This window comes from Elephas maximus, chromosome 6, assembly GCF_024166365.1.
Source record: "Elephas maximus indicus isolate mEleMax1 chromosome 6, mEleMax1 primary haplotype, whole genome shotgun sequence".
In the NCBI taxonomy this organism is placed as follows: Eukaryota; Metazoa; Chordata; class Mammalia; order Proboscidea; family Elephantidae; genus Elephas; species Elephas maximus.
Genome location: NC_064824.1, coordinates 137062190 through 137350547, shown reverse-complemented (window position 1 = coordinate 137350547; position 288358 = coordinate 137062190). Strand labels below are relative to the sequence as shown.

Genomic DNA, 288358 nt, shown 5'->3' with positions numbered 1-288358 from the left:
GCATACTTTGGGCATGTTATGAGGAAGGATCAGTCCCTGGAGAAGGACATCATCCTTGGTAAAGTGGAGGGTCGTCAAAAAGTGGAAGCCCCTCAACAAGATGATTGACACAGTGGCTGCAACAATGGGCTCAAGCATAACAGCAGTTGTGAGGATGGCGCAGGACCGGGCAGTGTTTCGTTCTGTTGTGCGCAGGGTCAGTATGAGTCGGAACTGATTCAATGGCACATAAAAAACCAACATCTTGATTTCCTACCATCCTTATTTACAAGGATCCCCTTATTTGTTTGATATAAACCTGAATGAATTTATGTCCTTGCAACCAAAAGAAGATTATTCCCATTTCATAGGTGAGAAAGCTGAAGTTCAGAGAGGTTAAGAGCCCAACGTCACACAGATCCACAGATACCAAAACTAACGGTGGACCACCTCCTTGAAGACAGCAATGCCTAGAATCTTGATCTTTGATGAGCACGCAAACTGAGAGGCAGTGTAGGGAACAGGCTGCTGAGCTTTGATAGTAAATTGTGTTCGCCACCTGGGCCGGGATGTGGATCAATACCCTACACTCCACCACCACCCTGGCTGGATTCATGCATGCTTCTCTTGTGTTTACTTGCTTCAGTCTCAGCCTCAGCCTCTTGGGGTCCTGCAAGGGCCTTAGGGTAACCAGAGGCAATGACAGCTGCAGCTTTGTGGTGGAAGTGTTGAAAAGGAATTTGCTCGTTCCCTTCTCAAAATCAAGGCTGAGACTGTGGGTGGGTCTCAGTCCTTGGCATTTCTCTAACAGTCTGATGCGGGAGAGCACATTTCATAGGGGCTAGAGTTTTGACTCTCCTCCCTCACCGTTCTGACTTTAATGGCCATTTGTGGTTAATGCACACAGATGCCCAGGATTTTTCAGAATTATTAATTCCCAGCAACTCTCCCTGGGGCTTTGGCACGAATTGCTTGGTTTGACTTTTAATAATGTTCTTAGCCATAAATGCTGTTGACCAGGCTTCATCTACAGGGGTGGGATGCTTGGGAAGTGATTAGTGGGAATTCTGACATGGAGCCCTGAGGGCTTGTCTTAGGAGAGGATTTATATCAATTGCCTTGAGTATCCTGCCATAGTTCGGATAGAAGACAAACGTTCCTCCTGCTCCTCCCTGTCATCTTTGCAAGATGCTGTTTGCCCTGGCTAATGGCTCACCTCAGGCCATCAGGCACTTGTTTTTAATTCTCATCCTTGGATATAAGCCTGTCTTAAAGGGCAGGTTATATAGAATATTCTAGAAATTCACTTGTATTCCAATACTCAGTCTGTGAGTGATTGATAACCTTTAAAAGATCCAATGCCCTTGGGGCAAAAGCTACTGAATAAGGGCCCGAGGCCTCTAGAATTTGTCTTAAGAGGCCTTTGCAGACTGAGTGACAGCATTTGCTGTGTTGCCAGTCTCAGATTTCTAGGACAGAGGTAAAGGGATACAAGTAAGGCAGAGGGTTGCTCATCACTTTTTAATTCACGAGAGTGAACACAGAATTTCCATTTCCTTTGGCTAAGCTGAGTTTGCCACTGGGGAGTCTACCATGAATTGGTGGCATGGGCTGCAAGAAATAGCTCAATTGGGCCTTACCCACCAGGCAGGAAGGTCTCTGGTGTCCCTTTCAATTATACTGAGTTAAGAACCTCCTTCAGAAGCACAGGACCTAGTAGGTAGATGGTGCCTCGGAAGTTCTCAGTCTTTCTTAAGAGCGAGACACGAGCTCTGAATGGAGGATGGAGGCTCCGTGAGCAGCAGAGCCCCTGTGTCCTGACAGTGGTTGAAGAGGAACATCTGCGGAATGGAGACGCTCTCTCTGCACTTGCCGGCCAGTCTCCTCTCAGTCGTGAAATCAAGGGCATCAGAACAAAGTCACCCAGCCAAAATGTCCTGTAGCCTGGAAGGTAGGATACTCTGCCTTCTCCATTCTTTGCCAAGTTCCTTTCCGAGTATTTTAGGCCCAAGTTACAAATCAGCTGAAATTTGAGCACATGTTGTACTTGCTATCTCTAGACGCTTTGAAGGTCATCTTCCTCCAGTTTATTTTATTAGTGGTGAAGTGTAAAACACGAATAAGCCGTGCTCATGCATGTTTATGCTGGTGTAAATATGAGCAACACCCTGGAAGTGTTCCGGTTTGGGTGATAAGCTATGTGGTTCCCCCCAAAAGAAGAAACATGATGATGCATAACCATCATCATTACTCTTATCATCATCATCATCGCAACCATCATCACCATCATCAATGTCACTCTTATCATCACCATTATCATGACTTCACCATTATCGCCATCATCATCATCACTAGCATCATCATCATCATCATTCTACTGGCTTCCCTCACATTCATGCCAATATAGAAAGCTTCATCCAATAACATAATGTAACGTCAGCCTTATAACCACCCTATAATCAAATACAGCAGGGACTATTGTGCCATTTGACAGGAGGGTGGGGCTCAAACTTGGAGAGGTGAAGGTTTGCCCTACTGCAACTAAACTTCAAAGACTTTTAAACAGGGTGTGACTCTTGACCTAATTATTGACAGAGGAAGTGTGTATCAAGCAGAAAGTAGAAAGAGAGAGAGTGTGTGTGTGTGTGTGTGTGTGTGTGTGCGCATGTATAAAGGAGAAAAACCGTCCAAGCCAAGGGAAGAAGGGAAGAGTTGGAAACATGAGCCCATGCTATGTGTCTTCTGGTCACTGCCATTCCTGCTGATGTGCAACCTGATCACATGGCTTCCATTCACCTTGCTCCCATTCTCTAAGCCTGTGATCGTTCTCTATTTCCAGATAAGCCAGAAAGCACACCCCTGAGCCAGGCTGATGGGGTCCTTGCTGACCTGTATTTGGCCTCACCCCACTGCTCTCCCCATCTCTACCTGCTTTCCTCTCACTTTTCCTTAAAGCCTGTGTCACAAACCACCTGCTGCTCGCCATATTGCATTTTAGAGCTCGCACGTTCACTCACCTTGACAACGCCTCCTTCCTGCTCTCGTGTTCCGCTCTCTGTGAAGCTTGCCTGGACAGCTGGACTACTGCTGCACCTGTGCCTGCTTGATTCTGACTGCCCGCAGCTTGAGCCGCCCCGCCACTCTCCGTTTTCCAGGGGCTAGGCATGTGTAAGCAGGTTGATGAAATGGTTGGTGTTATGGATTGAACTGTGTCGCCCTCAAAAAGTGCGTCAACTTGGCTAGGCCATGATTCCCACTATTGTGTAATTGTCCACCATTTTGTCATCTGATGTGATTTTCCTATGCGTTGTAAATCCTACCTCTAGGGTGTTAATGAGGCAGGACTCAATCTACAAGATCAGACAATGTCTTCAGTCCATCTCTTTTGAGATACAAAGGAAAGAAGCAAGCAGAGAGACAGGGAGACCTCATACCACCAAGAAACAAGAGCCAGGAGACTATTGTCTCCTTTGGACCCAGGGTCCCTGTGCTGAGAAGCTCCTAGGTCAGGGGATGATTGATGACAAGGACCTTTTTCCAGATCTGACAGACAGAGGTAGCATTCCCTGGAAGCTGGCACCCTGAATTCGGATTTCTAGCCTCCTAGACTGTGAGAGAATAAATTTCTCTTTGTTAAAGTCATCCACTTGTACTATTGTTGTTATAGCAGCACTAGATAACCAAGACAGTTGGGTAGCCTTTACACGGGGGCTAAGGAACATCAAACTGTTCCCTCTGCTGGGGTCCAGACCTACCTCGACTGTTCTGGCAGATGGGGGAGTGAGGGGCTTCCTGACATATACCTGTTGGTAGGGTTTGTGGCCAAAGAGCCCATGAGAAGAGAATTACATGTAGGAGGGGGAGCCAGCAGGAGGAACATAACCCCACAATGAAGTGTTGGTCATCAGCAGGAAGCAGGACTCTGAGAACAGTGTCCTGATTTCAGTAGAGCCAATGATGGCCCTCCCCCTGAACCAATGTCCTTGTACAAGTACAAATGAATGAGCTATGTCATTGAACCCTGTAGCTCACAGGCCCCCAGGCATGGCTGCTTGGGGTCCCTCCAACACGGTGCACTATGATGGGGAGAATGCTCCATCAGGCTTCCTGGACACAGATGCCCAACAGGCAGGGTTGTGGGATCGACCGAGGGCTCTTGAGGAGCAGCACTGAGCAGCAAAATACCTGCAATACCCTGCAAAGTGGCGCTGCTGGCTTGGAGCCACAGCAGTGACCTTGGTCCAGGTACAGCGGTTACGGCAGGGTGGCAGCAGGAGCCACACCTGCCGCATCCATCCATACGGATGCAACATGGTTTTGTGTGCACACAAGAGACCATGCTGGGGACTCTCAGAAATGCTTGGCAGGGAGCGATCTCTGAGTAAGCAGAAAGAAGCCAATGCCGGGGCTATCTACAACTCATGCATTTCTCTCCTACTACTTTGCAAGGTGATGAAAGGGTGGTTTCCATCTCAACTCCTCTTTGAAACTCAAGCAACTAGCACAGCATCAAAGCTCAATGCATTTTTGTAGACAGAAGGGGTGAATGAGAGAGACAGGCATTTCGAATCTCTTGAAGGAAAATCAATGCAATCCTTCTGTTGAGAAATGTGGACCCATAGCTGGGCTGCGCCCTGGGAAGGCACCCAGAAATATACGACATGGCTCATTCATCCAGTCATTTACTCACTAAGCAATTTATTGACTGCCTTTCTGTGCTGAGGGCGCTGTTAAGTGCTGGGGCTACAAGGATAGTGGGGGTGGGCTAGACACTCAGATAGCAATCCTGAAAAACACAGAAAGCTGGTGTCATGGATTGAATTGTGTCCCCCCTAAATGTGTCAACTTGGCTAGGCCATGATTACCAGTATTGTGTGGTTGTCCTCCATTTTGTGATCTAGTATAATTTTCCCATGTGTTGTAAATCCTAATCTCTGCTTGTGGTTAAGGAGGCAAGATTAGGTCATGTTAAAGAGGATTAGGGTGGGATGCAACACCCTTACTCAGGTCACATCCCCGATCTGATGTAAGGGAGCATCCCTGGGATGTGGCCTACATCACCTTTTATCTTACAAGAGATGAAAAGAGAGAGAAGCGAGTAGAGAGCGAGGAACCACCTATCACCAAGAAAGAAGAGCCGGGAGCAGAACTTGTCCTTTTGACCTGGGGTCTCTGCACTGAGAAGCTCCTAGACCAGGAAAAGACTGATGACAAGGACCTTCTCCCAGAGCCGGCAGAGAGAGAAAGCCTTCGCCTGAAGCTAGTGTCCTAAATTTGGACTTCCATCTTCCTAAACTGTGAGAAAATAACTTTCTGTTTGTTAAAGCCCCCTACTTGCAGTGTTTCTGTTATAGCAGCACTAGGTAACTAAGATAGCTAGGGTAAGATAGTTCAGATGATTGTAGAACTGTGCGATCTGACGACCAGGCTGCAGGCAGCGTTTAGAAAGATGAGATCAAGGTGGGCGAGAGGGAATGGCAAAGGCTTGATGAAAGGAGGGCCCTATGTCTGTCCTGCTCAAGGAGGGAGCGTGGGGAATGGTATGGGAATCATCTGAGCGTGGGGTGGGGTGAGGAGGTCAAGGAGCGAGGCTATATTCTAATTTGCCTGGGAAATGAGATTCCCAGGTGGTGCAAACGGTTAAGTGTTTGACTACTAACCAAAAGCTTGACAACTGGAACCCACCTGGTGGTGCCTTGGAAGACAGGCCTGGCGATCTGCTTCTGAAAGGTCATGGCTTTGAAAATCCCATTGAGTAGTTCTACTCCGCACACATGGAGTTGCCAGGAGTCAGAATCGGCTCCGTGGCAACCAACAACAGCAGCGGCAGGTGAGATGAGTATGTGGGGCCTGGATGTACCTGGGTTACGGATTGAATCGTGTAGCCCCAGAATACGTGCTGGGATTCTAACCCCTATACCTGTAGAGGAGCCCTGGTGACTTAGTGGTTAAGCGCTACGGTTGCTGACCAAAAGGTGGGCAGTTTGAATCCACCAGCCTGTCCTTAGAAACCCTATGGGGCAGTTCTACTCTGTCCTATAGGTCGCTATAAATTGGAATCAACTCAAAGGCAATGGGTTGGTTACACCTGTGGATGTAATCCTGTTTGGGAATAGGGTTTTATTTGTTATGCTAATGGACCATATCAGTGTAGGGTACATCCTAAACCTAATCACTTCTGAGTGATGAAAAGAGCAGATTAGACACAAAAGTGAGCACAAGCTGGGGAGACAGATGCCGTGTGAGGATCACCAAGAACTCCCGGGGCTACCGATAAGGAAAGAATCTACACGGCCGAGACCCTGATTTGGACTTTCAGCCTCCAGGACTGTGAGAAAATAAACTTCTGTTCTTTAAAGCCACTCACTTGTGGTATTTGTGTCACAGCAGCACTAGGGAAGCGAGACAATGGGGATCAGGAAACTTTTCTTGTAAAGAATCATTTGGCAAATATTTCAGTCTTTGTTGCAACTACGGGTAGTCCCCAGCTCACGATGAGGTTCTGTTCCAATGGCTCTGTCATAAGTGGGTCCTGATGTAAGTCGAATACCTCACTACAGATGAACAACTGATGCCTCTTGTGGTATGAAACACTGAATAAGATCAGGCTATAGGCCTGGTCTACAATGAAGTCGGCATCAGTGACATAACCACGGAGTTAAAGTTACAACAGCTTTTGGGTGCATGTGCAGTTCAATTGTCTTATGTCATTAGCACTGAGCATGGCCCAACTTTCTATCCTTTACAACTCCTGACACTGACACCAATGTCATTGCAGACCAGGCCATAGCCTGGTATACTACAGTGTTTTGAACAGTAAATCATAACATTGAACATCTGTGAGTGAACATCTGAGAATGACATCAGCAAATTACACGCTACAACATTGAATGTAGTAGTACATATTACTAACAATAAAATGCACAAAAAAGGAAAACCTGAAACAAATGGTCATAAGTGGGGTCCATTATAACTGAAATACGTCACAAGTCGGGGACTACCCGTACTCAAGTCTGCCTTTGTAGTGTGAAAGCAGCCCCAAACTATACACAGATAAATGAGCGTGGCTGTGTTCTGATAAAACTTTATTTATAAACATCAAAATGTGAATTTCCTATCATTTTCATGTGACATGAAAAACTATGCTTCTTTTTATTTTATTTTTTCAGTAATTTAAAGACACGAAAACCATTCTTAGCTCATGGACCATACAAAAGCAGGTAGTGGGCAGGATCTGGCCGAATGTGTGGACCCCTGGTATAGGTTAGTGTTTAACGTTAAAACACGGACTCTGACTCAGTGGGCCTGAGGTGGGGCCCGAGGTCTTGCATTCCCAACAAACTCTCGGGAGACGCTGGTGCTACGGATCCATGTGTCTTAAGTTTGACCCAAAGGGGATCTATGGGCATCTCGAATGGTCTATCAGGTGTGGCATCAGAAAGTGAGATTCAGGTGGGAAGATCAGAAAACAGAATTTAGTCCTCACAGGTCTCAGAGAGGATACTACAGCACGCCCCAACTCAGGGCCACACAGGGGGCTGCACCTGTGGACAAGGCAACAAGTTGGGACTGTAGGATGGACAGGACAGGGTCTCAGAGTTAGCATGTGCTGAAGGCTTATTGGTCACTTCGAAAGCTTCTAGTGCGTTAGCATGGGAAAGGTGAGAAGCTTTTATCATGGGAAATTGTAAGGGACATGGCCCGGGAGGACAAGAAGTGACTATACCATTGAGAGGATGGGTTACGATATAGTAAGAGGTTTTTATCATGGGAAGCTTTATGCAGCATGGCCAGGAGGACCACAGCTGTTGAGAGGCTGTGTGACAAGATAGCAACGGCCATGTCAGAAACCAGGTGAAAGGACAATGAGGAGGAATTAATGGATGCTGAGGTGGCAAACTATGAAAGCTGAAAATGGGCCTCATGACACCATGAGCTGCCCTTTGGAAACCACCGGTGTGGAGTCTGAAAGAACGCACAGGCATTTAAACCAGGTGTGCTGGGTAACTTGGCTGTACCGTACCGAAAGGAGCCGTGAAGACATGAGCCTGCGGGTTTGCTGATGAGATGGAGCTGCGGAGAGATGACCCTTGAAGGCAGCCATGGCGTTTTCACAGCCTGCGAGCCAACGTGTTGGGGAGGAGCAGCCTCCCACTAGGCCTCCAGTGCAAGTCATTACATTCTGGAGCTGGAGAACTGGGCCACTCATACACCCAGGCACGCATTGCCAACAGCATTGTGATTTTGCCAACACAGTGCGTACATGGTATGTAATAACAAACGGGCACTACTGTGTGACACTCATCAAAACATTGTCATTACTCTATGGGCTGAAACATAACAACGATTGTGAGGGTGGCATAGGACCGGGCAGTGATTCCTTCTCTTGTACATAGAGTCACTATGAGTCAGAACCGACCCAACGGCACCTCACAACAACACCACCACCATCATTATGTTGGAGCCCTGGTGGCGCAGTGGTTAAGAGCTTGGCTGCTAACCAAAAAGTTCAGCAGTTCAAATCCACCAGCTACTCCTTGGAAACCGTATAGGGTAGTTCTACTTTATCCTATAGGGTTGCTATGAGTCAAGATGCACTTGATGGCAGCTGGTTTTCTTCTTCTTCTTTTTTAATTGTGTTAAAAATATTTTAGTGTATCTGGAAGTGTTTCTTATGCATAGAAAGGTACACTATATACAATGCATTAAGACAAACATTTGACTGACTAACGTTAGATGCGAACGGTAGCTGTTTTGACTTACATACAAATTCACATTGAAGACTGACTTAGGAATGGAATTCGTTTGTAGTCAGGTAATCTAAACACGGGAACTTGTCCTGATCTCCACGTGTTGCTTTACCATGGAGGATATTTGGCTGAGTATCCAAGGAGACATGCCCTGTCCATACCAGATGGAAGTGAAAATGGTCCACCTGGCACCAGGGGCTGATGTCCCCCCTCTTTGTAGAGACAGTGGAAAGCAGTGTGCAGCCCCACCCAGCAACTTGGGGGACAGGGGCTTCCTGTGGCGCTGGGGAGGCAGCGTGGTCCCCATTGGTCCCCATAGTCTCGGAGGCCCCCATGAGGGTGGCAGCTGACCAGCCAGGCCTGATGCTGCCAAGCAGTTTCCTGAGCTGGGCTAGAGACCTCTTGGTGAGAGTGCCTGTGTCCTCATGTATGTATGCTTGTGTGAAACAAAGCTAAGACACGCTGTCTTATTTATTTATTTATTTATTGTATTTTAAGTGAAAGTTTACAAATCGAGTCAGCGGCTCATATAAAAACTTATGTACACCTTGCTAGGTACTCCTAGCTGCTCTCCCCGTAATGAGACAGCACACTCCTCCTCTCCACCCTATATTTCCCATGTCCATTCAGCCAGCTCCTGTACCCCTGTGCCTTCTCATCTCACCTCCAGACAGAAGCTGCCCACAAAATCTTATGTGTCTATTTGAGCCAAGAAGCTCACTCTTCACCAGTATTAGTTTCTATCTTATAGTCCAGTCCAAGCCGTGTCTGAAGAGTTGGCTTTAGGAAAGGGTCCAGTCTTGGGCTAACAGAGGGTCCAGGGACCATGAGCTCCTGGGTCCCTCTAGTCTCAGTCAGACCATTAAGTCTGGTCTTTTTACGAGAATTTGAGGTCTGTATCCCACTGTTCTCCTGCTCCAATAGGGATTCTCTGTCATGTTCCCTCTCAGGGCAGTAAGACACACTGTCTTAATAACCACAGCCAACATGTATGATTTGGCTCAAGATGTCAAATGTAATTCAGTCACATTCCAAGTACGAGAGAAAGCAAATCCTTGAAATCCCATGGAAACCAGTTTGTTGTATTTTTTAAATAATATGAGAGTAACAATTGTTTCTTGTAGAAAAATAAAAATACAGATAAGAAAAAGAAGAGTTGGGCCCCTTCCCAAAGGGTTGGCATCTTGTCTGGGAGGCCAGTTCCCAGGGTCATCTTGGTGTGAGGAGCCCATGTCTATTCCCAAGCCCCTCAGTGTGCCCAGGACCTCCACTCCCCATTGCTCCTGCTTGGCCTTCTGGTCACCTCATAATGCTCAGCATGGCTGGGGATTTGGACTTGGACTTCTGCGGAGACATCTGCTGTCACCTCAGCAGGCTAACCTGGTGGGACTGTATGGACCTGGACTTTGAGTGGACCTTGGTCATTGGAATTTATATTCCCTTGCCTTCTGGTGACTTGTAACATTTCCTTAGGCAACCCTCCTTGAGGATCATCGAGGAAATACCAGTTTCTCTTGGTGCTTCTCTGCCCAGACATCTATCATCGATCATATTGGATGGAGGCTGGGGTCAAGGTCAACCTCCTTGGTCCAGCCCATCCTTCTGCCCTCTGGGTATCATGCGAGATTCTGTCCAAGGCCTTGGTGGAGTGAAGGTCCTGATTTTTGTAGCTTTGTTTGGTGTCCAGCCTAGCAATTCTCCGCTCTCTCATTTGCATATATCCCAGCAATTAGAGATGCATTTGGACAAGACATTACTCTTTAAAACACTGATATTCCCAGAAGGATTAAACTTTGGGGTCTTGTGAGTCACTTTATTTAAATACTGAAAGATCAGCAAGTGTATTAGTCTCCTAAGGCTGTCCCAATAAAGCACCATAAAGCAGACGGCTTATAAGAACAGAAATTTACTGTCTCACAGTTCTGGAGGCTAGGAGTCCAGATCAGGGTGTCGGCCATGTCGATTCCTTCTGAGGCTCTGACTGAGAATCTGTCCCATGTCTCTTTCCTAGTTTCTGATGACAGCGGCAATTCTTGGCATTCCTTGGCCTGCAGCTCCCATCTCTGCTCTGTAGTCACATGGCCATCTTCTCTCTGTGTCTCCATCTCTGTGACTCATACAGAGTGACTCATACAGGCACTACTCCAGTATGACCTCATGCTAACTTGTCAGGTAACCTCCTCAAAGACCCCATTTCTAAACAAGGTCACGGTCCAGGTACAGGGGTTAGAACTTCAACACATCTCTTTGGGGGACACATTTCAATCCATTCCACAGGTCTGGGGGAGCCAGCTCTGATGGAGGCAGAAATGCAGCTCTGTGCAGAATGGGCAGTTTGGAATGTCAAGGGAATGGAAGAACACCAGAACACCAGGCACCTTAGAAGGTGGGGGAACAAGGAGAAAGGACAGGAGAATGTGGAAACAGCAGAGGTGGCAATGCTTTGCCACTTAACCACTTTGCCTAGGGCTGTGGTGGCTGCCCACCACCCGTCTGTCAGTTTGTTGTACTGTGGTGGCTCGCCTGCTGCTGCGATGTTGGAAACTATGCCACGAGTATTTCAGATGCCAGCAGGGCCAAGAATGGTGGAGAGGTTTCAGCAAAGCTTCCAAAGACAGACTAGGAAGAAAGTTCTGATGAGAGACTTCCACAACTGGACCAGCAAAACCTTATGGATCACAACAGAACATTCGCCAGTGTTCCACTGAGTCTTCTAGCTTGGAAGGCGCTCAAAGTACACAGTGGCTGCAACGATGGACTCAAACGCGCCAAAGATTGTGAAGACGGTGCGGGACCGGCAAACGTTTCTTTCTGGTGTACATGGGGTCAGCGTGACTCGTAGCTAACTTCACAAAAACTAACAACAACAGTGGTGCCTGGAAGGCAATGACAACGATGTCTGTGTCTTCATCACCCTCCTGCAGTTAACTAGCTGGCCAATGCTTAGGTTAAAATCCCAAGACTCCAAGACTGGCATGGAAGGTCAAATCCTCAGCCTCCCCTCTTGCTGTTTTCCCATCATCTTCCATTTCCACATCTTCAGTAGAATCCCTCCCCTTCAGGCAGAGACGTGAAGAGAATGGTGGGGGGAGGCAGTAGAAGAGAGAAGCAGCCTGAGATGAGTGCTGTGGTCTTTGGTCTCTGCTCCACGCCCTCCCCACCTTCCTCTCTCCCTGGTTAATGGCCCAGTATCTGAGGCTTATCCTGCCCTTGGGGTCGTCCAGAGCTCAGTGTGGACAGATGCTGGATCTCCTGGCTCTTCTTTCTTGGTATACCTGTACTTGTGGCTGGGTTTGCCAGTAATGAGCATCTTTATAGGAATGTTGGACATCTGGAGGAAAAGAGCATTCTAGTTGTGTGTCTTTGGAATTGAGATTTAGAATCAGCACAGGTTTACTGCGCACTCCCACTTTGCTGGCCATGTGCTGGGGTCTCTCTTCTCTCCCGTCACTTCCCCTCCCCTGTCCTCCCCACTCTTCTCTCTCTTCCCTTTCCCTTTCTCTCTCTCTCTCCATCTCTCTTTTTCTCTCTGTGTCTCCTCTCTCTCTCTCTCTGTTGTCTCCTCTCTCTCTCTGTCTCCTCTCTCTCTCTGTGTCTCCTCCCTCTCTCTCTCCTCTGTGTCTCCTCTCTCTCTCTGTGTGTCTCCTCTCTCTGTCTCCTCTCTCTCTCTCTCTGTCTCCTCTCTCTCTCTCTGTGTCTCCTCCCTCTCTCTCTCCTCTGTGTCTCCTCTCTCTCTCTCTGTGTCTCCTCTCTCTCTCTCTCTGTGTCTCCTCTCTCTCTCTGTGTCTCCTCCCTCTCTCTCTCCTCTGTGTCTCCTCTCTCTTTCTCTGTGTGTCCTCTCTCACTCTGTCTCCTCTCTCTCTCTCTCTCTGTGTCTCTTCTCTCTCTCTGTCTGCTCTCTCTCTCTCTCTCTGTCTCCTCTCTCTCTCTCTGTCTCCTCTCTCTCTCTCTGTCTCCTCTCTCTCGCTGTTTCATTTAGTCCTTACGCATAGTCTTTGGTTCCAGAATCATCTTCCATCCTGGCACTGACTGGAATATCACTCAGAAGCCGCAGCACGCTGTCCACAGAGGAAGTCGTTTCACGTGCTCCCCGTTGCCAAGGGAACCACTTCCTCAGGATTCAAAACATTCTTATTTCTCTTCCTTCCATTTGTTTTCTGGTCGGATTTTTTCCTGCAGTGACATCTAGTGACCACAGGGGAAAAGAACAAGAATCTATGCCCAGCCTTTTAGGTAACATGAGAGTACTAGAATCTGGGAGTGTGCCTTCCTGGACTGGCCTCCCATACCCACCCCCAGCCACAAACCCACCACTAGGGCACCTCCAGCCCCTGGCCTTCCTGGGAAGCTACCAGCCTTAGACTCTGTAACTTGGATGCAGCAACCGTTTCAGCCCTTTACTGCCACAAAAGCATTTAAAAGGCTGTTTGGATACCCCAGAGATTTGGAAACAAACAGTATAGACAGATAAAAAAAAAAAAAAAAAAAGACAGATACCTATATTAAAATCAAGGCCCAAGTTCAGTTCCATGGGAGATAACTTGGAATGAATATTTGCCCAGGGCACCCCAGAGGGCCCCAGGACCAAAAAGGAAAAGAAAGCAACCCCAGGCATCCACTGGGAACAGTTCAGAACTGAGTTGTGCATGTCGGCACCGTGGCTGAGGATCTGCCACCCGGAACACCAAAGGGCTGCACGGGAAGAAGAGGAACTGCCTGCCCTCCTGGATGCTCGAAAAATGGCCTGAGGCTCCGGCCTCTGTGTTCCTACACACTCTTGAGGCTCTTTAAGTCTGTTGTGTCTGGCGGTGGGAATCCCAAGTAACAGCGGTGGCCACTGTGCCTCGGCGCCCACTCTGCGGTCAGTGAGTAGCACTGGTAGCTTGAAATTGGCCAGGGTGGGAGCGTTTACAGCACGGAAATAGCCAACGCCACAGAGCAGGGCTGTCGTCCCCCATCCCCAAGGAGCTGGCCAGTAAACATTGACCAGCTCACTGCTGCTCACACTCTACACTGCGCACAGGAGTAAGGGAATAGGCGGGATGGTGTGGTCCCTGTGGCCCAGGTGAGGAGCTATGCAGAAGACAGAAGCAAGAGCAGGTCATGCCAAAGAGAAGACACACATTCACACACACACATGCTTATGCTCATGTTCACACACACGCTCTCAAACTCAAACACACTTGTGTACACACTCACACATGTGCGTGTACACTTACGAGCACACTCACATGCACACACCCACTCATACTCACACATTCGCATGTGTGCACACATTCACACTCACAAACTCATGTTTGCACACAATCATGCACACACACTCTCACACTCAAAATTTCACATTCATAACAATCTTGCACACACTCGCACCACACTTGCACACTCACACATCTGCGCACAAACTCATACACACATGTGCACATTCATACCCATACTCTCAGACACTCATACCCACGCTCATACCCACACTCTCACACTAACTCACACTCACACTTTTCACACCCATGCACACACACTCATCCCCACACTCATGCACTTATACCCACACTTGCACACTCACTCTTACACACTTTCTCACTCACATGCACACGCACACCTCACACACACTCCTGCGGATCGCAGCCCTTTGAGCCAGATGACATGCACTGAGCATCCCCTCAGTTCTTGGCTAGCCCCTACCACTGCCCTTCCTGGTGCAGGGAGGGGTGACTACTGAGCACAGAGGCAGGTGATGTTATCTGGCAGAGTGGCCACCCCAAAGGGCTCTTCCTCCCATCTCCGAGCCTCCACCTGCAGCGCAGGACTTCAGGGCAGGAACTGGTGCCCGCGCTGCACTGATGCTGCCTCGAGAAGGCAGTGTGCCGGCCTCTCGTGGCCAGGACAGGGATTTCCAAGTGCAACTGTGTCAGAATCGGCATACGTGCAGAGCTGAAAACTATTATTAGCTGTTAACGGAGATACATCAGGCTGGGCAAGAAGCAGTGGCTGAATGAAGCTCTGGAGTGAAGCAGAACAGAGACTTGTATGCAGAGGAAATCAGACTTCAAATCCTGACATTGAAAGAATCCCAGAGCAGAATCCCAGGTGAGGCATCAGCAGACACCATTTTGGAGTGAGGCACCTTGGGCCTGCAAGATGGTTGGAGGATGGAGTCAGAAAAGGTGAGACTGACTGTGCCCAGATTATAAAGAGCAGGAGTTGGAAGTATGACTTGGCAATATGTGTCTGAATCATGGTGCTGTTGAAGAATATTGAACATACCATGGGCTGCCAGAAGAACAAACAAATCTGTCTTGGAAGAAGTACAACCAGAATGCTCCTTAGAAGTGAAAAAAAAAAAAAAAAAAAAGATGTCGAAATTACATCTCACATACTTTGGACATGTTATCAGGAGGGATCAGTCCCTGGAGAAGGACATCATGCTTGGTAAAGCAGACGGTCAGCAAAAAAGAGGAAGACCCTCCAGGAGATGGATCGACACAGTGGCTGCAACAATGGGCTCAAGCATGATAAGGATTGGGAGGATGGTGCAGGACCGGGCAGCATTTTTGTTCTGTTTTACGTAGAGCTGCTATGAATTGGAGTCGGCTTGACGGCACCTAACAACAACCACAATAACTTCTGAATTAAAACTTTAGATGATCTTTGGTCCAGCAGCACCTCTTATAAATGCATTCACCACCCAGATATTTGCAATGAGGAAAATGGCTACAACCTAAATGGCCCTCCATTAAGAGCTTCACAGTAGGAACCATACAATGGAACCATGCACACCATGGAAAACTCTGCAATTGTGGACACAATATGGTAGATTTATAACTCTAAACTTGGAAAGGTGTCAGCAATATAGTGTTAATGCCGAAGACAGAGACCGAGAGAGCACAAGAGAGCAAGAGAACATGTCAGATCGAGAGAATGGGGGTCAGTGGCTTCACTAAGGGGGTGCAGGGGTGCAGACTGCACCGGGCGACACCAAAATGTCCATAAAAATATCCCTGAAGTTAGTTGTAACAACAAAAATATTTTTCGTAAACCCAGCTTACATTTATCAACATACCTACAAGGCTAAAAGTTGAGGCAAATTACTTTGCATCTTCTAATGTGCTCTGGTCAGAGCCACCATTATTACCCACCCAGTGGTGATGCTTTGAGTCGGGTAGTTTCATTTCAGGCACTACAAACACGCTCTGTTTTTGTTGGTGCTGGTATTTTATAGTCGCTGGTTTTGTCAAATTTTCTGGTGTTTCAGCTACAATCCTGTGGCAATTAGTATTTGTGAACCTATATCAATAACTTTTGAGAATGAAGTAGTAATTAAAGGAAAAGAAGGAGTGATACACAAGAATTACAATTTACCAGTAACATCATTACGAAAAACACTACCAAGGATTCTGCGTGGTCTGGAACGGGAGGAGGTCCGCGGGGGTGACACCAACCCTAGTGATGTGACTGGTGGGAGTGTGTGTGGGGAGGAGAAGAGGATGGGGGAGGGGAGGAAAAGGTAGAAAGAAGGGAAGGGGAAAGAAATGAGGCAAAGTCAAGAGAAGTCAAGAGAAGAGAGACTGAGAGAGAGGTTTATAGGCATAGATGTTTGGAAGGAAAAATACCAAGCAGTGTCTACCTTTGGGATATAAGGCTGGGAGATAAACTTTCAGGTCTCATTTTCACACTTTTGAATTGTATATACATTATTTTTATTTTAAAAATTAAAGAGTAAGAAATGATAGCTGGCATCCATTCATTTATTTCTTAGGTCCTGCTTTGCCCTGGCCCTGGGGAGTGTCCTGACTCAATGCTCTGCCCTGTGGCCCCTCTTGCTTTGTGGGCACAGACACCCACCAGCCTCCAAGTGGTGACTGCCCAGGCCAGGTGAACCCCTAGATAAACGATACCGATAGAGACCCCCAAATTCCCCCTCTGCCCCCATTTCTTACCCTCCTTTAAAGCTTGCTCACCTCTGGAACTTGGAAAACTAATTTTTGAAAACTGGGGCACTAGTATCACATATTAGTTTGAGGAGGCGAGTCACCTGGAAGTTGTTTGAGGGACAGTTTTACATCCTGCTCAGCTGAAGCAGATATGCATTTCTGGGTGGTGTTGTTGGCTTCTGTGTTTGGAAAATTCAGGTGCTGGCCCAGGAGGGTACAGAGATATGTAGAACAGACTGCAGTACCTGTAAATATGATGTTTCTTGGAAATAGGGTCTGAAGATATAACCAAGATGAGTCCTACTAGATTAAGGTGGGTACTAAATCCAATGGCTGGTATCTTCAGAAAAGAAAGGAGAGAGATTTAGACACAGAAAGGCAGAGACAGACACACAAGGAGAACACCATGTGCAGACAGAGGCAGACTGGAGTGATGCATCTAGAAGCCAAGAAATGCCAAGGATTGCCAGCAACTACCAGAAGCTGGAAGAGACAAGAAAGGATTCTTTCCTGGGGCCTTCAGAGAGAGCGTGGCCCTGCCAACACCGTGATCTCAGACTTGGAACCTCCAGAGCTGTGAGAGAATACATTCCTTTTGTTTTAAACCACCCAACTGGTGGTACTTTGTTATGGTGGCCCTAGGAAACTAATACATTTCGTGTGAAAAAATTTTAAAAATAGAGAAAAAAATCCAAATGGCAGTTCAGATGAAGTTCCAGACTCCTGGAGTCAGGTGTGGCTCTCAATATTTAACACCAGATAAGACGTGAGCACGACCAGCTGGTCCAGTGGGTACCTGCTGAACAGTAGCTTTGCTTGAAGGCAGTTTTGGTCTTACTGTTTTTGATTTTTTGGCTCTCTGTCAGAACCAAAGACTGTGAACTCAACAGTGACAGTGAATGTTCCATGGCATCTGATACATAGTAGGTGCTCAAAAGGACTTTGTAAATTAACTCACTGATACTTCTTCGTGGGTATTTTAATGTATGAACAGAACACTTGTAGGGATAGAAGAGCAGGGATGATGGAATCTCTCTTCAGTCAATGGTTTCAAATTTCTTTCCCATCACAGTTATAACCAGGTTTAGAAGGAGGACTTGAGTTAATATGGGAATGGAGAGAGCAGAGTGTAGGGGTGGTGATCTAGATTTTGGTCCGGGTCTGCTGTTTTGGCCACTTGGCCTGACTTGGCTTCATTTCGCTCATCTTTAAAATTCAGGGTAACACTTCTGGGTAAAGGTGACCAGCCAGTTGAACAAACACATCTAATTTCTTTCCTGCCGTACATTCCACTACAACTTCAAGAAGTTTTTTTTTTTTAAGATATGTTTTGTGTATCTTCTAAATTCTCTCTTCAGCTCTTTCCACCTTGCTCTCTGCCCCAGGTCACTGAGCCGTATGGATCACTCAGCTACCTTGTCCTCTGCCCTCTGTTTGAAGGGATCACCAGCTAGAACTCTGAGGACAGGAGAAGAGAGAGGTTGGGTGCCCTGCCGGGGGCCCTTTCAGTACAGACACCCTATCTGGGTTCTGGCATTGGGCCTTCCCCTTACCCCTTCAGGCTTGGAGGTGTTGTGCTGATAATGGCTCAGAGGTACGACACCGTCACCTCTGGATTTCTCTTAACACTGTGTACCAGCTGCCTATCACTCCATAACACATCACCACAAACATGTTGTTGTTGTTAGTTGCCATTGAGTTGGCTATCGCTTATGGTGACTTTACAATAGATCAAAATGTTGCCCAGTCCCACGCCATCTTCATATTTGTTGCTATGTGTGACTCCATTGCTTTGGCTATTGTGTCAATCCTTATAACTGAGTGACTGTATTGGCAAAGAATATTGAATATACCATGGGCTGCCAGAATAACAAACAAACCTGTCTTGGAAGAAGTACAGCCAGAATGCTCTTTAGAAGTAAGGTTGGTGAGACTTCATCTCATATACCATGGACATGTTATCAGGAGGGACCAGTTCCTGGAGAAGGACATCATGCTTGGTAATTACAGGGTCAGAAAAAGAGAGAAAGGCCCTCAATGAAATGGACTGACACAATGGCAACAGCAATGGGCTCATACATAGCAATGATTGCGACGATGGTGCAGGACCAGGCAGTGTTTCATTCCGCTGTACACAGGGTCGCTATGAGTTGAAATCATCTTGACAACACCTAATAATATAATAATAATCTCATGGAGAGTTTCCCTCATTTTAACTGACCCTCTACTTTACCAAGCATGGTGTACTCTTCTAGCAATAAGTTTTTCTGATGACGTGTCCAAAGTCAGGAAGCCAAAGTCTTGCCATCTTCACTTCTAAGGAGCATTTGCAGCTTAACACAAATTCGTTACCTCACAATTCTATAGGTGAGAAGTTCAGTTTACTTGGCTGGTTCCTTGGATCCATGCTTCACAAAGCTGAAGTCAAAATGTTGGTCTTTGATTTGGCTTTAAAGAGTTTTGATAAAAAGCAAAAAGACAGGAATAGATGGCTGGAGGAAGAGAGCCTATTCCAGTATAGCTGACGTTTGGTCATTAGAACCCTTCAAGTCCTTTTTAAATGAAGAAAAATACCTTTAATTTTCCTGAAATACAAACTTTAAAGGACAAATGACAAAAAAGTTTCATATTATGTGGTGACTGGTCATTTGAACACAGCTGCCTGGGGCACTTTGTTGACAGGAATTCTAACATCTTGCCTGGGCTCAGTGGAAAAGACCGTCATGATTGATTAGTGATGTCTGCCATGGGAGCTGGAGGGGAGAGCATTGATACTCCTGCTATTTACTTGTCACAGTTGATTTTATAGGTGGGCTTTTTAGTAGGAAGATTCTTTTGTTTTCTGTTCCTCTGCATTATACAACAGGAAAACAGACAATGAAACATTTATACAGTAAATCTAGAATCTAGAAGGAGAAAATAATGTTTGACTGCATAAGTCCCCTTTCCCTTCCAGATGCTCAGAGTATGTTTTCCATTTCAAAGACACCCACTGTATGGCCGGAGCACAGTATGGCTGGAGCACAGCATGGCTGGAAGGGCTTGGTTGGCAGGAAAGTTGTCAACGGAAGCCTGTAAGTCAGCTTTGATTATACGTTATTTTAGATTACAAGAGGGTGGGGGACGGGGTGCCAACTCTAGATGGAAGATTGAAGGCTTGGTATACTCGCCTTCCTCCTCAAATCTCATTTGAATGACAGAAGAAATATTTAAATAAGAAAAATCCTTTCAAGTTTAGTGGTGGATATGCAAGACTTTAGTAGACTGTTTTCTCCACTTTCACGTATACTTAGAAATGGCCATATTAAAAAAGCAAGAAGAAGGAGGAGGAGGAAGAGGAGGTCATAGCAATGCTGGGAAAGAGAGACAGGTACCAATAACAGATAGAACATTTTGAAAAATGTCTAAACAATGCAAAGCAGACAGGGTGGGTGTAATAAAAGTCTAGCCCGAACTAAGATAACTCAGACCCCAACAGAGGCTGCAGGAGACGAGTATAGGCTATTTTTTCCTAGACAGCCTCAGAAACTCCCCAGACTCAAAAAGACTCAGTACTGGGGGCAGGCTGCCAGGTTCAAGGGGAGGGTGCTGCGGGTCTGCGATCCTTACGAGAGCATCAGGGCTTGTTAGTCATCTAGTGCTTCTATAACAGAAATACCACAGGTGGGGGCTTTACACACAGAAATTTATTCTCTCACAGTTTAGGAGGCTAGAAATCTGAATTCAGGGTGCCAGTTCTAGGGGAAGGCTCTCTCTTTAGGCTCTGGGAGAAGGTTCTTGTCTCTTTGCAGCTTCCTTTCCTTGGTTCCTGGGTGATTTTCATAGTGTGTATCTTCCCTCCGTTTGTGCTTCCCTCTCTGTGCCTAATTTGCTTTTTTTTATATCTCAAAGGTGATTGGCTTAAGACACACCCTACACTGATATGGTTCATTAACATAATAAAGAAAGTACTACTCCCGAGTGGAATTATATCCACAGGTATAGGGGTTAGGATTTACAAAATATCTTTTGTGAGGGCAGGGGGACACAAGTCAGCTAGAACATCTCAGGCAGCCCCTGCCATCCCATCTGCATCCTGTTGCAATCAAGTTGATTCCAACTCATAGAGACCCTATAGAACAGAGTAGACAAAGGAGCGGCTGGTGGATTCGAACTGCCAACCTTCTGGTTAGCAGCTGAGTTCTTAACCACTGTGCAACCAGGGCTCCTCCTCAACCACATAGAGGGGTAAACAGCAGGGAATCTTCAGCACTGTAGTGAGATCCCCCACTTCAGCGGTTCTCAAAGTGTGATCCTTGGAACAGCAATAGCAGTGGCATCAACTGGGAACACGTTGTTGTTGCTGTCAGGTGCCATTGACTTGGCTCTGGCTCATAGTGACCCTATGTACAACAGAAAATAACACTGCCCGGTCCTGTGCCATCCTCATAATTGTTGTTATGACTGAGCTCTCTGTTGCAGCCACTGTGGATGATGTCCTTCTCCAGGGACTGATCCCTCCTGATAACATGTCCAAGGTATGTGAGACATAGTCTCGCCATCCTTGCTTCCAAGGAGCATTCTGGTTGTACTTCTTCCAAGACAGATTTGTTCATTCTTTTGGTGGTCCATGGTATATTCAATATTCTTTGCCAATACCACAGTTCAAAGGTGTCAATTCTTCTGTCTTTCTCACTCATCATCAAGCCTTCACATGCATATGAGTCAACTGAAAACACCATGGCTTAGGTCAGGCGCACCTTAGTCTTCAGGATGACATCTTTGCTTTTCAACACTTTAAAGAGATCCTTTGCAGCAGATTTACCCAATGCAATGCTTCTTTTGATTTCTTGACCACCGCTTCCTTGAGTGTTGATTGTGAATCCAAGTAAAACGAAATCCTTGACAACTTCGATATTTTCTCCATTTATTATGATGTTGCTTTATTGGTCCAGTTGTGAGGATTTTCGTTTTCTTTATGTTGAGGTGCAATCCATACTGAAGGCTGTGGTCTTTGATCTTCATCAGTAAGTGCTTCAAGTCTTCTTCACTTTCAGCAAGCGAGGTTGTGTCATCTGCATAACACAAGTTGTTAATGAATCTTCCTCCAATCCTGATCTCCTGTTCTTTTTCATATAGTCCAGCTTCTCGGATTATTTGCTCAGCATACAGATTGTATAGGTATGGTGAAAGCATACAATCCTGATGCATACCTTTCCTGGCTTTAAACCATGCAGTATCCCCTTGTTCTGTTCGAACAACTGCCTTTTGATCTAGGTCCAGGTTCCTCATGGGCACAATTAACTGTTCCGGAATTCCCATTCTTTGCAATGCTATACATAATCCGTTATGATCCACACGATCAAATGCCTTTGCATAGTCAATTAAACACAGGTAAAAAACATCTTTCTGGCATTCTCTGCTTGGAGCCAAGATACGCCTGACATCAACAATGATATCCTGGTTCCACGTCTTCTTCTGAATCCAGCTTGGATTTCTGGAAGTTCCCTTCAATGTACTGCTGCAGCTGCTCTTGAATGATCTTCAGCAAAATTTTACTTGCATATGATATTAATGATATTGTTTGATAATTTCTGCATTCAATTGGATCACCTTTCTTGGGAATAGGAATAAATGTGGATCTCCTCCAGTGAGTTGGCCAGGTAGCTGTCTTCAAAATTTCTTGGCACAGAAGAGTGAGCACTTCCAGCCCTGCATGCATTTGTTGAGACATCTCAGTTGGTGACATGGATTGAATTGTGTTACTCAAAAATGTGTGCCAACTTGGTTAGACCATGATTCCCAGTATTGTGTGGTTGTCTTCCATTTTGTGATTGTAATTTTCTTATGTGTTGTAAATCCTGATCTCTGTTTGTGGTTAATGAGGCAGGATTAGATTATGTTAAAGATGATTAGGGTGGGATGTAACACTCTTACTCAGGTCACATCCCTGATTCAAAGTAAAGAGCTTTCCCTGGGGCGTGGCCTGCACCACCTTTTATCTATCAAGAGATAAAAGGAAAGGGAATCAAGCAGGGGACCTCATACCACCAAGAAAGCAGTGCTGGGAGCAGGGAACATCCTTTGGACCAAGAGAAGACTGATGACAAGTACCTTCCGTCAGACCTGACAGAGAGAGAAAGACTTCCCCTGGAGCTGATGCCCTGAATTTGAACTTGTAATCTACTAGGCTGTGAGAAAATAAATTTTTCTTTGTTAAAGCCATCTGTGATAGCAGCACTAGATGACCAAGACAATTGGTATTTTGTCAATTCGTGGAGCCTTGCTTTTCACCATTTTTTTCTTCAGTGCAGCTTGGACTCCTTCCTTCAATACCATTGGTTCTTGATCATATACTACCTCCTGAAATGGTTGGGCATAGACTAACTCTTTTTGGGATACTGACTCTGCATATTCCTTTCCTCTTCTTCTGATGTTTCCTGCATCTTTTAGTATTTTCCCCATGGAATCAACAGGGAAATGCCAGAAGTTCAAGCCAAATTCAGAAGAGGGCATGGAACCAGGGATATCACTGCTGTTGTTAGATGGATCCCGGCTGAAAGCAGAGAACATCAGAAAGATGTTTACCTGTGTTTTACTGACTATGCTAAGGCATTCAACTGTGTGGATCATAACAAATTATGGAAAACATTGCAAAGAATGGGAATTCCAGAACATTTAATTGTGCTCATGAGGACCCATTACATAGATCAAGGGGCAGTAGTTTAAACAGAACAAGCACATACTACGTAGTTTAAACTCAGGAAAGGTGTGCGTCAGGGTTGTATTCTTTCACCATATCTATTCAATCTGTATGCTGAGCAAATAATCCAAGAAGCTGGACTATATGAAAAAGATGGGGCATCAGGATTGGAAGAAGACTCATTAACAACCTGCTTTATGCAGATGACACAACCTTGCTTGCTGAAAGTGAAGAAGACTTGAAGCACTTACTGATGAAGATCAAAGACCACAGCCTTCACTACAGATTACACATAAAGAAAACAAAAATTCTCACAACTGGACCAATAAGCAACATCATGATAAACGGAGAAAAGACTGAAGTTGTCAAGGATTTCATTTTACTTGGATCCACAATCAACACTCATGGAAGCAGCGGTCAAGAAATCAAAAGATGCATTGCATTGGGCAAATCTGCTGCAAAGGACTTCTCTAAAGCGTTGAAAACCAAGGATGTCACCTTGAGGACTAAGGTGCACCCGACTCAAGCCCCGGTGTTTTCGATCGCCTCATATGCATGCAAAAGCTGGACAATGAATAAGAAAGACAGAAGCAGAATTGATGCCTTTGAATTGTTGTGTTTGAGAAGAATATTGAATATTCCATGAACTGTCAAAAGGATGATCAAATCTGTCTTGGAAGAAGTACAACCAGAATGCTCTTTAGAAGCAAGGATGGAGAGACTAAATCTCACATACTTTGGACATGTTAACAGGAGGAATCAGTCCCTGGAGAAGAACATCATGCTTGGTAAAGTAGAGGGTCTGTGAAAAAAAGGAAGACCCTCAACAAGATGGGTTGACACAGTGGCTGTAACAATGGATTCAAGTTTAACAAGGGTTGTGAGGATGGCACAGGACGAGGCAGTGTTTCATTCTGTTGTACATAGGTTAGCTATGAGTCAGAACCAACTTGACAGCACCTAACACCACCACCAAGTGATTCTCATGCATAGTAGTGTGTTCTGCTCCCAGAAAACATCTATCATTTTTCATCCACCAAAGAGAATCTCCAGTCGACTAGCTGCCTTCCCATCTAAAAAAAAAAAAAAAAAATCCCATCTACACATCCTAAAAAGAAGCCCCCTTACAAGGGCACTTCCAAAGCACACATCCGAGCATTGCACCCCAGAGACATATGTGACCAAAGAATTGATCCAGTGACCTTCATATTCACCAAGAAGGCTCACAACAGCTATCACTACCGATGAATCAAGATCTTCACTGGTAAACAAGGATCAGAAGGCAGCTGAGGAAAATCAACTGCCTGAAAGCAGCAAGTATAGCGACCAACATGCAAGATAACATGGCTGATACAAGAAAGAGGAGTTTTTTTCTTAAAGCCTAATTAATATCCTCAGAGAATTTTCAGAAGTAATATTACATTCATTAAACAAAGACAAGCTGCAATGAAAATGATCAATTAGACATACTAAAGAGCTCTTGAAATTAAAAACAAAAACAACAAGAATAATCAGAACAAGAACCTCAGTGAAGGGAATGAACAGTGAAATGGATGTAGATGAGAAGGAAATTAGTGTTTTAGAGCTCAGAATATAAAGCAAAATTCCAGAGAGAGTGATGATGGGAAAGAAATTCACCAACCTGTTATCAGCAGTTATAAGGGAGGGGAGTATTTTTGTATTTGACTGTGGCTGCTCCTGGTTGTTGAATTGTCTAGAATGAGCACGTGGAGTTTTTGTAATTTTAGAAAAATTAGAAGGATAACTTTGAATTACAGGATCTCATGTATAAAAACTGTGTGTGTGCGTGTGTGTGTACGTGTGTATTCATAGAGAAAGACTTGAAGATGCTCACAGAAATGTTAGCAGCTCTTTTCTCTAAGTGGTGGGATTTTGCAGCCTGCTTTTGCTCCAATAAATATGAATTATTCTTAGAGTAAAATCCAAATTATCCAGTGAAGATCAGCCAGTTTGCAGACAGGCTGGCTGCACAACCTCAGGAACCAGAGCACTGTCCACCATGGTGGTGAGACTTGGTGGTGAGTGTTGAGTGCTGGCTTTTGAGATGGAAGTTGATTGAGTCAGGTGGTCTAGAGAAGGTCTTCTGCTTAAAGCATGATGGGGAGGCCTTGACTCCACTGCTGCCTTGATCATCCGCCTTGTCCCTGTGAGAGCCCAGGCCCAAAGCCATCTCTTCTCCCAATCCTGAGGGGGTGGGGGCGCTAATCAATTGCTATCTAATTACCAAGCCTGGGAAAACGGTACCTTGCGTGCTCTGCCTCATCCTAACCACAGCTTATGTACAAGCCAACCGTGTTGTGGTTTGAGTTTTGTTGTAATTTATAAAGAGTTATTTATCAGTCAATTACTGCTGTGCAACAAAGCACCTTGAAACCTGTTACTATTGTTGTTGTTGTGTGCCACTGAGTAGATCTGAGTCATAGCAACGCTATATATCAGAGCAGAACTGCTCCATAGGGTTTCTCAGGCTGTAATCTATCTGTGGAGCCCTAGTGGTACATTAGTTAAGAGCTTGGCTGCTAACCAAAAGGTTGGCAGTTCAAATCCAGCAGCTGCTTCTTGGAAACCCTATGGAGCAATTCTACTCTGTCCTATGGGGTTGCAATAAGTTGGAAATGACTGGATTGCAATGGGTTTTAATCTTTCTGGGAGCAGATGGCCAGGTCTTTTCTCCCTCAGAGCTGCTGGTGGGTTTGAACAGCCAACCTTTCAGTTAGCAACCGAGTGCTCAATCATTGTGCCACCAGGGCTCCCTCCCCAAAACTTCATGGCTTAAAAGAACAATCACGTATTACTTCTTGCAAGCCTTAGTTAGGCTGGATGAATAGGTTCAGCTGGATTTGTTCATACATCTGCATGTTGGCTGGGGGCTGGCTGGTCTAGGATGATCTCAACTAAAAAGACTCAACTCTGTTCCACGCAGACTGTCATCCTCCAGCCAGCTAGCCTGGGCTTGTGAGAAGAGAAGCGTACAAAACGCCTTGAAGCCTAGCTGGTCACTTCCATCACGATCTGTTCCCTAAAGTAATTCAAAAGACTGGTCCATATTCAAGGGATGTGGAAATAAACTCCCGCTCTTGATCAAAAGGGTATAAAGCCACATTGCAAAAGGCATGAAGATGTGAAGGGGTGGAAGATGTGGGTGGTTTCTGCAAACAATCTACCAAAAGTCAACTATATAACCCCACTGGTGTGTCCCTCAGCCTCTGCTGGGGCATGTAGAAACAGAACATAAATAAACATGGAGCCTGGGTGAACTGCTATCTCACCATCAAGGTGGTCCACACAGAGTAACATCTTGATGGTTATCCAGGAGTCCCTCTCTATCTGGTCTAGCATCCCTCCCTTTTTGTTTCTGTCTGTCTTCTCTTTCCCATCCCTTTCCACAAAGCCACTCTCTTGAAAGGCCGTGGAGACTGTAGTTCCCCCCACTGTAGTCCAGGGAGGGCAGCAGCAAGCTGTTATACTCCTCCCCAGAGGCAGCTACGGTCACTCAACTTTTTCATAATGAAGCATCTAGAATGCACACAATTTCCCCTTGCCCTGATGATGCAATGATTAAGCACTCGGCTGCTAACCAAAAGGTCAGCAGTTCGAAACTACTCAGTGGCTCCACAGAAGAGACCTGGTGATCTGCTCCCGTAAAGATTACACCCTAGGTTTTGAAACCCTATGGGACAGTTCTACTTTGCCCTATAGGGTCGCTATGGGTTGGAATCGTCTTGATGGCACACAACAACAACACCGACAAATATTGACCACCTCTCCCTCTGCTCTGAAACACGTGGAGTGGCCATGAGTCAGAGTCAACTCTGTGGACACTGGATTGGTTGTTTGTGTGTCTTATAAGATAACTTTATTGCTTTATTGTCCTAAATGACTCCATTTCCACCAAAGGTGAAGAGTGAAATAAACAGTGGAGTGAGAGAAGAAAAAACCCATTCCACCAGGCTTACCATAACAAAAACCTTGAGCTCTTTTTATCTGGGTATGAAAAGAGCAGATGACAGATGGGATGGATCCTCTTTGGCAGGGTCGAATCATGTGCACAGGGCAATTCCAGCAAATTCTCACAAAGTTAAGATTCTAGCCATTTTCATTGGTGGTTGGTTGCAGATGTCCCTTCTTCTCTCTGGAAAAGAGAAAGAAAGAGCAGCTTTCTCTTCAACTACTATGTTAGTGAAACAATGGTGGCATTTAGTTCCATCGGTTCTTTTCCTAGACAAATGATGATATCATCAAGGCATTTGATTTCCTCCCCAAATAAAAGAAGATTAATGGCTAAGACTACAAGAGGGGCTGTTGTTTGGCCAGCTTTGTTCAAATCGGTGGTTAAAATGCTTTCTTTCACGAAAGTGCAACCTTACCCCTGAGGTAAAGGAAAACGCTTCTTGTGTGACGTGCCTTCCTTTCTGTGAGGAAGACCACACACAAGGAAACTGAGCCCTTCCGAAGCCAAAACCCCTGATTGTCCTGGGGCCAGATTTGTCACCGTTGGCCCCAGCTGCCAGGAAATAAGAACATCGTATGGAAAAGCCAAGGTGAAAGGAACCCATGTGGGCCATGATTAGATAAAAAATGTAAGGTGTGATTTTGTTGTATTCGTGAAACCCAAGGGTCTTTGTTCACAGAGAGGTCCATGCGAGCAGTCCAAGCACGCTGAAGCCTGAAATGCTGAAAGTGCCAAGGTTGAACAGTGACCTGAGTTTGTCTGTCGGGCTCCATGTCTCTTTAAAAGTGATGGGCAAAAAGACCATGGAGATGCAACTTATAAACCTTATTTCCGAGACCGTGATTCCAGTCAGCTTATTGCGTTACCTGTCACGGAGGCTTTTTCCAAGCTATGCGCAGGTTCCACCTTGAAGCCTTCTCCACTGTGTTGGGTCCTCGGGTCTGGGAGCTGTCGACAAGGATTTGCTGAGGCTTTGCAGACAGTGTTTCCTCATGTGTGACTTCTTTCCTGGACTGCCAGCTGCTCCAGGGTGAACAATACCTTCTTTGGGTGGCAGGAGTATTTGGGCCTTGGACTGCTCTACAAATTGGTTCTGCAAAGCTAATACATGACGTGATCACATGCACACACACACCATTTGCTCTCTAGTCCACTCAGGCTCATGGCAACCCCAGTTGCCCCATTCAGCAGGTATGGGAGGGACCATGGAAACCCCTTCAACTCTTGTCCCCTTGGCAGGCCAAGGTGGCTCATAATTCTGGAAGGTGACTTCCTGGGAGAAAATCAAGAATGAGTCTTGACAGTACTTTGAAAAAAACAGCAGGGCCTCAATCCCAGACACATTTTTCCATTAAAGATCATGGAAACTTGGTTGTTGATTGGTGCCTTTATTTCTGGAAACCATCACAAGGATGACAGTATGTATTTGATGGTGTCCTAATCATTTCAGGATTCCCAGGACTGGGTACAGTACGTGTAGTTAAAAACCCAGTTGCCACCCAGCCAACTCTGACTCATGGTGACCGCATGTGTGTCAGAGTAGAACAGTACTCCATAGGGTTTTCAGTGACTGATCTTTTGGAAGTAGGCCACAGGCATTTCTTATGAGGCATCTCTGGGTTGACTTCAACCTCCAATAGTTCAGTTAGCAGCCAGGGGGCTGGGAGCCAGGGTGTGGTCCTGAGGAAGGCAGAGACTGAGCATGGTCAGAGACAGAGAGGAAGGAAGGGCATGGATATGGGGGCAGCTGCTACAAGAGGAGGCTCCGTGTGTCTACATTTCAGGGTGAGCCACCCAGGGTGGTTGAGAATGGAGCCAAGGCCATGCCTGGCAGCATGGGCTCAACAGAGAGTCTGGAATTTGCACTCCCTCTCCGGTCCCCCTCAACCAGCAAGAGGGAGGGCAGGGGCTCCACCCCACAATCAAGGTTCAGTCCAGACAAGGCAGTGAGGAGACCAGACCACAGGGATGTTAGTTTTTCATACTGGGTGGAGGCTCCAGGAGCAGCAGAGAGAAGCTGGGGCCACCTGGGAGAAGAAGGAGGAGAGGAGAGGGCCTTGTGTGGGGGAAGCGGTGGTACCAATGGGACAATACAGGGTGGGATTATCTGGCAAAAATTTGGGAGGCCCAGGTGTGGAGCCTAAGGACAGGAGAGCCTGGTTTTGGGGACCTGGACATAGAGAGATGCTTCCTCAAATCTGGTCCTGGGTTCAAGTCTGCCTTTGCAAACACACAAGTCTACTTTCTTTTGTCAGACAACATGACAAGAAAACGTAACATGTTCAGCTTTTAACCCAGCCTGCAACAACCAGCCAATCAAACAACCTTGGAGCTATTTTCACAGTCTTTATCTGGGGTGCCTGGTGAAATTTACTTGTCTGTCCTCTTCAACTGAGTCTTATTTTGGTTTTAATTTTATTCATTCTATTTTATGTTTGTAAACAGCCTCAAATCATTTTTTAAAGACCTATATGCAACCTAAATAAAAATAATAAACTAATTCACAAGACTTTTGAGCTTAATAAATAAGTACAGCTAAATCCCTAATAATAAATTAGCCTAATAACTAGTAATTATTGGCTGCATATTAAATTTCTTTGGGGCTTAAGCTAAATATACACTGGAATAAATCATTCTAATTTGGGAGACAGAGAAATAAACAGACCAGATCCAATATATTTTCAGTGAACTGAAGTTATTATTTCTCAAAAATGGCACTTGAACTTTGTGGTAGGCAGAGTAATGACCCCTCCAAAGATGTTCACCCCACCCCACCCCCAGTCCCCAGAGCCTGTGAGGATATAACTTTACATCGAAAACGGGGCCTTGCAGATATGATTAAGTGAAGGGTCTTCAGATGGGTCCTTATAAGAAAGAGGAGGGAGGGTCAGAGTCAGAGAGAGCAGATGTGACAGTGGAAGCTCTTTGAAGATGTTGGAAGGGGCCACTAACCAAGGAATGCAGGAGGTCTTTAGCAGCTGGAGGAGATTAGGAAATGGATTCTTTCCTGGAGCCTCTGGAAGAAATGCAGCTCTGACAACACCTTGATTTTAGCCCAGTGAGACCCATTTCAGAGTTCAGTCCTTGGGAAGTGTAACAGAATAAACCTGTGTGGTTTCAAGCCACCACTATATTTGTTGTCATTTGTCACAGCAGCCAGAGGAAACTGACAGAATCCCATGAGTTATCATAAAATACCAAAACTGAAAAGGAAGGAGAGTCTCAGGAGTGATCCTAAAACAACCAAAAAAAAACCACTCAAACCCATTGCCACAGAGTCGATTCCGACTCCGGGCGACCCTACCTGTTACAGAGTAGAACTGTGCCCCACAGGGCTTCCTTGGCTGTAATCTTTATGGGAGCAGATTGCCAGGCCTTTCTTCTGCAGTGCTGCAGAGTGGGTTTGAACCACCAACCTTTAGGTCAGTAAAAACTCAAACCAAACCCGCTGCTGTCATAGAGGCCCTATAGGACAGAGTAGAACCGCCCCGTAGGGTTTCCAAGGAGCAGCTGGTGGATTTGAAGTGCTGCCCTTTTGGTTAGCAGCTGAGCTCTAACCATGGTGCCACCAGAGCTCCTTTAGGTTAATAGCTTAGAGAACAAACTATTTGCACCACCCAGGGATGAGAATTGAGCCTAAACTCCTCTTTAATTAATTAATTAAAAAAATTTTTAATTGTACTTTAGGTAAAAGTTTACTGTGCAAATTAGCCTCTCATTCAAGAATTTATACACATGTTGTTTTGTGTCTTTGGTTGCAATCCCTTTAATGTCCCGGTGATCTCCCCCTTTCTACCCTGGTCTCCCCGTGTCCATTTGTCCAGCCTCCCTGTCCCTTCCGGCCTTCCTGTCTTACCCCTGGCCAGGAGTTGCCTGCTTGGTCTTCGTATACTTGATTGAACTAACAAGCATGTGCCTCACGTGTGTTACCCTTTATTTTACAGGTTCTCCAATCCTTGCCCGAAAAGTGGATTTTTGGAGTGGCTTCAGTTCTGACTCTGCAGGGTGTCCGGGGGTCATAGTCTCAGGGGTTATTTTTAATGCAGATCTAGCTTCCTCCCCAGCCCGTGTAACCGCATCCAGACTTCAAGCTAACAAGGATATCCCGCTCCCTTGAAGAGATGGTGGCTGAGCTTGGGGCCTTCTTCCAGCCTCGCTCACTGGGCTTCAAGGTTGGAAGGGCCCAGGCCCCTGAGGACAGCAGGAGTCCAGTTGTTTCTGTGGCCAGGCTTCTTGCCCCCAGGCCCTCTTCGCCCCCGCCCTTTCCTGATTGGTCTTGAGCTCCTGGTCCTGGGCTGTTCCCTCCAGAACCCAGGCCAGCACTTTCCCATGTGAGGTGACATACTCCCAGGGTCTGGGGATTACAATACAGACATCTCAGGGGGCCATGACTCTGCCTTCCACAGGCCTCCAGTGTCAGTGATGAAAAATAATAATTTTGATCCACTAAAAATATATTGCATATGGTCTGTTTATTTGTCTCCCAAATTAAAACAATTTGTTCCAGTTTATGTTTAGCTTAAGCCCCAAAGAGACCCAAGACACAGCTAATAATTACTAGCTGTTAGGTTAAGTTTTCATTTGGGACTCCACGGAGTTGGGAACAATTTTGTGGAGGCTTGGAAAAGAGCGGGCTTTCAGGAGGTGTGGACTCTGGTATGGGGGACTTGGGAAAAGAGAGTCAGGGCAGTTCAATCCTGGGAGACTCCCGCGCTCTGCAGAAAGCTCGCGGCCTTGCTCACCACAATGCCCAGAAGTCTTCAAGCCTTTCCTAAAACCCTGCTCACAAGGAACCCGTCACTCCCACACTCCAGAGCTGATTTCAGGAGCTGAGAGGGCACCTTGGCAGCCGCTGTGGCGTGGCCTGTAGAGTCTTCACTGGAAGGCTCAGGAAGACTTTTTCAGGCCTCAGGATTCAGGAGCAGTCCCTGGTGGTGTAAAAGGTTGATGCGCTCAGCTGCTAACCAAAAGGCTAGAGGTTCGAGTCTACCCAGAGGCACCCTGAAAGAAAAAGTCCTAAAGATCTACTTAAAAAAAAAAATCAGCCATTTGAAAACCCTCTGGAGCACGGTTCACTCTGGTTTGGGAGGTTCAGGAAAACCAGGCTCCTTGTAGGCAGGCAGTTCCACGTGTGCTGAGCAGAGCTGTTCCGTAGAGTTTCCATGGCTGTGAACGTTCGGAAGAAGATCACCAGGGCTTCCCTCCGAGGCACCTCTGGGTGGATTTGAAACACCAACCTTTCTGTTGGTAGTCTAGTACTTAGCCCTCGGCACCACCCAGGGACTCACATAAGTTGGAGATGATTCGATGGCAGCCAGGTTTTTGTTTTCTGGTTCGCAGCAGGCAGGGCCTGCAGAAGGAACCCTTCGCTGTTACCAGATCCTGAAGAGCAGGGTTTGGGGTGGCTGACGTGCTTGTTTGTTTGTTTTTGCAAAGCAGGAGGTCACATTCCCAGGAACTAGGAGTGCTCTCAAAGGCAGTGGGCACCAGGGAGGGCAGAGGGAGTGTCTGTCCATGACACAATAGAAGCAGGGGGCATTGTCTGGAGTAAATTGAAAAAGAATAATAAAACCACCTAAAAGTGTGTCCGCTTTTTATTATCACCACGTGCCAGCAATTCTGAACAATGCCAATGGTACAGTACTCCTCCGTGAAAACATATCTCTTTGTTACGTTATAAACAGGCACTTCACAAGCTCCACAACTCACTGTCTTGGAAGAAGTACAGCCAGAGTGCTCCTTAGAAGCAAGAATGGTGAGACATCCTCTCACGTACTTTGGACGTGTTGTCAGGAGGGGCCAGTCCCTGGAGAAGACCATCATGCTTGGTAAAGTAGAGGGTCAACAAAGAAAAGGATGACCCTCAATGAGATGGATTGACATAGTGACCGCAACAATGGGCTCAAACATAGCTATATTGTGAGGATGGCGTAGTGCCAGGCACCGTTTCATTCTGTTGTACGTAGGGTCGCTGTGAGTCAGAGCCGACTCCAGGGCACCTAACAACAACAACGTAAGCAATCACTGTGGTTACCGTTACGAGAATAAGTACGCTAGTTTCCAATTTTGTTGTTGTTGTAAAAACCCTTGATAACTTCAATCTTTTCTCTGTTTATCATGATGCCGCTTATCGGTCCAGTTGTGAAGATTTTTGTTTTTTTTTTTTACTTTGAGGTGTAATCCATACTGAAGGCCGTGGTCTTTGATCTTCATCAGTAAGTGCTTCAAGTCCTCTTCACTGTCAGCAGTTAAGGTTGCGTCATCTGCATAACGCAGGTTGTTCGTGAGTCCGCCATCAATTCTGATGCCTCATTCTTCTTCATATAGTCCAGCTTCTCAGATAATTTGCTCAGCATACAGGTTGAATAAGCATGGTAAAAAGGTACAACCCTGATGCACACTTTTCCTGACTTTAAACCATGCAGTATCCCCTTGTTCTATTTGAACAACTGCCTCTTGGTCTATGTACAGGTTCCTCATGAGCACAATTAAGTGTTCTGGAATTCCCATTCTTCGCAGTGTTATCCATAATTTGTTACGATCCACATAGTTAAATGCCTTTGCATATAGTCAGTAAAATACAGGTAAATATCCTTCTGGTATTCTCTGCTTTCAGCCAAGATCCATCTGACGTCAGCAAAGGCATACCTCGTTCCACGTCCTCTTCTGAATCTGGCTTGAATTTCCGGCAGTTCCCTGCCCATGAACTGTAGCAACTGTTTTAGAATGATCTCCAGCAAAATTTTACTTGTGTGTGATATTAACAACATTGTTCCATAATTTCCACATTCTGTCAGTTCGCCTTTCTTTGAAATGAGCCCAAATATGGATCCCGTTCAGTCAGTTGGACAAGTAGCTCTCTTCCAAGTTTCTTGGCAGAGATGAGTTGGCGCTTCCAGTTCTGCATCCATTTGTTGAGACATCTCAATTGGTATTCCATTAGTTCCTAGAGTCTTGTTTTTCACTATTGGCTTCAGTGCAGCTTGGACTTAGTGCTTCAGTACCATATGTTCTTGATCATACGCTGCTTTCTGAAATGATTGAACGTCTGTCAGTTTGTCCTACTGGTGTCTTGCATGTTGCTGTGATGCTGGAAACTATGCCATGGTTATTTCAAATACCAGTCATATCACCCATGGTGGGCATGTCAGTGGAGCTTCCAGACTAAGACATACCAGGAAGAAGGACCTGATGGTCTACTTCTGAAAAAAGTTGCTAGGGAAAACCTTATGAATAGCAGCTGAACACTGTCTGGTGTAACACCAGAAGATGAGCCCTTCAGGTTGGAAGACATTCAAAATACAACTGGAGAAGAGCTGCTTCCTCAAAGTAGAATTGATCTTAATGACGTGGATGGAGTAAAGCTTTTGAGACCTTCATTTGCTATGATGTATGAGTTAAAATGAGAAGAAACAGCTATAAACATCCATTAATAATTGGAATATGGAATGTGCAAATGTGAATCAAGGAAAACTGGAAATCATCAAAAATGAAATGGATCGCATAAAGATCAATATCCTAGGCATTAGTGAGCAAGCTGAAATGGACTAGTATTGGCCATTTTGAATTGGACAATCATATGGTCTACTATGCTGGGAATGACAACTCAAAGAAGAATGGCATTGCATTCATCATCAAAAAAAACATTTCAAGATCTATCCCGAAGTACAACGCTGTCAGTGAAAGGATGGTATACATAAACCCACAAGGAAGACCAGTTAATATGATTATTATTCAAATTTACTTCCCAAACACTAGGGCCAAAGATGAAGAAATTGAAGATTTTTACGAACTGCTGAAGTCTGAAATTGATAGAACATGAAATCAAGACACATTGATAATTACTGGTGATTGGACTGCAAAAATTGCAAACAAAGACGAAGAATGGGTTTTTGGAAACTATGGTCTTGGTGATAGAAACAATGCCAGAGATCACATGATAGAATTTTACAAAATCAACGACTTATTCATTGCAAATACCTTTTTTCAACAACACAAATGGCGACTATACAAGTGGACTTCATCAGATGGAATACATAGGAATAAAATTGACTACATCTGTGGAAAAAGACAATGGAAAAGCTCAATATTATCAGTCAGAACAAGGCCAGGTGCTGACTGTGGAACAGACCATCAATTGCTCATATGCAAGTTCAAGTCGAAGCTGAATAAAATTAGAACAAGTCCATGAGAGCCAAATATGACCTTCAGTATATCCCACCTGAATTTAGAGACCATCTCAAGAATAGATTTGACATGTTGAACACCAGTGATCAAAGAGCAGATGAGTTGTGGCATGACATCAAGGACATCATCTATGAAGAAAGCAAGAGGTCATTAAAAAAACAAGAGAGGAAGAAAAGACCTAAAATGATGTCAGAAGAGACTCTGAAGTTTGCTCTTGAATGTAGAATAGCTAAAATGAAAAGAAGAAATGATGAAGTAAATGAGCTAAACAGAACATTTCAAAGGGTGGTTTGAGAAGACAAACTAAAGTATTATAATGAAATGTGCTAAGACCTGGAGATAGAAAATCAAAGGGAGGAACACACTCAGGATTTCTCAAGCTGAAAGAACTGAAGAAAATATTCAAGCCTTGAGTTGCGATGTTGAAGGATTCTGTGGGGAAAATATTAAATGATGCAGGAAGCATCAAAAGAAGATGGAAGGAATACAGAGTCACTGTACCAAAAAAATTGGTTGACATTCAACCATTTCAGAGGTAGCATATGGTTAAGAACAGACAGTACTGAAGGAAGAAGTCCAAGTTGTACTGAAGGCATTGGCTAAAAACAAGGCTTGAGGAATTGACGAAATACCAATTGAGATGTTTCAACAAACAGATGCAATACTGGAAGCTGTCACCCGTCTATGCCAAGAAATTTGGAAGACAGCTACCTGGCCAACCGACTGAAAGAGATCCATATATTTGCCTATTCCAAAGAAAGGTGATCCAAGGAAAGGCAGAAATTATCAAACATTATCATTAATGTCACATGCAAGTAAAATTATGCTGAAGATAATTCAGGTATGGTTGCAGTAGTACTTTGACAGGGAACTGCCAGAAATTCAAGCCAGATTCAGAAAAGGACATGGAATGAGGAGGGATATCTTTGCTGATGTCAGATGGATCTTAGCTGAGAGCAGAGAATACCAGAAACATGTTTACCTGTGTTTTATTGACTATGCAAAGACATTCAATTGTGTGGATCATAACAAATGGTGGATAATATTAAGAAGAATGGGAATTCCAGAACACTTCATTGTGCTCATGTGGAACCTGTCCATAGACTAAGAGGCAGTCATTCGAGCAGAACAAGGGGGATACTGCCTGGTTTAAGATGGAGAAAGCTGTGCATCAGAGTCATATCCTTTCACCATAGTTATTCAATCTGTATGCTGAGGAAAAAATCCAAGAAGCTGTATTATATGAAGAAGAACATGACATCAAGATTGGATTAAGACTTATTAACAACCTGCAGTATGCAGATAACACAACCCTCCTTGCTGAAAGTGAAGAGAATTTACTGATGAAGATCAAAGGTCAAAGACTTCAGTATGGATTACACCTCAACATAGAGAAAATAAAAACCCTCACAACTGTACCGATAAGCAACATCATAATAAACAGAAAATATTGAAATATTCAAAGATTTGATTTTACTTGGATCCACAGTCAATGTCCACTGAAATAGCACTCTGGGGTCTTAGAAGCTTGCGAGCAGCCATCTAAGATGCATTAATTGGTTCCAGCCCACTAGGAGCAAAGGAGAATGAAGAAAATGAAAGACACAGGGAAAACACTAGCCTAAGAGACTAAAGGACCACATGAACCAGAGACTCCACCAGCCTGAGACCAGAAGAACTAGATGGTGCCCTACTACCACCAATGACCACCCTGACAGGGAACACAACAGAGAGTCTGGACAGAGCGAGAGAAAAGTGTGGAGCAGAGCTCAAATTCACATAAAAAGACCAAACTTCATGGTCTGACAGAGACGGAAGGAACCCCTGAAACCATGGCTCCCAGATGCACCATTAACCCAGAACTGAAACCATTCCTGAAGCCCACTCTTCAGACAAAGATTAGACTAGACTATAAAGCAAAAAATAATACAGACAATACCCGCTTCTTAATTCAATCAGATATACGAGACCAAAGGGGTGGCTCCTGTCTGGAGGCAGGAAGAGGAGGCTGGAAGGGACAGGAACTGGTTAAAGGACACGGGGAACCCAGGGTGGAAAGGAGGAGTGTGGTGTCACATTGTGGAGATTGCAACTAATGTCACAAAAAAAAAATGTATATAAATTTTTGAATGAGAAATTAACCTGAGCTGTAAACTTTCACCTAAAGTACAATTGTTGTTGCTGTTGTTAGGTTCCGTCAAGTCAGTTCCTACTCCTAGTGACCCTATGCACAACAGAATGAAACAATGCCCGGCCCTGCGCCATCCTTAAATCATTGTTATGCTTGAGCTCATTGTTGCAGCCACTGTGTCAATCCACCTCGTTGAGGGTCTCCCTCTTTTCCGCTGACCCGGTATTCTGCCAAGCATGATGTCCTTCTCCAGGGACTCATCCCTCCTGACAGCATGTCCAAAGTATGTAAGACGCAGTCTCGCCATCCTTGCCTCTAAGGAGCATTCTGGCCGCGCTTCTTCCAAGACAGATTTGTTCGTTCTTTTGGCAGTCCGTGCTATATTCAATATTCTTCGCCAACACCGCAATTCAAAGGCGTCAACTCTTCTTCAGTCTTTCTTATTCATTGTCTAGCTTTCACATGCATATGATGTGATTGAAAATACCATGGCTTGGGTCAGGCGCAAGCAACTTAGTCTTCAGGGTGACATCTTTGCTCTTCAACACTTTGAAGAGGCCCTTTGCAGCAGATTTACCCAATGCAATGCGTCTTTTGATTTCTTGATTGCTGCTTCCATGGCTGTTGATTGTGGAGCCAAGGAAAATGAAATCCTTGACAACTTCAATCTTTTCTCCGTTTATCATGATGTTGCTCATTGGTCCAGTTGTGAGGATTTTTGTTTTCTTTATGTTGAGGTGCAATCCACACTGAAGGCTGTGGTCTTTGATCTTCATTAGTAAGTGCTTCAAGTCCTCTTCACTTTCAGCAAGCAAGCAATAAAAAACAAAAAAGGAGAAAAAGAAAAGAAATCGAAGGGTATATTGCACTGGGCAATTCTGCTGCAAAAGGCCTCTTTAAAATGTTAAAAATCAAAGATATCGTCTTGAAGACTAAGGTGTGCCTGACCTAAGCAATGGTATTTTCAATTGCCTCATATGCATTTGAAAGCTGAGCAATGAATAAGGAAGATTGAAGAAGAATTGATCCATTTTAATTGTAGTGTTGGCAAAGAATATTGAATATACCACGGCCTGCCAGAAAAATGAACATACCTGTCTTGGAAGAAGTACAGCAGAATACTCCTTAGAATCAGGGTTGGCGAGACTTCGCCTCATATACTTTGGACATGTTATCAGGAGGGACAGTCCCTGGAGACGGATAACATGCTTGGTAAAGTAGAAGGTCAGTGAAAAAGAGGAACACCTTCAATGAGACAAACTGACACAGTGGCTGCAACAATGGGCTAAAGCATAGCAACGCCTTTGAGGATGGCACAGGACTGGGCATTGTTTTGTTCCGTTGTACTTGGGTGGCTGTGAGTGAGAACCACCCTGACGGCACCTAAGAACAATCTGTGAGTTGTAGTATTTTTGGCAAATGCAACTTTTGGTGCGCATATCAAGTATTTACTGAATTTGAATCATATCTTTAAAATAAAACATTCTCTTGTAATTGTTCATAATTAAAATTTTTTTTTTTTTTTAAACTAAAGGGTAAATCAAGAAAATGAAATTCACAAATGAGATGACTGTACCTTTTGTCAAGGTTGTCCTATTGTTAAAATTCACTATTGGTTGCTGGACAATTATTCACATGAAATATTTTCATATCAGACTCTAAACAATGAATCAACGTTTAAACCCAATTAGTAGATTTTTAAAATTGTTGAAAAAAGAAGTGTTTATTTTTATTGTTGTAGTATAATATTTACTTTGTATTTATTTTTTCTTTGAAATTTAATAAAAAATATTTCACTGTCTACGTTTCTCTTCTGGTTATCATTGTTATTTGTTTCATAATTACGAAGAAAGACAATGCCATTTTGAGGAGGGAGGTGTTGAAAATGGAACCACTCTCGGGTGGAGCTTGCTGGGTATACCATGTGGCTGCTCCATCCTCCATGGTCCCTGGGAATGTAATCTCTCCAACCAGAAGGTGGCGTTCAAGTGCGTCTCACGAACTTTGGGAGTTAGGCTTCTGGCGCCCTCTGGTGGATAGGTCAATGTTGGTTGCTGGGAAAAAATGGCTTGGAAACTACCCACCTCGCATCCCTATCTCATGATTCATCCTTATTAACAAAGCAGCGTTTGAAGGAACTGAAGTCTGGGGTTTGCCATCTCTCATGGAGCCAGGCATCCGTCTTTTCTCCCCCAGATATTTGCATTTGGGTCTTAGATGCTGCCGGGTTGCTGCTGTTATAAGGGTGGAATTGCCACCAGGGAGAAAGTGGGCTGAGACCCCCCTCCCAACCAGTTGCGGTGAGGTCGACTGACTCATGAAGATCCACGTGTGACAGAGAATTGTGCTCCGTAGGGGTTTTAAGAGAAATGTACTGCCAGGCCTTTCTTCTGAGGCACCTCTGTGTGGACTAAAGCCCCCACCCTTTCAGCTAGTAGCCGAGTGCTCAACCATTTGCCCCACCCAGGAACTTCCCACTCCTCTCTACTCCAGGTCTAAAAATATTGAAACTTGCCTGAGGGCCTGGGGTGGCTCTACTGGGGTGGACTTGTAGGAAAAGAGCCCAGGGCCTTGAAAGAGATGAATTGGGAACCATGAGTGTGCTGAAGGTTCGGGCCCTCAGTGGGACAGCTGGCTCCACCCAGCTCAGTGGCGGATGAGGGAAGCCATTTGGCCCAGCTACCCGGTGCCTTTGTGCCTGCTGGAGGAAGCTTGCCCCAGTCTGAATGCTAAGGCTGGACACCCTGACTCCATGCCTTCTCCTCATGGGGAGCCCCCAGGCTCTGCATACAATGCGAATGGTCCACCCCAGCACTGTGGAACAGCTCAAATGCTGGATGGATCCATGGATGCATACAAGTCCCTCTGGGCTTCCTCAGGAATATTTGAGCAGGGAAACATCCAGAAAAGCTTGGATCCATTTCAGCAGTATCAGTGGGACCATTACAGTCAGTCAGGGCATAAATGTCAGTGTGGCCTCATTGGTATTCCATGCTGGCGAGGTCTGCAGCCAAGCGCCGATCACGTATCGCTAAGCCAGCCCCCAAAGCAGTGGGGTCCCTAGTAACACGCACCACAGGGGTGAGCAGCTTACAGAAACTGATTAATGAAGTCATCTCCAATCCATTTCTACAGAAACCACTATGTGCCCAGGCACTGGGCCACATTTAAGTTGTACACATGCTTGCTTTTTGATCTATAATTATAGCCTGGGTCCAGTAAAACGTTAGCAGTGACACGACTCTCTGGTGGCACTTTTTGGAGAGCTCAGAAATGGGGACAGTACAAGAGAAAGAAGAAGAAACCAGTAAGCAAAAACTGGGGAAAGAGCCAGTGAAAATCAGTCAAGGCAAAACAGGAAAAGAGGTTGCAGTGCCTGGGGATAGTAGCAAGAGGCAGCAGCTGCTGAAGAGGACCCACGCCCCTGCCTAGACTTGACCCCCTGCTCTGCCGGGACAGAGCTGGGGGCTCAGCTGCAGCCACAGTGTCCCCAGTTCCCAGCACCAGCCCTGCCCTCCCTCTAGGACCCCTCTGGCTCCCCACAACTCCTGATGTAATTCTGTCTCTTATCCTACCCTTCCCACCAACCACCACCACCAAAAATGAAAACTTCTCAGCTCAGCCTCTTCATACCCTAAGCCCCATTTCCTGGTAGGTAGGGCCACCTGGCTTCCCAACCCTTCCCACTCCCCGACCCTAGGCATCTTTCACTTCTCCGTGGGTTCCTGAGGAGCAGAGGGACTGAGCAGGCCTGCAGAGGAGGGAGGCTGCCCTTGGCTGGCGAGTCAAAGGGACCTTCACAGCAGCAGCTCTGGTGACGCTATGGTTGGGGAGAAGGGAGTGTCCCGACTATGCGTCAAGCATAGTTTGATTTTCAGCCACAGCACAAATGACAGTGAATGAAAGAAATTACCCAAACGAATGTCTCTTAACCACCATAAGGAGTACTGAATAAAATCAATACTAAGCATGATTTCAAGTCCTAATGAATATGACAAATAACTAGTGATATTTATAACTAGCTTTGTTGTTAGGTGCTGCCAAGACGGTCCCCACTCATAGCGACCCCTATGTACAACAGAATAAAACACAGCCTGTTCTTGCGCCATCCTCACAGTCATTGCTATGTTTGAGCCCACTGTTGCAGCCAGTGCATCAATCCACTCCGTCTTCCTCTTTATCAAGGATGATGTCCTTCTCCAGGGACTGGTCCCTCCTAATAACATGTCCAAAGTACATGAGTCTGGCCATCTTTGCTTCTAAGGGGCATTTTGGCTGTACTGCTTCCAAGACAGATTTGTTTGTTCTTCTGGAAGTCCATGGTATATTCAATATTCTTTGCCAACACCGTGCTTCAAAAGCATCAGTTCTTCTTTGGTCTTTGTTATAGGTAGCAGAACCTGTTAAAAAAAAAAAATCTGTTTTCTGCTCCCCAAAACCAAAACCAAAACCAAAACCAAAACCAAAACCAAACCCACTGCTGTTCGGTTGATTCTGACTCATATTGACCCTGTAGGACAAAGTAGAACCGCCCCATAGGGTTTCCAAGGCTGCGATCTTTACAGAGGCAGACTGCCAAGTCTTTCTCTCGTGGAGCAGCTGGTAGGTTCAAACTGCAGACCTTTTTGTTTAGCAGCCAAGTGCTTAAACCAAGGTGCCACCAGGGTTCCTTGCTCCCTAAAAGTGCTCTTTAATTATGTTAAGACATAAGCAGGAAAAAACCCAAATGGATCCCGTCTCTTTAAAGTAAAAAATATCCAAGACCAGCGGAGACAACATGGCACTGTAACTGAAGCACTGTGCTGTCCCTCTGTAGCAAAGACCTGAAAAACTAAGTAAAACAGATACCAATGTCACTCCTGGAACCCTAAGTACCAAATGAAGGAATAAAGAACACAGTCAAGCACTGAATGGAATAAGAAACTGACAGAGATCAGAGAATGAGGAGAGCTGCGGAGGTCCCAAACTCGCTAACATGGCCAGATTTGCCATCCTAGGCTACAGCCACCAAAGAACTCAGGGCATAAGGGAAGGCAACTTTACAGAGCTCCCAGCAGCAGACAGAGCACCCAGTAATCAGGGATACAGTCTTTCCCACCCCACATGCTTCTTCCCTGTACTAGACCTCCACCACTTGCCAAGGAGCCATGGTCACTCAGCCTAAGAGACACTAAATCACTGCTGCCGGGATCTGCCCTTCCCCCACTGACTGGCCCCTTCAGCACCATTTTTTTTGTTTGTTTGTTTTTGGGTTTTTTTGATTTGTACCTTTTTTGTTTGTTTGTTTGTTTTTTTCTTTTGGCTTGTTGTTGTTGTTGTTACTTCTCTCTCTCCCTTCCGTCCTTTCTTTTCTCTCGCTCAGCTAGCCCCATGTACCATTCCCTTCCCTTCTTGACAGACTATGATTTTCTGTTTTGTTTGCTTTGTTCTTTTTGTTTGTTTTGTGTTTTTTAATTATTATTTATTTGTTTTTGACCTTTTTGTTGCTTTTCTCTCTTTACCTTCCTTCCTTTTCTTTCTCCCACCCAGCTAGCCCCACTCCCACCCACCAAATCCTACCACACCACCATTTTAATTACTTTTTTCTTTTTTAACTCACTTTTTAAAACTTTTTTGCTTTTGTTTCTCTTTCTTCTTTCACCCACCCACTTAGCTCTGCACATCACATCCTCTCCTTTCCCTCCTGCCTACCTGCACCATGTGCCGAGTGTTACATACCCGAGCAGCACAGATGTGGCCCTCCTGACCACTCCCTGCACAGCTCCCAGCAGCCCCAGGGGCAAGGACATGAAGGCAGGAAGGGTCAGGAAAGCTGGTAATGGGGAACCCAAGGTAAAGAAGGGGAGTGTGTTGACATGTCATGGGGTTGGCAACCATTGTCACAAAACAGTATGTGTACTAATTGTTTAATGAGAAACTGGTTTTCTCTGTAAGCCTTCATCTAAAGTACAATTTAAAAAAATCCAAAGTAAAAAACATTCAGTCACACAAGCTGTGTGACTTCCTGAGTCCCTGTGATGACTTTTGACACCCATGAGTCCCCACATTCAATCACCCCCTTGACGCACCTGAGTCACCTTGTAGCCGATCCTTCCAGGCACTCCTTCCAAGGGAAACTAGAGGAAAGAGAATGGACAGAAGAGAAAAAAAATAAGCCACGTGGGCCCTGTGTAAACCAAAGGAGGCTATTAAAACCCCTCTGTGCTTTGTTTTAGCTTTCCTTGGGGGCAGGAAGCAGCTTACAGCAATGCACACTTTAATACAGAAAGCACTTTCAAAGTTGTATTTTTATGCCTGGGGAATAGCTTTGTTAGTCATGACCAATCCACAACCCAAACATCCTAACTTCTACTCTAAGGAAACAGATTAACTATGGGTTAATAGTTCCATCTGAGCCCTTGGTAAGTAACAGGTATGTTTGAGGCAGTTAGTAAACTCCAATCGGCATTAGAGTTTTTTAAAGTCTTGATGTTACATTAAAAAATATGTTGTTGTTGTTGTTAGGCATAGTCAAGTTGGCTCCAACTTATGGTGACTTTATGTGAACAGAACAAAATGTTGCCCAGTCCTGTGCCATTCTCATGGTCGTTGGAATGTTTGAGTACATTTTTGAGGCTATTGTGTCAACCCATCTCATGGAGGGTTTCCCTCCCTTTTGATGACCCTTTGCTTTACCAAACATGATGTCCTTTTCTAGCAATTACACCTTCTTGATGAAGTGTCCAAAGTAAGTGAACCAAGTCTTGCCATTCTCACTTCTAAGGAGCATTCTGGTTGTATTTCTTCTAAAACAATTGTTGTCGTTAGGTACCGTCTAGTTGGTTCTGACTCATAGTGAAACTATATACAACAGGACGAAACACTGCCTGGTTCTGCGCCATCCTCATAATCATTGTTATGTTTGAGCTCATTGTTGCAGCCACTGTGTCAATCCATCTTGTTGAGGGTCTTGCTTTTTTTCGTTGACCCTCTGCTTCACCAAGCATGGTGTCTCAAATATTATATAGCTGCCCTCAAATATTCTTTATTTAAAAAAAAAAAAAAAGCATTGGCAGACCCATACCATTTCAGAAATTGTGATAACAACGATTGATATCTGTACACCTATCTTATTGAAAGGTGGTGTTTTGCAGGAAAAAGAACACCAGTGCCATCCTATTCCTGACATTCTTGAGCTACGTGACTGTGGCTGAGACTCTTCTGCCATCAGGACCTCAGCTAAGCTCCCAGTCACAGCCAGCATCAACTGGCAGCCATATTAGTATGCCATCTTGACAGCCAGTCCAGTTGAACCTTCAGATGACCGGAGTCCCCACCAATATTTGACTGTAACCTCACAGGAGACTCCAAGTGACAACCTCCAGCTGAGGCAGGTCAACGCACAGAACCATGAAAAATAATATAAATTGTTCTTTTAAGCCACTAAGTTTTGGGACGGCTTGGAACTGGATAACTGGAACACTGACCTTGGGTAAGGCCCTCAGCCTTTCAGACTCTGGTTTTGCATCTGTTAAAAATAGCCAGAGAATGACCTTCCAGGCTGGCTTACGTTTAAGCTTTTGTGACGGTCAAATAAAAGCATATTAAGATCTGTAAAGCACTATACATTATTTCTGCTCTTGTTTTCTCCTTCTATTTCTAAATTCCTTAGTATTTCACATTTTGTTCTATTTAAAAATATTTCTCTTCAGATTACAAGAATAATATAAAATTTACTATAAAATTTTGTCAAATACACAAAAACTGAAGGAAGGTTATATACTTACCTATAATCGTTTCACAGGATTATATGTTAACATTTTAGAATATTTACTGTCAACTTTTTTATAGATATACTAATATACACACATCAGCAATATAAGACCTCTTATCTAACACAATTAAAAGGATTAGTTGTTCACAAAAAAAGTAAAAACAGCAAATCATAGAAATACAGAAATACGTATGTGGTTAAATATTTTGTTTTTATTTAAAACATATTGTAATGTCTTGTCCCTGTTTGGGATACTGAATCATTTTTTTCTTATATAAACCACACCCATGATATATTTTATGATGTATCATTTTGCTTTCATTAAGGCCGAGCAAATCCTTGAGGATGCCCTTTAAAAATCTAACTGCCGATCCTTCTAGATTGTATACTTTTTTTTCCAGTCTTTACAATCATCTCACCAACACTTCATCACTGAATTCCATACACATTACTGAGCAAGTCACTTCTGTTTGTCCTTCTAAAGCATTCATCTTAGACTTCTTAGAAACACTAATTTCCGTAGTCTTATTCCATCTTTTTTTTTTTTTTTTACTTTATATATAAATTGTTTAATGGCAAAAACAAATGCAGTGGACAAAAACAGGTCTGTGAACAAATAAACTCATTAGTCAAATTTAATTAAAAGAACTGAACACAATTCTTAAACTTGAAATCTGCCCCAACGCTAACAAAAACAGTATTTTCCAGAACTCATAACATATCCACCAAAACATTGACCATGTTTTAGCCAAAAATAAGCTGTAATAGATTCCGTCATGGAATAATATTTAAGACAAATAACAGCCCAAAAAATCCCATATGAGTGGGAATAAGTAAATGTTGGACTTAAAGGGAAACCTCCCTAAAATAATGAGATTCTTAGAACTGAATAATAATAAAAACCTTATGGGCCAACAGTTCTGCCAACCAGAGGAAAAGAATATTTGCAAAAAACACGCAATGTTAATTAAACCCATTTATTGGGGGACAGGAAATGATGCAAACAAGCAAGGTAAGCATTCAACCTGAAAAGTTGGAAAAAGAACATCAAATCAAACACAAATAAGAAGAAATGGAATGGGGAGGACCAACTCAGAAAAGGAGCGTGAGAATGGTTGCACAACTTGAAGAATGTAATCAATGTCACTGAGCTGTACATGTAGAAACTGCTGAATTGGTGTATGTTTTGCTGTGTATATTCTCAAAAACAACAGTAAAATAAATAAAAATAAGAAAAAAAAGAAGAAGGGATGGGATAGTAAAGGTACTGGCAGAAATCAATGAAGTAGAGAATGAAAAACAGGGAAGATAAGCAACAAAAAAAATTGGTTTGGAAAGAGTAACTAGGAAAACCCTTACCATGATTAAGAGTAAAAGAAAATACAAATAAACAGTATGTAGAATGAAGAGATAGAAGACTACAGAAAATAAGGAAATACTGTAAAATACACATGCTAATAAATGCTAAAAGTGAGACAAAAAACACATTTCTGGGAAAATACAGAATGCAAAAGTCGACACAAGAAGAAACAGACCTTAAACAGACAATAAACCTTACAAACCTTGAAATGGTAATTAAAGACACATTGACCCTAACACGTAGAACAGAATTGGGGTGCCCACTATTGTTTAAAGAAATACTGACAGTACCGACTTACAAGGTAATTATAGAAAATACAAAAAAAAAAAAAAAAAATTGCCATCAAGTTGAATACCACGTGTAAAAATTGAAAAGATAGAACACAAAACTGCTATATTTGCAGATGATATGATTCTACACATGAAAAATAAAACAACTATGATTGACTATTTGGAGCCCTAGTGGCGTAGTAGTTAAGAGCTATGGCGACCTATGGTTCCTAACCAAAAGGTCAACAGTTCGAATCCACCAGCCACGCCTTGGAAACCTTATGGGGCAGTTCTACTCTGTCCAATAGGGTTGCTATGATTCAGAATTGGCTCAATAGCAATGGATTTGGTTTGGTTTTGGTTTATAATTGACTATTTAGAAAGTTTATTGGATGCCAGATCAAATTATAAAAAGTTAGTCTCATTTTTGTACATTAAAAAAAAAAAACTAGAAAACAATACAATTCACAACAGTAACAAAACTATGCCATGCTATGGAATTTCCTCATATATGAGAACACTATGAAAAAAATGTTATGAAAGAATATATAAGAAAAATTTAAAACAAAAATGTAAAACTTTTCTATGGATGGGATGACTTAACAATATAAAGATGTCAATTCATCCGCAATTTTTCTATAAATCCCAAGCATTTCTATTCAAATTTCTGTACAGTTTTATTTGGTGAAAATATTAATCATTGTGTTCAAACATTTATACGAAAGAATAAAGATTTGCAATGACTAAGTAAACCTTGATCAAACAAGTGCAAAGAGGCAGATCTGTCTGACCAAATTAGCCCAAAGACATAGTAATTCAACAGTGTTGTATGGTGTCCTAGGATAAAATCACCACAAAGTTATAGTAAAGCAAGAAGAAGGATTATATTCAGCATTTGTTCAAAGAGGCAAAAGTGGGAAACAGACAAGCATGCTGCCACAGCCATGTCTGTCTGAGTCCAAGGAATGTTACAGAATCACCAGTATCTATTGACATCACAAATGGGTAAGATCAACATAAAGAAAACAAAACTCCTCACCACTGGACCAACGAGCAACATCATGATAAACAGAGAAAAGATTGAAGTTGTCAAGGATTTCATTTTACTTGGATCTACAATCAACACCCACGGAAGCAGCAGTCAAGAAATCAAAAGACACGTTGCATTGGGCAAATCTGTTGCAAAGGACCTCTTCAAAGTGTTGAAGAGCAAAGATGTCACCTTGAAGACTAAGGTGTGCCTGACCCAAGCCATGGTGTTTTCAATTGCATCATACGCATGTGAAAGCTGGACAATGAATAAGGAAGACAGAAGAAGAGTTGATGCCTTTGAATCGTAGTGTTGGTGATGAATATTGAATATACCTTGGACTGCCAAAAGAACGAACAAATCCGTCTTGGAAGAAGTACAGCCAGAATGCTCCTTAGGAGCAAGGATAGTGAGACTACGTTTCACATACTTTGGACATGTTGTCAGGAGAGATCAGTCCTCGGAGAAGGACATCATGCTTGGTAAAGTTGAGCGTCAGCAAAAAAGATGACCCTCAAGGAGATGGGTTGACACAGTGACTGCAACAATGGGCTCAAGCATAACAACGATTGTGAGGATGGTGCAGTGTTTCGTTCTGTTGTGCATGGGGTCACTGAGTCCGAACTGACTCGACAGCACCTAACAACAACAAGACCATTAAAAGTTCTAACTTTTCACAGATTGGCTAAAAACTGCTAAATCACTGTGATTCTACATTTTGAACTGTCTTTCTTAATAATCATTAGTATGGGCTTCAGTAACAACAGTCAGAAGGATCTTCATTGGTCCAATAAAGCTTACTATTTACTAAACTCTAATAAAAAGACAGCAACGGGTTTTCTTTTTTAAGAAATCGATAAACCGATTATAAAATTTATACAGAAATGGGAAGAACCTAAAATCAGCACAACAATTTTGGAAAAGAAAAACAAAATTGGAAGACACACTGCCTGACTATAAGACTTATTACAAAACTACAATAATAAAAACAGCTTGGTATTAGACTAAAGAAAACACAGGGATCAGTGGGAAAAAATAGAGGGTCCTGTAGTAGATCCGTACTTACATGGATGATTAATTTTTGTCAAAGGTACAAAGGTATTTCAACGGGGAAATGACAATCTTTTAAACTAATGGTGCTGGAAAATTGGATAGCCATCATTGAAAGGAACCATGGTGGTGCAGTGATTTACCGTTTGGCTGCTAACCAAAAGATGAGCAGTCAAACCTGCCAGCCGCTCCTTGGAAGCCCTGTGGAGCAGTTCTACTCTGTCCTATAGGGTCACTATGAGTTGAAATCGACTCAACAGCAATGGTTATACATTAAAAAAAAAAAAAAAAGAATCTCGTCTTAGGTATCTAGCGCTGCTATAACAAAAATAACACAAAATAACACAAGCAGATGGCTTTAACAAAGAAACATTTATTTTCTCACAGTTTAGGAGGCTAGAAGTCTGAATTCAGGGCGCTGGCTCCAGGGAGAGGCTCTCTCTCTCTCTCTGACGGCTCTGGGGAAGGTCCTTTTCTATTCCTCAGTTCACTGGTGATCTTCACGTGGCATGGCATCTATCTTCTCCTGTCTCTGCTTGCTTCTTTGTCCTAGTCTGCTCCTTTTATATCTCAAAACAGATTAAGACACACCCTACATTAATCCTGACCCATTAACATAACAAAGAAAATCCATTCCCAAATGGGATTATAATCACAGGTATAAAAGCCAAACCCGTAGCAGTCAAGTCGATTCCAACTCAGTCAAGTCGATTTCAACTCAGTCAAGTTGATTCCAACTCATAAGGACCCTATGATACAGAGTAGAGCTGCCCCATAGAGTTTCCAAGGAGTGCCTGGTGGATTCGAACTGCAGACCTTTGGTTAGCAGCTGTATCTCTTAACCACTAGGCCAGCAGGGTTTCCACTCACAGGTATACCAAAAACCAAACCAAAACCACTGCCGTCAAGTCAGTTCCAACTTACAGCGACCGTATAGGACAGAACAGAACTGCCCCATAGAATTTCCGAGGAGGGCCTGGTGGATCCGAACTGCCAACCTTTGGGTTAGCAGCCATAGCACTTAACCACTAAGCCACCAGAGTTTCTAATCACACGTACAGGGGTTCTGATTTACAACACATATTTTGGGGGACACATTCAATCCATAACAAACCTCAATGTTTCTGTCACATCATCTACAAAAATTGACTCAAAATAGAACTTACACCTAAGGATAAGTTAAAACTATAAAACTTCTAGAAGAAAACATAGGAGAAAATCTAAATAACCTTGGGTTTCACAAGGATTTCTTAAATAAGATTTTCAATTCCACTTTGTTTCTTCCTTTTTAAAAACCAGTTTATTGAGTTATAATTGTACGACAAACTGTACATATGTAAAGCGTTGTCTTAGTCATCTAGTGCTATGGCAGAAATACCACAAGTGGATGACTTTAACAAAGAGAAATTTATTTTCTTACAGTCCAGTAAGCTAGAAGTTCGAATTCAGGGTGCGGCCTCCAGGGGAAGGCTTTCTTTCTCTGTCCGCTCTGGAGGAAGGTCCGTCTGATGCATCAGTCTTCCCTTGATCTGGGAGCACCTCAGCGCAGGAACCTCAGGTCCAAAGGATGCACTCTGCTCCCGGCATTGCTTTTTTGGTGGTATGAGGTCCACTTTCTGCTCGCTTCCCCTTCTCTTCTATCTCTTGAGAGACAAAAGGTGGTGCAGGCCACACCCCAGGGAAACTCCTTTTCCATTGGATCAGGGAGGTGACTGGAGTAAGGGTGGTGTTACAATCCCACCCTAATTCTCTCAACAGAAACTTACAATCACAAAATGGAGGACAACCACACAATACCGGGAATCATGGCCTAATCAAGTTGATACATTTTTTGGGGGGACATAATTTGATCTATGGCAAGCCTACACTTTGATAAGTTTTTGAAATGTTTATTCACCCAAGTAAAGATCAAATGAAGATCTAATGAAGATCAAAGCCCACAGCCTTCAGCATGGATTGCACCTCAACATAAAGAAAACAAAAATCCTCACAACTGGACCAATAAGCAACATCGTGATAAACAGAGAAAAGATCGAATTTGTCAAGGATTTCATTTTACTTGGATCCACAGTCAACAGCCATGGAAGCAGCAGTCAAGAAATCAAAAGACGCATTGCATTGGTCAAATCTGCTGCAAAGGACCTCTTCAAAGTGTTGAAAAGCAAAGAGGTCACCTTGAAAACTAAGGTACCCCTGACCCACGCCATGGTGTTTTCAATCGCATCATATGCATGTGAAAGTTGGACAATGAATAAGGAAGACCGGAGAAGAATTGACACCTTTGAATTGTGGTGTTGGCGAAGAATATTGAATACACCATGGACTGCCAAAAGTACAAACAAATCTGTCTTGGAGGAAGTAAAACCAGAATGCTCCTTAGAAGCAAGGATGGCAAGACTGCGTCTTACATACTCTGCCATTTTAGATTAGTTTGAATTTTATAGAATTTTTTAGAAATGGGATCTTATGGTATGCACAGTAAGTCTCCAGGTTATGAATGAACTATTTACAACTGACTCGCACTTACCATTTAATGTTAAGCAAATTTTTCCTCATTTTGAAACGATTGGTTAGCAGCTGTAGCTCTTAACCACTACACTGCCAGGGTTTCCGAACAAACCCTTTAAAAAAAAAACAAAACCCATTACAGTCGAGTCGATTCCCACTCATAGCAACCCTATAGGACAGTGTAGAACTGCCCCATAGGGTTTCCAACCAGCACGTGGTGGATTCGAACTGTCAACCTTTATGGTTAGCACCTGTAGCACTTAACCACTGTGCCACCAGGGTTTCCGAAGCAACCCCTCCTCGCCACAAATTCTTCATCACAATCACCCTCTCTTGCTGTACCTGCAGCTTTGAAATCATTGAAAGGTCTCTGAGCCTTTTCTTGTGCTAAAGTAAGGCTAACTAAGGACCCTGTGCACCTGTTCCAGCTTACCTCCACACTCAATTTATAGACAAACTTAGGAACGGGTCTCGTTCCTAACCCAGGAACTGCCTGTAGTCTTTTTGTCGGGCTTCAGATAAGTTTATTTTTCATAATTCATAATTTTATAATTCAGCAAAATTATTTTGAGACTCACCCACATGAATACCTAAGAGAAGAATGGCTGGACAGCATGCAAGGGTATATTTAATGTTGAAGAAACTCAAGCTTTTTCAAAGCGGTTGTGCCGTTTTACATTTCCACCAACAGCATCTGAGAGTTCCAGTTGCTCCCCATATTTGGTATTTATTTAGGTATTTACCCAATAAAAATGGAAACCTATGTCCACACGAAGACTCATACACAAAGTACAAGGTATTTACCCTAGAAAAATGGAAACGTAGGTCCACACAAAACACATACACAAAGTGCAAGCATTGTCTATAATAACATTATAAACTTAAAAAACAAAAATAATATAAATTATTTTAAATTACCATATTAATATTAAAATTATTTTTAATAATCCAAAACTTGAAACAACCTAAATGTTCAACAAGTAAATGGATAAACAAATTGCCGTATATAATTGTAGGACACGGGCCAAAGTGTCGCCCATCCTCACTTCAAAGGAGAATTCTGGTTGTTTTTCTTCTAAGACTGATTTGTTTATTCTCTGGCAGGCCACGGTGTACGCAATATTCTCCAAGACCACAGTTGGAACGTGTCAGTTCTTCTGTCTTTGCGGGCGGAATTCCAGCCTTCTCACATTGTTTGTTACTGTCTTTGATAAGCCTTCCGAATTTGTATGTTTTGTTCACATTTTCCTGTCATACTTCCTGTACTTAATAACCTTTGGAAGTTGTTTAATTTAAAGTCCCCTTTTAAGTAGCAGCCCATTTTCAGCCTGTGTTTTCGTTGACTATGGCATACTTTGTCTTTTACTGAAACAGCTTACCATTTACATTTTCATCTCCATTGTGGGGCCACATTCGTCAGTTTTACGCTTTATTTTTTGATATTTCTTTTCGATTTGCCCATCTGCTCTAGGAGCCTGGGGTTTATTTGCACGTCTAATATAAAACTGTTGGCAAGACACACAATCTATTTTTAAGTCTGTTACTTCAAGAGGGGATGTTATTTAATTTATGCTGATCCGCTCAGATTGATCCTGTATGTGTCTAAAATTAGCTTCTGAGGGTAAAGTAGTATTAGCTAAGGCATGAAATTTTGGTAGACAAAATTATCTTTCAAGTTATACTTTTTTTTTTTCATTTGTGTAACATTACAAAAGAATTAAAGTTGCCAGACTGGAAACAATATTGTAAGATAAGAGAGAAAAATAAAGAGCAAAGCATATTTCAAGGAGGACCAATGGAGAGGAAGCTACTCGTTGTTGGCAACCAGCAGATTGTTTTCCTTATGATCCCTTCCGTTTATATCTGTGATGGATTAAGGAACAAAGATTACAATTGTTGCAGCCTGTTTATTTCCGCCAGGGGGAAGTATAGTATTGCAAATAAAGTAAAACAATTTCACAACTACCCAAAAACCCAGTGCCGTCGAGTCCATTCTGACACTAGGGTAATGAAATAGCTTTGACTCAAAATGTAGTGTTTGCTGCTTCCGTTAAAGGATCGTAGAAAAAAAAAAAAAACGTAGAGGAGGGATAATTCTAAGACTTAGTGAACTGATCTTTCACGCCTAGTACCTGTAGCCATGATAAGGGTAAGGGAAGTCCTCTGTAGAGATTCAACACAATTTGTCCTGCTTCTTCAGAAAAACCTTATACCATAATTTTTAAACAAATTAAGTATGTATTGATATAAATTTCACCTTTGTATTATCTTTTTCTAATATATTTTTTTCATTTTCAACTAATATCAACTAAAATTTTCATCAAAGCTAATCCTATGACCTGGTTTAAGAGTTGGACGACGATGTCCTTTTCCAGTGATTGGTCTTTCCTGATGACGTGTCCAAAGTAAGCAACCATCCTCACTTCTAAGGAACATTCTGGTTGTATTTCTAGAAAAAGAACGTCATTTTGGTAGAGGGGGAATGAAAATGAAGGAAATCCTCAATGAGATAGATCGACACGATAGCCATAACAATGGACTCAAATATGCCAGTGATGGCGAAGACGACTGGCAACGTTTCACTCTGTGTGTATGTATATGCCTTTCGGCTGGCAGCCAGACACTTACGCACTGTGTCACCAGGGCTGCTTATCAAGCACCACTCCAGAAGATGTCAGGAAAAGTCTGAGTCAGGGTTGTACCTTTTCACCATACTTGTTCAATCTGTATGCTGAGCGACTATCTGAGAAGCTAGACTATATGAAAAAGAATGGGGAGTCAGGATTAGAGGAAGAATTGTTAATAACCTGCAGTATGCAGATGACGTAACCTTGCTTGCTGAAAGTGAAGAGGACTTGAAGCACTTACTGACGAAGATCAAAGACCACAGCCTTCAGTATGGATTGCACCTCAACATAAAGAGAAGAAAAACCCTCACAACTGGACCAATAAGCAACATCATGATAAACGGAGAAAAGATCAAAACTGTCAAGGATTTCTTTTTACTTGGATCCACAATCAACACCTATTGAAACTGCTGTCAAGAAGTCAAATGATGCATTGCACTGGGCAAATCTGCTGCAAAAGATCTCTTTAAAGCGTTAAAAAAGAAAAGATGTCAGTTTAAGGACTAAGGTGAGCCTAACCCAAGCCATGGTATTTCCAATTGCATCATATGCTTCTGAAAGCTAGGCAATGAATGAGGAAGACCAAAGAATTGTTGCCTTTGAATTATGGTGTTGGTGAAGGACATTGAATATATGATGGGCTGACAAAAGAATGAACAAAACTATCTTGGAAAGCAGTACAGCCAGAATGCTCCTTAGAAGCAAGAATGTTGAGACATGGTCTCACATGCTTTGGACATGTTATCAGGAAGGACAAGTCCTTGGAGAAGGACATCATGTTTGGTAAAGCAGAAGGTCATCAAAAAAGAGGAAGACCCTCAATGAGATGGAATAACACAGTGATTCAACAATGGGCTCAAGCATAACAACGGTCGTGAGGATGGAGCAGGATGGGCAGTGTTTTGTTCTACTGAACATAGGGTCGCTATGAGTCAGAAGTGACTGGACGGCACCTAACAGTCCATAAGAGAATGACACAAACAATTGATATATAAGGTTGCTATACACGTGTTGCTATATACGTGGAAACCCTGGTGGCGTAGTGATTAAGAGCTACGGCTGCTAACCAAAAGGTTGGCAGTTCAAATCCACCAGGTGCTCCTTGGAAACCCTCTGGGACAGTTCTACTTTGTCCTAGAGGGCAGCTATGAGTGGGAATCGACTCGATGGCAATGGATTTCTTTCTTTTTTTTTTAGTTTATGTGTTAAAGAATTAAAGGCTGAGATAATTAAAGTGCTATAGGAAATCAAAGGAAAAGAAGAAAGAAAAAATGACAATGTGTTTGGGAAAGATTTATGGAGGAACAAGAGTGGAAAAGAAGAAGACCCTCTAAGAGATGGACTGACACAGTGCCTGCAACAATAGGCTCAAGTATAACAATGATTGTGGGCATGGCGCAGGACCAGGCAGTGTTTCGTTATGTGGTATATAGGGTTGCTATGAGTTGGAACCACCTCCATGGCACCTAACAACAACCACAACAAGAGCTTGGTTTACTGCCAACGAAGATAGAGAATGGAGAGGCTGAAGCAGAGAGGTGGAAGTCATGGCTTAAGGGAGAGGCTGAATTAGCTTAAAGGTTATGTGCACAAGGCAGGCATCACCTGAGAGAGTGATGTTTCACTCCTGGGAGCGGTAGAGCCTGGGGAAGGTCTGGAGAGGTGGGTATGAATGATGGAGGGCCTTGCAGGCCAGGCAAAGGATGAAGGGTATGGCCATGTGACATGGTAATTGTGGCATCAGCCAGGCAGTTGGGGGAAGAGGGCTGTGCACGATGTGCCTAGCCAACACTTTCTCGTGCTTACATCTATGACCAAGACAAAGAATACCTCACATAAAGCTAAATGAATAATTTCTTTTAATAAGGATCAGCACAAGCTGGTTCCTATTAAGTGGAGGTTAAAGATATGCCAGATGTCCAACTTTTCCAAATTGCTGTCCCCCTCTGTCATCCCTAACACCAACTACTTCCCCTCCCCTCTGTACTCCTCCTCCCAGTTTTGGGTTCCATAATTCGCTGCTATGTCCCACAGAACTCAAGTACTGTGCTTACAGTTAAGTGGTTTATTAGGGAAGTAACAGAGTACAATTCAGAATCAGGATCAGAAATGAGTCACGATACAGTTCTTCGATCAGCTTCTTGCTCTCTGCCTCTGGGCCCTGCTGGGACCTTCTTGTGCAAGTGGTACAGCTCTTAGCTCTGTGGGTTGGCAAGCCCCACTGAAGGCCTCTTGTGCAGGTCACCTGGTTCCTGCTGTCTCACAGCACTGTCTCTCACTGTGTTCCCTGTTAGAGCTCCTCTCCCTGTCTCTTTTTCTCTGAGTCTCCCTTTAAGCCTAGTGGGATGGCAAAACTGACCAATTCCCTCTTCAGGGTTTCATAGACCTTCTTTGCATGGTCCCACCCCCCCACAAGGGTACCTTACACCTTATTTACATTATTAGCAAACCATCCAATCCCCTTGGTGAGCCAAAAGCACCTCATTTACATAGGCCCACCCAGTCATTTAGCGGAAGTTACAAAGATTATGGTTAGAAGGGCCATATTAAGTAATTCACAGCACCACAAAGCAATACAGTTTCAAAAACAGACACGTAATTAATGATTATCCAGCTGATTTTCTCTGCCAAGTGAAACCCGAGTACATCTCAGTGCCCCCACATGGCCCATTCTCACCACCATGCCATCAAAAGTAGTAAAGAGTAACTCCAATGGCAACTAAAGTTGTGTGTCTCACAAAGAACATTCAAAACAAAAAAAACCAAACCCAGTGCCGGAGACAAAGAACATTAAAGGGTATATATCTTACACCCTACAGCAATCATTTAAAACTTTCCCATTCAGGTGGAAAATTTGGCAAAGGACATCGGCGATGGTGCACAACATGATTGATGCCATTGGTATATGTGAAAAGTGTTGAATTGGCAAATGTGCTATCTACATTTTTGCAACACAAAGTCCTTTTCTTCTTTTTCTTTTGCTCTGCTCTATGAGCCCCAAAACTTCTCCAACCCACCCCATTTCCCTTTTCCACCTCTTCTCGGCCCCCCCCCCCGCCCCGCCCCACATTTAGCTCCTTATCATGTAAGCCAACTTAGACTTTCTGGGTTTTTTTAGGTTGCTTTCCTCTTTAACCACTGTCAGATTCTCTGCAACCAAGGACATCTTGGAGCTGACTCAAAGCAAGCATGTTGTCTGTCATGCAGCAAGTACTATTTTTATTTTTTATTACCCTTTCTTGATTATATAATATTTTAAATATAAGCCTTCAATAGCTTCAATTCTGCTATTATATTTTTTTAGCATCATACCTAATTTTTACAATGGCCTCTCCTAAAATAACAGCCAGTCATGTGATAGTGCTTGTTTGGTCTTCTCCCAAAACCAATCGCATTTGAGTCAACCCCAACTCATGGCGACCCATGTGCTTCAGAGTAGAACTGTACTCCATAGGGTTTTCATAGCTGTGTGAGCTTTTGTAAGTAGATCTCTAAGCCTTTCTTCTGAGGCTCCTGGGTAGACTTAAACCTCCGATCTTTTGATTAACAGAAACATTTTTACCATCCAGGGACTCCTTCTTGTTGTTTGGTGCCATTGAGTCGGTTCTGACTCGTAGTTACCCCATGTACAACAGAATGAAACACTGTCCTGTCTTGTGCCATCCTCACAATCGTTGCTATGCTTGAGCCCATCATTGCAGCCACTGTGTCAGTCCAGCTCATTGAAGGTCTTCCTCTCTTTTGCTGACCCTCTGCTTTACCAAGCATGATATCCTTCTCCAAGAATTGGTCCCTCCTGATAACATGTCCAAAGTACCTGAGAGGAAGTCTTGCCATTGTCACTTCTAAGGAACATTCTGGGTGTACATATTTCCAAGGCAGATTTGTTCATTCTTCTGGCTGTTAAGGAGTCCCTTACCATTGACTTCCAGTTCAAGGAAACCCTAGTGGCATAGTGGTTAAGAGCTACGGCTGCTAACCAAAAGGTCAGGGGTTCAAATCCACCAGGTGCTCCGTGGAAACTCTATGGGGCAATTCTACTCTGTCCTTTAGGGTCACTGTGAGTCAGAATTGACTCTATGGCAACGAGTTTGGTTTGGTTTTCCATTTCAAGGACATGGATTTTCATGTATATTTTCCTTCCCTAGTACCACTACTTGTTGATGGCTCAAATGACTTTGCCCTCAGAGATAATAATGCAAAAATCAGAGCACGATGATCACCAAAACCACTCACAGAAGTTCAGGTGTAAATGAACAGCAATGTGGTTCCCAACATTTTCAAAATCTACGGGTAGGCATTTCTGTTGACCAGCTAAAATGTCCCTGCTGTAGGACAGAAACATGGATACGCTTTAGAATTCATTCTGATTGCCAACTTTGAACTTACACTATGCAATTCCTAGTGATTATATATATTTTCAACTTGGAGGGGATTCATCTCATTTGGAGTGAGATTTTATTAATATTTTCTGTATCACATTATTTTTAATTCATATAATTCAAACACAAAAAAGACACTGCGTGAAATAGTTAAAGGATGTGGTAGAAGCAAGACAGAGTGTGCTGGATAAAGCCTGAAGAAGCCTGGAATCACATCCCAAAGATCACCCAAAACAGTCAGGCTGGGTAAGTGTGGGCTCGGTGGCAGTACAGGGTGAGAGGACCAAGAAGGGGCCCGGCAGGGGCCTTGTGCATGCCGGGGGCAGCGTCCTTATCTCTTGCCACCCTGCCTGCAGTGGAGCCAGCAGGTGGTCCAGCAGATGCTGGGGGCCCATCCCCCCATCATCTTCCCACCCAACAGGAGGGTTTCCAGCTCTATGGGTTGTTTCTCTGGCACTAGCTGGCCTTCCATGAGGACACCCCCAAAAATCTCTATGTCCAAGCTGAGGTGGGGCTGGCAGTCCTGGAGGCATGGGGCAAGGGGCAAGGGGAGGTACAAAGAGCTAGCTGGAGAATGCTGAGCAAGGCAAGGCTTAGCCAAGGCCCTGTCCCCATGTAAATGCCACCAACGATAAATCCTTGGAGGAGATGCTCTGCAGGGCTCTGACAGCACTGTAAGAGAAGACCTGATATTTCCTGGGCATCACCTCCATGGGAGGGGCCTTTTGAGATGGGAGCTCAAGGAGGAGGAGAAACAACTAGGATGCTGGGTGTGGGCGTGGGGTGAGGAGGCAGTCTCCCAGGAGGGGCGAGAGGATGGGCAGATGTGAATGGAGAATAGGGAGTGTCTTAGTCATGCAGTGCTGCTGTAACAGAAATACCACAAGTGGATGCTTTAACGAACAGAAATTTATTCTTTCATAGTCTAGGAGGTTAGAAGTCCGAATTCAGGGTGCCAGCTCCAGCGGAAGGCTCTCTCCCTGTCTTCTCTGGGGGAAGGTCCTTGTCATCAATCTTCTCCTAGTCTAGGAGCTTCTCAGTCCAGGGACCCCAAGCCCAAAAACATACTCCTCTCTGGGTTCTTCATTCTTGGTGGTAGGAGGTCCCTGTCTTCTCTGCTCACTTTTGTACCTCAAAAGAGATTGACTCAAGATACAGCCAATTCTTGTAGATTGAGTCCTGCCTCATTAACATAACTGCCTCTAACCCTCCTCCTTAACATCATAGAGGTAGGATTTAAAGCACATAGGATAATCACATCAGATTGCAAAATGGTGGACAACCACACAATACTGGGAACCATGGCCTAGCCAAGTTGATACACATTTTGGGGGGACACGATTCAACTTGTCACAGGGACTATATATAGCACACTGGATGAAGGGTCAAGGAAGGGGCTGTAGACCGAAGCCCAGAGAGGGTGGAGAGCTGGGAGAGCACTGGGAGATGAGGCCGAAGAGTGAGCTGGGAGCCAGAGCAAAGTTTCCAGAAAATTCTCAAGGTGTAGAACAGCCCTGAAGAAATAAAAATTCACCATTTATATCAAATGAAATGTCAGAGTACAAATAAAAAAAAAAAGAGTACAAATAAGATAGGAATAAATAAAATTGGTTAAAAATTGGTTACCTTCATCTAAAAATTTGACTCAACATAATTTCAATAATAAAGTACTAATGATTAATTTTCAAAGTCACTTTTTAAATATGCTTCAATTGAATGAGTCACATATTCTCTGGATTTTCACAATTTTCCAAACTTAGTGGGGAAGAATGGATGGAGTCTTCAAAGGACAAGGAGGGTTGATGGTCTTAGGTTGAGCGCGCTCCCACGTGGGGCTCCTGGATGTTTCTCTGATTTCTATTTCAAGAGAGTGTACAGGATCCATTTGCATTTTCATCCTCCTCAGCATAAAAACTCAGCTGCCTCAGAGAATAAGAAGGCATTTTGGTTTTATTAAGATCACGAATCTGTCCTGGTGGCTTAGGCGAAAATGCTAGGTTCATCCTGAGATGCCTTTCTGCGAAGAAGCTGAGATGTGGCTTCTGGGGGTAAGGCTGTCCTCAATTAGCTTAGCAGAGTTTCAGCACCTGAGCGCTCACTGGGACGCTGTCATTCCAAGAAGCTCATGGTCTACAAGGCCTGGGTTATCAGCTCACGTTTGCCTCACTCCTCTTTCTCCAAGTTCTCCTCTAGAAATCAGATGACCTCTGTTTACTGGACACCCCATTGTTGACACTGACTCCTCCACCAACAAATACCGACCATCATCTAGAAAGAAAAGCTTTATGAAAAAGTGTAGAACCTAACAGCTACAGGGTATCAAGAGGGGACAGTTCACAGTGGTGGCTCAGTGGTAGAATTCTCTCCTTCCAGGCGGGAGACCCAGGTTCCATCCCCACCCCAAGCGCCTCTTGGGCTGCAGCCACCACCCAACTGTCACTGGAGACCTGCATATAGCTGTGATGCTGAACAGGTTCCAGTGACGCTTCCAGGCTCAGATGGATTAGGAAGGAAGGCCCAGTGATCTACTTCTGAAAAGCAACCATTGAAAACCCTATGGATCACCAATGGTCCAGTCTACAACTGATCGTGGGGATGGTGCAGGACCGGGCAGCATCTGGTTCCGTTGTGCATGGGGTCACCACGAGTTGGGGGCCGACTTGACGGCAGCTAACAACAATAGGCTTCACCCGCTGTGTGACCTTGAGCCTGTCAGGACCTGCTCTGTATCATCTAGAGAAGGTGACTGTGGTCCTTGTAATATCTGAAGTCCTTTTAGGTCTCAGAATCCATACATAGTCCAAAGATTTAAAATTATACCAGTTCAAAACCTCAAAATGAGCCTTTGCAAGGTTACTTTCCGACCCTGGAGAAAAAGCATTTCATCCTGACCCTTCAGATTACTTGTCCAAGTCTGTCTTCCTCACAAGCTTCACCTTTTGACAGGCCAGGACAGTGGGTTCTTGTTCAGCACTTTACATCAGCATCGCCATGGGGTCTCATAAAAAATATCTTCTGATGAATAACTATGTGAATTAGTAGCAGGTAGTTTTGAAGTAAAATTATTTCATGAAGGGTTGTTCTTCTTCGAAGCTTTAGAGACCAACATTCCCCATCTTTATGTTCCTTGGAATGAAAGCTCTGCAGATAGCAACATCAACTATGGGTTCCATGTTTCTGCTCAGAAAAGAGGAAGGTGCTTCCCAGAAGCTCACTTGAGAATGGACTTCCTCCTCAGGGAGCCTCACTGATGGAAGCTCCATTATCTTGAAATCGTCAGCCATGTTTGAAATGTCTTGTTAATCTTCTGCCTTGGTTTCCTAGGACTCCATACAAAAAGTGAAGCCTCGGTGGTGCAGCGGTTAAGAGCTCTGCTGCTAACCAAATGGTTGGCCGTTCATATCCACCAGCCACTCCTTGGAAACCCTATGGGACTGTTCTACTTTGTCCTATAGGATCTCTATGAGTTGGAATGCCCTTGATGGCATTAGGGCTGGGGTGGGGGCGGGGAGGGGATCAGCCATACCAAAAGATCACAAAGTGGAAATTTATTTTCTTACAGTTCTGGAGGATAGAAGTCCAAATTCAGGGCATAGGCAGGGCTATGTTCTCTCTGTCCCATCCAGGGCAAGGTCCATCATGCCTTTTTCAGCTTTGGTAGCCCTGGGTATTTCTCCATGTTCCTTGGCTTGTAGACAGCTCCTCACATGCTGTCCTTTTCTTTTACAAAACACCACTCAGAAGGGATTAGGGTTAGGATCCCTACTCCCATACGACTTCCTTAACTGATAACATCTGCAAAGAAGAAAAACCTATTTCCCCAAACAAGGTCACATTCACCCATTCAGGGGTTAGCACTTCAATGTATCTTTCTGAGGGACCCAGTTTAACCCATAACACCATCCCTAACCTCCCTGACCTCAAACCCAATAGTCACCTTTAAAGACAGCATCTCTAAACTAATATTCTTATAAATCTGAATGTCATATATTAAAGCCTGTTCAGGCAAGTTTTACCATAAAAAAACCCGTAACAACATAGTCCCCTAACATTTGTGGGATTTGGGGAAAGGATACTATGGGAGACCCACACAGTATAAATGTTCAAAAGATGTAAATCAAATTAATGAACTAATAAATATGTTTTATCTTTCTTCCTTGAGAAACATAACTTCATAACAATTAAAATTGAACTATGTAGTTACAGCTGTGGTTTTCAATGACGAAAAGCTGGTGAAATATCAAAGACATCTGAGTTTAATTATCATTGTCTGTGTCTGATGTTCTGTGGATGGGCTATGATGTTTGAATAAATAAAGATATACATAATTCATAAGTTATATATTGTCCATAAAATTTTGTCTTTCTTTCATTTCAGCCAAAAACCCCAGTAATTATGTGTTTATAGGCAATCTTTGCATATAATTTGAATTCCTTTGATAGTAATGACAAATTAGACAAGCTTCCTTGAGCCATTAGGGTTCTTAGATGGTTTTCTGTTAGTTTTATTTTAACAAAACTTCAATTTGCTAAAGCTTTAGCAACTGAGATTGTCAATAAAAGTCTTACAGCAATATTTAGATTCAGAAATGAACCAAGAATTTGCATATCTTGTTCAAACATTGTAGTAGAGTTGCATACACCAGACTATCATTGTAGGGAAAAAAAAAAGAAAATATTTTAATTTCGTCACTTAGATAATTCATCACCATTCGTATGATTCCTGCCGACCCTTAAAGTGCTATCTAGTATTCACAGAGGAAAATAAAGAATTGGCTATAGCTTCACACTTGTAATGACTACTGTCATGGATCGAATTGTGTCCCCCCAGGAATATATCATCTTGGTTAGGCCATGAGTCCCAGTTTGTGTCTGTCCTCCATTTTGTGATTGTAATTTTATGTTAAGAGGATTAGGGCGGGATTGTAAGAGCACCCTTACTCAGGTCACCTCCCTGATCCAAAGTAAAGGGAGTTTCCCTGGGGTGTGTCTTACACCACCTTTTATCTCTTAAGAGATAAAAGGAAAGGGAACCAAAGAGAGATTTGGGAACCTCATACCACCAAGAAAGCAGCACCAGGAGCAGAGCTCATCCTTTGGACCCGGGTCCCTATGCCTGAGACGCTCCTCAAACAGGGGAAGATTGAAGACAAGGACCTTCTTCCAGAGCCGACAGAGAGAGAAAGCCTTCCCCTGGATCTAACACCCTGAATTTGGACTTGTAACCTACTAGGCTGTGAGACAATAAATTCCTCTTTATTAAAGCCATCCACTTGTGGTGTTTCTGTTAAGCCAGCACTAGATGACCAGGACACCCACCAAAAATAAACCAAACCAGTTGCCACTGTGTGGATTCTGACTCAGGGTGACTCCACGTGTGTCAGAATAGAACTTACCAACAACAGACGGTTTTCAAGGCTGTGGCCTTTCTGAAGCAGGTTGCTAGGCCTTTCTTCCAAGGCACTCCTGGGTGGGCTTGAACTGCCAACCTTTTGGTTAGCAGTCACATTTGTGCCACCCAGGGACATCTCAGTTATATCAAGATTTGCACATACACACATTGAAAAGCAATACAAATGGTTTCATATTGAAAAATGCTGGCCAGCCACCATATGCCAGTGCTGGAGTCCCCTGTTCATTTATGAATATTTCTCAAATCACTAATAGGAGCTCAAAGAGAAACAAGAAAATGGAAGCTCACACTAAATGATACTTCGCTGTGCAAGAATCCATTGCATCGGTGCTATCTGCAAGGAAGACGGTGACAAGCGAATTATTTTGCATTGTCTCTTTCCTACATGCATCCAGAGCACTCCACGCAGTGAGTGGCCACCTCTGCTCAGAGCCCTTGCACAACTCACAAACCTTCACAACCTTCCAATAAAGTCACCTTTGGTCTCAAGGCCGTAAGCCTATGGAGAAGCATTTCCCCGGGGCCTGTTGTTGTTCAGTTGTTAAGTGCTGCAGAGTCGATTTCGACTCATAGTGAAGGAATAGAAGTGCCCCATAAGGTTTTCTAGGCTGTAATCTTTACAGAAGCAGGTTGCCAGGACTTTCTCCCGCAGATCCGCTGGGTAGATTTGAACCGCCAGCTTTTTGGTTAGCAGCTGAGTGCTTAACCACTGCTCCACCAGGACTCCTTCCATGGGGCCTGGGCGGTGTTACGCTCTACAGTGGGTGTTTAGGGTTTAGGGTGAGTCTGTACAACTCCAAGTGATAGGCCTGAGGAAACAAAAGCGGAGCAAGCCTGTGTATTCTTTAGTGTAGTTATTCGGGGTGTGTGTTTATGATAATTGCGGCCCTACAAAGCTTGGAGCCCGGGGACAGGCCCCTCTTGCCTGGATCAAATGCAGTATTAATTAGCCACTTAGAACCAGGTGGGCAGGGTAGGAAAGACCTCTGGGAAACAGTGGGCTTCCGGGCCAGGAGGCGGCACTCGTTCTCCAACCAGAGGCTCCAACGCCAGCAGGCCAGGTCCAGGGTAACCTTCACTTTCCAGTTCAGAAGTGCAGAGGCCCAGAGCCCTGTTCTTAATGGGAAGGTTGGAGGATGAGTGGGGAGTTCACCTTCCAGATGACGAACTTGTCTAAATTCCTGTTGGACTTGCTTTACTGCTAAGAGGCTACCCCATTCCATTGCTGGCCGATTCCAGATAGAGTAGAACTGCCCCCGTAGGTTTTCCAAGGCTGCAATCTTTATGAAAGCCGACCGCCACATCTTTCTCGTGTGGAATGGCTGGTGGATCTGAACAGCCGACTTTTTGTTTGGCAGTTGAGTGCTCAAAGTCAAACTCTTAGTAGCAGATTCTAAGAGGTGGCATACCACGCCTGCCTGGCTTCTGTGGGTGAGTGTGTGTCTGTCTGCTCTGGAGGTGGGGAGCACAGTGGAGGTTTCCAGTGTGGTTCCATTGCCAGGCCAGGTCCCCTCCTTCACCCTCGAAAGGGTTTCAAAAGGTAGGATTTTCAAATCCCGCCATTTGGACTGGAAGGCAGGGCTGCCTACAGGGCTAGTGCCTAGATTTGGGGTCTCAAGATCAGGCCAAAAGGCTGCCCATTTCTAGGCAGATGATCCAGAAAGTTCTGGACCAGGCAGGGCCCTCAAGTCACATGAAAGAGCCCGGGCATGGAATTGGGGTCCACAGATGGTCACCCACCTGGCAGAGAGACAGTGGGCATGGGAGGAGCCACAGTCCCCACCGTGCTGATGCTACTGTCCCAGCCCCGTGCTTTACAAGCTTGTCTCCTTTGGGGTCCTCACACAACCCTATAAAATGCATCCTGTTGTTATCACCCCATTTTACAGGAGGTCACTGAGGCTCAGAAATGGCCCCAGGGGTATTAAAACTCATATCCAAGGCCCATGCTCTTAACAACTAATGATTCTCCTGATAGGAGGGTCTTAGGGCCACCATACTGAACAACTATATAATCTAGGTGGTTTAAAACAACAGAAATGTATTCCCTCACAGTTCTGGAGGCCAGAAGTCTAAAATCAAGGGGTCTGCAGCAGGATTTGTTTTTTCCGGAGGCTCTGAGGGAGATTCTACTCCACGCTCTCTCCTAGCTTCTGGTGTTCCCGGCAACCCTCGGTATCCCTTGGCTTGTAGATGCATCGCTCCCAGCTCTGCTGCCATCTTTACGTGGCGTTCTCCCTGTGTGTCTGTGTCTTCTCTCTTTATGAGAGCGCTCCTTGTGATGGATAAGGGCCACCCTGATCCAGTATAACCTCATCTTAGTGAATTACACCTGCAAAGACCCAAAAAAGAAAAAAAATTGCCAAGGAGTCGATTCTGACTCATAGCGACCCTCCAGGACAGAGTAGAACTGCTCCATAGGGTTTCCAAGGAGCAGCAGGTGGATTTGAACTGGCAACCTTTCGGCTAGCGGCCAAATGCTTAGCCACCTTGCCACCAGGGCCCTGCAAACCCCTATTTCCAACTAATACCACATTCTGAGTCTCTGAGAAGGACACATATTGGGGATGGGGGTGAGGGTGAGGATACTATGCAGGCCAGTACACTTCTAAACACAGGTAGAGAGAACCACGATAAGAACGATAACAAGAAAACAAGACCACAGGTTGTGTGGGTAAAGGCTGATTCGGGCACTAACCACACTCTTCGCCATCAGCTTCCCCTCCCAAAATAAGCACTGGGCTGAACTAGACACAACCCTTGACCTGCAATCCCAGCTTCAGGAAAGCCCCCACCCACCCCTCTTATCCTCACCCCTTCCCCAGAAACATAATAGAGTAAAACCTGTGAGAGCCGGAACTGGAAAGGACTGTCTTGTTTTTCTGGGTCTCGAAAGTTTTCTGCCTCTGATAGGGTGCATTTTGACCCCTTTTCTATCCCTCTCCGTTAGTTGAAAATATTTTAGTTTTCCTTCTCTGACAGGTTTCCACCTGACACAGGTTCGGCTTTCGCAGGTTTTACTGTAGAAATTCTGTAGATGTCACTGACCAGCAGGGGGAGCTGGAACAGCCCTTGGACTCAGGGGCTGGCAGTGAGGGGACTCACACTTAACCCTCTGCTGGGTACCCAACATCCAAAACCAAAAACCAAACCAGCTGCCATGGAGTTGATTCCGACTCATGACAACCCCACATATGTCAGAGTAGTACTGTGCTCCATAGGGTTTTCAGAGGCTGACTTTTCATTGAAGAAAATGTCTTTGGAAAAGCAATTAATAACAAAAGGTAAAGTGTAAAACCAAACAATAGTTTAGCTTCACTAGTAAAGAATGGGAGCCCTGGTAGCACCGTGGTTAAGAGCTACGGCTGCTAACCAAAAAGGTCAGCAGTTTGAATCCACCAGCCACTCCTTGGAAATCCTATGGGGCAGTTCTACTTTGTCCTGTAGGGTTGCTATGCATCGGAATTGACTCAAGGGCAACAGGTTTGGTTCTTTTTTTTTTTTTTTTTAGTAGGAAAGTCTACCTTATGGATAAAGAACAATGATGAATCTGTGAAACATTTCATAACACGAAGGAATCTGGAAGGCATTATGCTGAGTGAATTAGTCAGTTGCAAAAGGATAGATATTGTACGAGATCACTATTATAAGAACTGGAGAAATAGTTTAAACAAAGAAGAAAATATCCTTTGATGGTTACGAGAGTGGGGAGGGAGGGAGAGAGAAGGGTATTCACTAATTAGATAGCAGACAAGAACTATTTTAGGTGAAGGGAAAGACAACACACAATACATGAGAGGTCAGCACAACTGGACCAAACCAAAAGCAAAGAAGTTTCCTGAATAAACTGAACACTTTGAAGTCCAGCATAGCAGGAGTGGGAGTTTGGGGACCATGGTTTCAGGGGACATCTAGGTCAATTGGCATAATAAAATCTATTAAGAAAACATTCTGCATCCCACTTTGGAGAGTGGTGTCTGGGGTGTTAAACACTAGCAAGCGGCCATCTAAGATGCATTAATTGGTCTCAACCCACCTGAAGCAAAGGAGAGTGAAGAAAACCAAAGACTGTGAGACAGAAAGGGCCACTTAAACCAGAGACCACATCAGCCTGAGACCAGAAGAACTGCATGGTGCCTGGCTAGAACTGGTGTCTGCCATGACAGGGACCACAACAGAGAACTCTTGAGGGAGCAGGAGAGCAGTGGGATGCAGACCTCAAATTCCCCTAAAAAGACCAGACTTAATGGTCTAAGTGAGACTACACGACCCCAGAGGCCATGGTCCTCAGACCTCCTGTTAGCCCAAGACAGGAACCATTCCCAAAGCCAGCTCTTCAGACAGAGATTGGACTAGACTATGGGATAGAAAATGATACTGGTGAGGAGTGAGCTTCTGGGATCAAGTAGACACATGAGACTATGTGGGCAGCTCCTGTCTGAAAGGGAGATGAGAGTGCAGAGGGAGTCAGAAGCTGGCCAAATGGACACGAAAATAGAGAGTGGAGAGATGGAGTGTGCTGTCTCATTAGGGGGAGAACAACTAGAGTATATAAGAAATTTTTGTATGAGAGACTGACTTGGTCTGTAAACTTTCACTTAAAGCACAATTAAAAAAAAAAAGTCTGCCTTGAGCATTGTGTCCTTTTAAGAACTATCCATATGGGATCAAATTGACAACAGCAACTCGAAAGATTAGGCAGGAAACCTAGGGGGTGGTGAGTGTATGTTAATGGGGGAGGAACAACTCGGAAAAGGAGAATGAGAATGGTTGCACAACCTGAAGAAGGTCATCAATGTCATTAAACTGTACATGAGGAAACTGTTGAATTGGTGTATGTTCTGCTGTGTATATTCTCAACAACAACAACAAGTAAAATAAACGATAAAAAAAGAAAGGCAGAGTGGGCAAAAGAAAAGCAGTCACATTTGACCCAGACAGTGTAACTACAAGGAAAGCAATCTTCAGAGCTGTGGTTTTGCCCCTCTGAACAGGATCCCTTGATTGGGCACAGGGTGGAGTAACCAGTCGGAAAGGCAGAGGAATGGGTTGGTTGACCAGCAATCTACGGGGCTGCTTGCCAGAAACAGCAGCTCTGGAAAGACGTACACGCAGGCTTCCTCCTGGGAATTGTGTTTTGCTAGGATACCATCCTTTTCTTACATCAGTAAACGTATCATCCACGTCCCCTTCTCATAAGCAGAAACACTGATCCCCAAAGCCTCAGCTGCAGCATCTGTTTGTTTAACATCATCTTCTGTGGCCAAAGACCAAAGAGGCAGCTGAAACTGGGTCCCACGTTGATGTGACTCTGTTTTTAGTAACTTGAAATGCTCTGATTAGATCTTCTGTTCCCCCTTTATCAGTCCAGTGTGAAACAAAATAAAGTGGAAAAGGAAAAAGACAAACCAGAGAGAATACCTGCTAGAGGCAATCCTCTGCACAATAACATCCTATTCAAGGCAAATGGGAGCACTCGAAATTTCCAGATGAAGCTTCAGGTGACTGAGCAGGAGTCAGCCTTCAGTTCCCCTGGGGAAATGGGAGTTCAGGCAGCACTGTCTCTGAGGACAGAAATGTATGCAGATGACACAACCCTGATGGCTCAAAGTGAAGAGGACTTGAAGCACTTACTGAAGGAGATCAAAGACCGCTGCCTTCAGTATGGATTACACCTCAACATAAAGAAAACAAAAATCCTCACAACTGGACCAATGAGCAACATCATGGTAAACGGAGAAAGGATTGGAGTTGTCAAGGATTTCGTTTTACTTGGATCCACAATCAGCAACCATGGAAGCAGCAGTCAAGAAATCAAAAGACGCATAGCATTGGGTAAATCTGCTGCAAAGAACCTCTTCAAAGTGTTGAAGAGCAAAGATGTCACCATGAAGACTAAGGTGCACCTGACCCAAGCCATGGTATTTTCAATCACCTCATATGCATACCGGAAACCCTGGTGGCATAGTGGTTAAGAGCTATGGCTACTAACCAAAGGGTCGGCAATTCAAATCCACCAGGTGCTCCTTGGAAACTCAATGGGGCAGTTCTACCTTGTCCTATAGGGTCACTATGAGTTGGAATCGACTCGACGGCAATGGGTTTGGTTTTTTGACATGTACAGAAAAGCTGGACAATGAATAAAGAAGACCGAAGGAGGATTGACGCTTTTAAATTATGGTTGTAGAGAAGAATATTGAATATATCATGGACGGCCAGAAGAATGAGTACATCTAACTTGGAAGAAGTACAATCTGAGTGCTCCTTAGAGGCCAGGATGGTGAGACTTTGTCTCACGTACTTTGGGCATGTTTTCAGGAGACACCAGTCTCTGGAGAAGGACGTTGTCATGGATTGAATTATGTTCCCCCAAAAACGTGTGTATCAACTTGGTTAGGTCATGATTCCCAGTATTGTGTGGTTGTCCTCCATTGTGTGATTGTAATTTTATATTGAAAGGATTAGGGTGGGATTGTAACACCACCCTTACTCAGGTCACCTCCCTGATCCAATGCAAAGGAAACTTCCCTGGGGTGTGGCCTGCACCACCTTTTATCTCTTCAGAGATAAAAGGAAAGGGAAGCAAGCAGAGATTTGGGGACCTCATACCACCAAGAAAGCAGCACTGGGAGCAGAGCATGTCCTTTGGACCTGGAGTCCCTGCTCCTGAGAAGCTCCTTGACCAGGGAAAGATTGAGGACAAGGACCTTCCTCCAGAGTGAACAGAGAGAAAAAGCCTTCCCCTGGAGCTGACACCCTGAATTTGGACTTCTAATCTACTAGACGTAAGAAAATAGATTTATCTTTGTTAAAGCCATCCATTTGTATTTCTGTTAGAGTAGCACTAAATAACCAAGACAGACGTCATTCTTGGTAGAGGATCAGCAAATGAGAGGAAGACCCTCAACAAGATGGACTGACACAGTGGCTGCAACAATGGGCTCAAACATAGCAACGATTGTGAGGATGGCTCAGGACCAGGTAGTGTTTTGTTCTGTTGTACATAGGGTCTCACTGCTTGGAGGAGAGGACCCCCCTGCCAGAGCATCCTGCCTTTCTGGTGCAGTTTTAACTCCCTTGAATTATGCTAGGGTTTCTGTAGAAGACCCTCAGCCCCTCTCTCATCGGAAGACACGGGACAGCAGTATGGTAGGAGTTTTAGAAGCAATTTCCCACTCTTTTCCTTCACAGAACTCCAGAGCTGCAGAAATAGGAATTAAAAGACCACAGAGCAGCTTCTCATCCACCAGCCCTGTGTCCTTCATCGCCTTACTTTCCACGGCAGATTAATGTTTGTCAGAGTCCTAGGAACTAACTCCTTGGACACAAACATGACGCCTATTTCCCCATAAGTAACATTTATAGTAGGACAGTCTCTGGTGGTTTCGGGGTGTACCGTGCTGGTATGGCAGAGAAAGAAGCCTTCCTGGATGTTGGAGAACTGAAAGGTCCAGATGGAGCTGAAAGGACCTTAGAAAGTCTTTGTTGTTGTGTGCTGTCTAGTTGATTCTAACTTATAGTGGCCCCATATGACAGAGTAGAACTGCCTCATACGGTTTCCTAGGTTATAATCTTTATAGCAGCAGATTGCCAGGCCTTTGTCCCTTGTAGCCACTAGGTGAGTTCGAACTGCCAACCTTTCAGTTAGCAGCCAAGAGCTGAACCACTGGGCCACCAGGGCTCTTTTAGAAAGTCTTTAGCCTGCCGTTCCTCAGTTTTTCTTTACCAAAGAGCCTTTGATCTCATCCTCCATTTTGAAAGACCCTCTTCCACTTCCAATTTTTTCCTATTGAGCAACAATTTTTTTTTTTTTTTTCGTTTTCAATTAATCAGCTACACCTTTAAGATCATTGTAACATAACCAGTGTTAGGACAGAGTTGATATGATTCCGGCCAAAAGCAACACGAAAGAGTCGTGTTCTGATTAAATGGAGCTGCCCTGATTAGTATTACTTGTAACCCTAGTACCACCATCCCTCGCCCCCCATGTCAACTTCTGGGGTATCAGGAGAGAAAAGAGGGAGGCCTCCCAGCTGCTCCTCATCCACCGCCTGCAGCTGCTCTCATGGCTGCCTTCTTCTCCATGTCTCCCTCCCTGCTCCTCCAGGGCCTTTCCACTTACCCCTTGCGCTCCTGCTCATTGTCCAGAACTCCAGAATGGCCCCCTAGGTCAACATGGCCATATGTAGCAACCAGACGAGTGCCTAGCACATGGTAAGCACTCAGCAACACTTGTTAAATGAATGCAATGCATGACTGGAGTGAATGAGTGCCTAAATTCTGGTCTCGGTGTGGGCACCCTTGTTCTGTCACTGTCCACCACACCACTGACAACTGGCTGTGCATCTGCAACGGACTTCACGTTTGGTGATGACATGGAAACCATGTCAACCTGGAGTCTAAGTAGAACTCATCCAGAGCCTGGGAAAAAAGAAAATAAACAAGCTTCGTCTCTGCAGAGCTGTTTAAGGAAACTCCTCTTCTCTCCCTCTTCTAAGGCAACCCTCTTCTTCAATTCTTTTCCCTTCTTTAGGAAAGCTTCATCCCCTACCTTCTAGGGTTGGAGTATCTTAGATCAGTTTCCTGTTCTTCAACAGAGCCAGAGGGCACGATGGCTAATGACAATACCACGACCAGAGTTTGAGTCATGCATCTAGGAAACCACCAGGGACCTCCCTGCTGAGAACATTCCCAGGGGGCCTTGCCCTCCAAGTCTAGTCTGCTTTGAGGTTTACCAAGACTCCCTCATCTTCCTGTGGTTTCCTTGTCTTCAGCGGGCAACTGTCGGAAAATCCACACAAATCCCTCAAAAAACCCCTCAGAAGGGCAATAAATCTCAAAGATAATACAGTCTCAAATTCCTCTTGAGGGAATAAGAATGTTTTCCTGAAGGCAGCATGAGCCACAAACATTTCTCTCCCCTCGGTGGAGGTAGCAGTCTACGTCATTATGTAAACAACAGTGGCCTATCTCTCCTATCGGACCCCAGACAATGCTCCAAGGTCTACTGGTGTGTAAGGGGTCATGACAGTGCCTTTCCTAACAATGGCTCCTTTTGCTCCAATCCTACAAAGCCTCTCAATCCTACAAAGCCTCTTAGAAGCTTTGCGTTACCTCGGACTAGAGGAGTCGGTGGCACAGTGTGGATGCTGAAACAGTGTTTGCTAAATGAATGAACACTCCTATAGGGAAGATGGAGCCCTGGTGGTGCAGTGGTTAAGAGCTCGGCTGGTAACCAAAGGGCCGGTAGTTTGAATCCACCAGCAAATCTTATGGGGCAGTTCTACTCTGTCCTATAGGGTCACTATGAGTGGAAATTGACTCGAAAGCAGTGGATTTATAGGGAATACAAGACAGTATTACCATCTGTACTGGAGAGATGAGAAAGGTCAGACACTTAGAGCTTAGGTAACTTGCCCAAGGCCACTCATTTGTAAGGGGCCAGCCAGGGCCAGGCAGTGGCAGCACAGGTGTGTTAAGGTACACACACCCACATGAGAAAGGCGTGCCTCCTAGGTTCTCACAACTGGCCCAATAAGCAACCTGATGATAAACAGAGAAAAGATTGAAGTTGTCAAGGATTCAATTTTACTTGGACCCACATTCAATACCCATGGAAGAAGCACTCAAGAAATCAAACGATGCACTGTACTGGGCAAATCTGCTACAGAAGACCCCTTTAACGTGTTAAAAGCAAGAATGTCACCTTGGAAACCCTGGTGGCATAGTGGTTAAGAGCTATGGCTGCTAACCTAAGGGTCAGCAATTCGAATCCACCAGGCGCTCCTTGAAAACTGTATGGGGTAGTTCTACTCTGTCCTATAGTGTCGCTATGAGTCGGAATCGACTCGATGGCAGTGGGTTTGGTTAGTGGGTTGGTCACCTTGAAGATAAGGGGCGCCTGGCCCAAGCCACGGTGTTTTCAATTGCCTCATATGCATGTGAAAGCCGGACGATGAATAAGCCCGTTGCCGTGGAGTCGATTCTTACTCATAGCGACCCTATAGGACAGATTATAACTGCCCCATAGAGTTTCCAAGAAGCACCTGGTAGATTCAAACTGCTGAGCTTTTGGTTAGCAGTCGTGGCTCTTAACCACTGTGCCGCCAGGGTTTGCAGACGATGAATAAGGAAGACTGAAGAAGAATTGATGCCTTTAAAGAATGGCCAAGAATATTGAATATACCACGGATTGCCAGGAGAACAAACCCGTCTTGGAAGAAGTGTAACCAGAATGCTCCTTAGAAGCAAGGATGGTGAGATTACATCTCACATACTTTGGACATGTTATAAGGAAGGATCAGCCCCTGAAGAAGGACATCATGCTTGGTAAAGTAGAGGGCCAAAGAAAAAGTGGAAGACCCTCAATGAGGTGGATTGGCACAGGGGCCACAACAATGGGCTGAAGCATAACAATGATTGTGAGCATGGCGCAGGACAGTGTTGTCTATAGGGTCACTAGGAGTCGAAACCGACCTGATGGCATGTAACAATAACAACAGCAATCTTTAAGGGAGCAGCTCGCCAGCCTTTTCTCCCTCAGAAAAGCTGGGTGCGTTCAAACCACTAACCTTTTGGTTAGCAGCCAGGTGCTTAACTGTTGCACCACCAGGGCTCATTATAACCATCTAAAGGAATCTTACTTGGGGATAAAAATAAATGAACTATCAAGCTATGAAAAGACATGGAAGAACCATACGTGCTTATTGCTAAGTGAAAGAAGCCAGTCTGAAGAGGCTACGTATTGTATGATTCAAATTTATAACATTCTGGAAAAGACAAAACTATACCTCCCACTGCCTGTGTGTTGATTCTGACTCAAAACGACCCTAAAAGACAGAGTAGAACTGCACCGTAGGGTTTCCAAGGCTGTAATCTTTGTGGAAGCTGGCTGCCACATCTTTCTCCCTTGGAGCAGTTGGTAGGTTCAAACTGCCAACATTTTGGTTAGTAGCTGAACCCTTTAACCACCATGCCACCAGGGCTCCTCAGCAAAACTATAGAGACAGTAAAAAGATCAGTAGTTGCCAAGGGTTTAGAGGGAGGGGGGAGGGATGAGCAGGTGGAGCACAGGGCATTTTCAAGGCAGTAAAACTATTCTTTATGATACTGTAATGGTGGACACATGACAATTTGTATTTGTCAAAACCACAGGACTATATAACACAAAGAATGAACTCTTGACTTCAGTTAGCAACAATGTATCAATATTGGTTCATCAGTTGTAACAAATGTATCCACCAGTGCAAGATGTTTGTAACAGGAGGAAGCATGGGCAGGAGAAAGGGGTAAATGGAACTCAGTATTTTCTGCGGTTTTTCTGTAAACCTAACACTATTCTAAAACATAAAGTATATTTAAAAAAAAAAAAGTATATTAAGGGGAGGAAAAAAACTCCCTTACTAGATAAATTATACTTATTTTCTGATGTGACTCATATTTGTTTTCTCTTATTGCAACTAATTGCCGGGAACTCAGCAGCTTAAGGCCATACAAATTTATCCTCACACAATTTCTGGGCGTCAGCCTGGCTCGCTGGGTCATCTGCTCAGGGTTCACCAGGCTGAAGCCAAGGTGCTGCAGCTGGGGCTGTGGCTTTCAGCTAAGGCTCAGGGTCCTCTTCCAAGTTCTCTGGTTGTTGACAGAATTCACTTGGAGCACTAAGGCCCCCCTCTTCTTCCTGGCTGTCAGCCAGGATCGCTCTCTGCTCCCAGAGGGCACCCTCCAGTCCCAGCACATGGCCCTCTTAGAACAGGGCCGCCCGACCCTCGCTGTTTGCTCTCTCAAGAATGCCAGAAGAGGCTCTTCCCAGTCTGCTTCAAAAGAGCCTTAAAGTCTTATATGATGTAAAGGAATAATGGGAGTGACTATCCCATTAAAAGGGCCCTGGTGGTGCAGTGGTTAAGCGTTCGGCTGGTAACTAAAAGGTCAACAGCTCGAATCCACCAGCCACTCCTTGGAAGCCTTATGGGGCAGTTCTACTCTGTTCTATAGGGTCACTATGAGTCAGAATCTACTCGACAGCAACGGGTATCCTATTAAAAATCCAGTTGTCATTGAGTTGACTTTGACTCATGGTGACCCCATGTGTGTCAGAATAGAATTGGGCTCCATAGGGTTTTCCTGGCTGATTTTTCAGAAGCAGATTGCCAGGTCTTTCTTCTGAGGTGCCTCTGGGTGGACTCAAACCTCCAACCTTTTGGTTAGGCAGCTGAGCATGTTAACCATGTGTACTGTCCAGGGAGCCGACTATCCCATCACCTTTGTCACACAGCATAGGTGACCTACTTCATCATGGCCACAGATCCCCCCCAAACCCTTAAGCCGATGGGATCACTCAGAGCATTTCACTGGAATTCCTTTTTCCTTCACAGCTTACGTCATTTCCAAGGAAAACTTCAGCATTTGATTTGTAGAGAGCTCCGCACTGACCTTTGGACGTCTCACAGGTATTTACCAATATTTCATCCGGATATTCCACAGATTCTTCTCAGAACCTGGATTCACTCCTTATGTTTACCTTCCACCAGCAATGGTATGGTTGGAATGTGATCTCATTTAATATCGTCCGTGTTCCCAGCTGCCAAAGCACAGGCAGAAATCTCTCTTGGGGTGGCTCGACATTGTGACTTTTTAAAAAACCCTCCTCTATCACATTTTGCCTGTGCAAACATGATTATGTGATGGCATACATGGTGGTGTCCCAGAAAGTTCCAGACTCAACTTCCTCGCTCAGCAGTTCCCTCCTCCCAGGGCTGAACTTTGACTTCGTTCTCCCATGGTGGGTGCCCCCGAAGAAGAGAGGAAGATGGGTTAGAATCAAAGCGCTTCTGGAAAACTTCTTCGTCCACTTTGATGTTTTGAAAATTTCACGATTAAAAGACTACAAAGGTCTTTTGTTTCTAGAGCTCTTCATGAATGAAAAGCCACCAGGAGGCAGAACTGTGGGGTTAAGCAAACCAACCCCAAATCTAGGAAGCGGGGCGTACGGGGGATCTCTTGACTTACTCAGCACGTGCCCAGTGTGGTGTTTGTGACTGGGTTAAAAAAAAAAAAATCCTTCTCTGAGGGGTTTTTACACATGAGAACGGGAGAAAAATCTATCTTCCTGCCTGCTGATTCTTGGGCTTCACTTTAGTGCCTAACACCAGGCTCTGGTCTCACACTTCTTTTTGTCCCTGAACTTCATCCTGCCATCTGACCTTCAGCAAACCTCCCAGAGAATCACTCAGGTTCTAAGTTATTTATTACAAGCATGTATGTTTGTGTTTACTATTGTGTTTATCTCTAAAAAGAAACAGTCTTTGCCTATTAAAGAAAAGGGTTTGTCTTAGTGGTTCTTCTATCATAAACTATCTCCAGATAAATTATATTATCAGAATAATTATTAATGATTTCTGAAAGCTTAGGGGATTGGGTGTTGTCGGGGGGAGGGGGAGGCAGCTGCTATAAACTCATAAGAGTATGATTCTTACTTGTATAGGCCTGGATTTATAATAAAATCAAACTCTGATTCTCTGAATGCTTGGGGATTTGGTGCTTCAGGGAGTTTAATTTCCTGGTTAGGTAAAAGCCACTCCAAACGTCTGTTTCAGCCCCTGTTGTTGAAAGTCTTTCTAAAATGGGGTGGTTGGACAAATAGGGAGAACCCCCTTTTGAAAAAGAAAATGTAGTTATTTCTGTGGCTGTGATTAAGTTCATTGAACTGAATATAAGTGTCTTTAAGGATCTCTGTGATAGATGGGAGTCCCTGGGTGGTGCGAACGGTTAATGCAGTCAGCTCCTAACTGAAAGGCTGGAGGTTCGAATCCACCCAGAAGAACCTCGGAAGAAAGGCCTGGTGACCTGAAAAATCAGCCATGAAAACCCTATGGAGCACAGCTCTACTCTGACACACAGTGGGTGGCCACGAGTTGGAGGTGACTCGAGCAGCTGGCATACATTGGTGATCAGTACATTTTGGAATGTCTGCCCGGTTAAAAGGGCTCCTCTACACTTCTGTCTCCTGTTTGGCCATAGTGGAGAGGGCAGCTGACCCCAGCAGGACTGGTCAGAGCTTTCCCCTAGGAATTTGGCACTAGAACCAATAGCAATGGAGCAACAGAGGAAGAAGGGGAATTAGGAATAGGAGGAGGAAATGGAATGTGTGGCTAATTGCTTCCATGAACAACTGCCTCCTTTGCCACGATGCCAGAAGAACTGAACGGTGCCTGGCTACCATTACTGAACATTTTGATCAAAGATTCCGTGGAAGAATTCTGATCAAAAGGGGGAAAATGTAGAACAAAGTTTCAAATTCTCATGAAATTCAGATTTCCTGGAGCTACGGAGGCTGGATGAAGCCCTGAAAGCATTGCCCTGAGATAATGTTTAAACCTTAAACCAAAAATATCCCCTGAAGTCTTCTTAAAACCAAACAATAGTTTAGCTTAAATAGTAAAAAGTTTTTGCCTTGAGCATTACGTTCTTTTAAGAAATATCTACATGGGATCAGATTGACAACAGCAACTCAAAAGATTAGATAGGAACCTTAGGGGGAAGTGAGTTTATGTTAATGGAGAAGAACAACTCAGAGAAGGAGGGTGAGAATGGCTGCACAACTTGAAGAATGCAGTCAATGCCACTGAGTTGTACACGTAGAAACGATTGAATTGGTGCATGCTTGGCTGTGTATATTCTCAACAACAAAAACAACAAAAAGAACCAGTAGCAAGAAAAAGCCAGCTTCTCCTGGTGACTGAATTGTGAATGTGGGAGCTGGGGCTGCTGTACTTTGTTTGTACAGAAGCAACAGAGAAAGCCAGTCTGTTCAGGAAAACGATGGAAATAAATGGGAAAGATGGCTCTCCCTGGAGGCCCACGGACCCCCAGGACCCAGTCCCGGCCCTTCCTGAGACCTAGTTGCACTTCTGCCATCAGCTTCAATGGGTCTCCCCTCTAGCCTTATAGGAAATTCCCCATTTCTGCTAAGCTATGTTTTGCATCCCAAAGAAATAGACGCTTCTAGTCCCTGAAAGCCATCATTTTGACCATCAGTGCTCTGGTCTGGCCCTGTGTTTAGCTCTTCCCTCCCTGGTCTCTACTTCATTCCGGCTCCACCCATCATCCCTCACCCAGGCATGAGACTCTGATGCCAACTTCAATGCCTGTCTGTGCCTACCGCCAGTCAGATGCCGGGTCTGTCCCGGGAAACCTCCTCCCCTAAGCCTCTCCGTGTGGCAACTTTTTCCTGAACCTTTATTTTGATATAATGGTACATTCATAAGTAGTTGTAAGAAATAATACCGAGAGATCTCATGGGCCGTTTACTTAATTCCCCTCAAACGTTGTTGTAAGTTGCCATCAAATAAATCGGCTCCGGCTCATGGGGACCTTATGCATAACAGAAGGAAAAATTGCCCAGTTCTGCACCATCTTCACGATCATTCCACTGTTGCAGCTACTGAGTAGATCCATCTCATGGAGGATTTCCCTCGTTCCTCTGACCCTCTACTTTGCCAAACACGATGTCGTTTTCTAGTGATCTGACTTTCCTGATGATATGTCCAAACATCTTGCATAAAAATAGTGTGATATCACAACCCCGAAATTGACATTGGACCAATCCATGGACCTCATTCAGATGCGTCATTTGTGAAATGCAAGGAAGTGTGTGTATGTGGGTGTGTGTTTACTTCTGTGCAATTTTATCACATGTGTATATTTGTGTGATCATCACCTCAGTCAGCATACAAAAAAAATTCCACCTCAAAGATTCCTCGTTCAACCCTTTTATAGCCACAAATCCCTCCCTAACCCTAACCCTTAAAAAACAAATTTTTTTTTTTTTTTTTTGGCAACCACTAATTTGTCCTCCCCCTCTGTGATTTTGTTTTTTCAAGAATGCTACATAAATGGGGTTACACAGCATGGAATCTTTTGAGATTGGCTTTTTTCACTTGGCATCATTCTCTGGAGATTCATCCAGGTTGCTGTGTGTGTCAAAAGTTTATTTCTTTTTATTGTTGGGTCGTATTCTATGGTTTGACAACCATTCACCCATCGAGAGACATTTGGGCTAGCTCCAGTTTGCAGTTATTATAAAGACAGCTGCCATAAATATTTGTGTACAGGTTTTTATGTAAAAATGTCTTCATTTCTCTGGAATAGATGCCCTGGAGTACAATTGCTGGGTCCTGTGGTCAATAAAGAAACCCTGGTAGCGTAAATCTACACACACAAGCACACACGCACACGAGCATACACATATGTGTGCATTTCACAAATGCTGAAATCTGAATAAGGTCCATGGGTTGGACCGATGTTAATTTCGGGGTTGTGGTATCCCACGTGTTTAGTTTTGTAAGAAACAGTGGCTGTACAATTTTACATTCCCACTGGCAATGAATAAGTGGTCAATTTTCTCCTCCTCATTGTCAGCGTTGGGTGTTGTCACTATTTTTCGTTTTAGCTGTGTGTAGTCTCCTAGCTCACTGTGGTTTGAAGTTGCATTTCCCCAATGGCTAATAATGCTCAGCATCGTTTCACGTGCTTATTTGCCAGCTGCATCTCCTTGTCAGTGAATGTCTCTTCATGTCCCTAGCCCATTTTCTAATTTTTTCTTTTTTGCTGTTGAGTTCTGAGAGTTCTTTATGTATTCAAGATACAAGTCCTTGGTCACATATGTGATTGATTTGCAAGTATTTTCTCTCATTCTGTAGCGTGTCCTTTCAATCTCTTACCAGGGTCTTCTGCAGATAAAACATTTTTAATTTTGATGGGCTAACTCTGTTTTGCGAAGAAGAATTGATGCCTTTGAATTGTGGTGTTGGCGAAGAATACTGAATATACCATGGACTTCCAGAAGAGGAAACAAATCTGTCTCGGAAGAAATACAACCGGAATGCTCCTTAGAAGCAAAATGGTGAGACTACGTCTCACACACTTTGGACATGTTATTAGGAGGGATCAGTCCCTGGAGGAGGACATCGTGCTTGGTAAAGTAGAGGGTCAGTGAAAGAGCGGAAGACCCTCAACCAGATGGATTGACACAGTGTCCACAATAATGGGCTCAAACATAGCAATGATTGTGAGGATGGTGCAGGACCAGGCAGTGTTTTGTTCTGTTGTACATAGGGTCGCTATGAGTCGGAATCAACTCAATGGCACCTAACAACAACAATTTTTTGCTTAGCCCTTGATCCTGAAGATTTTCTCCTCAGTTTTATTTCCCCCTAAAAGTTTCATTGCTTTGCATTTAAGTCCACGATCCATTCTGAGTTCATGGTATTAACAAACCAAAACCCCTTGCCGTCCGTTGGATTCCGACCCATAGCAATCCTATAGAACAGAGTAGAACTGCCCCATAGGGTTTCCAAGGAGTGGCTGGTGGATTGGAACTGCCAGCTTTTTGGTTAGCAGTCAGGCTCTTAACCGCTGTGCCACCAGGGCTCCTTATTGTATTAGGTGGGAGATGTAGGCATAGCTTTTTTTTTTTTTTTTTTGCCTAGGGATGCCCATGTTTGCCAAATTTTAGTAAAATAGTACTTTGAGTCTCTTCCGGCTAGTGTCCCTCTTGTATTTAGCTCCCTATGAACCCCATGCTGTGTGGTAGTGGGGGAGAGAAGATAAGAGATGAAAAAGAGAGGGAAAAAGGTGACTGGCTGGTCACGGTGAAGGCATTTCTCAGATTAAATAACATCAACATTCTGACTCCATTTCCTGCCAGCAACTCCCCTGCCTCCTTCCAGTGCCTCCCTTAAACGGATGGTATGTATGGGCAATTAATTTATACCTATGAAACCCGTCACAGATGTGGGGTGTTGTTTAGACGCTAGCCCTGTCCCTTGTCACCTGAGTCATAATGGAACTTCACTGAGTAATTTACAATCCCCTTGTATTTATAAAGCATATTTCTCTTAAAGTCCTTTCACATACAGTCTGCCTATTACCCTCACAGATATTTATTCATTTTCCTTAAAAATACTGAATGTATTATCCACCCATTCGTTTATGAAATAAACCATTTATTAAACATCCTATGTATGCTTATAGTGAAAATAAGGGAGAATAGACATAGGAAGTAGAGTAAAAACGCAGATATTGATGAAAAGAATTGGAAATATAACCAGTCATTCTTTTGCAATTATCCTTCTTTGACTACAGACACTGAGTTTCAGGGATGAGCTGGCACCCACGGGAGATACTAACCTGGGTGAATTAGTCGCAGTCCAGTTCTGGTTCCCAGAAACGTGTTATTCCCTGACAGTGGTTCCATCTCTGGAGAACAGACACACATTAATTAGACTCACAGTGACTGATGTATAAACCTGATGCTGATTTATCTCAATAATGGGAAGTATGATTGTGGCAGGTGGACACAGTGTCTTTCTGGATTGGTTTCATTGTTTTCTCATGATAGATTTGAGGTTAAACATTTCAACAGGAACACCACAAAGATGATGCTGTGAGCCAGCATACCCATCAGGAAGCACAAATGACAAAAGCGAGTTTGTCTGATTATTGGTGATATTAAGTCTGATCTGATGTCTGTCAGATCACTCCTTTTACAAATATGAATTTTCCCTTAGTAAGTCACCTGCGGAGTGATGTTTTAGCACCATGTGAAAACCCTGTTCCTTAACAACGTCCCTCCCTGTGGTTGAAGAATTCATTATAACCCAAATCACTGATGGCTACAAATGGTGGTTTTCTAATCCTGTTTTTTCTTCTTTATTTATTAGTGGGCATTATTCTAAAAGGAAGAGCTCTCCACCTCTTTTTTTACTTTGGATTCGTGAACATGGAAAAAAAAATTCAATGTGTTATAACCCATTTTTTTTAATGCTCAAATTATCTCAAATTTGGCCAATGGGAGGCCCTTCAACTTAGTTCCTTTGAGACATTCCCATTGGTCTTTGAGTACTCCCTTCTTTCTGGTACTGGAAGGTAGTCCAGACTGACCTTATACTTTCCGTGCCCAGATCTGGAATCAGCCATTTCTCCTCTTGGTGGAGAATGGTATTTAGAGACCAAGATCTGGGTGTTAGGTGTGCTCATCGCTGCTGGATGTCATTACTTCCATATTCTTTCAGTGGACAGAGCTATGGAATGTATATATTTTTAAATAACAGGAGTTTATAGTAATGATGCCTTTTCTTCCAATCCAACATCAGAGAGTTCTTCCCCACCTTCCCATATTCCTTGTTTGTTTTTCTCCCTTCTCCCACAGTGAGAGCTCTCATTTCCAACAGCTATATATTTTCCCATTTTCTCAATACTGCAATACACACAAAATAATTTTGTAATTACTATATCAAAACCACTGCTGGAAAGAAACCTACTAAGCAAATGCCAACATTTCTTTGTGCTCTTTTGCCCTTAAAATATATCCTGCTGGAGGATGTACAGTCAGAGCAAACTTTGCAAAAGTTACCTGAAGTCATTCTTATTTTCCTGTGTAGTTATGATATCTTTTTGGTATATAGTTGGGTTCACGTCTTTCTGCTTGTGTTCAGTTGAACTTGAATCCAATAACAAAAGCCAAGGAAAATAGGAGAGACACTCCTTATATAAAGCTTTATATATAGCACCATGATGGTGAAAAATGTTACTCAGGTTATTAAAATGGAAATTTTAATTTCAATTAAACAGAAGATACTTCTCAAGGACTGTCCTCATTTCAGGCTGGCTGGACCTAAAGGACATGGGTACTTGGCTTTTCCTTCCCTGTTCTTTTGAGGGAGACAATCTTTTGAGAGCTGGGGAGACTTCTTAAATACTCACATAATAAATAATGATAAGTCTGGGTTGCTGGAATGGGTTCCGAGATATGACCATGGGCTTACCAAGGAAAGAAAAGTATCACCTGCTGCAGGGACCCAAAAGCACCTGGTGATCTAAATAGATGCCCTCCCCCACCCGCTGCCAAAAAAAAAAAAAAAACCTATTGAACCTCTGGCCCAGACAGGTGTTTCTGACTTGTAAATAGAGTAGCGAAGCCTCTGAGTGGTACAGACTGAAAGATTGGTGGTTCTAGTCCACCCAGTGGTGCCTTGGAAGAAAGCCTTGACAATCCGCTTTTGACAAATCAACCATCAAAATGGAGCTCAGCTCTACTCTGATGCACACGGTGTCACCGTGAGCTGAAGTTGACTTGAGGGCCCCTGGGTGGAAAGAAGGTAAGCGTGATGGGGGAGAGAGTGCCCTGATGAGAGGGGCCTGCTACAAAACATCAAGAGTTCAGGCCATTTTCCACTGAGCTAATTTGTCATTTCACTGGTTCTCCCAGGGTCAGTGTTGCTGTTTGATTTACAAACTGTTCTGACCAAACTTTGGCAGCTCAGTTGCCACTTTTAATTTTTATTTTCCCTAAGTGTAATACATAATATTAATTAAAATTTTGATTCTCTTGTGGTTCACAAGCTCCATAATTTTCTGAACTTTGTGTAATGCCCTAATTGTGACTCGAATAATGCTGGCCTCCCCAAGGAGTTTCCATCAAGCTGAACAGCCAAGAAAATTAAAATGTCAGATGTGAGTGAAAGATACTTTCCTGCCTTAATAAATAGCTGAATACTTGCATATTGTGGATCCAAACATGTTCCTCTCTGGTGCTTCTTAAATTTACCTAGCAGGGTCTCAATTCATCAGCCTGTGTTGCCCTGGAAACCATTGATAAGATTTCAAAACACTTCAAAACAATATAACTGCTCTCTGGAGATGTTTCCTGGGTTGCCGAGGAAACCTGTCTCCCTTATTTTGGTTTGGGAGTAAAAGGAATGGAGACTCCTGTGCTAGGAGCAAAGCTGTGCCTGAAATTCCTGAAAGCCAGATCAGCCCTGAAATAGAAGGGTCCTCAGATGTTTCCACTCCCCACCCATTGGATTTTGTCCATGACCCTCATGTCAGGGTCCCTCCCTCCCCAGGATGAGAGGGCTACAAGAGGTTTCTGCTCCAGAGGCCACAGCCCTCATAACTCAGCATCTTTTCCCCTTTGTTTTCTCCTACTGCACGTCTAGAGATATTAACTTTTTGGAAAATATGTGACCAATGTAGTGTGGAGACAGTTTTTAGAGAAAATACGTAACTCCTCAAACTTACAGGTGGAAAACAGCAACCATTTTATTATGCTCATGGATTTTGTAGGTCAGGAATTCACACAGGGCACAGTAAGGATGCCTTGTCTCTGTCCCATAATGTGAAAGACTGAAATTACTAGAAACTTCTGGAAGTTTCTTCACTGACTTGTGTGACACCTGGGCTAGGATGACTTAAAGGCTGAGTTCCATGGGGACTGTTGACCAGAGTACTTCCCCAAGGCCTCCTCATGTGGCTTGGGTTTCCTTGGAATATGGTGGCCTCAGAGTAATTGGGCTTCTTACATAGCAGCTCAGGACTCCAAGAGTGAATGTTGCATGAACAGCCTGAAACTACATGGTTTATTTTTTTCCCTGGCTTCAGAAGTCACATAGCATCACTTCTGCCATACCCTACTGGTTGAAGTGAAATGCTCCTTAGAAGCAAAGATGATGAGACTTAGGCTTGTAGCAGGAAAGAGCAATCCCTAGAAAAGGATATCATGGTTGGCAAAGTAGAGGGTCAAGGAAAATGAGGGAAACCCTCAATGAGATGGATTGACACAATGGTTTCAACTATGTACTCAAAGACTCCAATGATCATGAAGATGGAACAGGATCAGGCAACGTTTTGTTCTGTTGTATATAAGGTCATACTGAGCTGGAGCCAACTAGATGGCAGCTAACAACTGGCTGAAGAATCAGAGCCCTGCTATATTCAAGGGAAAGGTGTATAGAACACACATTTTGATGGGAGGAGTCTCGAAGAATTAGCAGCCATTTTTAAAACCACAGGTAGCAAGGAAAGGATTGAAATTGAAAGAGAAGGCTAGCTCTACTGTTCTCAGAGTTCCAGAATGGAACAGTGAGAGACTGGAGGTGGGGCAGCAGTAGCCCAGCCTAGGAAACTCTAAAGACTTGGTAGCCATGATTGTGCTTTCATAGAACATGAGGGCTGGAAGGCTCTGCAGTGTCCCTAATCCAGCCAGAGATGAGCAGACAATCCAGACACAAAATCAATAAGCAGTCCATGGCTTTATTCTTCAGATAGACCATCCAGACACAAAATCGCCAAGTGGTCCATGGTTTTACTCTTCACATAGACCATCCAGACACAAAATTGCTAAGTCGTCCATGGCTTTTCTCTTCAGATAGACCAATCAGACACAAAATTGCTAAGTGGTCCATGGCTTTTCTCTTCAGATATCTGTACCAGCTGCTGTTTGGGCTTGGCAGCTCCTCCTCAAACAAAATAAAATGAGTTGGTATTCAACTGGAATAAATTCATTCTAATAAGAAGGAGTATCACTGCCAACTATAGTAAGTTTAGTGTCCATTTGCTTTTTTAGTTGGAGAGCAGAAAATAGCCTGGGGGCTGGCAGAGGCTAAGTCAGAGTGAGAAAGGAGGTCCCCTCCGTGGGCCTTGATGGAACCATGGGGCCAGGAGCAGGGTAGGGATGGATGATTTCTTAATTGTGAAAATGGGAAGAAAGACTTCTATTATGCTATTCCAAGAGTAAAAGAAAAAATGTCATATAAACGATCTGTACAAGAACACTCAGTGAAAAAAAAGAAGACCCTCATCGAGGTGCACTGGCAAAATGGCTGCAACAATGGGTTTAAGCATAACAACAATCATGAGGATGGTGCCGGACTGGGCAGTGTTTCATTCTGTTGTACATGGGGTCGCTATGAGTTGGAACTGTCTTGATGGCACCTAACAATAATGACAACAGGAGAATCCTGTGTTCTTTATTTTGCTGGTTTTTAAGATGTGAATATTTTTCCCATGAGGACCTTTTAAACAGAGCTGACTGGGATAGATTTCCAACTTAACAGCATTGCAATCTCCTTGTTACCTCCTGCGGTGTTCCATGAATGTTTGACCATGGCCCTGGGATCTAGCTTGGGCTCCAACCCCATGTCACTCACCACTTCATAAAGTGGTCACTGTGTGTTGGAATTCCCCTCAAATCAATGGATGAAAAACCTGGTCAAAAAATAAACCACAGTTCAAAACCTGTCCTTGATCATAACCTGCCACTCATGGGAGTTTCTCGTGGAAGGAAAGCAGAGCCTCTGCCTTTCACTCTCCTCCACAGCCCCCAGGTGGGCTGGCAGGTCAGTAGACCCAATAACGCTTTTCAAGTCTTTCTTTCTTGAAAAATCCTAAGGGGTTTTCGACACTCTTCACAAAGAAAAATACTTGTATTATTAAAAATATTTTTTACATTTTTTTAAAAATCTTTCAGAAAACATTCCTTTGGTAGCATGTTATTGGTACCTTTGTGAAGGTACTGATGGGGCCACTGGTCAGACAACCTGCCTTCATCCTAGGACTCAGACGGATACGGGCATGTCTATGTGGCCTGTCTACATGGTCTAGGGGCTGACCCCACTAAAGACACATTTGCCTGAGCGACTTTGAAGCTTCCTGGGAAGGAAGGAAAGTGAGCGCTCAAGAGCACAAGTTGTGCAAAGCCAATGAGCCAACTTGGGAGGGAGAATCCATTTTGGTTTAGGCTGGTGTCTGCTCTTCATGTTGTTCTGGGACCCAGCCCACAGAGACCCCCACTTTTGTCTCAGGAAAAAGGGCTGAAATTGACAATTAAGTAGGGACGAATAGATCTCCTGTTTCACTAGACTTCTCTGATTCTGCCATGTTGACATGGTAGGGAAAGGATGCTGAATTGGTGGCTCTGAAGCCTGTTCCTGGAGATGTCAGGTGACCTGAGCAGCTCCACTGAATCTCTGGCGGCTTCAGTGACATCTTTGATCTTGACTTTGGTAGAAGCGTCTCCTCAGGAAGCTAGAATCAGGGCCTGACATCTCGTACCCACCCATGACCTGGAAGGTGGGGGCAATTCCTACGAGCTGGGCACGGAATTCTTTCTCACCAAACAGTTCAAAAGACTTAATGGAGGGGCAAGCCAAGGAGGAGACCAGAGAGGATCCAGACCCAACTCAGAGGCCTGACAAGGAGGTAGGAAGATGAGTTATGGAGAAATACCTTGAGTTGTAAAAGAAACAATCAAAAAATATTTACCAATTAAAACAAACAGCTCAGCTATCAAGTTGGCAAAGATATTTTAAAATTGTAATTCCAAGGGATAGCCTAAAGTCACCAGACAAAAGGTTGATGGAGAAGTTTACAATGGAAGCATCAGGCTGAACGCCACCTAATCCCTCTCATTTATCCCCAAGGTGGGACAACCAGACAACATGGCCCTCCTGAAGCTCTGAAGGAGGATATTCACAGCACCACCTACATAATATGATAGGCTACAGACTGAACTTGAACTTAATCAAGCCTCTAGATCTAGTGCAAATTAGCCTCTAGTGCAAATGGTTAAGTGCTGGACAACTAACTGAAAGGCTGCTGGTTTAAACCCATCCAGAGGTGACTCAGAATTAAGGCCTGGCAATCTACTTCTTAAAGGTTACAGCCTTGGAAACCCTAGGGAAAAGTTCCACTCTGTGCCCGCAGGGTGGCCATGAACTGGAATCTACTTGACAGCAACTGACAGCAACAACAGATCTAACTGCCTGTTCACAGGAAATGTAAGGGCTAGAAGGAAGTCCTAAATGATACCACAGCATTTCAGCCAGCCAAGTTCAGAACGTGAAACTTTCTGTAGACAAAAGGCCTGGTAAGTGATCAGCTTGTTTCCAAAAAATAACTGGCACGGAAAAGCAGGGGGAGAAGGTGGAACTGTCAAGGTTACAAGAGAATTAAGACACGCATCTGCTGAAGACAATGAATAGAGCAAATAAACTGTAAAGAGACATTTTGAGACAGTGAGGAAAAATACACCAGATTTGTTGGTAAATAACATTAAGGAATTATTGCTAATTTTTTGGGTGTGATAACAGTATTTTGGTTTTTTTTTAAGCCTTTATTGGTGATTTGTTGCAGCTAAACACTGAAGTATTTATGGGTGAGATGATACGATATCTGGGATTTGTTTAAAAATGCTCTGGAGAAACAAGTAAACTGTTTTGGGAGGACAGATGACACAAAAAAGAACAGAATGTGGGTACTTTTTCTCCTCATTCTGCTCTTGTTTTTCTTAAAATCCCTGAATATATTAATAATAACTGCTAACTCCATTGACTAGCCATCATCTCTATTGTTTTTTGGTCTGTTTCCATGGACTGATTTTCACCCTGGTTATGGATCACTTTTTTTCACTTCCTTTTTTTTACATGTGTAGTAAATTTTGGTTAGATACTGGACATTGCAAATATTATATTACTGAGTGTCTAGATTTTTGTTGTCTTCCTTTAAATGGTGTTGCAAGGTTTTTCTTTTTTTGTCAGGCATTTAAATTATTCTTGAATCAGGTTGATATTTTTTGAGGCTTGTTTTTTAGGGCTGGCCTGTTCTTTACTCTTGGTCTAGCTTTGCCCCATGACTAAAGCATGAAATTTCCGAATTATTTACTGAGCACTCAGTGCATTCAACAAGGTCTCTCCACTTCACTGACCGTTACTGTGTGAGCCCTTGAAATTGCTGAGCCGACAGACCCCAGTGGTCGTACTTTGCCTGACCTTGGACAATGGATTCCATACAGTATTCATCCAAAGACTCAAGAAGACCACTCAAAGAGCAATTTTCCACGTAGCTTATTCAACTGTGATGCTAGGCTTCACAAATTTTAGCCTCCTTAGGTTCTCTGAACTCCAGTTTCTGATCCTTAACTCAGGGAGCTCTCTGTGCTCTCCTTGGGTTCCCTTGCCCTGTGCTGTGGTCCAGGAAGTGCCAGGCGAAGCAGGCTCTCCTAGGTGCTGCGGAAGTATTGCTCTGGTTGAGGTCATGTCTATATCTTCCAGGGTCAAGCTGGTGTCTGAGAATGAATGAGTACCGGGAGGACGCCAGCCAGCTGCAGCCAGTCATCTTCAGGGAGGCAATTACATCCCCAGTATCCTGAGCCTGTCTTCTCACTGATTTCCACTTGCAATCCAGAGAATCAAATATTTCCCTTTATGTGAGGTTCTCCTTGACTTCTGAGAGGTTAGATATTGTCTTACTTATCTAGTGCTGCTATAACAGAAATGCTACAAGTAGATGGCTTTAACAAACAGAAATTTATTCTCCCACAGTTTAGGAGGCTAGAAGTCTGAATTCAGGGTGTCGGCTCTAGGTGGAGGTTTTCTCTGTCAGCTCTGGGGGAAGGTCTCTTTGAGCTTCTGTTCCTGGGTAATCTTTGTGTGGTTTGGCATCTCTCTTCCCTCATCTGTGCTAGCTTGTTTAATCTCCTTTACATCTCAAAAGAGATTGATTTAAGACACACCTTAAATTGATACCATCTCATTAACATAACAAAAACAACCCATTCTCAAATGGAATTCTAACCAGAGGCATAGAGGATAGGATTTAAAACACAACTTTTTGGGGGCACAATTCAATTCATAACAGAATTGTTTTGGTTTCCTTCATTTTACTCTGCATATATCACTCAGGAAGAAAAGGCAGCAATGGAAAATACTTGCTGCAGAGCAGAAGGCAGCAAATGCAGTTAAAGGTCTTAAGTTGTCCCAGAAGACTCAAAGGGACTTTGGCAGAGCTCCTATAGGTCTACGGCAGCCCTTCATTTTGATAAAGTTGAGCCATAAAGCCACAGGTAATGAGATTAAAACCAGACACCTGCAAGCAATTTTCAGGAACCCACCATACATTCAGATCTCTGGGTCTGAAATGGTTTTATAAAATATGATGGTGATTTTGTTCCTTTAAGCAACTCTAAGCACAATAGAGGATGCTTCTTGAACGCGCCATTAAGGAAAGCGGATGAGTAGTGAGGAGGCTGGCTGAGTTCTCCAATGCTAGGAAATTCTCCCGCTAGGACAGGCAATGGCTGATGGTTTGTATTTGGATCTAATCAAAGTACCCAGCAAAATAAATACTGTGCTCAGCTCCAAAACACTGTGCTCAGTAAGCTGTCAGACCAGACTGTCTGTACGATGATTTGGGGGACCCAGCAACGTAATCCATCCTTCCTTCCTTCCTCCATCCCTTCCTTTCTCTCTTCTTTCCTCCTTCCCTTCCCTTCCTCCCTTCCTCCCTTCCTTCCTTCCTTTCCTCCTCCTTTCCTTCCTTTCCTCCTCCTTACCTTCCTCCCTCTCCTTCCTCCCTCCCTCCTTTCCTTTCTGAAGTATTTTAAAGAGGTATATGCCATATAGTCCAATCCTTAAGAATATGTTGAAGCATTCTATGAACAGCTTGTGAATCTTTTAACTGTCCCGTTGGGGGCTGCATTAAAAAAAAAAAATTGAAAAAAAACCAAACCTGTTGTCATTGAGTCAATTCCCATAGGACAGAGTAGAACTGCCCAATAGGGTTTCCAAGGAGCAGCTGGTGAATTCAAACTGCTGACCTTTTGATTAGTAGCCAAGCTCTTAACCACTGTGCCACCAGGGCTCAAAAAAAAAAAAAAAAAAAAGAAGAGGTGTCTAAATCATGATTAAGCTGGCTGCCAGGGAGGTAGTGGTAAGCAAAACCCAACAAGGTCCATGCTCAAAATCTCACGAGGGAGGCAAAGACCAAGGGAATAATCGCATTAAAGATGGGATAATTATAAATCGAGAACAGTTCTCCAGAGGAAAGGATTATGGGTTTCTGCACGTTTAACAAAGGAACCCGACCAAGGCCAGTGCTAAAGAAGGAGCCACCCAGGGCCTGGGCAGGAGGGGGTGCCATGGAGACGGGGAGGACCACACCTGTGCCTAGGAGGGTACAGGGAGCTGAGAGCAGCTCCCAGATCTGATTTTTCAGCTTTCAAATGTGAACCTTTGCTCATCTTGTCCTCGGAGAGGTCTCTACTAAGGAAGTGTAATCCAGGCTGACGACCTCCCCAGTCTATCCAGATAAGAATGTTAGTTCTGGCTTGTCAGAGGGATGATTGCTGCTCAAGAAGGGCCCGTGCCAGACACCAGTAAATGCTCGTGGGCTGACTTCAACACAGCCCTTGCTGCGCACTGCAGCCTTTGCTAGCTATGTCTTCAAAAAAAATTTTTTTTTTTTAATGCAGTCCCCATGGGGACATTTTAAAGATTCACAAGCTGTTCATTGAATGTATCAACATATTCTGAAGAATTGGACTACATGACATAGACCTCTTTAAAATATTTCAGAGCTGTGATAAACAAAGGATATTTACATTAAAGAAACACAGATCTCAGTTTATTCTCAGGAACTTACCATTTCCCAAAATTACAACTTTTGGTTCACTTTACAATTTTTCCTTTGAGTGTGTAGAAAACATAAATCAAAGGTATTTTGGGTGATCTTAAAAAATGCTATCTTGCCTAACCACAAAAGGGAAGCTATGATCTGAAATCCTTCTCCAATTATTTCTTTAAAAGGAGAAGGATCCCTGTATGCTGAGTTTTCTCATACTGGTTTTTTTTTTTTTAGACTGTGGACTTCTCTGCAAGGATATGTTCAATAATTTTTTCCTCATGTGTTTGGTTCTGATCCAGACAATTTCTATCACGTTCAAGACAACCATTATATTATAATCAAGAATGAAGAGGTGACCCCTTTGGGAGCATGGGAGAATAAAGAAAACTAAAGACACAAGGGAAAAATTAGTCCAAAGGACTAATGGGCCACATCTACCACAGCCTCCACCAGACTGAGTCTAATACTACTATATGGTTCTTGGCTACCACCTCCAACTGCTCTGACAAGGATTACAATACAGGGTTCCAGGCAGAGCTGGAGAAAAACATAGAACAAAATTCTAACTTACAAAAAAAAGACCAGACTTACTGGCCTGACACAGACTGGACAAACCCCGAGAGTATGGCCCCCGGACACCATTCTAGGTCAGTAATGCAGTCACTCCCAAGGTTCACCCTTCATCTGAAGATTAGACAGGCCCAAAACACAAAATGAGACGAAATGGACACACCAGCTCAAGGGACAAGGCCGAGAAGGCAGGAGAGGACAGGAAAGCTGGTAATGGGGAACCCAAGTTCAAGGAGGGAGAGTGATGACATGTTGTGGTGTTGTTAACCAAGGTCATAAAGCAATATGTGTGCTAACTGTTTAATGAGAAGCTAGTTTGTTCTGAAAACCATCTAAAGTACAATAAAAAAAAAAGATAAAAAAAAACAAAGAGTTGAAGCCTAGTAATATCTCTTTAAAAGTATCTCTTTTCTAGTAGCATCTCTTTTAAAACACGAATTTTCTAAATTAAATTTCTAGAGTTAGTGTAAAGAACATCTCCAACTTCCAATAAAAAAAATAAGAAAGACTTTCAAAATGACAGAATGCCTTTAGATTTATACTCATTTGAGTTTCTGGTGAAATGTCACCATTTAGTGAGTGTTATGGATTGAATTATGCCCCCCCCCCACAAAAGATATGTCATACTGGAGTAGGATGGGTTCTAATCCCATTGAACGATGCCTTATAAAGGGAGGAGAACAGACACAGAGACGCAGGGGAAGGAGCCACCGAAGACACATCCGCAGTAGGCCCGCGTTATCCGCCGGTCCACTTTCCGTAGTCAACTGTGGTTGGAAAATGTTAAATGAGCAGCCTGATGAAATCTTATACCATCCCGCTCCACCCCTCCCGGGGACCACACTCACATAACATTTATTACAGTATATTCTTACAATTGCTCTATTTTATTATTAGTTATTGTTGTTAAACTCTTACTGTGCCTAATTTATAAATTAAACTTTATCACAGGTACATTGTTGTACATAGGGTCACTATGAGTCAGAACTACTCGATAGCACCTAACAACAACACAGGTATGAATAGGACAAAACATAGTATATATAGGGTTCGGTACTGTCCAAAGTTTCAGAAATCCACGAGGGAAGGGCCTTGGACTGTATCCCCCGTGGATAAGAGGGAACTACTGTATAAGCCAAGAAACGCCCAGGGCTACCAGAAGCTAGCAGGCAGGCCTGGAACAGCAGCTCTCAGAGCCTTCAGAAGAAATCATCATGGCGGATACCCTGAATTGGACTTCTAGCCTCCAGAACTGTGAAACAATAAATTTCTGTTCTTTAAAGCCACCCGCTTTGTTGTATTGTTACAGCAGCTCTAAGAAGTTAGCGCAGTAATTTGCTGCCTTTGGTAAAGTATCATGGCAAAAATTTCTTAGAAATACTTCTCCCCCTCAATCTCTCCCAGAGGAAAGACTGCTCGACCAAGGAGTTTACTGGTGGTTTGCTTGTTTCAGTTCTGACCATCAGCTGTTTGGGTTGTGCGTGTGAGAGAGATGAGACGGTGATAGTCATGATCTCAGAATGCTGACGGCTAATAGTTCGCAGGGAATTCTTTCAGTTAAAATTCAAGCCCACCATATTAACTAGTCAGTATTACCTCATTAGACTTGAATTCTCTATAAAGGGAGGTCTATTGCTTTAATGGGAAATTCTGGTGGCGTAGTGGTAAAGAGCTATGGCTGCTAACCAAAAGGTCACCAGTTCGAATCCACCAGGCACTTCTTGGAAACTCTATGGGGCAGTTCTACTCTGTCCTATAGGGTCGCTATAGGGTCTACAGGGTAGCTAAGAATAGGGATTGGCTCAATGGCAATGAATTTGGTTTCGGTTTTTTATGGCTCAAATGACGAAGTCCCTGCATGGTGCAAACGGTTAAGAACTCAGCTGCTAACTGAAAGCTTGGTGGTTCAAACCCACCCAGAGGCACCTCAGAAGACAGGCCTGGCGCTTTGCTTCAGAAAGGCCACAGCTTTGAAAACCCTGTGGAGCAGTTCTTCTCTGCACACCTGGGGTCGCCATGAGTAGGAGTTGACCGGAAGGCAGCTGGTGGTGGTGGTAGTATTGCTTCAAGGTACAGTTGCTCTTTGTACATTTGAAGACTTGTTTGGCCATTTGATTCAGGACTCCCTCTACACCTCCACACTTTCATCTCCTACCTTCTTCGATTAAATCACTTCACTGGTCATCAGTTATGAGAACTCCTTCCATGTTATTCTGGTATCCTAATGGTGTCTGGAAACCCTGGTGGCATAGTGGTTAAGTGCTGTGGCTGCTAACCCAAAGGTTGGCAGTTCGAATCCACCAGGTGCTCCTTGGAAACTCTATGGGGCAGTTCTACTCTGTCCTGTAGGGTTGCTATGAGTCAAAATCGCCTCTATGGCAACAGCTTTGGGCAGCAGCTTAATGGTGTCTAGAAAAAAAAAGAGCACAGGGATAAGACAGCTTGTTTCTTCCACAGTGAAGATCCTGACCAGAAATGTGGAGATGGGCTCCTGGAATTTTTTGTTGATAACAAGGTGAACTGAGAGTCCACACTCAGAATCTAAACTTTCCTGTGTCTGTAAGTGAATCAGGCACATCTGGCTGTTTCGTTGATTCTGTTCTTGGATGTCAGGTTTATTAAAATGAGTTTCCTTTTGTCAGGGGCCTTTTCACAATGTCCCAGTCCTATCATGCATTTTTATTAGAATTAAACTTGAAAGGTTAAAAATCACATCATTATCTTCATCTTTGATTCCAATGGCATTGATGGAAGTCTGTGAGTTGGAACTCATGGCTGCACTTTCACAAGGGGGCTATATGCCAGTTTTTAGACCCATCTGGCCAACGATTTCATGCTTGCCAGCTCACTGGGGGAAAAACAGTAGATTCATACCCACTATTGCTGTTGTTGTTGAGTGCCATCGAGTGGATTCTAACTCCTAGTGGCCTCATGTGACAGAACAGAGCTGCCCCATAGGGTTTTCTTGGCTGCGATCCTTACGGGAGCAGATCGCCAGGTCTTTCTCCTGCAGAGCGCTGGGCGAGCTCAAATAGCCAACCTTTTGGTTAGCAACTAAGTGCTTAATCGTTTGCACTATCAGGGCTCCTTCATACCCACAAACCCATTGCCATTGAGTGGATTCTGACTCATAGTGACCCTACACTAGTGCAAATATGGCAGACTCAACTTGGGGCCCACACAATCCCCACCGACTCCTATTCTTCCCCAGTAACAGAATCCTTGATTGGTTTGTGGTTATATTGTAACCAACTAGTAGAAATAATCCACACCTCAATCCCCAGCCTCCCTTACAGCCAGCAAGTGGCTATGTGACATGTTGTTGTGCGCCATGCAGTCCATTCTGACTCATAGCGACCCTATAGGACTACACGCCAATAGTCCTGGCTGATGAAAGGCAGTGGCATTCTACCGAGGGTAGTTCTCAGGGGAAGTCTTGTTGCCTTGGTAAAAAGACAGACTTAGCTGGCAGACCCCATGCCCTTTGCACCTTCCCCTTCTTTTTGCCTGGAAAATGGACTGGACGCTGGGGGATGCAGCAGCCATCTTGACTATGAATGAAAGCCACACCCCAAGGACGGCTTTGCGGGGAAACAGGAGGCTAGTTCCTGGAGCAACTGCATCAGTCCCAGATCTCTCACCCCTGGACAACTCGTCTTTGTCAGGTTTCTGTACCATTCAGCCAAATACAGTCCTGGCAGATTGGTACAATGATGCATGTAATATACAGGAGAAGGTCCCTGGGCAGCACAAGTGTTTGGCACTGGATTACTAACCTAAAGCTTGGCAGTTCAAACCCACCCATTAGTGCCAAGGAAGAAAGGCCTGGCAATTTGCTTCTGTAAAGACCATAGCCAAGAAAACCCTATGGAGCTCAGTTCTACTCTCTAAAACATGGCATCGCCAAGAGTTGGAATCAATTTGATGGCAACACAATGGGTTTTTGTATTTTTATTATGATAAACTAAACTAAACCAAACCCATTGCAGTCGAGTCAATTCCGATTTATAGTGACCGTATGATAGACATGATATTTATTTGCTGAAAATATCTGGCCGGGTGCGCCCTGGGTTCAGGCAGTCTGAATTTCATCACAGCCTTCACGTTGGCTCCCAGCCACCACCCTGCTCGCATCCATACCTGACTTCTGTTCGGCTCTTTGCTTCAGAACTCCTTGTTACTACACAGTAAAGCTTTGAATAGCATAGTCTTTTGTACTTAGATCATCCTTCTAGCATCTAGGGTAGTGGTCGTTAAACTTTTATGGGTCATGAACCTGTGTGTTGTTAGGTGCCATCGAGTCGGTTCCAAATCATACTGACCCTATGTAAAACAGTGCCCGGTCCTGCGCCATCCTCACAATCGTTGCTATGCTTGAGCTCATCGTTGCAGCTACTCTGCCAATCCATCTCGTTGAAGATCTTCCTCTTTTTCACTGATCCTCTACTCTACCAAGCATGATGTCCTTCTCCAGGGACTGATCCCAACTCATGACACGTCCAAAGTACATGAGACAAAGTCTCACCATCCTCACTTCTAAGGAGCATTCTGGCTGTACTTCTTCCAAGAAAGGTTTGTTTGTTCTTCTGGCAGCCCATGATATATTCAATATTCTTCGCCAACACCACAATTCGAAGGCATCAATTCTTCTTCAGTCTTCCTTATTCATTGTCCAGCTCTCGCATGCATATGAGGTGATTGAAAACACTATGGCTTGGGGCAGGCGCACCTTAGTCCTCAAAGGGACATTTTTGCTTTTCAACACTTTAAAGAAGTCTTTTGCAGCAGATTTGCATGGGGAACCTCCTTGAGAATCTAAGAAAAAATCTGACTTTCCTCCTTAGAGGGTGTGCAGACAAACATACACACAAAATACGCACAGCATTGTCAGGGATTCACCCAGTTACCAGCTACCAGCTGGGGTGCAGTTGGCCCCAACTTGGTACGGAAAAATGCTGGAGGTTGCAATCCACCCAGAGGCACCTTGAAAGAAAGGCCTGGCAATGTACTTCCCCAAATCAGCCACTGAAGACCTTAACGAGCACATTTCTACTCTGACACACATGGGGTTGCCATGAGGGTTTCAGAGATCCCCTAAAAGCCATCCTCGGGCCCTGGCCTTAAAAGTCTTGTTCCAGGCACATACAATCAATTTTGATTAGTGACTTACATATGCCCACTTGGTTGATTAACTACATGTAAATTATATACTCGGCTGATTTTTATTTTGCAAATTGGGGTACTCGTTCTATTCCTTGGGAGCTTATATCCAATTCTAAATTGCTCTCGTCTCAAAAATTATTATCTAAGCAAAAAAAAAAAAGATAGAATTATGTAAATAACACTGGCACAGAGTAAGAAATTTAAATGGGTAGCCAGCCCCTCTCCTAACCGCAGAGCTCCAGGCCCCTGAGAAACCACGGCCAGCTCTTGGGTGTCATTCTAGAAATCTTTATGCATGCCCAGTTTTTGATTTTTTTTTTTCTCTTAACAAATACAATATTTTATATACTCTCTGCTATCTTGTTTTCACTTACTGCATCTTGGAGATACTTGTGCACCGGTAATTATAGATCCACCTTCTCGTTTGGATGGCTGAATGGTATTCTGTTGCATAAACGCATGGCAATTTGTTTAATCGCTGCATTATTGATGGGCATTTATGCTGCAGCACATTTTGAGATCACCCTTGGTCCGTGGGGGCTGTTCAGCAGCCTCTGAGCTGTCTCCATGCCAGCACTTGGTGTGTGCGGAAAGAATACAAACTAATTGTATCTGCGTGGCCAAAGGAAATTAAAAAGAGAAAAGTCTATTGCAAACCCTTCCCTACTTCTCATCATTTCCATGTAGCACATTCCAGAAATATGATTTTTAGTATTTACCACTTTGAATAACAGCAGAGTCATATGTCCTCTCTTGCTATAGTTCTCACTCACAGCAAATCGTCATCTCAGCTTGGACAGGGAAGCGTTCCAGCAAGGCGCCCTGGGTTTGAGTTTCAGCTCCACACTCCCTGGCTGTGTGACCTAAGGAGAGCTATTTAACCTCTCTGTGCCTCAGTTGTTCCTCTGTAAAGTTGGGATGAGAATGGTAGCTACCTCACAGGGGTGTGATAGTAAGGGTCAAATGAATTAATATGTCATAGTGCTTGGATACACCATGGACTGCCAGAAGAACGAACAAATTCGTCTTGGAAGAAGTACAGCCAGAATGCTCCTTAGATGCAAGGATGGCGAGATCGCACATACTTTGGACATTTTGTCGGGAAAGATCAGTTCCTGGAGAGGGACATCAAGTTTGGTAGAGGGTCAATGAAAAAGAGGAAGACATTCAACGAGATGGATTGACATAGTGGCTGCAACAATTGGCTCAAGCATAACAATGACTGTGAGGATGACGCAGGACTGGGCAGTGTTTTGTTCTGTTGTGCATAGGGTTGCTACGAGTCGGAGCTGCCTTGACTGCACCTAATAACAACAACAGCGCTTAGTACTGTGACAGGCCCAGAATAAGTGCTAAGTAAACGTTGGCTCTTGTTATTTGTCTAGGCGGTCTTGGAATAAAACTAGGGCCCAGCTGTTCTTCAGCGGTGGCGTTGCACAAGGTAGGAAAAGCCAGGAGGCCTGTCTCATAACCCTACTTGACCTTTGGTGCAGACACACACACACACACACACACACGTGCACACATTCACGTGCACACACAGACACGCATGCACAGGCCCGTGTACACATCACAAACACCTACAGGTTACCAGTTGCCATCAAGTTATTCTGATTCGCAGAAGCTCCGTATGCGTCGGAGTAGAACTGAGCTCTGTAGGGTTTTCAATGGCTGGTTTTTCAGAAGTAGATTTTTCTTCCTAGGAGCCTCTGGGTAGAATCGAACCTCTAGCCTTTTGATTGGCAGCGGAGCATTTAATGATTCACGCCTCCCAGTGACTCTTACACACTTCCTGGGTACATACAAAGGCCCACTGGACCTGCAATGGTGTGCAGCCTGACTTGCACAAAGTCCTGGTGGGGAGGAGCATAAACAAGACCTGAGAATCGTCCATCTGCTGATGCGGAGCTTTCCACGAGGACAGGACCAGTAACCAGTTGCCACTTAGTTGACTCCAGCTAGCTCATAGCGACCCCATGTGGGTTAAACTGTGCCCTACAGGGTTTTCAATGGCTGATTTTTCTAAAGCAGATCACCAGGCCTTTCTTCTGAGGCATCTCTGGGTGGACTCGAACCGCCGACCTTTCGGTTAGCAGCCGAGCACATTAACAGTTTGTACCAACATCTGGGACTCCATGGAGACAGAGCCAGCTGTAAATACAAACGGTCGTGGGAATCAGCCCCTGAATAAGGAACTGGTGAGCCCCAAGCTCCATCCTGGCCGGCAGCACATTGTCTCTTGCTACTGAGTTTCCAGCTGGTGATAGAAATCACTGTCTGATGAACAGAAAGCCGGGGGTGGAGTGGAGACAGGCAAAGAAAGCCACCTCTGTTGCTAAGCACCAGCCGGCCCCTTTATCCCTCTCCTTGGGGCAGTCAAACAAGTCCCAGTGACACAGTGTGCATCGGGAAGACTTCCTGAAGACAATCGCCTGGAGTTTTAATTAAAGTTCAGCGGGAGGTGACAAAAAGTAGGACAATGACTGGAAGTCCTGCAGGACATGGAAGAGTCTGGAGCTGTGGCTGCTGAAATACTTACAAATCCTAATACAGCACCCACACAGCCCCTCTGACCCAGAAATGGAGATCTTTTATGCTTATCGTCTTGGAGAATTCTTTTCTGGGTAGAGTTTGAGCACAAAATTGAGCTTGTTCACACCCTTTAGGGCACCTAAGAGTCATATGAGAAGCTTGCAAAAAATGCAGATTCCAGGGCCCCACAAGCATGTGATTCAATAGGCCTTGGAATCTGTGGTGTTAGTAAATTCCCTCTTGGATTACACTTAAACAGGCTGGTGGCCACTGTAATTATGTTTTTTAAAGTGTTCTTAAATAGTTGAATTATTTCATTTTGTCCAAATTACCTTCTCCTAGAAGGACCTGGAAACTCTGGTGGCGTAGTGGTTAAAAGCTATGGCTGCTAACCAAAAGGCCGGCAGTTTGAATCCATCAGGGGCTCCTTGGAAACTCTATGGGACAGTTCTACTCCATCCTATAGGGTTGCTGTGGGTCGGAATTGACTTGATGACAAAAGGTTTAGTTTTTTTTTTTTTTCAGTTTAGAAAGAACTGGTGATCCGGTCCTGTAAAGATTACAGCCTATTAAACCTTACGGGGACAGTTCTACTCTGCCACATGGGGTCAACATGAGTCAAAAATCAACTGGATGGCACCTAACCAAGAGCTGTGAGTAGGAAGAAAGGCCTGGCAATCTACTTCTGGGATGATACAGGACCAGGCAGTGACCTGCTGTCCACGGAGTCACCATGAGTTGTAATCGACTCGACAACAACCAACAACAACAGAGCTAAGAGTAGAAGAAACTGTATGGGAATTCAACCAGGGTTTGTGGTATTTCAGCCAGGGCCCTGTTTTGATCCAATTGACTTGCAACATCCCCAAAGGAGACGATACAGCATTATCCAAATCTGAATAACGCAAAGTAAACTACTATATTTTGAAGACATTTAAAAAATCCTGACGCTACTCACACTGCCTTGTTTGAAGCGAAGCAAAACTCAACGCAAAGACCTCTCATTTAGGGAGACATTCTGTCTGCCTTCACGGAAGGTATCCAGCAATATTTCAAGCAGAGCACTGGAAAACGTTACATGTCACAAACAGAAAATGGAGTAGCTTTTCCTTGGGTGGGGATTTCTGAAGGCGAAACAGATTTATTTTTGCTTTGATAGCTTGAGCTATCTCGTGCAGATCCGAGTTATATCAGTACATCTCTATCTTTGTAAGCGGCATAAACCTAATATTTGAAAAACGATGGCTTTCCCCATGTCTTGGGAAAACTACCTAAATCTCCAGGGTTGCCATGAATTATTTTTAACTAGGTCAAGTACCCCGAGTCCCCCCATACATATTCACTACCTTTTCTGTCTTCAATTTCTCAACTCATCTATCACAGACAGGATGTGATAATTAGCCATAGATAAAGGTGTTTTGCAAAATGCCTTGAAGAAGTGTAATCTGATTTTCCAAACAGATTTTTAACACATAATTATATTCTCATGAATTCATTGGTTATACAAAGACTACATCTTCACCCAGTGCTTCTATGCTGCACACACACGGGGCACATTTGGGTATTTCCACGTTAAAATTGGTTAAGATGACTTGTCAGCATGGGTTTTACTATGAGTTCCTCACACTACGGACCTTGATTCTACCAAGGCTCAGAGTAAAAAATGAAAGTGACTTGTCTTAATTTCTTAGTGTTGCTGTAGCCGAAATACCACAAGTGTGTGGTTTTAAAGAACAGAAGAGGCTAGAGGCTAGAAGTTCTAGAAGTCTCTAGAAGTCCCCCTGTAGGGGAAGCTCTCTGTCCTCTCTGAGGGAAGCTCTCTGTCATTTCTGTAGCCCCGACGTTCCTTGATTCCTTGGTCACCTCCACAGGCATGTATCTTCTTTCCCTGCCTTTGTCCTTGCTTCTCTGTGTCTAATCTCTCTCTTCATATTTTGCAAGTGAGTCAGTTTAAAGCGAAGAATGTTGAATATACCGTGGACTGCCAGAAGAACGAACAAATCTGTCTTGGAAGAAGCACAACCAGAATGCTCCTTAGAAGCAAGGACGGGGAGACTACGTCTCACATACTTTGGCCATGTTGTCAGGAGGGATCAGTCCCTGGAGAAGGATGTCGTGCTTGGCAGAGTGCAGGGTCAGCGGAAAAGAGGAAGACCTTCAATGAGATGGACTGACACAGTGGCTGCAACAATGGGCTCTAACATAGCAACGACTGTGAGGATGGCGCAGGACCAGGCAGTGTTTTGTTCTGTTGTGCATAGGGTCACTATGAATCAGAACCAAATTGTCAGCACGTACACAACAGGTTTAAAACACATCTTTTTTTCTTATACTGCTATGGTCTCATTAACATAACAAAGAAAATGCTATCGCCAAATGGGATTACATTCATAGATACGTTGTTGTTCTTCTATGCCATGGAGTCAATTCCAATCCATAGAGACCCTATAGGACAGAGTAGAATTGCCTCACAGGGTTTTCTTGGCTGCAGTTTAGGCAGGTTGCCAGGTCTTTCTCCTGAAGAGTGGCTGGTGGGTTCGAATCACCCACCTTTTGGTAAGCAGCCAAGAGCTTAACCGCTGTACCACCAGGGCTCTTTTCACAGACATACGGGTTAGGATTCCAACACGTATATTTTGGGGACACAATTCCTTCCATAACGTGACTCACTCTTCAGGTCCTTTCTCTTTGAGGCAAAAAGGGGGGCTCTGTGAGCTCTGGGGTTGCCAGGCAACCACCCTGCCCCCGCTCCTGCCTCCCACTCTCACTTGGCTCAAGTGTCAGAGCAGCTGTCCAGGGAAGACTGTGATCACCGAGGCTACAGACAGATGCCCACCCACTGCACTCACGTTTGCTGTTCTCACCTAGGTGGGATAATCTACACCCCGGGTGTGAACTGATTTTGCACTTGGAGTGTAGAAAAACATGTCGATGTGTGAAAAATAAAGCAAAGCACTCATTATTCTAAAGTGTGAGCTTCAGCTGAGCGAAACATACACAGTATTATAGTGGGAAGACTGGTGAACCAAAAGGAGCGGAGATAGAACTTTCTAGAAAAAAAAAAAGAATGAACTCTTTCCCCACAAAAAGTATACTTGTTTGATTAAAAAAAATAAATGACTACAATGTACACCCAACAATATTCGGGTGCTGACAACTGGCCACCATTCCCCCACATGAACTGCTCTGCAGTAGTTATTCAGAGGAGCCCTGGTGGTACAGTGGTTAAGAGCTCAGGCTGCTAATCAAAAGGTGGGTGGTTGGAATCCACCAGCCGCTCTTCAGAAACTCTATGGGGCAGTTCTACTCTGTCCTAAAGGGTCACTATGAGCTGGAAGAGACTTCACGGCACACAACAACAGTCATTAAGAGAAGGGGCCCTGGAAAAGGCCACATGAACCAGTCACTACATCATCCTGTGACCAGAAGAACTAGATGGTGCCCGGCTACAACCGATGACAGCCCTGACCGGGAACACAACAGAGAACCCCTGAGGGAGTAGGAGAGCAGTGGGATGCAGACCCCAAATTCTCATAAGACCACACTTAATGGTCTGACTGAGACTGGAAGGACCCCGGTGGTCATGGCCCCCAGGCCTTCTGTTGGCCCAGGACAGGGACCATTCCCGAAGCCAACTCTTCAGTCATAGATTGGACTGGACAATGGGTTGGAGAGGGATGCTGGTGAGGAGTGAGCTTCTTGGATCAGGTGGACACTTGAGACTATGTTGGTATCTCCTGCCTGGAGGGGAGATGGGAGGGTGGAGGGGGTTAGACGCTGGCGAAAAGGACACGAAAAGAGAGAGTAGAGGGAGAGAGCGGGCTGTCTCATGAGGGGGAGAGTAATTGGGAGTGTGTAGCAAGGTGTATATGGGTTTCTGTGTGAGAGACTGACTTGATTTGTAAACTTTCACTTAAAGCACAATAGAAATTATTTTAAAAAAAAAAAGAGAGAAGGGGTCCTGGAGGCACAGTGGTTAAGCACTCAGCTGCTAATCGAAGGTCAGCGGTTCGAACCCACTGAGCAGTTCCATGGGAGAAAGACCTGGCGATCTGCTCTTGTAAAGATTACCACTTAGGAAACCCTACGGGGCAGTTCCACTCAGTCCTAGAAGGTCACTATAAGTTGGAATAGTCTCGATGGCTCACAACAACAGGCATTAGGGAGTGGGCAGTTGTTGCTCAGTGGTAGACTTCTTGCCTTCCGTGGGGGAGACCCCGGTTCGATTTCCCACCAACGCACTTAACACGCAGCCACCGCCCATCTGTTAGTGAAGGCTTGCATGTTGCTATGATGTCTGAACAGATTTCAGCAGAGCTTCCAGACTTAAGACAGACTAGGAAGAAAGGCCTGCCAATCTACTTCCGAAAATTAGCCAGTGGAAACCCCATGGATCACAACGGTCCAATCCACAACCCATCATAGGAACGGTGCAGGACCGGGCAGCGTTTTGCTCTGTTGTTCGCGGGGTTGACTTGACGGCAGTTAAGGACAGCCATGAGGAAGTTGTTTGTTCACTCAGCCGTTCATCAGGAACTCATTCTGTATGAGTGTGAATTTACTGAGTGTGTGTTGGGAGCTGTCCTAGGAATGTGGCATCCTCCTTGCCCAGCTGGTGGTTGGTGCTTTGGATATAACCGGGAGTGTGTACAGAGGGAGATAAACAAAAAGGCGACTACAATCTTTAAAGGATGGCAGGGAAGTGGGCCAGTGAAGAGGACCGGGAGGTAGGGAGCTAGCGATAGGGGAAGTCCAGGGGTGTCTTGAATACCGAGGGTTTTCGAGTAAAAGGGAGTGCTCCACAGTGTCACCATCCTTGAAAGAAAGAGGGGCCGCTGGCAACCATTCCTCGGGCAGGCTTGGTGGGGGAGCGAGGAGAGAAGCCTTCCGTGGTAGTAAAGGGGTTGTTGTTGTTAGGTGCTGTTGAGTCGGCTCCAACTGATAGGTACCCTATGCACGACAGGATGAAACACTGCCTGGTCCTTTGCCATCCTCACAAACATTGTTATGCTTGAGCTCATTGTTGTAGCCACTGTGCCAGTCCACCTTGTGGAGGGTCTGCCTCTTTCTCCCTGACCCTCTACTTTACCAAGCATGATGTCCTTCTCCAGAAACTGGTCCCTCCTGACAACATGTCCAGGTAAAGGGGTGGTGATGTTTTTACAAGAACTTTGGTTCTAAATTGGACTCCCTGGGTGGTGCAAAGGGTTCATGCTCTCAGCTGCTAACCTAAAGGCTGGCCTTCGAATCCATCCAGAGGCACCACGGAAGAAAGGCCTGGTGATCTACTTCCAAAAAAGCACAGCCCACCCCGCGGGCTCAGAATGGAAGCCACTCCCGAAGCCCACCCCGCGGACTCAGAGCCGAAGCCACTGCCGAAGCCCACCCCGCGGGCTCAGAACAGAAGCCACTCCCGAAGCCCACGTTTCAGCCAAAGACTAGACGGGCCTATAACACAAAGAATAACGCACCTGTGGAAAGTGCTTCTTAGTTCAGTTAGGTATAAAAGACTGACTGAGCAACACCAGCCCGAAAGCAAAGGAGAGAAGGCAGGAAGGGACAGGACACCGGGGCGAACGGGCGCAGGGAACCCAGGGTAGAATGGGAGTTGGGGAGAGTGTTGACACATTGCAGGGATTGCAACCAGTGTCACAAAATGATCTGTGCATAAATTTTTGAAGGAGAAATTTGCACTGTAAACTTTCACTTAAAACACAATAAATTTAAAAACAAAGAGCGCAGCCATTGAAAACTCTCTGGAGTGAAGTTCTACTCTGACACATGTAGACGGTTTTGGCTTTGGCTCTAAATAGACAAATTTAAGGTGGAGCTGAAGGATTTTAGCCCTTGAATATGAAGGCCTTTGAAAGAAAGCAAGTGAGAAGAAAATGCAAAAAATGACAAGCTATGGGGCTCTGGAGCAGTATTTACCAATTTCTGTTTTTCCAATTCCACCTTCTTGACTTTCGCCATACTGCCTACACCAATATTATTATTTTTCTCTAAGATTCACTTCTTTTACTAAAAAACATTCAGCCTCATTCTTCAAATTTGAAATCACAGGTTTACTGCTAGACATTTTTTCTAATACACATTGAAAGATGAAAGTGCTAACATAATTTGAAACTCTATGTCCTTTCCTTTCACCCCTGAGTCTGTCCTGCATGTCACAGTTTGCGTGCACACCACACTCTGGGAAATGCTGGCTTGGAGGGGAGGCTACGTCTAGAGCAGCGCCATCCAATAGAAATAGAACACAGCCACAAAAGTGAGCCGCATTTGTCATATAAATTTTTCCAATAGCCACATTTTTTTTTTTTTATTGTGCTTTAGGTGAAAGTTTACAGCTAATTTCTCATAAAAAAAAATTTTTCTCATACAGAAGTTTACACACATTGTTTTGTGACACTAGTTGCGATCCCTCTCATGTGACAGCATACTCCCCCTTTATGCCCTGGGTTTATTGCGTCCATTGAACCAGTTCCTGTTCCTTCCTGCCTTCTCCTCCTGCGTCCGGACAGAAGCATATTTGGTCTCATGTATCTGTTTGAACTAAGAAGCGTGCTCTTCACGAGTATTATTTTACGTTTTATAGTCCAGTCTAATCTTTGACTGAAGAGTGGGCTTTGGGAATGGCTTTAGTCCTGGGTTAATAGAGCCTCCGAGAGCCATGGCTTTGGGGGTGCCTCCAGTCTTAGGCCATTAAGTCTGATCTTTTTACGTGAATTTGAGATCTGCTTTGCACTTTTCTCCTGCTCCCTCAGGGGTTCTCTGCTGTGTTCCCTGTCAGGGTGGTCACTGAGAGTAGCTGGGCACCATTTAGTTCTTGTGGTCTCAGGCTGATGCGGTCCCTGGTTTTTGTGGCCCTTTGGTTTTCTTGTGTCTTTGGTGTTCTTCGTTTTCAACTTTGCTCCAAGTGGGTCAGGACCAACTAATGCATCTTAGATGCCACTCAAGCATAACAAAGATTGTGAGGGTGGTGCAGGACTGGCAGTGTTTCCCTCTGTTATACATAGGTTCGCTATGAGTTATAATCGATGCCACCTAACAACAACAATAGATGGTTGCTCGCAAGCTGTTAAGACCCTAGACACCACTCACCAAAGTGGGATGCAGAACATTTTCTTAATAAAGTTTGTTATGCCTATTGACCTAGATGCCCCCTGAGACCATGGTTCTCAGACGCTAGCCCCGGCTACTCTGTCCCTCAAAGTATTTGGTTGTGTTCAGGAAACTTCTTAGCTTTTGGCTTAGTCCAGTTGTGCTGACCTCCCCTGTGTTGTGTGTTGTCCTTCCCTTCACCTAAGATAATTCTTGTCCACTATCTAGTTAGTGAATTCCCTCTCCCTCCTTCCCCACCCTCATAATCATCAAAGAATGTTTTCTTCTGTGTTTAAACTATTTCTGAAGTTCTTATAACACTGGTCTCACACAATAGTTGTCCTCTTGTGACGGACTGAATTCACTCAGAATAATGCCCTCTAGATTCATCCGTATCATGAGATGTTTCACAGATTCATTGTTCTTTACCATTGCATAGTATTCCAATGCGTGCTTGTACCATTGTTTATCCATTTGTCTGTTGATGGGCACCTAGGTTGTTTCCATCTCCTTGCTATTGTGAACAGTGCTGCAGTGATCATGGTTGTGCATATTCATGTGACGGCTCTTATTTCTCTAGGATATATTCCAAGGAGTGGGATTGCTGGATCATATGGAACTTCTATTTCTAGCTTTTTAAGGAGGCGCCAAATCAATTTCCAAAGTGGTTGTACCATTTTACATTCCCCACCCACAGTGCATAAGTGTTCCAGTCTCTCCACAATCCCTCCAACATTTATTATTTTGTGTTTTTGGATTAGTGCCAGCCTTGTTGGGGTGAGATGGTATCTCATTGTAGTTTCGATTTGCATTTCTCTAATGGCTAATGATCGTGAGCATTTCCTCATGTATCTGTTAGCTGCCTGAATGTCTTCTTTAGTGAAGTGTCTGTTCATATCCTTTGCCCATTTTTAGTTGGGTTATTTGTCTTTTTGTTGTTGAGGTGTTGTAGTATTTTGTAGTTGTTAGAGATCAGACCCTGATTGGATATGTCGTAGCCAAAATTTTTTTCCCAGTTTGTAGGCTCTCTTTACACTCTTTTGGTGAAGTCTTTTGATGAGCAAAACTGTTTGATGTTTAGAAGCTCCCAGTTATCTACTTTCTTTTCTGGTGTTTGTACATTGTTAGTTATGGTTCATATTCTGTTTATGCCATGTTTTATGGCTCCTAGCATTGTCCCTATTTTTTCTTCCACGATCTTTATCATTTTAGGTTTTACATTTAGGTCTTTGATCCACTTTGAGTTAGTTTTCGTACATGGCGTGAGGTATGGGTTTTGTTTCTTTTTTTTGCAGATGGATATCCTGTTACGCCAGCACCATTTGTTAAACAGACTGTCTTTCCCCCTTTTAACAGACTTTGAGTCTTTATCAAATATCAGCTGCTCATGGGTGGATGAATTTACATCTGGGTCCTCAATTCTGTTCCATTGGTCTGTGTATCCATTGTTGTACGAGTACCAGGCTGTTTTGACTACTGTGGCTGTATAATAGGTTCTAAAATCAAGCAGTGTGAGGCCTCCCACTTTGTTCTTCTTCTTCAGCAATGCTTTACTTGTCTGGGGCCTCTTCTCTTTCCATATGAAGTTGATTTGTTTCTCCATCTCGTTAAAAAATGCCATTGAAATGTGCATGGGGATTGCTTTGTATCTGTAGATCACTTAGGGTAGAACAGACATTTCCACAATGTTGAGTCTTCCTGTGTATGAGCAAGGTATGTTTTTCCACTTATGTAGGTCTCTTTCGGTTTCCTGTGGTAGTGCCTTGTAGTTTTCTTTGTCTAGGTCACTGCACCAGCTTGACCCTTCCAGGCAATAGGACATTGGGCTTTAGTTTCCCTTTCCTGAGCCTCAATTTCCTCACTTAGAAAACTAAGGTCATCAGGAAGGTTAAACAGGACAAGCCTGTTGTAAACCACAGGCACTAAAAGAAGGCTGGGTATCTGGTGCCCAATATTGTCTCCCCAAATTTGGGTTCTGATGCCGGAGTTGCTGGATGGTGCAAATGGTAACATTCTCAGCTGCTAAAGGAATGGTTGGAGTTTCGAGTCCATCCAGAGGTGCCTCAGAAGAAAGGCCTGGCTATCTACTTTGAAAACTCAGCCACTGAAAACCTACAGAGCACAGGTCTACTCTGACACACCTGGAATTGCCATGAGTCAGCGTCGACTCCGTGCCTACTGGTCTGACTCTTTCAAATGAGGCCATGTCAATCTATTATATAAAACCAAATTTTATTACAGCATAAATCATGGACTGAACTGACAATGTTCCCCTCGTGCCAGGAGATGAATCACTATGAGATGTAATAGCTCTTAGTGTACACTTCAGTCCCATCCCTGCAAAGCGTTCCTCTTTAACTCTTCTTAAAATTGGAGCTGGTTTGCACGCATCCGTTGGTGAACACGTTTTCACTCATCTTTTACATTGGTTGTAAACAGAGCATGACACCCATCTTGCCCACTCCAATAGCCAAGCCATCTTACATTTTGAGAAACATTTCTGCCATGTCAGTCCTCTCATGAAACAGACATTTATTGGCCAGGCCCTCGGAGTTCAGAGATGAGCAAGTCCTGCTCACTGTTCTCAAGGAGCTCGGGGTGCGACCCTGCCAGCTGGAGAAAGTTGGAAAGGTGCTACATCCGGGGAGCACAGCGCAAAGGCGGGAAGGGCTGGGAGCTGGAGATGACAGCCTTAGTCTCCAAGAGCTGCTGTAGCGGAAATACTACAGTGGGTGCTTGACCCCAGTAGAGATGTAGTTGGCACAGAGCCTGGCTGTCGCAACAGGGAACTGCTTGGTTGGTGGTTTTAACACCCCTAGCGGAGAAAGACCTGCTTCCATAAAGATTATTGCCTAAAAAACCCTATGGTAAGGCCCCATTAACATAACAAAGAAACCTTATTCCCAAATGGGATCACATCTACAGGTAGAGGGCTTGTAGTTAGGTGCCTTTGGGTGGTTCTGACTCATAGAGACCCCATGTACAACAGAATCGAATACTGTCCGGACCTGCACCATCCTCACAATTGTTATGTTTGAGTCCATTGCGGCAGCCACGATCCATCTCCCTGAGGGTCTGCCTCTTTTTCCCTTACCCTCTACTTTACCAAGCAGGATGTCCTTTTCCAGGGTCTGGATCCTCCTGATAATATGTCCAAAGTAAGCAAGACAAAGTCTTGTCATCCTCCTTTCTAAGGAGCATTCTGACTGTACTTCTTCCAAGGCTTGTTTGTACAGGGATTAGGATCCCAGCATGTATTTTGGGGGACACAACCCAATCCATAACAATGATCAAAGGCATGCTGGAGGAAGGCTGTAGGTGGGTAGGTACACAGGAGGATGCAGGTTAAGTCCAGAGCTGACTACACGGGAAGCAGGAAGGCTGCGGGTCTTACTCCTCCATCTTGGATGGGAGAGGAGAGAATGGGCACAAGGATCTGGTGGGAGGATGTTGGCTTAGTTTGGCCAAAAAAAAAAAAAAAAGTGTGGGGGAGGGGTAGTTGGGAGAAAAGGAAGAAAGGAAAAATCTTAGTATGCTCACGGCAGGAGGGCCTGTGGGTTGATGCAACCTAGTGACCGATGGTGGGGAGACAAGGGATCCCAGACACCCAGCCGGGCTTGGGTGCTGGTGCCAGACGACCTGACATAACTTGGAAGGGGTGGGCATTACGGAAACAGTGACAGGCGCACCCCCCCGCCCCCATTTGATATGACAGTCAGGTGGGGCAGGCAAGCGGAGGCCAAGGCAGGAATTCATCAGGGACAAAAGTGTTCTTCTCTCAGGAAATCACAGCAAGGTTTTCTCAACTCTATCTTTTTCCCAAATTTTTGTTCCTGAAGAAAACCTGTGAGTACAAGAACTGTACGTGTTAATTGCCATTATCGATAACCTAAAAGGCTGGAGGTTTTAGCTGAGCTTCTTGGGCTGGGTTACTGAATCTTAGGGAGAGTCATTCATATTCAGGCGGTTGTTGCTGGCTGCCACTGAGTCTATCTTGACTCATAGCAACCCCACAGGACAGAGCAGAACTGCCCCAAAGGGTTTCCAAGGCTGCAATCTGTACCGAAGCAGACTGCCACATCTTTCTCCCACGGAGCGGCTGGTGGGTTTGAACTACCGACCTTCTGGTTACAGCTGAGTTTTTAACCAATGCACCACCAAAAAAAAACAAACCAAACCCGTTGCTGTCAAGTCGATTCCGATTCATAGTAACTCTATAGGACAGAGTAGAACTGCCCCATAGGGTTTCCAAGGAGCTGCTGGTGGATTTGAAGTGTCAAGCTTTTGGCTAGCAGCCGAGCTCTTAACCACTGCACTACCAGGGCTCCTTATAACCAGTTCTGGACTTGGACAGACCAAGAAAAAATAGTGTAAAAAGGTACTCCTAAAATAACCTAGATGTGGTGGGGGTGTTTTCCTTTTAAGAACCAATACCCAACAAGCCCTGGTGGTACAGTGCTCTGCTGCTAACCAAAAGGTTAGTGGTTTGAACCCACCCACCAGCTCCATCGGAGAAAGACCTGGCAGTCTGCTCCTGAAAGGATTACAGCTTTGGAAACCCTACGGGGCAGTCCTACTTTGTCGTGTAGGGTTGCTTCGAGTCAGAATCAACTCGATGGCACCCTACAACAACCAACCCTCCTGCACCAGCTTTTTCACTGAAAGAATAATCTGGCTATACTGTACCTGAGATAAGGGAAACACTAGCTGCCGTAACAAATAAAACCCATTCTCAGTGGCCTAAGAATAAAAGTTTCTGGCCAGGGTGTCATTCAGGGCCTGGGCTCCTTCCGTCTGACTCTTCTCTAGGTCCCTGGAGCTGTTTCTGTTCAATTGGAAGAATGAGGGTTTGCCCGGAAGGTTCCTGTGGGCCAGGCTGGATGGTGGCCTGTATCACTTGCACCCACTTGCCACCAGCCAGGACTGAGTTACATGGCCACATCCCACTGCAAAGGAGGCTGGGAAATACCACATAGTTACGTGATCAGGAAGAAAATGGATTTTGATGAACAAAGCATTTAGTCACAAGTGGTTCCAATTTTCTCCTTTCAAAATTGATCTCCCTCTACTCCTTGTGCTTTTTCACTAGATTGAGCAGGTGGTACGTTGGTACCTGAGATAGGTGAGGTCGCAACACTGGGTTAAGGTCCCTGCCTCTGCTATTAGCCGTGTCACGTAGGCAAGCAAGCAGGCCTCACTGAACCCTTTCTGCAACTGCAGAGTGGCAATGACTCTTAGCTGGCCGAGCTGTTGTTAGCTGCCATCAAGTTGGCCCCCAGCTCACGGCGACCCCATGCACAACGGACTGAAACGCTGCCTGGTGCCCCTGTATCATCCTCATGATTGGTTGGGGGTCATTTTTGGATTTTTGGAAGCAGATCACCAGGTCTTTTTTCCTAGTCCAGATGCGTGGTGGCTGTGTATGAGGTGCCTTGGCCGGAATTGAACCTAGGTCTCCGACACGGAAGGTGAGTAGCCTACCATTGAGGCACCCCTGCCCCTAGCTGACCAGGCTAGAAATAACATACGCACTGAGGGTAGAGAGGCACTCATGGAGAGTAGAGGGGCGCTGGTGGAAGGCAGAGGGGCACTCACAGAAGGCCCTTGCTCACTCCACAAACTCTAGCTAGCCACGTTGGCGTGTTCAGCCTCGTGTCCCACACACTGTCTCAGTACTTCCGACACACTGTCCCCAGGTCTGGGAGGTCTTTGGTCCAGCTGGTTCCTATTCAGCCTTCTGGCCTGGATCAAAGTCACTGCCTCAGGAGGCCTTCCATGGGCCCCAGTCCTCCACCTCCAGGAAGGCTGGTCTCTCTTACTGGATCCCACCCATCCCCACCCCCTTGATGGAACACTATCAGCAGAACTCGGAAATACCTCAGTCCCTAAACTTTGTGTTGTAGAACTGGGATTTCCAATTCCAGGGGAACACAGAAAAAGGCCAGGCATCAAGTTGCTTCCCTTTGGACGCTGCGGGCAGCACGATTCCCACTTGGTCAGTGCTGGCTGAACTCCCATGTTTCAACAGCAATTAAATTAGAAGCAAGAAAACAGACACCTGTTGTCTTAGTTATCTAGTGCTGCTGTAAGAAATACAAGTGGATGGCTTTAATGAACAAATTTATTCTCTCGGTTTAGGAGGCTAGAAGTCTGAATTCAGGGTGCCAGCTCTAGGGGAAGGTTTTCTTTCTCTGTCAGCTCTGGAGGAAGGTCCACGTCTCTTCTGAGCTTCAGCTCCTGGGCAGTCTTCACACGGCTTGGCATCACTCTTCCCCCATCTCTGCTTCTTTAGGCAAAGTGCTTGTCTAATTTCTTTTATATCTCGAAGAGACTGACTCAAGACACACCCTACACTAACCCTGTCTCGTTAATGTAAGAAAGACAACTCATTCCCAAATGGGAGTAAAGCCACAGACTGTGGGGAGGAAACCATAAGCATAGAGGTCAGGATTTTTAACACATATTTTTTGGGGACACAATTCAATCCAAAACACCTGCTAAATGGGTTGCTGGAGCCCCTGGGTGGTGCAAACAGTTAATGTACTTGGCTGATAAATGAAAGGTTGGAGGTTTGAGTCCACCCAGAGGTGCCTTGGAAGAAAGGCCTGGCGATCTCCTTCTGAAAACCCTATGGAGATCAGTGCTACTCTGATACACACGGAGGCACCACCAGTCGGGGTTGACAGCAGCTGGTTAAATGGATGGTCATGCTGTCATCTAGAGGTGTTGTTTAGGGGAGGGATCATTGCTCTATGCACAGATACTTATACTAGGCTTTATTTTTGCTTTATTTAAAGTTTGGTTGGGTACAGAAACACACACACACACTTAACAAGTTAAAATATCCAAATAAAATTTACTGCAACTTTTGTTAGAATTTGTGCTACAAGACGTGTTGCATAGGAAACTATTTTAAAGCCCCTGAGGAAAAATATTCATGGTTTAAGGTGCAACTGGTTTTGTTTCTTCTTTGGGGAGAAGGTGAGAGATGATCTCTGGTGCGAATGACAGTGGAGAGATGAGAAGCAGAATTTAAGCTTATTCCATCTGATGACTGGGGAATTGTACGTGTCCTAGTCTTTGTGGAATAAAATATCTAATTTTTTGGTCAGCCTGCTGGTCTTCAGTTTCTGAATCAGTAGATATGAAACAGTGCTCAGCCCAATAAGAGATTATGCACCGATTATGCGAACTCATTATAAGCTAAGTGACAACATGTTTCAAGAAAGCAGATTTGGAGAATGAGATTCAGGGGTCTCCAGTGGCCCAGCGTCGCTGCAGACAAACACAGCTGAGTCCCTGCACGTCCCTGGGAATCACCTCACTACAGATTTGCCAGATATTTCACCCATCCAGCCTGCTGTTCCCAATTACAGGGGATTTAGTGTCAATGCAGGGAATTTAGCGTCAGCATGCCCACACGTACCCAAGCTGATCTACAACCCTAGAGGTGATAGTTATTAAAACAACACTAAGTCCCTAACTTTACATGGGGAACAATTTGATTTTAAGAAAATGTGCATCCTGCTCGATCATCTTTCTATTGTGCAGAAGATGGTTTTCCCTTATAGTACGTATTTCCAAGGAGACATGGGTATACCAGGAAAGGAAAACAGTTAAATTTCAGATGAAACAAGTGGGGTTTGGCAATTGGCAGCAAGCACCTCCATTGTAAGTATGTGGCATCAAGTCTGAGGCCAACCAGTGTTTAAGAGAGGTGCAAGAAGGGTAGGTGGCCATCAGGCTCTGACTCGGGGTCATCTACCTTGCTCGCAAATGAAATGGCATTGTTCTTCCAATGACCAATTACACCTGTACTGGGGCCACGGATCCAAGTGGAAACGCCACCCCTCCCCCTGTAAAAATGTCAACAACTCTGAGCTGCTTTCTAACCTATTGGCAGGAACATCTTGATGGCACCTAATCACTAATGTTGGAGCTAACTCTGCCCACTAAAGCTCACAAAAGATTCACTTGTGCTGTGGATTATCATTTACTACCATATGAGAAAAAGGTATGAAAGAGAATTAAAATAAGAGGGGAGCTGGGCCTTGGGCATTCTCAGAAAGACAGGCATGAGCAATACTAATTTACTGAAAGCCGCTTTTTCTATTTGATGGACCCTTTCACGAGTACGAACTGGAGAAGGTCCAACACGCGAACAACTGCCTTCCCGTGCTAACTGCTGAAATGCAAAGTGTGGCTGGGAATCAGAAATGCCCCAATGACCTTAAATACATATTTACATCTGTAACATAATTTAAAAAGGTCTTTATACAACATAAAAACCTCAACAGCATCTGCCCACATTAAGTGTTTTTTTTACCTTTATGGTCCATTAAAAAATTAGACAACCTTTTTCATGTGTCTCCCCCCCATACCTTAAAAAAGTGATTTGAAATTTAAACTTATGCTTAACAAATAGAAAGCTATTTGATTGGCAACAACCTGCAGTAGAAAATCCCCTTAGCCTCCTTGGGTGGAGAAGGGCTGAGCATGGCGAGTGCTCGGTCCTGGCTGTCAGTCCAGCCTGCAGTACCCTGACATCGGTCTGTGCAGGTGGCTTTGCCTCCCTCCCTAGCTTCATGGTGACCACGTGGGCACCCACTGCAGAAAGACTGAGAGGGAACCTGCTCATATCACAAAGTCATCGTGGTCTGCAGGGCTGAAGGCAGCTGCTCTCAGAATATCCAGAGAGTTCACCAGGATCAGGGTCCCTGTGAGGTGTTTCCAGCGTTTGGTGATGGGGTTTTTCATCTTGTCCAGGCCGATGTGCAGCTCCTGGATGACATCGCGGTAGCTGTCTCCAATCTGGTGGCTCCAAGTGAGTAGGAAATCATATGCGGGTTTCCACATGGCCTAGATGTCATGCAAAACAGAAGGAAGGAGAGGGGGAATTAGGGATGGTGAAAGACTGGTCCCTTTAGCTCCTTTGGCTGCTACATATGCCACTCTCTAAAGTTTGAAATAGACACACAGAAGAAACAGGTGGAACCATCTCTGACTAGGGCTGACACTGTTTCAGAGGGAAGAAGAATGTTCTGTGTGAGAGCAGGCATTTCGCAAATGCTGCCTGAGTGAACAGAAAGCATTTCTTTTTCCTGACAATCCCTGTAGCATTTTCTGTCTGGGCCAATCATTTAGCAATTTCCTGGATTAATAAAGAACTGCCTCCAACACCAACCAAAAAATACGTGTGTGGTTACATATGTATAATAAACCACATAGGGGGTGCAGTCACTGATACTTTGTAGATAACCAAACACCTCGTGGGATTGGTTTTCTGGGTTTGAAGGAGTAGGACCATAGTCTCATGGGACAACTGGGTCAGTTGCCATAAAAGAGTTCATAAAGTTTATGTTCTACATCCTAGTTTGGTGAGTAGCATCTGGGATCTTATATGCTTGAGAGTGGCCGTCTAAGATACAACTATTGGTCTCTTCACATCTGGAGCAAAGGAGAAAGAAGGAAACCAAAGACATGGAGAAGAAACTAGTCTACAGGACTAACAGTCTACACAAGCCTCATCTACCATGAGACCAGAAGAACTAGATGGTGCCTGGCTACGACTAACAGCTGTTCTGATCAAGGCCACAATAGATGGATCCTGATAGACTGGGAGAAAAATGTGGAGCACAACTCAAATTCTTAAAAAGCCTAGACTTACTGGACCGGTTGAGACTAAAGGAGCCCCTGAGACTATCACCCTGAGATACCCTTTAAATTTTAAACTGAAACTACTCCTGGAGGTCATCTTTCAGCTAAATAACAGACTGGTTCATAAAATGAACAATATCACCTGTGAGTACTGTGCTCCTTTTAAAAACTTCTACAAGAGACCAAGCGGTCAGGTCAACATTTACCCTAAAGCAAAGATGAGAAGGTACAGGGGGCAGGGAAACTAGATGAATGGAAACAGAACAGCCAGAACGGAAATATAAGAATGATGACACACTGTGAAAAATGCAACCAATGTCACTGAACAATCTGTGTAGTCATTGCTAAATGGGAACCTAATTTGCAGTGTAAACTTTCACCAAAAACACAATAAAATACTATTTAAAAATAAGTAAGTAAAAGAACACCCTTTATGCAGCCTTGGAACTTCCTGTTCCCTAGTTCTGGCAAGCCTGAACCATCTTTCAGGAAGCTTACTAAGGTGACCTCCACAAATTAGAAAACAAAGAATCACTGAGCAAGACCCCAACCGCAGCGGCTTTTGCCAACATTATATAACATAAAAAAAACATACCAGGTATTTATCCAACACAGCTCCTGGGGAGAGGCCCGGAGCGGAACTGATGACAATGGGCTCTATTGATGCATTAATCGATGTTACTGAAGGTAATTTAAGATCAGAAAGCAGAAAGGGACAGGCAGTTACGCAGACACTATCCCGTTTTCCATTTCATGGCCTATGGACCTGCCGTCTTCAAAGCCAGGCTCACAACACACAGTCCCAAGAATGATGAAATTCTGCTCACACTTACTAAGACTTACTGTGTGCCAGGCACAGGCTTACATGTTCTGACTCATTTTATCTTCATGATAACATCCTTCTCCCATGGAGCCGCTGGTGGGTTCAAACCACTGACCTTTGGATTACCAGTCAAACACATAGCTACTGCACCATCAGGGCTCCTTCATAATAACGTTACCAAGTAGGTATTTTTATGACTGCGTTGTATCAGTTGGGAGCCCTGGTGGTGCTCAGCTGCTAACCAAAAGGTCAGTGGTTCGAATCCACCAGCCGCTCCAAGGGAGAAAGATGTGGCAGTCTGCTCCTGTAAAGATCGCAGCTTTGGGAACCCTATGGGGCAGTTCTACCCTGTCCTATAGGGTCACCAGGAGCCAGAAATTCACAGCAATGTGCTTGGCTTGGTTTGGTGTACCATTTGAGGAAACTGAGGGATGGAGAGGTTAGGTAACACCCGAAGGCAGTGGAGGCCCGCTTCCTCCCCTGCTCACCTCACTGTCCACCACGCCGTTCCTGTCCCGGTGGGGGGACTCGTATGCATCCATCTGCTGCTTAGAGACCTTGGCGAGCTTTTCAGCCAGCTCCCGCCAGCGCTGTGCCACCTCGACGGCCGTGGTCAGGAGCACGAAGTCCTGGATGAGTCTGACCACCAGCCCCTGGCAGTCCATCTTCAGTAAGGCCTGTGGGGGAAGAAGTAGAGAGTGAGGCGGAAGGGCAGGCAGCCCTCTGGGTTCACCTGGATTTGAGCGCACATATGGTGCAGAACAGGTGACAGACCCTCCCTTGGGCATGAGAACTGTGGGACCTGTGAGTGCCCCCTGAACGCCAGCACTGCTGTGACTTCCAGGGGAAGAGAAGGGACAATCCGCAGGGGGAATGGGGATTACACGGTCCATCCCGCTCCCATTGTAGGACCTGTGAGTATCCCCTGAACCCGATCACTGTCGTGACTCCCAGGGGGAAAAGAAGGGACAATCCGCAAGGGGAATGGGGATTACACGGTCCATCCCGCTCCCATTGTAGGACCTGTGAGTATCCCCTGAACCCGATCACTGTCGTGACTCCCGGGAGAAAAGAAGGGACGATCTGCAGGGAGAATGGGGATTACACAGTCCATCCCGCTCCCACTGTAGGACCTGTGAGTATCCCCTGAACCTGATCGCTGCCGTGACCCCCGGGGGAAGAGAAGGGACGATCTGCAGGGAGAATGGGGGTTACATGGTCCACCCCACCCCCACTCTCACTGGGGCACCTGGAGAGAGGGTGCTGCCCTTTGCCAAGACAGGCAACACGGCACGAGACTCGAGGGGAGGACGTGAGGACGGGCTGGGCATGTTGACTTCGCAATGCCAAAGACACCGGCCAGTTGGCAGAACAGCTGTGACTGCCAGGCTCACATGGGACCTGGGCCTTAGGCTGGGACCTGGGAGGCTGTGGGTTTGGAGACAGAGGCAGGGCGTTGTGTGGAGGGACCGTTCAGGGAGGAGGAGAAAGATCACAGGAAGAAGGTGAAGGCCGAGTCGTGGGTCACGTGGAGAACCACGCTGATCAGACCAGACAATCCCTAGGTGCTGGCTCTTCCCAGGCTGTGAAGTAACAGAAAATACTCAGCTCTCAGCAGGACTGCTCCCTCACCAAAGCTGCAAGAACTTCCTACTGTGCCCTCGTTAGCAGCACTGCGGTTCCTCTGACCATGGAGGGGCTCCGGAGGCAATGAGAGTCCTGGTCCCAACGATGTGGGGCCACCTTGAGACTCCATTTCCCACCCAGAAAGAGGGGCTAGATTCGACAGGCATCGGACACAGGGCTCAATAGCCCATGAGTTCTGCTTGACCCCAGAATAGGGTCAAACCAATATTTCTGGCTGAAAGGAGAAATCCAGTTGGCTGGCACGCAGGCGAGCTGGCCTGCAGGCTGTGGGAGGCAAACAGCTTGTACCAAATGACATGACTGCTGCTGCTGGGTGTCAGGGAAGTGGGTCTGGAGCTATCCATAATTATAAACGAGGCCAAACGTGGTTAGCGGTGGGGCTGGGAACGGGTGGCATCTAAGGGATCAGGATGACCTCAGCCACGGGAGCCTCACTCCCAAAGCCCTCTGCAGCCCGGCACATGCTGATTATACCCCTGCGATGGGAAAAGACGCGGCTTCCTGGGAAAACGGGTCTGAGAGTCACGTCCCAGGGTGAGATCAAAGAGATACTAAAAGAAAAAACAACCACCACAAAACCCAGTTGTCGCTGAGTCGGTTCCAACTCACAGCGACCCCTGGTGTTAGGGTAGAATTGTGCTCCACAGGGTTTTCAGTGGCTGGGGTCTTTTTTTTCAGAAGGAGATGGCCATGCCTTTCCTCTGAAGTGCCTCTGGGTGGATCTGAACCTCCAACCTTTCTGTCAGCAGACGAACACACTAACCATCTGCACCACCCAGAGACTCCAAAGAAAGTGTCTAAGAGTCGGGGAAAAAAAGTCACCGGGACTGGCATTCTTTCTGTCCCTCTGCATAGCATCTACCTGATCACATGTCAGAACCCCAAAGAGAAAGAATGTTTAAGAACAAAACAAAAAAAAGCCAAATTCCGCAAAATGCACAGCTCATGTGAGCGCTCTCTGCCGATTGGTTTGTGAAGGCTGACCTTGAATTAGTCCAAGCCTGCAATCTGCTGGTCTCTTAATTTAAAGAGAGCACGGCTATTCTGGATTGGGTACTCTAACGCACGCGCTGTGTTTATTTCTGGGGGACAGGGGAAGGTTGTGAGGGTCATGAACAATACACCCAGAGATACAGAGGAATGGTGATTTGTTTGTCACCCGCCAAATGCATGAGCCTGGTGGGCGACTCTAAACCTTTAGCCGGTCGCCTTAGCACCTCAATCTCCACAATTTTAAACATTCATCATGGATTAATCTGGGGATGCGATCATGGATTTGAGAGGGTGGCAGGTGGTTATCAATGTAGTTCGCCAGAAGGGAGTTTGAAGATCACTGGGCCTGTTTCTGTTTTTTATAAGCTATTGGAAACCCTGATGGAGTAATGGTTAAGAGCTATGGCTGCTAACTAAAAGGTTGGCAGTTCAAATCCACCAGGTACTCCTTGGAAACCCTATAGGTCAGTTCTACTCTGTCCTTTAGGGTCACTATGAGTTGGAATCGACTCGATGGCAGCGGGTTTGGTAAAAAAAGAAAAAAAAAATATATTTTTTTCTTTCTTTATTCTTAACTAAGCCACGCCTCTCTCCCCCGTCGGTCAGTCTGTCAGTGTGTCCTACTATGGTGGCTTCCTGTTGCCGTGATGCTGGGAGCTATGTCACCAGTATTTCAGCTACCAGCAGGATCACCCACAGTGGACAGGTTTCAGTGGAGCTTCCAGAGGAAGAGAGAGAGTAGGAAGAAAGGCCTGGTGATCTACGTCCAAAAATCAGCCCATGAAAACCCTGTGGGTCGTAACAGTATATTGTCTGATACAGTGCTGGAAGACGCACTCTCTAGGTTGGAAGGCACTCAGAACACACAACGGCTGCAACAGTGGGCTCAAGCATACCGACGAGGATGGCACAGGACTGGGCAGAGCTTTGTTCTGTCGTCCATGGGGTTGCCGTGAGTCAGAGATAACTTGGCAGTAACTAACAACAACAACAGCAACATTCACTGGTCAGGGGCAGGCTTCATTTCCTCCTCAGAGCCCCTCTACAAAGCTGGTTACAGGGTGAGGTGGGCACAGGTAAGCGAGGGGCTCCCACATCTGCTAAGCATCAGAGCCAGGATTTGCTGGCAGGCTGCCTGTCCCCGAGTCCCACCCACTGTGCCTGCTTCACAGAGAAGTAGAAAAGACGCCCACCGACGCCAGGCACCTTGGGGACCCCCACAGCTCAGGATGAGGGTCTTTTGGCACGCAGCCCAGGGGCCTCCCCAATCCTGGAACACCCTGTCCATCTGGAATTCGACTAAATACAACATGGGTCTCGACTGTGTTTCATTTCACCTACTTACACGTTCCAGAAAATGGTCTGCTTCCATCTGAATTTCTACATACTCGAATGAGATTGTTTCTAAAAAACAAATGTCTAATTGTATAACAACGCTCCAATTTTTCAAAAGCCCAGGCTTACTGAACTGGTTGAGACTAGAGGACCCCCTGAGACTACGCCCTGAGATAGCCTTACAATTTTAAGCTGAAACTACCCCTGGAGGTCACCTTTCAGCTAAATAACCGATTGGCTCATAAAATAAACATCACCCGTGAGGACTGTGCTCCTTTAAAGAAAAACACCTATGAGATCAAAGTGTCCACACTTACCCTAAAGCAAAAACTATAAATTAAGGGGAGTGGCAGGGAAAAAGATTAATGGAACCACCAGAACGGAAGTAATGGGAATGTTGACACACTGTGAAAAATGTAACCAATGCCAGTGAACAAGCTGTATGGAAATTGTTAAACGGGAACCTAACTGGCTGTGTAAAACTTTCATTAAAAAAATAATAAAATATTATATATATGTATATAAAAAGTTAAATGTCTACTAGAGAAAAAAAGTGGGCAGGTATATATGCTTGTGTGCTGGGGCGGGAGGGTGTGATGAACTGGGAGAATTTCAGATTTTAGCTTCTTTGGCTTGTTTTACAGCCCCTGACAGACTGAGGCAGGAGGGCTCTCCTCCAGCAGGTTTGCTGCCCTGGGAAGGGATGCAGCTGACCCAGGGTTTGGTAACATGTCCCTCAACGTTCCATCCCGTGAACGCTCCCCACCGCACACAAAACAAACATGCATGTCTGCCCATCCTGTCTCTTGGCTCTGAAGGCGGCCTTGGTTTCCAGGTAACAGAACAAGACCTGCTCCTGATCCAACCCACTCCTGACATGTGTCATTAAATCTGCTCTCTCCCGAGGGGTGCTGAGCTTGGACACAAAGGTCCCCAGAAACGCAAACTGCTCTCCTGGGTCCCCCATTGTAGAAGGGAGACGGCCTGGACCCCGCCCAGGAGCAGGCAACCCTCCTTCCATGGAGGGTGGACTCGTGAAGAGGTTGGCGCTCCTGACACCAGGAGAAAAGGCGGGTTTCACTTACTCACTTCGGGTCCACTTTGGCTTCTTTTACTGAGGCCAGCATTAGTTTCCGTTTTTTACAAAGCTGCCCAAATCATTGAGAGATTTATATACTTTCATAAAGGAAAAAATTGGGGTACCTATCATGTTTTGGTAAAGAGCGCTGGTGGCACAATGGTTAATGCCCTCAGCTGCTAACCGAAAGGTTGGAGGAGATTCGAGTCCATCACGGCACCTCAGAAGAAAGACCCGGCGATGTACTTCCAAAAAATCAGCCGTTAGAAACCCTGCAGAGCACAGCGCTACCCTGACAGCCGTGCTGTCGCCATGAGTCAGAGTCATCGGCACTGGCAGACCGACTTTAATAGAAAAATTCCTGGGGGAAGCTCCAGCTCTGGGGACATTTTCCCCTACAGCTTCTCCCTGAGTTTTACGCACACACAGGCACACACAGCTGTACTAGCCAGCAGCCAACAAAATATCGCACAGTACTGATCCAGCTGGAATTTCTCTAACACGCGTGAACCATGTTTTAAGTCAGGAGTGGCCAAACTTTTTTTTTTGGTAAAGGGGCAGACAGTACTTTTGGTTTTTCGGACCAGGCAGTCTCTGTCACTGTTGAGTTGATTCCGGCTCACGGAGACCTCGTGTGTCAGAGTAGATCTGCTCCACAGGGTTTTTACCCTGTGACCTTTCTAAAGCAGATGGCCAGGTCTGTCTTCCGAGATGCCTCTGGGTTCTAACCACCAACCTTTAGGCTAGTAGTTGAGTGCTTAACTGTTTGTACCAGGCAGGCAAGGGTATGGCCCTATTCCAACAAAACCTCATGTACAAAACAGGTGGCCCCTGGGCCAGAGTTTGCTAACCCCTGTTTTAAGACACAGTCTTAGGAAAATACAATGAAGTATAATTTCCGTTTTTGTAGTATGTTCCGTCCACCCATGCTTCAGTTCCTAACATGTGCAAACACTAAAAGAAAAGGCTCTGGGCTCACAACCACCGCAGTGAGTGAACCCAGCTTGTCTTCTCCACTTCGCACCAACAGCAGCGTGCAACAGGGCCCACCTGCCAGGAACCCCTCCCCTCCCCGCCCCCCGCCCAAACCTGTGGAAACGCAGCGACCTTAGTTACTGCCTCCTCAGGCAAAGGGTGGCTTTTCCCCCATCCACAGCCAACCCCGCCACACCATCCTCTCCAGCCCCCAACTCCCTGTTCTCTTGCTGTTTTTAGCTGCTGTCGAGTCCGGCTGACTCACGGCGACACCACTCACAAGGGAACCAAATGCTGCTGGTCCTGCGCCATCCCCACGATCTGACCGGACCGTGGTGACTCACAGGGTCTTCACTGGCTGATTTTCGGAAGCAGGTCACCAGGTCTTTCTTCCTAGTCCATCTTAGCTGGAAGCTCTGCTAAAACCTGTTCAGCATTCTAGCAACACGCAAACCTCCACTGACAGGTGGCGGCTGCGTATGAGGTACATTGGCTGGGAATCGAACCCAGGTCTCCCGCATGAAAGGTAAGGATTCTACCACTGGCCCACAACTGCACCCCAGTTCTCTGGCTATATTCCTTATTTCCATTAGCTCTCGAGTATCTCCTGTTTCTTCATTCATTCCCCACCTCTAAAATCAACCACCCTCTCTTGGGTAACTCTTTCCCTTTTCTTTCTCATAAAAAAACTTCTCCAAAGGGCTGACAGTGCACCCAACCGTTTCCCTACTTCTCACATCTTGACCGCCTGCTCTTGCTACAGCCATCACAAACGGTCGCCAAATCCAACGGCTCATCTCCTGGTGGCTGCAGCAGCAGCTGTGACGGCTGGCCTCGGCCCTTCTGGAAGCTCTGCCCTTGGCTTTTAAGCACCAAGGGCTGTCGGCAGCCACATCTCCGCTCCTCCTCCCTCTCCGGCCGACTCCCCTTCACACCCCACCATGAGACCTGAGCTCCTGTGTCTTGTTCATGACAATATCCTGAGCCTTGGGACAACTCTCTTGCATGGAAAGCATGCTGCTAACTGAACCAGCACTCTCAGTTCTTAAAACGCTGGGTTCCTCGGGGCTCTGCCTGCTGCCCTCTCCTCCCTCCTCTGACCCCAAAGCCACTCATGTGTGTTCTCACGGGCTGCTGCCGTTCAGAACCACACAGCGGCCTACGGCTCAAGCCTAAGCCTTCTTTTCTTCACTATGGGTTTCCAAAGTTCACAGAACAAAGACACAACATTAATTTTTCACCTGCAGCTTTTGAACACACGCAGGAAATCCTTTCTAAAACCCAGAAAGTATATTAGGCGAATTAAGGGCCTTGCTGTTGTTCTGACTCATGGCGACCCTGTGTGTGCAGAGCAGAACTGCTCCACAGCGTTTTCAAGGCTGTGACTTTTTGGAAGCAGGTTGCCAGGCCTTTCTCCCAAGGCACCTCTGGGTAGATTCAAACCACCTACTTTTCAGCTAGTAGTTGAGCGCTTAACTGTTTTCGCCATACAGGGACCACCCATTAAAGGACTTAAATGCCCTAAAAACAAAGAACATGCTTTGCAGCTTGTTCTCTTCATAAGACAAAACAAAAATCCCTGACATCAAAAACCATGGCTTACCAAAGGGAGCAGGGCATATGTTATTGCTGTCTGTCAATTATGACTCACGGCAATCCTGTAAGACAGAGTAAAACTGCCCCATGGGGTTTTCTAGGCTGTAATCTTTAAGGACCTGGCCCTGGTGGCCAGTGGTTAAGCACTTGGCTGCTAACCAAAAGGTTTGGTGGTTCGAACCCACCAGTGGCTCCTCGGGAAAAAGATGTGGCAGTCTGTTTCAGTAAAGATTGACGTCCTTGGAAACCCTGTAGGGCAGTTCTACTCTGTCCTCTAGGGTCGCTATGAGTCTCAATCGACTTGAGGGCAACAGGATTGGTTTGGTAATCTTTACAGGTGCACACTGTCAGGTCTTTCTTGCTCGGAGCTGTTGGGTGAGTTCAAACCACTGACATTTCTTTGGGTTAGCAGCCAAGCACTTAGCCCTTTTGCCATCAGCAAAGACTCAGTCCTGTCACTTGATGCCGCTTCTGGAACTTTGTATATTTCTGATCATTCTGAGGCCCTGCTCTCCCCAAGGGGCACTTGCTACCATGTACCCAACTGGTGGCTTTTCAGGTCTCTGGAGGGGGCATACAGCTGCACAGAATAGTGTCATGGAAAAATACGGAGCAGCAGGCAAACATACAGGCGTGAGGACGTGGCTCGTAGCAGCAAGGCCTGTAATGGTGAAAACCAGGAAACAATCCAGGGGCTTCCAACAGGCCCCGAGAACTAGACCTGCCTTTCCACGCCGGGGTGATGTGTGCCTAGAGGTCACGTACGTGGAAAGATAGACTATGCCACAGTCCTGATGGCAAAATCCGATTTAATTGAACAATAGCAACAAATTTGGAAACACATGGAGACAGGCTGGAAGGACACACTCCAAACCGTGAACAGAGAGCCCTCTGGGAGACGGGGCTCGAGGAGGGGAGCTTCCACTTTCTGCTTCGGCTCTTCTGTAAAACACCCATTCCCAAAGAAGCGTATGCTGCTCTTACAAACAGGAAAATCAACCAGGACGGTTTTCATTCCAGAACAACCCCGGGATGGACCAAGGCAGCTGTGCAAAGCCCAGTGATCCGGCACTGAAGGTGGGTACCGAGGTGGACATGTGTGAAAACAAACCAGGGGCCCTTCGTGGAGGCCATGGTGAGGCCCCACCGCAGGCCCAGCCACCACCACCCACTGCCTGCCTCCGGGTATGGAGGGCACAGCACGCTGTGAGCCAGAGACGAAGGCTGTAGACAGTGTGCGTCCCCCCCGCCTGTGGTGTTGCGCTCACAGTGTGCAATCAGATGGAGGGTGAATGTCCTAGAGAACCGGTACACTGGCTTGTCGGGGCGTGATCCCAGCTGGGCAGCCTTCCACTGGCCAGTCTCTCACCTCCCACCTCTGCTGGAAAGGAGCTGCCCAGTATTGCTTGAGCAAGAATATCACTAAAAAACCCACTGCCAGGAATCAGTATGAATGCCAGGCCTTCCCCGAGGGCCGCCCGCTACCCTGCAGCGAGGGCACTCAAGGGGGCCGTACTGGCCCGTGACTGAGAGCTCAGGGACGTGGGAGGCAGCATGGTGCAGCGACAAACACGATCGGACCCAGCAGCCGACCTGCTCCAATCACACCTGATTCCTCATCCCGTCCCCTGAAATGCCACCCCCTGCCTGCCAGTCTGTCTACCGTGCTGGCTTCCGTGTTGCTGGGATGCTGGAAGCTATGCCACAGGTATTTCACGTACCAGCAGGGTCACCCATGGTGGACAGGCTTCAGTGGAGCTTCCAGACTATAACAGACTATGAAGAAAGGCCTGGCAATCCACTTCTGAAAATCAGCCAATGAAAACCCTGTGGATCACAGAATATGGCCCAAGAGTTGGGCTCATTCATTTTGGATGCATCATCAGAAAGGACCAACCACTAGAAAAGGACATGATGTTTGGTAAAGCAGAGGATCAACAAAAATGAGGGAAACCCTCCATGAGATGGACTGACACAATGCCTCCAACAACGGACTCAAACATACCAACAACCGTGAAGATGGTGCAGGGCCCTTTGTACATAAGGTCTCCATGAGTCGAAGCCAGTTCGATAGCAACTAACAACAACAAAAGGCTCTGACCCTTACCAAGGCGTACGGAGCAAAGCGCAAGTACTACCCGGCCCAGTTGGCTTCACAGCATTGACCTATACTACCACGGCCCCACAGTCACCCTAGAGCCCCGGCCACCCCACACCTGGGACAGTTTTCCCCATTCCATGCTCCTCCTTGCCCCGGGCCCTGTTGTGCTATGCCCTCCGATCTGACCGTCCTTCTCCACTGGGTGGGCTCCCACTCATCCTTCGAACATCCATTCCCTTCCACTCCTTCCCCACCGCCTGTTTATCTTTCCTTGCCCTCCCATGCACAGTGGGGCCCTTCTCTTTGGGGCCGCTATCACCCTGTCATGTCCTGGACCCCGCTCCCTGAAAGCTCGGCCCCCAGCACCATCCCCAAGCACACAGGTGGCACCCAGGACAAGCTGAGTGGGAATCGAGTAAGCACACCCACTCCCAGCTTTTTTTCCTTGTTCTGTTAGAAGCTGCTGCCATGAACCTCCTACTCAGCTGTCCCTGCTCTGCCTTCGACAATGAAAACCAAAAAAAAAAAAAAAAAGAATACAAACGAACAGAAACTCAAACCCGTTGCCGTTGAGCTCATTCCAACTCATGGCAACCCCATGTGTTACAGAATAGAACTGCTTCCTAGGGTTTTCTTGGCTGTAATCTTTATGGAGGCAGATTGCCAGGCCTTTCTTCCATAGCACTGATGGGTGGGTTTGAACTGCCAATCTTTTTGCAGCCCATTCATCTAATGGAAACCCTGGTGGCATAGTGGTTAAGTGCTATGGCTGCTAACCAAAAGGTCCACCATGCACTCCTTGGAAACTCTATGGGGGCAGTTCTACACTGTCCTACAGGGTCGCCATGAGTTGGAATCGACTCCACGGCAAGGGGTTTGGTTTTTTGGTATTCATCTAATGCCTCCAGCCCACAAGTCCCACCTCTGGCATGGAGATCCCCAAGCAGTTTGTTCAGCGGCATTTAAACACCATTTCCAAAGCAAGCCAGCACTTGAACTCCACAGAATGCAATCTTATCAATGGGGGGTAGGGGGGGTGCGGGAGACCCGGTCTGGCTGTGAAGGGGCCGGGGATGGTGGCATCAGTCCTTGAGGACGTCAAGTGACCTGTGAGTCCTCTGAGATATAACACCTGGCTTCCCCAACTCCTCAGGTGCCCTGGGATAAATCTGCTTGTGGTTTGTGGATGTCTGGCCATTCGCCCAAATTCCCCCGCCCACAGCCCCACAGCGTCTACAGAGAAAGAGGAGGAGACAGCTGCAAAACCAGTTTCACTCTATTACCAAGAGATCTAACCTTGCCTTGGGCAACCTTCCTGCCAAAGTCAAGTTTCATTTCCTCCTCTGGGGAGTCCTGGGTGTCAGAGGAGAGGAGCTAGGGGGCAGAGGGGAGGAACTATTTCTCTCTCACTCACTCACACACACACACACACACACACACACACGCACGCACATGACACCCCCTCCTCACACAAAACTAACCAAGAAAGCCTACTGAAAAATTGGTTCACAGGGAACACTCAAGTTGAGTAAAAAGAGCTGGATGACTTCAGTTGTCTGGAAAGAAAAAGAAAAGAGAAGGAAGGGCTCTGAAAGCCCCTCCTCAGTCGCTGCCTCTCCACAGGTGGCAGGGGGTCACTCCATTGTTCCACATTTCCCCTCTGTCCACTCAAGGTGAACATGTCCAGCTGTAACGACAGACGTTTTGACAGACGTTTCAGGAAAGCCTGGAACTCCTGTTGGGGGACAGTCCCGGTTGAGGGCTGTCCAGGGGATCACAGCCCCCACAGTGTGGAGCTCTGTCCAGGGGGACAGAAGTCATTGCTGAGTGAACCACAGGCAGGACGGGGAGGCTGTGCCACCTCCATTGTTCCCTTCCTCCCAGCTGCAGCAACCTGGCCTCCTCCCACAGAAACTGCTCTCACCAAGGCCCCAGGGCCTGTGGGCTGCCCACCTAACCGCCATGTCCACCCCCAGGCAACCTCAGTTCTGACTCTGCTCTGCTCTGGTGCTTTCTCTCACTGTGTGACCGCCACGCACCGAGGAATCTGTTTCCATCACAGAAGGAAACCTTCGGGCAAGCCCTGCTCCCCTAGACCCAATGCCAGCACCCTGTGAGTGGGCCCAGCTGCTGGGCATTTGTCCCTCTGTCCACCTGGCTGGGGGTGGGGGACATCTAGCTGCATCCCTGTGTCAACCCAAGCATCTTCAGACCCTCAGACAGACAAGGTGGCTCATCCATCCCAAGACGGACTTACACCCAATATGCACGTGAAGGAATGGCAGGTGGCTGGTGGAAGGAAATGGAAAGGCTGTCCAGGGCTGGGGGTACAAGGACGAAAAGTGCACGACAGAGTCACGGCTGTTTTCCCACGGGAACTGAAAGCAGTGACATATCTGAATCAGGAGGATGGGGGGCTGACAGGAGGATGGGGGGCTGACAGGACGGGGGGCTGATAGGATGGGGCTGACAGGAGGATGGGGGCTGACAGGATGGGGGGCTGACAAGAGGATGGGGACTGACAGGAGGATGGGGGGCTGACAGGAGGATGGGGACTGACAGGAGGATGGGGGGCTGACAGGACGGGGGGCTGATAGGATGGGGGCTGACAGGAAGATGGGGGGCTGAAAGGAAGATGGGGGGCTGAAAGGAGGATGGGGCTGGTAGGATGGGGGGCTGATAGGAGGATGGGGGCTGATAGGAGGATGGGGGGCTGACAGGAGGATGGGGGGCTGACAGGACGGGGGGCTGATAGGATGGGGGCTGACAGGAAGATGGGGGGCTGAAAGGAAGATGGGGGGCTGAAAGGAGGATGGGGCTGGTAGGATGGGGGGCTGATAGGAGGATGGGGGCTGATAGGAGGATGGGGGGCTGACAGGAGGATGGGGGGCTGACAGGAGGATGGGGGCTGACAGAAGGATGGGGGGCTGACAGGAAGATGGGGACTGAAAGGAGGATGGGGGCTGGTAGGATGGGGGGCTGATAGGATGGGGGCTGACAGGACTGGGGGTTGACAGGAGGGTGGGGGGCTGGTAGGATGGGGGACTGCCAGGAGGATGGTGGGCTGGTAGGATGGGTGACTGACAGGAGGGTGGTGGGCTGATAGGATGGGGGCTGACGGGAGGATGGGGGGCTGACAGGAGGATGGGGGACGGAGTGGAATCTGCTTGTCACAGAAGGAAGTCGACGGAGCATGTCTACAGGGAGGGATACATCCAGGGACGTCAAGAGAAAGACTTTACTGGCTTCTCCAGGGTAACTATCAGAAACTAGAAGGAGGCTGCCTGTGGACAGGGGCCTGGGCAGAGCCTGAGCAGGCCCGGAATTTACAACAGGCTCAGCAAACGCTCACCAGCTGGCTCCTGGGCGGGATGACGCTGGCCAGTTGGCTCCTTGACAGGATGCTGGCCGTGGGCCAGGGTGTACCTCCTGGTGGGACACCTACTTCCTCCTTTTACTTCTGAAGGTTACAACTCAGTCGTGCTGGCAGAACAAAGGCTGCCCTCACCCCCAACTCAAACAAGAGGGGGAAGAAAAGCCAACATAGGGAGGTGCTAAAAGTCTCAAGTAAGACAAGGAAAGAAAACTCACATCCAGACAACAGCGTTCTTACACTGAGTGTAGGCCCCATTAGGAATCTGAAGAAACTATGCATCTTCTCCCCAGAAACACAAACACAGGTGGTTGGAACACAGGCCCCTGCCATGACCCCCTTCCCCATTGGGCACTCAGGGGTTCACTCACCAACCTTTGAGGGACCCCCAAATTCAGCAAGGAAAGGACACTGAATGACCCTCTCCACAGAGGCCCTTGATTTTTGGGGGCCCTCTAACGACCATGGACTTCCAAAAGAATGAACAAATCTGTCTTAGAAGAAGTACGACCAGAATGTTCCTTAGAAGGAAGGATGGCGAGACTGTCTCACATACTTTGGACATGTTGTCAGGAGGGATCAGTCCCTGGAGGACATCATGCTTGGCAAAGTACAGGGTCAGCAGAAAAGAGGACGACCCTCAAAGAGGTGGCTTGACACAGTGGCAGCAACAATGAGCTCAAGCATAACAACGGTTTTAAGGATGGCGCAGGTCTGGGCAGTGCTTCGTTCTGTTGTGCATAGGGTCGCTATGAGTTGGAACCGACTTGATGGCGCCTAACAACAACAACAACGACAACGATCACAAGAGCCCTGGTGGTGCAGTGGTTAAGCGCTCAGCTGCTAACCAAAAGGTCAGCAGTTTGAATCCACCAGCTGCTCCTTGGAAAGCCTACTGGGGCAGTTCTACTCTGTTCTATGGGGTCACTAGGAGTTGGAATCGATGCCAACGGGTTGAGTTTGGTTTGTATGCATCACAAGAGCCCTGGTGGTGCAGTGGTTAAGTGTTCTGCTGCTAACCAAAAGGTCCGCAGTTCAAACCCACCATCTGCTTTGAAGGAAGAAGGATGTGGCAGTCGGCTTCCATAGAGACTACAGTCTTGGAAACCCTGTGGGGCAGTTCTACACTGCCCTACGGGGTCTATGTCAGAATCGACTCAATAGCAACAGGTATGTCTGTCTGTCTGTAAGCCTCACAAGGAGTCACTGGGTGGTGAAAACGGTTAAGCACTTGACTGATAACAGAAAGGCTGGCAGTTCAAACCCACCCTGAGGTGTCCTGAAAGACAGGCCCGGCGATCTGCTTCTGAAAGGACACAGCCACGAAAACCCTATGGAGCGCAGTTCTACTCTGACACACATGGGGTGGCCAAGAGTTGGAGTGGGCTTGATGGCGACTGGTTTTTCACTTAAGGATCACATGTAAGCTCCCTCCATGTGTATACCTAAAACTTGGTGCACAGAGCTCCGGCAAGTTCATAGATGCCCTGAAGCTCTGCTCAGACATGGTTACCGATGATTCATTCACCCACAACCTGGTGAAAAGCAGCCCAGCAGAGCCTACCCCCAGCCTTTGCAAACGCTGACATCAGCCACCACTTACCATCATCAGCTCCTTCTGAAAGGACTTTCTGTCTTTGTTCTCCATGTTGTTACAGTCCTCCTTCAACTTCTCCAGGACAGAAGCCACTCGCTCGGACTCACTATCCAACTCTGCGCGGCAGAAAAAGGTGAGCGGCAGGTTCACGTAGCCCAAGGCGTCTGCGAAGGCCCGCCAGCTGCTGATGTTCTCCATCAGCAGGGTCCTCACGGAGGCATAGATGTAGGTGAGGAACTTGCAGGGTCTCAGAATCTGCTCTAGCAGCACTGAAGTGCTCAGTTCTGGCCCAGAGAAGAAGCTCGGCTTGACCTTGCCGACCACGAGCACGTTCTTGGTGTGCACCAGCCCGACCTTGCCCTGGTAGTAGCCGATGTACCACTCCTTGGTCCACAGCTGCCCCTTGAGCCGGACCTTCTCCTCGCTCAGCAGAGCAATCACGTCGCCCTTCTTGTACTCCAGCAGGTAGTGGTTCTTGCTCTGCCTCACCACTGTCTTGAGCAACTTGCCGAACTTGAGGCTGGACACCGGACGGTCCTGAAAGGTTGGGTACTTGGCAGTGGCAGCAAATGGGGACAAGATTATTTTCCCAACTTCGTTCTTCTTGAGGAACCGCCTCTGCCCGGACGGCTTGACGGCACTTTTGGGTGGGGGCTGCGGAGTCTGGACGCAGAACTGGGTCAAGATGGCATCCTGGTCATCCTTCACCTGGACCCTCAAGGTGAAGTCGGAGAGCTCGTTGGGGCTGTGGGAGGTAATGGGGAATATGAGGCGGCTCACCTTGCCCAGCTTCATCTGGAACCCTCTCACCACCTTAGCTTGTTCACTGGCCTTGACCTCATAATTGGTCATGTTGGAAAACATACAAATCTTGAGATCCTGGGGCCGGGGCAAAACGAACTGGTGCTTACCCCATAGCTGCAATGCCACTGGGGCAGGGCTAGGGGTCTGGTGGGTGACCTCACTGACCAGGAGAGTCTTTGGGGCACAGTCATGCCCAAAAAGGGTCACCACCGTTTTGAAAGATGGGTGGATGTGTTTGGGACCGTAGAGACCCACCGTGACTTTCTTATTGATGAAGTCCCACACGGTGGATGGGTAGAGAACGTTGGGGCTGTGGGCAACGATGGCCAGGTACATACAGGGCTCCAGGTTCTCCAGGTGGACCTGGACCGTATCCCCGTAGTTGTAGGTGAGCGGGATGGGGACATAGGGACCCTCCTTTGAGTCGCTCCTCAGGCACTGGAGGCTCACCGAGCTTTTGCTAAAAATGTCGTTTTTCACCTCGGCGGACACTTTCATCTCCAAGACGAGGAAGGTTCTTACTTCCAGGTTGCTCAGCTTCACCTCCAACACGGGGCTGATGCTGCTGGACTTGTCACTGTTGAGCTCCAACGGAGGGTCCAGCAGTGCCTTCATGGAGATCTGCTGAGTATCCCCAGGAGCCACGTGACCTTCGGGCATGTGGATGGTGATGCTGGTGTCGGGGAGCTGCACGGCTCCCCCGGAACTATCCAGCTTGCACACGATGTTTGTTTCCACCGCTTGGGTCTGGCCCCAACCAGGGCTCTGGCCAAGCAAGTCCAAGTCGTGGCAAGACCGGGCCAGCTTCCGGTGGTTCAGCCAGGCAGTCCGAAAATCCTCTCGGCTCTGGAACTGCTCGGGAGCAGGGGATTTCAGCCCAGTGAAGAAACTGGAGGACTCGGGGGCATCGGACTTGGCCTGGAGGACAGAGAGCTCTGACAGGCTGTAGGAACGTTTGCTTCTAAAGAACGGGTTGTCCCGCTTGACCGGCTGCTCCGTGCTGAGTCCACCTGTGGACAGCAGCTCGTCAAAGACGTTGCCGGTGCTGTTAGTGGTGACGGAGCTGGATTCGGTGACAGAGGGTGGGGCTGTATCGAAAAGTAGCAAATCCACAGTACTTCTGGGGTTTAGGTCATCTAAGCTGGGCATCGCTGGCATGTTCCCATTCAGAAATGGATTTGTCTGGACCCCATTCCAGAAAGGGTTATTACTGTAACCTTTGCTCGGCCCATTCTTGTCATCTGTCCATCCTCCAAGCAAATCCAACTCCTTGGCGACTTCATCTGGGCTGTCTGGAAGATTGTCGATCATCCCGCTGTCACTCAGGGTTGAGTTTCGGTAGTTTAAGGGCTGCACATAGGAGGCAGGGATGTACCCCATCTCTGTGGTGTTGTGGGCGTACCACCACTCACCGCCTGATGTGTCCAGGACATAGAGATGGTCGCCCTTGGAGAACTTCAGGGTGGTGAAGTTAGTCGGGCAATAGTCCTTGATTGCGATCACTTCCTTTGCATTTCCAAAAGGTGTGGGATTGTCTGCGAGCAAGGCACCGGGGGAAGGCACTGTGCAAAACACAAAGAGACAGACAATAAGAGCAAGTCCAGTTGGGGCTCCCTAATGTGTTCATGAATAAAGATCACTTCAGGGAGAAGTGATCTAAGAAACAAATGTCACAGACCTGTGGACAATACCCAGGCTAATAAACCACCAGTTGCCATCAAGTCGATTCTGACCCATGGCAGCCCATGTGTGTCAGAACAGAGCTGTGCTCCATAGGGTGGTCAATGGCTGAGTTTCTGGAAGTAGATCGCCAGGCCTTTCATCTGAGGTGCCTCTGGGTGGACTTGAATCTCCACCCTTTCAGTTAGCAGCTGAGCATGTTAACCGTTTGCACCACCCAGGGACCCCAACTCTGGCAAATACTCAACTCTTTTCCAAACAGAAAGAAACCAAAGTGACACTCGGTAATGTACCTTATCTGGCCAGCGAGCTCAGGACAGCCCTGTTATTTCACTACCCTTGATACTTTCCAACTGGACAGCCTAAGTCAGGCAGGAAAGGCCACGGGGAAATCTCTCGGCCATGCACAGCAATGGGAACGGCACCATGTAATGTTCAACACATCCACACATTCAAAACATCACATGCTGACCAAACCTTTCCTTCATCTAACGAGGCACTGGGTGGTTCAGCGGTGGAATTCCTGACTTCCGCGAGGGCGGGGGAGACCCAGGTTTGATTCCCGGCCAAGGCACCTCACATGCAGCCACCGGCCATCTGTCGGTGGAGGCTTTCATGTTGCTGTGGTGAGGAACAGGTTTCAGCAGTTTGTAGACTAAGACAGACTAGGAAGAAACGCCTGGTGACCGACTTCCAAAAATCAGCCCGTGAAAACCCTATGGATCACGATCGTCCAGTCTGTAACCGATCATGGGGAAGGCACAGGGTCAGGCAGTGTTTTGTTCCGTTGTGAGCAGGGGCTGCCGTGAGTCAACAGCCGCTAACAACATTCTAACCAACGTCTTACCAGAATTGCTACTAGAAAGAAAACTGGAGTGTGGTTTCCTTAGAAGACACACAGGGGCGTTCTGAGTTAAGTGACCCCCTGCATGCACCCAGGGACTGAAAATGAAGAGCCTCAGCCATTCTCTCCCTCACGCTGATGAGCTGATCCTACGCTCTGGCTTCAACATGAAATACGAAAATACACAGGCGGGAAGGTTGCCTTGACAATTGGACCTGTTTCTTAGATTTCAAAGTTCAATCCCATTCCTCACCAAAATGTTTATTTAGATGAAATAAGATTTGTAAGATCAGTCTCTTCCACCCTTTTATAAATTATCACTCAAGACAACCACATGGAAACAGGCCCTGGAACATAAAGGTTTTATTTCTGGTCGTAGTTCACATTATTTTGAGCAACGGTTTAAGCAACTGTTTAAGAATGCCACTACTTTAAAAATGGAATCGAGCGAATTTATGGGTGTGTATAACTAATGCAGAGAGAGATGGTAACAGCAGAATAAGTCATCTAAGTAAACCTGTGTGCCTTAAAAAACAACGGACACGATTAAATACTTTCTCTCCCGCTCACTCATAAGAAAGTATATCCAGAGGCTGAAGGGAATGCTCTCAGACCGAACCAAACCCAGGTCCTTCTCCCTGGCACCCTCCCCCGAACTGATTGCTCCTTGGCCTATACTTTGCTTATATTCTGGCTTCCTGTAACAAACAATTGAGAGAAAGGAAACTTGTATTTTAGTTGCCTCCTTAAAGGAGCAACAAAATGACTATATTTCTACACGAAACACACATTATCTTTTCTAGTCTATTATGAAGTCAACAGGGTTCCTGGTCTGGTCCATCAAATTGGTCCTCCAAAAAATCATCTGCCAGCATCCCTTTTTTTGAGGGGAAATCATGGCAACTGGGAAATAAAGTAAAAAACCTGTTGCTGTCAAGTTGCTTCCGACTCACAGCAACCCTACAGGACAAGGTCGAACTGCCCTATAGGGTTTCCAAGGAGCACCTGGTGGAGTCAAACTGCTGACCTTTTGGTTAGCAGCCAAGCTCTTAACCACTAGGCCACCAGGGCTCCGGTAAAGTCAGAAATAAAGTAGGAAGTGTCCACTGATATCCTTGACTAGGTTACAGGTGTGCTTGAGAGGAAGTATACCTAGGCCTTGACGGCCATCACCTACCACCTTGCTGTGACAATTACTCTTACGAGCTGAATTGTGTCCCCCCAAAATTTATGTCGAAGTCCTGAGACCTGTGTACTTGTAAATGCGACCCTGTTTGGAAACAGGAGTTTTCTATTGTTATGTTAAGGAGGCCAAACCAGAGTAGGGTGGGTCCTAAACCTAATCCCTTCTGAGTGGTGTTTTATAAAAAGGGAAAACAGACACAGAGAGACATGCATGTGGGAAGACACACCCCATGTGACAGTGGAGGCAGATGCATATAGAAGCCCAGGAATGCCAAGGGTCGCTGGCAGCTCCTAGAAGCTGAAAGAGACAAAGAAGGACCTTCCTCCAGAACCGGCACCCTGATTTGGACTTCTAACTTCCACAACTGTGAGACCAGAAGTTTCTGTTCTTTAAAGCCACCACTTGTCACTATTCTGTTATAGCAGCCCAAGCAAACTAGGCCTGCTACACAGAGCTGTCCGTCCAGAGCCCTGGTGGACTGTGGTTAAGAGCTCAGGCTGCTAACCAAAAGGTCGGCAGTTCAAATTCAGCCGCTGCTCCTTGGAAACCCTATATGGAGCAGCTCTACTCTGTCCTATAGGGTTGCTATGAGTTGGAATCAACTCGACAGCAACCGGTTTGGTTTTGGTTTGGAGTTGTGAAGAATCTGGGTCTGGGATCACGAAAACTGGGCTTGAATCCAGGTCCTTACAACTGTGTGAGTTTTGAGGCCTGTGATTCCTCGTGGGCACGATGGGCAAAAAATCACTCCTCAGTGGGTTGTAGTGAGGATGAAATGAAATGATACCAATAAAGTGCTAATGACATTTAGCCCAAGGTAAGGACTCATCAGGGACTCTCCACTTTTGGAGATCCTGGGTAGCGCAAGTGATGAATGCACTCAGCTGCTGACCCAGAGGCTGGCAGCTTGAGTCCACCCACATGTGTCTCAGAAGAAAGACCTGGAGATCTACTTCAAAAAAAAAAAAAAAAAAAGTATGAAAACCGACATCTCCTACACCCTTCCTGTTTTATTTTTTTCCATAGCACTTATATCACCAACCAGTCTATCATGTACCTTACATACTGGTTTTGAGGGGAGGGCTCCATCTTCCCACTAGAATATAAGGTCCACTAGGAAGTCTGCTGTTCACTGTTGTATCCCTGGTACTGGGAACAGTGCCTGGCACGTATTAGGTGCTCAATAAATGCCTATGTAATAAGTTGTGCTTACAACCTAGAGAGGCCACATACATGAAACCAGGCTAGGCATTGGCCAAAGGCAAAGTTAGAATACCCCCAGCTCTGCCTGTCTGCTGGACAATGACAACAAAGACAAGTCACCCAACAGTGAAGGGGTGGGAGTGAATAAAACACAGTACAGGAAAAGAAATGGCTTAACTGGAAAGGCAGGAGGAAAAGAGACGGCACAGATTGAGGTCGGAACTCTTCCTTCCCACTTCTGGGGTCCCTGGCTAGTGCAAACAATTAGTGCACTCAGCTGCTAACCAAAAGGTTGGCAGTCCAAGTCTACCCAAAGGTGCCTCAGAACAAAGACCTGGCAATCTACTTTAGAAAAATCAGCCACTAAAAACCCTATGGAGCACAGTTCTACCCCGACACACAAGGGGGCGCCATGAGTCAGAATCAAAGCAACGGTGACTGGTTTTCTCCCGCTTCTGTTTGCTAGTCATGGTCTCCGGTGATAGAAACCATCTTTCGTTTCTTTGACATGTCTAGAAAAAAGGTCACATAAAAGTTAAAACCAAGTGGAAATTAAGAGAAAGCTTGCCAGCCATTAAAATCTCGTTAGAATCCCTCAAAAGTTTTTATGTTCCCTGGAATAATTCCCTTACAGTAATATTAAAAAAATTAAAAAACCAAAGCAATTAAGCATGCTTTCGCACGCGGTCTAAGAAAATGTATCCATGCAAATGATCACAGACAGAAGAATAAAACTGGTTTTAACTTAAATTCCACACAATAGACTTCACTCCAGGATCAGGCTTAGCCAAGGGGAAGCAGCCCTCCTCCCCGCATCAGGAGACTGTGGTAGGAGCACCTCCCCATCTCAGGAAAGGCTGGAAAATCCCTATCGAATGCCATCTTAATGAATTCTGAGGAGGACTGCCCAGATTCACAGCTACCTTGATTTTAATACAAAAATCTCCCCATGTGTCAAGAAGGTCAGCACACTGAATAATGTATTTCCCATCCCTCTGCCTAAGTTCTTAAGCAGGCAGAGAAATTAATCACGGGCGGGAGATTTCACGGCAGATATTTCAACGGGAGTAAATCCCCAAGCCTGTCTATCACCCAGATGTGTGTGAAGCTCCTGGCTGCCTGGGTCACACGCTGCCTCTCGGTACTAGAGCCCAGGGGGTCTCGGGGTCCAGACTGAGGCCCTTTGACCTACCCAAGCTTAGATTCTCAGACACCCCCTCTTCAACACACACACACTCACCAGTCCCTGGGTGGGGCAAATGGTTAATGTTTTTAGCTGCTAACTAAAAGGTTGGAGGTTCAAGTCCACCCAGAGGCACGCTGGAAGAAACGCCTGTCAGTCTACTTCCAAAAACCAGTCACTGAACCCCGCTGACTGCTCTGATACGCATGTGGCCACCATGAGTCGGAATCAGCTCGACAGTAAGTGGTTTTCCGTGTCCCTAGGTGGTGCAGTTACCTGTGGTTAAGGAGCCCTGGTGGCGCAGTAGTGAAAGCGCTCCACTGGAGAGAGACGTGGCAGTCTGCTTCCACAAAGATCCCAGTTGCTGTCGAGTTGATTCCGACTCATAGTGAGCCTACAGGACAGAGCAGAACTGTCCCCATAGGGTTTCCAAGGAGCCCCTGGTGGATTTGAACTGCCGACCTTTTGGTTAGCAGCTGTAGCTCTTAACCACTATGCCACCAGGGTTTCCTTGGAAACCCTGTGGGGCAGTTCTACTCTGTCTTGTAGGGTCGGTATGAGTCAGAATTGACTCCACAGCAGTGGGTTTGGTTTTGGTTTTTGGACCTGTGGCTATAATCCCATTTGGGAATGGGTGTTCTTACGTTAATTAGACAGTATTAGTGTACAGTCTGTCTTAAATCAATCTCTTTTGAGATTAAACAAGCAAGAGAGAAGCAAAGACGGGGTAGGAGAGATGCCAAGCCACATGAAGGTTGCACAGGAGCAGAAGCTCAGAAGAGACAAGGACCTTCCTCCCAGAGCCGACAGAGAAAGCCTTCCCCTGGAGCTGGCGCCCTGAATTCGGACTTCTAGCCTCCTAGCCTGTGTGAGAATAAATTTCTGTTTGTTAGAGCCATCCACTTGTGGTATTTCTGTTACAGCAGCACTAGGTAACTAAGACAGCAGGACATGGGTAATTTGAACAAAAAGTGATACATGCCTTGAGAAAGCCAATTAACGATGATGATGATAAAAACAGCAATGGTAAACGGTGCCAGGAGAGACGCAGGATAGACTGAACATGGCCTAGTGAGGTCTGCGTAGACTTCATGGAAGAAGACGATCTATTCCAGTGTCCAAATGATAGGTTTTCTCATCAGCCTACATGTTATGAGGTGATTGGAGAAGCCCAGAGCCCCTGGCTGATTAAACCCTGGGGGCCCTCTTTTAGATGAGGGGTTGGCAAACCATGCTCCCTGGGCCAAATCTGGAGTCATGGTGGTACAGCAGTTAAGAGCTCGACTGCTAACCAAAAGATCAACACTTCAAATCTACCACCGCTCCTTGGAAACCCTATGGGGCAGTTTTACTCTGTCTTATACTATAGGGTCCCTGTGAGTCGGATTTGACTCCACAGCAACGGGTTCAGTTGGTACGGGTTTGTGCCAAATCTGGCTGTCTGCCTGATTTTGTAAATAAAGTTTTATTGGAACACAGCCTCGCCCATTTGGTTGCCCATTTCTACGGCTGTTTTTGTCCCATGATGACAGACAGAGTAGTTTTAACAGAGACCACGTGGACTCTACAGCTTAAAGCATATTTACTAGGTATCCCTTTACAGAAAACAGTTTGCTGACCCTGTCCTAGACCAGCCATTTTTTTGATTCACAAAGGAGCCCTGGTGGTGCAGTGGTTAAGCACTCGGCTGCTAACTGAAAGGTCCGTGGTTTGAACGCACCAGCTGCTCCATGTGAGTAACACGTGGCAGTCTGCCTCCATAAAGATTAAACCCGTTGCCATCAAGTTGATTCTCACTCATTGCGACCCTATAGGATAGAACTTCCCCCTAGGGTTTCCAAGGAGCAGCTGGTGGATTCGAACTGCCAACCTTTTGGTTAGCAGCCAAATGCTTAACCACTGCACCACCAGGGCGTCTCCATAAAGATTCCAGGGTTGATGGACTTACCATATTTGCTTTCCTCTACATTTTGGCTCCCTACCTTATTGTTGCCACGACTCAAGAAAAAACAAACATATTCCTTATTATAAAGAGGTTTCATAACTAAGGAACATTCAAAACACTTCCTAACAAGACAAGTGGTTATTGTTTTCAGACTTAATTTATCATACAATAACGTCTGAAAGTTAAAATTTAATTACCTGAATGCTAACTTGGCAGCCTTTATGTAGGGAAGCTGTTGGGTCTTACAGTGCTTGAAAACCCCAATCTTTTCCCTCTGCCACTGTTCTCTGCTCACCTTTGACATCGTTAAAGCTCGTCTCTGAAAATCCTTCGCTCAGGTCAATCAAGGTCCCCTCGGACTTGCACCGAGGGAGGCCACTGGAGTTGGCAGCTCGGATGCGCTGAGCTGCCATCTTAGAATGCTCTCTCTGGGTGAAGCAGCTACGGTTTCATGTTTCTTCCTCTAGTTATTCCAGCAATTGCCGAAGCTTCTGTCGCAAGCAGCCAAGCTTCACTGTGGTGTCAACTTTGCAATGTGCTTCTTCCTAAACGTAGGAAGGAAGAAAGCATTTCCTTTGAGCAAGTGAAACATGGGTTAAACAGTAAACTTATGGGCAGTGAGAATCCTCTTTTTTCCCAGGGGACAGTCCACTGTAGACCGATTTCATCTGTGCTGGCTCAAGAGAGGCAGGCGGTGCCCACTCAGTGGCCTGTGCCCACTCCGCCCTGGGCACACACAACCCAGCGGCGTTTCCTGGCCTGGAGTCCGTGCCCGCGCTTCCTGGGGTACAATGGGGTTTGTGAAGTTTGCTCTAGCACCTGGTCAGTCCATTCATTACAGTCAAAGAGGAGGACAAGACGGGATTTGTACAGTCCACATTGCCAGTTCTAGGGTTCAGGAAAAGAAAAAGAACCCTTCGTCTTCCTGGATAATGGCTGGTCTCATTGCGGAAACAGCCTTGACTCCGGCCCCCGGGGGGCAGCTCTCACTACAGCGCCTCTTTCACACCACCGGTGCAGCGGGGTTTGGGGGTCTGTCAGGAGACCACAATGCCCCTTAAATCCTCCCCGGAGTTCAAATAAACACCCAATAATATGTAAAGTACAAGTGACCATCTCAATCTATAAGGCAGTCTTTATGTGACTTATGCCCATCAAATCCTGGCACATTTAGCTAACCACTGTGCTCTTACTAAGCCAGCGCACGGAAAAAGCACGAGAATTACAACTCTCTCCCCCCTCCAAGGCCTCCGCTTTTTCTCAGAGGGACGCACAAGGCTTAGGCATTCTGGAGGTTCTGGAGGAATGGCAGTCCCCTGGTGGAACAGTTAACGCATTTGGCTGCTAACCCAAAGGTTAGAGGTTTGAGTCCACCCAGAGGTACCTCAGAAGAAAGGCCTGGTGATCTCCTTCTGAAAAATCAGCCACTGAAAACCCTGTGGCACACATTTCTACCCCGACACGCGCGGTGTCGCCATGCTTCAGGGTCGACTCCAAGGCAGCCGGTTTTTGGAGAGGAAGGAGGTGACTAACTTGGAGCAGACAATCTGTGAAGCCCATGGACAGGAAACAGGAACAACTGACTTCAAAGCAATGAATTTCAAACGCTCTCCAAAACAAGCAGGCGGTCACTGGCACAGCTGGCCCTGTAACCCTCGGCACCGGGAGCAGCCTGAGGGCAAAAGATGTCACCCCAAAATAGCTGGGCTCATCTAACGTGGTCTAAGGTCTTGTATCCCTCCACCGTGCCACCTAAAGGCACCCAGAAATGCACTTCTGATCGCGGTGTGCTGTCCTCCCTGCAGGCCTCAGCACACCCTCCCTGTCTCACCTGCAGTGAGCAGGGAGCAGACCGGGGTTTTGCGCTGAGCCCCACCGCTCATGAGGATGCTCTATGTGCGGTGTTTGTAGGACCCCATGTGGTCTGAGCTTCCTGCCCCTTGGGACTCGTGGCTTTGTCTGAACAGGGCTGTGGGTGGAGCTGGACGCAGAGCCCTGGGCAGTGCCCCAGAGACATCCCCAAAACAGTGCTCTACTGTCGACCAGGCAGCTTTGGGAGCGTCAAGTCGACCCTGACTCATGGCGACCCCATGTGAGTCAGGGTAGAACCGTGCTCTTCGTGGCTTTTAGGAGCTGATTTTTGGAAGCATATCGCCAAGCCTTTCTTCCAAGCTGCCTCTCGGTGAACTTGAACCTCCAGCCTTTTGAGCACAAAGACCAAAAACCCTGTTGCTGTCAAGTCAATTCCGACTCATAGGGACCCAATAGGACCCTACTGGGGAAACCTATAGGGTTTTCAAAGAGCAGCTGGTGGATTCGAACTGCTGGCCTTTTCGTTAGCAGCCAAGCTCTTAACCACTGCGTCACCCGGGCTCCAGCACAAGCAGACCCCAAATCCAGGGGCTGCGTGAGCGAGCCTACAGACAAGGACTCTCCCTTCGGGCTATGAGAACCTCAGTGAAACCTATAGCTTTAAAAGTGAACGGCAACATGTGGAATTCTTGAAATGACATGCCACGAAAATCCTTTTGATCCCAAAGACTACATGTAATTTCCTGGAGAAAATCAACTCGGAGAAAAAAGGGACGCATTTGTGTGGGGGCGTGGGGGGAGGCAGGGGGAAGAGGCTTCCGGCAATTTTGCCCTCGTAACCAGTGTTTGCTGGTGGACTTTCCAATTTAAAAATAAACATTCTTACCTAAGATTCTAAGTCTGAGACAATGAGCACCTTAGCAGTCTACAGAGATCTGTAGTCCTTTTACAAACGCAAAGACACCCTCATAAAGGTTCTGTTGGCAGCACAGAGAGGCCACTGTTTACACTCTCCCTGCTTGCTGTCCCTAGGACACCCTCCCCAGGATACCTTCCCCACGTATCAGCAGAGACAAGCCCGGACACTGAAGTCCCATCCCAGTGACCAGAGTGCCTGGGCTCCACACTGAGCATACACAGACTCATTCGCACTCTTCCATGAGGATGGCGGTGGGGTGGCTTTTTGTCGTCAGTGCTCTGCTCCAAGTCCCCCAGAACGATGAATTTTCCTCCAGGGGTAGTGGGCACAGTCCTGGGCTGACATCCTGACACCCACCACTCATGCTGAGTGCAAACAAGGACACCATCCGACCCTTCTGGAAACTTCTACGGTGAAGGAGGAGGGCAGCCAGCCCCCTCTTGGGACCACGCCTGGCAGGCACCCTCCTCTTGAATGTCTGACCAGCCCCTTCCCCTGCAAGTGGGATACCTGGGCCTCTGTCCCCTCTCCTCTCCTGCCCTGGGCTCCTTCCTCTCCACCTACAGAAAGGCCTAGCCTTTCCTATAGTAGAACCCTCTCCCTCCTCCTCCTCACAGCTCAGCGCAGTGTGACCTCCAAATCTTTCTCCTGCTGCGAAGATCCCCTGTGCCTTCTAGGCCATCTCCACCTGGACACCGCACATTTTTTTCCACAGGCCACACCTGTGTCCACCTGTCGCCATCCTGCCCCTTCCCGCTCCCCGTGTTGGATCCTGTTATGGATTGAATGGTTTCCCTCATGAAAGATATGTGGGAGTCCTAACCCCTGTCCCCTGGGTGGTGCAAAAGGTTACGCTCTTGGTTGTTAACTGAATGGTTGGTGGTTCAAGCCCATCCAGAGGTGCCTTGGAAGACAGGCCTGGCAATCTGCTTCCAAAAGGTCACAGCCTTGAAAACCCTATGGAGCAGTTCTGCTCTGCACAGGTGGGGTCACCTTGAGTCAGAATCTATTCAACAGCAACTGAAAACCACCACCGCCTAACCCCAGGATCTGTGGATGGAATCGTGCTTGGGATTAGGGTCTTTGTGATACTATCAGGGAAACCAGCACGAGGTCACACCAGAGTCGGGGCGGGGGGTGGGGGGGTCCTAAACAGGGGCAGGTTCTCCAAGGAGGAAGGTACTGGCTTACCTGTGGTTTATTTACTAACCTGTTGTGAACCAATTCACGTGGGTTTCACCACATCTTTGATCCTATCTGAGTGGAGTCTTTACAAAAGAGGAGACGGAAGGAGAAGAGGGCCAAATGAAGATGTGCCTACAACAGGCCAAAGACCACCAAGGAATGCCTGGGGCTACCAGAAGCTGGAAGAGACCAGGAAAGAGCTTCCTGTAGAGGAGACAGAGTAGGGATGGCCCCGAGATGCCTTGAATTCAGACTCCCAGACCGTGAGAGAATAAATGTCACTTTGTTACGGCAGCCCCAGGCAACTCAAAAGGAGCCCTGGTGGCACAACAGTGAAGCACTCAGCTGCTAACCAAAAGTAGTGGTGGTTTGAACCCACCTCGCAGCTCTGAAGGAGAAAAGGCCTGGCCACCTGCTCCCGTAAAGATTATAGCCTCCGGGGCAGTTCTACTCTGTTACATGGGGTTGCTGTGGGTTGGAATTGACTCACCCGCACACACCAGGCAACTCATATAGCTCCTCCACATTTCACCCCCAGTAGCGCAGTGGTTAAGAGCTCAGTTGCGAGCCAAAAGGTCGGCGGTTCAAAGCCACCAGCTGCTCCTTGGAAACCCTAGGCAGTTCTACTGTGTCCTATAGGGTGGCTATGAGTCAGAAATGACTCGACAGCAACGGGTTTGGTTTTTGGCTTTACAGTCTCCTGTGTCTGCTAGAACTAGCAGCCAAACAGTTACAGACTTTACCATGTACCACTCCACAGACATTAACGCATTAAGCCCTCCTGCCAGTCCGGTGAGGCAGGCCCGGTGACTGGGTAGCCTCTCAGATGCAAACACAGGCCCAGAGCACTCACTGAAGACACCTGCCCGAGGTCAGGCAGCCAGCTGGTGGTGGACTTGGCAGAATACTCTCCACTTCTCCAACCATTTCTCTCCAAACCCACAGAGTTGGACAGGCCCTGTTGCCAGTGGCTGCAGGGGCTCTGATCCTTCCGCCACCCACTTCCTGTTGGCTCTCAATTTTCCTAAAGCATTTCTGTTAGTCATGTCACTGCCCTGGCTCCCAAACTTCCCAGTGCTACTCATGCTGCTAAGCCAGAAAGTGCATATTCCCCAACCTGGTATTCCCAGCCCTCCACTCCCTGGGCTTCACCTGAATTTGCAGGTGCTTTTTTTTTTTTTTTGCTTACCTCCACCCCCAGGGAAATCAATGACCACATTGTTAACCTGATGCTCCTCAAACGTGCCCAGCACCTTTAAGCTTCTGCACTTTCCATTCAACAGCTCCCTGGAACACACTTCCACTCACCTTTACCACTGCCTCCAGGAACACCCAGGTCTCACTCTCCCGCCCTTGGTAGCTCCACCCTCCTCCCACAGTGCTCCAATTCCTGGAGTGACTCACGGAGGCTGGCTGTGTAGCCAATGTCCCAGGGCCTCAAATTCAAGTGGCTGGCGTTCAAATCCCACACCCCGTGAGTTAGTTGTTCCTTCCTTGGCTAGAAAAGCAGCGTTAGAGTATAGGACACGATGCTCCTGTTTGCTGGAGGATGAGTTTGTGAAGGGCCACCACACTGTTCCCCCTACTTACTGAATGCTTGGAAATGTCCGCAATTAAAAACTTTGGTTGTTTTACGGTGGTGGAAAATTTGGCAAGGGATATTGGGAATGGTCGCACAACACGATTAAAATAATTGGTGTCACTAAATTGTACCCGTGAAAAATCTCGGATTGGCAAATATCGTGTTATATATATCTTTACAACTAAAAAAAGTTGTTGGTTGCAGTCAAGCTGACCCCCGACTCATGGTGACCCCAAGTGCAATGGAACAAAATGCTGCCCAGCCCTGTGCCATCCCCATGATTGGCTGTTGATCAGACCATTGTGATCCATAGGGTTTTCACTGGCTGATTTTCAGAAGTAGATTGCCAGGCCTTTCTTCCTGGTCCATTTTAGTCTGGAAGCTCCACTGAAACCTGTTCGGCATCACAGCAACATGCAAGCCCCCGCTCAAGATGTGTGGTGGCTGCGCGTGAGGCGCACTGGCCAGGAATTGAACCCGGACAGTCCGCATGGGAGGTGAGGATTCTATCGCTGAGCCACCACTGCCCCCTAGGAAACCAGATGACTGTGAAATGTTGGCTAAAATAGTCAAACCAGCAAAAAACCTTACACTTCAGTTATCTAAAAAATTTCTATTTAAGAACTCCTGATGAACTCTTCCATCTTCTACTTCTAGCAAGGGGAAGTCTGTGATCGGCTGCTAACCTGCTAACCTAAAGGCTGGTGGTTCAAACCCACCCAGGCCTCAACGGAGGAAAGGCCTGGCAAACAAACAAAAAAAGAAAATCCACTGCCTCTGAGTCGACTGTGACTCACAGTGACCCCAGGGGGTTTCCAAGGCTGTAATCTTCACAGAAGCAAACCGCCACGTTTTTCCCCGAGGAGCCAGCTGCTGGTGCTTTTGAGCCACTGACCTTTTGGTTAGCAGTCAACCACTTTAGCAGTCAACCACCAGGGCTCTGTAAAGATTACAGCCAAGAAAACCCTATGGAGCACAGGTCTACCCGCATACACATGGGGTGGCCGTGAGTTTGAATGACTCGACTACAACAGGCTTTTCACCTGAGGCTGGAGACTGTAGCTAAAAGAGGCAGGGCGCCTCTTACTTTAACCTGCAGATAACCTTTGCCATCCAGTCGATTTGGACTCATAGCGACCCTACAGACAGAGCAGAACTGCCACATAGATTTTCCAAGGAGTGGCTGGTGGATCGAAACTGCCGACCCCTTGGTTAGCAGACAAATGCTTAACCACCGGCACCATCAAGGCTCCAACCTACAGATTAAAAAACAAACCAACCAACCAAACCCATTGCTCTTGAGTTGATTCCGACTCACAGTGACCCTACAGAGTAGAACTGCCCCGTACGGTTTCCAAGGAGTGCCTGGTGGATTCGAACTGCCCACCTTTTCATTAGCAGCTGTAGCTCTTAATTACTATGCCACCAGGGTTTTTTTTTTTTTTTTTGGTTTTTGACCATCAGAGAATAGGTCATAGGACAGGCTCTTGCGAACTTTTCAGTGCAGGTGGTCCCCGACTTACGATGGGGTTCCCTTTTTCGTTTTATGATTATTGATTTTTATTATCAGTAGCTTTGCAGATCTGATCTTTCTGTCTGCAAGTGAACACCTGAGAGTGGTAACACCAGCAAATTACATGCTTCAACATTGTATGTAGTACATATTACCAATGATAAAATGTACCCAAAAAAAAAAATGATGGTCGTAAGTGCAGTTTGTTGTAACTTGAATACACGTAAGTTGGGGACTACCTGTAACGGGAGGGCGGTGTTAACAACTTAGCGATAATAACTAAGTACGAATAATACCTAAGTAGTAATTAAGGATGTCTAGTCAACATTTACACAGTACTCTTTTCTGTGGCAGGCACTGTGCTAAGTGTATTTCCTACAAACAATGCTGGGAAGTGGCAACTCTGGTCACCTCTAACTTACAGATAACAACACTGAGGCACGGAGAAACCTGGAAACAAACAGTGGGGATGGCTGTACAACATGGTCAGTGTAATTAACATCACTGAACTGTACACATAAAAATGGTTGAGCCGTTTTGTTGCATATATTTCACTGCAATAAAAGCTCAAAAAACAAACATATATGTCTTTCCACCCAGCAACTGCACTCCTGGGAACTGTACTATAAAATAAGAGCATCAGACCTTAAAGATAAAAGAGCCGCTGTGCGTGCCCAAGGATCCAAGCAAAGCTGGGATCCCAGTTCCAGGAAGTGTGTTGAAAGGGCTTTGTGCTACAAGACTGTAAGGGGATGAACTTACTTTAACCAGACTGTGCGTTCACTCGCTCATTCAACAAACCCTCATCCTGGCCTTCCTGCACCTCCTCCGGACGATGGATGCGTACTCACAAGTGTCCTTATGGAACTCACAGCCTCAGCTCAAGGCTCCCCTCCAATTCCCAGGACTTCCAGGTCCCATACACGCGGTCCCTGGAGAGCGCTGGAGCCCAAATCCATGACATTTACCACAGTAATGAGAGACCTACACAGGCTCTGGGGATTGTCAAAGAGGAAAGGAGACCCCAGAGAAGCAGAATGAGAGGCAGGGGGAGGGCGCAGTGTCCCTCTGGCATTGTCCTCACTCCCATTTGCTCAAGCAGCCTCTGACCCTCAACTTTTTACCCCGGGCCCCGCAGATGGGAGTACTCCCTGGCCTGGCCTGAGCCCAGCTCATCAGCCATCGCTGGCGTCTTCTGTGGACCATCACCCTTGAAGCTCAGTCTGGCCAGAAAGAGACACACTTCCTTGGTTCCTCTCCATCCCAGCCTCCTCTAAATCCCCTGACCGCCAACTGCTGCAACCCTGCTGCTCACCGTATTTTATTTCTTCTCCACGGGACCTTCTGCAGGTGAGACACCAGTCAGGGGCTTGGAACAGCACGTGGGCACTCGATTCTGGCCTTGGAGCCCCTGACTGCCCACTGTTGGCCCCCCTCCTGAGCCTAAGAGCACCTCAAACTTGTCAGATCCACATCCCACTCCAGACCCCCTGCCTGAGTCTCCACAGTTAGGCAATGGCAGCTCCATTCAACCAGTAAAAAGGCCTGATCTCTCTGTCTCTCTCACCACACACACACCCACTTACACCCTTGTGCCCACCCACAGCCCCACACACTCTGGAAAGCTCTGCCTTCTAAGCACACCCTCCATCCGACCTCTTCCCTGCACCTCCAAGTCACCATCATCTCCCAACTCAGTGACTATAACAGCTCCTACCACAGTGGCCTGCTTCTAGGTGTGCCCTCTGTAGTTCACTCTCAAGTAGCAGCCAGCACTTTAAAGTAAGTCAAATGCCATCAGGACGCAGGTTAAAGCCCTCCAAAGGCTTCTTCACTGACAATGGCCCTACGGCCCCACCTTATCCACCCCTGCTCTCTCTCTGAGTTCTCTCCCTCCACCTGACCACTCTTGCTGTTCCCTATATATGAAGGCCCTCCCACCACAGGGCCTTTGCACACGCAGTTCCCGAAGCCTGAAAGCCCCCGACCCAGCTCCTGATTCCTAGCCTTGTGTGGTTGTCTTCCATTCTGTAATCCGATGTTAATGTAAGTCCTAACCTCTGCCTGTGGATAAGAAGGCAGGATTGAAAACAAAAATTTTTTTTTTTTTGATAAGAAGGCAGGATTAGATGATGTTAAAAAGGACTGGGTTAGGTTTGTTATGTTAATGAGGCAGGATTAGGGTGGGGTGCTGACCCTATGCACAATAGAAGGAAATACTGGCTGGTTATGCTTGAGCCCATTGTTGCAGCCACTGTGTCAATCCACCTCATTGAGGGTCTTCCTCTTTTCCGCTGACCCTGTACTCTGCCAAGCATGATGTCCTTCTCCAGGGACTGATCCCTCCTGACAACATGTCCCAAGTACATAAGACGCAGTCTCACCATCCTTGCTTCTAAGGACCATTCCGGTTGTACTTCTTCTAAGACAGATTTGTTCGTTCTTCTGGCAGTCCATGGTATATTCAATATTCTTCGCCAACACCACAATTCAAAGGCATCAACTCTTCTTTGGTCTTCCTTATTCATTGTCCAGCTTTCACATGCATATGATGTGATTGAAAATACCATGGCTTGGGTCAGGAGCACCTTAGTCTTCCAGGTGACACCTTTGCTTTTCAGCACTTTAAAGAGGTCCTTTGCAGCAGATTTACCCAATGCAATGTGTCTTTTGATTTCTTGACTGCTGCTTCCATGGCTCCTTGGAAACCCTACGGGGCAGTTCTGCTCTGTCCTATAGGGTCGCTGTGAGTCAGAATCAAGTCGATGGCAGTGGGTTTGGTTTTTTGGTTTGCTTCCATGGCTGTTGATTGTGGATCCAGGTAAAATGAAATCCTTGACAACTTCAATCTTTTCTCCATTTATCATGATGTTGCTTATTGGTCCAGTTGTGAGGATTTTTGTTTTCTTTATGTTGAGGTGTAATCCATACTGAAGGTTGTGGTCTCTGATCTTCATATTAGTAAGTGCTTCAAGTCCTTTTCACTTTCAGCAAGCAAGGTTGTGTCATCTCCAACACCCTTACTCAGGTCACAGCCCTGATCCAGACATAAGGCGAGTTTCCCTGCGGTGTGGCCTGCATGACCCTGTATCTTGAAGAGAGAGAGAAGGTAGCAGTGGGGGGGTCTGATTACCACCAAGGAAGAAAAGTTGGGGATGCAGCATGGCCGTTGGGCCCAGGGTCCCCGTGCTGTGAAGCTCCTAGACCCAAGGAAAGATTGGTGCCAAGACGCAGGTAGATCTTTGAGGAACACGGGACCCACAGATGTCGAAAGGAAATAAGGACTTTCCCCAGAGCCAACAGAGAAAGGAAGGCCTCCCCCTAGAGCTGGTGCCCTGAATTTGGACTTCTGGCCTCCTAAACTAGGAGAGAATAAATCTCTGTCAAAGCCATCCACTTGTTGTATTTCTGTTACAACAGCACTAGACAACCAAGACAGAAATTTGGAATTCACGACCTTGACACATGTAAAGCGCTGCCACTTGATCATATCATCCCCCAAATCTTAAATCAACTCCAAGTCGAAATTCCATCCTGGGGCAAAATTCCTCTACATCTGTGAAATCAAGAATACAAGTTATCTACTTCCAAAGTACAATGGTGGAACATACAAGTTAGACATTTCCATTACGAATGGGAGAAACTGGAAGGAAATAAGGGATAACATGCACCAATCAAGTCCAAAACCCAGCAGAACAAATGACATTAGCCCTCAAGGCCTGAAAATAACCCTCGGTGGTCTGAGACCATCTGGGCAAAGGCCCTGCTCTGCAGACTCTGGGTGCTGGCCACGCCCTCTGGATCTGGGTGCAAACCTTTGGGCTTTCAGTGGCCTCTTTCTCCTAGTCCAGCTGAGTTGCAACCCTACCCCTTCTCTTTTCTTACTTCCTTATCACCGCCTGACATATCACAAACTTGTTTGTTTCTAGTCTGACTCCTAACAAAGGCTTTATGAAAACAAAGCACTGGATTGTGTCTGTTCCTGGCTGTGCTGCCATGAACTTGGACATAGCAGGCTCTCAAGTATCAATGGACGAGTGAATTCCACTTGTTGTGTTGCTGTTAGGTGCCCTGGAGTCGATTCGGACTCACAGAGACCCTACGTACAACAGAACTGCCCGGTCCCGTGCCATCCTCACGATCCTTGCTATGCTTCAGCCCACTGTTGCAGCCACTGTATCAACTCTACTACTTAAAGACTAATTATTCTCCTGGTAGGCATCCCTGGGGTCATCTTTATGGAGTCAAAATCCCCAGCAGATGCCAGCTGTCCCCTCAGATGACTGGTGTGACTTGATTATAACACAGCAGGATGAATTCAGGAATAATCCTTATCCTATTCTTGGAGTCTCTGGGTGGTGTAAGCGGTTAACATGTTCAGCTGCTAACCAAAAAGTTGGCAGTTCAAGTCTACCCAGAGGTGCCTCGGAAAAAAGGCTTGGCAACCTACTTCCAAAAAACCAGCCATTGAAAACTCTATGGGGCACAGTTCTACTCTGACACAAGTGGGGTCGCCATGAGTCGGAATGGACTTACGATGACTGGTCTATTCTATTCTTGAAAGCTAAGCTTTACATTCTTAAAACACTGACTGGTTAGTGGGGAGGGGGCACCTCGGATGTACGTGGACAGCCAGGCCCTATAAGCCTGGCCCGCTCCACTAAGGACTGGACTTCACCCCGCAGGCTCACTGGTCACCCCTCCAGGGCAGCCTGCAGCTACAGGGCCCGCCCTTGGCAGGAAAGCCCGCACCAAGTGGAAAGCCACCCCTATTTTCTTGGGGGTGGTGAGGCACAGTTCTCTCCCCACACTGGACCTGGGAAGACAGGAAGGGGCATTACAGCTTACTTGCGTCTTGCTCATAACCTTTTTAATGAAAGGCCAATTCATTCAGAGAAAAGAGACCCTGCTTCTAGCTCCTCCCCAGGATTTAGGCTACCTCTGAACAGACGACATCACTTCATACAGATGGTATTTACAGACTCTGAGGGTGGACTTGAGGCCCTGCCCCTCCGTACCCCTACTCAGCAACAGTCACTGACTGGCCACCCCACAATCCCAAAATCTCAGAATATTCTTGTGGTCTCTCTGCCAATGTCCTGCTGCCCTAAAGAGCAGTTCAAAAGCAGGCAAAGATACAAGCCAACGTAACAGGGGCATCTCTGAGGTGAAGAAGGCCTTACGTGGGATTCCAGGGTGTATGGGTGACATTCTATGTTCTTCTAGTGGCCTTGGGGCAGCGGGAGGGGACCCGCCTGGAGGAAGGACAAAGAACAAATACCAGGCTCTGTTCCTCCCTGGTGATTTCTGAAAGCCAGTTCCTCCCTGGTGACTTCAGAAAGCTGGGTTTAGGATGACTCACTCTCCTCATTGCTGATAATTTCTGGAGTATCATACGATTTCATCAGACTTCCTCCAGGTTAAAAGAAGTGTGAGTCTCCTGGCCCTGTCAGTGACCCCGCCACCAGGTCCTGCCCCAGGAAGCACCATCAGGTCAGTCCACCTCACTCCCCAGGACGCAGGGAGTCCCAACAGCCCTGAAAATCCACAGGCATTCCCCCTCCTGCCAGATCCGTCTTCCTGAAACCCAGCAACCTGGGTTTCACCCAGCTCCCTCCTAAAAGTTCTCAGAGCCTTGGAGAAATACCTGGCTTTCCTGCAGTCCTTTTGTGGGGCTTCCAGCAGGTGTGGAGACTCTAGGACCCCGAGGGCAAGGGAGGGTAAGAGTGCCTGTGGCTCTAAATATTTAAAACACCTTTTCTCCTCCAATGCCAGCAGCCCTGAGGGAGGCCCACCCGCAGCAACCTGTCCACGGACACTCCCAGCTCCATCGGAACCCCAACAGCAAAACCACCATGTCTTTGCCTCTGTGTCTGAGCCACTCAGCTAGTGGAGGCTAGCACGTGACCAGTTCCCTCTCTAGGCCCTCCCTCTCCCCTGGCGTTTCTAAGGGCGGCTTGGCAAGGGATGAGCAGGCTCCCATTACTGAGAAGGCCAGCCTTGTGAATGAACTTCAAAACTTCCCGGCCACCCCAGAGGAGGCTTCCTCCCAGGTCACAGAACTCGAGTGGCCACAGCCTTTCCTTAGCCATCAGGACTCCAGATGGACAGGCTATGTATGCTGTGGCCTCCTGGGTGGACTGCCTCCTCTGACAGGGGAAAAAGGCATGGCCCTGTCGGAGGGGTACTGCGTGCAGAGGCCAGCCTGACACCAAACCAAATGAAAAGAGTTACCATCCAGTCGACTCCGACACATGGTGACCCCACATGGGTCAGATCAGGACTGTGCTCCATAGGGTTTTCAATGGCTGATTTTTCAGAAGCAGATCACCAGGCCTTTCTCCTGAGGCACCCCTGGGTAAACTTGAACCTCCAACCTCTTGGTTAGCAGCAGAGCCCGTTGCCCATTTGCACCACACAGGGACCCTACCCATTTGCAAAGGACTCCCTCAAATGGTGCCTTTCCCAACGCATTGCTACCGGAAGTCCATCTCTGTCCTGCCCTCTCTTGGACCCCTCTGAGCACTCACTGGGTTTAGCCCGAGCATCACAGCTGGTGCTCAGCACGTGGCTTCCTGGCTCCCTAACTGCACCAAGTTTCCTGAAAGCTGTTCTGTCGTTATAACTCCCCCAGAGCAAACACAATGTCCGGTACAACTTGGTGTTTGGTGCTTTCCGTTTAATGGATAAATTGTTTGCTCAAATTTTCAACCTATAAAGGTTGAGGTGTGCCCTGAAAAATATGTGTTGTACATCCTAATGCCTATATCTGAGGGGCCGCGGTGGTTCAATGGTTAAGAGCTCAGCTGCTAACCAAAAGGTCAGCAGTTCAAATCTACCATGCCCTCATGGGGCAGTTCTATTTTGTTCTATAGGGTTGCTATGAGTCAGAACCGACCTGATGGCAATGAATTATACCTGTGGACTTGATCCCATTTCAGAACAGGGTTTTCTTTGTTATGTAAATGAGGCCATATCTGAGTAGGGTGAGTCTTCAACCTAACCACTTTTGAGATACAGTAAAACCTGTGAAAGCTAGAACCTGTGTGAGGGGGAAACCTGTCAGAGAAGGAAAACTCAAATATTTTCCACTAAATGAGTGATAGAAAAGTGTAAGACTGCATCCTGTCAAAGGTGGAAAACTTGTGAGACCCAGAAAGCAAAGACCGTTCCATCGAGTTCCAGCTCTCACAGGTTTCAATGTATAAAAGAGCCGATTAGACAGAGAGAAAAGCAAGCATAAATGGGGGAAAGACATGCTGAGAAGAGTTCTAGAGAGCTGAGACAAGGACCTTCCCCGAGAGTGGGCAGAGAGAGCCTTCCCCCAGAGCCGGTGCCCTGAATTCAGATTTCTAGCCTCCTGAAGGGTGAGAAAATAAATCTGTGTTCTTTAAAGCTATCTCTTTGTGGGATTTCTGTTATGTTGTTGTTAGGTGCCGTCTAGTCAGCTCTGACTCACAGCAACCCTGTATACCTGGAACTAAACATCGCCTGGTTCAGGGCCATGCTCATAACCGTTGTTATGCTTGAGCCCACTGCTGCAGCCAGCCTGTCAATCCATCTCGTGGACGGTATTCCTCTTTTCCGGTGACCCTGTTGTAGCAGCACTCAATAACTGAGACGTATCAGTTCAGCACCACAGTATACAGTGCTAGCTAGGTACCACCAGAGACAAAGGAATGAAGGGCTAGGTCCCTGCACTCTGCCTCATTGTAATTTACCCGAGAAGGCCAAGGACCATGTGCAGCCCAGTGGGTCTCCAGGGCAGAGCAGAGAGCATGACACTCAGCAGGAGAGAAGGGGGGTGGTTTCCGCCAGGTCTTCTGGAAGCCCACACAAATCTTGGTTTGTGTCACATCAGTGGGCTACGGTTGATGTTCTTTACCTGGACTTCCTTCTCCTGTCCCCTCACCCCACAGTTGGAAACCACAACAGAGCAAACAGAGTGTGGCCCATCAAGTGCTCCTCAAACATGGGGGTTTGTGGTCGGCCTGTCAGTCACATGGGAAGGCCACCCCCCTCCCCCCGTGTGACACAGCCCCAGGCAGACGGGCTGTGAAGTCCGATCTTGTGACCAGCCCAGGCTAGAAATACTTTCTAAACGCTGGTACCCTGCCAGCGACCTGAAAAGAAACTCGTTATTATCTGTGAAGGTGCTCTAACTAACAGCGACCAGCAGAAGGGTTCGTTCACCTGACTGGGGCTGGGGAAGAGGGATGTCCTGGGACCCCAGCCTCCTGTCTGAAACATTACATTGTATGTCAGCACCAGAGGGGCCTGGGATTTCCAAACAGCGGCACTCTACTGATGTACTGCTTGTTTGCTTCTTTTTAAAATCACACCTAAATACTTCTCTTTAAATCAATCTACTTCCCTGGTGGTGTAAACAGTTAGTGCACTCACTGCTAACCAAAAGATTGGAGGTTCAAGTCCACCCAAAGGCACCTCGGAAGAATGGCCTGGCAGTCTACTCCCCAAAAATCAGCCACCAAAAACCTTATGGAGCACAGCTCTGCACTGACACACATGGGGTTGCTATGAGTCAGAGCTGGCTTGATGGCAACAGCGTTTTTTTTTTTTGCAAATGGGGTCGCCATGAGTCAACATTGAGTCAGTGCCAACTGTATTTCTGTCTTTTTTTTTTTACAACTTAAATTCTAAAGAAAATGCTCTATTACTATTATAGATGCACCGGTATATATTTCAACATAGTAGTAGTACATATTAACATGTTGTCACTCTTTTTACAGACAAGAAAACTGAGGCTTGTTTGGTTTTCACAGAAAAGGGCTTTCCCTGAGGCTCATTTATGAGAAAAACAAACAAACAAAAAAAACCCAAACCCACTGCCGTCGAGTAGATTCCGACTCATAACGACCCTATAGGACAGAGTAGAACTGCCCAATAGAGTTTCCAAGGAGCACCTGGCGGATTTGAACTGCCGACTTCTTGGTTAGCAGGTTAAAATGCTGGATTAAGACAAGCTGGTGGGGTGGGGAACAGCTTCTAGGGTTTAGCTGCTGTTCCCGATACTACTGACAGTTCTCATTAATGACACACACAGGCCAAGTCTCTGAGGCTCCTGTTCAAGACAGGAATTTAATACCGTAAAGAAGCGGCAGAAGCCAGGGAAACCAAAGGGGGTGTGGGGTGAGTGACAGTCTTGCAGAAACACCCGGATACAAATGGCCCCGTGGGAAAATAAACAAATTCGCGTGATGTTTGACATATTAACACAAGGCCTTTCGTGGATGGGCCCTCAGGGTGTGGTCACAAGGGAAGGCTCCTTTCCTGGGACGTTAAAAAAAAAAATTTTTTTGAGGGTCTATCTTGGCAGCCACGTGGAAGGGAGACATTTCTATTTTATCCACCCATTTATTCAGGATTACATAGTATTGCTGTAACAAAAGATAACTGCATGTGGGTGGCTTTAAATGAGCTGAAATTTATTTTCTCACAGTTCAGGGCCCAGGATGAAGCCAAAGACCCACTAATGCCAGGCTCCAGTGGCAATTTGACATGGGGTAAACCCTGTCCCCAGCTTTTGCTGAAAGCAGAAGACAATTAAAAAAGGTTAGACCCCCACCCCGCTCCCACCGACTTCGTCTGAACACGCTCACCAACCAATAAACTGGGGGGTTCATATTCTGCTTATTATTTTTTTCTGCTTGTCAATAAAACACCGATCTATAAAGTACAGAAATAACAAGTAAGGGGAAAAAAACCGGTCCTTAATATTCTGATCTGCTATTAGTATTCTGGCTTGCTTCCAGTCAAATTTGTTTTTTCTTTCTTTTGTTTTCCAAACAGCTTGGTCATTAATTACCATTTATATACCAAAATAGGAAACAAATCAATATTTTTATCTTAAGCATTTTTCCTATGTCACTAAGAAATTCTCCGCAGTCAGAGTTTTAATACACATTTCACCCCACCAAACAGACGTTCACAATTCTCCTGACCATTTGCGGATGTAACGCATCCAGGCTCCCCCATTTTTGCTGCTATAAGTGGCAGGGTAAGGACCATCTTTAGGCCTGATCTTCCTCAGCACTTCCAGTTATTTTCTTAGGCTGACTCTCTAGTACAGTATGAGGCACTGTGGAGAGCGTCCCCTGGAAGGCAGTTTATCCTCTCCACAGCAGTGGGGGTCTGCTTCCCACCCTTCACCAGCAGGTTTGCTAACCTGACAAGTGGGGAATGAAATTCACATTCAAGTTTACATTCCTTTGCCCATGAGTCAAAATTTTATCAAATGTTTGCTGTTGTCGTTAGCTGCCATCAGTCAGCTGATTCATGGTGACCTTATGGATAACAGAACAAAAGGCAGCCGGCTCCTGCGCCATCTTCAGGATCGTCGGTATGTTTGAGTCCGTTGTTGTGCCAATCCATCTCATGGAGGGTCTCCCTCATTTCCGCTGACCCTCCACTTTACCAAACCTCATTCCTATTTTGTGGACTACCGTCCGTACCCTTTGCTCAACTATGTTCTCAAATTCTATCATAGCGGTGGCAAGTATCTCCTCCATTCCACTGCTTGCACTCATCCATTGCTGGCTGGATAAAGTCTCAATTATGGAACCAATCAATCTCCCTTTTGTTTCCTTCTGCTGCCTTGAAGCATGGGAAGGCCTCCCCAAATGAAATATTTGATAAATATGCACATCCATTCTCCTTTACTTAAAAAAGGGGGAGGGGTGGAGTTGTGTACTGACAGCAATGTGGGAAGAATTGATTTTGTTGCTCAGTGAGGGACAAAATTAATTAGCAAACAGCCAAGCAATTACTCCTGCATCAGTTCCTGAGCGTCTCAGCCCCTCCTGACTGAGGCGGTGTCGTCTTAATTCATTTTAGATGTGCGTAGTCTGAATCTGGGCTCTTCTGTGTCAATAGTTGGCTATTTCTGTAAGAACATCAATCCTTACTTAACTATGGTGGTCTTACAATGTTTTGCTATATGGAACGACCAGTTTCCATGCACCATTCTATTTCAAATTCCTATCAGTTATTTTGGGGCCCTGGTGACACAGTAGTTAAGTGCACGGCTACTAACCAAAAGGTTGGGGGTTCAAATACATCAGCCGGTCTGAGGGAGAAAAGACCTGGTGGTCTGCTTCCGTAAAGATTACAGCCTAGGAAACTCTACGGGGTGGGGGGAGGGGGCGGGGGGGCAGTCCTACCCTGCCCTGCTGTCCCCCCCACCCCGTTCCTAGCTAAGTACGCCAGCTCTTACCTGGGTCATCGCAGCCTCCCCCATCCTGGTCTCCCTGACCCCACCCTCCACCCTCACCCCCCACATAGCTAAGCTGTTCTTCTTAGAGAGCAGCCGGAGGTCTCTTGATAAATCAAGTGTCTCCAGTGGCCTAAGAGCTGTGGCTGCTAAGCAAAAGGTTGGCGGTTCTAATCCACAAGGTGCTGCTTGGAAACTCTATGGGGCAGTTCTACTCCGTCCTACAGGGTCACTACGAGTCAGAATCGACTTCACGGCGAAGGGTTTTTTTTTTTTTTTTTTTTTTTTCCAGTGGCATCTCTAAGCCCTTTGAATAAAACCCAACCTCCTTCCTATGGGCACAGGTCCCTTTCGAATCTGCCCTGTCTAGCCCTCCATGGCCACCTAGCCCTCCATGACCGCCTGGCCCTCCATGACCGCCTGGCCCTCCATGGCCATCTAGCCCTCCATGACCATGTCTCCTCCGGGACATCACGGTTTAACTCATATCTGCCCTCAGGGCCTTTGCACAGGCCTCTCCCTCTGGCTGGCAAGCTCTGTCCCTGGAATTGCACTTGACAACTTTTGCGACTCAGGTCTCAGAGGTCAATGTCTCCCCTTCAGAAAGACCCCTCTGACAGGTCAACAATACAGCCACCTTCTCCTAATTGGTTTTTTGTTTTCTTTACAGCACCTGCCTTTACCCAGACTCCTATTTTTGTCTCTAGGTCTCTTCTTGTTTATTTTCTGGCTCCCTCTCGGAAGGTAAGCTTCATGAAAAGCTCTACCTTGTCCTCCAATGTCCCCAAAACAGTGCCGGAGATGAACTGATCACTCAAGAAAGTGGATTAAATACAGCAATCCTGAAGCAAGGGTGGCAGCCTCTCTCCTCTCCTTCCTTTCTGCTCAAAGGCTTCAGGAACTTTTGTTTGTGAAGATCATGGGAGTGGAGGCATGATTCTCCTACTCAGCAAGGGCTGGTGGGTGGGAAGTTATTCCAGAGTCGTATTAGAAGCGTGTCATTTAAGAGGAAAGGGGCAGATTTTCTCGCTCACCCACCCAGAGGCTGACACTGCTCCCATGTTTTATTTGCCTCAGTCCTCAAACCACTGTTTGTCCTCATCATTGCTGCACCTGTCCCCAACGGCACCTTCCTAGAACCTTACCTGCAGTAAGTACCTAGATTCTTGCAGACTGAGCACATGGACGTGATAGCGCACGAGAACTGCAGGAAAACAGAAATTCCTCTTCTCATTCAGCCTTCTCCTTCACCTAGGGTTTGACGATCTTACAAACAGCCCCCAACTTTGAAAACAGATGTCTTTACTCAAACACTCGTGTGCCTCTCACCCTCCCTGGGCAATGGGAATCTATCCTTGCCCCCAGGATGAGAACCTGAACCTCACTCTTGCACAGAACGGCTTTCCATGTACAGTGATTCCATTTAACAGAACCTAAGACGTGAAGAGGGGTCATTGGTGGTTCAGTGGTAGAATTCTTGCCTTCTATGCAGGGGACCTGGGTTCAATTCCCAGCCAGCGCACCTCATGTGACGCCACCACCAGTCTGTCAGCGGAGTCTCCAGACTAAGATGGACTTGGAAGAAAGGCCTGGAAGTCGACTCCTGAAAATCAGGCAATGAAAACCCTATGGGTCACAATGATCTGATCATGGGGACGGTGTAGGCTACGGTCGCCATGAGTCTGGGTCCAACTTGACGGCACCTAACAACAATGGCAGCTCAGCAAATGCCCTATCGTCTCCATCAGCAAGGGCTTAAGTCTGTGCAAAATGTACTCTGACTGTTACAGGGCTTTGTTGCCTCCTACACACATCACTGTGGTCTGGGGATGCCAGGATTTTTGCAGCCACGAAGAAATAAACCAGGTCGGATTTATGGGTGCTTTATTAAATAAGGGAGTATAACTTTCTTCTATAAGCCACTAATCACTTCATAAATTTTACTTCCACTGGTAATTATTACAACATGGGCTGCGTGTGGAGAAGGTCGAAAAATGCTCACTGCACCTTATTTTCGCTTGTTTGAGCTATTTAAGGTCTGAGAAGGGTGGGGGGGCCAGGTTCAGCAAGTCATGCTAGTAAACAATCACTTTTTGGCCAAAATCTAAACGCTATCAGGCTCTGAAATTAAAGTGCTGGCTGCGGAAAAAGATTATTCTGAAAAATTTTCATTATATGCTCACATTTCTAATACATTCACATTTTTCTAATATTTCTCTGGATGCCATAACGGAAAAACTCTGGACACAGATTCGCCTTCATGGAACCTCATTGCCCCTTGTCTACCTGGTCAGGCCTCCCCTTCTCAGCATGCCCCTCCCATCTGTTTCTCTCTCACACCCAACAGAACCGGAACCCCGAGAAGCAAACAAAAGTCAGGCTCCCAAAACAGGAGGTCACGGCCTTTATCGAAAGAGTCTTGCCTTCACATTTCCGGAACATATTTTGCCCGGATCCAAAACCACCAGGCCACATACATTCCTGAAGGATGAGTGTGATGTTGGTGGTCAGTAATTACACCTCTGCATCCAAAGTGTTATTCATGAAATCTTGCTAAGTCACCTCAAGGGCCACACAAAGGCATTTCCTGACGATAACCAAATAGAAACACATATGACTGGGAGTTTCACACAGGTGACTTTCTCTAAGATACCGGTGCTATCTGAACATAGTGATGAACTAAGAACACTCTAGAACCATTAGAAAATACGAGAGGAGGGATGTGGAATTCCCTGGACAAAACAGAACTGTGACCCCCGGAGTGATTTTGGGCAAAAACCAGAGCGGCCCTCCCCTTCACAAAGTTACCTCAGGAGCTCCTGAGGCAATGGCCACCCTGACAGGAAGTCAAGTTCCTTCTGGTGTGATCCAACCAGTCTGCAGCAGTATGTGCACCGACCAAAAAATGTTTAGTAATACAAATCAGAGCCCTAAAATCAAATGCAGAGGTAAAACCCTGAAGAGAAATTTCCAGCAGCTGGTAGAAGCTGAGTGGAAAACCAGCTGAGGGCGAGAGATAAGGCCGTGGCCGGGGGGCTACCCAGAGACGTGGGGCAATGAACGAGAGCAAGAGAGAAGATGGGGTTCACGCTGGGTGGCAATAAAGAAGGAATTCTCCTTCCTCCACAGGAAAGAGAAAGAGTGGCAGGAAAGGGAACACGCAGATGGGGGAGAAAGTCACCCAGATCAGCAGCACCTGAAGATTTCGTCTGGTCCCAGACTGGCCGGACATTCCTGTTTAATTCAACATTCAGGGTTTTAACGTATCTTTTGGCACAAACTGAATCTCGCCTTTATTGATATTATCAAGAGATAATAATTCTGGAAAAAGACCAGGAATAGAAAGGCTTGTTTGGAAACATTTATTTTTATCGTGAGCTAGACACCCTGGTCTTCTCCCAACAGACTGACCTTCTCTGCAACCTGTGAGATAAGCAGCTCGGATCATCACCTACATTTAAACGAGGAAAAACTGCTAGGTTTACACATTTGGTTAAGTTGCCTCCAGCCCCAGAGCTAGGACACGGAAAGGCCAGGCTCACTCAGGGGTTCCCTGACCCACTGCCTGGTCTTTTGGTGTGGTCCTTGGCTTTCTCACCTGACCCTTAGTTTCCTTGTCTGTAAAATATGATCAATGTCTTCTTCCTCTCTGCACTGTCGTCGTGTTAGCTGCTGTAGACTCAGCCCCCGACTCATGGGGACCCCATGCACAATTGAACAAAATGCTTTCCGGTCTTGGCGCCATCCCCGTGGTCAGCTGAGATCAGACCGCTGGTGCCAAACCCGTCTATCCTTCAAGACCCTGCCCTCCAACCAATCCTCTCTAGCTCACTCTGCCCTCACTGACCACCAATCCCACCTCCAATACAAAACCACCCAAAGGCTACAGCACTTTCTGGGTGTTACATAAGCTACTACATTCACACACCCACTGCATTCAACTCTTGTGGCCAAGTTCTTTCATAGGATTCACACAAGGCACTATAGAAGGTACCCTGGGAATAATGATTCCCCCAAAGCAAACCCAATTCTGACTTACAGTGACTTTATATGACTGAGTAGAACTGCTTCATAGGGTTTCCAAGGAGCGGCTGGTGGATTCGAACTGCTGACCTTTTGGTTAGCAGATGAGTTCTTAACTGCTGCGCCTCCAGGGCTCCTAATGATTCCCCGACAGGCTGCAAATCCAGAATGCCCAGGTGCTGTGAGCTCCGCTAGTCGGGGCTGACTGACTTTGTCCTAATGAACATTTTAACCTTGAAGAGACCAGGTTGTTCACTGGAGCCCACCATTGGATTACTGAAGAACAATCTACCTTTACCCAACGATGTAGCCCTGGGGAATCCCAGACCCTTGGATGGCCTGGAAGTCTTTCAGCCCCAAGATCGGGGGAGGGGGGGCTGTCACTTGTCAGCAAGAAGACTTACAGTTCCTGCCTGCAGACACCTCGCGGGGCATGAGGTCTACAACCGATGTTTTTCCTGCAATGGTTTATCAACTGGACCACAAAACTCACAGTCAGGCACTTGGAAAAACTCACTTTGGAAGCCAGGAGAAAGCAGAAGCCTGCAAACTTTATTCTTCAACAGAAACCCCAAGCAAAAACTAGGCAAAAAGGAAGCAGCTCTGCTTGAAGGGAGGAGATGGGGGATATGAAAACACATCTGATGAGAAGCCATGTGCCCACCTCTTGGCCCTGCCTGGCCTCGGCCCCGGATGGAGGGGCATTTCTACCTGACTAGTGGTATATACGGAGCTCTGGTGGCACAGTGGTTAAGAGCTCGGCTGCTAAGTTAGGAGTTCGAATCCACCAGCAGCTCCCTGGAAACCCTATGGGGCAGCTCTACTCTCTCCTACAGGGTCGCTATGAGTCGGAATCAATTTGATGGCAACGGGGTTGGTTGGTTTTGGGAGTGTACAAGAAAACCACCACTTTGGGACACTAAAACACGCGCCAGATCCAGCAATTCCATCTCTAGGCATATATGCCCAAGAGAAAAGAAAATGTATGTCCCTAGAGAGACTGTCCTATGAGTTGGAATTGACTCAAGGGCAACAGGTTTCATTTTTAGACAGACTTGCATAAAAATAATTGTATTTGGTTTTATTCATGATAGCCTCAAGCTGGATGTCCACCAACAGCTGAATGAGTAAGTAAGCATGTATTGGTATGTTCACACAATACTAAAATACAAAACAAACCAAAAAAACCCAAACCAGTTGGTGTTGAGCGGACTGACTTCTGGCGACCCCATTATGTCAGGTTTTCAATGGCAGATCTTTTCAAAGTAGATCACCCAGCCTTCCTACTCAGCCATAAAAAGGAATGAACTACTGACCCATGCAGCAACGGGCACTAAAGTGAACAATGGAAGCCAAACATGAAAGAGCAAAGACCCCATGATTCCATACATTGTTCAAGAACAGACAAACTCAATCTCTCGAAATCAGAATAGTGGTCGCAAGGACTGACTAGAACAGGTGACGAGCACGTGCCATTAGAGCGCGCTGGAAGTCTGGATTACATAGGTGTAAGGGTCTGCTTTATGCATAAGGTATGTGATTACAACAACAACAATTGATTTGTACGATCCAGCATGCTTCTCTCATAGTAAACTGAAGCCATCAAAGCAGAAATGTTGGCTTCTGCTGAGTCACAGAGCTGGGCCTGGAACGCCGGTCTCCAGACGACCAGCTTGGGGCTCTTTCGGGGGGAGGTAAATCTCACTACAGCTCTGATGACTGAAGGTTTCCCTCTCTGGGACAAATGCGATCACCCAGAATCATCTGTAGCCAATGCCCCAGCCTGCCCCAAAGGTACCTAGCGGTGAGCTTCCCTCCTGGTTAAAGCTGAGGGGAGCAAGGCTTTCCAAACACTGCAGATGAAGACTCATCCCCAACCCACAAATGCCCCACATACCTACCCAGCCCTCTCTGGGAGCTCCCGGACGCCTCTGCTGTGTGGTGCCTCCCCAGGGTGCCTGGGGCTCCTGGCTCAGCAGGGCTAAGGCAGTCGGGGAACAAAGCAAGTGAGGTGGCTGGAACAGAGGCTGGTGAGAGAGAGGGCCACCGGCTGGCGCCAGGGCCAGAGCAGCTCCATGGTTTGGGGCTGGCAGCTAAGCAGTACGAAATAGGAAAACCAGTGTGGCCTGGGATGAACCCAGGTCTACAGGCACCCAGATCACTGGGAGTAAAAGGAAAAGCCTCTTTCCCAGACAACTGGATCACACTCCCCACTGAGATGCAAGGGGTGTCAGCAGGACTCCATGCTCTCCTTGGGTACCAAAAGAAGCCAAACCAGGTGCCATCATCAACTCAGGGTGACCCCATGTGCTCCATAGGGTTTTCAGTGGCTGACTTTTCGGAAGGAGATCGCCAGGTCTTTTCTTCCGTGGCCCTTTAGGTCAGCAGCCAAGTATGTCAACCATTTGCACCCACTGTCTTTCAGTAACACAGTCACAGTAAGGAAGCACACTTTCTGGGTAACACAGGTGTTTGTTTCCGTGTGCTCCTGGCTGAAGAATGCTATGGAACTTGTTCATAAACATCATCCTTCTCTGCCAGCCTAAACAGAGCTATTCACCATGCTTTGCTGACACAGTGGCAAGGACTCTGGGTCACTCATTGTGGCTGTCATTCTTGAGCTGTGCGGTCTGCTAGGGTGACCCGGGACCCCTCTGCCAGATCCCGGGAACCTTCCAGCAGTTGCAAGAACTGTTCTTGCTGACTCTGCTCAGCCAGCTGTCACCCTGTGCTCCAAGTGGCCACCCGTGACTCCCTGTGACACTCGGGTAGGCAGGAGGGAGGCTGACTGCATATGGACTATCCAGGGTCCTCAAGCCAGTCAGCATTCCTAGGAGTCAGTGCCAAGTTTGTGGTTGCAGGTCTGGAGCCCCTGTCTCCTGCATCCTCTGGGGTCGTATGGCCCCCCGCACCAGCACCTAATATGTTGCCGTAGGTGCCGACGAGTCGGTTCCAACTCATAGTGACTCTGTGCACCACAGAACGAAATGCTGCCTGGTCCTGCGCCATCCCTACAATCCTTACGCTTGAGCCCATTGTTGCAGCCACTGTGTCAATCCATCTCCCCTTGAGGGTCTTCCTGTTTTTCGAGGATATACTTTACGGTAACTGCTTATTTAATTGTGTTCTGTTTAGCCACATCCTAAGGCCTGGGTCAGCAGGAACTGTCTGTCTTCCAGTCTCTCCTGCACTCAGGGCTGTGTCTGCTGTGTCATGATAATCATGTGACAAATAGTAGTTCAACAGACGAAAGGAGGACCCAGGGCCGGAGGCCAACACAGGCTTGGACAAGACTTTGGGGATGTGCTTATCCTAAGGTCTGGTCCCCGAAGGGTTAAAGGAAGCAGGTGTATTGTACAGTGAACAAATTCTATTTACACAAAGTGAACAAAAGGCAATGGTGAAGATGAAGCTCTCGGCTGCCCGGGAGGCATCCTTATGCAAATCGGCTCATTTCTAGAGCTTGGCCAGAGAACACAGTGATCCCCTCACCTGCCCCCTTGGGCAAACACCAGTGCCCAGAGCAGGAACCCAGCTTTGCGAAGGGGGCATCTGCCCCCTGCCCTTTGTTGTTGGGTGCCGTGGGGTCAGTTCTACTCACAGAGGACCTGCCTACAACAGGACAGAACACTGCCCAGCCCTGTGCCATCCTCACAATCATTGCTGGTGGAGCCCATTGTTGCAGCCACTGTGTCAATCCATCTCATCGAGGGTCTTCCTCTTTTTTGATGACCCTCCACGTTACCAAGCATGATGTCCTTCTCCAGGGACTAGTCTCTCCTCATAACATGCCCAAAGTATGTGAGACGCAGTCTTGCCATCCTGGCTTCTAAGGAGCATTCTGGCTGTACTTCTTCCAAGACAGATTTGTTCGTAATCAAAGCATAAATCAGCAAAGCTGGTGCGAATCTTCCCATGTTTTAATCAGCTGCGCCTCTGCTGCAAGTCTGTACCAGGCAGAGGGAAGAAGGAATTCAACCTATCGGACAGGTTTTGTACAGGGAGAGTGAGTTCACAGAGGGCTGGAATGCAGGCCCGTGGCCTTGGAATAAGGCACGGCTTGTTTTCCTTACTGTTCGTTCGGTGACTAGGAGAGGCGCTGGAAAAAGGAGCACGTGTGACCTGGCGCCAGAGGGCACAGCAGGAACACACAGGTGGCTCAGAGAAGCTTCTGTCTCCAGCTAGAAATTACTCAAGGGTTATTACTCTGTACAGAGTGCACCAAAGAGAGTCAGGGGAAGAAAACAGCCACTGTTACGGACGGAACTGTGTCCCCAAAAAGGCATATCGAAGTCCTAACACCTCCCCCCATCTGTGAAGGTGACTTGTTTAGAAATACGGTCTTTGAAGATGTTACCCATTAACATGAGGTCGTACCACAGTAGGGTTGGTTCTGGCGCAATTGTGAGTGGTGTCCTTATAAAAGACACAGAGGGACAGATGGAAGACACCATGAGTGGGCGGAGGCAGAGTTGGGGTTACACTGCAGATGCAAGTCAAGGAAGGCCTGGAGCTGCCCAGAAACCGGGAGAGACAAAGGAGGACCGTCCCCTGGAGTCCTGCTGATATCTTGCATTTGGACAATAAGTTTCTGATGTTAGAAGCTACGCAGGAGTCCCTGAGTGCTGCAAATGGTTAAGCACTTGTCTACTAAACAAAAGGTTGGTGGTGCGAACACACACCCAGAGGCACCTCGGAAGAGAGGCCTGGCAATCTGCTTCCAGAAAGGTCTTGAAAACCCTATGGAGCACAGCTCTACCCTGACGTACATGAGGGGTTGCCATAAGTCTGAGTCGACTTGACTAGAACTGGCTTATAAGCTACCCACTTTGTGGTACTTTGTTCCTGTAGCCAAGGAGCCCTGGGGGAACACTGGTTAAGTGCTTGGCTGCTAACCAAAAGGTTGGTAGTTCCAACCCACCAGCCACTCCTCGGGATAAAGAAGTGGCAGTCTGCTTCTATAAAGATTAGTCTTGTAAACCCTATGGGGCAGTTCTACTCTGTCTTATAGGGTCACTATGAGTTGGGATCAACTTGGGGGTAATGGGTTTGGTTTTTTTGGTTTGGTTAAGCCAGCCCTAGGAATCTCATAGGCCCGCCGACAAGCAGAAATTTCCACAGAGACACCGCTTTACATGGTTCCCGCCCTCCTTCACTCTGTCTTGGTTCATACCCACACTTCTAGATGATTCTCACTGGCATGCACTCTGGCCCTCCTCTGCAGGAACGGAGCCCTGCTAAGAAGCCTAGCTCCCCACGCACAGCTCCTGTCCTCCTCTCCCTGGAGTTCGCTCCTCCACCTGGGCTCCTGCTGGCGCTGAAAAGGGGCTTCCTTCCTTCCAGCTTGTAAACACCCTCCTGGTGGTCCTGCCTACCCCACAGTTCCTCCAGGGACCAACGACCCCCTTCTTCTCGCACAGACTGACGTGCTTCCTGAGGGTGTGTGGCCCCCCTCCTCGAGGCTCCATAAGACACCCCCTCACTTAAGCTGGCGATGAAGGCTACGAGGAACCCGAGTCGAGGGGCGCTGACTACTCTCCTAACTGCCAGCCACTCGGTGGCAACCCCACAGGGTCTCCGCACCATCCTGGGGTGTTCCTTCTGGCCCTGCTTCAGACATCTCTCCCCCTCTGCCTGCCCCTCGCGTGTCCAATGTCCCCCAGTGTTCATCCTCATCCTTTTTCTCTCCTCACTGAGGTGGTCTCCTTGGGGGCCTGGGGCACAGCTACGACCACTCCAGGGAATGGGCACCCCACAGCTGAAGGCCACTTATTACTCCAAAACCTGTATCTCCGTCAGTCTTCTGTCTCCTCAGCACTGTATTTGTTTAACTGACTGCCTTCCACACCCCACCTGTGGGCGGCCCACAGACACCTCAAACCCGTGCCCCCGCGCCTCACCTTCCTCACACCCAGCCAGCTCAGCATCCTACATTCCCTTCCTGGCAAACGGCACCACCAGCCACCCTGACACTTCCTTTCCCTCGTAACCTGTCAATCTTAATTTGTGCTCCTGTCTAATCTGTTCTTTATCATTCAGAAGACATTAGATTCAGGACACACCCTGCACCAATGTGTCTCCTTAACGTAACAAAGAAAACCTTATTCCAGATAGGATCACATCCACAGGTATAGGAGTTATGATGACAACACATGTTTTTTGGGGGATACAATTCAATCCATAACAGTGGGGCACCCCAAATCTTCATCTTAACCACGATATTATATTGGTTTTTTGCTGTCATCCCTGTGGCCTCCCCCGGCCCCCTCCTCCATTTATTTCCCCCATTTTATAACTGGGGACCACAGCCACAAGTTGGAGAGCTGGAGCTGGAGGGCCCTGGGTGGACGTGGGCAACAAGGACCACCACCCCTGCCCTCAGCCACGATGGTCCCAGGTCCAGGGCCCCAGAGGCTGACCCGGCAGAACCCAGGCCAGGCAGCCCGGGCGCAGACCTAGAGAGATGGCATGGTCAGGCAGATGTGCAGACGAGAACCCTGAGTCCTGGCACCTCCAACCACAGTCTTCCTTTCTGGAATGTTTTTGTTTCAAAGCTAAAAATCATTGAAAAAAAAAAAAAAAAGGCAATTATGCTTTGTTTCCAATAAAAATCCTACCCCCACAGATGTCTGACCCAAACCCACAAATGTTTGATCTGATGCCCCCGGGGCAACAAGCAGAGCTTCCGAGACGTTCTGATGACTCCCACTCCCACACCAAAAGGAGGAGGAAAGAAAAAAAAACCCTTCTGGAACAAAGCAGGAGCAGACAGACAGACAGATGGAGCCGGCTCCCTCTGACTCCCTCTCCCACTGGCTCACACTACCCTACGCTGCTGGGGGCAGGCAACAAGGGATGGTGCCTAGCACGTGTTAGGAGGACAAAGAGGTCCCCACTCTCAGGTCGCCTCCACCCCCCACCCACCCTCTGCCAGAGTGGCTGGGATTAGCGGGTAGAGCCATTGGGCCTGGGGGGAACAGCTGCAGGGTCAGGGTCTGGGTAGGCCTATTCCCCACCTTAGAAGCAAGGACGGCAAGTCTCACCTAGTTTAGGCATGTGATCAGAAGGGACCAGTCACTGGAGAAGGACATCATCCTTAGTAGGGCAGAAGGTCAGAGAAAGAGAAGAAGACCGTCGCTGACGAGATGGACTGACACAGTGGCTGCAACAATGGGCTCAAATGTAACAATTGTGAGGATGGTGGAGGACTGGGCAGTGTTTCGTTCTGCTGTACATGGGGCCACTGTTGAGGTGGAATGGACTTGATGACACCAAACAACAACACTCCTCACCTACCCAGAGGCCACAAAGCCAGGGATGGTAGGGACAGGAAGACGCCAGACAGAAGTCAGAACAGTGCTACCCAACTGCAGTAGCTACAAGGAAGCCAGCCAAGTCCTCTGGTGAGAGGGGCCCCACCATGCAGGTCCTGGGGTCTGAGGTGGCCAGTGTCTGCTTGTTGGTGATGGGCCCGTACTTCCTAAAACCAACCAGCTCTGGCTTCCTGTCCAACCAGTCTGTAACGCGTATCCTAAAGCACAGAACCGAGGTCACACGAGGGCCCAATGACCGTATGCCTCCTTCAAACTCCTGAATGCAGAGACATGACAAGAGAGGTCGGCCTGGGGCCTGGACACAAGGGGGCTAGAGTCCAGCAGCCCTGAGCAGCTAGTTACAGTGCAGGTTCCTGGGCCCTGTGTGGAGACTGTCATTCTGCAGGGATAGGCCCCACCAGGAAGGGATGGTACACAGCTATTAGGCTAATTTGAAGCATTTACTAAAGGGACAAGGAGTCCTGGTGGCACAGTGGTTAAGCACCTGGCTGCTAACTGAAAGATTGGCAGTTCAAACCCACCCAGTGGCTCTGAAGGGGAGAGAAAGGCCTGGTGATCTCCCATGAAGATTCCAGCCTAGGAGCAGTTCTACTCTGTCACGTGGGATCACTGGATGGCACCCAACAATAATAAAGGAACTGACAGCTGTGTGGGTGGGATGCAGGCCCGCCCTGGGGGCAGTGACAGCATGGAGAAGGGGTGGAACTACTGGAACCTCAGGGACACGGGCAGGGGCCTTCAGCCAAGGGAGCCCAAGTCAGCCCCGCTGCAACCCTGCAGAGAGGGGTCCCCTTACCCCCTCCCTCCTTCTTCCATCCCTATCTGGCCTCACCATGGCCATATGGAACCAGGATGCAAAGGAGCCCCACCTAACGTGGCCGATGCAAATGAGCCACTAGGGCAGGTGAAGACAGGCTGAGGGGCCGGGGAAGCTGCCCCCAGGTGAGGGAGCCCCTGCAGGTGTTTCTAAAACAAGCCTCTGTATGATGCTGAGGCAGGTGAACAGGGACCACTCCGTAAACAGCTGGTCCAGGATTTAAGGGGAAAGGAGGGTCATTTCAGGTTCAGATTTAACACACGCTTGCTTTACTAAAGATAAAATTAAATTTTGGTACAGGGTGCGTCAAAATCACAAACTTGGTATCTTCAACAAAATACAGGGACTATAACGTGATAGGAGTCCCTGCATGGTACAAGCGGTTAGCATGCTTGTGGCTAACCAAAAGGTTGGAGGTTCGAGTCCATGCAGAGGTGCCTAGGAAGAAAAGTCTGGTGATCTACTTCTGAAAGGTAAACCGCTGGAAACTCTACAGAGCACAGGTCTACTCTGATACACACGGGGTCGCCATGAGTCGGAACAGACTTGAAGGCCACTGGTCATAATGTAATAACCCAGAGTGATCTGCTATTTTACTGAGTGCCTGCTATGGGCCAGGGACTGAGCTATGTTAGACGCTTTACATAAATAATCTCACTGAACCCTCAGGTGACACTGTGGACACCTACTTTACAGGCAAGACCACGGAGGCCCAGAAAGCTTACATGACTTGGCCAAGGTCACAGAGATGACAGTAAAAGAAGACACACAATTCCTCTCCTAGGCATATATCCAAAAGACTTGAAGGCAGGGACTCAAAGAGATACTTGTATTTGTGCAGCATCACCCACAATAGCCAAAGGGTGGGACTACCCCAGTGCCCACCAGCAGATGAATGGCTGAGCAAAATGTGGCCTATCCACACAATGGAACATTACGCAGCCATAAAGAGAAATAGAGTCCTGGTACATCCTACGCATAGATGAACTTAAAAACATTATGCTGAGTGAAATAAGTCGCCTACAAAAGGACAAATGTTGTATGAATCACTTACATGAAAGATCTAACAGACAAACGCATACAGATAAAAGGTAAGTAGTGATGACCGATCAATGCCCATGGAAACAGCAGTCAAAAATCCTCGTGGCACATTGCATTGGGCAAATGTGCTGTAAAAGACCTCTTTAAAGTGTCAAAAAGCAAATATATCACTTTGAGGACTAAGGTGCGTCTGACCCAAGCCATGGTATTTTCAATTGCCTCATATGCATGTGAAAGCTGGACAATGAGTAAGACCGAAGAAAAATTGATGTTTTTGAATTATGGTGTTGACGAAGACTACTGAATATGGACTGCCAGAAGAACAAACAAGTCTGTCCTGGAAGAAGTATAGTCAGAATGTTCCTCAGAAGCAAAGAGTGCTTTGGACATGTTGATCAGGAGAGACCAGTCCCTGGAGAAGGACATAATGTTTCATAAAGTAGAGGGTCAGGGCAAAGAGAGTAGGACCCTTGACAAGATGGACTGACACACTGGCTGCCAACAATGGACTCAAACATAGCAACGACTGTGAGGATGGCAGTGGTTTGCTCTATCGTACGTAGGGTCTCTACGAGTCGGGACTAACTCGAGGGCACCTATTAACAGCAGCTGTGGTTACAGGGCTGGGGGAGACGGATGGGGAATCATTTATTAAGGGGTATTGAGTTTCTGTTTGAGGTGATGAAAAACTTGCAGAAACAGATGGTGATGATGGCTGCAGAACATGATGGAATTACTGTCCTTGAACTGTTGCTTAAAAATGGTTAAACTTCAGCAAATTTTCTGCTATATGTATCTTACCGTAACAAAATTTAAAACAACAACATATACACTTTGGGTCTGTCAGACTAAAAAAACCACAGTCTTTCTCCAAGTACACAAAGATAACCAGAAACTCCACACCCCAATGAGTTCACAAAATCCCAGTGTGGATTCTCTTCCTAACAGGTACAAAGTCAATCAGGTTTGCAAATGCAGTATGTCCTCAACAGAGAACCCACATCCTGAATCGACGCTTAAAACAATGTCTATCCTACACATAAAAAAAATAGAACCCCAAACAAACAGAACAGACCCATTGCTGTGGGGTTGATCCTGGCTCACAGCAACCCTACAGGACAGAGCAGAACTGCTCCGTAGGGTTTCCAAGGAGCAGCTGGTGGATTTGAACTGCCCATCTTCTGGTCAGAAGCCAAGCTCTTAACCACTGGGCTACCAGGACCCCAAACTGGACTCTTCTCTCCTAAAAGGAAAGCAACATGAAACTCGCCAAAAAAACTCTGCTGGCCTTTAAGCTCCATTTATGCCCCTGAGCTTAATCAGCACTTGAAAAGGTACAAGCAGAAACCCGAATTCACACCCCCAAGACACCAGGTGCCTGACAACCATCCTCATGCCCATCACAGGGCCAGGTAGGGTGCTCCATAAAACCTTAGGTAATCAGAGCCGGATCGCCCTGGGATTTCCCGACCTGGCTGAGTCAAGCCTCCACAACAATGCTACACTAATGATTATGGCGTCAATTAAATTCTTAAACCTGAACAATTTTAAACTTAATAGTAGGCATTATTAGAGTCAGAAATACCCCTGGTGGCGTAGTGGTTAAGTGCTACAGTGCTAACCAAAAGGTTGGCAGTTCGAATCCACCAGATGCTCCTTGGAAACTCTATGGGGCAGTTCTACTCTGTCCTATAGGGTTGCCATGAGTCAGAATCGAGTTGAAGGCAGCGGGTTTGGTTTTTTGGTTTGGTTATACCAAAACAAACAACAAAACAAAACCAATTTATTCTGTATATTGAAACTCACTGGCGTGGAGTCGATTCCGACTCACAGCAACACCATAAGATAGAGTAGAACTGCCCCACAGGGTTTCGAAGGAGCGCCTGGTGGATTCGAACTGCCAACCTTTTGGTTAGCAGCCAAGCTTTTAACACTGAGACACCAGGGCTCCCTAATTTCTGTATCCTTCCCTCATAATACTCTTTAGAATCCTAACCCCTATACCTGTGAATGTGAGCCTGTCTGAAAATAGGGTTTTCTTTGTCTTGTTAATTTGAACATGAAAGAGCTGGGAGGAATTCAAACATACCTCTTTTGCCATCACTGTGTGCTCCTGGCTTCATCACACCCCAGGATCCACCTCTCCAAAATGTCGGCGCTCAGCCCTGACCTAATTGCTGCTTATATTCCCATTTTACAGACAGACAAACTAAGGTACAAAAGGGTTCTGTTCACCAAGCTTCACAGCGGTCAGTTGCTAAGCCAAGATTAGAACCCAGATGGTTTAGTTCGAGAGCCCACACTGCACCTCATCAGAACCATACAGGGAAGTAGGTTCCTAAAAAGATAAATCCAACGTACTCTGCATAGTATAGGACCATCAACAGACCCCTTCTCCTGAGAAAAGGGGCTTGGAAAAAGGGGGTCTTCTCAATAGATTAAAACAGCCAACTTTCTGCAAACAGCCTTTGTGCTGCTTCTAAGACACTCACCTATCTGTACATCCAGCATGCGCTATCTGCACCTACAAAATATCTGCTTTTCTCACTTCAAATTAATAAAACGCTACCCTGGCCTCTGTAGCCTGGGTCTGTAGGACGTAAGTCTGCCCAGGATCCACTGTTTGAGGGGCTGGCCCCAGGCTGCGGTGTGCTTCCACCCTAACAAAGCACCACAGAAATGTAACCCCTCCCAGTTCTGGAGGCCAGGAGTCCAAAGTCAAGGTGTCCTCTGATGCTTCCTAGCTTCTGGAGGCTGCCAGCAATCCTTGGTGTTCCTTGGCTTGTAGATGGGTCACTCCATCTCCATCTCCCTGTGTCTGCAGCTGTGTCCAAAATTTCCCTTTTATAAGGATGCCAGTCATTAGACTTTGGGCCCATCCACATGCCGTATGACTCAGCTACCCCTACAAAGAGCCCATTTCCAAATAGGCTCACACAGGTTCCAGGTGGGCATGGATTTTGGGACACCCTTGGACCCAGTACGCTGGACTGGACTCAATGAAGGACAGAGAAGGCCAGGCCGTGCAGGCTCCTGCCATCCAGCCTCCCCTGCCCAGGGAGAAGTCACTGCTCATCCATGCAACCTGGCTTGGGCAGACTAAGATTAAGTCTGAAGCCCATTCGTGGGTGGTGGCCTGAAGAATTTCTACGGAAACTTAGCGGCCCAAGCTGGACAAACTATTTCACCGTGACTTACACATAGACTCGCCAACTGGCAAATATCTATACTCAGACAGATGGAGGCCAGGTCCTAAAATTACAGCAAGTCCTTGAGAAATCAAGGGATCAAAGACGACAGGAATCTAGTACATAGCATTCTTGCCGGAGGTTTATCAAGCTCCACTTGGCTCTGGTACTGAGGGGCAGTTTGTTCCTCGGCAGGATACTTCCAGAATGTTCTATCATCTGATCCTAGCTCATTTGCTCTGGGGACTGTGTGTAACGGTGCTGAAGTAGAAAATTCCATCTGGGCTCCTCCCTTGGCTTAATCGCTGTTCAGCTTCTCTGAGGCACATGGCTCCTGATCTGCAAAACTTCAGGAGCCCTGGTGGCACGATGGTAAAGCGCTCGGCTGCTAACCAAAAAGTTGGCGGTTCGAACCTACCCAATGGCTCTGCAGGAGAAAGACCCGGTGATCTGCTCCCATAAAAATTACCAAACACCTGACCAAGCCTGTTGCCGTCAAATCGTGTTCAACTCGTAGCAGCTTATAAGACTGAGTAGAATTGCCCCATAGGGTTTCCTAGACTGCAATCTTTCTCCCGTGGAGCGGCTGGTGGGTTCGAACACGAGTGCTTAACCACTGCATCACCAGAGCTCCTCCCGTAAAGATCACATCCTAGAAAACCCTATGGGGCAGTTATACTGTGTCACATGGGGTTGCTCTGAGTTGGAATCTCCCTCTCCTTGAGAGGACCAGGCAAGATAACAAATCTATTGGAGCTTTACAAGCTGTCAACCACTGGGTAAAACCTAAATATAAAATGAAACTGTAGAGGAGCTCCTGACACACCGCACACAAACACCTTTCTCCGTGAAGCGTCCTCTCGCCAAATCTGACGACAGCCCCAGGACCGAACGCACCTTTAAAAAATCGCCTTCCTTAGAAGGCTTATTTATTAACTCCTCTTGAAATGCCCCATCAAGGACTGCACACGGTGTAGCCCGAACTGTTCAGGAGACCCGCTATCTCCACTACTTCTGCATGGATCACCTTGTGGGGCCTGGGCACTGCCCTCTGACCCGCACCCTGGGTTTCTATTCCCTACCTGGACAGCCGCTTCGATTTTTCAGGTGTTGTTCAGACAAAGGCCAACTAAAATCCAAGGAGGGTTTTCCTAAGCCAGGTCTTCCCCATTCTGTAAGTGTGCAAATAACATCTGGGTTTAAAAGCAAAGAAATCAAAAAGGTATAAACGGAGGAGGGCTCACACACTGGTTTCTGTCTGGTTTCATCTTGGTCTCGACTGTGCATTCCAGCCAAGGTGAGTCATTCCCTCCCTCCCTGGGATCCTGCCCCCAGCTTATCTTATCTCCGCGCTGGATAAGCCTGGCTCTCCTTCCTCCAAGGCAGTGGCTGTCAGCTTCTCTGAGTGCACGAATCCTTTGAGGAATAAAAGATATGGACTCTCTCTTTGGCAAATCACCTATACATATTAAAGCTTTCATTTAAAGAAGAAAGCATACAATCTCAGGGGGGTTCACAGACCCTCCGGAGACTATGCTAAGAGGCCATGAGCCTCCTGGGTAAACACACCTGTTAGTGATCAAAAATACATTCATCCAACATAGGTCCAGACTCCCATTCTGGGGTGCTCCACCAGGGGACACCCCAGGTCAACCCAGCACATCTATCATGTTTTAATTAGTAATTAGTTGTATGATTTTTGTAATTAGTTTTATCAAAAAGGCAGATACAAGGCTGTGCATTCCAGCTCCCCTATGAAACTGGACGACGTGTAGACAGGGTTTACGGCAACAACAAAGGAAGGAAGGAAGGAAAAGAATGATGTTGTGTTGGCTGAGAGCCAAGCCCAGGGCTGTTCTTGGGTGAGTATGGGGAGGGGGGAGTGGGGTCTGAATAAGGCAGCCCTGCCTGCAAGGAGCCAAGAAGGACAGGCACACACAGGTCCAAGGAGAGCAGAACACGGCCAGGGCTGACCACTCAGCGAGCAGCTGACCTCTGGTCCCCTGCGCACAGGCAGCTGATCCTAATGGAAGACCACACTTGCCAGTACCCAGCTGTGTGACCCTGGACAAGCTATGTGGCCTTTTAAGTCTTGGCTTCCTCCTCTGCAGGACGCAAAGCTTGGCCCCATCGCCTCTGCAGACCCTTCCAGCTGTCAGAGAGACGCTGAGATACAGGAGCACCAAGCGTGTGGGTCCAGGACCTGCCTCTGGGGACATGGAAGTGAGCACCCAGTGTGGCGTCCCTCAAGCCAGCAACTCAGACCCAGGTTTGCCCTCTACTGTGCAGTCTCTCCACAAGGCTTCCAGAAGGCCAGCTGCAGGACTGCCGGGGAAGAGTTGCCCCAAGTTGTTGGCTCTGGCCAGTGAATGATGCTAATCCTGATTCTGACCTTTGCATCCCTGAGGTCAGAGGGCAACATGCACTAGAAAACAGCATGAACCAAAGTGTCAGACACAGGGCTGTCCCTGCTGCCACAGCACTAGCATGTCACAGTTAAGCGACTGATAGACGCTCACAGCCCTTTAATAAACAGAGGAGAAAAGGGAGGACTGCCCAAAAGGAGTGGGCTGTACAAATTCACTCCTCTCCCAGGAAGCACAGAAGGGAGGGAGGAGGGATGGACAGACAGAAGGACGGATGGAAAGCTGGCAGATAAGGACTGTTTGCTGGACCTCATGAGTACAGACGCAAGCCACCCAGCTGCCCTTGAGCTGACTCTGACTCCTGGCGACCCCGTGAGTCCCAGGGTACGGCTGCGCTCCACCGTGAGTCCCAGGGTACGGCTGCGCTCCACCGTGAGTCCCAGGGTACGGCTGCGCTCCACCGTGAGTCCCAGGGTACGGCTGCGCTCCACCGTGAGTCCCAGGGTACGGCTGCGCTCCACCGTGAGTCCCAGGGTACGGCTGCGCTCCACCGTGAGTCCCAGGGTACGGCTGCGCTCCACCGTGAGTCCCAGGGTACGGCTGTGCTCCACCGTGAGTCCCAGGGTACGGCTGTGCTCCATGGGGGTTTTTAATGGCTCATTTTTTCAGAAAGAGATCACCAGGCCTTTCTTCCAAGGCACCACTGGGTGGACCTGAACCTGCAACCTTTGGTTGGTAGCTGAGTCATTAATCATTTGCGTCGCTCTCACCTGCACACTGGTTAGCAGCAGAGGCCAGGTGACAGGCCGAGAAGACCAGTGCCTCCTCCCAGAGAGCGGCAGGGCTGAGGGGGAGCTTGCAATTCCGGAAGAACCAGATCTGTTTTCAACCTCTGCTTCCCGGGTCCTCTGAGAGGTGCTCGGTCTCTGGATTTTTTTTTTCTTTTCTAGCCCTCCCATTTTTTTCCCTTGAGCAAATCAGAGTGCATGTAGGATGTCTTTTCTGAGACACCGGCTCCATTTTTACAGAGGAGGGACCTGAAGTTCAAGGAAATCCATTTATACAGAACGCGATTCTGCCCATAACTGCCACCTGTCTACGCTGAGATAGGAGGAACGAAGCCCCCTAAGCTCTCTGCATGGAGGAATGCAACACCTCCACTACCCTCTTCCTAAACGGCAGGTGCCCGGCCAGCTCTGAACCAGGAACTAGCAGAGGGGAAGACTCAGGTAGCCAAGGCAGGCTCTCTGATTAGACTGGGAAGTTCTTCAAAGCCTAAGCAGGTGTCAGCAAGAGTGGGGAGGGAAGGCTCTTGAAGTAAACAACAGTGGGATCTTCCTTTGACCCACACTTCTTACCCCCAAGCCTCAAGTATGTGGAAAACTCCTCCCGGGTCCCTGCAACATGCCGGCTTTGAGCAGGGTGAAAAGGCAGGGTGGTTAGCAGACAAAACACGTGGCTCTTAAGGACGGAGATGCCAGTTTTAGGCTCACAGGAGGAACTGGGAATGTGCTCAGATTTCCTTCTCATCTGTCCAGATTCCTTCGGCTGCGCTTGAGGGGTTTCTGGGCTCACGCACACTAAGATGCTGCCCTTTATGTGCTAAAGCACTGCTGACTTTGCAGAATTTTTAATGCAGAGGTTTTCGAAGATGTCTGCACCGCCTCATGGTCAGCCACACACAACAACACACCCGTTGGCCTTAAGTAAAGCAGATTAACCTCTGTAATGTGGGTGGGCCTTATCCAATCAGTCTAAGGCCATGAGAGTAGAAACTGAAATTTCCTGAGGGACAGGGATTCTCCCTCAAGACTGCAGCACAGACATCCTGCCAGACGCCTGGTCTGCCGACTTCGGACAGGACTGCTGGAGTTGCCAGCCTGTCGCCTGACCTTCAAGTTTTGGGCTTGCCAGCTCCCACAACAGTACGAGCCAAGTCCTTAACCTAAACCAGTCTCTCTCTCTCTAAAACTAGTTGCCGTAGATTCTGACTCCTGGAGGCTCCGTGTCTGTCAGAGTAGAACTGTGATCCTTTGGAAGCAGTTTACCAGGCCTTTCTTCCGAGGCTCCTCTGGTGGACTTGAACCATTTGAACATTTTTGATCAGCAGCACTCTTTCTGATTGAACACCTTGGTTAGCAGCTGAGCACTTAATCGTTTGCACCACCTAGGGGCTCTCTCTCTCTATGTCTCACTGTCTGTGTTTCTCTGAAGAACTCGAAGACAGCTACCTAATAACAGCCCTCTGAACTTAAACAAGGCACCCCGTATCTTTTCTTATCTGTGAAATGGGAAGCATGTTTTAACTGTTCCCAGGGCTCAAGCAGACACAACACTCAGTGGGGCAGTCGTCGAGGCCCCCGTGACTGTGATCCGGGGCTCGCGCCTTCTCAGCCACTAGCGGGACGGTGGGAAGAACCCTCCAGAACCTCGTCTCTCCCTGCTGAGCTCCTCTTGGCTGACTCGCTCCCTGAAGGAGCCTCCGGCCATGCCTGTCATTTGCCTCAGATACACGGCCGCACATCTTGGCCTCAAAGCAAAGAGGGCTGGAGGCAGGTATCATTTCTGCTGCTTCACCTGGCACCTTGGCTTGAACAGCTACGTCGCCGGGCGTGTAATAAACCATTTCTGACGGTGATAACAGCGGTATCAGTGACAGGGTAAGGAGCTGACCGCAAGTTACTGGAGTTATGGACAAAACACAAGAATCAGGCGGCTTGAAAACTCTGGGCGTAGAGGTCGAAACCTATCTGAGGTGAATGAGACCTGGAATGTTTAGAAGCTTGAGGGAAACTCTACATTTGTCTTTCCTGGAAAAAAGCAACAAAATTGGCCACAAGTGTCAGGATCCTGTCTCTGCCGCAGTCAGAGTGGTTGGTGTGCGGTCTAAGTGCTTTTGTGGTGACCTGCGCCATGCCCCGACTTTCACCTCAGACTCATCCTGACAGACCACTGCCGTCTCCAAGGCCAGCCAACATGAGCCTCCTCGACCTGGCTCCCTGAAGCCCTTTATGTCCAGGACGGGGATGGGGTGGTCACCACGGTTATGGCTCATCTTGAGGTGGCTTGGACAGGCTGGGAAAGTCCCGCCTACCCTCTGGTTTCCTGGTCCCTGACGTCTTGCTGCCCGGTAACCCTGGCACTGTGCCAGAAAAGCCAACCACATAAACGTCACCCCAGGGACTGCTGGAGTCCGAGGGGGGCCCAGGAAGGGCGCCCCATTAACCTCCTCCTGCCCTGCTTGGGACAAGGCCTTCTGCAGCCAAGCTGCACCCCGAATCCACAGCCAGTGAGTGAGACCATGGGGGGGCAGCAGGAAGGCATGCTATACACCCATTCCTATCTACCAAGTTTATCTCCAGAGAAGAGCCAAGAGCAAGAAGCACTTGGCTTTTCAGAAACCCCAGCGTTCTGCACCAGGCCACAAGAATTCCAGGCATCTGAATGCCTGTCAGTAGGCTTCACCCCAACGCAAACAGACCACAGCCTCCGGGCCAGGGGCTGCACTTATAAGGCAAGGCCTGCCAGGGCCTTCCCGTGAAGAAGTATTTTAAGTCTCGGGGACCTCCAAGGGGTGAGGGTTGACCTTGGGACTAGAAAGCTCTGAAATGCCTCACTTCTTTATTGAATCCACCTGTCCTAGTCATCTAGTGCTGCAATAACAGAAATAACACAAGTGGATGGCTTTAACAAAGGGAAATTTGTTCTCTCAGAGTCTAGTAGGCTACAAGTCCAAATTTGGGGTGTCAGCTCCAGGGGAAGGCTTGCTCTCTTTCTGTCGGCTCTGGAGGAAGGTCCTTGTCATCAATCTTCTCTGGGTCTGGGAGCATCTCAGAGCAGAACCTCAGGTCCAAAGGGCACGCTCTGCTCCCAGCGCTGCTTTCTGGGTGGTACGAGGTCCCCATGTCTCTCTGCTCACTTCTCTCTTTTACATCTCAAAAGAGATTGGCTTAAGACACTATCTAATCTCACAGATCTCATCAGTATAACTGCCACTAATCCATTTTATTACATCACAGCGATACGATTTACAACACACAAGGAAATGACATCAGATGATAAAATGGTAGACAATCATACAAGGGAATCGTGACCTCGCCAAGTCGACAGATATTTTGGGGAGACACAAATTCAATCCATGACACCTTCCAAGTCTTAACCTGCTGAAATCCCAAACATTCTCGGAGATGGTCCTGTCAGATGCACCCTAAGGCACACACAGATACTGGAAAACAAAGTCATGTGATAAAAAGGTGGGGAGGGCAGAGGAGACTTGACAGCAGGGACACAAACAGATACCTGCACTCCAACGCTTAGCTCACTGCAGCAGTGTTCACAACAGCCAAAAGGTGGAACAACTCCTCAAGTGTCCATCAACACATGAATAGATAAACAATGTGTGGTCCAACCACAGGAAACCAAAACCAAACCCACTGCCATGGAGTCATTCCGACTCATAGCGACCCCACAAAACTGAACAGAACGGCCCCACAGCGTTTCCAGGGCTGTAAATCTTCAAGGAAGCAGACTGCCAAGTCTTTCTCTTGTGAGCAGCTGGTGGGTTCGAACCACCAACCTTTCAGTTAGCAGCCAAGCGCTTTAACCACTGTGCCTCCAGGGCTTCTGTCTATCCACGCAGTGGGATATTATGCAGTTATGAAGAACAATGAAGTTCTGATAATTATGCTACAATGTGAATCTTGAAAACACTATGCTGAGTGAAGTAAGTCAGACACACGAGGACAAACGCCTTAGGAGCTCATTTAGACGAAGTATCTACAACAGGCAAACGCAAAGAGAGAAAGCAGATGAGGGGCTACCAGGGGCTGGGGGGGTCAGCAGGATAGGGAGCGGCCGCTTAATGGGCAAACAGTTTCTGTATGGGGTGAAGAAAAAGTTCTGGAAATAGATAGTGATGACGGGTAAGCAACACTGTAAGTGTACTTAGCGCCACTGAATCGTACGCTTAAAAATGGTTAAGACAGTCAATTAAAAAAAATCAGTGGAGCATAAAAAGGAAAAAAATCTAATTATCTTACCTCAGTTAAACAGAAGGCAGAAGTGATCTGAGCCCTTGGGTGGTACAAAGATTAAGACCTTCGGCTTCGAACCAAAAGGTTGGCAGTTTGAATCCACCCAGAGGTGCCCTGGAAAAAAGGCCTGGCATCCATTTCTGAAAAACCAGCCACTGAAAACCCTAAGGGCTTTCAATGCACAGTTCTGCTCTGACAGCACCTGGTTGTAAGTGATTTAAAGAAGAAAGAAAAACCTGAAATAATGAAAGTAGCTCCCCACTCTATTTGGAAAGGTTGTTTCATTCAAACCTGACTCTAAAAGGAAGTGGATGGTCAGCTCTGGCTTCTTCTTCCCTTTTCAACCCTCCGTATCCAAATGGTCCATCCAACCCTTCCTACCTAGTGGGGAAGGATGACTGCTTGTTGCTGATCACGAACAAATGAAGGCTGTGCTACCAAATATGCTGACGAGCCACCTGACTGACCTTATAAAGAAAGAATGGTATTCCCTTCTGCTGCCAGGAGAATAAAGATCAAGAAAATTCAAAAACAAAACTGGTTGTCATCAGGTTGATTCTGACTCACGGCGACTCCACGTGTGTCCGAGTAGAACCGTGCTCCAGTGGGTGCTTGATGGCTGACTAAAAATCAACAACAGCTAACAAAATACCCCCAAACATTTTGCCAGGATACTGGTTACTCTCTCCTTGCTACTGGCAGCTACGAAATCCCTCCACCTCTTCCTCATGAGCACCAGTTAACACTTCCTTCTAGCATTTTCTGCCACCGCCTGTCAAGGACACACTCTCCCAAAGCCTCAGCGGAGGTGACCGGTCATCATAGGGCCAGACGGAACTCTCTCAACTCACGTCTGGTTGCTGGCTGCCATTGCTGGGGAGACTCACAGCCTCTTACGTTACAAGAATAACTCCTTTGTCCAGAGACAGAAGGAGAGCCAATGCAGGCCTGTCCTACAGCTGCCCGGGAACACCTGCCGATCTGGTTTCTGGGTACAGCAGGAACGTTCCATTGGAGGGACAGACAAGGAATTGACCCAAAGTGAACAGAAACGAGGACTTGTTCTGGGAACACACAGGTGCCAGGCTTCATAATGCCACGTCGGAACATCTGACCCTTCCACGTTTGGGGACAACACTATAGACTAAACAACAACAACAAAAAACCAGTGCCATTGAGTTGATTCTCATAGCCACCCTATAGGACAGAGTAGAACTGCCCCATAGGGTTTCCAAGGCTGTAATCTTTACGGAAGCAGACTGCCCCATCTTTCTCCCGTGGAGTGGCTGGTGGATTCAAACTGATGACCTTTCAGTTAGCAGTTGAGCTCTTAACCACTGCGCCATGCTCCTCGCTGTAGACTACGAGGGTATAAGGGCTGTGGGGGGCGGGGGGCATCCGGCAGTGCCTGTAAAGGGTCCGAAGTTTCGGGTGCAGTGTCTCCCTCTCACAACTGTTCTGCACACATAGCGTTCAGTGTCCCTCCAGTCAGCTCTGTCCATCTGGGTCCTAATCCGGCTGCCCCCACGTATCAGCACAGGAGTGGGGACTCATTCCACCGTCACATTGGTATCACCTACCCAGAAGGTGCCACTGCTTCGGGATGTCAGAGGAAAAGAAGGGAGATGCTACAAGTTAAAAAGGGAGCATGACTAACAGCCAGAGTCCTGCTCACCTGAAAAACTCCTTGTTACGCCTTCTCTCCAAGGCCCTCCAGTATTCTGTCGTTGTTCTTGGTAGTACCATCGAGTCGACTGTGATGCATGGTGACGGCATGTGTGCAGAGTAGAACTGCCCCATAGGGCTTTCAAGGTTGTAGCCTTTCTTCCATGGCACCTCCAGGTGGGTTTGACCCACCAACCTTTAGGCTAGTGGTTGAGCACTTAACCGCTTGCCCCACCCCGGGCTCTCGAAGATCCCTATTCCCACGTGTGCTGGCTGAAATGGGGACCCTCGCCATGCCACTAAATATCAATCCCGCCAAGATTTTACGTGAAAGGATAGGTGACAGGGCCCTAAGAAAACATGGCGAAACTTTGACTCCAAGTCCCAGAAGGGTCCCGTCCCCCACCCCAGGTACCAGCACGCCCCTCCCCACTGTGACTGCCACATCCCACGGCTGTCCAAAGTCTCTGACAGCCTCGGACCCTCCAGAAACGCCCAGCTTCTTCTAGCCTCGGTTTAGCCACAGGCTGCTGCTGGAAGCAGCTCGAGGAGAGCTGGTCATTCAGTTATCTCGAGGCTGCCTGGCCAGGGGTCAGGTCACCTGCATCAAGCCCAGGCTCAGCAACTTCCAGAAGACCAGCTGGGTAGCTCTGGGCAAACCACTTGGCCTTCTCTGGGGCTCAATTTCTTCATTGAGAAAATACGGATAACAGTTATAAATTAACCTCACAGATTAAAGATTTAATGAGTCGGGGTGAGAGCAACTGGTTTGATAAGCTGGAAACTCCGGTGGCGGAGCAGTTCACAGCTACTGGCTGCTAACCAAAAGGTCGGCAGTTCAAATCTACCAGCAGCTCCTTGGAAACTCTGTGGGGCAGTTCTACTCTGTCCTATAGGGTTGCTATGAGTAGGAACAGACTCGCCGGCAGTGGGTTGGTTTGTTTTTTTGGTCCACTCTGCTGGCGGCCATGCATCTGCACAGCCCTTCTGGGAAGGAATCTGGCAGTGAGTACTGTATCAGGACGGAGCCCTGGGGGGCAGTGGTCAAGCACTCGGCTGCTAACCGAAAGGTTGGCAGTTCAAACCCACCAGTGGCTCCGAGGAAAAAAAGACCTGGCGACCTGCTCCCATAAAGATTACAGCCTTGGAAACCCTACAGGGCAGTTCTACTGTGTCCTATAGGATCACTACGAGTCAGAATTGACTGATGGCACACAACATTGTATCAAAAGCTTTAAAATTATCATCTTTTAGAATCCACTGAAAGCAAGCAAGCAAAATGAGCGTGCGTCATGCCCAGAGTGAAAAAACAGGGAGGACCGAAACGCCTGATGAAATTCCATCACGTCAGTTATAGGGCCATTAAGTTTTTCTCTCAAAGGGTTTAATAACATTGTTCATTTCCTCAAAATAAGGAGAGGGGGAAGGAGAGTACAAAATCATATCTACTTTCTTATATTAAGTGACTATAACCTCAAACTTGCCCCCTCAGCCTGAAGGAGATCCCCATGGGGTGGCGATGTTCTCCGTCTCTGAAGGAGCAAGGTCTCCGGAAGGGGACCTGTCCTCACAGCCAGGCAGCTGTCCTCCCCTGAGGGAGCCCTCCGGCACCAGTGTCGGCTCATCAGTTCTCGGGGCCCCTAATGAGAAAACCAGGCTATCCAGCGTGGACAGGTGATATGCATATAAAGCCCCAAGGTCAAGAAGGTACCTAACCAATCCCCTGATTTTGTTTTGTTTTGTTTCAAGAAACATCAATGCTATAACAAGCCAAAGTGTGGGGACTCTCCAGGAACCACAGAATTGTCCAACAGGCATACCAAGGAGCTGACCCTTCGCAGTCCACAGTCCAACACGAACAACGCTCAGTCCCTTCATACATCTCTTAGCTGTTTTACCAGTAGTTAAAATCTCAGCCGGTGACACAACTAGAGTTTACCCTACCCGAAGGAGTCCCTGGGTGGCGCGAACACTTAAACACTTGACTAGTAGCCGAGAAGTGCCTCAGAAGAAAGGCCTGGCAATTCTGCTTCCAAAAGATCGCAGCCTTGAACACCCTATGGGGCAGTTCCACTCTGACACACACATGCTTGTCATAGGTCAGAATCGGCTGGACGGCAACTGACAGCAACAACATCCTCCCTGAGGGGGTCCATAAGAAGAGACAGTCCTTTCCTCACCAAATTTACACAGGAAACTATATTCAGACAAAAGAAAAAAAGAGGGTCACTTTGTCCTAAGCCCCAGTTCCGGGGCAGCCACAGGACACTGCCATTTCCTCTGCTCCCCATTAGCTTGGGTTCTCCACCTGCAAAATGGTAAAGGAACACCCCGACTCTCCCATCTGGGGGGCTGCTTTGAGAGCAATGGATTTGAAAATGGTCTGGAAACTCTTCAGACTACAGGTTGATCCAACCAGGAGCTGGCTGACGCTGCACAGAGCAGGCCTGTGTGGTTTCCTGCCTCAGCCTTCTTAATTTGTTCCACCAAGCTCAGCACGGGCTCCATGGCCTGACCAACACCAAGGGTAGAGGTGGGGCAATTTTAGGGTTGCTTTGACAAAACCGGAGATCTCCTGTGTCTACTCTTTAGGTTTCCAACCACAGACATGGACCTCTATGGGGCCATCAGCTGTGGGAGGGCCCCTCTACATGGAATTTATGCCAGCACCTAGGCTGAAGTCTCCCTGTCAGGAGTCAGGTCTTCCTCGTCCTCACCCCTACTACGCCTCACCACTGCCAAAAGTAGACCAAAAGTACAAAGTAGCACTAGATAAATCCTTGTTCTCTATCACAGGCAAACTATGGCCTGTGGCCAAAACCAGCCAACCACCTGAATTTATATGGCTCGGGAACAAAGAACGTTTGACATTCTGAAACGGTCAGGGGAAAAAAAATCAAAAGAACGTTATTTTGACATGAAAATTATATGAAATGCAAATCTCAGTGCCCATAAAAAAAGTTTGATTGGAACACAGCCACTCCCACGGGTTTACGTGTTATCTGCGGGGTGGACTCTATGACAGCTAATGATGACAAAGGTACTTCTGTGCTATAGCAATAGAGCTGAGCAGTAACATCAGTGACCTGACTGCCCTCCAAGCCAAAAGGCCTGGCCTTTACAGAAAGATTTGGCGGCCCCTGTCCTATAGGAAACTTCCTTACGCAAAGTGGCAAAGGCCCAGCGCCCTGCAGGCACAAGACAAGAGGAAGTGGGCATTCCCCTATGGGTAAATGGATGCCCGCCAGAGAAGGACCTGCCAAGACAGGTGCAGCTAGGATAAGAGATGGCAAGAGAAAAGGAGAAAACAATGGGAAGGTGTGGCTTCAGGGGAGATAGGAAGGAGCCAAACGGTTAGCTTCGTCAAATATCAATGTTTTTATCTAGAGCTGGCTCCAACCTCAAAAGCAGGAGGTGTTCTAACCCTCCTTCGGTGACACAGTAACCCCCACCTTCACCAACTGCAAGTGAGCCTGAAAAGTCCTTACGCAAGTGACATAAGGAGCTACATCGGGTTTTAGCCGGTTTCTCATTGTTCATGGAGGAAAAATATTCTGCTCCAAGATAACCAACTTGCAGAATTGAGAAAATACCCTCTGGTAGACTCCCATTGCTGTCCAGTCAATTCTGACTCACAGTGACCCTAAAAGACAGAATAGAACTGCCCCAAGGAGCAGCTGGTGGATTTGAACAGCTGACCTTTTGGTTAGCAGCAGAACTCAACCACTGTGCTACCAGGGCTCCAAAACACAGCCTTTACACTACGGTTAATGCTATCAGAATCAACGCTATCAGCTTTGTTAGCAGAACTAGAAACGTATCAGGCACTCCTGTGGATTACAGGGAGTCCTCGGGTGGCGTAAGGCTCCCTGGATGGCACAAATGGTTAACCACTAACCAAAAGGTTGGTAGTTCAAACCCACACAGAGACAACTTGGAAGAAAGGCCTGGCGATCTGCCAAGAAAACCCTAAGGGGCTCAGTTCTACTCCGCAACCCGTTGGGGTCACCATGAGTCCTAATCGACTTAACGGCAACAGATTTGGGTTTTTTGTTTGTTTCTGGACGGTGTATGTGGTTAGCACACCTGGTTGCTAATCAAAAGGTTGGAAGTTTGAGTTCACCCAGAGATGCCTCAAAAGGAGGGCCTGGTGATTAATCTCCTTCTGAAAACTCCGCCACTGAAAACGCTGTGGAGCACAGTTCTGCTCTGACACACGTGGGGTCTCCAGGAGCCACAGGCTTACCTGATGGCAGGTGATAACAAAGAGCCCAGCGAAAGTGTTCGAAATTTCACCTGATTCTCGCGGTTAAACCTATTCAGGATAGAGAACTGATTCACTTACCTTTCCCAAAACTGTATAAAATTTCAAAACGTCTACAGAATGTGATAAGGAACGTGGTATAACTTTCCTCTCTCTTGTATTAAACTTGTATTGGACACTAAGCAAAAAAAAAAAAAATACATGGAATAAAATAAAAGCTGGCCCGGACTAGCAGCTGCCCAGCACCCCAGTGGCTCCCCTTACATGTTCACTCCCTCGTGAGGTCTGTGGGCTCCTGCCTGGGGCCCGAGGCAGGAACAAGCCCGTGGTTTAGCTCACTGTGTACACAGGTTTTTCTGAGTGTCCTTTCCCCCAGCAGAGCAGGGGAAAAGGGAGGGGGCGGTTTTGGTTGTTTTGGTCTGTGCCGGCAAGGACTCAGAATTAACTTTCCCCACTCTCTCTGGGTAGGGCCCCTGGGTAATGCAAAAGGTTAACACACCGGAATGCAAACTGAAAGGCTGGAGGGTCAAGTCCACCCGAAGGCACCTAGGAAGAAAGGCCTGGTAATTGATTTAATTTTGAAAAACCAGCCATTGAAAACGCTATGGAGCACAGTTCTACTCCGACACACGTGAGGGCGCCATGAGTCAGGGTCAACTGGTTGGGAACTGGTAACTGGCTCTCTGACAGATACGGGGCCACCCACGCCCCGCTGGAGGCTCCGGGCTCCTCCTCCTCTGTGCTTCTGACCCAGTGGTTGGAGGTGGTTGTCCTCGTTAATAATGTAATACAATTACTACCTCAATTAATGACCATGAGTGCAAAAAGAGTAGCTTCTGCGACAATTCCAGTGGAATATTTTGGAAAGACTCAATAAAGGTGAATCGCTGAAAAATGTGCTGGCAAACAAGACAACAGAAAACAACTGAGGAAAAAAAAATAATAAAATGCCGCAGACTGGACCATTGTGATCCACAGGGTTTTCACTGCCTGATTTTCAGAAACAGATCGCCAGGACTTTCTTCCTAGTCCATCTTAGTCTGGAAGCTTCGCCGAAGCCTGTTCAGCATCAGAGCAAACACATGAGCCTGCGGTGACAGACGGGTGGCGGCTGCACACGAGGTGCACTGGCTGGGAATGGAGGCTTGTGCGTTGCTATGATGCTTCCAAAAAATCAGCCAACGAAAACCGCACGGATCACAGTGGCCGTCTGGTTGTGCACGGGCTTTCATGAGTCGAGGGCCAAACTGAGAGCAAAGAAGAACAAGTTCCCAGGTGAGGCTGATGTTGCTGGTGCCTGGACCATCAGTGTAGCACACTGGCATGTGTCTTAGTTACAGTGCTGCCGTGACAGAAACATCACAAGTGGATGGCTTTAACAGAGATTTATTCTCTCATTATCTAGGAGGCCAGAAGTCCAAATTCAGGACACCAGCTCCAGGGGAAGGCTTCCTCTCTGTGTCGGCTCTGGGGATGGTCCTGATCATCAACCTTCCCCTGGTCTAGGTTCTCAGTGCAGAGACCCAGGTCCAAAGGATGCGCTCTGCTCCTGGTTCTTCTTTCTCAGTGGCATGAGGTCCTTCTGTCTCTCTGTTTCTCTCTTTTATATCTCAGAAGAGATTGACTCGAGACAAAACCTACCCTGTGGATTGAGTCCTGCCTCATGGACATAACTGCCTCTAATTCGGCCTCATTAACATCATAGAGGTGGGATTTATAACTACCACATCAGATGGCAAAATGGTGGACAACCACACAAAACAGGTAATCGTGGCCTCGCCAAGCTGACAGCCATTTTGGCGGACACAATGTAAACCCTAATGTTATATTATATTACATTATATTATAGCATTTACAACATTACTTTTCCCTTTGGTATCTCGGTTGTTTCTCACCACACCTTGTCAGGTAGGCAGGGCAGGTATGGCCATGCCCACCCAGCAGATGAGAGAATGGAGGCTCAAGAGGGCTGCAGCCTCTTACGCAAGATCCAGAAGTGACAAAGCTGGGGTTATGTAACCCGTAGTCCTGCCAAAGTCAGCAGCCATAACCTTGATCAACAAGGTAATGGTCAAATGCAGAGAAAACAGCAGAGACAAGGCAGGTGCAGCAGGCAGGATGTCCACCAGTGAGGGTGTAAAGCACCAAATTGGGTTCCAACATCCTGTTTCCTTCAGCCTTTCCTTCTTCATGCCGGAAATGAGAACATCTCCTAAGTCTTTAGTAGTAGGAAGATGTTAAATACCCTGGCTCACTCAGATTAAAAAAAAAAAAAAATCAAACCTATTGCCATTGAGTGGATTCTGACTCATAGCGACCCTAGAGGACAGAGCAGAACTGCCCCATAGGGTTTCCAAGGAGCAGCTGGTGGATTTGAATGGCCAACCTTTTGGTTAGCAGCTGCGCTCTTAACCACTGTGCCACCAGGGCTCTTCACTCAGATTAAGGGAGTTTATATCCGAGTCTTGGAGAACAGAGAGTCAACAGCCTCCACCCCCCATAAATGTTGTCACTGAAAATACGTAGGAAAAGTCAGGAGGTTGAAGACTCGGCCTTTATTGGCATATGGTCTCAAATCCTGGTTCTGCCACCAAAGCTGACCTCTGGCCAGTCTTGGCCTTTGTCCCCAATGTTGGATGGTGTTATGGACAGAACTGTGTTCCCAAAATATGTGTTGTGGTCCTAACCCATATACCTGTGAGACTTTTCTTTGTTATGTTAATGAGCCCATATCAACGGAGGGTGTGTCTTAAGCCAATCATGCTTGAGATTTAAGAGACCAGGCCCAGAAGCCAGGTGATAGATGCCAAGTGACATGAAGACCAAGGAAGCGAGGAACAGAAGCTAAAGACACACAGACCTTCCCCCAGAGCTGACAGAGAGAAAAAGCCTTCCCCGAGAGCCAGCGCCCTGAACCTGGACATCTAGCCCCCTGAACTGTGAGAGAATAAATTTCTTTTCATTAAAGCCACCACCCACTTGTGGCATTTCTGCTGTAACAGCGCGAGAGAACTAAGACAGGTGGCTGGGGAATAACCCTGGCCTCATCTCTGGGTGGTACGTGAAAACCTGCAGGGCGGTGGTGCCCGCACCCCGGGTGTGCCTGAAGCCCTGCTTCCTCCTCTCTTCCAGAATCCCACGTAACCAACTCCTTCCCGAGCTGCCTCTGCCATTCACTCACCCCTCCCTGACAGCAGGGGAAGCGATGACCACAAGGACAGACGGGCTCCTGGGCAGCCCGGCCATCTGACCCACTGGATTCTTATTTCTGGGGTCGAATCTTCAACCCAGCAACCCCTCACTTAGCAACAGTGAAAGAGGCAAGAGAAGGAAAAACGCAGCCTGGCGCCACCCAAGGTGGCCTTTGGAACCGACCCAAGGGGCCTTCCACGCCCAGCGCTTCACAGACTAAGGGCCCTCTCCTCTATTCAGCTCTGCAAAGGGGACGGGGCCCCCGCCTTGCTGCTAGGTGGCCGAAGCATTCCCAGTGTGGAAAGCTTGGGACAAAGCAGTGGAATCTTATCTTTTAGGAGCACTGAATGATTGCTAATGCATTCATCTGATCACGCATTGCAGACCACCGACAGAGAACAAGCCATGCCCTCCAAGGAAACAAAGCCACTGGGTTAGAAAGGGAGTCACGGAACAGGCATTTGCTGAAGCCCGAGACCTGAATAAAGGCACGAGAGGACCATTCTGTATTTTGAAATATTTCCCCAAAACGAATCCTTCTGTTTAAATTTTGTACTTTATATACATATACACGGAGCCCTGGCGGCAAGAGGTTAAGCGCTCAGCTGCTAAACGCAAGGCTGTCAGTTCGAACCCACCAGCGGCTCCTCAGGATAAAGACCTAGCGATCTGCTCCTGTCGAGATTACAGCCAGCTTTGGAAACCCTACGGGGCAGTTCTACTCTGTCCTATAGGGTCACTATCAGTTATAATCGACTCAATGGCAATGCGTTGGATGTGTGTGTACATATATATTATGTACATATACACACATATTATACCAAAAAAAATTAGTCGATATTCAACCATTTCAAGAGGTGGCATATGATCAGGAACCGATGGTACTGAAGGAAGAAGTCCAAGCTGCTCTGAAGGCATTGGTGAAAAACAAGGCTCCAGGAAACGATGGAATATCAACTGAGATGTTTCAACAAACAGATGCAGCGCCGGAGGTGCTCACTCGTCTATGCCAAGAAATAGGGAAGACAGCTTCCCTGCCAACTGACAGCAAGAGATCCATATTTATGCCTATTCCCAAGAAACGTGATCCAACCAAATGGGTAGAAATTATAGAACAATATCATTAATATCACATGCAAGCAAAATTTTCCTGAAGATGATTCAAAAACGGCTGCAGCAGTATATCGACAGGGAACTGCCAGAAATTCAGGCTGGATTCAGAAGAGGACTTGGAACCAGGGATATCATTGCTGATGTCAGATGGATCCTGGCTGAAAGCAGAGAATACCAGAAGGATGTGTACCTGTGTTTTATTGACTATGCAAAGGCATTCGACTGTGTGGATCATAACAAACTATGGATAACACTGCAAAGAATGGGAATTCCAGAACACTTAATTGTGCTCATGAGGAACCTTTACATAGATCAAGAGGCAGTTGTTCAGACAGAACAAGGGGATACTGATTGGTTTAAAGTCAGGAAAGGTGTGCGTCAGGGTTGTATTCTTTCACCATACCTATTTAATCTGTATGCTGAGCAAATGATCCGAGAAGCTGCACTATATGAAGAAGAACGGGGCATCAGGATTGGAGAAAGACTCATTAACAACCTGTGTTATGCAGATAACACAACCTTGCTTGCTGAAAGTGAAGAGGACTTGAAACGCTTAGGAATGAAGATCAAAGACCACAGCCTTCAGTATGGATTGCACCTCAACATAAAGAAAACAAAAATCCTCACAACTGGACCAATGACCAACATCATGATGAACGGAGGAAAGATTGAAGTTGTCAAGGATTTCATTTTACTTGGATCCACAATCAACAGCCATGGAAGCAGCAGTCAAGAAATCAAAAGACACATTGCATTGGGTAAATGTGCTGCAAAGGACCTCTTCAAAGTGTTGAAGAGCAAAGATGTCACCCTGAAGACTAACCCAAGCCATGGTATTTTCAATCACATCATATGCATGTGAAAGCTGGACAATGAATAAGGAAGACCGAAGAAGAATTGATGCCTTTGAATTGTGGTGTTGGCGAAGAATATTGAATATACCACGGACTGCCAAAAGAACGAACAAATCTGTCTTGGAAGAAGTGCGGCCAGAATGCTCCTTAGAGGCAAGGATGGCGAGAGTGCGTCTTACATACTTTGGACATGTTGTCAGGAGGGATCAGTCCCTGGAAAAGGACATCATGCTTGGCAGAGTACGGGGTCAGCAGAAAAGAGGAAGACCCTCAACGAGGTGGATTGACACAGTGGCTGCAATGATGAGCTCAAGCATAACAACGATTTTAAGGAGAGCGCAGGACTGGGCAGTGTTTCGTTCTGTTGTGCATAGGGCTGCTATGAGTCGGAACCAACTCGACAACTAACAACAACAACATACACACACACACACACATACATAGCAAAAGCTGGACTATGAATAAGGAAGACTGAAGAAGAATTGATGCCTCTGAATTGTGGTGTTGGCGAAGAGTACTGAATATACCACGGACTGCCAGAAGAACGAACAAACCTGTCTTGGAAGAAGTACAGCCAGAGTACTCCTTAGAAGTAAGGATGGCAAGACTACATCTCACGTATTTTGGACCTTTTATCAGGAGGGATCAGTCCCTGGAGAAGGACATCATGCTTGGTAAAGCAGAGGGTCAGCGAAAAAGAGGAAGGCCCTCAACAAGGTGGACTGACACAGTGGCTGCAACAATGAGCTTAAGCATAACAACGATTGTGAGGATGGCGCAGAGCCGGGCAGTGTCTCATTCTGTAGTACATGGGGTCGCTACGAGTTGGCACTGACAGGATGGCACCTAACAACATGTATATGTAATATAAAATATGCCATTTTAAGTGTATAACTGAGTGACATTAGTTAAATTCACAATGCTGTCCACCGATCACCACCACCTATGTGGAAAACTTCCTCACCCGAAACAGAAGCTCTGTACATTAACTCTGTCTTCTCTCCTCCCCCTAGCCCGGTAACCTCTAGTTCGCTTTGTCTCCAGGAATTTGCCTCTTCTAGCTATTTCATATAAGTGGAATCATACAGTATTTGTCACTCCTCGGTTTCTTAATCTCCTCACTGAGATGAGCATAAGTTGCCATCCACAAATAAAAGGCAGTTCCCAACTTCAGGGAACAGCCTACTTCTTAAAAAAAAAAGTTTTTTAAATGCAAACTTCAAAAAGCCAACCCAATGGCTTGTAATGTGCCAGAGTGTTTGTGCACTTGGAAGGCTTTTCCATCCGTGGTCACAGAGTTGAATGACCACCATTCCCCGGCCCACCAGCAAGGCTGGACAAAGGACAGAACTCTGTGGAGGGTCATTTTCCTTCACGACCCCCCAACCTTCTGGCTATGGTCCAGGTAGAAACAAGTGTAGAAGCAGGTCCTGGCCAGAATGCACCTGTCCAGGTAGTTAGTAGGGGACATGACCGCCAGGTCCTGTCTACCACCCCTCACTCCCAGTGGAGCCATCCTAACCTCTATGATTAGCCTCTCCACCCAGCGACTACGCTGCCTATTTATCCTTGCCTCCATCACAAGCAACCATCAGTTAGGCATGAAAGGTTAGCAGAACTATAAACACTGCTCAAACTCTTGCGCTGGTGTTTATTTGGCTTTGAGGGACATGAGGTTAAGGTGTCAACTGATCACTCCATCATCTGACAAACCCTCGTGCCTCGACAGGTCCGGAGGGACTGGCGAGATAAGCGAAAAACGTGGCTCCTACCTTTTAGCAATCTGAAATAAGAGAATGTTGGTAGGTAATGTAAGACAAAGATGAAAATGGAAGATGCCAAGACATCAAAGATGCTCATGAGGACAGAACAGGATGGAGTGAGAACTCCTAGATGAAGAAAAGAGACTCCTGGGACATGGAGGACGTCCCACGTGGGTGGAGTGGGATCTTAACATGGATTCATTCAGGGGATGCTACAAACAGTAGTCAAAAAGTCCCTATGCAATGGAAGCTCCATAGACACACCCAAACTCCCTAAGGGACCGAACTGCTGGGCTGAGGGCCGCGGGGACCATGGTTTCAGGGGACATCTAACTCAACTGGCGTAACATAGTTTAAAAAGAAAATGTTCTACATTCTACTTTGGTGAAGAGTGTCTGGAGTCTTAAGCCTGTGAGTAGCCATCTAAGATATTCCACTGGTCTCACCCCTTCGGAAGCAAGGGAGAATGAAGAAAACTAAAGATACAAGGGAAAGACTGGTCTGAAGGACTAATGGACCACATCTACCACCAGACTGAGCCCAGCACAACTAGATGGTGCCCCGCTACCACCACTGACTGCTCTGACAGGGATCACAATAGAGGGTCCCGCACAGAGCTAGGGAAAAATGGAGAACAAAATTCTAACTCAAAAAGAAAGACCAGACTTGCTGGCCTGACAGATACTGGAGAAACCCTGAGAGTATAGCCCCCGGACACCCCTTCAGCTCAGTAATGAAGTCTTGCCTGAGGTTCACCCTTCAGCCAAAGAGTGGACAGGCCCATAAAACAAAACGAGACTAAAGGGGCACACCAGCCCTGGGGCAAGGACTAGAAGCCAGGAGGGGACAGGAAAGCTGGTAATAGGGAATCCAAGGTCGAGAATGGAGAATGTTGACATGTCGTGGGGTTGTTAACCAATGTGGTAAAACACTATGTATACTAACTGTTTAATGAGAAACTACTATGTTCTGTAAACTTTCATCTAAAGTACAATAAAAAAAGAAAAAAAAAAAAGAAAGTCCCTATGCAAACTGTTGTTGTTAGGTGCCGTTGAGTCGCTTCCAACTAATAATCACCCTATGTACAACAGAACAAAGCTAGGTACATGTTACCTCTGGGTTCCCCTTCTTTCACTACATACATCTTAACTTTCCCCCATGTTCTTCTGAATGCGTTGACAGTCATTAAGGCCGACCCCGAAAGCTGCCCCAACTCCTATTGGAAGGTGATAAAATACTTGCCTTTATGACCCATAAAACACCAGAAAAACCAAACTCGGTGCTGTCGAGTCGATTCTGACTCATAAGGACCATATAGGACAGAGAATAACTGCCCCATAGGGTTTCCAAGGAGCAGCTGGTAGATTTGAACTGCCGACCTCTTGGTTAGTAGCCGTATCTCTTAACCACTGCATCACCAGGGCTTCTTATGACCCACAGGAAAGTCTTATGAAGACTGGGCTTGAAGACCACACCATAATGGATCCATATCCAACAGTTACCTTCTCCCTGTCAAGACGTTCTCCGAATGGGCAGGTGTAATCTGCAGTTCTCCGCATCACAGCACACAGCACGCCCCGGCCTCCAGCCCTCTCTCAGCCTGCAGGTAAGGCAGCTGAGGTGAAGGAGAGATACACCTCCCTAGGCCAGCTCTGGGGTCAACGCCCCAGGTAAACGTCACACTAGCTCTGGGCTAGGGGGCCTTTGGGCCAAGACGCGAGCACACAGTTGAGTGATAGAAATAAACACTCCTGGTCAGTTCTGTGTATATCCTGCAGGCTATTTTCTATTGCTAGAAATTACTCATTTAGAAAGCCAAGCAAATATTTTGTTCCATTAATAACATACATTTATATTCAGCTAAATCTGGAGAAAAGCAAAGGGTATTTATACCCCAACCTGCATTTTTACATTAAAATAATATATATTTCCCGGGGGTCAATTCCATGGGGAGGCTTATCTGAGCTCACAGTTCCCAAGGGATTCCGGCCTTGAGGCTGGGCCGGGTCACTCCCCACAGCACCAGCCCACACAATGGCAAGGGAAGCCCACCCTGAGTGTTAAGTCTCAGACCCTCCACGCCCACCCAAGCCTTCTGAAAGCACCACAAGCCTTCCCCCCCGTTCACATGTACGGCTCTGCTCAGACGTTACCGCCTCAAAGACGCATTCCCGACCACCTGCATTAGTTCCCCATTGCCGCTGAAACAAATTAGCCCAAACGCAGCAGCTTATAACACAAATTTACTCTCCTACAGTTCTGGAGGTTGTAAATCTGCAATCAACTTCACAGTGCAAAATCCCGGTGCTGGGCCTGGTTCCTTCTGGAGGCTCAGAAAGGAGAATCCATTTCCTTGCCTTTCCCAGCAGCTAGTAGCTAAGCTGCCTGTATTCCTTGGCTTGTGATCCTTCCTCCAGCTTCATAGAACATCACTCTAATCTCTGCTTCCATCATCAGCCAGCCTCCTCCTCTGTACTCACTGTTCTGTGCCATGGAGTCGATTCTGACTCACAGCATACTTACAGGACAGAGTAGAACTGCTCCACAGGGCTTCCTAGTGTGGTCTTTACAGGAGCAGATCGTCAGGAGCCGCTGGTGGGTTTGAAACATCAACCTTTCGGTTAGCAGCTGAGAGCTTAACCACTGCGCTACCATGCCTCCTAAATCTCAGTCTACCTCCCTCTTACAAGGACACTGTGGTTATATTTAGGGCCCACCTGGTAATTCAGGAAATGGCAGTGGTGTAGTGGTTAAGTGCTACAGCTGCTAACCATAATGGCTGGCAGTTCGAATCCACCAGGCGCTCCTTGGAAACTCTATGGGGCAGCTCTACTCTGTCCTACAGGGTCACTATGAGTCGGAATTGACTCGATGGCAATGGGTTTTTTTTGTTTGTTTTGGTAAATCAGGATAAATCTCCCCATCTCAAAATCCTTAACTTAATCACACCTGAGAAGTCTTACTTTGCCGTATAACCTAACATTCTCAGGTTCGGGGATTAGGACGTGGATATCTCTGAGGATCATTATTGACCCCCCCCACCCACACCCTATCAGAAACAGCCCACCCTTCACTCTTCCTCCCCTCACCTGGCTTCATTTTTCCTCACAGTCTGATCACTCCTGACATTTTTTTACGTGCAAAAAAAAAAACCCCAAACCAAACACCCGTTGCCGTTGACTTGACTCTGACGTACAGCAACCCTACTACAGGGCAGAGTAGAACTGCCCCATAGGGTTTCCAAAGAGGGGCTGGTGGATTCGAACTGCTGACCTTTTGGTTAGCAGCCAGACGCTTAACCATAGTGCCACCAGGAAATCTTTTATGTATAGTATTTGTTCATTTCTTGTCTCTGCGACTAGGGTAAATTCTCCATAAAGGCAAGAACTTAGTCGTGTTCATTTGAGCACCTGGAACCACCTGGAACTCACCGCAGGCATGCAATGACTCTGTTCAGTGAACGACTTCTGGAGCACCCACACACAGGCATGAAGATGCAGACGCAAAACCCGTTACCGTCAAGTCGATTCCGACTCACTGCCACCCTGCAGGACAGAGCAGAACTGCCTCAGAGGGTTTCCAAGGCTGGCATCTTTATGGGAGCAGATTGCCAGGTCTTTCCTCCCACAGAGCCACTGGGTAGATTCCAACCGTCAACCTTTATCAGCAGAATGCTCAGCTCCTGGACCACCAAGGGTCCGACGTGTGCTCAGTGGCTCTCGAACCCTAGTCTGTGGACAAGCTGAATTAGATGCACCTGAGTGCTGCAGAATCCCCCTAAAGAATCATCACAGGTATCTTTACCTATCATCATAAAAAAAAAAAAAAAAAAAATCATAGGTATCTTTAAAGAACTAAATGCCCTGGCCCCGAATGCAGCAATCTGTCGTGCTAACTGTGGCAACCCCAGCCCCCAGGCCTGCACCTGGCACACAGTAACGTGCCCCATTAACAGTACTGTTATAAAGAGCTAGGCTGCTAACCAAAAGGTTGGTGGTTCAAGTCCACCCGGAGGTGCCTTGGAAGAAAGCCCTGGCAATCTGATTCTGAAAAATCAGCCACTGAAAACCCTGTGGAGCACAGTTCTACTCTGACTTACATGGGGTCGCCATGAGTTTGGTTTTGTTTGTAGTATTTTGTTATGACAGCCCTGGGGAATTAATATACCTGGTGGTCCCACGTCTCACCAACAGCACCCTTCCCACCACAGCACTTCCAGGCAGCCCAGTGCCGGCGAGCTGGCCATGCCTCCACCTGTCCCCAGGCTGAGTTTTCCAGGAGCACTCGCGCTCTCTAGGGAAGATGCCGTGACATTTCTCCTGTGCTGAGTCACTCAGACCGAGTTCAAACCCTGACTCTGCCGTTTATGAGCTGCACGCCACTGGACAGGCTGTTAACCCTCCTCGACTCTCCACTCTTCATGACCCCGGCACGCTGCGATGCCTGACCGTGCTGCCGCAGGCTTCAGGTGAACGCAGCCGGCAGAGGGCCCAGCACGTAGGAGGTGGCCACACACGGACGGGGCCAGCCTGGCCAAGCCACAGGTATGTCCACGGTGCCACGAGTGGGCCAGAGCAGGTGATGCCCTTCTCATGGCTGACGGGGTGGGGGCCACCAGATAAAACCCAGATGCCCAGGGAGATGTGAATTTCACATACAAGGTGAGTAATTGTGAGCATAAGCACCACCCCAAAAACCAAATCAGCTGCTGTCGACTCCAGCTCGTGGTACTCCCCCGTGTTCCAGAGTAGATCTGTGCTCTGCGGGGTTTTCAATGGCTGCAATCTTTTGGAAGTAGATCTCCAGGACTTTCTTGCGAGGTGCCTCTGGGTGGGTTGGTATCGCCAACCTCTTGGTTAGTAGCTGAGTGCTTAAACATTTGCATCACCCAAAGATGTTGGAGATACTGAAATGTTCCTGGGTGTTCTGCGTTTTTGTTTGCTAACTCTGGTAATCCCACAGATGTGCCACCGACGTGGCTGTGCCAGTCAGACGGGCTTCCCAAGAAGTCCAGCCTCATGGAGAGCAATAGGCCTGGGCTGTGGCCTCCCGGGGAGAAAGGAGGAGGACTGGCAGCCAGACCCAACATGCTGGCCAATGTCCACTCCTTACAAAGTTCACTGTCAAGTCATGTCCTCTGTGGCATTTAGTTCCCATCTGTTATTGTTGTAGCTGCTGGAAGTTGACCCCCGATTCACAATGGAACAAAACACTACCCAGCTCTGCACCATCCCTATGATAGATACGGACCTGACGGTTGTGTTTCACAGGATTTTCCCTGGCTGATTTTCTCACGTAGATCACCAGGCATTTCTACCTAGTCTTAGCCTGGAAGCTCTACTGAAACCTGCTCAGTATCCTAGCAACACACAAGCCTCCGCTGACAGACAACTGGTGGCTGCACATGAGGTGCGATGGCTGGGAATCGAACCCTGGTCTCCCACATAAAAGGTGAGAATTCTACCAGGGAACCACCAACAAATGACCCCTTACTTAGTTCCCATTATACCAAAAAAAAAAAAAAAATGAAATAAAAAATTTTTTTTTTTTTGCTAACTGCAAAAAGGGTTTTTTTTCCCCCCACTTCAGTACAATTAAGCAAGAATTCAGAAACAAAGCCACCGTCCGACAACCAATATTGCCATGGAAACGGACCACCTCCATCCCGAAAATCATGACCTCACCTCACATTCCACCAGAAAGCCGACCACAGATTGTTACCAGAAGAATTCTTATACAAACAAACACAGCCAGCCGCGACTGAATGGCGGGAAGTGTGGCAGCTTTTTCTAATTTTAACTTTCTCCAGGAATGCATTCGTTTTGAACACGCTGGACAAATTCACCCCAGACCCCTGCCAACCCCGCATTCCTTTTCAGGGCAGCAATCACCTCCAGCAAATGTAGTGTTCAGAAGCACAGAGTTTACAATAAAACGCGCACCGAAAATGTGCCTGAGGCGGGACCCTTAGCTCCAAGTCCGAGGCTGACTCACTCATTTCTCCCAAAATGAGTAAGAGACTGAAGTGAGTTATTTGAATGGGAAAGCACTCCCGACTAGAGAGTGACCCACAGACAGGAACTGAGAGCTAGCAGACCACCTTTGGAAGGCTGCCGCTGTCAAATAACATCGATAAACCAGAGCCCTATTCCCCAGGTGCAGTTCTTGAAGGTATGTTTCCTAAAGACCAGGAAACAAAGGCCAGAATGTGCCCGACTTCATTCCAAAAGCCCATGGGGGCAAGCGTCAAACTGGGAGGCAATACTTCAATGCTCATAACTATGAAAGGTTTGTTTTCTGGAATATCTGAAGAACTTCTACAAATGGATGAGAAAAATGGGCAAAGACATGAAAGACTCTTCACATAAGAAGAAACCAGAATAGATAATAAACATTAGTTTACGGTGAGTAATCAGGAAAATACAAACTAAAAACAAATCAGCTATCATCTTAGCCCGTCACTGTCATTGTGGGGTACCATCGAGTCGATTTCAACTCATGACGACCACATGCGACGAAGTATACCTGTCCCATAGCGTTTTCTAGGCTGTGATCTTAATGAAAGCAGGTCACCAGGTCTTTATCAGAAGCCCCTCCAAAACAGCGAAGTCAGACAATTTCGAGACGTGTTAAGACTAGGGAAAAGCCAGAGCAAACCTGAACATGGCTTGTGGGAAGGGAAGCTGGACACCCCACCCCGTTCCTAGGCACACCCCCTAGATAACCGTTTGCACGCTGTGCTGGAGGACATGACATGCTCACAGCCCAGGTGCTTTCTGTAAAAGTGAAAGGCCGGAAACAACCTGCTGTTGTTGTCTGCTGCTGACTCATGGTGACCCCGTGTGTTACAGAGTAGAACTGCTCCACAGGGTTTTCTTGGCTGTAATCGTAACGGAAGCAGATGGCCAGAGCTTCCTTCCATGGCACTGTTGGGTGGGTTCAAAATGCCAACCTTCAGGTTAGCAGCCCTAGTCTCCTTGAAAACAACCTACTGTACTTCAAGAGTGGAAAGATATACAATGGAAAGCCACACAGTTGTGAAAATAGATGAACGACAGACAGCTATACTTATCAATGCAGATGAACTTCAAAAGCCTAAGGTTTAGGCAAACGAGAAACACTTTAAAAGAATACAGTATTCGTTATCAAGTGCTGTGTAAACCACAAAGAACACAAGAGTCTTACTTCACAGTTTCTATGGGTCCAGAACCTGAGTGGGGCTGAGCTGGGCCCTCTACTTCAGGGTCTCTCGCAAGGCTATAACCAAGGCTGGAGCTGGGGTCTCATCTGAAGGCTCAACTGGGGGAAGATGGGTTCCAAGCTCACATGACTGTTGGCAGGGATCAGTTCTTTGTGGCCAGCTTTTTTTTTTTTCTTGACTGAGGGCCTTGCTTCCTTGCTGCCACCCCCAGCTCCTTGCCAGGTGGGCCCCTCCATATACGAACTTATTCATCAAAGCCAACAAGGGAGAGAGTCTGCTATCAAGACGGAAGTTATAATCTTATGTAACCTAATCACCAGAGTGACATCCCATCACCTTTGATGAATTCTCTTAGGCGGCGGGGATTACCCAAAGATGTGAACACCAGGAGGTGGCCATCACTGGGGTCATCTTAGACTTTGCCAGCCACACACACATACTGTACGGCTCCATTTATACAAAAGCCGGAAACATGAAAACACAACCCTATGTGGTAAAACGATGTAAAGCAAGGGAATTCCAACCACAAAATTCAGAATAGGGACGGCTGTTTATTTTGGCAGGGTGGGGGAAGAGAAACGGGATTCCGTAAGGGCACCAGGGAACTTCAAAGTTCAAGGTCAAGTTCCATTTCTCAGCCTGGGTGGTGGGTATACAAAGTCTCCATTGTTTGGGATGCTTTATTCATCCCCGATATTTTCAAATATTTGTATCTACTCGATAGTTGCGGACCACAGGGCCTGGCCCCTTGGTGCCTCATGGGCCTCAGAAAACTCCGCCAACTCTCTTAAGCATCTCTGCTTCCTGTCCTGCTCACCTTGCCCAGCAAAGATACAGACCAGCTCTGACCCCAAAGCTCCACCAGGAATAGCTGCCGTGGAGTCGACTTCTGCTCATGGCGTCCCGTGTGTGTCAGAGCAGACCACACTCCACGGGGCATTCAGTGGCTGATTTTCTGGAGGTACATCAGCAAGCCTTTTCTTCCCAGGTGCCTCTGGGTGAACTCGAACCACCAAGCTTTCAGTTAGCAGCCAAACGCGTTAAACACTTGCACCCAAGTGCGAGGGTAAGTTCTCTTTTCCTTCCTTGCCTACCCAAATTCAGAAACCCCTTCAAAGGCCTTCAGCTTTACCTGGAAACCTGTTTCCTCGCAGGCTAGATGATGACCCTCCCCCACTCCCCACTTCCCTTCAATGGAAACCCCAGGTCAGGAACCTACAGAATCAGGGCTCACCTCTAGGCCCTCGAAGCACCCTATTGCTGGGGAGTGTCTACCTCCAGAACCACCGACTGTTGGGACCTGGGAGTTCCCAGAAGCACATCCTGTTTGGCTGAGGCAACGGTTCAATTATGCCATTATCTGAACAGAAAAACATTCCGTGTAGACATACGGGAGACATGCAGCCTTCACTAGGTGAAGAGAGCCCACCGCACTGTCAAGGGCCACACCTGAGTAGGGACAGGCCCAGCGCGTCCTTGGGCCTACGGGGGCTCGATGAAAGAACGTCCGGGCCCCTGGCTGCTCAGTGTGGCCCCAGACTGCAGCGTCCGTTCATCCACCCGGGCTTGTCAGAAATGCACCCCCCAGCCCACCAACTACAACAAGGTGCCCAGGCCACCCCTCCCACAGTGAGATCTGAGAGTGGAAATCAGCATCTGACCACATCCTCTCCTGAAGGTGAGTCCCATAGAAAGCCTTCTCACCCAAGACTAGAGACTCAGGTTCAGGGGCCCTGTCTGACAGGGTGTGTGTGTGAGAGAGCATGTGTGTGTGTATGCGTGCAATCGCTGGTGTGTGCCTGAGAGCACGTGTGTGCAGTGTGTGTGAGAGCATGTCTGTATGTGTGAGTGAGTGTATATGTGTGGAACTTAGGGTGTGTGCCCGAAAGCATGTGTGTGTGACTGACAGCAGGTGTGTGAGTGTGTGTGTGTGAGCACATGTGTGACTGTGTGCGTATGTATAAGTGTGTGTGGCTATGACAGCTTGAGTGTGTATGTATGTGTGTGGCTGAGGGAGTGTGTGTGTGTGTGTGTGTGTGTGTGTGTGAGCGTGCACTGAGTTTCTTTCACTGGGCCCAGCGCTGGGCATGACTAGTTTTATCAACAGAAAATATCCAAGTGGCAGCCACTAAAACGCAGCCATGTACAACGGACCTTTAACCAGCCATCCTTGCAGGAGAGACACCTCACCCAGGTTCCCACCATCAGCCCGAGTCACTAACGGGATTAGCGGGCCGGACACCTGCTGCTCCTGGGGGCCTGGGACACTGGATGCCAAGTTTGCGGAGCACTGACAAAGGGCACCCATTGTGTCCACGTTGCTCCGGTTCTCCAATTGCCTGGCAGAGATGACCTGGGTTTGTGTTTGAAAGCAGCTCCCTTGTCCTCCAGGAAAGTGGCCCACATCTGAACGTCTGGTCCAGGAAAGAACAATGAATGCGATGACGGGGACAGAGAGAAGCTTCAGGGAAGACTCCACCCAGACAATGTGGCCCTCCACGCTTGCATTGTAGAAAGGGGCGGTCACTAGTCTCCCGCCTTGTGGAGACCTGCTCTCCCTGACCAGGGCCTGGAATTGCTGGTGGGCATCAGCAGGACACGGAGGCCAGGACACCACAGTGACGGCCCCCATGACACAAACACAGAAGGCAGAGGTCACACCCACACCCAGCCACAGGCCTGCGCCACGAAACCCTGGCCTCCCCACACACCCTTCTTGGCCATTCTTTTTTGTTTGTAAATAGTCTTTTTATTTTAAAATAGATTTAGATTTACAGAAAACTTGTGAAAACAGCACAGAGTTCCCACACACCCCACGCCTGTTTTGCCTATTATCAGAATCTTACATTAGGATGATACATTTGTTACAACAAATTAATATCGATACATTATTATTAACTAGGTGTGCCTGATCAAAGTCAATTTTCAATCACCTTGTATGCAAGTGAAAACTGGACAACAAAAAAGTAAGAGAGACGTGATGCACGCTTTGGAATCATGGTGTTGGCAAAGAATACTATGTTGCTCTTGTTAGGTGCCGTTGAGTCAGTTCTGACTCATAGCGACCCTATGCACAACAGAACGAAACACTGCCCAGTCCTGCGCCATCCTTACAATCGTTGTAATGCTTGAGCTCATTGTTGCAGCCACTGTGCCAATCCACCTCACTGAGGGTCTTCCTCTTTTTCGCTGACCCTGCACTCTGCCAAGCATGATGTCCTTTTCCAGGGACTGATCCCTCCTGACAACATATCTAAAGTATGTAAGATGCAGTCTCGCCATCCTTCCCTCTAAGGAGCATTCTGGCCGCACTTCTTCCAAGACAGATTTGTTCGTTCTTTTGGCAGTCATGGTATATTCGATATTCTTCGCCAACACCACAATTCAAAGGCGTCAACTCTTCTTCAGTCTTCCTTATTCATTGTCCAGATTTCACATGCATATGATGTGATTGAAAATACCATGGCTTGGGTCAGGTGCACGTTAGTCTTCAGGGTGACATCTTTGCTCTTCAACACTTTGAAGAGGTCCTTTGCAGCAGATTTGCCCAATGCAATGCGTCTTTTGATTTCTTGACTGCTGCTTCCATGGCTGTTGATTGTGGATCTAAGGAAAATGAAATCTTTGACAACTTCAATCTTTTCTCCATTAATCACGATGTTGCTCATTGGTCCAGTTGTGAGGATTTTTGTTTTCTGTGCAATCCATACTGAAGGCTGTGGTCTTTGATCTTCATTAATAAGTGCTTCAAGTCCTCTTCACTTTCAGCAAGCAAGGTTGTGTCATCTGCATAACGCACGTTGTTAATGAGTCTTCCTCCAATCCTGATGCCTCATTCTTCTTCATATAGTCCAGTTTCTCGGATTATTTGTTCAGCATACAGATTAAATAGGTATGGTGAAAGACTACAACCCTGACGCACACCTTTCCTGACTTTAAACCAATCAGTATCCCCTTGTTCTCTCTGAACAACTGCCTCTTGATCTATGTAAAGGCTCCTCATGAGCACAATTGAGTGTTCTGGAATTCCCATTCTTCACAGTGTTATCCATAATTTGTTATGATCCACACAGTCCAATGCCTTTACATAGTCAATAAAACACAGGTAAACATCCTTCTGGTATTCTCTGCTTTCAGCCAGGATCCACCTGACATCAGCAATGATATCCCTGGTTCCATGTCCTCTTCTGAAACCAGCCTGAATTTCTGGTAGTTCCCTGTCGATATACTGCTGCAGCCATTTTTGAATGATCTTCAGCAAAATTTTGCTTGTGTGTGATATTAATGACATTGTTCTATAATTTCCATATTCGGTTGGATCGCCTTTCTTGGGAATAGGCATAAATATGGATCTCTTCCAGTCAGTTGGCCAGGAAGCTGTCTTCCATATTTCTTGGCATAGATGAGTGAGCACCTCCAGCGCTGCATCTGTTTGTTGAAACATCTCAATTGATATTCCATCAATTCCTGGAGCCTTGTTTTTCACCAAGGCCTTCAGAGCAGCTTGGACTTCTTCCTTCAGTACCATCGGTTCCTGATCATATGCCACCTCTTGGAATGGTTGAATATCGACTAATTCTTTTTGGTATAATGACTCTGTGTATTCCTTCCATCTTCTTCTGATTCTTCCTGCGTCATTTAGTATTTTCCCCATAGAGTCCTTCACTATTGCAACTCGAGGCTTGAATTTTTTCTTCAGTTCTTTCAGCTTGAGAAACGCCGAGCGTGATCTTCCCTTTTGGTTTTCCATCTCCAGCTCTTTGCACATGTCATTATAATGCTTTACTTTGTCTTCTCAAGACGCCCTTTGAAATCTTCTGTTCAGTTCTTTTACTTCATCAATTCTTCCTTTTGCTTTAGCTGCTGGACGCTCAAGAGCAAGTTTCAGAGTCTCCTCTGACATCCACCTTGATCTTTTCTTTCTTTCCTGTCTTTTCAGTGACTTCTTGCTTTCTTCATGGATGATGTCCTTGATGTCATTCCACAACTCATCTGGTCTTCGGTCACTAGTGTTCAACGCATCAAATCTATTCTTGAGATGGTCTCTAAATTCAGGTGGGATATACTCAAGGTCATATTTTGGCTCTCGTGGACTCGCTCTGATTTTCTTCAGTTTCAGCTTGAACTTGCATAGGAGCAATTGCTGGTCTGTTCCACAGTCGGCCCCTGGCCTTGTTCTGACTGATAATATTGAGCTTTTCCATCATCTCTTTCAACAGATGTAGGCAATTTGATTTCTGTGTGTTCCGTTTGGAGAAGTTCATGTGTATAGTCGCCGTTTATGTTGGTGAAAGAAGGTATTTGCAATGAAGAAGTTGTTGGTCTTACAAAATTCTATCATTTGATCTCCGGCGTTGTTTCTATCACCAAGGCCATATTTTCCAACTACTGATCCTTCTTCTTTGTTTCCAACTTACGCATTCCCGTTGCCAGTAATTATCAATGCATCTTGATTGCATGTTTGATCAATTTCAGACTGCAGCAGCTGATAAAAATCTTCTATTTCTTCATCTTTGGCCCTGGTGGTTGGTGCGTAAATTTGAATAATAGTCGTATTAACTGGTCTTCCTTGTAGGTGTATGGATATTATCCTATCACTGACAGCATTGTACTTCAGGATAGATCTTGAAACGTTCTTTTTGACGATAAATGCAACACCATTCCTCTTCAAGTTGTCATTCTCAGCATAGTAGACTGATACATCTCAGAATAACAATTCACCAAAACGCTGCCTCCCAAGGGGCTCGACAAAACCACTTGACTCCAGAAACCAAACCAAAAACCAAACCTGTTGCCTTCGAGTTGACTCTGACTCATAGCGACCCTACAGGACAGGGCAGAACTTCTCCATAGGGTTTCCAAGGAGTAGCTGGTGGATTCAAACTGCCGACCTTTTGATTAGTAGCCAAGCTCTTAAGCACTGCCCCACCAGGGCTCAGGAGTATTCAATTCCTGTACCAACTAATTCAAAGACATCGCCCTGAAGACTAAGGTGTGCCTGACCCAAGCCATGGTGTTTTCAATTGCATCATATGCATGTGAAAGCTGGACAATGAATAAGGAAGGCCGAAGAAGAATTGACACCTTTGAATTGTGGTGTTGGCGAAGAATATTGAATATACCACGGAGTGCCAGAAGAAGGAACAAATCTGTCTTGGAAGAAGTACAACCAGAATGCTCCTTAGAAGCAAGGATGGCGAACTGCGTCTTACCTACTTTGGACATGTTGTCAGGAGGGATCGGTCCCTGGAGAACAACATCATGCTTGGCAGAGTACAGGGTCAGCAGAAAAGAGGAAGACCCTCAATGAGGTGGATTGACACAGTGGCTGCAACAATGGGCTCAAGCATAACAACGATTGTAAAGATGGTGCGGGACCGGCTAGTGTTTCATTCTGTCGTGCATAGGGTCTCTTTGAGTCAGAACCTACGTGATGGCACCCAGTGACAACAACCAAATAATTCAGAGAAATTCGTTTCGCCGTCCACCTTCACTTTTCCAGCTCCCAAACGCCTCACGTGGCGCTCAGCCTGCTCAAAGGGGCAGGGCCAAGATGTATGCCTGGCCTACTTCTCCTGCACCTCGAATTCGCAGGATAGGTTTTATTATCCCCATCTTATCCCATATATTGGAAACCCTGGTGTCACAGTGTTTAAGTACTACGGCTGCTAACCAAGAGGTCAGCAGTTTAAATCCGTCAGATGCTCCTTGGAAACCCTATGGGGCAATTCTACTCTGTCCTATAGGGTCTCTATGAGTTGGAATCAACGTGACGGCAATGGGTTTGGTTTGGGGTTATCCCATATATTAGCCCATATTATATATCCTACCTATATCCCCATAAGATCCCGCATGTTGCAGATGGGCAGGGCGCACCCAAGTTGAACATGACCCATATAGCCCCAGTACAAATGCACGGACTCACCGAATTCCTTTTCCTCCCTTTACCTCTCAGCCAAAAAGCACCCCAACATCAGCAGGTGAACAGACAGGGCACGGAGGGGTGGGGGGAGGCAGGATTCGTTGGAGAAGCTTTGCCCAGCAATGAATCCCTTGCTCTTTCTGAGCTGAAAGCCTGTCAACGCCCACAAGGTCTCCACAGAGCTGCTCCTGGCAGAGGGAACAGAGCCCCCGTCTCACGGATGCACCCAGTGTGGAAGGGCCACGCCAGGCTCGCAGGGCCAGCCCATTACTGAGGCAAGAGCTGAACGCTTCCAAATGCTTCCCGTGAGCCTCGCACAATGAGAGTCGGGTTGGGGACATCACTGGTAGCCAAAGGGCTGTGCGTCAGAGGCAACTCATTGCATCCCACCCAACCCATCCCCAAAGCAGCTCTTTAGGGAAGAGCAAAGGGGTGCCAAGTTCAAGACCTTCACGCCTCTCTAAATCACAAAGGGTTTCCCTGCCCCCAGGTGACCCACTGAGATCAGTGAAAACATTCCCCCTGAAAGGCTCAGAGAACTTTCCTAACCACACCTACCAAAATGAGACCTAGAAAAGCCCTTTGAGATTCATTGAGCTTGCACACCCCCCATGTGTGGTGCCACCTCAGAGACACCCCAAAATCCAATTACAGGAGGAGATAAGGGGCTTCTGGGAAGCCTGTAGCTGGTCAGGAATGCACATAAGGTGTCTTTCTGTCAGGCAAACTCAAATTGCTTTAGGATGATGCCTCCCACACAACAAAAACCCACTGCCGCTGAGTCGGTTCTGACTCACAGTGACCCTATAGAGCAAAGTAGAACTCCCCTATAGAGTTTCCAAAGCTGTAATCTTTATGGATTACAGCTTTGGGTTACAGTGGGTTCAAACCACCGAACTTTCAGTTAGCGGCCGAGTGCCTAACCATTGCGCCACCAGGGTTCCTTTACCACCTAATAGGCCTTCAATAACTCCTAGATGATTTCATTTCAGAACTGAACGCTGGAACTGGTTCGCCAAGGTCAAGCTGTGTATTTTGCTCAGAGGTGCCGAAAAGAGTGAGACTGAAGGGAAACGTTAAAGCTGGGGGCTCACAGGAGTGGGTGACTAGTGCTTTAAGTCAACTGAAGGGAAACAATTCCCCCAGAGGACAGAACTGTAACTTACACTGGGGGTGGATGGACACCACTGTAGCCACGGAACACTGTTTACCACGTACTGCCGGATGAAAAAAGTAGCCTCCAATATCGCACTCGGAATGACCCCACCGGAAAAATAATGCCAATATGGATACATCTCACAGTTACGGAGTTCGGAGTCCCTAGGTGGTACAGTTAACATGCTTGACGGGAAGGTGGAGGTGTAAGTCTACCCAGAAGCACCTCAGAAGAAAGGCCTGGCAACCTGTTTCTGAAAAATCAGCCACTAAAAACTCTATGGAGCAGTTCTTTGCACACATGGGACCGCCGTGAGTCAGAATCGACTCAGTGACAACTACCGACGATAGCACCTGGTCATTGCTGAACTCACTGCTGTTGAGTCAATTCTGACCACGGAGACCCTACAGGACACAGCAGAACTGCCCTATATAGTTTCCAAGGCAGTAATCTTTATGGGAGCAGATTGCCAGGTCTTTCTCCCGAGGGGCGGCTTGGTGGGTTCGAACTGCCAACCTTTTGGTTCAAAGCTGAGCACTTAACCACTGCACCACCATGGCTCCTTAACAGTGCTTAAGCCATTTACAAAAAATATACCAGGAGCTGAGATTTCAGAATCTCCTCAAGCTGCTGGAAGGCTTCTTTCCTCAGATCTCACAGCAATGTTTGCTTTATATGTTTTATTCATGACAACATACTTTAAATACATCTACTCTTGAACGCTGAACCATTTGCAAAGGGGAAGTGGTTTTCTGGGAGTGGAGCTGGGGGGAGACCTGATCTCACTTTCACGTAAGGGACTCCTCTGTTAAAATGGTTGATTCAGAAATGAGCTGCCAAGGCAAACATGGGATGAGGAAAAACAGCCTCGGAAAGAAGTCACCATAAATTTTAAGTTTTACAATAAGTAGCATCTTAGTCATCTAGTGCTGCTATAACAGGAACACCACAAATAGATGGCTTTAACAGTCCAGTAGGCTAGAAGTCTGAATTCAGGGCGCTGGCTCCAGGGAAAGGCTCGCTCCCTCTGTCGGCTCTGAAGGAAGGTCCTTGTCATCAGTCTTCCCTTGGTCTGGGAGCATCTCAGCGCAGGAACCTCAGGTCCAAAGGACACGCTCTGCTCCCGGCGCTGCTTTCTCAGTGGCGTGAGGTCCCCATGTCTCTATGCTCGCTTCTCTCTTTTACTTCTCGAAAGAGGTTGGCTTAAGACACCATCTAATCTTGTAGATCTCATCAATGGAACTGCCGCTAATCTATCTCATTACATCATAGCGATAGGATTTACAACGCACAGGGAAATCACATCAGGTGACAAAGGGTAGACAATCACACAGTACTGGGATTCAGGACCTAGCCAAGTTGGCAGATATTTTGGGGGGACACAATTCAATCCACGACAAGTAGTTTTTGTACCTCTAATGGAAAAGTTCGACCACAAACTTTACCGAAAATCGAAGAAAATGCTGCTTAAAAAGGGAGGCTAAACCAACCCGTGTGCCCGTCAACAGATGCACAGATAAACATGGTGCACACGCAACGGTCATATTCTGGCTCTCGTGGACTTGCTCTGATTTTCCTCAGTTTCAGCTTGAACTGGCACACGAGCCATTGGTGGTCTGTTCCACAGTCGGCCCCCGGCCTTGTTCTGACTGATGATATTGAGCTTTTCCATCATCTCTTTCCACAACCTGAAACTGAGGAAAAGCAGAGCAAGTCCACGAGAGCCAAAATATGACCTCGAGTATATCCCACCTGAATTTAGAGACCATCTCAAGAATAGATTTGATGCATTGAACACTGGTGACCGAAGACTAGACAAGTTGTGTGGAATGACATCAAGGACATCATCCATGAAGAAAGCAAGAGGTCACTGAAAAGACAGGAAAGAAAGAAAAGACCAAGATGGATGTCAGAGGAGACTCTGAAACTTGCTCTTGAGCGTCCAGCAGCTAAAGCAAAAGGAAGAATTGATGAAGTAAAAGAACTGAACAGAAGATTTCAAAGGGTGGCTCAAGAAGACAAAGTAAAGTATTATAATGACACGTGCGAAGAGCTGGAAGTGGAAAACCAAAAGGGAAGAACATGCTCGGTGTTTCTCAAGCTGAAAGAACTGAAGAAAAAATTCAAGCCTCGAGGTGCAATAGTGAAGGATTCTATGGGGAAAATATTAAATGACGCAGGAAGAATCAGAAGAAGATGGAAGGAATACACAGAGTCATTATACCAAAAAGAATTAGTTGATGTTCAACCATTTCAAGAGGTGGCATATGATCAGGAACAGACGGTACTGAAGGAAGAAGTCCAAGCTGCTCTGAAGGCCTTGGCAAAAAACAAGGCTCCAGGAATTGATGGAATATCAATTGAGATGTTTCAACAAACAGATGCAGCATTGGAGGTGCTCACTCGTCTATGCCAAGAAATATGGAAGACAGCTTCCTGGCCAAATGACTGGAAGAGATCCACGTTTATGCCTATTCCCAAGAGAGACGATCCAACCAAACGTGGAAATTATAGAACAATATTAGTAGTATCACACACAAGCAAAATTCTGCCGAAGATCATTCAAAAACGGCTGCAGTATATCAACAGGGACCTGCCAGAAATTCAGGCTGGTTTCAGAAGAGGACGTGGAACCAGGGATATCATTGCTGATGTCAGATGGATCCTGGCTGAAAGCAGAGAATACCAGAAGGATGTCCACCTGTGTTTTACTGACTATACAAAGGCATTTGACTGTGTGGACCATAAGAAATTATGGATAACGTTGCGAAGAATGGGAATTCCAGAACACTTAATTGTGCTCATGAGGAACCTTTACACAGATCAAGAGGCAGTTGTTCGGACAGAACAAGGGGATACTGATTGGTTTAAAGTCAGGAAAGGTGTGCGTCAGGGTTGTATTCTTTCACCATACCTATTCAATCTGTATGCTGAACAAATAATCCGAGAAGCTGGACTACATGAAGAAGAACAGGGCATCAGGATTGGAGGAAGATTCACTAACAATGTGCGTTATGCAGATGACACAACCTTGCTTGCTGAAAGTGACGAGAACTTGAAGTACTTACTAATGAAGATCAAAGACCACAGCCTTCAGTATGGATTGCACCTCAACATAAAGAAAAAAGAAATCCTCACAACTGGACCAATGAGCAACATCATGATTAATGGAGAACAGATTGAAGTTGTCAAGGATTTCATTTTCCTTGGATCCACAATCAACAGCCATGGATGCAGCAGTCAAGAAATCAAAAGACGCGTTGCATTGGGTAAATCTGCTGCAAAGGACCTCTTCAAAGTGTTGAAGACCAAAGATGTCACTTGAAGACTAAGGTGCGCCTGACCCAAGACATGGTATTTTCAGTACCGTCATCTGCATGTGAAAGCTGGACAATGAATAAGGAAGACCGAAGAATTGATGCCTTTCAATTGTGGTGCTGGCAAAGAATATTGAATATACCATGGACTGGCAGAAAGATGAACAGATCTGTTTTGGAGGGAGTACAACCAGAATGCTCCTTAGAGGCAAGGATGGCGAGGCTGTGTCTTACATACTTTGGACACGTTGTCAGGAGGGATCAGACTCTGGAGAAGGACATCATGCTTGGCAGAGTACAGGGTCAGCAGAAAACAGGAAGACCCTCAGCAAGGTGGACTGACACAGTGGCTGCAACAATGGGCTCAAGCATAATGATTGTAAGGGTGGCGCAGGACCGGGCAGCGTTTAGTTCTGTTGTGCACAGGGTTGCTATGAGTCGGAGCCAACTCAATAGCACCCAGCAACAACAACACACAATGGAATATTATTCAGCTATAATGAGGAATGAAGTCCTGATACCATAGGCTACCATATGGATCAACCTTGAAACCATTAGGCTGAGTGAAATAAGTCAGACATAACGGGACAAATAGTACGTGATCCCAACTGTGTGAAATATTCAGAAGAGGCCAAAGCATAGAAACCAGAGTCGGTTAGTGGTCTCCAAGGGTGGTGGCAGGGGAAGAGGGCAGTATGGTTTAAGAGGTGCTGAGTTTCCGTTAAGATTGAAGAAAAAAATTTGGAAACAGATATATTAGCCCATTTTGTTTTCTTCGTGTAGTTAATGAAGAAATTTGCACCTGGCAACATATACTGTAGCCACCACACCTAACTTCTTCCTACTCCGCCCTGGTACCCAGCTCCGCCTTACCCCCCAAGATAGGTCGAAGGCAGTTAAAGAAAAAAAAAAAAAAAAAATCCTCTCAGATTCCTTTCACAAGGGAAAAAGTAATCCTGATCCCCAAAGCTAATAAACAAAAAAGAAAACTGTACATAAATCTGACTTGTGGACATGAGCATGGAAACCTAACCCACCCAAGTTAACAGAAGAATCCACCATAACCAAGTGGAATTAGCCCAGGAATTCAAGGCTGGCTCGCCTGGGGGAAGGAAGCTGTCGGGCTCCCACGTGACACAGGCCGTCCGCTGACGCGGAAGGACCCGTTCTTCACTTTCTACATGTCTGAGATATTTGGTGTTGTTACAGAGAGCACTTATTATTCTCACACTGGAGAGATTTAACGACACCGCAAGTTTTTTAAAAACCACCATCTCAGGAAGGATACAATTTCAAGACACAGATTTCCAACGTGTAACTCTAAACCAGCCATTTTCTATCTCGACTATGCTTCAGGGTAACCAAGGATGCTTTTAAAACGAGAGGTGCCTGGGCTCCACTTCCGAGCTAACTGAATCTCTACGGGAGGAATCTGAGCAATTTTTTAAAACCCTCACAGGTGATTCTGACACAGGGAGAGGTTCAGAGATGTTATAAAACAAAACAAAACAAAAAACACCAAGCCAGTAGCTGGTGAGTCCACTCTGCTCATGACCACTCCGTGTGTGCACAGCAGAACTGAGCCATAGGGTTTTCTTGGCTACAATCTTAACAGAAGCTGATTGCCAGGACTTTCTTCCGTGCTGCTGCTAGGTGAGTTCGAACCATCAACCTTCAGGTCAGCAGCCGATTGCAAGACCTCCCTGAAGTCAGTCCAGTCCTCAGCACCCATGTTCACAACTACAGGTACTCCCCAACTTGCAATGAACTCAAGCTATGACAGACCACACACAAGATTTTTTTTTTAACATCTTAAGGTTAGTAATATCTACTACTACATACAATTTTGCAGCATGTAATTTTTTTTTCAAGATACTTTATAGATTTTATTTTTTAGAGCAATTTTATATTCACAGAGAAATTGTGCAAAGTACAAAGTTGCCACGTATTTCCCTCTTCCCTTCACAGTCGCCTCTGGTAGTAACATCTTGTATCCTGTGGTACCTTTACAGCTGGTGGTGCAACACTGATACACTGTCATTCACCGTTTACAGCTGGTGGTGCAACACTGATACACTGTCATTCACCGAAGTCCGCAGCTTACACAGAGTTCACTCTTTGTGTTGTACGGTCCTATGGGTTTGGACAAATGCGTAATGCTCTGTGTCCACCATTACGGTATCATACAGAATTTTGTTTTTCAGTAAAAAGTTTTTCAAATACTATTGTTTTTCAGACAATGACTCCTGCCCGGTAGACATGTGCTACCACGACTTCTCAGCTCAGAGCACCCGCCTGCTGAAGAGCATAAGGAAGGAGGTGTTGTTAGCTTCCTCCTCCCCAGCCCTAGTGAAGACTGTTCGTGCTCAGCCCTGCCCCATTCGCAAGCCAGTCTTGATGGGGCCAGACGAGTTCATCAGAACCGCTGCTCGAGGAGCCCTGGGCACCTGAGTGCCTGTGGGTCCCAGGCTTCCTCTGATCCCAGAGATACTGCCTACCCTGCAGCAGAACCATTTAGGCTATTGTCAAAAGTGCAGACCTCTAGATGTCACTCCAGACTTATTAGAAGGGTGGGCCTGGAAATCTGCATTTTAACAGGAGACTAGCGTATGAAGAATATAAGGCAATATCGTAGCAGCCGTGGCGGCATAGTGGTTAAAGGGATTGACTGCTAACCAAAAGGTCAGTGGCTCGAAACTACCAGAGGCTCCTTGGGAGAAAGGTGTGGCAGTCTGCTTCCCCAGAGATTTACAGCCTTGGAAACCCTGTGGGGTCACTATAAATCAGAATCGACTCAACAGCAATGGGTTTTGTTTTCGGGTTTACAATACAATATCAAGACACAAACTCTGGGGATTATCTGTTCTTTCCCTTAATATTTGTGTGATCTCAGGAAAGACACTTAACTTTCCTCTGCCTCATCTGTCGAAGGGTAATAATAACCACAATCTCTGTCACAACAACAAACAAAAAAACCAAACCATGGCCACCAAGTCTGTTCTGACTCATGGCCTATGTCACAGAGAGGAGTAAATGAGAAATATATTTAAGATGCCTAGAACAATGCCTGGTACAAAGTAAGGCTTAAAAAGTGCTTGTTATTACTATTATTATGTAGCAAGCACCCCCAGGTAATTTGTTTTTAATCAACTTTGTGATCCACAGATCCAGTGTGTCCCTCTTGGTTTCTACATTTGTTTTTTTGCAGCGTATAATTTGCTGATGTCATCACATCTGTAAGGTTATATATAACGTTTCCAACCCCCAAAGACAAATAAAGATCAGATTTATAAAGACATCGATAATAAAAGGCAATAATAATGAAAACTAACAACAACAACAAAAAAGAGGTATTAGACTTATGACAGAGTTGTAGTAACAGAGCCCCATCGCAAGTCAGAGGGTACCCGTATTTTGGTTGGAACCAATGCAGCTGAGGCTGACACAGAAGCACTTTAAGAATGAAGGGGGTGGGACTGGGGGTCCCAAGCTGGAGGGTCGCTCTTTCCATCACTCTTTTCTGCAGTGGCCTTCTTCCAAGTGCTCCATCTGCACAGCCTTCCCCAATGAAGGGCCACTGCTGAAGGAACAAAGCCATTCACTCATTCATCAACAGAGGAAGAACCAGGGCTGAGAGGGCAAGACACTGGCCTGAGTCACATGGAAATGACCTGGTAGAATGAGGACTGACACTGAAGCTTGAGCTTTGAAGGGGGCTTGGGGCAGCCTCCCCAGGTGAGGCACTTAATGGACAGTGCTGGAGGGAGACCGGGTCTTAGTCTCATCGATAAAATTCATTCATTCATTCACCCAACAGATATCTACTGGCTGCTTACCACTCAAGGGGAGGGACCTACACGGCACCACATAGGGGACAAACACGGTGCTCTAGGGTCCAGCTTGGAGGATGTAGGGAAGGGGAGGGCTGGAAATGAAACGTCCAAGGCCAGCTTGCCAGATCTGGTGTGCCAGGCTGAAAAATTCAGATTTATTCTGTGAAACCAGGATGCCATCGGAAGTCTGCACGGCAAGAAGAAACCCAATCAGATGGGGGTTTTCAGCTCTCGGAAATGGGCAAAGACCATGAGCTGACCCGTGTCCTGCGTGTTGAAGGCACTCTGGGAAAGTTTGCTCAGCATATCAGTGAATGAGCAGGGATGAATGAGCGGGGAGACCAGGCGTTCCAGGTAGCAATAGGGGTCCTAAAGTCACTTCCCCTTGGTGCTGGGGACACAAGGGAGAAGTCAAGTGACTGTGAATCTCACAAAAACTCACTGGTGCACATAATGATATACTATGCAACCTCAAAATTACAGAGATAGGACTCTAAGCACAAGAATTGGGAATTAGACCCGATTCTCACCACACCCCAAAGTCACCTACAGATTAAAGCAAAACATACAAAATCAAAGGAGTCCCTGGGTGGTGTAAACTGCTCCGCTGCTAACTGCAAGGTTGGCGGTACAGGTCCACCCACAGGTGCCTCGGAGGAAAGGCCTGCCTATCTACTGAAAAATCAGCCACTGAAAACCCTACGGAGTGCCGTTCTACCCTGACACATGTGGGGTCACCATGAGTCAGAGCCAACTCAATGACAAATGGAAAAAAGCAAAATAAAAAATGACACAAACAAAAAATACTGGGGGAAAAAAAAACTAATTAGATATTTAAAGGAATCATTTCCTAAGCAACAAATAAGGTATAAGGTGATTGGCAGGTTCAACCACACGAAATTAAAACCTTTCCATCAGAACCTGCCCCATGGACACTGGGAAGAGGAGTGATGGGACAAGTAAATTCCGCTGAAATTCCCATCTTGCCTGGGGAGAAGCAGCCCGTGAATACTGTACTTCACCCCCAACTCCGGTGAAATAACTTCAGTCTAAATGTTTTCCTTTTAATTTGCGGGGAACAAGTAGACTAGGACCACCAGCAGTACTTGCTGTAACTTCCGAATCATCAAGGAAGAAAGGATCATCGGGCAGGGATAAGACAGCAGCCATATGTACCCGCAACTACATCAAACATGAAAGGTCTAGAAAAAGAGGTTTTCACCCAGTGAAAATAACCACTTATACACTATGCATGTGAAATAAAGCTAACACAACCAGTTGGCATCCCAGTCGACTCTGACTCACAGCGACCCTATAAGATGGTGTAGAACTGCCCCCTGGGGTTCCCACCAAGGTTTTACAGAAGCAGACCACCACATCTTTCTCACACGGAGCGGCTGGTGAGTCTGAACCACAGACCTTTCGGTTAGCAGCCGAGTGCTTAAACACTGTGCCACCAATGTTCCCTAAAGCTAACACAAAATGATCCAGAAAGGGTTGACAAGAAAGGGGTCTCAGAAAAATTAAATTTGGGAAACTGAAAACACAAATACACCCACAAGAGGGTTTTTATATTGATAAGACTGTAAAAGGGCAAAAGCTCTAACTGTCAGGCTGAATGGACAGCTAACACATAAGAAGAAAAACGGCTGGTGGTGACTCAGAGAAAATGGGGAGCCCCTCCTTCCCCCCAGCACCGCCCATCACAGCACGCAAAGATGAGCCGAAGCTCAACTGCCCAGAAGGAAGCTCTCTATTTCAGGAGATCCCTTCGATGACACTGTCTGAACTTTAAAATCTCCATCTCTTCATCACCACCTCTTTCCTTCTGGGATGTAACCATTTTGTGACTCCTTTAATAATCAAACAATTTGTTTAATTTCTTAAGTGTCTGTAAAAATGGCACGCGGGCGAGTCTGACATCCTCCTCTGACTTCACAAGGGGAGAAAAGAATGAAGATCAACAGCCCAAGGCCGAATGCTATGAAGCAGAGATCAGGCATGTCTCCTCCCGCCAACCCTTTTACTAATTCTGGCACTAGCCGTCCTCCCACGGCACTCTCTACTTCTCCGCTGGGTTTGATAATTCATTGCAATGGCCACACAGAGTTCACAGACCATACTCACGGTTATGGGGTTTATTGGGGAAGTGCCAGCTTGTAATTCAGAAGCCGGGATGACTCAGTATACACCGCTTCAATGTGAACACCCTCTTCTCTGCTGTGCCTGCAGGTCTCTCGGGCTGGCCCAGCCTCCACCCTGCTCAGGCAAGTGTTACAAAGCTCTTTAGCTTGGCTGACAAGTGCCCGGAGGTGCCCCACTCCCAGCAAGCCTCCTGCCCGAAGGCGCTCAGCTTTCTTGCTATGTGGGCTGGGAAGCCCAATGTGCCACCTCCTGCCAGTTAACAACGGGTAGGGGAAAAGAGCCACAACAATGTCCCAGAGTTACAAAAGGGGTCTGCCACCAAACAATAAACCAAAAATCCAAATCCACTGCCGCTGAGTGGATTCCAACTCATGTCAACCCTACAGGATGGAGCAGAACTGCCCAATAGGCCTTCCCAAGCTGTGATGTTTACGGAAGCAGACTGCCACAACTTTCTCCTGTGGAGCAGCTGGTGGGTTTGATCCATCAACCTTTTGGTTAGCAGCCGAGCACTTAACCACCGCTCCACCATAGCTCCTCATCAAATAACAGTTTAGCGTAATTAGTAAAGAATGTCTGCCTCAAGCATTATATTCTTTCAAAGAATTATCTATCCGTAACCAAATCGACAACAGCGATTCAGAAAGGTTAGATGAGAAGCTTAGGGGGCAGTGGGTTTGTGTTAATGGGGGAGGAATAACCTGGAAAGGGACAGCGAGGATAGTTGTACTCCTGGAAGAACGGAATCAAGGTCACTGAATTGTATGTGTAGAAACTGTTGAATTGGTGTATGCTTTGCTGTGTATATTTTCCCCAAATAAATTGTTTTTAAAAATAAAGAAAAATCACATTCCTTTACAAAAAAAGGAGGTTCAGGCCTTAGAACCAATCCCTCTCACCGCCCCCAACTCCGCTAAGGGGTACCTGCAGTCAGAATCAACCAGAGGGAATTCGAGCAGCCCTCTGCCTTCTGGGCAGTCTCCGGGGCACTAGGGAATGCCAGCCTGCCCCTCGACTTCCAGAGACCTTGCTGGGGTTCCACAAAGCCCCCAAAGTGCTGCCTCATGCTCCCGACGGGCATGATGACGCACAGATCCTGCAGGTGCCAAGCCCAGAGAAGGCAGCCAGGCCCCTCTGCAAAGCCAAGCTCAGGAGATAGGCCAAAACATATTCAGCCCATAAACTAGTGTCCCTCTCTTGCCAGAAGGGAGAAGTTTTGTGACACCAGACTGCGGTTAGAAATGAAAGTTACAGCCTTCCCATCTAACGACGGTATGAAGACCTTTCCTTCTTAATGAACCCAGAGCTCCCGGGCATTAGGTCTGTGCCATGACTATGTGACAGGCCAAGCTGTAGTCCTCATCTTTTTTATAGGTGATCAAGTGAAACACCACCACAAATCACCCTTGATGCCCCCAATGGCATGATCCTGGGAAAGCCTGCCACGGTTCCTGAAGCTAAACACATAGAAATCATCAACTCTTCCCCTCCTAGGAGGGAGGGGACCCTGAAGAGCGCCCAATAGAAACACCTCCTGGGTTCTAGGACTTACATGCTGTGGTTTCTGAATCTGGCATGAAGGTCGGCACCCTAAAACCGAGGTGCACACTCAATGATTGAACGCTTCCTTTTCACACACCTTCCCTTCCCCCCCCTCCACAAGCACACACATACACTCCCGCAAAAGCTCACAATGCAGAGCTCATCAGGATTGGGACACTCAGGTATCACTTCCCATCAAAAGGGGCACCGGCTGATAAAACCGGTCTTAAAACTCACCAAGTTTTATACAACAGGCTTAGAAACTCTCCCCTAGGTAACTCCATTTTGAGGTCCTTTTCTGAGTAGCGATTATATATCCATCCAAAAATGAATATAATTAGAAGTGGTAGTGCAATGGTTAAGCCCTCAGCTGCTAACCCGAGGGCTGGTGGTTCAAACCCACCCAGCAGCTGTGTGGCAGAAAGGCCTGGCAATCCGCTCCCATAGATCACAGCCAAGAAATAGGGCAGTTCTACTCTGTCACCTGGGGCCGCTATGAGTCAGAATGGACTCAACATAGATTTTAAATATACAGAAACAATATATACCTGCCAAGAAGAAACCAACATGTACTGAAAGATACACGTATCAAGATGTTCACTCAAGTGTTGTTTTTAATTTCAAAGTAACTGGAAACTGCCTGTTAATAAGGACTTGTTACATAAATGGGGCACCTACCCACAGAAGTTTGACATTAAGAGCGAGGGCACTTATCTGTATTTATTGACCTACAAAGATGTCAACAAAACTTTAGGTAAGAAGCTGTTTTAAAGAGCACAGTATGCATTTGACAAATATGCACTGAAGAGTTACTATAGGCCAGGTACACACACAGTGACCAAAACAAGGCCCCCATTCAATCATCCTGTTTTTGTTTGGATAAGGGTTTACATTTGCATAAGGTAAAATCAGACCCAAGCTATGATACTTTTAGTCGCCTCATCGGCATGCAGAAGTTGAACGATGAATAAGAAAGACCAAGGAAGAATCGATGCCTTTGAATTATGGTGTTGGCAAAGAATATTGAATACACCGTGAACCGCCAGAAGAACGAACAAATCTGTCTTGGATGAAGTACGGCAAGAGTGCTCCCCTGGAAGAGAGGATGGCGACACTTCGTCTCATTTGGACATGTTATCAGGAGGTCCTGGAGAAGGACATCATGCTTGGTAAAGTAGAGGGTCAGCGAAAAAGAAGAAGACCCTCAATGAGATGGATTGACATGGTGGCTGCAACAATGGGCTCAAGCATAACAACCACTGTGAGGATAGCACAGTACCCAGCAGTGTTTCGTTCTGTCGTACACAGTGTTGCTACAAGTTGGAACTGACTCGACAGAACTTAACAACAACATCTGAAAGACTTAGACTAAAGTATACACAGTGTGGTTATCACGGAGGGTAGACTTTTCACTCACATGAATTTTTTTCTCCTTCTGTACTTTCTTTTGTTTCTAAAATGAATGTGTAGTACCTCGAACAAAAATTTTTTTTAATTATTTGCATTTTCTAAGGTTTATCAAGTGTTTGGCTGCTAATCAAAAGTTCAAATCCACCAGCCACTCCTTGGAAACCCTATGGGGCAGTTCTACTCTGTCCTATAGGGTCACTATGAGTCGGAGTCGGCTTGATGGCAGTGGGTTTGGTTTTTAACGGGTTAAGTAGAAACAGTTTTGTTTTTTTTAAAAAGAACAAAGAAAAATTAAGAGAAAGAATTTTCAAAACAATTCATATACTTACCATATGGAACACAAGACGCAACCCTGTTTACAGGTAGTCAGGCCGGTTAAGTTTTTCTTACAGTCTAAGGCCCAGAGATCTCCAGCAACTTGCTGCTGGTCCCCTAGGCTACCGGCCAGAGCCACAACCAGATCCCAGGTCTGGGGACAGAGCACAACCCTTGTCTTTACTGTACACATCTCCCTCCCCCTCCCAGGAACCTGCAGGGCTGGGGAACCTGGCACCCTGGAACTTGGGGAATGAGGCAAAGTCACGCACGAATGGGTCCCAATCCCATTCAGACCTGGATGCATCAGACCACTTACAGCACACCTGCTCGCTCCTTAAAGGTCAGGCTGAATACCTAGACAACCAGACAGGCCTGCTCAAGTCAGAGGGTGGGCCGTCAGGAAAATCTCCATTCACTCAGTGTGTAAGCATAAACCACAGTGCTCGAAGGCTGCCACACAGGTGAGCTCAAACGCCAACTCAGGGGGAAAGCGACGCAGTGAACGGTCAGAGCTAACAACATGCTCAACATTTTATGTGCACTTTCTTACTTAAATCTGCCGACCGCAGGTGGTAAGTACTACTATCACCATTTTACAGACAAGAAAGCTGAGCCACACAGAAGTCCAACAATTTGCTCAAGGTCAAAACAGGAAGTAAAACAGAAGCCAACAATTTCCGGTGTTGGATTCTGGGGCTCCCCTGCTCCTAACCACTGGGCTGTCACCCGGAATGAGACTGGTCCCAACAAAGGGTTACGGAGATGCCACTGAAAAAAGGGACTTCTCATATTCCAGGCTGTGAAAACACTTTCTGCCTCCTCCCTCTATTTTCCAGCAAGGGCTGGGGTACAAACAGCAACAGGTTAAAAGAACGTGATAGATGGTCAGTCACGTAGTTCTTGGTGAGGATTTTCCTGGAATCACACAGGATGACTTCCAGTTGTGCAAATCTGGCTGTCTCCTTTGATCAACTCAAAGAGAGGAAACTGAGACATTGACAGGAAACTCCAGCAGTGCCCGGGGATGCCTGACACAGAGGGGAGCCCGGTAAACACTGGTAGAGCCTGACCCACAGAAATACCCCTGTGTTAAAAAGCGCAACGGAATATTTCAGTGTCTGTATGTCCCCAAATAGTAACACAGCTCTGAGGTAAATTGTTGTTAGCTGCTGTGAGTCATCCCCTACCCATCCCCTGACTCCCCGTAGACCATGCGAAACAGAATGAAAAGCTGCCTAGTCCTGGGCCATCCCCAGGACCAGCTGCAGATTGGAATGTTGTGATCCATAGGGTTTTCACCGGCTGATTTCTGGACGGAGATCCCTGGCCTTTCTTCCTAGCTTTAGTCTGGAAGCTCCACTGAAACCTGTTTGACATCATCCCTTGCCATCAAGTCGATTCTAACTCACAGTAACCCTCTAGGACAGAGCAGAGCTGCCCCATGGGGTTTCCAAGGCCGAAATCTTTACTGAAGCAGATTGCCACATCTTTCTCCCATGGAGCAGCTGGTGGGTTTGAACCACCGACCTTTTAGTTGGCAGCTGAGTGCTTAACCACTGCACCATCAGAGCTCCTTGTTCAGCATCGTAGCAACACGCATGCCTCCACGGACAAAGAGGCAGCTGCACATGAGATGCACTGACTGGGAATCGAACCAGGGCCTCTGGCCTGGAAGGCAGGAATTCTATCACTGAACCACCACTGTCCCCCCAACTAATAACACATGAACGAATATCCAATTATCTGAAACCTGAATTTCTCAAAGACTCTTAAAATATTTTAAGATGACATATAAGTGAGGAACCTGACAAATCCCATGCACCCCCCCCACATATAAGTGAGGAACCTGACAAATCCCATGCCCCCCCACACCCTGGAGAAAATGAGCTCCTGGCGGCAGTTTTCTCCCTTCCCCGAGGACTGACAGCCCCCTGCCCGTTTTTCAGCTTAATTAAGCCGCACGTCCCAATTACAGAGCTGGGATGGCTCCTTCACCAACAGCGGCCCTGGATTCTGTCCTGGTGAACACATACTGCCCCCTAATTGACCAGTTCTGAAAATCAGAGGTGGCTGCAATAAAACACAGGCAAAAAGATGTGCACTAAGTAAACGCCTAGGAATCTGTTTTTGATGACCGATCTGTTCTGTGTTAAGGAGGTGACATCACCCAGAGGCAGGACACTCCGATATGAAACCCCTCCCAACCAAGAACCATGGAGATGCTGCTGAAAAAAGAAACTGAAATGTGACCAAAACTTGAAATGTTTGACTTCCTTGTCCAACACTATAAAAGTAAGATATTCAATGGCTGCTGATCAATACAATTAACAGGAATAGGGCTTTCCTCTTGAGAATATCGTAAATGCTGATTTCTGAAGCCACAAGGGGAAAAAAAATCACAACATCTGAATGGTTCACCTTATTCCAGTCAGGGATATTGTTAGCTGACTTCAAGTCAGCTGACTCTGTGCACAACGGGTTGGAACCATTATGATCCACAGGGTTTTCACTGGCTGATTTTCAGAAAGAGATTGCCAGGCCTTTCTTCCTAGTCTAGCTTAGTCAAGCTCTTACTGAAACCTGCTAAGCATCACGGCAACATGCAAGCCTCTGCTGACGGACAGGTGATGGCTAGGCATGAGGCGCATTAGCCGGGAATTGAACCCAGGTCTCTCGCATGGAAGGTGAGAAGTCTACCACTGAACCACACTGCCCCCCACTCCCCAGGACAGAGAAAGCAGTGAAATCAGACAGCAGCAGTAAACAACTACTATATTTTCACTACTACCACTACCCTTCACACCATTTACTGAGTTCATGCTAGGTGCCAGGCCCTGGATCCAGCCCTTCACATCAGTTGTTCATATGTATCAGATCAGTTCCAATTGCTATTCTCACGTCTGAACACAGTGCCTTTATTTTCCATTTATGCATGGGACGCACACAAATGTTTGATACCAATTTCAATCAAAACTATGATTCTTGGGCAAATTTTTACACTTTAAAATGTACATGCATTTGCAAGGAGCTCTGGTGGTGTAGTGGTTAAGTGCTTGGCTGCTAACTGAAAGGTCAGCGGTTCGAACCTATCAGCCGTCCTGAGGCAGAAAGATGTGGCATTCAGCTTCTGTAAAGGTTACAGCCTTGGAAGCCCTACGAGGCAGTTCTCTGTCCTACAGAGTCGCTATGAGTCAGAACTGACTGGACTCCACGGCAGTGGGTGACATGCATCCGTAATAAGTTCCATGTAGCTTTCTGTATCCTAAAGCTATTAAAAATTCATATCCTTTTTAAAAATGGCCACAGGTGTAAAACAGATAAATAAAGGTGAGGTAAGCCTAGCGGAATTAAAAATTAAATTGCATAGAACTACTGGGATCGTCTCGTCAGCCTTCAGAGTAAGCTCATTACTATTCATCGGCCAGAATTCTTAAAATGACTGCAGTCCTGTGTGGTAAGTTTTAAACCGTTCAGTGGTCTAAAGAAGAGAATCTCAGAGCTGCAGCTCTATGGTTTTATGGCCAAGTCAGCACCCTTGCCGTTGTACCGTGGCCAGCCCTTCTCCTCTGCCAGTTCTCTCATTCCTGGGGCCTGATGTCCACTGAGGAGCCCCTGGGCATCAAGCGCCCAGAGACGGACAGGGCGCTGCCCTGCCCCCAGCAGCGCCCTGCTTAGCAGGGCCACAGACAGGGAAGGAAGTGGGAATCTCTATGCCTGAGGAGGACTCTTGGTGCAGCAGGCAGGCAGGGGGCAGCTCCCGCCCTCGGGAGTCAGGTAAACGTTCCCCAAAGGACGGAGCCTCAACTGGGTCTTACGGACAAACGAGTCCCCAGCCAGCCCTCCACAAAAGCTAGTGAAAAAATGGCTGATGTGCACCCAAAGAGGTATTTGGGGAAGTTCTTTTAACCAGTTTTGGCGTTCCTGGTGGCACAGTGGTTAAGCCCTTAGCTGTTAACCTAAAGGTGGGTGGTTCAAAACCACCAACCACTCTGTGGGAGAAAGATGTGGCCGTCTGCTTACATAAAGATTGCAGCTTAGGAAATTCTAGGGGACAGTTCTACTCTGTCCTAGAGGATTGCTATGAGTTGGAATTGACTCAACTGCAACGGATTTGGTTCGGGTGGTACAAACGGTTAACGTGCTCAGATACCAATTGAAAGGTTGGTGGTTGGAGTCCACCCAGAGGCTCCTCGGACAAAAGGCCTGGTGATCTACTTCCAAAAAGTCAGCTAACGAAAACCCTATAAAGAACAGCTCTAGTCTGGCACACATGGGGTTGCCAATATCGAATCAACACAACAGCAAAGGAGTTTTTTTTTTTTTTTTTTTCCCCAACTGGTTAAAATGTACCCTTTTCCCTCATAACACCCATGTCTACTCGCCAACTCACGGGACCAACATCAATCCCTGCTGCTCCCGTCCTGTCTGCTGCCCAGCAGGTCCCTGGGCCCCCAGAATCCCAACCTCAGGTCACTCTTACTGGGATATCCTCAAACGACAGTCCCACTTTTGCATCACTTGTATTCTGCTGGTTGGCTTACACTCCACGCTGTCTATGTCTTCTGGAAGTTTCCCACTACAGCAATCACACAGCTCATACAAGGCCAAGTCCAGTTGTCTCCCTCCTCCAGTTCTATCGCTCTGGTGGTACCCAGAGTCATCCTGTTGCCAGCAGACTCTCCGACCCCTTCCTCCACACCCCCAGCTCTCTCCTCCCCAGCTTCCGGGACACACACAGTGCATGGGCTCCCACCTCCGGTCCCCTCTTCACTGGTTCCCCCTCAGGCCTCCTCCCCATCTTCATGGGGTAACCCAGAAGCATGGTCTGGGGCCCCTGCTTTTTGTGCTCGAGTCTCCACTGACCTCCTCCACGCTCCCGGCTAAGTCTAGGGAAATGGACCTCGAGTCTGCCCTTTTCTCGGGCCGGCAGGGCCGAACTGCACTTTCGTGACCCTGAGAGAGGGCACTTCCTTAAATTGCGCACCCCAGGGCCTCCTCTGCCTCTCCTGGTCCCCACACTGCTGACCGGGCTGGCTCTAAAGTAAAACGAGACTTCCTTCCCACTTCCTAATTGCCTCCAAAGAAAGAGCTCATGTTTTCAAATAATTTTATTGCTAATTATGATGGAGAAAAACAACCAGCTTATGCGTGCAACCAAGGTCAAGGACTCTCAGGAAGTCCTCACCCCTGGTCCTTGAGCCATTGAGTCTGACTCCTTCACCGACTCCCTGGCCGCTCCTCCAGGTGCCCGTTCTCTGCTTAACACCGGCTTATCAAACCCGAAGAGCAAGCGTTCTTTCTTCATCCGGACCCCTTCTGCCATGAAGACGCTTCTCCTTACTGGGCCAGCAGAAGCAACCGAGGCAAAACAAGATATATTGGCCATCATCCCAGGAGACCTGGGTGTCCCTGCCTCCCCCAGGAACCCAGCACTTCCTCACGTACTCAGAACCTTCTACCCCACATGGGAAAGTTCCAGCTCCTCAAGCGTAAATACAGGGTCTGCCATGCTCGGCCATAAACTACCTCTCCAACTGTCTTCTCACACGGATGCCCTGCGTCAGCAGCGGTCAAATCTCGACAACACACGAGAATCACCTAGAGAGTGGTTAATGCATGCTTGACTGCTAAGGAAAAGTTGGAGGTTTGAGTCCACCCAGAGGTGCCTCGGAAGAAGGGCCTGGAGACCTACTTCCAAAAAATCAGCCCTATGGAGTCCAGTTCTACTTTGACACACATGGGGTCTCCATGAGTAAGAGTTGACTGGTTGGCAATGAGTTGGTTGGTTTAAAAAAAAAAAAAAAAAAGTTGCCACCTAGTGGAATAGAATTGCTCCATAGGGTTTTCTTAGGTGTAATCTTTATTGGAGCAGTTCACCAGGCCTTTTTTCTTCAGACCTGTTGGGTAGATTGGAACTGTCAGTCTTTATATTAGCAGTCAATCAGAACATGAATATGCCACCCAGGGACACCGGTTGGTTAGTAAGGGGCTTTTAAAACCTGCAGCTGTCTGGTCCCACCCCCACAGCTTCGGATTCCACAGAGAGGAGGGTCTGGGAAGATTCCCTTGCCAACAGAGCCTGAGCAGAAGCTGGGTATCTATCTCACACAGTAGGTAAGGGGGTGGGGTATGTGGACTCAGGGCAAGAAAAGGTGTGCAGGAGGCAGCTATGACTGGCTCCTGCTGGTTGTTAAATATTTAGGAATACGGCCAGCTTGAAATCAGCCATGGTGGGAGCTTTTACACCATGGCCACTGGCAAATGCTACAACCAAAACCAAAAAGAAACCAAACCAGTTGCTGGTGAGCCAGTTTCGACTCATGGCGACCTCATGTGTATCAGAGTAGAACTGCTCCATAGGGTTTTCAATGGCTGTGACCGTTTAGAAGTTGATTGCCAGGCCTTTCTTCTGGGGTGCCTCTGGGTAGACACAACCTACCAACTTTTCACACTCAGGCAAGGCTCTTTGTTTTTTTCTCCCTCAGAGAGCCTGCTTATTACACCACTGGCTTGGGGACCCCCTATCTCTCTGGCTGGCTGCAACAGGGTTTTTTTTTTTATCTCTGGGAAACTAGAAAAGGACCCATTTGTATTCCTTTAGGCCTGCAGACTTTAACCAGCTTCCATGTTCTTAGGAACCAGCTGGGTTTCCCCTCTAGTAAAGACTGGGGAGGAAAGGGGAAGGGGAAAGGATAATAAGAATTCACAGCCATGAAGTCCTCTCAAAGAAAGTATTCTTTTCAATCTGTTCAGAAGGGTTGGGCTAACACGCATCAGCAAGGAGGTTCCCCTGAGATAAGCTTTTACTGAGCAGATAAGAATAATCTCATTAGTATGTCATTTATTTGATTGTAAAGAGAAAGACGGTATCCTTATTTTACATTTACTTAACAGCCTTCCTATAATCTTAATCTTCATTTAGCAATCTCGTCTGCCCAGAATACCCTCTTTTCATGGTACAAGGGCAAACGTGATACTGGATCCTGTAGGAGTTATTCCAACTTCAATTCACTAGTCTCCAAAGAATGAAGCTTTCCCTGCAGATGAGACCAGCACATTGCTTCAGGAACAAAGGTGCAAATCGGCTGCCTTTCATTTAAGCTAAGAAGGCTTCACCGGTTTTGAAGATTTCATCACCCCCAGAGTACAAGCTATTTTCTAATTGTGTAAGGGAGGCAGGCACTCTGCTATTTTCATGCCTGTTACCAAAATGTGTGACCCAGAGCCCCTGGTGTCTTTATCTTCAGTACACTGGGAGGTCTGATGAAGAACTCGGGTTCAAATCCCAGTCCAAGCACTTGAATCATTGGGCAGAAGAATTACATTCTTGTTGCTTCCCTGCAAAATGGAATCCTAGTTTTTGTGAAGATTCTATGAGGTGTGCACACAGGACCTGGATTACAGTAAGCCCTCAAGCGATACCAATTTCCACCCTTTAAAATACCCCAATTTTCTATTTAAATGTGAGTGAACTCGGTGAAACATTCTACACCCTCGAATCATCCATGTGGGTTAAGAAGGCATCAATTACCCTGGTCGGTAGAGGCTGTGATGTACTTACTATGTGGGATATCACCCTTCCCCCTTAAAGCACACCGTATTGTCGTCGTCAGCTGCTGTCAAATCAGCCCCCCACCCAGGTGACCCCATGCACAGAGGAACGAAACACTGCCCGGTCCTGAGCCATCCCCACGATCGGTTTCGGATCAGATCATTGTGATCCACAGGATTTTCACTGGCTGATTTTCAGAACTAGGTCGCCAGGCCTTTCTTCCTAGTCTTAGCCTGCAGCTCCGCTGAAACCTGTTCAGCATCCTAGCAACACACAAGCCTCCACTGACAGACAGGTGGTGACTGCGCGTGAAGTGCACTGGGTGGGAATCAAACCCAAGTTTCCTGTATGGGAGGCGAGAATTCTACCACTGACAACCACTGCCCCCTTAAAACACTTTACACACCTTCTATTTCTAAAACACACCCTGCGTGCCCTTGCCTTCTAAAGACCAAATATTGAAGATGACACCTTTTCCTCTAAGACAGCTGGACAGCTGACATCAGGTGCCATATTATGTAACACACGGATGCCCTCGGGCCACCCAGGAGCTGGCAAAGGCACTCTGGGAGATGCTGAATAAGTAGCTGGATTGTTCACTGGAAGTCTAGGGCTTGATGAATGTTTTTTCTGTCACTGACCCATAAGGGATGGTCTATGGGGTGAATAGCTGGGGGACAGGGTGACCCAGCTCGCTGGGAACTAAGCACAAACCCCCGAGGGCCTGGTCTCCTCTCCCTGGGAAAGGCCTTCCCGTGGCTGTGAGGTCCACTCAGCCACTGGGGACCTTCTCCCAACTCCTGGTTGTCAGACAGTGACCTCGGGACGAAGGGGTCCCGGTACCCATCTCCAGGGATGTGGAAAGGTTCCAGGGGTCTCTGTGGAACGTGAAAAAAACAAAACTCACCTGGCCGGCCCCAGGCCCACTCACTAAACAGCAGCTATTTGATGTAAGCACAGCTGGAACCTAAACAGAGAGGTGGGGAAATCTGTCTAGGGCCAGGATGGAAGTAGTCAAGGGCCGAGCTCAGCACCCCTGAACCTTGCTTGGGTCAAGGGTTCCTCTAAGAAGCTGCTGGAAGCTGCCCACCTTCTGCCCGGGAGGAGCCAGCACTTCCCGCTGGACTTCAGGGGAGCCTAGGGTTTTAACGTCTCAAATCCCAGGACTTATACCTGGGAGCGGCCTCCTAGGACAGAAGCCCACTTGTCATTAGCAAATCTTAGTTTCAGACTAGAAATCAACATTAGAATAAAACACTAAATCTCTCCAACAGCTCAGAGGGAAACAACGTGGGTAACCAGAAATCAATTCAGCAAACAGTCAAAGAGAAAATCCAGGAAGGCGCCCCTTCCTCCCCTCTTGCAGAAAACTTAAAAGCATATTAACAGATAACACAGAGGGTTAAGGACACTCTGTAGGCAACTTATCCAGCCCACCTTCCAGGTCTTTCTCTCCAGAGCAGAAGTGGAAACAAATGCCCCTCCCTGAGCTGTGATCAGCTACTAGACTTTGATCGGATCGATGTATTGGCGGGAGCAACAATTAAACAATGAAAGCATCAAGTGAGGAACTGGAGCCCAGGAGACCTGTTACAGAAAGCTGATCTTCCAGCCTGGTTTCTCTGCAGGAGACACAAAAGGCAGGCTGGGAGGCAGCTCTTCTTACTTGGGCTTTCAGTAGCTAAAATTAACTGGGGCTTTTGGTTGCTATTACTGGTTTTGAAAGGACACCAGCGGGTGGTACAGGAGTCTTGGGAAAACAGGAAATACAAAAATTAAAGCTTGCAGAAGCTTCTCAGGACACCGTCCCCAGGCCTCCACGCTGGTCATTGTTCATCTGGTAAACAAGCCAGCCATAAAACAAATCCCTTGGAAGCCAGGTCTGTCCACTTCCCGAGCCTCTCTCCCAGAACTAACTGTTCCCTCTGATAAGCACAGCCTCAGCATTCCACTAACTTCAGGCAGTGTGCCACTGGGGGCCTGCCTGAGTATCACACCAATACCCCTTTACTGTTAGAAAACCCTGTTCTACACCACCCCACGCACAAGCCGTTCGAGGTTGCTGGGTCTCCTCCAGGCTCTGCCACTTTCTGAGTGATGTACCCTTGGCCAGACTACACTGACCAAGGACCCAGGAATGTTCTGGTCCAGGCGCCATCAGCCATTCCTGGAGTCTTGTTCTTGGTCAGGATGGCCAGGTAGGAGAGAGGCTCTTTTATGGGATGATGACAGCAATGTGGACCAGCAAAATGGTCCCTGGCACGTAAAGTACAGCCGCTGGCCCATCCAAAGACGTCAGATGCTTTACAAACCACTCATTAATTTTTGTGGTGGCCTGAGGAACAGAGTCAGAACCACTGCCTTCATTTTTATAAGGCAAGGAATCAAAACCACAGGGCAGGTTCAGAGGCACCGGGCCTGGGCCAAAGTTCTCGGGCCCAGAGGTGGGATGGAGACTCTACGTGGGGAGGTAGCCAGGCCCATCAACCCAAACTTTGGTCCTTAGGGTCCATCATGTTTAGAAGGTGGGGAACGCTGCATAGTGGGGTTACTCTGGTTTAAGGATCAACGGCTGGCTGCCTGACAAGGCTGCGCTGTAGTTTTAATGATTAAACTTGCAAGACTGTGGTCCTGATTTTGTAAAAATGTTAAGGGCTACTAGGAATGTGGGCTCAGGGATGGTTTCAGCTTTGCTGTGTACATTTCTCTTTATGTCCACGTTTGCTTCCATGAGTATATTGCATTTGTAATCAGAACTAAAGTTAAGCAAACTTTCTCACTGATAAAGTACACAGTAGCAGTTCGCTGCACTAACTTACAAAAAATAAAACCAAAACAAAACCCTTTGCCTCGAGTTGATTCCGACCCATAGTGACCCTATAGGCCATAGTAGAAATGCCCCACACGGTTTCCAATGAGCGCCTGGTGGATCTGAACTGTGACCTTCTGGTTAGCACCCATAGCTCTTAACCACTACACCACCAATCTAAACTTGAGTTTCCTTTATAAATCTCTTTTCCCTCTTGGGCTCCACAACTCTTGCCGGCGCTCAAAGAGCCCGGCCCAGCCTGCAACCGCGGCATCTCGGGGCGCCCATCACCAGGGGCAAGGGCATGCGCGGGCCTGTCCCCCCGGCTGCAGAGCCAGCCCCGGGCCAAGAGCCGCGAGGACTCCAAGGCTGGTATCCTAACAGACCACTAGACCGCACTGAGGCGCGGGTTTACCCGTCAACATCACCTACGGAACAACCTGCCTCTATCCCAGCCCTTCCCCACCCGAGGCCGCCGCGCTCTCCCCTCGCGGCTGCTTGGTCACTGGACGGCCAAGCCAGAAACCAGAGTTTTGATTTTCATCCTAAAACAAAGGTTCTCCGAAGAACTTGAAATGTGCATTGTCACCAACAAGTTTAATCCAGGACCGCGTGTCCTTCCCTCCTTCCCAAGCTGCGCTAGGAGGGCGCCCCAGCTCCTCCAAGCGCCCCAGCCGCCCCCATGACCCCGTGAGCCGAACGCGCGCCCCGATTCGCTCCCCGAGGCCCGCCCGGCCGGCTAGGGGGCCGTCCCCGCAGGGCTACGAGCCCGGGAGAAGAAACGCGGCGATGGGGCGGGGACCGGCCGGGCGCACGCGGGAGCTCCGAGCGCGGCTCAGCGCCGGGGACCCCCGCCTGCCCGCCACTCGGGGAGACCCGCGCAAGGCGGGGCGGCGAGGGGAGCGCGGGGCTGCCCCGGGGCCCCGAACTCAGGCAGCGGGGAAATGGGCGCCCCCAGGGTGTGCAAGCCCCAAGCCCGAGCGAGGCCAGGCGAGGCCAGGCGCGGCTGGAGGGTCCGCAGGGATCGCCCGCGCCCGGCCGAGGGCCCGCGGAGCGCGCGGGGCGCCCGAGTCCGCCCCGACCGCCGGCTCCGGGTCGCCTACCTGGCTGCATGGCTCCCCGCGGCTCCGGCTGTGCTCGCTGCCCGGCGCTCGGCCCGGTGGGGGCGCGCGGCTCCGCGGGAAGCACGGCGGCCGCGGCGAGGGGCCGAGACCGCCCAGATGCCCGGAGCGCTCGGCCCCCGCCTCCGCGGCAGAGTGTGGTCCCCGGGGCGGGGCGGGGCCGGGGCGGGGCCGGGGGCGGTCCCCGGGAAGGGGCGGGCCAATGAAGGGGTGGTCCCCCGCGCCGGGCGGAGCCGAGAGCGGGGGTGGGGCCGGGGTGGTCCCCAGGGCGGGGTGGTCCCCGGGGCGGGGCGGAGGGCGGGCTTTCTGGGGGCACGGCCCCTGGGGAGGAGAGGTCTTAGCTCCGGGGCGGGGTGGGAGGTGGTCCCCGGAGCAGGGCGGAGGGTGGGGCCGATGTGGGGGGACGGTCCCCATGCCGGGCGGGGCCGAGGGCCTGGGAGCGAGGTGGTGGCGGCCGGGACCGGGGCGCGGGGGGCGGGGGGGCAGGGCGCCGCGAGTCTCGGAACCCCGCGACGCTCCCGCCTCCTTGTCTCCCCCTGTCCCGGTCTGCATTCTCTTCCTCCTCCTCCTTCTCCCGACGCCAGCCAGGGACTCGGGGTCCGAGCAGCCGGACGGCCCCCGAATCGTGCTCCCCGGTTACCAAGCGGTTCTGGCCGCGCTCCTTGCTCCTCGCGCCCTATCCTGCCCGCGCCGTCTCGGGGAGCCCCTGGGAGGAACAGCAAGAGCGCAGGGCGAGGGCGCGGCGGGTAGCGCGCAGTGCTGGGACTCCTGCCTACAACCCCTTCATCCAGGACCTACTGTAGGGAAGGCAGCGTTGAGGGGCTGTGGGGCAAATGCAGAAAAAGGCATTCTCATTATTAATTACAAAGGAAGGCGAGCTTCCTGTAAGCCGACGACGAAATGAACACTTCGCGTCAATAATCAGAGCTCTGCTCTGACTTCGCCTGGCCGTGCCCCACCCTGTCTCCGCGCCTGGAGCCTGCCTGGCACGCAGTAGGCCCTCAATAGAGGCTCAGTGAATGAACGGACCCCTTCCTTGTGGCAAGAACTTTCCAAGGACTGACACATTTAATCATCAACAAATACCACCACTTGGCTACTCTTACCAGTCCATTCTACAGATGAGCAAACCGAGGCGGGGAGGGATTGAGTGCCACAACGTGAAAGTGGTGGAACCAGAACCGAAGCCGAAGCTGGCTGGGCTCTAACGACCGTGCGCACTGCTTGTGCCCACTCCTGTGGCGTTGAACCCTGGAGAAAGCACAGGTCTAGAGGGAAGTGGGAGACTTCTCTTGTTCCGGGTACAGAGCTAGACACACCTGGGTCAGCCCTCACAGTTACCCCGTGACATGGCTGCGATCATGATTCCCATTTTACGAGTAACTTTAGGCCGTCCGTACTGTATCCATGCTCGCGTGCGGCTGTCAGAGTCTAGATTCAAAGCCAGGATTTCCAGAGTCCTAAGCCCTCGCCTCTCCCCCGTCGGGGTTTTGGAGTCCCCCTTTTACCTAAGGAATCTGGTTTTCAATCTCTTGCTTTGTAGACAATTGAATTCCTGAAAATGGATACAATTTCCTAAAATGTCTGCAGCGGTGAGAGCAGCCAATCATACTGAAGGGGCAGCTGGAGGAGAGCCCCTAGGGGGCGCTGTGGTTAAGCAGACTCTGGAACCAACCTGCTTGTGCTGAAATCCCTGGCAAGCTCTTTCGCCTCTCTGTGACTCAGTTTCCTAATCTATATAATCCTCATGTAACAGTTGTGCAAATTAAATAAGTATAAAAATTAAATAGCATGCAAAGTGCTCAGCAGAGTGCCAGCACATGGTGAGCCCTAAGTACGGTTCAGCTACTATTATTACCGTTATTCCAAACGACTAACACCTATACTATGTAAAAAATGCCCATAAAGCATTGAAAAAGACAGCCCAGCAGAAAATGGACAAAGGATGTGAAAAGACCGTTCCCAGAAGGACTACAAAAGGCTCAAAGCATAAACAGCTCCTCAGTCACACTAATGAGGAAAGAGGATAGAACACAAAGAAGAAATCAAATACGAAAACCAAAGGCCGGTCCAGGAAAAGCTCAGTTCACAGACCAGTGAGGGAAGAAGAGACATTAAATTACAAAGAACAAAGCGCTGTGGAAATGCAAGATACCACATGAATAAATGAAGCAGCCGCAGCCAGCCGCCTCCTGGTGTCTACGGGGTCCACAGTTGAATGGACAGGTCATGCAAGGGGAATCCTTCAACCAGCCTGCACCCTAAGGGAGGCCTTTAAGGAGGTCAGAGAACATAAAGAGAGTGGCAAAAAAGGCAAGGAAATGTTACTGTTGTTGTTAGGTGCCATTGAGTTCATTTAGACTCTCAGTGACTCCATATGACAGAGTAGAACTGCCCCGTACGGTTTCCTAGGCTGTGATCTTTACAGGAGCATGTTCCCAGGTCTTCTTTCCCAAGGAGTCTCTGGTGGGTTCCAACCACCAGCCTTTTGACTAGCAATCAAGCGCTTAACTGTCGCGTCACAACAGCTCAGTCCTATGTCATGCTGCTATGCCTTGGGGAGACATCATCACATATTGAGGTGCAAGTCACCTGAGAACTATCTTTGCCTTTTGTGTCCTGGAAGCCAAGGAGGTCTCAGCGTGTGCTTCCTGTTGAGTTTATGCTTTCTCGTTCCACTGGTTTTTATTATTTGCCTTTCTAAAATTTTCTAAGACAAAAGGAAATAAAACCACAAGCTATTTATAACGTTCATGATATTCAATTATTCAATAAGCATTTCCAGTGGAAACACAGCAAAATCAATACCTTGATTTTTTTTTTAAGTACAAAAATAAAACAAGTTTGTTTTGTTGTTGTTAGGTGTCATCGAGTTGGCTCTGACTCATAGTGACCCTATGTACAATAAAAGGAAGCACTGCCCAGTCCTGCACCACCCTCACAATCCTTGCTGTGTTCCAGACCACTGTTGCAGCCACTGTGTCAGTCCATCTCGTCTGGGTTCTTTCTCTTTTTCCCTGATCTACCTTCCCAAGCATCATGTCCTTTTCTAGGAATTGGTACCTCCCCTTCCTGATAACATGTCCAAAGTTTGTGAGACAAAGTCTCACCATCCTTGCTTCTAAGAAACATTCTGGCTATACTTCTTCCAAGACAGATTTGTTCATTCTTCTGGCAGTCCATGGTATATTCAATATTCTTCGCCAGCACCATAATTCAAAGGCGTCAACTCTTCTTCAGTCTTCTTTATTCATTGTCCAGCTTTCACATGCACATGAAGTGATTGAAAACACCGTGGCTTGGGTCAGGCGCACCTTAGTCCTCAAAGAGACATCTTTGCTGTTTTTTGCACCAGATTTGCCCAGTGCAATACCTAGTTTGATTTCTTGACTGCTGCTTCCATGGGCATTGATTGTGGATCCAAGTAAAATGAAATCCTTGACAACTTCATTTTTTTCTCTATTTGTCATGATGTTGCTTATTGGTCCATTTGTGAGGATTTTTGTTTTCTTTATGTTGAGGTGTAATCCATACTGAAGGCTCTGGTCTTTGATCTTCATCAGTAAGTGCTTCAAGTCCTCTTCACTTTCAGCAAGCAAGGTTGTGTCATCTGCATATCGCAGGTTGTTAATGAGTCTTCGCCAATCCTGATGCCCTGTTCTTCTTCATATAGTCCAGCTTCTGAGATTATTTGTCCAGTGTACAGATTGAATAAGTATGGTGAAATGACATGACCCTAACACACACCTTTCCTAATTTTAAACCATGCAGTATCCTCTTATTGTGTTCTAATGACTGCCTCTTAGTCTAAGTACAGGTTTTGCATGAGCACAATTAAGTGTTCTGGAATTCCAATTCTTCGCAATATCATCCATAATTTGCTGTAAGCCACCCAGTCGAGTGTCTTTGCACAGTCAATAAAACACAAGTAAACATTTTTCTGGTATTCTCTGCTTTCAGCCAGGATCCATCTGACACCAGCAATGGTATCCCTTGTTTCATGTCCTCTTCTGAATCTGGCTTGAATTCCTGGCAGTTCCCTGTCAATGTATTGCTGCAACCATTTTTGAATGATCTTCAACAGAATTTTACTTGTGTGTGATATTAATGATATTTTTCAATAACCTCCACATTCCGTAGGATCACATTTCTTTGGAATAGGCATGAATATGAATCTCTTTTAGTTGGTTGGCCAGGTAACTGTCTTCCAAATTTCTTGGCATAGACGAATGAGCACCTCTAGTAGGGCATCCGTTCGTTGAAGCTTCCCAGTTGATATTCCATCAGCTCCTTGAGTATTGTTTTCCACCAACGCCTTCAGTGCAGCTTAGACCTCTTCCTTCAATAGCACCAGTTGTTGTTGATCATATGTTACCTCCTGAAATGGCTGAACATCGACCAATTCTTTTCAGTAAAGTGACTCTGTGTATGCCTTCCATCTGCTTTTGGTGTTTCCTGCATCATTCAATATTTTCCCTGTATTGTTGTTGTTTTTAGGTGCTGTCAAGTGATTCTGACTCATAGCGACCATGTAGGACAGAGTAGAATTGCCCTGTAGGGTTTCCAAGGAGCAGCTGGTAGATTAACCACTACACAACCAGGGCTCCTCATTTTACCTATAGAATTCTCCAAAATGGCAACTTGAGGCTTGAATTTTTTTTTCTTTGGTTCTTTCAGCTTGAGAAATGCCGAGTGTATTCTTCCATTATGGTTTCATCAGTCAGAACAAGGCCAGGGGCCAACTGTGGAACAGACTAGCAATTGCTCATATGCAAGTCCAAGTTGAAGCTGAAGAAAACTAAAACAACTCTGCAAGAGCCAAAATATGACCTTGAGTATATCCCACTTGGATTTGGAGACCAACTCAGAACAGATTTGACGCATCGAACACAAATGACAGAAGGCCAGATGAGTTGTGGAATGACATCAAGGACATCCTACATGAAGAAAGCAAAACATCATTAAAAAGACAGGAAAGAAAGAAAAGACCAAAATGGATGTCAGAAGAGACTCTGAAACTTGCTTTTGAACATAGAGTGGCTACAGGGAATGGAAGAAATGATGAAAAGAAAGAGCTGAACAGAAGATTTCAAAGGGTGACTGGAGAAGACAAAGTAAAGTATTATAATGAAGTGTGCAAAGTTTATTTTAGAGGGTTGAAATGATTTGAGAAGTGTGTAGAGTGAGAAGTATTGATCCCCACTTTGCATCTTCCCCTAAGAGTCCATGGTGAACAGTGCATTGTATTTCCAATCGGAAGCTTCGTCTATGCATGTACATATATTTTTAGAGTGTGAGTCTGTGTATAGAGAGAGACAGAGAAAGCCTTGGTGGCATAGTGGTTAAGAGCTCAGCTGCTAACCAAATGGTTGGCAGTTTGAATCCACCAGCTGCTCCTTGGTAGCCCTATGGGGCAGTTCTACTTTGTCCTATAGGGTTGCCGTGAGTTGGAATTGGCTCAGCAGCAATGGGTTTCAAACTGCTGACCTTTTGGTTAGCAGCCAAGCTCTTATATATATATGTGTGTGTGTGTGTGTTGTTGTTATTGTTGTTAGATGTCACTGAGTCAGGCTCCAATTCCTGATGACACTGTGCACAACAGAACAAAACACTGACTGGTCCTACACCATCCCCATAATCTGCTGTGGATCAGACTGTCGTGATCCATAGGGTTTTCATTGGATAGTTTTCAGAAATAGACCACCAGGCCTTTGTTCCTACTCTGTCTTGGTTTGGAAGCTCTGCTGAAACCCGTTCGGTATCATAGCAACACACAAACCTCTCCTGACAGATGGGTGGTGGCTGCACATGAAATGCATTGGTTGGGAATTGAACCTGGGTCTCCTGCTTGGGAGGCAAGAAGTCTACCACTGAATGTATATGTGTGTATGTTGTGTATGTGTGTATTTACACATAACGGTGGTGAAAAATTACGTATTCAACTGCGAGCCCGAAGGTTGGCAGTAGGAGCCCACCCAGCACCACCTCTGGAGAGAGCCCTGGTGATGTGCTTCGGAAAGGTCACAGCCTTTTGGAAACTCTGTGAAGCCGTTCTACTCTTCACACGTAGGGTCACCATGAGCCACAATCCACTCGATGGCAACCACCAACAACATATATACATACACAAATATATAAAGAGACAGAAGGACCACAGAGGGGGTGAACTCTGAGTCAGGCTGCCTGGGGCTGATGGCAGCCTCGCCACTTCATGCCTGCGTAAGGTGAGGCCGGCCACGCTGTGCCTGTCTCGTCTTAAAATGGCTACGATGGCTGCAAGCGTTCAATGCAACAGTGTGTGCAGGTTGCTTCGCATAGTGCTCAGCCCAGCGTACTTCATTTTATAAATATAAGCTATTATCATTAGTATTTATGCACACACCTACAAGCTATTCTCTGGTTTACATAAAACCGAAGAGAACAACCCTAGCTTTTAAGTAAACTGTATGTAAAGCCAAACTGTTGCCGTCGAGTCAGTTCTGTCTGACTCGTAGCCATCCTACAGGACATAGTAGAACTGCTCCATAGGGTTTCCAAGGAACGGCTGGTGCATTCAAACTGCCAACTTTTAGGTTAACAGCCGAATGCTTAACCACTGGGCCACCAGGGCTATAAAATATACATAGATATATCTTTTCCAAGCCACTATAGATATCAAGAGGCTGACCACATTGCTTTGAGGGAAAAGGATTGACTAGATGCCCAAGAAAGTGAATTTCAGACTTCCTAGAAGGATCCCGTTCGGTGGGTGCTCAGTGTCCGGTAAAAATGCCATTTAGCCAGCTGCCCGTGTCTGAGAGAGTCAGGTACATGGAGAAGGTGGTGAAGGCAAGTCGGGTAGGTTGGGAGGACCAGGATGGCACCTCTATTATTAAAACCAGCAACAGTACAACCCACGCCAACCCTACCACCAAAGAGATCCATGCTACAGACTTTCAAAACTCTCCCCGAAATAGCAGCTCAGACAAGAATGACTCCAAGTGATATATACTGGCCCAAACTCTACAAAAGCACTCTAATCTGTTCTAACATTCCGGCTACCTGTAAAACACATTCACATTAGGAAAGAACTATTCAGAAATCATGCGTGGGCGCAACAGAAAAGTATCTCTCTAGCACAAGAGTGTTTTCAGTAATGAAATAAAAACAATATACATACATATTGGTGAAGTAAAATCAGTAATGATCAAAACATCCTTCTCAAAGGGAAAATGGAATAAAAGTATACAAAACACAACTAAAGGAGTTACAAAGAAAGGCTGATGGAATAGGGTATCTTTGAAATGGAGCCTGTAACAACAGTAATGGAATCATCAGTGCGGCTGGAATGTTGGAATTTCACATTTCTTGTCTCTGATTCCAAGGGTGGAGAGGGGACAGTTATCAAAGATCTAGCTGAAGAATACTCTCCATCGGTTTAGGATGAGGGAGAAGGTGCTCCTTGCATGATTTGCAAGCCTAAAAAATGGCACTAATTTGTGTGAGAAATGTTTATTGAACAGCTAGTATATGCCAGGTGATCTCTGGGTGGTGCAATGGTTTGTATTTCACTAAACTCAAAACCAACTCCATTGCTGTCAAGTCAATTTTGTCTGATAGTGACCGTGTAGGACAGAGTAAAACTGCCCCATGGGGTTTCCGAGGCTATAAATCTTTACAAAACAGGCTGCCACATCTTTCTCTGTGGAACAGCTGGTAGGTTCGAACCATCAACCTTTTGGTTAGCAGTTGAGGGTTTAGCCACTGAACCATCCACTACTAACCTAAAAATTAGCGGTTTGAACCCATACACCACAGCTGCAGAAGAAAAGGCCTGGTGATCTGCTTTAAAAATTACAGCCAGAGAAACCTGATGGAGCTTAGCTCTGCTCAGACACACATGGATTTGCCATGAGTGGAATTTGGTTTCTGGTGTGGTGTGCCAGACCCTGGGCTTGGTCCTGAAAGATAAGGCCAAGCAAGAGAGGTGCAGCTCTGTCCTCATGATCTGAGGTCCCAGTGGTGGAGACACAGAGGTCTGCAGTGGTGACACGTGCTCCCAAGACTAGCACAAGGGCTGAGAAAGAGGACGGCAAGAGGAGACCTACTTTAGGAAGGATGGCAAGAGAAGGCCCTCGTGGAGGTGACACTAGACCCCAAGTGGAAGGAGTGGGGAACAGCATAACAGGCAGAGACAACAGCGTCTTAGTCATCCAGTGCTGCTGTAACAGAAATGCCACAAGTGGGGGGTCTAACAAACAGAAATTGATTTTCTCACAGTTTAGAAGGCTAGAAGTGTGAATTCAGGGCACCAGCTATAGGGGAAGGCTCTCTCTCCCTGTCAGCTCTGCAGGAAGGCCCTTATCTCTCCTGAGCTTCTGCTCCTGGGTGATTTTCAGTGTCGCTTGACATCTCTCTTCCCCCATCTCTGCTCCATTTGCTTGTTTAATCTCTTTTATATCTCAAAAGAGGTTGACTCAAGATACACCCTACACCGTGAGCCCTGGTGGCACAGTGGTTTAGAGTGTGGTTACTAACAAAAAGGTCAGTAGTTCGAATCCTTCAGCAGCTCTTTGGAAACCATATGGGGCAGTTCTACTCCGTCCTATAGGATCACTAGGAGTTGGAATGACTCGAAGGCAATGGGTACGGGTACACCCTACACTAATCCTACCTCCTTAACATGACAAAGACAACCTATTCCCAAATGGGATTGTAACCACTGGCATAGAGGTTAGGATTTACTACACATAGTTCTGGGGGACACAATTCAATCCATAACGAACAGCATGCACAAGGACCTTGCGGCTGGAAAGAGCTTTGTCCTCTTAACCAAAAAAACCCAAATCTGCTGCTGTCGAGTCAATTCTGACTCAAGCGACCCTATAAGACAGAGTAGAACTGCCCTATGTGGTTTCCAAGGAGCAGGTGGTAGATTTGAACTGCCGACCTTTTGGTTAGCACCCATAGCTCTGAACCACTACACCATCAGGGTTTCCATTAGGAAGTGAAATGTCACCAGCAAGGTTGGAGAGGAAAGAGTCAGGTGGAGAATGGAAGGAGGTGAAGACGGAGAAATTTGCACATGCTGGCCCCCAAAATCCAGTGACAGTGTAGAGGAAGGGGAATCATGGAGCGTCCAGGAGAAAGGAATTACCAAGCATCCAGGGAAGAGGAATCATGGAGTGACCAGAGGAAGAGGAATTGCCGAGGGTCCAGGGGACGGGAATTGCCGAGCATCCAGGAGAGGGGGAATTGCCAAGTGTCTAAGGGAAGACGAATCATGGAGCATCCAGAGGAAGGAGTGTCCTGGGGAAGGGGAATCACCGAATGTCCAAAGGTTACCCCCTTCCAGCCACTTTCCCAGCAGATCAGAGAAAGCTGCTTTGCCAAGAACCCAGTAAATCATTAGCTATAAGGAAGAGAGTCTCTGTTTCAGTCAGAAAATGCTGGGTGGCATGTTTGCATTCTGGCTCTGTCCTTTCACCTCTGAAGTGTGTTGTCACTGGCCTTCTCCATCCTGCTGGTTGTCCTTAATAAATTCATACGCACAGGGCTGTAACTAGGGCATCCTGGAAGCACAGTACTGACTGTCCCAGGCAGAAGCCAGAAGGGATGCAGAGACAAAGGAGTCAGCTGAAAGGAGCTCTGTGGCTTTAAGAAAACTTCTCATGGTAAAATGATGAGAAAGTCCTGGTCCCTTCCTTGCTGGCTCCTACTTCACTCAGGAAAAGGCTGGTGATCTTTGATCCAAGGGTGAGCAGCAATGATGACAATGGCAATTGTCGGTGACAGTGGGGGAGGTGACGGTTTTGTGATTAGGAAATGGCACAGGTGGCAGAAATGTCTGCCTGGTGGTCTGAGTTTGATCCAAACTTGTTCTTCTTGTTTGCATATGGGGTTCCTGCATGGCCTGGGCCAAGTTGTTTTACTTCTTTTAAAAAAAAAAAAATCAATCATTACTAGTCATGTCAATGTGAGTTTAAATTCGGTTTAAATGTGGGTGTAAACTGGAGTTAGAATTTCCAGAGCCTGTGAAAACAGTCAAAATGCTGCCGTAGGGAGAGTTAATTCTCTCTGGCGGTGCCATCACCATAAAATACGTTGTTTGCCCACTTTCTGTTCAATGGTCAGTTAGGAAAGAACTTTGGAATATTTTTAAGTATGTTATTGTTGTGGGAAGAGAAACTTTGGGAACATTTAGAATTAGGGTGTCTGATGCATTGAAAGAGGAAATTGTTATATATCAGAAATTATTATTTGTAAGAGTTGGAATCAACTCGAGGGCACTGGGTTTTTTGGTTAAGAAGAGAAGGAACTCCAGAGAACCACAGGAATAATATCTTATTACTGTATTTTTACACATATAACGTGTGCCTTCTATGTTTCTTTGCCTACCACACTCTTCTTCCTTCCTCCCAAGAGGTATTTTCGTAAGCACTCCTGTGCCAACTTTTTTTTACGTGTTGCTGTAAAAAAATTAGCATAACATGCTTACTAAAGCAGCTTGCAGAGGGAGAGCATGGTTAAACAAACGTAGAAGGCGCACGTTATGTGAGTAATGTGAGTAAAAATATGGTAGTCCAAAAACCACCGTGTCTTGCTTAATGCCCAAAAAACACCGGTAAAAATTTCAATTAATATATAACATGAATGGGCAGCATTCAAGTCTTTACCTGACGACAAAGCAGTATAGTGAACACAGATTACCGAGCTGAACCCGTAAGAGTGTTCTGTTTTTTGTTCTGGTTTCTACTAGTGGAATAGGATTTTCTGTGTATAAGTTATTGGAAAGTGCCTAAAAATAATGTGCCTATAAGTGTTGTTGGCAGGTTGTGTAGAGTTGGTTTTGACTCATAACAACCCCATGTGACCGAGTAGAATTGCCCCATAGGGTTTTCTACGCTGTGATCTTTACGGGAGTAGATACCCAGGTCTTTCTCCCACTGAGCCACTGGGCGGGTTTGAACCACCCATCTTTTGGTTAGCAGCTGAATGCTTAACCATTGCGTCACTAGGGCTCCTGCCTACAAAATACTGTTGGTGCGTGCCTTCGAGTCAATTCCAGCTTATAATAACCCTACCAGGACCTTGGTGCCTAAATAGTGCCTGTTATGTGCTAGGCATTGCTTCCGGTACTGGAGAAGGGAAGTGGGCAAGGACAAACTCCATGCTCTTAGGAAATTAAAATCAGGCAGGTGAGACTGGAATAACCAAATAAAAAAATCTGGGTTCGTCATCTTTCTTTCTCCTTTCCCCAAACAAGACAATCTCCTTGCAAAGGAAGATCAGGAGTCCTCCAAGGGAAGGAAGAGTGTTTCAGGAGAGGCTGATTATTGTACCAGAGATGGCCTGGCCCATAATTAAACCCCGAGCCCAGGGCGGGGCTGGACAGGCCTGGGGGAGTGTGACAGATGAAGGGGGATTCTTCTTTCTGGCTGATTTTTCATGCCCATTGTATTTCCAAGAGGATTTCAACAGCTTACAATAAATAATGCATAGGCCATAAAGCCATTAAAGAGAAAATAAATGTTTAAGAGCTTGCAGTATGAATTAAAGATGGAAGGAGAAAGTGAATTTTTATCCCAAAGAAACTTGGCTGAGGAGTTGTTATCTGTCAGTTTGTTGTACCCTGGTGGCTTGGTCGTTGCTGTGAGGCTGGAAGCTATGTCACCGATATGCAAATATCAGCAGGGTCACCCGTGGTGGACAGGTTTCAGCTGAGCTTCCAGACTAGGTCAGACCAAGGAGAAGAACCCATCAGTCTACTTCTGAAAAGAATTAGCAAGTAAAAACTTTATGGTTGAGGAGAGTTCCTCAGTTGAGCACGGAATTTACCTCTGAGCAACCTGGCAGCCAAAGAAAAGGAAAAACACTGCAAGTTACGTGTGCATTATCATTTTTTCTGGAGAGGCAAATTTTTTCTTGTAGCTCACATGCCAAGCCTGAGCACAGGAGCTGCCTTCCAGTGGTCCCAATGTTTCTCAAAACACAAAGAAAAGAAACCTAAGTCCACACAGGAAAATTAAAGAGGAGTGAAGTCCTTGGGCCAGAAAACTTAAACAATTTCTGTTAGCAGAATGTAACACATTCTGCTTAGCAACAGGCAAGTCTCCCCTGACAGATGGGTGGTGGCTGCACATGTACTTTGGTCAGGAATGGAACCTGGGTCTCCCACGTGGAAGGTGAGAATTCTGCCCCGGAACTACTACTGCCCCCACAGTCCGTGGCAAGCATGTGGTGTTCCATAGACGTCTGCGGAATGGATGAATGCACAGCCCAAGAGGAGCTGAAGGAAGACTAAGAGAACAAATAGAAAGGAAGTCATAGTAGAGAGGGGCCTCTGAAGGCAAGTAGGGAAAGGATTTCGAGTATGAGGGAGAGGTCAACTATGTCGGTGTCAGTGAAATGACATACAAGATAAAATAAAAGCAGAAAAGCATTCACTGGATCCGGCAACGTGACGATCACAGGTCACTTGGGCAACAGCAATGGCACAGAGGCAGTAGATTCAGGATGGAACGGAAGGCAAGTGGGGGTGACCAGGATTCAGGACTTGTTCAAGAACTTGGCTAGGGATGGGAGAAGGAGATGCAGGCAACAGATTAAGGAGAATGTTGGGTGACCAGTACTTTTTTTCAAACTACTGTTTGTCAGTTTTGGGGTCCACAGCCTGAATGGGAGTCTGGAGAGAGCAAGTTCAGAGGTGGATGCCTTTGGGACCACAGGAAGCACAGAGGGGTGGCCATGGAGGTGGGTGATGGGTGGCATGGTGGTGGGTGGCTCTGTGTCCCCTTCTTGCTTTCAATATTTAGCCATTCACTTGTCTGAGGCGAAGCCTGGATTAGATTCTCCCGTGCACCCGTCTCCCCCTTCTGCTGCTCCTGACTTCTCATAGGTGGTGTTCTGGGAAAACTGACTTTCATAAATATCTATTTTGTGTATTATATGTAGGTTGTGCCAGTTTAACTAAGTTTAACTACATGAAGGGTGTCTCTTTCTCACAATTTTTGTGTAGTTTAAGGTCTAGGTCTAAAGACCTCTTTAAAGTATTAAAAAGCAAAGATGTCACATTGAGGCCTAAGGTGTGCTGGACCCAAGTCTTGGTATTTTCAATCACCTCATATGCATGTGAAAGCTGGGCAATGAATAAGGAAGACCGAAGAAGAATCGACGCCTTTGAATTGTGGTGCTGGCGAAGAATATTGAATACACCGTGGACTCAGAAGAATGAACAAATCTGTCTTGGAAGAAGTACAGCCAAAATGCTCCTTAGAAGTGAGGATGGTGAGCCTTTGTCTCATGTACTTTGGACTTGTTGTCGGGAGGGACCAGTCTCTGGAGAAGGACATCATGCTTGGTAAAGTAGAGGGTCAGAGAAAAAAAGGGAGACTTTCAACAAGGTGGATTGACATAGTGTGTGTAACAATGGGCTCAAGCATAATAATGATTGTGAGGCTGGTGCAGGACTGTTTTGTTCTGTTGTACATAAGGTCACTGTAAGTTGGAACTGACTCTACAGCACCACACAACAACAGCAAAGTCTCCACATGGGGCAGTGGATCAGCGTTTCTCCTTTCCTGTCTCTGCCTCTGTGCTCCATCTATTGTCACTTATCGGAACAAAGATGTCCCAACCTTTTCCTCTATTAAGCAAGATAACTCAAGTACAAGGGAAAAGTCTGTTCTTCAGGCAAGCCCAATCAGTCAAGTTAAGGAGACAGTTTCGAGAAGATGATAGTATCTCCAAGCCGCTTTCCATCTGTGAATGAGATTTCAAGACAAGATGGTAGAATGAGCTCAGGAACTTCCTGCCCTTGTTCCCAATGTTTCTCAAAATACAAAGAAAAGAAACCTATGTCTGCACAGAAAATTAGGGAGGAGTGAAGTCCCCAGGTGATAAAATTTAAATAATTCCTGCCAGGTCCAGGAGCAAATGGGAAGGCCACAGCCTGTAGCCTTATGGAGAGTGTAAAACATGGCGCAGTAGGGCTATCTCCCCTCCTAATTTCAGGAGGGGAGAGAACCATTATCAGCATCAGTATCCCAAGGCTGATTCCTACGAAGAGAGGTCAGGGATACCACCATCCTCCAACCTTTTCACCAGTTCTGACACCAATCGTCCCTCCCATGGCACTCTTTACTTCTCTGCTGGGTTCGATAATTTGTTACAAAGGCCACACAGAACTCACAGACAATACTCATGATTATGGGGTTTATTAGGGAAGTAGCAGCTTACAGTTCAGGATCATAAACGACTCTGGATACAGTTCTTCGATCAGGACAGTGTCTTCTCAGCCGTGCCTGCAGGCAGGCCTCTCTCTGGCCCTTGGCATCTCAGCCTTTCAGCCCCTTGGCCCCTCTGCCCAGCCTCCACCCTGCTTGAGCAAGTGTTACAAAGCTCTTTAGCTCTGCCAATAAGTGTCTGGGGGCACCCACCCCACTCTGCCAACAAGCCTTGACCCGAAGGTGCTCAGCTCTCTCACTCTGTGGGCCAGGAAGCCCAGAGCACAATCTCCTACCAGCCTCCTGGTTCTGCTGCCTCTGCTTCCACCATTTCTCTGCTGCTGTTTCTTGTAAAGACCAATACCGTAGGCATTAGTGAACTGAAAGGGACTGGTATTGACCATTTTGAATCAGACAATCTTAGGTCTATTATGCCAGAAATGACAAAATGAAGAAGAATGGCATTGCATTCATTATCAAAAAGAGCATTTCAAGATCTATCCTGAAGTACAACGCTGTCAGTGATAGGATAATCTCCATAGGCCTACAAGGAAGACCAGTTAATATGACTATTACTCAAATTCACACAACAACCTCTAAGGCCAAAGATGAAGAAATTGAAGATTTTTACCAACTTCTGCAGTCTGAAATTGACCGAACATGCAATCAAGATGTGTTGATAATTACCGGTGATTGGAATTTGAAAGTTGGAAATAAAGAAGGATTAGTAGATGGAAAATACAGCCTTGGTGATTAAAATAAAGCAGGAGATTGCATGATAGAATTTTACAAGACCAACGACTTCTTCACTACAAATAACTTTTTTAAACAACATAAAAGGTGACTATACATGTGGACCTCACCAGATTGAATACACAGGAATCAAACTGACTACATCTGTGGAAAGAGATGATGGAAAAGCTCAACATCATCAGTTAGAACAAGGCCAGGGGCTGACTGTGGAACAGACCATCAATTGCTCGTATGCAAGTTCAAGTTGAAGCTGAAGAAAATTAGAACAAGTTCACGAAAGCCAAAATATATCCCACTTGAATTTAGAGAGCATCTCAAGAATAGATTTGATGCATGGAACACAAATGACCCAAGACCAGATGAGTGTGGGAAGATATCAAGGCTTTCACACCTGAAGAAAGCAAGAGGTTATTAAACAGACAGGAAGAAAGAAAAGACCAAAATGAATGTCAGAAGAGACTCTGAAACTTGCTCTTGAATGTAGAGTAGCTAAAGCAAAGGGAAGAAATGATGATGTAAAAGAGCTGAACAGAACATTTCAAAGGGCAGCTTGAGAAGATAAAGTAAAATATTATAATGGTATATGTAAAGACCTGGAGTTAGAAAACCAAAAAAGAAGAATGTGCTAGGCATTTCTCAAACTGAAAGAACTGAAGAAAAAATTCAAGCCTCAAGTTGCAATTTCAAAGGATTCTATGGACTAATATTGAATGATGCAGAAAACATCAAAAACAGAAAGAATACAGTGTCACTGTACCAAAAACAATCGGTCGATATTCAACCATTTCAGGAGGCAACATATAATTAAGAATGATGCTATTGAAAGAAGTCCAAGCTGCGCTGAAGGCATTGGTGAAAAACATGCCTCCAAGAACTGACAGACTATCAACTGGGATGTTTCAGCAAACAGGTGCAACACTGGAAGTGCTCAGTCATCTATATCAAGAAATTTGGAAGACAGCTACCTGGCCAACTGACTGGAAGAGACCCATATTTGTGCCCATTCCAAAGAAAGGAGGTCCAACAGAATGTGGAAATTATTGAACATTATCATTAATATCACATGCATATACGATTTTGCTGAAGATCATTCAAAAGCAGTTTCAGCAGTACGTTGACAGGGAACTGCCAGAAATTCAAGCCTGATTCAGAAGAGGACCTGGAACGAGGGATATAATTGCTGGTTTCAGGTAGATCTTGGCTGAAAGCAGAGAATACCAGAAAGATGTTTACCTGAGTTTTATTGACTATGCAAACGCATTTGGCTGTGTGGCTCATAACAAATTATGGATAATATCGTGAAGAATGAGAATTCCTGAACACTTAATTATGCTCATGCAGAACCTTATATAGATCAGGAGGCAGTCTTTCGAACAGAACAAAGGGATACTGCATGGTTTAAAATCAAGAAAGGTGTGTGTCAGGGTTGTATCCTTTTACCACACTTAATCTGTATGTTGAGCAAATAATCCGAGAAGCTGGACTATATGAAGAAGAACGGGGCATCAGGACTGGAGGAAGACTCATTAACAACCAGCACTATGCAGACGACACAATCTTGCTAGTTAAAAGCGAAGAGGATTTGAAGCACTTACTGATGAAGGTAAAAGACTATAGCCTTCAGTATGGATTACACCTCAACATTAAGAAAATAAAATTCCTCACAACTGGACCAATAAGCAACATCATAATAAATGGAGAAAAGATTGACCTTCTCAAGGCTTTCATTTTGCTTGGACCCATAATCAATGCCCATGGAAGCAGCAGTCAGGAAATCAAATGCAGTATCGCCTTGGGCAAATCTGCTGCAAAAGACTTCTTTCAAGTGTTGAAAAGTAAAGAACTCACTTTGAGGACTAAGGTGCATCTGTCTGATCCAAGCCACAATATATTCCATCACCTCATTCATGTGCATGGGAAAGGTGAACCATAAATAAGGAAGACCACAGAATAATAGATGCTTTGGAATTATGGTGTTGGCAAAGAATATTGAATATACCATGGACTGCCAGAGGAACGATTCTGTCGTGGAAAAAATGCAGCCAGAATGCTCCTTGGAAGTGATGATGGTGAGATTTCATTTCACATACTTCGGACATGTTATCAGGAGAGACCAGTCCCTGAAGAAGGACATCATTCTTGGTAGAGTAGAGGGTTAGTGACAAAGATGAAGACCCTCCACAAGATGGATTGACATAGTGGCTACAACAGTGGGTTCAAACATAAAAATGGTTTTGGGGGTGGTTCAGGACCAGGCAGTGTTTCTTTCTGTTGTGCATAGATAGGGCCGCTATGAGTCGGAACCCCCTTGATGGCACCTAATAACAACTAACAACATGGTAGTTGTATTTTTAGTTTTTCCAGAAACTGTCACACTCTTTTTCCGCTACAGTTGTACCACTCTGCATTCCCACCAGCAATGGATAAGGGTTTCAGTTTCTCCATATCCTTGCCAACATTTGTTATTTTCCTTTTTTTTTTAAATCGTATCCATTCTCTTAGAAGTGAAGTGGTATCTCATTGTGGTTTTGATTTGCATCTCTCTGATGGCTAAAGATGTTGAGCATATTTTCATGTGTTCGTTGGCCATTTGAGTATTTTCTTTGGTGAAATGTCTATTCAGGTAAAGATTATGGATAATAGTATTTCAGAAAGAAAATCCAGAATGGAACCAAAAAAAACCCCACTAATTAAAGAAATAGTAGAATAAAATACAAACTGGCCCTCAAATAGAACTCAAAAATGAGGACATGATAGCTGGAAAGAGCAGGTAGCGGGTAGAGTCAAACATTCCAAGATAAAGCTACACAATTTTTTAAAACTTTGTTAAAAAAATTTTTTTTTCTTTGAAAGAAAAACTCTTCAGGGTAAAATAAAAATGGTAGCGTTTATAGGTTCAGATGAATTTGAATGGGCTGGGGGCAGGGGGCAGGGGGCAGGGACCCAGGGAATAACAGGCATAAATGAATCTCCAAGCCCTCTCTTTCTTGAAGAAGGATCTTTCAATGCTTGTTTTCTTGCTGACTTTGATGAATAGTTTCCTTTAAGTTTAAAAATTCATTTTCAAAATCTTTCATGTAACAACTACTAGAATTAAAAGAATATTTGCCCTATAAATCATTACAAAAGTCAATATCGCAAAAGAGAAAAAAAAAAAAGAGAGCAAACAACAAAAAAGCAAATGAAAGCGCATACAACAAGGTGACGTATGAAGGCCGCGATGACAAAGCCTACCTGTGGGTTAATTCTTTAAGTAAAAGGAAAAGATTTCGAATTAAAAAAACAGAATCCAAGGATACTCTGCTTACAAAAGTGAGACCTAAACGTGTGGCAGGGAAACAGATAACGATAGGCAAACATGCCAAAACCAAACCTATTGCCGGGGAGTCGATTTTAACTCACAGCGATCCTGTAGGACGGGGTAGAACTGCTGCATGGGGTTTCCAAGGCTGTAATCTTTAAGGAAACCCTGGTGGTGTAGTGGTTAAGTGCTAAGGCTGCTAACCAAAGGGTCAGCTGTTCAATCCACCAGGTGCTCCTTGGAAACTGTATGGGGCAGTCCTACCCTGTCTCATAAGGTCACTACAAGTCGGAATCGACTGAACTGCAATGGGTTTTTTGGTTTGGTAATCTTTAAAGAAGCAAACCACCACGTCTGTCTTCTGAGGAGTGGCTGGTGGGTTTAAACTGCCGACTGTAGGTTAGCAGCTCAGTGTTAACTACTGCACCACCAAGGCTCCTAAAAGCAAACATACCAGAAAAAAAAGTCATTGCCATCGTGACTGTTCCAACTCATAGCGACCCTGTAGGACAGAGTAGAGCTGCCCATAGAGTTTCTAAGGAGCGGCTGGGGGATTGGCCTACTGCGCTTTTAGTTAGCAGCCATAGCTATTAAACGACTGCTCCACCAGGGCTCCACAGGCAAACATAGTATCAAGTAAAAGAGAACCAAAAGGAAACCAAGGAGGATATGAGAGTATTAGTCAAAGCCTTCAAATCAAAAACCATCCTAGGAACAAAGCAGGCCAGGTTACTTTGATAAAAGAGGCAACTGTCACTCTGTATCCAGGGGCCCTCGTCTGTATGCTGGTGATGCCCAGTCATAATTATTATCTATATACTAACGATCCCTAATTTATATACCAAGCCCAGAACCACTGTCATCTTGATACCCCAAAATCCGATTGTCTACTTACCACTTAGTGGAGGCCATTCCTACTTCTCTCAAGTTCCTTCTGGGGTGACCAGCCTTCCTGGTTTTCCCAGGACTTAGGGGTTGCCAGGCATGTGGGACATTCAGTGCTAAACTGGACCATCCGAGGCAAACCTAGACTTGAGTCGTCAACTCTCTCTGTCCCAGATAAGGGAAAGGCCATGTTGCTTTCCTCCATGACACTCTCCTTGGACGGTAATTTCAGGCTAATTTCTGTCTCCTTTGTTCCTGAGCATAACGTGGGCAAGGACTGTGGTTGGGGTTGTTTGCCTTTGTATCCTACTCAATCACTGTTAGTTGGATGAAAGAATGAAGGAATGATGGCAAAATAGCCTAAGACTCTCAAGTAACCTGAAACAGCATCAGAATACGCAAAGCAACTTCCAAACAATTTGCTCATTTAAACATATTTTTTTAAGAAAAAATACGCCAAAGTGTGACATGACAGAACATAACTGCATTGTGTGTATTGGTGTTTCACTTGGCCTGGACGGCCTCTGTCTCCTTAAAACCCTTCCATTAAAAAAAGATGAATGACCCCAATTAAAAAATGGGCAAACGACTTGTAGGGACATTTCTCTCAGGGAGATGTCCAAATGGCCAGTAAACACATGAAAAGATGCTCAAAGTCATTAGTCATTAGAGAGATTCAAATCAAAACCACAATGAGATACCACTTCACAGCCACTAGGATGACTTTTATCAGAAAAATGGAACAGAACGTGTTGTTTAGGGTGTAGAGAAATTGGAACCCTCATCCATTGCTGGTGGGATTAGAAAATGGTGCAGCTGCTGTGGAAAACATTTCGATGGTTCTTCAAAAAGTTAAACGTAGAATTACCATAAAAAAAAAAATTATATGACCCCCCAATTCCACTCCTTGGTCATACCTAAAAGAACTGAAAGAAGAATCTCAAGCAGACACTTGCACACCGATGTTCCTAGCTGCATTTATTCACAATAGAGCAAAGGTGGAAATAATCCATCACAAACGAATGGATAAACAAAACGTGGTCTATACATACAATGCAACATTCGTTAGCCATAAACAGAAATGAAGTTCCAATACGTACTACAAAATGAATGAACCTTGGAAACATTATGCTAAGTGAAATAAATCAATAAATACAAATATTGTATGATCTCACTTATATAAAATATCTAGAAAAAAGCAAATGCATAGAGTTTTTATCAGTGGTTACCAGGGGTGAGAGGGAGGACAAAACAAGGAGTTATTGCTTAAGGGGTGTTGAGCTAAAAAAAATGGTTAAAATGTCAAATGTAAATATATATATACATACACACATATGTATAAAACCACAATGACGTTAAAAAACAAACACAAACCTTTCCGTTGCATTTCCATTGCCTGGACCCATTTATTTTGCTTCACAGAGGGTTAACTTTTGTATACTTTTTAGTTTCCCAAGATTTTGGAATTTCTTCCAGTTTGTTGAGTAATTTTAGATTCCCAAAAAGAGAGAATTAAAATGGAGTCATCACTTATCACTCATTAAAGACGTTTTTCCTCTTCATGTGAGAATTGCTCATCCTGGTACCACTTACCGAAACCCTTTCTTTCCCCCTAAATATTTATTATTGAAATATTTTTATCAGCAAACTTAGATCCTAAATATTTACTTCTTAGGGATGCTCTTGCAAAGTTCTGTTTATAAAATCGCTGGAAGAAATTGAGAGCAACTTTTACTTCACAGGACTGGAGTGATTTTTAACAACAGTGGTGAAACGTTGTTTGGCTGTTGGCTTGGCTGCTGCTTTGTGAATAGATTCGGTTCCGTCATGTTTTGTGTGATCCCAGTGTTAGAAAGAGGAGCCCTGGTGGTGCAGTGGTTAAGAGCTCGGCTACTAACCAAGAGGTTGGCAGTTTGAATCCACCAGCAGCTCCCTGGAAACCCTGTGGGGCAGTTCTGCTCTGTCCTATAGGGTCGCTATGAGTTGGAATGGACTCCACGGCAATGGAATTTGTTTTTGTTTTTTTTTGATATTTAGAAACACTTATCCAAGAACAGATGTGTAAGAATTTTCTGCGAGAGGGGATCTAGTTATCATGGTACCAAAGAGAAGAGTGAACCCCAGAATCAGGAGTGGGGAGCTCTATTTTTGGTTCACAGCAAGTGACGGCTACTGGACACAACCCAATGGCGGCCTCACGAGGCACTGGGGCACACGTAAGACACACACTCCATTCTCACATGGGACTTCTTCTCTGTCTTTCTGGAATGGCTTCCAACATCTGCAGAGGTCCTATTTCCAAACAAGGTCACATTCACAAGTACCATGGGATAAAACTTCCACATATCTTTTTGGGGAACACAATTTACTCCATAAGTCTTGGTAGGAGAGAACGAATTTTCCTAGGTGTGTTTACACCCACTGTAACAGAGTTTGGTCTTTAGTTTTCTCTATCTACTTAGCTTGCAAAATAAATGTCATTCTTGTTTTCCTTTTCCGGGGTGTGCCCTTGGAAATGATGGGGGGAGTGTTTTATTATATACTTTATGACAGCTCTGCTCAACTGGGGTGTTGCAATACATGGCGGTATCCTATGTAATTGGTGTACTCCAAGTGCTTTGTTACTGGCAATATGTGAAGTACCAACACTGGCAAATGGTTTCCTTTAAAATAAAGGAGGGCTGTTGCCTCCAGGGTGGCAGCCATACTCAATTGCAGCCCCTCTGCGTTCTTGCTTGGGATGGGAAGGGTTAGAGTGACAGTGTGCAAGCAAGGACTTGCTCGGATGCCCTGGCAAACACCTTGGGGCTGTGTCACACCTGGGAGCATCTTGGGATCAACAGTGAGAACGCCTGCATTACGTCACTTGTTTTCCGAAAAAACGCTGCCAGCTGTCTTCTCTCTGAGGTGAAAAACGCAGTTCTGGGAAAGGCTGCTGATGTCTAATTGGAAATGAAAACCTTTAGGCAGAACTAAGAAATTGTTTATTACAAGATTCATACTTGCGTAATAGTCTCGATGTACTTTCTAAAGCTGAATTTTTTGTGCTAATGGAGGTAATGAGAAAGCAAGGCAAGATGGGCAGGAAACCTAATGGTCTTTATTTTTAGCTTTATACGATGTCTCTGTGTCTCCAACCAATTTTCCTCCCCAATTCTATTTTCTTTGGTCAGTACTTCACTGAGTATGTATTTCCATTTGTGGCAAACAAGGCAATAACAGGAAGTGGCTCCAAAATGGCTCTAGAAGAAAACTGAAATTTAATATGTATTATATAAAAAAATTGGGTAATCTTTACTTCCTCTGCTGAGTGTTACTTAAACACAAACAAACAAAAGACAGCACTTGTGGCTAAGTAAACAGAAATATAATAAGTTACCAAGGTACCAACAACTAGTCACATCACCAGAATTTAGTGAAACTGATAACAAGTTGGTCCTATCTACTCCTTGTTATGGGTTGAACTGTGCCCTCCCAAGAGATATGCTGAAGTTCTAACCCCCAGTAGCTGTGAGCTTGTTTACTGTAAAAATGGTGTGGTAGGGTCTTTGCAGATGTCATCAGCTAAGCTGACGTGAGGCCATACTGGAATAGAGTGAGTCTTCAACCAATGACTAACCAAAGCCTATCGCTGTCAAGTCAGTTCCAACTCATAGCATCCAATGACTGGTGATCGGGTAGAAAGAGGAGAAGAGACACACAGAGCCACAGAAGGAAATGGCTGTGGGAAAACAGAGGCAGAGACTGGAGTGATTCTTCTACAAGCCAAAGAACACCGAGGATGGCCAGGAGCCACCAAAAGCTAGAAGAGGCAAGGAAGCCTTGTTCCCTAGAGGCTTTGAAGGAAGCACGGTCCTGCTGGCACCTTGATTTCAGACCCTTAGTCTTCAGAACTGTGAGATGATACATTTCTCTTGTTCTGAGCCACCCCATTTGTGGTACTTTACTGCGGCAGCCCTAGGGGGAAAAATATACTCATTCTGCTGAAAAATGTTTTCAATATGTCTGTGGGAGTTTGTCTAAAATTTAGTATTCTTTGAAAAGCAATTTCATCTTTAAAACTCAGCTAGCAGTTATTCTTGAACCACCATATGGCAGCCACCCAATTGTTATTTAACTGTTATTTGGAACTTAAATTTTTCGAATTTTTGTGTGCTTATTTTTCTTCTTTTTAATTACAGGAATTAGGTATTTTACTAGGAGTCCTGGCGGAGCAATTGTTAAGAGCCTGGCTACTAACCAAAAAGGTTGGCGGTTTGAACCCACCCAGTGGCTCTGAGGGAGAAAGGCCTAGAGACCTGCTTCTACGAAGATTCTAAGCCTCGGAAACCCTTTGGGGCAGCTCTACTATCACGTGGGGTCGCTGTGAGTTGGAACTGACTTGATGGCACCCAACAGCAACAGGTCTTTTACTAACTAGAGCCCTCTGATGTGGTGAGGACAGTGTCTACACAGACCAGGGATCCAGCAAAGTGTAGTTTAATTGCTACTATCCTCACAAAAGGAAACCCTGGTGGCGTAGTGGTTAAGAGCTATGGCTGCTAACCAAAAGGTTGGCAGTTCGCATCCATCAGGTGCTCCTTGGAAAACCTATGGGGGCAGTTCTACTCTGCCCTATAGGGGTCGCTGTGAACCGACTTGATGGCAGTGGGTTTTGGGTTATGAATCAGGCCAGACTTGATCGCTACAGGGTTTTTAATCCTACGGAAAGAGCAACAGAACAAATTTTAAGATCACTTACAGAGGTCTTGGAAATCACCCTGTGGCCAGTGTCATCTGACCTTAAGACCCCTCTCCAGCCCCTGTCCAGCCTCTGCTTCTGCCCCACAGAGTGGGAATTTCCTGGCTCACAGGCAGCCTGGGATATTTCGGAAGCAGCCGTTAACAGGTATGACTCGAACTCTGCCTCCCGAGACCTCTAGCTCTTGGGCTTGTGTCTGACCTCTGGGCTTTCGCAAAGCTAATTGCATGGTTCTTCTGATGAGACTCCATTTCAGATCTGAGGGGAGCCCTTGTACCCCAGTCTTCTCTTTCCTGGGCTCCCCCGAGTTTCCCTGCCCACTCAACTTGAAATCCTTCCAGGTCAGCTGGCTCTACAGCGGCAACACACGGCGGAAGATTTCCCAGGCTGGTTTTCTTTTGGCTGCCCAGCGTTGGGATCTCCTTCCTGTATTTGAGGAACATTCCTTCTTATGAGTATTGTTGAGGGGACAATCCCACCTCCCACTGCAGATGCTGAATAATGGACAAAAATTCCAGTTGCCATCAAATCAACCCTGACTCGTGGAGACCCCATGTGTGTCAGACTAGAACTGTGCTCCATGGGGTTTTTACTGGCTGATTTTTCAGAAGTAGATCACCAGGCTATTCTTCTGAGGTGCCTCTGGGTGGACTTGAACCACCGACCTTTGGTTAGCAGCTAAGCACGTCAACCCTTTGCACCACCAGGGGCTCCAAATAATGGGCAGGTTGGGAGAATGGGATAGCCTTCAACCATCTAAATTGATTCTCAGTTCCATTGTCTTTGCAGCCAGTATCTGGGGGTGGGATGGAAGTTCCTCTAACCAGATGGACCAGTATGGCTTAGGGTTGTGGATAAGGAGGAAGGACCACTGGGAAGGCTGACCCCAGGCAGTGGCAGCAGTGCTCATGAGGTACTGGGTCTCGGGCTCTGGGGTTGGGTCACCTGGTCCCATCTGGTCTGTCATGAAGCACAATTTGGGGCCTTGGTTTCAGCTCTGTGCCCACCAGCTGTGCTTCTCCCAATTATTCTTCTATACGCTACTTTTCTGCTTAAATCAGCCAGAGTTGGTTTCTGTTGCTGGCAGACAAGAGTCTTGACTGATGGTCCACAGTATAGCATGGTGTGAAGAGTTCCAGCTGTGGAGTTGATTTTGGGTTTCCCTTCACCTGGGTCCCCACTCAACAGCTGTGTGACCTCAAGTCTCAGTTTCCCCACCTGGAAAATAGGATGATAATAGTAACTCTATGTCATGGGGTTTTCTGTTATTAAATAAATACACAAAATCATGAAATACTTAGATGTGATGATAAATGCAAAGAACGTGGCATGAGGCCTCACATGCTGACAGCATCCACTCAACTTTAAACACCATCATTACCCTTCGTACAGGTGTGACTCACCTTCTGGCACCGGGTTTCAGAAATCATCGCCTCCTGGCTGGAGGTCTTGCTGCAGGACTGTGCTTGGTTGATGGAGAGAGATTGCCACTGTTGTGATTTTTACTGTTCTGAGTTTCAGCAACGTGAAGGAGGTTGCCAAAGGACCTGGACGCATTAACTGTCTGGGACAAGTAGGGGGCCAAGCACTATCATGATGCCCCCATTACTTGGTTTAAGAGTTTGGTTGCACATTGGCTCACCCCCAGGGATCAGACAAAGCAGCTCAACTCTCATTCTTTGTTGGCTTGCCTCAGGACAACCAACAGCACAGCCCAGGCTGATGGGGCCAATGGGGCAGCTTCCAGCTGTGAGTAAACCAAAAAACCCAAGCTCTTTGCCACTGAGTCAATTCTGACTCATCGAGACCCTAGAGGACAGAGTAGAGCCGCCCCATAGGGTTTCCAAGGGTGTCAATCTTTACTGGAACAGACTGCCACGTCTTTCTTCTGAGGTGCACCTGGTGAGTTTGAACCACTGACCTCTTGATTAGCAGACGCATGCTTTAACCACTGTGCCATCGGGGCTCCTCCAGCCATGAGTACTGATAAAAAATCTGGTTCTCCTGAGCTGGTGTTTATGCAGCTTCACCCTTCCCTGGCTTTGTAGGTGGTTCTGTGGAGAATGGCAGACCTCGATGGGCACGTCCCTTGCACGAGAATGCCCTTCCAAACCTGGCATGTGACTCTTGGACGCACTCACCAGTGCCCCCAGCCTCCCCATCCCCGCTTGATCCCAGGTGACCAGCTCAAGAAGAACTTGTGAGGCCGCCCACCAATGGCTGAGAGCAGCGCTTGCACCTTGTCCTTCCTTCTTTTCAATCTCCCAGTGACAAAAGTCAGAGAGATGGAGGGCAAATCAGGAACAAGTTACAGAATGCTCATGATTCCTCGGGCTCTGCTCCCTAAAAGACGCTGAATATGAAACAATGTCTACTGGGGCCATGCTGGCCTAGTAACTGGCTTTATGATTTGGGATTATGTCTGCAAGCAAGATTTAAATATGGGTCCCTCTGATATTTCCAGGAGTCTGCACTCTAAAATGGACTCCAAAATGGATTCTGCTTAAACCCAGCCCTTGCTCCCCACTGTGGGGGGCTTCTAGTGAGCTCTGGAGAGTGCTAATCACTGCATTCCCACTTCTGAATAGCACCCCACAAATGTGTTCAGATGTGCAATCTGAATACATAGCTTTCTGGATGTCACTGTAAGATGCATTGTCACAATAATAGGCTCTTCACTCAGCTGTGTATCGAGGATTTGGTACCAGGTGGCATAGTCTAATTATAGGGGATCTAGTTGTGGAATGACATCAAGGACATCATACATGAAGAAAGCAAGAGGTCATTGAAAAGACAGGAAAGAAAGAAAAGACCAAGATGGATGTCAGAGGAGACTCTGAAACTTGCTCGTGGTTATCAAGCAGCTAAAGCAAAAGGAAGAAATGATGAAGCAAAAGAACTGAAGATTTCAAAGGGCGTCTCAAGGAGACAAAGGAAAGTATTATAATGACATGTGCAAAGAGCTGGAGATGGAAAACCAAAAGGGAAGAACATGCTCGGTGTTTCTCAAGCTGAAGGAACTGAAGAAAAAATTCAAGCCTCGAGGTGCAATAGTGAAGGATTCTATGGGGAAAATATTAAACGACACAGAAAGCATCAAAAGAAGATGGAAGGAATACACAGAGTCATTATACCAAAAAGAATTAGTTGATGTTCAACCATTTCAAGAGGTGGCATATGATCAGGAACAGATGGTACTGAAGGAAGAAGTCCAAGGTGCTCTGAAGGCATTGGCGAGAAACAAGGCTCCAGGAATCGATGGAATATCAATTGAGATGTTTCAACAAACAGATGCAGCGCTGGAGGTCCTCACTCGTCCATGCCAAGAAATATGGAAGACAGCTTCCTGGCCAACTGACTGGAAGAGATCCATATTTATACCTATTCCCAAGAAAGGTGATCCAACCAAATGGGTGGAAATTATAGAACAATATCATTAATATCACACGCAAGCAAAATTTTGCTGAAGATCATTCAAAAACGGCTGAAGCAGTATATCGACAGGAAATTCAGGCTGGTTTCAGAAGAGGACGTGGAACCAGGGATATCATTGCTGATGTCAGATGGATCCTGGCCGAAAGCAGAGAATACCAGAAGGATGTTTTCCTGTGTTTCATTGACTATGCAAAGGCATTGGACTGTGTGGATCATAACAAATTATGGATAACATTGTGAAGAATGGGAATTCCAGAACACTTAATTGTGCTCGTGAGGAATCTTTACATAGATCAGGAGGCAGTTGTTCAGACAGAACGAGGGAGTAGTGATTGGTTTAAAGTCAGGAAAGGTGTTCGTCAGGGTTGTATCCTTTCACCATACGTATTCAGTCTGTATGCTGAGCAAATGATCCGAGAAGCTGGACTATACGAAGAAGAACGGGGCATCAGAATTGGAGGAAGACTCATTAACAACCTGCATTATGCAGATGACACAACCTTGCTTGCTGAAAGTGAAGAGGACTTGAAGCACTTACTAATGAAGATCAAAGACCACAGCCTTCAGTATGGGTTGCACCTCAACATAAAGAAAACAAAAATCCTCACAACTGGACCAATGAGAAACATCATGATAAATGGAGAAAAGATTGAAGTTGTCAAGGATTTCATTTTCCTTGGATCCACAATCAACAGCCATGGAAGCAGCAGTCAAGAAATCAAAAGACGCATTGTATTGGGCAGATCTGCTGCAAAGGACCTCTTCAAAATGTTGAAAAGCAAAGATGGCACCTTGAAGACTAAGGTGCGCCTGACCCAAGCCATGGTATTTTCAATCACATCATATGCATGCGAAAGCTGAACAATGAATAAGGAAGACCGAAAAAGAATTGACGCCTTTGAATTGTGGTGTTGGCGAAGAATATTGAATATACACGGACTGTCAAAAGAACGAACAAATCTGCCTTGGAGAAAGTACAACCAGAATGCTCCTTAGAAGGAAGGATGGCGAGACTGCATCTTACATACTTTGGACACGCTGTCAGGAGGGGTCAGTTCCTGGAGAAGGACATCATACTTGACAGAGTACAGGGTCAGTGGAAAAGGGGAAGACCCTCAACAAGGTGGATTGACACAGTGGCTGCAGCAATGAGCTCATCCATAACAAGGATTGTGAGGATGGCTCAGGACTAGGCAGTGTTTCCTTCTGTTGTGCATAGGGCTACTATGAGTTGGAACCAGCTCAACGGCACCTAAGAACAACAACAACAAAGATTGAGTCAGGTATGGCTGGAGGTAGTACATCACCCTGGAAACCGGATACTTCTGGTTCACAGATCGTAAAATAATTAGGACCATGTTATCCTGAAATCTTGAGAATGCAGTGTCTCAAGGAATACCTATATTTATGTGTCTGTATCTGTCTGCATGTCTAATCACCTATCTGTTGATCTCCACATATGTGCTGTGGTTGTCGTTGGGTGTCCCTGAGTCGATTCTGACTCATAGTGACCCCACATGACAGAGTAGAACTGCCCCCATATGGTTTTCTTAGCTGTAATCTTTTCCGAAGCAAATTGCCCAGTCTTTCTCCCACAGAGCTACTGGGTGGTTTTGAACTGCCAACCTTTAGGTTAGTAGCTGAGTGCTTAAACACTGCACCATCAGGGCTCCTTCCATATATGTCGTTGTTGTTACATGCCATCAAGTCAGTTCCAACTCATAGCGATCTGATGTTGACCCTCTACTTTACCAAACATGATGTCCTTCTCCAGGGACTGATCCCTCTTGATAACATGTCCGAAGTGTGTGAGACAAAGTCTTGCCATCCTCGCTTCTAAGGAGCATTCTGGCCACGTTTGTTCTGAGATGGATTTTTTCATTGTTCTGGCAGTCTATAGTATATTCAATATTCTTTGTCAACACCATGATTCAAAGAAATCAATTCTTCTTGGCTCTTTCTTACTCATTGTCTAGCTTTTGCATGCATATGAGGCGATTGAAAATACCACGTCTTGGGCCAGGCGTACCTTAGTGCCCAAAATGACATTTTTGGTTTTTGGCACTTTACAGAGGTCTTTCACAGCAGATTTGGCCAGAGCAATATGTCAGTTTGATTTCTTGACTGCTGCTTCCATGCTTCCACGTCCTCTTCCAAATTTGGCTTGAATTTCTGGTAGTTCCCTGTCGCTATACTGCTGCAGCTGCTTTTGAAAGGTCTTCAGCAAAATTTTACTTGTGTGTGATATTAATGATATTTTTCTATAATTTCCACATTCAGTTGGATCACCCTTCTTGGGAATAGGCATAAATATGGATCTCCTTCTGTTGGTTGGCCAGGTAGCTATGTTCCAAATTTCTTTACATTGACGAGTGAGCACTTTCAGCACTGTGTCTCTTTGTTGAAATATCTCAATTGGTATTCCGTCAATTCCGGGAGCCTTATTTTTTGCCATTCCCTTCAGTGCAACTCAGGAAGGAGTAAATTTTCTTAGCGTAATCACTAGAACAAGGGTTATTCTTAGGAAGGGAGCCACATTTGTTTAGAAAAATACTGTGATAAGCTACTTGATGGAAGTATAAAATTCTGGAGGTGTTGGATATTAAGGTACTAAGTGACAAAAAAGATAGCTGATCTGCTTTTTTAAAAGAAATGTATAGGAAAATGGGTGAGAGAAATGAGAGGGGATGAGGGCTGTAGAGGAGTCCCCGTGTGCTGCAAACGGTTAAGCATTTGACTGCTAACTAAAAAATTGGTGGTTCAAAGGCACCCAGAAGCACCTTGGAAGAAAGACCTGGCAATCTACTTTAAAAAGCAAAAACAAAAGCCACAGCTACTGAAAACCCTTTGGAGCCCAGTTCTACTTTGACATACATGGGGCCACCAGGAGTCACAATCAACTTGATGGCAACTGCTTATTAAGGTGGAGGGTAATACCAAACCAAAACCAAACCCAGTGCCATCAAGTCGATTCCGACTCATAGCGACCCTATAGGACAGAGTGGAACTGCCCCATAGAGCTTCCACGGAGCGCCTGGCGGATTCAAACTGCTGATCCTTTGGTTAGCAGCCGTAGCACTTAAGCACTATGCCACCAGGGTTTCCGGAGAGTAATAGAGAAGTGTTATTTTACAGATGTCATTTAGGGAAGACTTCTCTAAGAGGTGACATTTGAGCAGAGATCTCAATGAAATGCACACATGAACCATGCAAAGATGTGAAGTGGGAGAGGTTATTGCAAGCAGAGAGAACAGCAAGTATAAAGGGCTGGAGGCAGAAGCTTGCTTGGTGAAGTGGAGGAAGGAGAGACATGTCTGGCATTTACAGTGTCACAGTGTGGCTGGCTTTATCCTTTTCCATGATGCTGAGAGAACAGTCTCACTTTTCTGTTGACCTTTATTGTGGGATGGGCGTAGGGGGTGTGATCGTTACGTTTGTGTGTCAACTTGGCTGGGCCATGATTCTCAGTGGTTTGGCAGTTACGGTGTAGGTTGGCAGTCATATAATGGTGTAATCACTTCCATGATGAAATCTGATATAACGTGATCACCTTCAGGATGGGATCTACTGTGAGTAGCCAATCACAGGAGTTTCCTTGAGAGTGTGGCCTGCTTCGAATATAAATGGACTTTCTGCCAAGGTTCTCCAGCTTTTGCTCACTCTGGATCCTGCAGCTGTCTCCTGTTCATCTGATTTACAGTTCCTGGGATGTGAGCTAACAGTTTGCCTGCCGTCTTGCCTGCTGATCTTGGAATTCATTGGTCGCAGCCTGTGAGTCAGAGCCCTATTGGCTGACTTGCCAATCTTGGGTTCCATAGCCCCTGCAGCTACGTGAGTTGAAAGAAGTCTCCAGCCTGACCCAAGGACTTGGGACTTTCCAGCCTCTACAACCATGTAAGCCATCTCCTTGATATAAATCTCTCCATACGTATATTTATATGCTTTACTGGTTTGCTTCTCTAGAGAAACCCAGCCTAAGATGGGGGCATGGATCATTTGAGCTGTACTCAATGTGATTTCAAACCAAGGAGAGTTACAACTTGGTCACTGCAGCCCCTTGCAACATTGACAGCAGAGAGAAGCTTCTGTGTCCTGTTAGAAGTTGCTAGGAAGGGATAAGGATGGAGGTCTCAAGGTGAGGTGGTGGGAACATGAGTACTGATTCTGAGTGGTATGTAGGCTGTCCCAGTAGTGGTGTAGTTTCTTTTTGGAATATTCTGATGCCCTTGGGAGAACAGGAAGGAAAGATCTCCCATCATCAGCCAAAAACCCAACCAAAAAGCCCACTGCCGTCTAGTCAATTCCAACTCATAGTGACCCTATAGGACAGAGTAGAACTGCCCCATAGGGTTTCCAAGGCTATAAATCTTTATGGAAGCAGACTGCTATGTCTTTCTCCCACCATTAGTCCAGGGGTTTCTAAAGCAGGGAAAGAAGGACACAGGTGTTCATGCAGGGTGACCAACCATCCTACTGGGACTGAGTGAGTCCTTGGGACACATTGGTTACTCTCAGTGGACATGTGGGACTAGATTTCTCCTGACCCACATCTGGGAAAGATGTGCAGACACAGGCTAGGGGCTGATTTCCTTGTTCACCTGAGGCTCAGTGCCCTCCCTGGGATCCTCAGACTTGTTGACCAGCAACATGTGACTGAGGACACTCCAAGCTTGAGGTTCTTTACACCTGAATGGAGTCGAGCTCTGTGGCATGGAATCAACATTCCATTTAGGAGACCAGGAAACAGACCCATGCAAGGCTGCCTCACATGGCTCCTGGGATGAACGTCAAAGGAATAACCCGCTCAGCCAGACCTCATTCAGGAGCGAGCCGGACTGTGAGCCAATGCCAGAGCGCTCCTGAGAACCTGCTGCAAAGATTGCCCGTCATTCCATTCCTCCATGCAAAAGTGGATCCTTGGGTAAGGAAAGAAAAATGTGTGAGGACTACAGGCTTAGTTCAAGAAGGAAAAACATGGTGCCTTGGCTTGAATCTGAGCTTTGCCCACTCATGTCTGGACATGACTCCAGCATCCCATGGGTGGATTGCCAAAGGCATCTTCATGGGCGCCAGAGGTCTTAGCTGCGGATCTCATGGGGAACTAGAGTCTACATAGTCTTTCTATTGAATTGTTGTTGTTTAGTGCTGTCTAGTTGGTTCCAACTTACAGCGACCCTAAGTACAACAGAATGAAACCCTGCCTGGTCCTGTGCCATCCTCACAATTGTTATTATGCTTGATCCCATTGTTGCAGCCACTGTGTCAATCCATCTCATCGAGGGTCTTCCTCTTTTTCCATGACCCTCTACTTTACCAAGTGTGATATATTGAATAGTGTCTCCCAAAAATTTACATCTACCCAGAATCTCAGAATGTGACCCTATTTAGAAATAGGGTCTTTGCAGAAGTAAGTAGTTAATATGAGGTCACACTGAATGAGGGTAAGCCCTAACTCCAACATAGCTAATGTCCTTCTAAGAAGAGGGAAATTGGCCAGAGAGTCACAGACACAGAGGGAAAACAGAGGCAGAGATTGGCACGATGAAGCTACAAGACTAGGACTGTTGAAAGCCACCAGAAACTAGAAGAGATTTTTCCCTACAGCCTCAGAGGGGGCATGACCCTGCCAACACCGTGATTTTGGTTTTTTTTTTTTTTTTTTTATCATCCAGAACTGTGAGGGAATGAATTTCCATTGTTTTAAGCCGCCCGGTTTCTGGCTGTTTGTTATGGCCACCCTGGGAAACTAATCCAGTCTCCGGGAGACTTCCCTGGGGGACTCCGAGCAAAGAATGGGGTGAGGTGGGTGAGAGGAAGAGTTGGAAGCTGCCATAGCAGGTAGTGGCCAAAAGCACAAAAATTCTGCAAATGACCATTATTGTGATTATAATTTTACCTCCAGGCTGGCCTTACCTGCTCCACTTATTGTGCATAGTTCTTTACTTCAGAAAATCGGCCAATGAAAACCCTATGGATCACAACAGTCCAATCTGCAACCAGTCATGGAAACGACACAGGACTGGGCAGCATTTCATTCCATTGTGTAAGGGTCGTCATGAGCCTGGGTCATTGTGAGTCAGGGCCAACTCGAAGGGAGCTAACAATAAAATGATGAGCACTTGCCAGCGAGCTCATATTTGCTCAACACACTTCTATGTTAATGAAGGGTACAGTTAAGTGTGACGCTTAACATTAGAGCCCAGAGTACAACATCAGAAGAAGGAGAAAAACATCGCTAAAACACCGCAGAGCCTCAAGGCCAAGCTTTGCCTGTTAGAACTGAAGACTTATGTCAAAGAGAACTTGGAAAGAGCACTCTGAGTTAGACAGATGGCATCATTCCAAGTGGAAATACACACTCCATCAGACACTAGAAAATGGGACGCATCTGCTGGTTACATTCCTCTAGTTAATGATTCTGTCTTCCAGAAGATTTAGGGCTTGTTAACAGGAAGCAGGCAGTAAAATGAGACAGGCTCCAGGACCAGGGACAATTTAAACTTACGACAGTGAACTTTCTCGTAGAGAATGTGATGTCCCCCCAGGTTAGTGAATATGCTGCAAAATGTGCCTTTCCTTAAAGAGTTGTTTTAAAATGTATTTCGTGTTGATTCAGGGACTAAAGTGAGAAGCATACAAAAATATAGACTTCTCATTTGAACCATGAACATGGATGTGATCGGACATTTTTCTCATGGAAGAAAGAATGGAAGAGAGTGGATGCGTCCCTGTGAGCATGGTGGTCCCACTGGACTGAGCATCTCTCAGTTCCCCCAGCATGTGCTGTGCTCCAGTGAGCATCCCGCATCACAGCCCACTGCTTCTCTCTTGTGGAATCTGCCATTCCCATAGAAATCTGAAACTCAAGAGCGAATCACTCAATAACCTGAAAGGTCAGTTGGCTGTTGAAGATCTCACAGACGCATCATGTATTTCTCAGAAATAGTCATAAAACCAAAGTGCTCTAGGTGGACGCGTTCCATGAACATTCAGTAAACAGCTCTTTAATGAGCACACGCTAGTGCCTGAATGCCTAGACTTATCCTTCTGCCTTAGAAAATAAGACTGTTGGATGTGATATGAATTTAGACCAGTTCTGTCATCTTGGGTCAGGCTGCCAGTGTTCACAATATCTCAGGATTCAGTAATTTTTTTTAAGTGAAATTTATTAAATCAAAATTATTCATTTGTGCAGGTGTATTAGTGGTCTGGCTATGATTATACTATACTGACTCTTTTTATAAAAACTCTTTAATCCATCTCAATGGTAGAACAGCATGGTGCACGTAACAATAACAACAATATTAGTAATAAGACCTTGATATGCATCTCTAGAGAACAATGGAGAGTGTGTCCTAGTGCAAATACTTACCTAATCTCCTGTGGAATAAGAATCAGGATCAGCACAAAGCTGGTTCCTATGAGGTGGAGGTCAGACTACCTCTGCTCTCCCACTTTGTCACCATTTCTGACACCGGCTGCTCCACGAATGGCACTGTCTACTTCTCTGATGGATTTGATCGTTAGTTGCCATGGCCTCACAGAATTCACAGTCTGTACACACAGTAACGTGGTTCATTAGGGAGGAAACAGGCTATAATTCAGAATCAAAACCTATTTGAGAGTAACAAGAGCAACTCGGGATCAGGATCAGAAGCACATGGGCAAGGCCTGGAAAGCACCAAAACAGAGAACACATCTCTCCCTTCTTCAGTGCAGGGCAGCTCTCTCAGCTCCTCTCAGCCTTGCAAGCAGGCAGGCCCTTCCCAGCTACTCTTGCCTGTGCGTGCCCCCTCTTGGTTGTGCAGGCTTCCTTTTGGCCATGCATGTACCCTCTCAGCTGTGTAAGGCCTCTCTGCCTTCAATGTACCTGTCATCAGCCTCTCTACTGCTAAATGGCCCAGCTCATGGCCAGTGTAGCAGTGTGCTCAGCTTTCCTAGCTGTCTTCCTCGCAGCAACTTTCCGCCACTCTGCTGCAAGGCTCTTTCCAGGTCTGTCACCACCAGCTTTGCTGCAAGGCCCCTTCTGGGCTCCTTGCTGTCTTCAGTGTTACAGTCCTTGACCTATATTACAGCTCTTTTAGGAGTTTATCTTTCTCTCTGTTTTTCTATTTTTGCTCCTGAAAACCTCTGCAGGGTTTGTTGCTTACATAAGCAAACTCCTTGTCTATTTTAATCCATGGCCCTCCCAGTGGGACCACAAACTGACCAACCCTCCCAGTGTATGGCAATCACTCAATTTGCGTAGTAGACCCACCAATCCCGTAAGATGTGTAAGATACACCAATCACAGGGCAGGCTGCAGCCCAGGTCTGGACAACAATTATCAAACCATCAAGTTGTTTACAGCTTACTGAGGAAATGTCAATCAACCTGGACAAAAGTAACAAACCTTTAGGGGTAGAAGACAACCTGAGAGCTCCCACTCCCCAAGTTGCTTCTCCAAAGAATTAGGGCAAAGGTAACTCCTCAGGGCTTAGGGGGAAAATCTCTCAAGTTGTCTTTCCAAAGAACCAAGACAAAAGGTCCTGTAAAGGAACTCAGTTCACCACAGAGAGATAAAAGTTGGTCTTTTGATGGCCTTGGAAGAGTCCCTGGGTTGTGCAAACAATTAACACAGGGATGTTAACTGAAAGATTGGAGATTTGAGTCCAACCAGAAGCACCTTGGAATAAAAGACACATCTTTCTCCCTCAACTTTTTGGTTAGCAGCCAAGCCCTTAACCAGTGTTTCACCAGGGCTCCTTCCATTAAACTCAACTCAAACCAAACTCGTTGCCACTAAGTTGATGCCGACTCATAGCAACCCTATAGGACAGAGTAGAGCTGCCCCATAGAGTTTCCAAGGAGCGCCTGGTGGATCTGAACTGCTGACCTTTTGGTTAGCAGCCATACCTCTTAACCGCTACTCCACCACGGTTTCCTTGATCAAACTCAAGAAGAGTGTAAATTTGCATCTTCTCTGGTTCTTCCTGTCTGTGTTTATTTAGCAAAATCAGACACAAATTTATTCCAGAAATTCTGCTTTAGAGACCATCCTTAAAGGTGGCAAATGGTGAACAATTTTGTTTGTAATTTGTTCCTTATTTCCAGAATCAAATGTTATTTTCAGGAAGATTTCCTTGAGGAATAGGAAATGAAAATCAGCTGGCCAGGAGAGGAGCTGAGAGCAAGAATCTGCTGGACTGATGGAGAGCTGGCTCTTTTTTTTTTTTACTTATTTTTCTTTTAACTAAAACCAGGGCTTCTAATTATCTCAGTTTAGTTAAATCTAGGATAAAATTAGGGCCACTTTCATTACCCCAGTATTCCAGAGAGATTGTGGCCACAGAAAGAATGACTTAGAAAAACGCATTACACGTTTCTCTGAGCTTGTATTATACAATATATAAATCTACGCTATGGTGGCAAATAGGATGGTTTCTAAGATGTGGCGCTTGTAATATTTCCTTTTAATAATGGCCCAGAAAGCCCTTTGTTAAACAGCAAGGGGCTTAGCACTGTTAATTAAAAAAAACTAAAAATAAGTTATTTTTAGATTTACAGGCTATTGTCCTGAGATTCTAGTTAAATGTTTATTGCTAGTTTAAGCTAATAATGGTAACAGAAAAAAAAAATGAGCTATATGTTTTGTAAAAGAGGAAAAGATGTTTTAGATGCAGAACCCAATAAATCTAAGCAAAAGCCGATGGTTTTAATTTTTGTGTGAGCAGAAGTGGCTCATTAAAATAGTCTCGCGTCCCCAATGTGCAAATCTGTGTCTGTCTAACCATCGTTTTACTGGTGGCCTCCCAGGAGCCACGAACTATAGATACTGGGTCTCTGTGCGAATGAAAAAAAGGGGGCCCCCGGCTGTGGCCTCAAAATCATTTGCCCCTAGAAAGTGCCTAACCCGAGCCTGACATACAACGGGCTGCAGAGCAACTGTGACGATGACTGGTCCTCTTGTCATCCGTTAATTCAGCAACTTGTGACTCTAGAGGTAACGTCGTAGGGCACCTCCCCTCCTTGATCTTGGTGGCATTTCACAGTGGCTGCTCCACCCACTTCCTGAAATTGTGTGCTTGGCGCCTGGGGCTCTCCTAGCACAGCCAGTTCTTCTCTTAGTTCCCTTTCCCACGCGTCCCCCCACCTCCTCCTCTCAAAAAGCAGGTCTTCTAAACTTGCAGATGGGGGTGGGAGGAGACCCACCTCCTGCCCTTTTTACCGCCAAGACCAGGGCTGTCACTATGTTTGAATGCCGTGCTTTTGTCAGCCAACTGTATTTTTTCTTTTTGTCAATTGTTTGGTGTCGTTATCGTTACGCATTTTTCCTTTGGAGGCACTCTAAGAAACAAAAAATCTGTTAGAGTTTTTCTTACACAGTGATGTTTTTAATCCTTGGCCTGTTACTTATATTGGAAATACGTTTTCTAGCTTGTCTTTTTAGTCATGGAGTTCTTTGTTCCGTTTTGTTGAAAAGTGCATTTTTTTCGTGTTGTTAAGGCCCATGCCTCCTGAGAGGTTGGGTGTGCCCAGTGCAGGTGCTGTGGGGTCCATGACCTAACTAACAGCTTTATTCACTGGTGTTCACGGTCCTGGAGAAAAAATTCTCACCTCTTTCCCCATGTCCTAGAAACAAGAAGTGGTTGTGTCTGACGCTGGGGCAGTGTGTGTGCCGCCCAGGGCAGACGCTGGGGACAGACCCTGCTGTCCAGCTCCAGCTGGAGAACTGGGAGGCAGGAGGGTTTTGGTGAGAACAAAGACGCTTTGATCACCTGGTCGGATCCTGTCTCTCGGAAGGCATGAATTCAGTACATTCTTGTATAATGAAGTGAGATTTTGTAGTTGATTCCATGTGGGTCAGGGTAGAACTGTGCTCCATAGGGTTTTCAGTGACTCACTTTTCAGGTGTCGATTGCCAGGCTTTTCTTCTGAGGAGCCTCTGGGTGGGCCAGAACCTCCAACCTTTAGGTTAGCAGCTGAACACTTAATTGACTGCACCACTTCGGGACTCTGGACCTGCAGACCTATTTTAATATGCACGCATGGGGTCTCCTTGAGTTGGAATTGACTTAAGGGCAACTTTTTTTTTTTTTAACACTATAACAGCAACAATAAAACTATCTAATCAGATTTTAATTAATTAAAATAAATTTAAAATGTCAGCGTTGTGTACATAATTTTGATTTAAAATCTGATAGCCATTACTTAAGACTTTGTCTTATAGTTTTAAGAGACAATTTTGAATATTTTAGAAGAAAACTGTTTTTGGAGAACACATTGTAAGTAAATTTAGTTTTTGATTCTTATCTTCATTTATGTTTTTGAAGCTCATTCAAACTTTGTACACTTGGGATATAATTAAATTTCACTTTTTAATCTTTAGATCATTACTATGGATGGAATAGAAATTATGGGGAAATAATCGAAAATTATAATATACTTAGTGATTTTGTTGAAACAAAGGCAGGAAAATAATTTTACTGGAGTAAATACATCAGACTTAATTAGTTATATGCATGTATATTAATTTTTGGACTTACCCAAATATTGATGGGGACGCTGGTGGTGCAGTGGTTAAGTGCTATAGCTGCTAACCAAAAGGTACAGTTTGAATCCACCAGCTGCTCCTTGGAAACCCTATGGGGCAGTTCTACTCTGTCCTATAGGGTCACTGAGTCAGACTCAGTTTAAATATTGATGGCTCAGCAACAGAACACCACTATCCCTTCCCCCCGCCCCATGATAATTATTAAATTCAGCCTTCTTTGATGTTTGTCACCTCTCAGTCATAGAAGACCTGTAAGACCCATAGCTTTATTAAAATATCTAACAGTGAATTTGCCAGTTTCGAAGGAGAAAGCATATCTAACTTAACGCAGTATGCTATCTTGATTTATGACTTGTAGATTTTTACACATATGGTATGTGAGTCACCATGTGTGCACTGAGTCCCTAGCCTTGTAAATGTCTGGCAGGCCTGGTCAAAACTATTCTGTTAACGTGCTTAGCTCTGGTGCTGTGCTCGGAAGTCCTTATTTTACCTCGATGTAATACATATCTTTCACCGGTGTGATAGTTCAAGTTGTGTGTCACCTTGGCTGGGCCACGACTCAGCGGTTTGGCCATTATGATGTAGTCTGAAAGTCATGTAATGATGTATACATCTTTGCGATGAGATCGGATAGAATGTGACCACTTTCATGATGGGATCTGCTGTGAGCAGCCAATCAGTTGAAAGGGAGTTTCCTTGGGGGTGTGGCCAGCATTGAATACAAGTGGACTCTCTGACAAGGCTTGTGGGCTTTTGTTTGCTCTGGATCTTGCAGCTGACTCTTGCTCATCTGACTCCAGTTCTTGGGACTTGAGCTAGCAGTTTCTCTGCCATTCTTAGGATTCATTGGCCTCCGCAGCCTGTGAGCCAGAGGCCTGCTGTCTGACTTGCCAACCGTGTGCTCTCCAGCCCCTGCAGCTATGTGAGTCAGGAGACGCCTCCAGCCTGACCCAGGGACTTGGGACTTTCCAGCCTCTACAACTGTGTGACCCATTTCCTTGGTATAAATCTCTGTCTTTGTATATATAGACGCTTCACTGGTTTTGCTTCTTTGGAGAACCCAGCCTAAGACAACTGGTATTTTTTTTTCCTTTTATTTTTATGGCTTTATTTTACGTATTGAAACCCTTTATCCATCTGGATTTCATCTTGATATAATGTGAAAAGCAGGGACTTACTTCTGCCTCCCATCTTAGACAATCTGACATAAACGGTTTGTTGAAAAATCTTGCACTTCCTCCGTAATTTATCATTTTACTTGTATGATACGCAACGTTTATTTATCGTAGGTGCTTTTGATTGTGCCTGGCCGCCAGCACACTGTTCTAATTTTTCTTGTTGTTTTAGTTTGCTTTACCGTATTCTTCAGGGATGCTCAGCTCACTATTCTTCTTTTTCAAAAATAGATTAGATATTCTAAAGAATTTATCTCCCAGGTGAACTTAAGCATGTTTGGCAAGGTAAATATAGTTTTCTTCCCTGTTAAAACAAGAACAAAAATTTATGAATTTTTTCCAGAAAAAACAAAAGAAAGAAAACCATTCAAGAGCTCATCTACCTAGTGCAGCATTATGTCCCCCCCCAACTTCTCATGGGGCTTGGGAAATTATGAAAACACATCCTTGCATATTTGAGTTCTGTTCTGCTTTTCTTTATAGGGGAGCCTCCTCGGGCTGGCTGGGAACCCAGGTCGGGTGGGTCTCTGTGCACAGAACCGAGGGATTTGAATCCACTGGTGAGGCTGGTCTCGGCGGGGCGGCAGGAGCTCCCGAGGCCTAACGTTCAGTAACCGGGCAAGGAAGGCACTGAGAAGCCCATCCTGACAGCCGCAGCAAGGCAATGGGTTTCTTTGAAGAAGCCACGAACAAGAAAGTCAGGTGAGGCTGTGTTTCTCAAGACCTGTTGACGCAAGTTGGTAACACCACCGTGAGAAATTATGGTGAGGAATAGAAGGCAAAACGTGATTTATGGGTACAAAGAATAAAATAATAAAAAGTTTGAAATCACAAAAAAAGAGATTCAAATATCCAGATAGGTAACATCAGTGTTGAAATCATGACAAAACTGAAATAAAAGGAAAGGCAGTGGCGGTTCAGGTGTAGAGTCCTGGCCTTCCATGCAGGACACCTGGGTTCGATTCCCGGCCAGTGCACCTCATGTGTAGCCACCACCCGTCTGTCAGTGAATGTCTGCGTGTTGCTATGATGCTGATCAGGTTTCATCGGAGCTTCTAGACTAAGACAGACTAGGAAGAAGGGCCGGCCTGTCTACTTCTGAAAATCAGCCAATGAAAACCCTGTGGATCACGATGGTGTTAGCACTGTGCCTCTGGTCATCAGAAGTCAGGGCCCAGTGGATGGCAGCTACCAGCAACAATAAAGGAACAGAGTAAAATAAGGTAAAAGATGAAGGGGACAGCAATATAAAATCCTTTTTAAATGACGTTGTTGTTAGTGGACTTCGAGTCAGTTTTGACTCCTGACGACCCCAAGTGTGCAGAGTAGAGCTGCTCTATAGGGTTTTCAAGGCTGTGACCTTTCCAGAGCCGATAGCCAGGGCCATTTTCCGAGGTACCTCTGGGTGGGTTGAAACCTCCAACTTTTTGGCTAGTAGTTGAGCACTTTACCGTTTGTACCACCCAGGGACTCTCTGAAAGGATAAACAAGATAGAAGTAAAACCAGGAAAGTAAACAGACAATTTAAAAGAAAAACATTGAGAGCTGTGATTTGCAAATACAGACTAAAACCCCCTGCCATCGAGTTGATTCCGACTCACAGCGATCCTATAGGACAGGAGAACTGCAACGTTAAGATTTCCACCAAGCTGTTATCTGTACGGAAGCAGACTGCCACATCTTTCTCTCGTGGAGCTGCTGGTGGGTTCTAAGCGCTGACCTTTCGGTTAGCAGCTGAGCGCTTAACCACGGTGCCACCAGAGTTCCTTAGTCTACACTACAACAAAGCAAATGTAAGACTTTGGAAGTTATTAAAGAGACTAAAAGCTTCAAAGAAACCAAACAGGGATCTTTTATGCGATACAACAAAAAACACACAAGCAAAAAGCAAACCTTTCCGGCAAACCAAACCAGAACAAAACAAACAAAACAATGGGGGTCTTCAGGCCAAGACCCCTGGAGGTGGCCCTCAGGGCAGAGAACCGAGAGGCGAGGGTGGACCTGGACACCTGGTGGCAATCCTCCATCTCCAGGTGAGAAGCTGACCTGCCAGTCCCCACAGGAGATGCGCCCAACAGCCCTGTATCATCGGCCAGCTCACGGGGCCCTCTCATCCTTACTCCTTGTATTGTGTGTCAGGCTCAAAATACCACAAGCCACTCTGGAAGGAGAGGAGTCACGTAGGCTAGGTTTCAGAGAAAGCTTTTCGAAGGCTTATTTTGGGGAAAAGAATGGCATTTCGGAGGCAGGTGTTAGTTTTGGAGGCCCCTGGGTAGCACAAAGGGTTTGTGCTTGACTATTAACCTAAAAGTTGGTGGTTCAAACCCACCCAGTGGCATTATGGAAGAAAGGCCTGGTGATCGCTTCCGTAAAGACGACAGCCAAGAAAACCCTACGGAGCGGTTCTACTGTGTAACACATGGAGTTGCCATGAGTCGGAATTGACCAGGAAGCAGCAGGTTTTGTTTTGTTTTGGTTAATTATGGAGAGATATTAAGAATGTCAGAGAAGGCGGAGGAGGATACTAATGGAAATTTGCTTCTCAGATTTCGTCTATTTTCCCTTTGGCATTTTTTTAGGTATTGAAGTAAGGGGAGCCCTGGTGGTGCAGTGGTTAAGTAGTTCGGCTGCTAGACAAGAGGTCGGTGGTTCAATTGCATTAGCCACTCCATGGGAAAAAGATGTGGCAGACTGCTTTTGTGAAGATTTACAGCCTTGGAAATCCAATGGGCCAGTTCTACTCTGTTCCACAAGGTTGCTAAGAGTCAGAATTGAAGCCACGGCAATGGGTTTTGTAGTAAAGGTCTGAAATCCTTTCGCCTTCTTGTTTCCTTGGGTGTAACTCCATGCCACTCCACGTGACTCCGCGGGAGCTACTTCTTCTATAAACCCGTTGCTATTGAGTCTATTCCAACTCATAGCGACCCTACAGAACACAGTAGAACTGTCCCATAGGGTTTCCAAAGAGCGGCTGGTGGATTCAAACTGTCGACATTTTGGGTAGCAGCCAAGCTCTTAAGCACTGCACCACCAGGGCTCGCCTTCTTCTACACGGATTGCAATTTGCTCAGTAGTATTTACTGAGCACCTACTAAGTGCAGGGATGGATAAAGCAGTAACCCTGACAGATGTCTCGTGCTTTCTGGGAGCATATTTCTAGCAAGCAAGCTAGCATAGCCCGTGTTATGGAGAAAGACTGGGTCCATGTTACAGCTACTATTGCCGAAATGGCCTCCAGAAAATCCCGAAACCATCTCATTCTCTCTGCTCATGTACAATAAGGAGATAATTAATAATGTAATGTCATTATTAATTATTAAAACACGTAGTAAATACTAGCTCTCTAACAGGCTTCTTGTCAGCATGTTGCAGGTGGTCAAGCTGAATGCTAGTCATCTGCTAAAAAGAAGATGCCAAATACACAGGTTACTTAGAGCAGCTTTCCGTTGGCAATGTCTAGAATCCCTAGATTACCCCTGAGTTTACCTGGTGTGAAGGTTAGCTGTTCTCTTCACGGCAGGTGCCTTCTTCTGGCGACACTCTTACGGGTTCCACCTGAGTTGTCTCAAATGAGGGAAACTTGGTTAATTATTATTCATCCCACGATTTCAAACTTTCAAACATTAACGATGAGCCATCAAACGTGGTGCAAGGGCAAATGTGATGCCAGGATATAGGACGTTCTGCTGTCGAGGTCACCGAAGGCCTTTTTTTCAAGGAAGACGCAGAATCACGGTGAAATGTCACCTAGCAAAGAAGACGTTGGTTTGTATTTGAGGCTGAAGAACTGAGACAGAAGGAAGGAAGCAAAAGAGAGCTACGTTTCTGAGAGAAGGGAGAGGAAAGAGAGATGGGGGGGGGCAGAATCCTAGCCTCATTTCCACCCCGCTAGGTTGTGCAAGCTTTGGGAGTCCGTAGTTTGTCTTTCTATGCCCTGATTTCTATCTGCACGGCCTCTTCTTCTCCCCAACAGTCTCCAACTCCAGGCTCTCATGGAGACTTTCTGAAGTCGAAGTAAGCAACACTCCAGCAAGCAGAATGAGTCAGCGCGAAGTGGGTAAAAAATTATCAAACAAAAGAACTAGAATACGTTTGAATAATTAATGAGGAACACGTATCCATTTTTGCCGTAGGAGAATATTTGGAATTCAAGACAATGGATGTTTATACATATTTACAGTGCACATTGTACATCTCAGTCACTCATGTCATTTGGAAAGATAGGTATTATCAAACTAGAGATAAGTCCAAAAGTGATTTACAAGGGGATTTGGACTATGTTCTTCCCCGGGCAGTGTGAATGGTAAATGCTTTTGGCTGCTAACTGAAAAGTTAGAGGTTTGAGTCTACCCAGAGATGCTTGGAAAGAAAGGCTTGGGATCTGCTTCTGGAAACTCAGCCACTGAAAACCCTAAGGAGCCCAGTTCTACTCTGACACTCACAGTGTTGCCATGAGTTGGGGTCAACTCCATGGCAACTGGTTTGTTTTGCTTTGGGTACCTGCCTTCTAATCTTTCTCCCAGCCACACACCCATCTCAACCCTGGAAGCCACACTGGCCCAGAGTGGCCAGGGTGAGTACAAAGGGGGTTACAGTTCGGCCACGGACAGTCTACAAAGTTGAGAAAACACCTACAGATGGTGTCAGTTTGGGATGGGCTGGGGTTATATCCTTTAGGCAATTTGTGTTGTTGTCGTTAGGCGCCGTGTCCAGTTGCTTCTGACTCATAGCACCCCTATGTACAATGGAACAAAACACTGCCCGGTCCTGCGCCATCCTTCCAATTGTTGTTATGCTTGAGCCCGTTGTTGCAGCTACTGTGTCAATCCATCTTGTTGAGGGCCTCTCTCTTTTTTGCTAATCCTCTACTTTACCAGGCATGATGTCCTTCTCCAGGGACTGGTCCCTATTGATAAGATGTCCAAAATACGAGAGATGTAGTCTTGCCATCCTTGCTTCTAAGGAGCATTCTGGTTGTACTTCTTCCAAGGCAAATTGTTTCGTTCTTTTGGTAGTCCATGGTATATTCAATATTCTTCACCAACACCACAATTCAAAGGTGTCAATTCTTCAGTCTTCCTTATTCACTGTCCAGTTTTTTCATGCATATGAGGTGATCGAAAACACCATGGCTTGGGTGAGGCGCACCTTAGTCCTCAAGGTGACATCTTTGCTTTTCAACTCTTTAGAGAGGTCGTTTGCAGTAGATTTGCCCAATGCAGTGCTTCTTTTGATTTGTTGATTGTTGCTTTCACGGGTGTTGATTGTGGATCCAAGTAAAATAAAAAAATCCTTGACAACTTCAACCTTTTCTCCGTTTATCATGTTGTTGCTTATTGGCCCAGTTGTGAGGATTTTTGTTTTCTTTATATTGAGGTGTAATCCATACTGAAGGTTGTAGTCTTTGATCTTCAAGTCCTCTTCACTTTCAGAAATCAAGATTGTTTTATCTGCATAACACAGGTTGTTAATGAGTCTTCCTCTAATCCTGATGCCCTGTTATTCTTGGTATAGTCCAGCTTCTGGGATTATTTGCTCAGCAGACAGATTGAATAGGTATGGTGAAAGGATACAACCCTGACCCACACTTTTCAGGCTTTAAACCATGCACTATCTCCTTGTTCTCCTCAAACAACTGCCTCTTGATCCTTATGAGCACAATTAGTTGTTCTGGAATTCCCATTCTTTGCAATGCTATCCATAATTTATTATGATCCACACAGTGTAATGCCTTTGCATAGTCAATAAAACACAGGTAAACATCTTTCTGGCATTCTCTGCTTTTAGCCATGATCCATCTGACATCAGCAATGATACCCCTTATTCCACATCCTGTTCTGAATCCAGCTAGAATTTCTGGAAGCTCCCTGTCGATGTACTGCTGCAGCTGCTGTTGAATGATCTTCAGCAAAATTTTACTTGTGTGTGATATTAATGATATTGTCTGACAATCTCTGCATTTGGTTAGATCACCTTTCTTGGGAATAGGCATAAACATGGATCTCGTCCAGTCAGTTGGCCAGGTAGCTGTCTTCCACATTTCTTGACATAGACAAGCGAGCATTTTCAGTGCTGCATCGTTTGCTGAAATATCTCGATTGGTATTCTGTTAATTCCTGGAGCCTTGCTTTTCGCTAGTGCCTTCAGTGCAGCTTGAACTTCTTTAGTACCATGTGTTCCTGATCATATGCTACCTCTTGAAATGGCTGAACGTCGACCAAATTCTTTTTGGTGTAGTGACTCTGTGTATTCTTTCCACCTTCTTTTGATGCTTCCTGAGTCGTTTAATATTTTCCCCATAGAATTCTCCAGTATTACAACTCGGGGCTTGAATTTTTTCTTCAGTTCTTTCAGCTTGAGAAATGCCAAGCATGTTTTCCCCTTTGGTTTTTTACCTCCAGGCCTTTGCACATGTCATTATAATACTTTACTTTGGCCATTTTGAATCAGACAATCATATGGTCTGTTGGAAATGACAAATTGAAGAGGAACAGTGTTGCATTCATTGTCAAAAAGAACATTTCAAGATCTATCCTGAAGTACGATGCTGTCAGTGATAGGATAATATCCATACACCTACAGGGAAGACCAGTTAATACGACTATTATTCAAATTTACTCACCAACCACTGAGGCCAAAGATGAAATGATGCCAGAGATTTCATGATAGAATTTTGCAAGACCAATGACTTCTTTTTTCAGCAAAATAAATGGTGACCATACACATGAACCTCACCAGATGGAATACACAGGAATCAAATCGACAACCTCTGAGGAAAGAGAGGATGGAAAAGCTCAATATCATCAGTCAGAACAAGGCGACGGGCCAGCTTCGAAACAGACCAGCAATTGCTCGTATGTAAGCTCAAGTTGAAACTGAAGAAAATTAGAACAAGTCCACGAGAGCCTAAGTACGACCTTGAGCATATCCTACCTGAATTTAGAGACAATCTAAAAAATAGATTTGATGCGTTGAATACTAATGACCAAAGACCAGAAGAGTTGTGGAATGACATCAGTGACATCAAACATGAAGAAAGCAAGAGGCTTTTGTTTATTTTTGGGGTTAGAGATACCTTGGAAGAAAGGGTTGATGTTCTACTTCTGAAAAATTAGTCATGAAAACTTTATGGAGCACGGTTCTACTCTGACACACATGGGAGCTCCATGAATCAGAGCTGGCATCATGGCAACTGGTTTACAGGCCCCTCTTCCCATATCCCTGCAAATACCTGGGTTGTGGGCAGAGCTCTTATCAAAGAAAGAAACTGATTTAGTTGTTTCTTGTATGAAACTACTCCAGTGTCCACCAAACTACAAAATTCCGTTATAGAGAGCAACTGGCAGCTGGCTGATGGTGGACAAAGAAGTGGTTTGTTTTCCTGATGTATTCAACCATTAATCTCCGTGTGTCAACTTGTCTGGGCTGTGATTCTCAGTGGTTTGGCAGCTATGATGTAGTTTGGCAGCTATGTAATGATTTAATCGCCTCCATAATTGGATCTGATATAATGCAATCACTTCCACAACAAGATCTATTATGAGCAGCCAATCAGTTGAAAGGAAGCTTCTTTGAGGGTATAACCTGCATCCAATATAGGTGGACTTTCTGGCAAAGTTTACTGGCTTTTGCTTGCTCTGTCTTCTGCAGCTGGCTCCTGTTCATCTGGCCTTTGGTTTTTGGGACTTGAGCTAGCAATTTACCTGCCAATCTTAGGATTCATTGGCCTACATAGTCTGTGAGCCAGAGGCCTGCTGTCTGACCTGCTGATCTTGGGTTCACCAGCCCTTACAGCTATGCGAGTCAGGAGAAGCCTCCAGCCTGATCCACGTACTTGGGACTTTCCAGCTTCTACAACTGTGTGAGCTATTTCCTTGATATAAATATATATTTATATGCTTCACTGGCTTTACTTCTCTAGAGAATCCAGCCCAGACACTCCCCAACATCTATCCCAGCATCACTAGGAAGGAACCAGTTTAGCACTGGTTGGACCATATCACTTAACATCAGCCTTGTTTACCGTCTGGGACTTGCCTTAGGTATATCCAGGAGAGAGGATTTAAAATGCCCCTCCCTGGACATCGCTATCTCTTTTCTATGCCACCTCCGGCCCTATCCTCTCTCCTTTTCTAGCTCACAGTTGGGTCTGCCTGAGGAAATGACAAAGTCCTTGCTTTAAAGATATCAGCAAACATCCAAACTGGACTGCTGCCTGCAGGCGAGTCTACAATACTGTCAAGGGCTTTTAGAGTTACAGGATAAGATATTATTTTAAACTCTGACACAGGAACACTTGCTTGATACGGCATTTCCTTATAAATTTTTTTTTTTTTTTTTTTTTTTTTTATAATAACTTTTATTAAGCTTCAAGTGAACGTTTACAAATCCAATCAGTCTGTCACATATAAGTTTACATACATCTCACTCCCTACTCCCACTTACTCTCCCCGTCTTGAGTCAGCCCTTTCAGTCTCTCCTTTCTTGACAATTTTGCCGGCTTCCCTCTCTCTCTATCCTCCCATCCCCCCTCCAGACAAGAGTTGCCAACACAATCTCAAGTGTACACCTGATATAATTAGCTCACTCTTCATCAGCGTCTCTCTCCCACCCGCTGACCTGTCCCTTTCATGTCTGATGAGTTGTCTTCAGGGATGGTTCCTGTCCTGTGTCAACAGAAGGTCTGGAGAGCATGGCCGCCGGGATTCCTCCAGTCTCAGTCAGACCATTAAGTTTGGTCTTCTTATGAGAATTTGGGGTCTGCATCCCACTGCTCTCCTTCTCCCTCAGGGGTCCTCTGCTGAGCTCCCTGTCAGGGCAGTCATCGATTGTGGCCGGGTTAGGGTTAGGGTTAGGGTTTTAATTCTGAAAGAATTAGTCTCCTTTACCCCAGAGTGAAGCCACAATACCATTTTCTTAAAATGCTGTCTTGACCTAGTTTTGAGGCCCCAGCTGGAGGCTGGTCAGTTCCCCTTCCACTCTCCAGCCATTCCCCTTATCAGGTCCTCACACCCCAGGCCTCTATGCAGCCACCTAATTGTCCCGGGCCAGGTACCCAACAACGAGGGACAGTCCCTATGCCCTAGGAGCCTACACAATTATTCAAAATGCCCAGCATCCAGGAAGCCTGAGAAACCTAGCTAACCCCAACCTGATTGCCCTACATAAGCATCCCCTATAATCCCAGTGAGCAGTTACCCTGTTCCCAGGCGGCCCTCTGTGTGCCCTGCATCATGGCATGTTGTGTCTTCCTGTCTCTGGGAACCGTGAGCATGATAAACCTGGTGACTTCTCATGGCCACCCTGATTCCTCTCTCCCATGTCACACCTGACTGTCACCAATCCCATGAATTTGTTAGCACATCAGCTGTCCTGGGCCATCCACATTCCCACCACCCATCCTCACAGGCTTAGGGCAGAGAGTGTCATTGAGAGGGAGGTGAGTTGTAGTTCCAGCTCCAGAAATAGAAAGAGAGCAATGCTGGTTAGGTGCTCAGCTACTAGCCAAAAGGTTAGGGGTTTAAGCTCACCCAGAGGCACCTCAGGAGACAGGCCTGGTGATCTACCTCCGAAAGGTCTCCGCATTGAAAACCCTATGGAGCAGTTCCACTCTACACACAGGGTCGACATGGGTTGGAATGACTCAGTGGCAATTAACAACAGCAATAATGCTGGTTTCACTTTAAATATTTGGAATTATGGGGAGGATTAATAATAATCAGTTGGCAAGAGTGAGAAGAGCCCAATACTCAGGCAAATAGTCAGTGCAAGTATAACGTGGATCAGCCTTCAAGAGTTCAGTTGATAAGAGCTATTAAACTGCAAAATGCATAGCCTTTAAGCCAGCAATTCTCCTTTAAGAATTTACCCTACAAAAAGACTATCACGGGGCTCAGTTCTATATGTGCAAGAATGATCTCTGCAGCATTGTTTGCCTAAAAAAAAATTGGCTCTAGCCTACTTGCTAGCTCACCATGACAGAGGTGACAAGTAGTGTGGCTCCCCACACCTGTGAATGAGCACACCTCTCCACAAGAACGGTCTGCCATCTGGACAGTAGACTGGTAACCTGAAACACCCTGTACAAGCCTTCCCCAATTAGAACGTCACTGGGCCTTCTGGTCAGGGGTGGACTGGGGGACAGGCTGCTTCCACAGAATCTCACAGGTGGGGCATCCATCCAGGTCCAAGGCTGAGGGAGCCTTCTAGTTAAACTGTCCAGTGCCACTAAGATGCCATCTCATTTCAACAGAAGGGGACAGTTTGTAGTTCCCTCCATACCTGTGAACGAACAAGATTCTCTCCCCAAGAATGTTCTCCAGGCATCGCAAACTCCGTGTGACCAAATGGCCTGCAAATGAGCCCTTCTTCCCGAGTTCCTCTCTTAATCAAGTTGATTAAATTACTGTTGGGGCTTTGATTAGAAATCCATTGAATTTATATATTAATTATGGTGAAAGCTGATGCCTTTATGATAATAAAAACACCTCTCTAGGACTATTCTATGTTTCCCTATTTAGGTCTTTAGGTTTTTCGGTTAGGTATTACAGTTTTCTTACATAGGTACAGCAGGTTTCTCCTTAGGTTTAATTTTATGTTTTTTGTTATTATTTATGAATGTGATTTTTTTGCTATTGGTTAAAAAACTTTTTATAATGGAAGGTTCTGAAAGCATGTAAAAGTAGAGAGAATAACTTGGTTATGTCCCAGCTGCCTGTGTGCCCAGGGAGGTCACCAAACCCCTTGGCTCCTGTGACACTATCGGCAGTTCTTCCAGCAAAGAGCAGCCATTAAACACACTCAAGTGTCGCCAGGGCGATGCCAGCCTCCTGTGTTGTTTGACATTTCACTTCTTGGTCCTTGGACAAAAATAAAGATCTTAGCCTTTGGACCAGTGTCCCCCACCCCACTAACCCATAGGTTTCAGCCCTCAGAGGTGCCTGGGGCTCATTTTGGCAGAGCTGCCATCACCACCGATAGTGGGGCAAGGTTCACCTGAGCACAGAACTGAGCGCAGCCTTGCTAATAATTTATGCCGAGTTTCTATTGCGCAGAACCAGAATGCATTATTCAGCCTTAAAACAGGACTCAAATATGCAAAAGCAGCCCGCGGGAGTGCGCACGCAGCACACGTCATGCTTTAGCCCGGACAACCGCTAGGTCCACCTGAGTTCCCAAAAGAGAAAGATGCTTCATTTCCTCTGGCCGAGAGTCTGCAGAAGAAGGTAAGAGCCTCAGCTCAGACAAGAGTACTGGGCTAATAGTTTTGCCTGTAGACCTGGCCTTTGGAGACCGGGTCATCAGTACACGGCAACATGTGAACACAAGGATTTTCTGGGAGAGCCCTTGGTCAGCCCAGCCTCGTGGTTTCCCCTGGGGGAGGGAATGTGTGCTCTTTGGTATCAGTTTCAAATGCAAGCATGCTGTCAGGGATGGTCCCCTTAAAAGGTACACTGGAGTCCTAATCACTGTACCTGTGAACATGACCTTGTTTGGAAATAAAGTCTTAGAAGATGTTATTAGTTAACACGAGGTCATAGCAGAAGAGCAAAAAAAAAAAAAAAACCTAAACCCATCGCTTTTGAGTTGATTCTGACTTATAGTGACTCTATAGGACAGAAGAGAACTGCCACATATGGTCTCCAAGGAGCCGCTGGTTAACTGTTTGCACCAACCAAGGATGCTAGGGTAGTTTGCCAACTGCACGTAAGAAGCAACTAAATCAGTATCATTCTTTGATAAAAGCTCTGCCCACATTCCAAGTGTTTCCAGGGGAACTTGGAAAGAGTCATATTCCAACCAGATTAATTATCTGGGGGAAATGGTTTTGAAAAATCAATAAAAATTATACAGAAGTTTTTGCTACAGCCACAGTTAAAAAAAAAAAAAAAAAACCATTGCCATTGAGTTGATTCCGACTCATAGTGACCTATAGGACAGAGTAGTACTGCCCCATAGAGTTTCCAAGGAGCGCCTGGTGGATTTGAACTGTTGACCTTTTAGCTAGGAGCTGTACTCTTAACCACTGCATTGGCGGGGTTTCCTTACAGCCACTGAGCCTTGAAATAATAATGATTACAGCAGGCGTGGGTGCAGGGTCTCGCTTGGGGGAACAATGTTCTTATACTGCAAGTGGGTGACCCGTAAGTACGGACATCTATACAGCCTATAAACATGTTTGCTGAAGAAGTGTTACGCTATATAGAATTATTTTCAGAGCACCGTCTTCTCATCCCCAGTGTGCAATAAGATAGGAATCACCAAGTATCTTTGGAGATTGATTACCTCTAAGTGGGAAATATTTTGATATTGCAGAAAATTGAATGAATTCACTGGGGGAAAAAATCTCCTATTTTCCTTGGCTGGTGGTTTTGAACTGCCGACCTTTTGGTTAGCAGCTGAGCTCTTAACCACCACACCACCAGGGCTCCTACCACAGTAGAGAGGATCCTAATTCAATGA

At 46.4% G+C, this 288358-nt stretch overlaps 1 protein-coding gene and 1 non-coding gene across 8 annotated transcripts; one reads left to right on the top strand and one right to left on the bottom strand.

The window, feature by feature from the left end:
- Positions 1-113701: 113701 nt before the first annotated feature.
- Positions 113702-236000, bottom strand: SH3BP4 (SH3 domain binding protein 4). Of its 7 annotated transcripts, XM_049888506.1 has the most exons (6): positions 235849-236000; positions 199972-200085; positions 141942-142191; positions 132808-135167; positions 118595-118783; positions 113702-116485 (listed from the first exon to the last, which is right to left on the bottom strand). In XM_049888506.1, the coding sequence occupies exons 3-6, from the start codon at positions 142057-142059 to the stop codon at positions 116261-116263; spliced, it is 2892 nt and encodes a 963-aa protein (XP_049744463.1). In that variant the 5' UTR covers positions 142060-142191; positions 199972-200085; positions 235849-236000; the 3' UTR covers positions 113702-116260. The 7 variants fall into 7 exon arrangements, with proteins under 7 accessions (XP_049744463.1, XP_049744462.1, XP_049744466.1 ...); XM_049888505.1 differs by lacking the exon at positions 199972-200085; XM_049888509.1 differs by lacking the exons at positions 199972-200085; positions 235849-236000 and adding an exon at positions 224396-226204.
- On the top strand, positions 161336-161409 carry TRNAR-UCU (transfer RNA arginine (anticodon UCU)). Its single transcript has one exon. It is a non-coding gene; the product is annotated as a tRNA-Arg (tRNA).
- Positions 236001-288358: the final 52358 nt, after the last annotated feature.

What these genes read in the sequence shown, in the direction of transcription:
- SH3BP4 (XM_049888506.1), bottom strand. Translation starts at nt 142,059, where the DNA reads ATGGCAGCTCAGCGCATCCGAGCTGCCAACTCCAGTGGCCTCCCTCGG. An exon ending in GAGCTTTAACGATGTCAAAG is followed by an intron (nt 135,168 to 141,941) that starts GTGAGCAGAGAA and finishes TGTTTTGCACAG; the next exon opens with TGCCTTCCCCCGGTGCCTTG. An exon ending in ACGGCGTGGTGGACAGTGAG is followed by an intron (nt 116,486 to 118,594) that starts GTGAGCAGGGGA and finishes CATGACATCTAG; the next exon opens with GCCATGTGGAAACCCGCATA.